This window comes from Phyllobates terribilis, unplaced genomic scaffold (genome assembly GCF_046119375.1).
Source record: "Phyllobates terribilis strain yellow unplaced genomic scaffold, ASM4611937v1 Scaffold_12__6_contigs__length_324123572, whole genome shotgun sequence".
NCBI classification, from domain to species: domain Eukaryota; kingdom Metazoa; phylum Chordata; class Amphibia; order Anura; family Dendrobatidae; genus Phyllobates; species Phyllobates terribilis.
In genome coordinates, this window is record NW_027362772.1 from 135,524,690 (window position 1) to 135,813,047 (window position 288,358).

Here is a 288,358-nt window from a genome sequence, read left to right on the forward strand (position 1 = left end):
GGCAAGTTGGAACTGTGAGATTCACTACGTGCACAACTAGTGTTTTGTGGAAAAGCACATGTAAGATTCTGCAACAGTCTCTGCTGATACTCCTGCATGCGTGCATCTCTTTCTATGGCAGGAATAATTTCTGCAAATTTACTTTTGTACCGGGCATCTAACAGTGTAGCAACCCAGTAGTCAGGATTATTTAGAATTCTCACAATTCGAGGGTCATGTTGCAGGTAGTGCAGCAAGAAGGCACTCATGTGTCTTGCGCATCCAGGAGCACAGAGTCCCTGTTGTGTTGGTGGCGAGGTAACAATCAGGCTTCCTTCCTCTGCCCTCTCCCCCCAACCTCGCACAACAGAAATGTGATCAAGGTCTCCCTCATCTGATGAGTCTTCCATCAGTTCGTCCTCCACTTCTTCCTGGGCTCCTGCACCTTCCTCACTAGTTTGGCTGCTACCATGCACCCTGGTAAAACCATCTCCCCCACCCTCACATGCCTGCCGCCTTGGTGGTGCCGACCATCTGGACCATGCAGATGTTAGCCCTTCTGCATACAACTCCTCCTCCTCTACTTCCTCCACCTCCTCTTGTGCCACAACCTGACTCCGAATTCTGTTTAACATGTGCTCCAGCATATAAATCACTGGAATAATCATGCTGATAATGGCATCATCAGCACTAAACATCTTCGTCGCCATTTCAAAACTGTGCAGAAGGGTGCATAGGTCCCTGATCTGAGACCACTCCTCCAGCGTGATTTGCCCCACCTCTGGATCTCGTTGGCCCAGGCTATACGTCAGAACTTGCACCAGGGCTTATCGGTGCTGCCACAGTCGCTGCAACATGTGCAGAGTTGAATTCCACCGGGTAGGCACATCGCATTTTAGCCGGTGAAGTGGCAGGCCCAACGACTTCTGTAGAGATGTAAGTCGCTGAGCTGCGGGATGCGAATGGTGGAAGTGAGCACACAGCGACCGTGCCCTCTGCAGAAGGCCATCTAGTCCGGGATAGTGGGCTAAAAATTGCTGGACAACCAGGTTCAATAAGTGAGCCATACAAGGCACGTGTGTGACATTGCCCCGGTGAAGGGCCGCACCCAGGTTTGCAACATTGTCGCACACGGCCTTCCCTGGTTGCAGGTCCAGTGGAGACAACCATTCATGAATCTGGTTCTCCAGAGCTGACCACAACTCCTCAGCTGTGTGACTCACATTTCCCTGACATTTCAAAGTAAAAACTGTCTGATGACGTTGAGCCCTGCTGCCAGCATAGTAAGGAGGAGTGCAGGATCCCTTCTGTGCAGTTAGAAAGCTTGTGGCATGACCAGACAGGCTTTGGGTGCAGGTGGAGGACCGAGAGGAGGTTGAGGAGGCAGAAGCAGTGAAGAAACTTCGAGATAAAGAGGATTAACGCACAACTCGTGTGGACGGCAAGACTTGGACAGCAACCCCTTGTCCTGCGGTCACCATAGTTACCCAGTGCCCAGTCAGCGACATGTAACGCCCCTGTTCATGCCTACTTGTCCAAGTGTCTGTGGTGAAATGCACCCTGTCACACACAGAGCTTCTCAGAGAAGCGGTGATGTTGGTGTGCGACATGCTGGTGGAGCGCAGGCACACCATTCTTTTAGAAGTAGTACCGACTGGGCATCTGGAACTGGGGCATTGCGACGGACATAAGGTCTCGAAAATCCTCTGTGTCCACCAGGCGGAAAGGCAGCATTTCTGTAGCCAAGAGCTTGCAGATGGTGAAATTCAACCTCTTAGCTTTCTCATGGCTAGGAGGAAATGGTTTTTTACTTGTCCACATCTGAGGGACCGAGGGCTGGCTGTTGTGCTTAGACAGGGTTGAGAAGGGTGTCCCCGCCAAACTGCCAGTCTGTGAGGAAGATGCAGGTGGACATGTTAGGTTGCCTTGATCCAAAGGTGGTGCTATCGATGTCGGACAGCGCTGAACACCAGCTGGTGTTTCCACCTCCAAAGAAAATGAAGACCTGCCAATCACGCTAGCTGTTGCAGGTAAAGAGGTGGCAGGTCTGTGTCCCAAAACAGGTGTGACTGCTGTCCTCCCAATCACAGAGAATGAAGAGGCCGCGGTTGCACAAGATGTGGCAGACGGTGGCTGGCCCGGCCGGCTAGGCCGTATTGCAGCACAGTGAGCTTCCCACTGCAACTTATGCTTCATATCCATGTGCTGGTTCATGCATGAAGTACTCAAACTATGTATTTTTTGGCCTCTAGTTAGCTTTTGCTGACAAATGTTACAGATAACACGAGTTGGGTCATCTTTATTGATCTGAAAAAATGCCCAGGCTATGCAAGGCTTAGCACCCATGCGACCTGAAGAGCCACCACGACTTGTGGTCAGAGGCAGAGTTGTGTTTGAGGATGCAGTTGTTGACGTGCTTCCAGTACTAAGTCTCTGTCCAGTAGGGCGCAACCTGACCTCGTCATCACTAGCATCCTCCTCTACCTCCTCTGCTGACCTTATCGACTGGCTGACTGTGGGTTGACAGTAAGTGGGATCTCCAACCTCGTCATCATCACCTTGTGTGTTATCACACCCGTCGTCATCAGAGCCAACCTCTTCCTGCCCTGACAAAAAACTAAAGTTGTCGCTCCAATCAGGTATTTGAGTCTCTTCATCGTTTTCCTCATTGTCTCCACCAACAAGAGTTACAGTTTGGGAACGAGGGTCGACATTATGGTCAGAACCTTCTGTGTCTGGTCCTGGATCCGACTCATAAAGATTCTGGGCATCAGTGTAGATCATTTCCTCATCTGGATTCACAGAAGCTCTGAAGCCGACCTCTGATTCCCAGGCTATAGTATGAGTAAACAGCTCTGCAGACTCAACCATCTGTTCTGCCCCATACTCAGACGGGCAGCTGGAGACTTGGGAGCTGAGAGGAAGCAAGTGCGATTGGGGTGACACCTCTGAGGACTGGAGTATTTGTGATGTTGAAGTTGAGGTGGAGGAGAGCCCACTTAAAGGAGCACTTGATATCCGTTGAAGCACCTGCTGTTTTTGTGCCTCATCTGGAATTTGTAGCGATTGGCGTGGCCATAAGAAAGGGATCTTATCGCATTGTCCGCTAAAAGAAGTAGACATCTTAGTTTGGCTGGAAGATGGTCTTTCTTCTGCAGATGTTACTGTTGCTTTTACACCTACCCCACGGACACAACCTTTTTTTCCCTTCCCAACACGCCTATTCCCCTTTCCACCAGCAGCAGGCCTTTTTCCACTCATTTTGATGGTTAACTAATTGACAACTCTGGAGTTGTCTGCATAAAAAACAATGGATGGGAACCGAGCAGAACTGAGTGGCCAAACTGTGGCATTAGCCCAAAAGTATTGGCTGGGTTAGATGCAGCTAAAAATTATTTTGAATTTGCAACCTGGTGGAGGTTAGTATAGATGGACTAATAGAACAAGTCCCACACACTGCTACAAGCCGAAGCCGAAATATTTTTTTAGAGCTAGATGCAGATAAAAATTATATTGAATTTGCAACTTGGTGGAGGTTAGTATAGATGGACTAATAGAAAAAGTCCCACACACTGCTACAAGCCGAAATATTTTTTCAGAGCTAATTGCAGAAAAAAATTATATTGAATTTGCAACCTGGTGGAGGTTAGTATAGATGGACTAATAGAACAAGTCCCACACACTGCTACAAGCCGAAGCCGAAATATTTTTTCAGAACTAGATGCAGATAAAAATTATATTGAATTTGCAACCTGGTGGAGGTTAGTATAGATGGACTAATTGAACAAGTCCCACACACTGCTACAAGCCGAAATATTTTTTCAGAGCTAGATGCAGAAAAAAATTATATTGAATTTGCAACCTGGTAGAGGTTAGTATAGATGGACTAATAGAACAAGTCCCACACACTGCTACAAGCCGAAGCAGAAATATTTTTTCAGAGCTAGATGCAGATAAAAATTATATTGAATTTGCAACCTGTTGGAGGCTAGTATAAATGGACTAATAGAACAAGTCACACACACTGCTACAAGCCAAAATATTTTTTCAGAGCTAGATGCAGATAAAAATTATATTGAATTTGCAACCTGGTGGAGGTTAGTATAGATGGACTAATAGAACATGTCCTACATACTGCTACAAGTCAAAATATTTTTTCAGAGCTAGATGCAGAAAAAAATGATATTGAATTTGCAACCTGGTGGAGTTTAGTATAGATGGACTAATAGAACAAGTCCCACACACTGCTACAAGCCGAAATATTTTTTCAGAGCTAGATGCAGATAAAAATTATTTTGAATTTGCAACCTGGTGGAGGTTAGTATAGATGGACTAATAGAACAAGTCCCACTCACTGCTACAAGCCGAAATATTTTTTCAGAGCTAGATGCAGATAAAAATTATATTGAATTTGCAACCTGGTGGAGGTTAGTATAGATGGACTAATAGAACAAGTCCCACACACTGCTACAAGCCGAAATATTTTTTCAGAGCTAGATGCAGATAAAAATTATTTTGAATTTGCAACCTGGTAGAGGTTAGTATAGATGGACTAACAGAACAAGTCCCACACACTGCTACAAGCCGAAATATTTTTTCAGAGCTAGATGCAGAAAAAATTATATTGAATTTGCAACCTGGTGGAGGTTAGTATAGATGGACTAATAGAACAAGTCCCACACACTGCTACAAGCCAAAGCCAAAAAATTTTTTCAGGGCTAGATGCAGATAAAAATTATATTGAATTTGTAACCTGGAGGAGGTTAGTATAGATGGACTATTAGTACAAATCACTCACACTGCTACAAGCCGAAATATTTTTTCAGAGCTTGATGCAGAAAAAAATTATATTGAATTTGCAACCTGGCGGAGGTTAGTATAGATGGACTAATAGAGCAATTCCCACACACTGCTACAAGCCGAAGCCGAAATATTTTTTCAGAGCTATATGCAGATAAAAATTATATTGAATTTGGAACCTGGTGGAGGTTAGTATGGATGGACTAATAGAACAAGTCCCACACACTGCTACAAGCCGAAATATTTTTTCAGAGCTAGATGCAGATAAAAATTATTTTGAATTTGTAACCTGGTGGAGGTTAGTATAGATGGACTAATAGAACAAGTCCCACACACTGCTACAAGGCAAAGCCAAAAATTTTTTCAGGGCTAGATGCAGATAAAAATTATTTTGAATTTGCAAGCTGGTGGAGGTTAGTATAGATGGACTAATAGAACAAGTCCCACACACTGCTACAAGCCGAAGCCGAAATATTTTTTCAGAGCTAGATGCAGATAAAAATTATATTGAATTTGCAACCTGGTGGAGGTTAGTATAGATGGACTATTAGTACAAATCCCACACACTGCTACAAGCCGAAATATTTTTCAGAGCTTGATGCAGAAAAAAATTATATTGAATTTGCAACCTGGTGGAGGTTAGTATAGATGGACTAATAGAGCAAGTCCCACACACTGCTACAAGCCGAAGCCGAAATATTTTTTCAGAGCTATATGCAGATAAAAATTATATTGAATTTGGAACCTGGTGGAGGTTAGTATGGATGGACTAATAGAACAAGTCCCACACACTGCTACAAGCCAAAATATTTTTTCAGAGCTAGATGCAGATAAAAATTATATTGAATTTGCAACCTGGTGGAGGTTAGTATAGATGGACTAATAGAACATGTCCTACATACTGCTACAAGTCGAAATATTTTTTCAGAGCTAGATGCAGAAAAAAATGATATTGAATTTGCAACCTGGTGGAGTTTAGTATAGATGGACTAATAGAACAAGTCCCACACACTGCTACAAGCCGAAATATTTTTTCAGAGCTAGATGCAGATAAAAATTATTTTGAATTTGCAACCTGGTGGAGGTTAGTATAGATGGACTAATAGAACAAGTCCCACTCACTGCTACAAGCCGAAATATTTTTTCAGAGCTAGATGCAGATAAAAATTATATTGAATTTGCAACCTGGTGGAGGTTAGTATAGATGGACTAATAGAACAAGTCCCACACACTGCTACAAGCCGAAATATTTTTTCAGAGCTAGATGCAGATAAAAATTATTTTGAATTTGCAACCTGGTAGAGGTTAGTATAGATGGACTAACAGAACAAGTCCCACACACTGCTACAAGCCGAAATATTTTTTCAGAGCTAGATGCAGAAAAAATTATATTGAATTTGCAACCTGGTGGAGGTTAGTATAGATGGACTAATAGAACAAGTCCCACACACTGCTACAAGCCAAAGCCAAAAAATTTTTTCAGGGCTAGATGCAGATAAAAATTATTTTGAATTTGCAAGCTGGTGGAGGTTAGTATAGATGGACTAATAGAACAAGTCCCACACACTGCTACAAGCCGAAGCCGAAATATTTTTTCAGAGCTAGATGCAGATAAAAATTATATTGAATTTGCAACCTGGTGGAGGTTAGTATAGATGGACTATTAGTACAAATCCCACACACTGCTACAAGCCGAAATATTTTTTCAGAGCTTGATGCAGAAAAAAATTATATTGAATTTGCAACCTGGTGGAGGTTAGTATAGATGGACTAATAGAGCAAGTCCCACACACTGCTACAAGCCGAAGCCGAAATATTTTTTCAGAGCTAGATGCAGATAAAAATTATATTGAATTTGCAACCTGGTGGAGGTTAGTATAGATGGACTATTAGTACAAATCCCACACACTGCTACAAGCCGAAATATTTTTTCAGAGCTTGATGCAGAAAAAAATTATATTGAATTTGCAACCTGGTGGAGGTTAGTATAGATGGACTAATAGAGCAAGTCCCACACACTGCTACAAGCCGAAGCCGAAATATTTTTTCAGAGCTATATGCAGATAAAAATTATATTGAATTTGGAACCTGGTGGAGGTTAGTATAGATGGACTAATAGAACAAGTCCCACACACTGCTACAAGCCGAAATATTTTTTCAGAGCTAGATGCAGATAAAAATTATTTTGAATTTGTAACCTGGTGGAGGTTAGTATAGATGGACTAATAGAACAAGTCCCACACACTGCTACAAGCCGAAGCTGAAATATTTTTTCAGAGCTAGATGCAGATAAATATTATATTTAATTTGCAACCAGGTGGAGGTTAGTATAGATGGACTAATAGAACAAGTCCCACACACTGCTACAAGCCGAAATATTTTTTCAGAGCTAGATGCAGAAAAAAATTATATTGAATTTGCAACCTGTTGGAGGTTAGTATAGTTGGACTAATAGAACAAGTCACACACACTGCTACAAGCCAAAATATTTTTTCAGAGCTAGATGCAGATAAAAATTGTTTTTGAATTTGCAACCTGGTGGAGGCTAGTTTAGATGGACTAATAGAATGATGCTATGCCTAAAAGGTTTTACTTCACTAGGTGCAGTAAAAAAATTAGCATTCTATACACAGGTGGTGTAGCTTGCAACACAGATAGGCTACTCCACTGACTAACACACACTGCAAGAGGCCAAAAAGGATTTGCTTTGCTAGATTTAGCCAAATGCTGTGAAAAAACTTGCACAGCACTAAAACAGACCTGCCTGGCCAAAAGTGATAGGAACTGATGTAACCTAGCCCTCAAAAGGACTGCAATTACAATTATTCTTTACTCCCAACCCATCTTTTCAAGAGCGCAGACCTGCCTGATAAAAGTCATAGGAAATGATGTAACCTAGTCCTTAAAAGGACTGCAATCACAATTATTCCCTACTCCCAAGCTATCTGTAGATTTGTGCGAAAATTGGCTTGAAATTAACAAAGTATAGCGCACACAGCAACAGCTTTGCCGTCTAATATGCAGCTGCAGCAGTGAGAAAATGGTGGCGACGGGGAAAATGGCTGGGTCTTATAGGGCAAGGACATGTGACATACACTGCCAATGACACATGCCCTGGCTTGTGTGAAAAAAAGCAGTTCGCTCCGTGTGTGCACTGCTGATAGGCTGACAGATTGCACCTCCCCACTGTAAATGCGGGAAAGAGAAAAAAAAATGGAGATCTTCATTATTTCTGCAGAGATCCATCCCCTGCCCCTCCCCCCGCCCCGCTGTACACTCTAACTGCATATTAACATTAATTTTCAGCTTTACTGAGAAAAAATCCAGTTATAATTTTGGTGCACGAACAGTTATCGAACATAACCTCGAACAGCCGAATTTTTTTCAAATTGTTCGTGTTTGCTGAACGGCTCAAACACCGCCCAAAACAGCTCGAATTTGAGATTGGTGAACAGTTCGAGTCGAACGCCGCTCATCTCTAGTTGTAAATACTCGGAGCTTGGCTCGAGCATACTCGGCGAAAGGGTTAATAGAACATACTCGCTCAACACTAATAATGAGTTTTTATGCTTCAACACATGGCAGGCCTTCTTTAGTCTTTTTTCAATACATGTTCAGTTTTAAAGTGACATTTTTGCATATTTTGAGTAAGTAAAAGGACCCCTAAAACCTAGGTAAAGACAAAAGGGATTCCATCTCACTGCTCTCGCAGTATAATCCTCATACAGGTGTATGGGCACATGAGTTTGTCAGAATACAAAGTGGAAAGGATATCCGGCACTCCATACGTAGGCTAAATTCTTCAACTTTATTTGAGGAAGATAAGCATAGACAGAACATCTTAGTCATGGTTTCATGATATAGGTTTTGCTGACTAAGACCCACTGGTTGAAGCACGTTGTTTTTGCTAACTAACATGTCCTGTCTTCGTTTATATTCCTGAAATACAGTTGAAGATTTTTGCCTACCTGCGGAGTGCCGGATATCCTTTTCACTTTGTTTTCTAAAACCTTGGGGCATGCTGAGTTCAGGGCATGGAGAAATACTAGGAAATGCTTGCCGGAGCCCTACTAGGGCACCCTCCACCCTGGCACTGGAAAAAGATCATACATTTGTCATGTATAGTCACTCTATCTGGTGCCATGCATTTGCCTCCCACTGACTCCTCTACTGAGACCAGCATTCCAGTCCTTCATCCAAGATGGCTGCCACAATGGCATACAGAGCAGTGGTATACCTGCACCATGTCTTCACAGCACAGGTAAGGCAGGGGAGGTGTGGTTTAGACTACTGCTCTCCTCAAGCTACTGCAACAGCCATCTTGGATGCATAAACACAAACTCTGGTCTCAGTGTAGGAAGCAGTGGGAGGCAAAAGAAAGCAAGTAGGGTAAGTATACAGTACGTCATCAAATGATAATTATATTGCGACTTTTCAGTGGCAGGGAGGAGGGCTGCTTTAAGGGCTTGTAATCTTTAAAATAGTTATATAACAATTACTGATAAGAGATAATTTTTGGAAATATAGAAATATACTGCAACATATATTCCTTTTCATTGAACAAGACCGTCTTTAGACCTCAGTTGTCATGGCAACACATCCACTTTCTTGAACACATCAGTCTCCTTAAAAATGCACCGGTGACAGATTTTAGCAACATAATTTTAGGGTTTAAGCGTTTGGGATTTGAGTTATTTAAGGTTCTGGCAATTGCTGAGGAGGTGCGTTTCCTTCCAAGTCAATAAAAGGTCACTTGGGAGGTCACCTGTTTTTATGAAAGTGTATCACTTAGCAACAGATCCATGAGACACAGATGCAAAACAGAAGCCTTCCAATTTGCATCGGTGTGTTATGGACCCCACTGACTGGTATGATTGAATCTCAAATGATAACATGGATCAGAATAGGGTCTGCTCTGAGTCTTCGGGATTTCACACATGGATCCGTGAATTTCATGAGTGTGAGACTAGATCTATTTAACCTGATGTCTCCAAGAAAGAATCGAACAGCACACGAAAATATTTGACATGAATGTGGCAATGCAGCCTTAATATGCAGCAGAAACACTCCACAGCTCATGTGCCTACACCATAAATGTGAAAAAGCAATTATCACACTGGGCCAGGGATGTCAAAGTTAAACACACAGAGGGAAAAAATGAAAAACTTGGACAAAGTCGCCAAGTTCCTCACCAATGACAGTATATCTGGATCCCATTTCACTCCGCCTCTGAGAACTTGAGTCCTGACTTCTTCTGCAGCCTCACAGACAGAATTTGCCCCCAGGCCCCTGACGACTATCTTGAGGTTCCCAGGCCGGCAAAGGGGACTCTTGCGGAGGGATTCTCTGGCTATCAACTGTCCTGGATACTAGGCCCATGTCTACCCTAGCAGCCCCTACAGAGTCTGCTGGTTTCTGCTGTACTGCACAACTTCTGACTGTGCTCACTTGCTACACTTGACACTAGCACTCATTTCCCCTTCCCTCTACTTTGTGGACTGTAACAGTTTACCCTTCCTACGCTAAGCTGCAGTCCCCAGAGGGTTTTAACTTCAGGAACATACTTTTAACCCTTTTTAGTATCAAGGGCAGACTATCACTTCCACCATGACTACATTCCCCCACACTTTAATTATGGTCATCCTCGACCATACTGATCAACCAGTGCAAGTGTTAATCTTCATAACATTAAAACACATTACTAACACATGTTAATGGAAGACTGGTCCTGACGTCTTCTTCTGGGTGGGAAACCGGTCCATCTCAGTTAATGGCCCTGGAACAGCAATCAGGACAGTTCATAGTTGCAACATTCAAAACTTCTCCTTCTCAGTGAGGACCCAGAAAACACAGTATCCATGTCCATTTTATTAACATGTGCCCTTAAGCCAATTCAGTAATAGCTCTCCATTTGCTTTAGGGCAGAGTCCTGGAAAAACGCACCATCTTAGTGGTACAGGATATTATTCTTCAAGGCTTGCCTCAGCACCTCAAATTCCAGCATTTGACCTTCGAGGCTGAGGATTTGTTGAACAGTGTTATTCAACTAAAAAGAGTTGGATTATATATGTTACATTCAATTTAAAATATTGTTGCAATCCCCCAATCTCATCTATCTGATATCGATGATCCTTCCAAAATATAGGTCATCAGGGTCTAAGCAGTAGACAACCAATTTAATTTCCCTGCAGTGTCACCACAGGGCAAAAGAAGCATACCATAATTCTTATCAATGAGCTGGCCTTATAAAGCATAGACATACCAGATCCTTTAGAGCAAGAGTAATTTTTGCAATCTACTTTCTGGGGCTGAACGTGAAATCGCTTCTCCATTGATTTTCGGAATTTTTTATAGGTATTTTAAAAATAAGGCACATAAACCTGAAAAATAGACCATTACATAGATGGCATCTGAATGCTGTCCGATTTTTTCTAAAATCATTAGACTTGCGTTTGCGAGTTTGATCCAACACTAAGATCAATATTGAACAGGTCTCCATGCTATTTAGTGGACCACTTGTTTAGATGAAAAAATCTTACTTTTGAAATACCCCATTGACTATCATAGGAATGAGAGCTATCTGTGAAAAACATGGAGAGCACTAGTTCAAGAAAAACTGATGTATGAAGAAAGGAGATTTTTACTTAATTTTACATATATTAAAACAGAGGTGTAGCTAATGGTTCATTCAACTCAGGGGAGGCAAAACATATGAGCGGTCCCCTAACTGGTAACCATGATTAAAACTATGAAGGTAAACCCTAATTGTGGATATAGGGGAACCTCAATAGATGACCGCACTGTTACTGAAAATAAATCTACACAAAGAGCAACACTGACATTACAGCAATATGGTGACAATATAGTGGTATATACTTGTCCTGCAGAAGATACAAGTGATTATAGTACAGCACAGTTATAGATGGTGACTTACAGACGACATTCTTTCTGATGGAGTCATTCACCGTTCCTTGTCTTTTCCCGTTTTTTCTTGTTCCAGACTGACATGACAACTTCTTCCATCAACAACTCATCTGCAGAGATTACTACAAAGACAGTTTTGAATGTTCACATTTCCTGCACATTTCCCATCTATTCCCAACCTGCAAAAACTCCTCATCCTATTGATACCTCAATGCGTGGCATAATAGCAGCACTCCTCTTAGTGCCCCACATAATAATGGCCACCACTGTGCCACTTAGATAGTAATAATGCCTCCTTTGTGCCCTGTAAATGGTAAAATTGCCCCTTAGAAAATACTAATGACATGTGCAAGTGCCCTAGAAAACTGTGCCCATATTTTGCCCCAAGAAAGTAATAATGACCCTTGTGTATTAAGTGCCCACTTAACATTTAATAATGCCCCCTAAGTCCCACAATGTATAACTCCTCTATTCAAATTATGATGGGCTCTCAGCTCCCCTATACACAGTATAATGCAGTCAGAGATCCTCTATACACAGTATGGTGGGCCTACAGCTTCCCTATACACAATATAATGGGCCCACAGCTCTACTATACACAGTATGATAACTCCACAGCGCCCCTATACACAATATGTTGGGCCAACAGCTCACCCATACACAGTATAATGCACCCACAGCTCACCTATACACAGTATTATGGGCTCAAGCTCCGTTATACACAGTATGATTTCCCACTGCTCCACTATACATAGTATGATGTCCCCACTGCTCCCCCAAAACACAGTATCCCTCACACTGTATTATGGCCTTCACAGTAGAATCCACACTGTGTAATGGTCCCCATACTGTATAATGGCCCCCACACTGTATAATGGCTTCGACAGTAGTCCCCACACTTTATTCTGGCCCCCAGAGTATCCCTCAAACTGTAAAATGGCCCCCACATTTGCTCCCACACAGTATAATGGCCCCAATGGTAGGCCTTACACTGTATAATGACCCCCACATTAGCTTCCACACTGTACAATGGCCCCCACACTTCATGAAGACTCACCAAAGATGTCACTACAATGTATGAGGGGCAAACCCAAAGTATGAGAGCTCCCCATATTGTACGAGGATCCCTTACACTATATGAGGGGCCCCACACTGTGCAATTGCCCCCATGGTAGTCCTCAAACCGTGTAATAGCTCCCTCATTAACTCCAACATGGTATAATGGCCCACAAATTAGCCCCCAAAATTTATAATGGCCTTCACACTTTATGAGGACCCCCACAGTAATCCCTACAATTTTTGAGGGCCCCCACACCTTTTCCGGGCCCCCACAGTAATCCCCATACTGTATGAGGCGCTCCCATGTTTTAAGATGCCCTCGCAGTTACAACATCAGTTTTATTTCAAATAAAAAAAATCATATATTTACCTAATCCAAGATCCTGACAAGAGCCTTGCAGACCATGAGCTGATGTTATGCCACTGGCGCATGTACAGGACATCAGTGTTCCGGCGCCGGACGATGACATCACCACGCCGGGACTTTGACATCCTGTGCATGCTCCTGTGCTTTGGTCACTGCATCTCCCTGCTATTCTGTGGACTGTGGGCTTAAAGCGATCAGCGGTCTACAGAATGAAGAGCAGTAGTGCAGGGAGATCATGTCTCCATGCTCTACTGAACAGCTTAAAAGGAATCTGTCAGCAGGTTTTTGCTACCTCATCTGAGAGCAGCATGATGTTGGCAAAAAAAACCTGAATCCTATGATGTATCGCTTAGTTTACTGGGTGCAACTGTTCTGACACAATCAGAGTTTTTAGATTTAGCAATGCATCAGAAGCTGAGAAAGCTAAATCTGCCCACACCAGGCTTTCCATGTACATGGTCTATAGACAGTGAGCTGCCTATGAGAGGGGGAGGCGGATTTTGAATATCATGCATGTGCTGCTGTAGCTAATGTAGTCCAGACAATGATAATCACCAGGTGATAAAACCTTCAGTGCAAGTAAACAACACCACACAGCCAGACATGTGACACATGGTTGAAATCTGTATTTTAATTCCTACCTCATGCTGTTCTCAGATTACATACCAAATACCTTCTGATTTCTGATAGATTGACTTTAACTATTTTGGTGTGCTGCAGACACTAATACAGTTAGGGATGACGATAGCTCTGAGTGGGCCCCTCTGAGCACAGGCTCGTGGAAACAGACCCATCTGCTCACCCTGGTAGCTGTGCTACTGTAATAAAATGTTTATATTGCTGTAGATGTGTACATGCCTTGAAACTGTGAATTTCTGTGAGGAGCGGTAAGAAACAGTAGGAAAAATACCTATTGATATAATTTTGTCTTTTGTTTTGCCATTTAATCTGGTTCTTCCATTAGGTTTACCAGTTATTGACAGAATAAAGAATAAAATAAAAGTGTAATAAAACCATAGTTTGTCATAGACTATCACACTTTTATCACATACATAATTTCTATTATTTTTTTTATTAAATGCATTTTTGTTTTGTGAAATAAGGGAATCTACATACATTATTTTACAGGTTATATGTCTATGCAATAACATTTTTATTTATGGTTGCCTCATGCTATTTCCTTATATTAAGTAACATCATATTGATTTTTTGGCAGTAGCTTGCCAATGGCACCCACTGATGTTCATAGATGAAGTTGGCTTTGAAAAAAATAAATATATTTTATTGTACATCTGATCGATTTTGCACCATGCAGTAAAACAGTATTGAAACAAAGATAAAAAAATTACCTATATACTAGTAACAAAATGTTGTCTTGTTATCCTGTACCTGTTGTAGCATGTCTAAGTCAAATAGTACATTGGGTAAGTTAAAAAAGATATGGGCTATAAAGACAGATTTCAGGAAAATAAGAACATTTAAAGCCCCTACACATGGAAAAATATTCACTTTCCGGGTTACAGAGGTTGTCCAATAACTGACTGAATTGAAGCAAAAAAAAAAGGATTTCTTTAAAATACCAAAATAGGCATTACTCACTTGTGAAAGCACTGGTTGGTCCAGTTGCGCCTTTTATCTTCTCTACACAAATAAAGAGTTACCGTATTTTTTGGACCATAAGACGCACTTTTTCCCCCCTACATTTGGGAGGAGGATGGGGGGGTGTCTTATGGTCCAAACGTAGCTTACCAGGCAGTTGCAGTGGTTGTGGAGTGGGATCAGAGGAAGCAGGGTCCCTTCCAAGTCCGTCCCTCCTTCAGGAACCCGGCGGCAGCAAAAATGGTGAGATGTTGCGGGGCCGGTGTCTGCGGTCAGGCAGAGTAGAGTGCATTGCTGTTCTGGCTGCCACGTCCATCTTCCTGAAGCTGCGATCTACAGGGAAATGGCCGCTTGAGCCTGCTAATGTGCAGACTGGGACCTCAGCGGCCATTTCCCTGAGGCCCATGGCTTCAGGAAGATGGCCGCCCAAGCAAAAGGTGGCTACTTTGAAGAACCTAGAATATAAGACATATTTTCAGTTGTTTCACACTTTTTTGTTAAGTATATAATTCCACATGTGTTAAATCATAGTTTTGATGCCTTCAGTGTGAATGTACAATTTTCATAGTCAAGAAAATACAGAAAAATCTTTAAATGAGAAGGTGTGTCCAAACTTTTGGTCTGTACTGTATATATTCTAAGTAGTAAGGTATATAACTTTCTAATATAGTTCAATTACATAACTTTTAAATATGCTTAGTGTCCAAATTCTTTGCAATTTTTTTAAATTTGTGTGTTTAGTTTAAAGGTTAACTTTACTTTCAAGTAAACATTATTTCGTACCATTATATGACTTGTATCCTGCATATTCAACAGTTTTCTCCTCTGTAGGCCCTATTTCAAAATTTGGAATTGACTTGTAGCTCTCTCTCTCTCCCCGGAACTCCTAACATTAGTACGGACTTCCGGGGAAAGTCTGTGTTTGGCGTTAGCACAGGACAGTAACTGTCCGTAACAAATGCCGAACTCAAAAGTTCAGATTTACCCATCTGTATTAAAGAGTGCAGAGTGGTATAGATGTGTATTAAGCTCTGGGGTGAGGTAAAAGACATGTCAAGAAGCTCAACACAATCTTTCTGTGTCTTCCTTTGATTGTTTTCTCACTCTGCTTCTCACTCCTCCTTTTCCCCTCTCCATAGAGTATTATAGGCTATGTAAACTGACTGTGCTGGTAGTCCGTCTTCTCTTGAACATGTTAGAATTGAACATGCTTTTTAAGAGAAAATGACAAGTTCTAGAGACAGGGGTAAGGGAAGAAATGTTTCATAACTGGAAAAATTATCAAAATTCACTGATAAGATATATTATAGTTTCTTATGTGTGCATGTACTTTAGATTTGTGCAACATTTGAAAGTACAGTTCCCTTTTATGTAAAAAGAACACCCTTGCTTCCATTCAGAAACAATAAACAGGTACACTGGTATAGCTAGTCTTCCTATTTGCTAGGAAGTGTATACAATCGTATCCATTCTAGAAGATACTAAGAGATAAATGCATCATCAGCAGATATCTCTACTAGTTTGGTACAATGTATCAGTCTGGAGGTTATGTTTTTTAGCCCCGTTAAATATTATTGTATCTACTTTTCTTAGCTGAGAGCAGGACTCATTCGCAAATTCTGACTGTGAATAAAAGTTTTCCTGCATCAAACAAACATCTTAAAAATGACAAGAAATTGAAACAAAAAATATATTAAAAAAGTATAGATTAGCGATTATTTTCATGAAGCTGAAAATTCATATTTGCTCATAACTTGTCATTTACTGCTTTGTTTGATATATAAAATATTGGCATTTGCATCTGCCAATTACAATGATTACCCCATCAATGTAAAAACATATTATAAAGAGCAGATGTTCATTTTTATATTTTTGTCTAGAAGAAAATTATATGTCTTACAGGTTAGATATGGTGATGAAAACTCTATAATAAAGACATTTAGTGTAGACATCATATTTTAGAAAAATGGAATAGCCCCTAGGTATCATTATCTTTATCATACTCAATCAAGAATATTCAATGTGCTTATAATGGAGGATTATGCAAATTTGTACAGAATTCTTGGTACAGAATGAGGTTTATTTATGATACAAAACATAATCAGATCCAGGTTCCTGAGAACAGTCATTTTTTATATGTACCAGCCGTACTAATCCAAAATTTGTCTGAGAAGCCTCAGGCCAAGACTATGGAACCTGATGTATTATCACCATAAATGCTAATAGAATAAAATTTGCTATTACACTACTGGGCATCATTCGTCATTCACAATATTTTGTCCACCAACTATATACTTCTGTGTTGATTGTTTACTTGTTAAACAAACATATATCATTGAAAAAAGAGCACAAGGGTTCGTGCCCATTTCGGTCCTTTTTTCAGTTCCATATGAAAAATGAAATATGTACAAAGACATATGGTGGACGCAATAAGCTTAGCTGAATTACATCTTAATTTTCATCATTATGTTAGTTCTGTGGTATGCAACCATGTTGAAAAGTGTCAGTTGATACAAAAAAGTTAAATATTTTAATTTCTGAACAAGCAATGTAAACTATGTATGGTATTATCTGCAAAGTGTACTATTTAACATGTAGGGCTTGGATTACCTTAGAATCCAGTTAGAACTACATGGGCATTTATATGGCATTTTTATCACCCACTTCTCTGCTAACGGCGGAGACAGGGTTTCAGCTTCACATGCATGCATAGCAGCTACCACCTATTAAATCCTTCAAAGAACCAAATGTTTTGCACAATCTAAAATCCAAGTAAAATTTCTTCTAAACATTTTAACAGTATAAGACAGAACCATAAAACAAGTTGAATATGATGGAGCAGTTATCAAAATAAAAATGAAGCAATCTGTTTGGTCAGTTAAAGGTATACATTATATATTACATATATTCTCTCTTTTTAGTGGGTATAGCTTTTTCCTCTTATATTTCTACTCATTCTTTTAAGAAATAATAGGTTATGAAAGCTCAGCTGTAACCTAAACTATAGCAAAAATATAATATCCTTAATTAGTAAGGAGAAAAGTATCTTATCAATAATGATATATCCAGAGATCTTTACGGATCTTCTTTTGAAATGAAGGATTGGCAATGTTTGGCATTCAAGTCGTTAATAAGATACTCTACTTAAGACAAGAGCAGTCTTTCTGTCTTGGTAAAGCACGTGATATTACAGAAGGGTGTCCTCAGTTTAAGAACCCTTCTGTTACCCAAAACAAAGAGATTCTGCATAGTGGGCAATGTGAAATACGACAACGATCAGCTAACTGTTAAAGGAACTGTATTGAATATCAATAAAGCATACCTCCAATAAAAGTTGATGCATTTCTACCTCCATAGGTCACTAACAAGACATTGTTAGAGGTAATGCAGTACAGTTACAGCAACTATCTCAACAGTGATTCAGCCACAATACCCCCCTTTATATTTTCCCTCCACACTGCAAATGCTAAGCATCCAGAACAGTGCAGAGGCTACTGAATCACAGGACACTATTTGCTGGCAATTCTTTGTTTGGGATACATGTCCTAAAACGTGAAAATCATTTAACCTATGTAATAATTACATACTAAACTTACATCTTATTTACCTGTCTATTTTACAGAGATAATATGTGTGCTACTTGTGTTTTTAATTGATAACATATGGCCACAATATAGGCTATAGCTGTTTTCACAAACTGATTTTTTTTTAACTAAAAAAACAATGCAAACATGATTCATTTTGTGGACTAAACTCATATTTCAATAAATGGGTCAATTATATTGATTGACAGCGCATAGATGCCATCCATGTTGCATCCGCATTGTCCGTCACAAAAGCCAATTCAGCCAATCTTACACTAAGAATTTTAATGTAACAACTTGAATGCCAGTCTACTATGTCCTCTAGAGTAAAGTGAATATATATAATTATATATATATATATATATATATATATATATATATATATATATATATACTTAAAATCCGTAATGATTTCCAGACAAAGCATTATTTTATCACTATATCTCACGTTATATTTCTTACATTGCATTGATATATATATCAACTATCTATATACATTTCAGTGCTCTTTAGACACCATTATATTCTGCTCACTGCAGAAACAAAATGTCTTCCGTGGATGAAAGGATATACAATGGGCAAAATGCAAGCCAGGCCTTTCCAAGTCCCTGTGAAAATCACAGCATTAAAATAATTACATCAGTCTGTACATTATGTTTCTGTACATTACCAACACTTAAGATTGTGTTGTAGGGATAGTGCAACATGGGGAAATGCCTTTGACGTGTGTTGTCAGCTAGCCTTCAACAAATGCTGTCTGTTTTTGTACATTGTGCCAGGAAGTTTAATTTAAGACATTCAGTATATATTGACTTTTCTTCTTTAGCGTCTGTCCCCATAAAGGTCTATATCAGCTTGTGGTGAACTTTAGAAGTTTCATTGTTGTCATTGGTGGAAATGCAAAGAACAAGATGTTCCAGACCATTGATTAATCAACATTGGGAAAGTGACACATAAACGATATGACCATGACAGGTCTTTCTGATGGCCAACCTCCAGATAGTGTCCTTGGTTCCTTGTCAAATATCTCTACTGGAGCAATCAGATTACAATGCATATTTGGCTTTGATTCCTTTTTTTCCTTCTAAAGTTTGAAGATGAAATGAGAAATCATAAAATAATGTTTCAACAGGAGGTGACATTTATGAGAACAAATGATGTCTGTAGCTACCACAATGGACAGAAAACAGCAGCATGTGTAAGACTTTAGTTGACAACCTCAAAGATACTGCGCCTCGTGAAGAGGATGGTTAAGGTAGTCTATTAGGTTTTCCAGTTTGTGGCAATAAAAACTAGAGATTCAATCCATAATATACCACATATCCACAAAATGTAGCATTTTTTTGTTTCTTCATTTGCTTCATTGAGAATTAAGTCGCTTTTTTTTCTTCAATACTTTTTCTTGCTGGAGAGATTTTGCTATAAGCATTTTCTTCTTATGAGTCTGGTTAACATTGCATTATAATAAAACAGCACAGAAAATGTCTTCTGCTTGTTTTCCCTTCAATCTTCCATGTAAATCATTGAAGAAATTAGAAATATTTTACATAGTCAAAAGTTTAGTATTGAATATCAATCTCCTTTAAAGTATTAAGAAACTACTTTATAGAAAATAGAAGAAAGAAACATGTTGAGAAAGAAAGAAAAAATCTAAATAAATGCGATAAAGCAAAATATAAAAGATGGATATATGATATGACTACATTGTATATTTCTGTGGTCTACAAAACCATGAAAACAATAAGGAAACAAAAATGAAATAACCTCTTAAAGGGGTTGTCCACTACTTAATATCCCCTTATTAATGGGCCAGGGAGCTTAAGAAAAAAATTAAAACAAACCCTAATACTTCCAAGATTGCTGCTGCTCCTCCATTCTCAGCACTACATCCCCTGCCGGTCTCTTGGCATCAACTGTCGGTGGAGGCATCACGTGAGTGCTGCAACCTATGAGCATTCACTGATTGTCTGCAACATTCACATTTCGTCTCAGCCTGTTTCTTCTCCTCAGACCAAACGTGAATTCTGCTGCTGATTGGCTTGGCTGCTGTGATGAGCGACACCAATCCAGGAAATGAGTTGTGTTTTTATACATATATTTTTGTCACCCCCTGGGCCCAATAACAAGAGGTTCTCCAGTAGTGGACAACCCTTAAATGGTACTTGAGCAGTAAGGTTCCGCAAAATGGGAAGTAAAAGCTCACATTTTAAACTCTGCAATATAATGTCTCTAGTTTAACAGGTTAGACGGTCAAACCATGATGTCTGTATGGCAAATTTCATAGTAAAGAGATGTTTAGAGCTTCCAAACAGTTTGCCTTTCATGGCACTTTTAGCAGGGTGACGTTGATATGTGTATGTGGTCTGGGTACTTGATTGCAGGCGGATAGTTCTGAGTCATCTGGATTGACACATCACTAGAGATTTCCGATGGGCTGCGGCCACGATGCCATACTTCAGGGTGTAGGAACTGACCTGAGTAGTCTGAACAGTCGCTGAGACGAGGACGGTAGAAGGCAGGATGGGGGCGATACATCTCCTCTTCTGCATAACGCTTTGTGAATAAATACACAGACATAACACCAGCTCCCTTCAAAAATGAGAAAACAGAAGAAATAAAATCAATATATAACATTATACTTTCTAAAAGATGCATAGGTTCGTTTGAGCAAATTTTCTGCAATGTTTTGTTAATGGTCGTTGGGCTTCTACTATGGAGAAAACTGACTCATTTTAAAAATTGAGTCATGATTAGAGATGAGCGGTGTTCGACTCGAACTGTTCGCCAATCTCAAATTCGAGCTGTTTTAGGCGGTGTTCGAGTCGTTCAACGAACTGGAACGATTTGCAAAAAATTCGGCTGTTCGAGGTTATGTTCGACAACTGTTCGTGCACCAAAAGCATAACTGGATTTTTTCACAGTAATACTGTTAATTAGTGATGAGCGAGCATGCTCGCCACTGCTCGGTACTCGCCTGAGCTTCTCAGTACTCGAGATGCTCGGAGCTCGCTGAGTACTTGCGCGATGCTCGGGCGGGAGCTTGGGTCCCCATCCTGCATGTTTGGCGCTATTTAGAGCACCAATCATGCAGGGATTGTCTGCCACTCACTGTAATGTCACAGCCATGGTGGCTGTGGCATTACAGTGATTTCCCAAATTGATGGGAACAGTGCTCACAGTGAAACATGAAAAGCCGGCAATTCATCAGCGGCATACATCAGTACCCGACAATTTAGAACAGAAAGAATAGAGCATCACACATAGATTAGATAGAAACATGTCAGTCACATATATAATAAGTACAGTGACAGTCTTGGTTACTGTACTTGTTATTTAGTGTTAAAATAAAGGATTTATTTAAAAAAAAAAATAATAGTGTTTTCAAGCACCCGTCTCTTTAAAAAAGCCAGCCGGCAATTCAGCAGCAGCATACATTGGTACCGGACAATTTAGAACAGAAAGAATACAGCATAACACATAGATTAGATAGATAGAAACAGGTCAGTCACATATATAATAAGTACAGTGACAGTGTTGGTTACTGTACTTGTCATTTAATGTTAAAATAAAGGATTTATTAAAAAACAAAATTGGCGTGGAGTTCCCCGTACTTTTAGTCTTTAGCGGAGGTTAAGCAGATGGCTAGGGCAGATGTTTGAAGCCTGGGAAGGGGGTAATACCCACGGAACTTCCCAGGCTACTAATATGAGCCCTCAGCTGAATACCTAGCCTTTACTAGCTATTAAAATGGGGGACTGAAAAAAAAAAAATGACGTGGGGTCCCCCTATTTTAATAGCTAGCAAAGGCTAGGCAGACAGCTGGGGGCTGATATTAAGAGCCCAGGAAGGGTGCCATGAATATTGGCCCCCTCCCAGGTTAGAAACACCAACCGTCAGCCGCCCCAGAAATGACGCATCCATAGGATGCGCCAATTCTGGCACTTAGCCTTAGTGTTGAGCCACCCCCGTAGTGTTCGAGTTCGGTTCGGTTCGTCGAACACCCGTGTGTTCGCCGAACTGTTCGTCGAACTGTTCGTCGAACACCTTCGAACACCGTTAAAACCAATGGCAGGCAAACAAAAACACATAGAAACACATAGAAAACACCTTCAAAGGTGTCCAAAAGCTGACAAACTGCTCAGAAGACACAACTAACACATGGAAAAGTGACAAGTACATATAGTCATGCGAAAAGAAAAGAGGTGGAGGAGTAAAAGGAGGGGGAGACACAGATATAGGCACATCATGCCCTTCTAAAATCCAAAAAGTGAGAAGCCGACACGTTCAGTCCGCTCCTGCCCGTGCCACCTCCGTGTCGCCGGGTTTGTGCCAGAGCCGCGGTGAACCCTGACGGCTAGCCCCCCTCTCCCAATACTGGTGCCTGTCCGCTGGTGGGTCGAGCGAGCCCCCCTGTGGTGGAGGCAGCTCTAAGCTTTTTAATTTAAATTGTCTCTCTAATTTGAATGAATACACTTTAAATCCATTTACAAGGATCTATTGGAGGGCAAGTCTCATGCCAGCAGCCGCGTAATTCCAGCTCCAGTAGCGTCCACTAAAGCTGCTGCAGTTAAAAAGCTTTTATAAGGATCGAACTCGGCTGTCCACCGCAAGGCATCCTACTGCCAGTCCCAGCCCCTATGCCTTGGGGTGCCTCCTGATGCTCTTCACTGAGTATCCCGTGGTCCCGAAGCATTTCCTTTGAAAAAATTAAGTGTCCAAACTACAGGTGGTGTAGCTTGCTTAACAGCCGGGATAATCCGCTGACTAGCAGACACTGCTACTAGGCACAAAGTATTTCCTGGGCTAGATGCAGTTAAAAATTTGTAATTAGATACTCTCGTTGGATGCTGAGAAAGCATTCCATAGAGTCTCCTGGCACGCCATATATGATTCTCTTAAAAAGCTTGGGGTAGGGGTCTAGGGGACCCTTTTATAGCCAAAATCACGGCCCTGTATCGCAATACGTCACCTAGGCTGAAGATTAATGGAACTGTAGCACCCTGAGGGCTCGGTTGCTACAGAGGTATTGCACCTCACCCAGAGGTGTGATATCTCACTCTCAGGTAAGGATGTAGTGTGGATCAGGACCCGACACCTGCATGCATTACACCACATTGCCGTGGGGCAGGGTGACCAATATGCCCCTGAGATGGGCACGACAGTCCCTGTCCCTGGCTGGAGTGGGGGGAGGGAACACTGAGGAAGGGGAACCCTGTAGTGCAGGAGCAGGGAGGAAGCAGTTCCTGGGTGCATTGAGAATGGAGTATAAAAGGTGGGCACCATCTTAGTTCAGTGCAGAGAAGTCTGAGCAGAAGTGGCAGGGAGCAGGGGCTCTGCATGAGCTCTGCTCCGGAGGCGGGCCTAGTAACAGAGGCCCAGGCCTGGAAGAGGGAGAAGGAAGGAAGAGGAGCGGAGAAGGCTCCAGGAACGAGGAACGAAGGGATTCCAGGGGTGCAGACGGGCGAGTCGCCACCGCACGCCCGAATCCACCTGCGTGGAGGGGTCAGGCCAAAGGGGGAGACCGGTCCCCGAAACTAGTGGAGGCAGGAAACGACCCTCAGCTAGAAACAGGATGCTGTGACATTTTATGTGGCGCAGCCCCTCGCTACACCCGCTAGGAAGGCACCACATAGGGTCAGGGAAACTGGCGCCAAGTTTACCAAGAGGAAGCCCGAGGCAGCCGGACAGAAGGGTTGGTAAGAAAGGCCAGACAAAGGACACACAAAGGGGGTCCTGTGAAGCGCTCCAAAGTTATCTGGGAGTTGTCTGAGCCCCTCACCTGGTGAGCACAGTACGACGTGGGCAGCCGTTACCTGCAGACGTGGTCTGGATAATAAGAACTGTGAGTAAAGGCCCTGGACTGCATCACTGACTCCGTGTCGTTACTGCTGCTGCCCTGCACCATCACCCCCATCCTCCGCATACACTGCCCTGAGGCTATACTCCTCCCGTGGGGAGTTATGCTACGCTCTGCTGCACCCACAACACCAGCCTCAGCGGTCTGCCCTGGAGCGGCGGTTCACTCTGACCGCAATCCACGGGTGGCGTAGTCGGACATTTAAACATCAAAACCACATAAATAGTTCCGCCACTGGTTTGACCGCCCTGAGCCACGGAACCGGGTCGCCGCCACGAAGACTACAACCACCAGCATCCACCAAAAAGGGTCCGGCTCCGGGTGTCCCAAGGCCCAGGGGGCGCGTCAGAACATTTTCATCACCTTTCACAATCACCAATGGGACAAGGCAGGGATGTTCTCTGTCCCCTCTCTTATACATCCTAGTGACGGAGCACCTGCTCTCATCAATTCGCCATAACCCCAATATTAGGTGGATTGAGGTGGGAGGCACCGAGTACAAGTGCTCTCTATTTGCTGATGATGTCCTAGTATATATCACTCAATCACATATATCCATCCATGCTGTTATGGCTGAAATAGATCACTTTGTTACATAGTCAAATTTTAAAATCAATGCAGCGAAGTCTGAGGCCCTCGATGTCTCCCTCCCCAAATCCATATAGGATTCCATCCAGTCCAACTTTCCCTTTGCCTGGCCCTCACAGAGTATCAAATACTTAGGAATTCCTATTCATAGAGACCTCTCCCATCTATGTTATCTTAATTTTGGGCCCTTTATTGAACAACTCCATACAGACCACGGTTGGCAAGTTAGAACTGTAAGATTCACTACGTGAACCACTGGTGTTTTGTGGAAAAGCACATGTACACTGTGTTCCAAATTATTATGCAAAAAGTGTTTAGGAGTGATAAGGGAAGAATTTGTTTGTCAGTTAAACTCATTGATGGTGATGTGTGTCAGGGCTCTTTATATCACTGTAAGAAATTGCAGACACCTGTGCTAATTAGTTTGGCAGGTGTGTCCAATGAAAGGCAAGACTACTTAAGAAGGCTGTCTCACATTATTAAGCAGCCTACATTTTCTTCCAAAATGGGAAAGAAAAAGGATGTGTCGGCTGCTGAGAAGCAACAAATTGTGGAGTGTTTAGGTCAAGGCATGACTACAATCAACATTGTGCGATGATCAGGATGAAGTGTCTTGGCAATCAAGAAGTATGTAGCTGATTCACAGTACACACGTGTGCGTGCTGATAAGGGCAAATTGAGGACTCTTTCCTACAGGCAATTACGTCAGGTTGAAAGAGCAGCGGCAAAAAAGCCTTGTCATAGCAGCAGACAAGTTTTTGAAGCTGCTGGTGCCTCCAACGTCCCCCGAACAACAAGATGCAGGGTCCTTCAGAGGTTTGCAGCTGTGCATACGCCATCCTGTCGACCTCCTCTATCCACTTCACACAAGCAGAAACGGCTCCAGTGGGCCAAACATTACATGAAGACTGATTTCAAAACTGTTTTGTTCACGGATGAGTGCCGTGCAGCGCTCGATGGTCCAGATGGATGGAGTGGAGGATGGCTGGTTGATGGACACCCCACGCAAACACGGCTACAGCGCCAACAAGGAGGAGGTGGAGTAATGTTTTGGGCTGGAATCATGGGGAGAGAGATTGTCGGCCCCTTTAGGATCCCTGAAGGCGCTAAAGATGAACTCCATAATGTATGTGGATTTTCTCAAACAGCACTTCCTGCCATGGTTCAAGAAGAAGAACCGTGTATTTCACAGCAAGATCATTTTTTGCATGATAATGCACCATCTCATGCTGCACATAAAACATCTGCATCTCTGGCTGATATGGGCATAAAAGGGGACAAACTTATGGTGTGACCCCCATGCTCCCCTGACCTCTACCCCATTCAGAACCTTTGGAGCATCATTAAAAGGAGTGTCTATGATGGCGGGAGGCAGTTCACATCTAAGCAACAGCTCTGGGAGGGTATTCTGTCCTCATGCAAAACAATTGAAGCAGAAACCATCCAAAACCTGACAAATTCAATGGACGAGAGAGTTCAGAAGCTCCTTTCGAACAAGGGGTCCTATGTGAAAATGTAACATCACCTAGAATAAAGTTTTGAGTTGAAAACTGTTTGATTTCAGTTTCTAACAACCTGCTAATGCTTATAATTTCAAAAATGACCATTTTTTTGGTCTTTATTAAAATGAAAAGGTTGATCGAAAAGTTTGGGGGATCTAAGAGTGTGGCAACCCAGTAGTCATGATTACTTCGAATTCTGACAATATGAGGGTCATGCTGCAGGTAGTGCAGCAAGAAGGCACTTATGCGTCTTGCGCATCTCGGAGCCCCAAAATTATTTTCCGGGCTAGATGCAGCTAAAAATTATTATTAATTTTAAATCTGGTGAAGCTTTAGTATAGATGGCCTAATAGGATCAGTGCTGCACACTGCTACAAAGCCCAAATTATTTTCCAGTCAAGATACAGATAAACATGATTAGTAATTTTAAATCTGGTGGAGCTTATTATAGATGGCCTAATAGAATCAGTGCTGCACACTGCTACAAAGCCCAAATTAATTTCCAGCCAAGATACAGATAAACATGATTAGTAATTTGAAAGCTTAAAATGGTTGGTAGGGTGATTTTAACCAATCATCAAGCTTTTACTCTCCCCAGGATGACACAGGGGTAGAAAAGTCGTTTCGGATCCATGATTTGTTCATCTTTATGAACGTGAGTCTGTCTACATTATCAGTGGAGAGCCGCGTGCGCTTATCTGTCAGCACACCACCAGCAGCGCTGAACACACGTTCAGACAGAACGCTGGCTGCGGGGCATGACAAGATCTCCAAGGCGTAAGTGGCTAGCTCCGGCCATTTCTCCAGATTGGAAGCCCAAAAAGAGCAAGGGTCCAGTGACACAGTCATGGCTTCAATGTTTACTTGGAGATACTCCTGTACCATCGTCTCTAGGCATTGACTATGTGTCAGACTTCTTGTCTCCTGTGGCCTTGCAAAGGATGGGATAAAAAAGTGGTGAAATGATTCCGCAAAATTGATGTTACCAGCAGATACTGTGGTTCTGTTACGGTTTGAGTGCTGAACACTTGACGGTCCCACGGTTGGCAAGTTGGAACTGTGAGATTCACTACGTGCACCACTGGTATTTTGTGGAAAAGCACATGTAAGATTCTGCAACAGTCTCTGCTGATACTCCTGCATGCGTGCATCCCTTTCTATGGCAGGAATAATTTCTGCAAATTTACTTTTGTACCGGGGATCTAACAGTGTGGCAACCCAGTAGTCAGGATTATTTCTAATTCTCACAATTCAAGGGTCATGTTGCAGGTAGTGCAGCAAGAAGGCACTCATGTGTGTTGCGCATCCAGGAGCACCAAGTCCCTGTTGTGTTGGTGGCGAGGTAACAATCATGCTTCCTTCCTCTGTCCTCTCCCCCCAACCTCGCACAACAGAAATGTGATCAAGGTCTCCCTCATCTGATGAGTCTTCCATCAGTTCGTCCTCCACTTCTTCCTGGGCTCCTGCACCTTCCTCACTAGTTTGGCTGCTACCATGCGCCCTGGAAAAACCATCTCCCCCACCCTCACATGCCTGCCGCCTTGGTGCTGCCGACCGTCTGGACCTTGCAGATGTTAGCCCTTCCGCATACAACTCCTCCTCCTCTACTTCCTCCACCTCCTCTTGTGCCACCACCTGACTCTGAATTCTGTTTAACATGTGCTCCAGTATGTAAATCACCGGAATAGTCATGCTGATAATGGCATCGTCAGCACTAAACATCTTCGTCGCCATTTCAAAACTGTGCAGAAGGGTGCATAGGTCCCTGATCTGAGACCACTCCTCCAGCATGATTTGCCCCACCTCTGGATCTCGTTGGCCCAGGCTATACGTCAGAACGTATTGCACCAGGGCTTGTCGGTGCTGCCACAGTCGCTGCAACATGTGCAGAGTTGAATTCCACCGGGTAGGCACATCGCATTTTAGCCGGTGAAGTGGCAGGCCCAACGACTTCTGTAGAGATGTAAGTCGCTGAGCTGCGGGATGCGAACGGCGGAAGTGAGCACACAGCGACCGTGCCCTCTGCAGAAGGCCATCTAGTCTGGGATAGTGGGCTAAAAATTGCTGGACAACCAGGTTCAACACGTGAGCCATACAAGGCACGTGTGTGACATTGCCCCGGCGAAGGGCCGCATCCAGGTTTGCAGCATTGTCGCACACGGCCTTCCCTGGTTTCAGGTCCAGTGGAGACAACCATTCATGAAATTGGTTCTCCAGAGCTGACCACAACTCCTCAGCTGTGTGACTCACATTTCCCAGACATTTCAATGTAAAAACCGCCTGATGACGTTGAGCCCTACTGCCAGCATAGTAAGGAGGTGTGCAGGATCCCTTCTGCACAGTTAGAAAGCTTGTGGCATGACCAGACAGGCTTTGGGTGCAAGTGGAAGACCGAGAGGAGGTTGAGGAGGCAGAAGCAGTGGAGGAACTTTGACATAAAGAGGATTGACGCACAACTCGTGGGGACGGCAAGACTTGGACAGCAGCCCCTTGTCCTGCTGTCACCATAGTTACCCAGTGCCCAGTCAGCGACATGTAACGCCCCTGTCCATGCCTACTCGTCCAAGTGTCTGTGGTGAAATGCACCCTGTCACACACAGAGTTTCTCAAAGAAGCGGTGATGTTGTGTGCGACATGCTGGTGGAGCGCAGGCACACCTTTCTTTGAGAAGTAGTGCCGACTGGGCATCTGGTACTGGGGCACTGCGACGGACATAAGGTCTCGAAAATCCTCTGTGTCCTCCAGGCGGAAAGGCAGCATTTCTGTAGCCAAGAGCTTGCAGATGGTGAAATTCAACCTCTTAGCTTTCTCATGGCTAGGAGGAAATGGTCTTTTACTTGTCCACATCTGAGGGACCGAGGGCTGGCTATTGTGCTTAGACGGGGTTGATAAGGGTGTCCCCGGCAAACTGCCGGTCTGTGAGGAAGATGCAGGCGAACATGTTAGGTTGCCTTGATCCAAAGGTGGTGCTATCGATGTCGGACAGCGCTCAACACCAGCTGGTGTTACCACCTCGAAAGAAAATGATGACCTGCCAATCACGCTGGCTGTTGCGGGTAAAGAGGTGGCAGGTCTGCGCCCCAAAACAGGTGTGACTGCTGTCCCCCCAGTCACAGAGGATGAAGAGGCCGCGGATGCACAAGATATGGCAGACGGTGGTTGGCCCGGCCGGCTAGGCCACATTGTAGCACACTGAGCTTCCCACTGCAACTTATGCTTCATGTCCATGTGCCGGTTCATGCATGAAGTACTCAAACTATGTATTTTTTGGCCTCTACTTAGCTTTTGCTGACAAATGTTACAGATAACACGAGTTGGGTCATCTTTATCGATCTGAAAAAATGCCCAGGCTATGCAAGGCTTAGCACCCATGCGACCTGAAGAGCCACCACGACTTGTGGTGAGAGGCAGAGTTGTGTTTGAGGATGCAGTTGTTGACGTGCTTCCAGTACTACGTCTCTGTCCAGGAAGGCGCAACCTGACCTCGTCGTCACTAGCATCTTCCTCCACCTCCTCTGCTGACCTCATCTCTTGGCTGACTGTGGGTTGACAGTAAGTGGGATCTCCAACCTCATCATCATCACCCTGTGCGTTATCACACCCGTCGTCCTCAGAGCCAACCTGTTCCTGCCCTGACAAAAAACTAAAGTTGTCGCTCCAATCAGGTATTTGAGTTTTATCATCGTCTTCCTCATTGTCTCCACCAACAGGAGTTACAGTTTGGGAATGAGAGTCTACATTATGGTCAGAACCTTCTGCGTCTGGTCCTGGATCCGACTCATAAAGATTCTGGGCATCAGTGCAGATCATTTCCTCGTCTGGATTCACAGAAGCGCTGGAGTCGACCTCTGATTCCCAGGCTATAGTATGAGTAAACAGCTCTGCAGACTCAACCATCTGTTCTACCTCATACTCAGACGGGCAGCTGGAGATTTGGGAGCTGTGAGGAAGCAAGTGCGATTGGGGTGACACCTTTGAGGACTGGAGTATTTGTGATGTTGAAGTTAATGTGGAGGAGAGCCCACTTAAAGGAGCACTTGATATCCGTTGAAGCACCTGCTGTTTTTGTGCCTCATCTGGAATTTGTAGCGATTGGCGTGGCCGTAAGAAAGGGATCTTATCACATTGTCCGCTAAAAGAAGTAGACATTTTAGTTTGGCTGGAAGATGGTCTTTCTTCTGCAGATGTTACTGTTGCTTTAACACCTACCCCACGGACACAACCTTTTTTCCCCTTCCCAACACGCCTATTCCCCTTTCCACCAGCAGCAGGCCTTTTTCCACTCATTTTGGTGGTTAACTAATTCACAACTCTGGAGTTGTTTGCACAAAAAAACAATGGATGGGAACCGAGCAGAGCTGAGTGGCCAAACTGTGGTGTTAGGCCAAAACTATTGGCTGGGTTAGATGCAGAAAAAAATTATATTCAATTTGCAACCTGATGGAGGTCAGTATAGATGGACTAATAGAACAAGTCCCACACACAGCTAGAAGCACAAAAATTTTTTCAGAGGTAGATGCAGAAAAATTTTTTATTCAGTTTGCAACCTGATGGAGGTCTGTATAGATGGATTAATAGAACAAGTCCCACACACAGCTACAAGCCCAATACTTTTTCAGAGGTTGATGCAGAAAAAAAATATATTCAGTTTGCAACCTGATGGAGGTCAGTATAGATGGACTAATAGAGAAAGTCCCACACACTGCTAGAAGGCCAAATATTTTTTCAGAGCTAGATGCAGACAAAAAATTATTTTGAATTTGCAACCTGATGGAGGTCAGTATAGGTGGACTAATAGAACAAGTCCCACACACTGCTAGAAGGCCAAATATTTTTTCAGAGCTAGATGCAGATAAAAATTATTTTTAATTTGCAACCTGATGGAGGTCAGTATAGATGGACTAATAGACCAAGTCCCACACACTGCTAGAAGCCCAAATATTTTTTCAGAGCTAGATGCAGATAAAAATTATATTCAATTTGCAACCTGATGGAGGTCAGTATAGATGGACTAATAGAACAAGTCCCACACACAGCTAGAAGCCCAAATATTTTTTCAGAGGTACTGTTGATGCAGATAAAAATTATTTTTAATTTGCAACCTGATGGAGGTCAGTATAGATGGACTAATACAACAAGTCCCACACACAGCTAGAAGCCCAAATATTTTTTCAGAGGTAGATGCAGATAAAAATTATTTTTAATTTGCAACCTGATGGAGGTCAGTATAGATGGACTAATAGAGAAAGTCCCACACACTGCTAGAAGGCCAAATATTTTTTCAGAGCTAGATGCAGATAAAAATTATATTCAATTTGCAACCTGATGGAGGTCAGTATAGATGGACTAATAGAATGATGCTATGCCCAAAAGATTTTACTTCACTAGGTGCAGTAAAAAAATTGGTATTCTATACACAGGTGGTATATCTTGCAACACAGATAGGCTACTCCACTGACTAACACACTCTGCAATAGGCCAAAAAGGATTAGCTTTGCTAGATTCAGCCAAATGCTGTGAAAAAAACTTGCACAGCACTGGCACAGACCTGCCTGGCAAAAACTGATAGGAACTGATGTAACCTAGTCCTGAAAAGGACTCCAATTACAATTAGTCTTTACTCCCACAATCTATCTATTTAAGAGCACAGACCTGCCTGATAAAAGTCGTAGGAAATGCTGTAACCTAGTCCTTAAAAGGACTGCAATCACAACTATTCCCTACTCCCAAGCTATCTGTAGATTTGTGCGAAAATTGGCTTGAAATTAACAAGGTATAGCGCACACAGCAACAGCGGTGCCGTCTAACACGCAGCTGCAGCAGTGAGAAAATGGTGGCGACGGGGAAAATGGCTTGGTCTTATAGGGCAAGGACATGTGACATACACTGCCAATGACACATGCCCTTGCTTGTGTGAAAAAAAGCACTTCGCTCCGTGTGTGTGCTGCTGATAGGCTGACAGATTGCACCTCCCCACTGTAAATGCGGGAAAGAGAAAAAAAAAATGGAGATCTTCATTGTTCCTGCAGAGATCCATCCCCTGCCCCTCCCCCCACCCCGCTGTACACTCAAACTGCGTATTAACATTAATTTTCATCATTACTGAGAAAAAATCCAGTTATGATTTTGGTGCACGAACAGTTATCGAACATAACCTCGAACAGCCGAATTTTTCTCAAATTGTTCGTGTTCGCCGAACGGCTCGAACACCGCCCAAAACAGCTCGAATTTGAGATTGGCGAACAGTTCGAGTAGAACAAAGCTCATCTCTACTTAGCCTTGCTCTTCCCACTGCCCTGTAGCGGTGGCAGTGGGGTAATAGGGCTGGGGTTGATGTTTGTTTATAATGCCAGCTGACATCAAGCCCAGGTTAGTAATGGAGAGGCGTCTATGAGACGACCCCATTACTAACCTCATAGTGAAAATTAAAAAAAAAACACAAACACCCAGAATAAAGTCCTTTAATTGAAATAAAGACACAATTCTTTAGTGTTCTAAATTAAACTCTACTTACCGTCACGCCCATTCCAGCTGAAGCCAACGATCTCCTGCAATAAAAGTAAAATAATAAACCAACCTCATCCTTACCTTTCCATGGTTCCCAGGATGGCTTCAGCTCTGCTACATTGACATGACAGGCTGGATCGCAGCAGAAAGCTGCCATCCAGCTTGCCATGCCGCAGACACTGAGAATCGCAGGCATGCTTGCGCTCCTCAGTGTCTCACTGTGACGGCAACCAGATGAGCTGAGTTCATGTCCAATGAACTCAGCTCACCTCATGCACGTCACTGACAGCAACGGAGAATTCTCCTGCACATGCGGTGCCGGCAAATGACGTCACCACTTGAGCAGGAGAATTCTCCCATGCTGGGATGACATTGAGATGGCAGGCTGGATGGTAGCAGAACTCTGCCATCCAGCTTGTCATCCTTCAGAGATATTGCCTCCGCTCCGCAGTGTCTCTGAAGGATGGCATGCTGGATGGCAGTGTTCTGCTACCGTCCAGCCTGCCATCTCAATGCCGTCAAAGCGTGGGAAAATTCTCCTGCTCAAGCGGTGACATCATTTGCCGGCACCGCATGCGTGGGAGAATTCTCTCACACTGTCAGTGACGTGCATGAGGTGAGCTGAGTTCATTGGACATGAACTCGGCTCATCTGGATGCCGTCACAGCGAGACACTGAGGAGCGCAAGCATGCCTGCGCTTCTCAGTGTCTGTGGCATGGCAAGCTGGATGGCAGCTTTCTGCTGTGATCCAGCCTGTCATGTCAATGTAGCAGAGCTGAAGCCGTCCTGGGAACCATGGAAAGGTAAGGATGAGGTTGGTTTATTATTTTACTTTTATTGCAGAAGACATTGGATTCAGCTGGAATGGGTGTGACAGTAAGTAGTGTTTAATTTAGAACATTAAAGAATTGTGTCTTTATTTCAATTAAAGGATTTTATTCTGGGTGTTTGTGCTTTTTTTTCATTTTCACTATGGGGTTAGTAATGGGGGTGTCTTATAGACGCCTCTCCATTACTAACCTGGGCTTGATGTCAGCTGGCATTATAAGCTGACATCAGCCCCAGCCCTATTACCCCACTGCCACTGCTACAGGGCAGTGGGAAGAGCGAGGCTAAGTTCCAGAATTGGCGCATCCTATGGATGCGCCATTTCTGGGGCGGCTGACGGGTGGTGTTTCTAGCCTGGGAGGGGGCCAATATTCATGGCACCCTTACTGGGCTATTAATATCAGCCCCCAGCTGTCTGCCTAGCCTTTGCTAGCTATTAAAATACGTGGGGGACCCAACGTCATTTTTTTTTTGAGGTCCCCCATTTTAATAGCTAGTAAAGGCCTGGGAAGCTCCGTGGATATTACCCCCTTCCCAGGCTTCAAACATCTGCCTCAGCCGTCTGCTTAACCTCCGCTAAAGACTAAAATTACGGGGAACCCCACGCCAATTTTTTTTTAATAAATCCTTTATTTTAACACTAAATGACAAGAACAGTAACCAACACTGTCACTGTACTTATTATATATGTGACTGACATGTTTTTATCTATCTAATCTATGTATGATGCTCTATTCTATTCTATTCTATTCTGAGCAGTTTGTCAGCTTTTGGTCACCTTTGAAGGTGTTTTCTATGTGTTTTATATGTGTTTCTATGTTTTTTGTTTGCCTGCCATTGGTTTTAACGGTGTTCGACGAACCATTCGATGAACCGTTCGACGAACATGCCGGTGTTCGACGAACCGAACCCGAACACTACAGGGGTGGCTCAACACTAGTCATGATTAGTCTACATAGTCAAAGGTTAGCATGTAGCTCTTGTTGATGTGTATAGGGTTTCATGGGTGGCCATACCATTGGTGCAACCTGTGCAGCAAAACAGGGCCCAAGAGATAAGAGGGCCACTACTACCTCCAAGCAGATGGAATTGTGCATCTTGATGAGCTATAGGACTTCAAGGGGCTCAAACAATGTTCTTGCACATGGACCCTCTTTTGTCTGTGTCCATCCCTAGTAAAGGTTGACAACTGATTGGTACTTTTAGTGGCAACCCTACGCTGATGAAATTTCTGAACTGTAAAGGAAAATGTGGCACTTTACGATCATTATACTCCTGCTGTTGCTGCCAATAGTTTTCAACTGCTCTCTTAAGAAAAGGAATGGAAGAAGACTGGGATTGGGTTTGAGTATTCAAAAACTTTGTGGTCCATATCTAACACTGATTTCTGGATTTTCTGCTATTCTGGAGGGATGCCCCACTTGTGGTTTAATTTGGGTATTCTTTTATAGTTTGGGAATTGAAGGAGTTGTCCTTTGAAGGAAATCCTTGTCTGTATGTCATATTTTAGATCATGGATATTATAAAGGAGTTGTCTCGCTTGGGTCCCATCTTTAGGAGTTAAAAGATAAAACTTCCCTGTATGAACAGCTCCACTTCTGATGGACTTGAGTCAGCCCTGTAATACATGGATGGCTAAACATGTAAATGGTAACACTACATTTTCCTTACTTGGAGTGGAAAGTCAGTTGAGAGTGGAATACAGGGAAATCTGCTGATTGTTCTTGCCGATGCATTTTATAAGTGATTGTCTCCAAAAAGACAACTTATTTAGGATAAGTTTAGATCTAATAAATTTTAGACATTTACTAATATGTCTATTTTGAAAGTAGCTTACAGGCAAGGCAAGCTCCAGGTTTATGCCAGCCCTTCAGACAACAAATTCCCACTTGGTTTCTCTGTGCTTTCCATTTTTCCTAAACTCTTTTCAAGACCTTTTCATTTTTATTTTTCAATTGACATAGCCATATGAGAGCTTGTTATTTAGTGAAACGAGTTGTAGTTTTCAGGGCTACCATCCATTTTACCATATAATATGCTGAAAAATTGGAAGAATTTCACATTAATCTTTAGGCTTTGTTTTTACTAAGTTCACTCGGAGGTTAAAATAAGGCAACGTCAAAGTTTGATGATACCAAATATATGCAGTTTCTTTGTCTTTTACTACTTACTAACCGAATGGGATAAATATTATGACGTTTTATAAATTTGGACTCCTACACACATTCAATTTCATTTATTTATTGAAGCTGAAGATTTGCATTTCAATATGTAAATCTCTTTTAGTTTTTAAGATTTTATGTTTCAGGAGAAGGGAGAGATTTAGTTTTATACATATTTTTCATTTTAAAAAATATTTGTCATTATTTTGTACATTTGTTTCTATTCTGCGTAGAGGACTTGAACCCACGATTGACTAAAAGGGTTGGGATTCATAAGTGTACAGATATGACAGAAGCAGGAGTCTTTAGGAGGCCCCTCACAGGCACGACAATGCTATCAACTCCTTGCAGTAGGGAGGCTGAGTTGGCATACCAGGTGCAGGGACCCCTCGTATGCCGGGTTGCCGGGAGCTAATGCCCTGCTAATAGTTTGATTATAATTTGTGTATTTTCTAAATTATTATGTACCTTAAGTATTCACATGAGATGCTGAAAGTACGTTGTGTTGTGGAAGACTTGAGTATGTGTTGCTCAAACAGAGCACATAACTTTAAGGCTACGTTCACACGTTCAGCATTTGGTCAGTATTTTACATCAGTGCTTTTAAGCAAGAAATCAGGGCTGGTTGAAAAAGGCAGAAGTTGTGAATGTTTCCTACCATAGATTCCCTCTGATTGCTCCACTCCTGGCTTTGGCTTACAAATTCAGATGTAAAATACTGACCAAATACTGAATGTGTGAACATGGCTTTATAAGGAGGATTTGAAAATTGGTACATTATGACTTCTGGCAGGGAACTATTGGATGGTATATAATTTATATGATAACATTCTCTCACATCCTCAACACGCCCCCTGCTGAAGCAGGGCGAAACGTGCATTGGGAGGAGGGACATCTTGCCTATCAGCAGCAATATATCTAAGACTTCAATCTTTTACTTCTCAGTTTATTAGTTTATGTGGCTATGCATAAATTGTACTGACATATTTATCATGTCTGACCTAGTCTGTTATGATAACACATATAATTGGTCTCACTATTTTTATGCTGGTTTAAAGTTACAATATGTCTTGTAAGACCTACTGTGTGTCCCACTAAGCTACCTTGTATACTGCAGTGACTATTTGTATTATATTTTCATTGCTTTTCAATAATACTGATGTTTTTAAGGAATGTTCTATTTTTCCACTCTTTTTGCCTTGCATTTGTTCATGCTTGGGGTTTTCGTTGCAATAATATGTCCTAGGAATGTAGTCCCTGCTATCATAGTTGTTAGTGTTGAGCGAGTATGTTCGGTTAACCCTTTCGCCGAGCCCCGAGTATTTATAGAATGCTCGGGCTTTAAGTTTTCGTCGCTCCATGAACATGATTTGCAACTGTTTGTCAGATTTAATACATGTGAGGAATGCTGGAAAAACAGGCATTCCAATGGTCACCAATGGTTTCATGCACATGGCTCTACAATGTGAATGATGTCTAATATTGGTTATCATACATGCACCGTTTACAAACCTATAATTCATAGTCATAACGTACTTAAATCTATTGTGTTTGTGGTGTAAAGAATATGTGCAGTAGAATCTAATCTCTGTATACTAGGTAGGTGGGTAAACTTAGTATTCCCTCACTACTTTAGTCGCTGTTTGTTAAATGAAATCCATCACCAGGTTTTTGCCATCTAATCTGAGAGAAGCATAATGTAGAGCACAGGGACCCTTATCCCAGTGATGTGTCACTTACTGGGCTACTTGCTGAAGTTTTGAAAAATCATTGTTTTATCTGCAGGAGATTATTACTAGATGACTAGTAGACCTCCTGCCAAGTAGTCCTACAAATTCACAAGTTCTGTATAACCCTGCCCCCACCACTAATTGGCAGCTTCCTGTATAACCCTGTCCCTACTCCTGTGCATAGGCAGTTTTCTGCCTATGCACAGTGTACACAGAAAGAAGAAAATCAGTTGGTCGAATGAGAATATACAGAGCTCAGCATTCAAAGCAATGCTAGATCTGCAGCAGATAAACCAGTGATTTTAGCAAAACAGCCCAGTAAATGATACATGAACTAGTACCAGGGTCTCTGTTGCTATATCATGCTGCTCTCAGATGGGGCAGCAAAAACCTGTTGCCAGATTCCCTTGAAAACATATTATACCAGTTTTAAGCATTTGTCTTTAATACAATAATGATGACAAACCTCTTTAAGAAGGAACGAGGAGGCTGCAAAAGCAAAAGACCACCCATACCGGTAATGGAAGTACTGTTCAGAGCTACTGGGTCTGTTCATAACTTCATCATTGATACTGGAGATGTAAAGAACCAAACCTACAATAAGGGAAAGGCCTGTAATATAATCAGGACACCGTTAACATTAGTAGTCAGAATCATTTTCATTTACTGATCATTTAAAGCATATAACCCCATACAGATTAGGGAAAAGCTGGCCAAACCTGCTGATTTAAATTCAAGATGCTATATGATATACTGACTACCTACACATCTTTCCCATTATTTTTCGATTTGGAATGACAAGATGTTTATTGATGGTCAAGATGTCATGTTATAGACCCTACTACTGTAGACAAAATAACTCTGTCATCCTTCTTCTAGTACTACCTAAGTTAATTGGACCAAGTTTAAGTTTTTCATGAGATCGCAGCATCTGGAGACAAATTGTCCGAAATGACCATTTTTGTTCTTGTTGCCTTTCTCATACAATGGTGTCATGAATAGAGATGAGTGTACCCTTTGATGTTCGGGTTCGTCGACTAAACTCGAACATCAAAAAAAGGTTTGTATTAGGACACCTGAGCCCGAACATGAACCCAAACGGGGCCCTGAATATCAGTAGTTTCCCACACTGTCATCTGAGTTACAGTGCGGGAAACAGGGGCTTTGATTGGCGGTAAAATCGTTATCGTCGGTCAGAGCATTGCGGCATCACGCTGTCAGATGTCATTGTGATCCCACAGCTGTGACAGTGTAGTGCATCATCAGCTGATCTCATGTCAACCTCTCTCCCAGCAGCTCAGCGCTATACACTGTGTTCCAAATTATTATGCAAATAATATTTTCTCAGATTTTCCCAAATTACCTATATGAATTGCAATCATTGTAATTTTCCAGTCAAATAACTATTAGAGTACAATTGAAAGGTTCTTGTACAAACTGCCTATGATAACAGTATATTTTTAAAAAAATAAAAAACTCAAACTGCACTCAAAATGCATGTTCCAAATTATTATGCACAGCAGAGTTTTCAACCTTTTCATTTTAATAAAGAACAAAAAAATGGTCATTTTTGAAATTATAAGCATTAGCAGGTTGTTAGAAACTGAAATCAAACAGTTTTCAACTCAAAACTTTATTCTAGGTGATGTTACATTTTCACATAGGACCCCTTGTTCGAAAGGAGCTTCTGAACTCTCTCGTCCATTGAATTTGTAAGGTTTTGGATGGTTTCTGCTTCAATTATTTTGCATGAGGACAGAATACCCTCCCAGAGCTGTTGCTTAGATGTGAACTGCCTCCCGCCATCATAGACACTCCTTTTGATGATGCTCCAGAGGTTCTCAATGGGGTTGAGGTCAGGGGAGCATGGGTGCCACACCATAAGTTTGTCCCCTTTTATGCCCACAGCAGCCAGAGATGCAGATGTGTTATGTGCAGCATGAGACAGGGCATTATCATGCATGAAATGATCTCGATGGTCCAGATGGATGGAGTGGAGGATGGCCGGTTGATGGACACCCCATGCAAACACGGCTACGGCGCTAACAAGGAGGAGGTGGAGTAATGTTTTGGGCTGGAATCATAGGGAGAGAGATTGTCGGCCCTTTTAGGATCCCTGAAGGGGTAAAGATGAACTTCATAATGTATGTGGAGTTTCTCAAACAGCACTTCCTTCCATGGTTCAAGAAGAAGAACCGTGTATTCCGCAGCAAGATCATTTTCATGCATGATAATGCCGCGTCTCATGCTGCACATAAAACATCTGCATCTCTGGCTGCTATGGGCATAAAAGGGGACAAACTTATGGTGTGGCACCCATGCTCCCCTGACCTCAACCCCATTGAGAACCTCTGGAGCATCATCAAAAGGAGTGGCTATGATGGTGGCAGGCAGTTCACATGTAAGCAACAGCTCTGGGAGGGTATTCTGTCCTCATGCAAAACAACTGAAGCAGAAACCATCCAAAACTTGACAAATTCAATGGACGAGAGAGTTCAGAAGCTCCTTTCGAACAAGCGGTCCTATGTGTAAATGTAACATCACCTAGAATAAAGTTTTGAGTTGAAAACTGTTTGATTTCAGTTTGTAATAACCTGCTAATGCTTATAATTTCAAAAATGACCATTTTTTTGTTCTTTATTAAAATGAAAAGGTTGAAAACTCTGCTGTGCATAATAATTTGGAACATGCATTTTGAGTGCAGTTTGAGTTTTTTTTTTTTTTTTTAAATATACTGTTATCATAGGCAGTTTGTACAAAAACCTTTCAATTGTACTCTAATAGTTATTTGACTGGAAAATTACAATGACTGCAATTCATATAGGTAATTTGGGAAAATCTGAGAAAATATTATTTGCGTAATAATTTGGAACACAGTGTACACTACTGGGAGCGATCACGCTCCTGTCAGTGTATAGAGTGCTGCCGGGTGATCCGATCGGAGTGGGACACTAACGATTACGGTGGATAGATGAGTATAATGTGTTTTTATTTTAATATCTATTTTAAGTTCTTTTTTTTTTTACAAATAGTGGATAGCGCTGAGCTGATGGGAGAGAGGTTATATGAGATCATCAGCTGATGACACACTACAGGAGCGATGATGCTCCTGTCAGTGTATCGCCGGCTCCCAGATAAAGCAGTCACATCTCCGATTGTGGCTGTTCTATCAATAAGCCGATCGCCGTGGGACAATCTCAAATATTTCATCAGGTTGGGGACAGGTTAGTATTATGTTGCTTTATTTTATTTTTGTTAAAGAAGACATGGGCTTCAGTGGATTAGGCATTAGGTAAGTATAATTGTTTTTGGTAAAAAAATACATAAATAAAGGAGTCTGTCATTATTTCAAATAAAGTACTTTATTCTGGGTGTTTGGTTTTTTTCTTACAATTTTACAATTTGGTTAGGAATGGGGGAGTCTTATAGATGCCTGTGCATTACAAACCTGGGCTTCATGTCAGCTGCCAATACAAGGCTGACATGAACCCCAACCCTATTACCCCAAGTTGGAAGAGCAAGGCTAAGCATCAGAATTTGCACATCTTATTAATGCGCCATTTCTGGGGCAGCTGAAAGCTGATGTTTTCGCCTTGGAGGGGGCCAATATCCATGGCCCCTTCCTAGGCTATTAATATCAGCCTGCAGCTGTCTGCCTAGCCTTTGTTGGTTATTAATTATAAGAGGGGCCCCACGTCAATCTAGCTGTGAGCTGTTATTAATAGCCATGGAACAATTTGGGCTAATGGCCCCTTCCGTGGCTAGTAATATCAGCCCTCAGTTGTCAACTTTTTCTCTACTAATTACACTGTGGGTGCTGACTACATCTCCCATCATTGTCGCCTGGTCACGCTGATCTCAGGAAGACCAGGCTGCAAGGATGTGAGCTTCACTCAGTACTCAGCACTCGGCACTCTGGCATTCAACAGTCTGGCACTAGAACTACTGTGAGACCCGGTGGCTTGTACTCAGGTAACCTCTCAGGATACCAGAGTTCAAAGCCACAAGGTCTACCGGCAACTGCGAGGCCCAGAAAATTCATGGGAAACTTTGAGGGACATTTAGGGTATGTGTACAAGTTGAGTATTTGACTGCAGAAATTTGATTTTGCCACATTTTGCTGTTTTTTGCTGCATTTTTTAAGGATTTTTGTACAGCAATGAATGCTTTCTGGAGCTAAATAAACATATTTGAAAGAAGAAACATGGGACATCGCTTTAACCCTTGGATTACCGTCGGACCTGGGGTGAGTATATTGGGTTAATTTTAATGATTAAAGAATGTGTCTGTTTTATTTTAAATAAAGTGTTTTATTCTTGGTGTGTGGTTTATTTTACTCTTTACTTACAGGTTTAGTAATGAGGGTGTCGGGCTGACATGTCTTCATTACTGAAGCTAGGGTTTGGTGTCAGCAACACCTAATCCTATTACCTCTAATCCCATTACTACTAATGCCGCACTTGTTTTGTCAGTACATGCAGATCCACTGCACGTAATGACATTTAAATCAGTCAGAAATCAGTAACTGGAGTGAGATTTTTCAAAAATCCATGGAAATCTGAGGCTCAAGAAAACTTCTCATAGGGATAAAATATAACTTTTATTCTGTCTCTAAAAGCATAGGCAGTAGTTACAAATGAGGTAGATAAATCAAGCAACATTTTGTCCATGATAGGCCTTTTCCCAAGCCAAAATTACAAATTAAAAAAAGTTAGCCATGGAGTGAGATTTTTGGCATATGGAATCCTACAGCTCGTTACAAATTAGACAAGCTTCGTTCATTTCAAAATGCCAAAAGTCACAAAAAATGTTTGATTTTTCCAAAGCTTTTAGGCTATGTGCGCATGTTCAGTATTTGAAGCAGAAATTTCTGCAGCATTTCTGCATCTCCTTGGCAGGAAAAATGCTGTGGAAAATCCATGTAGTTTTGAGGCGGTTTTGACGCGTTTTTGCCTGGGATTTGAGATGCGTTTTTTTCCAATGCATTGTATACGCAAAAACGCATGTGGAAACGCACAAAGAATGGACATGCTGCGTTTTTTTACGCACATGAAATCCGCTCAGGAAAATTGCTGATCATGTGCACAGACCTTGCAAAATGTCATAGGAAGTCATAGGATAAGGTATGCAATGCGTTTCTGGCCCATTTCCACGCTGAAAAAACGCACCAAAAACGCACTCTGTGCACATAAACTTACGCAAGAAATCTGGCATGAAAGTTTAACATTGACTAAATGTTATATTAGTAGTAGTACAGGGTGATACCCTTACTGCATGTAAATCGGCAAAAAGCACAGGGTAAGACATTGACATTGCTATAGAAATGTTAAGTTACTTTTGGCACTAAATATGGAACCGTTATCTCATCTTCACATAAAGAGCGAAAAACACCACCAAACACAGGGAGGGATAATATATGCTGTAAGAAATCACACGACTCCGTGCCAGATTGTATAAGTGGGATTGTATAAAATTCTGCTCCTTACAATTAGAGATGAGCTAATGTAGTTAGTGAATTCTCTCATCTGTGAAATTTTCTTATTCCCTATTAAAGAACTGTATTCACATCATCTCATACAATGGAACCTAAAACACTGATCAGAATTTAGACCTCTATTGAATTAAGTAGAGGAAATCTATTTGTCTAATACACTGTATCAGTATTTACATAAGAACATGTCGGCACAGTGGTTAAACTACCAGATGGTCCGAAAGCCTAAAACAATAGATTATATGTACATAACAAGAGAAGAAAGAAGCGTATATCCTCCTAGCTGTGCTCTAGCTATAAAGAACTGTGGTCACAAAGTTACTACAATGTGCCTAAAGTCAATTAAACAAAAACAATCCCACTATAAAAAATGTTTTATTACTACAAAAGTAGATGTCTGAATTTTAGTAGCAAAAGTTATAATAATAACTTACCAGAGAGTATAAAGAAAATTCCAGACACAAATGCCAGTATTGTCCTCTGTGGTCGGATGTGCCCAATGTTGCTGATAACAAAGGCAGTAAACACAAGAAAAAGGCTGACCATGGGGAATGGCGTAGCACTACGGATCGTCTCTGCATAAAAGGTAAAACACATCTGTAAACAGAGCAGAACTTTTTTTTTTTTCTTCAAAACAGCAGGAAACCAGCAATTTTTTTGCCTATATGCTGTAATATAGGCTGTAACTAAAAACTAATGTGGGGGGGGGGTTGTGTTTGTCTTATGAACACCTGTTTTATCTCATGTGCCATTTCTGGGTAGACTGGCAGTAGTCTGTCTCATCTAATAAGTTTCACCATATGCAGACCACATTTCCCATGATTAACCTGGCTTTTTAGGAGGTAGGGGGCAAGTCTAATCATGTTGCACTTGTTCCAATGTAATGGCAATAAGTGATAAATAGGTCACATGGAACTTCTGTCCGTGATGCATGATGTAGAGTTTTAGCGTATCCTATGTGATACATACTGCAGTCTCAGTGTTTTATTTATGATGATTACAGTAGACCCTATGCTTCCTATGTGATGTATATACATCATTCTCAGTATCTCCTATGTGATGTATATACATCAGTCTCAGTATCTCCTATGTGATGTATATACATCAGTCTCAGTGTATCCTATGTGATGTTTATATAGCAGTTTCAGTGTAGCCCAGTATATCCCATGTAGCAGATATTCAGCAGTCTCAGTGTATTGTCTGTGGTGTTTATAGCACAGTCTCAATGTATGCTATATGATGCATATAAAAGCTATAACTGTATACTAGGTGTATCTTGTGTAAAGTATATACCATAGTCTCAGTGTGCCATATGAGATGTATACAGCAGAGTCTCAGTATATTTTATGTGATGAATATACATCAGTTTCAGTGTATCCTATGTGATGATAAAAAGCAGTCTCAGTAATTTGTATGTGATGTATACAGCAGTCTCTATGTATCCGATCAGATGTAGATAGAGCATTATCAGTTTACCTATGTGATGTGTACAGCAGTCTTAGTGTATCCTATGTAATGTGTGGAGCAGTCTCAGTGTATCCTATGTGATGTACACAGCAGTCTCTGGGATTTCACTATGTGATGAATACAGCAGAGTCTCAGTGTATCCTATGGGTTGTATACAGCAGTGTTAGTATATCCTATAAGATGTAAATACAGCAGTCTCAGTATATTCATTGTGATGTATACAGCACAGTCTCTGTGTATTCTTCTTGGTCCAGCTTTCTCACTTGCCCTATCACTGATGTGTTATGTAAAGCAGAAGTGATTTGGAAGATTTACTAGCTATTTAAAGAGGACCTGTCATTAGGTCTAAAGTTCTTTATTTTTAAAAATCAAACATATGGTTCAAGACATATTGGTCTTTTTATTTAATGCGCCAAATAAGCACATTTTCATGTTTTTTGATTATCTGTTGCAATGTCTTTACTCTGTTCTGCATAATTAGCCTGTGAGCACCTTCCCCCTCAGTGAACACCATAAAAAATTTTATATTGAGCAAATTAAATAACAATTTCCCGAATTATATAAATTGCTCCTCATTGAAAATTGTATGTTCCAAAAAAATTTGCTGGAGGTCTACTTTAACACATTCAAGATTTAGTTGAAAACAAATGGTTACACTTACATTTGAACAAGACTCCAATAGTCAAATCTGAGTTTTGAATACAGAGATACGTAAAGGCAATGTAAACATCCTTGTGTCGGTTTGCTCTTTCTTCCACATGAAATCATTTCACATGACAACATTGCTCAAGACTGAAATAGCCTAGTTATAGACATGCAGTACTGTCATCAGTTTACAGGACTTTGCTAATTACAACAGACGTCTAGGTACGCTGAGAAATATTTATAGTCTCCAAAATGTTGTTTATTCCAGCTTCCGATGGAATACAGAAGATCAGACTGCATTCCAAATATAACCTAAATATATATTGCAATATAATCAATGACAGTGGTGTATATACCATGACACTATGTGACTGCTATGGGGCCTTTAAATAAAATCTGTCAGCAGGTTTTTGCTATGTAATCTGAGGGCAGCATGATGTAGGGGCTAAGACACTGATTTCAGTAATTTGTCACTTATTAGGCTGTGTGTTGTTGTTTCAATACAATGGGTGATTTATCAGGAGATTCTCACTGCCGGACTAGTGACCACATGCCTTGTGGTCCAGCTCCGCCTCCTGTTCTGATTAACAGCTCACTATCAATATACAATGTACACAGAGAGCTATGGTGTGGGTGGGAATAACTTTCTTAAATCTTCTACATGCTATATCTAAAATCTCTGATTATATCACAACTGCTCCACCCATAAAACTAAGTGACACATCGCTGGAATCAGGGTCTCTTTTTATACATTATGCTGCTCTCAGATGAGGTAGCAAAAACCTGGTGACAGATTCCCTTTAAATGGTAAAGGACCTAGTTATAATTACTCAACAGTACATCTTAGTTACTTGGTTCCATGCAGGAAAAGTCATCTGCAGAACAACTGTATGATTAGCAAAAAACGAGATGGAAAAGAGGCAGAAGAATCATGGGAAGGGAAGTAAACAAAAGGTTCTTCTGTCCCAGATAGTAAAACCTGTCATTATTGTGGGAGTTTACTTTTAGATTTTCATCTTCATTTGGAAAAGAACAGAATATTTTTGAATCTTCATTTTAAAAAATGAATGAATAAAAATAAATAAAAAGTTGGATTATCATAACCTTAGGTAATTGGGTTTCAGATTAAAGGAATTTTATTATATATACATGTTGTTTGCTGAAAAGCTGATAGTCCAGCAGATATAGTTCTTCATAAAAACATTCAGCTTTATTCAAACTGTATAAAAATCCACATGGAGCCTGTGTGTGTGTGGACCAACCAAATGGAAATAGGAAACTTATAAAATTTTGTATTTTTTTTCATACACAATTTTCAGCAAATAAATATTTAGAAAAACTGCTCAGAAATGGTAAACATTAAGGGAATCTGCTATCAGATTTTAGCCACCTAATTTGCAAACATCATAATGTATGGGCAGAGATTATAATTCCTGCAATGACTTACTGGGCTGGTTGCTGTAGTTTTGGTAAAATAACTGTTTTATCAGCAAGAGATTATTAGTAGAGGACTAGTAAACTGGCTGACATGTTGTCCTCCATATTTATGAGCTCTGTATTACCACGCCCCCACCACTGAGTGGCAGCTTTCTGCCTATGCATAGTGTACACAGAAAGCTGCCAATCAGTGGTGTGGGCGTGGCTATACACAGCTCAGCATTCAGAGAGTTGGTATATTTTCAGTAGATAAACCTGAGATTTTATGAAACGTGCAGCAACCAGCAGAGTAAGTGACACATCACTGGGATTGTCAGTTATCAGATGGAGTAGCAAAACCTTGTAACAGATTCCTTTTAAAGGAGTTTGTATGTTGAAAACATCAACATCTTACCTAAATCACATAAGTTACAAGAAAGCAAAAAAACAAGAACTTCTAAAATGTTTCTTTTCTCTTTAAATTAAGATGTACCTGCAAAACAAGCTTCATCATTTATAAACACCATCGCCTGATCTGCTGTACACATCTTTTCTAATGATAATGTCAAGAATGATCTGGGAACTCATTCAATGTTTTAGTATCAATCTATGCAAAACCTGAACAATTCAACCGCCAGTCATGTAGGTTGATATTTTTTACAAACCAATAAATGAAGCAACCACAATCAGTCACACAACAACCATTGTGATCTTCTCCCATAGGCTATACTGTAGCTCTCACAGTCCCCCCCAATCTTTTTATTACCATTTCCACATCTAACACTCTTGTAAGCGAGATGTTACCCAACCTATGTAACTACCAAGAACTAGGCCAAAGAAAGTACTAGCAGCATGCTAACAAATGTTCTCAAGATGTTGTCGCATTAAGGAAGTCATCAACTACTTTTCCACTGATGTCCTATCCATAGTATAGGGCATCAATGTTTGATCTGCCAGGGTCCCACACCCGGCACCCCGCTGATCAGCTGTTAACGGTGCCAGCGGCGGCCGAAGGCCTGAAGTGCTTATTTGCGTTGCTTGGCCATCTAGTTGTAGTGGCCGCCGTGGGATACTGCACATGCACCTCCCATTGAGTTGAATAGGAGGCAGAAGTGTAGTACCCCATGGCGGCCACTAAAGCTAGACGGCCAAGCACATTATTGGTGGGGTACCGGGTGCGGGACCCCGGCCGATCAAACATTGATGCCCTATCGTATGGATAGGGCATCAATGGAAAAGTAGGGGACAACTTCTTTAAATTATTGTTGTAAAATACATTACAGAAATACAGTATGGGATAAGAGACAAACTAGGTCATAATAGTTTCTAAATAGAATACATTCACTTTTGAATTATCGTTCCCTGTTTAATTGCTCTATTTCCAAGCTTTTTAATATTTTATTAAATTGGATCTGTCATTTTCCTGATTATTTATTGCAAACGATATAAAACTTTTTTCAGTATATACAGGTAGACTGAATAAATACTGCATACTTTCTTTACATTTTCATCAAGATCTTTGAATCAATTCAGTAGAATAGAGGTACCTGTGGGCAATACTGAAGAGGTTGACCAGTCATAAGCAGCCAGCAACACACTGAGGAAAGAACACCCACAAAAGCTTAGAACAGGCTCACTGTGAGACATGTATCCGCAAACAGTCTGCTATCCTCACAGCAGAGTGACGAAGTACTTGAGCACAGCAGATCTGAGTGTGATTAATTAACAGCCTTCAGCTTTCATCTCTAACAGTCAGTGTGGGGGAATGGACAGTATTGTAGAGTTGAGTCTCATTACAAACACTTCTAGTAGCTCTCCTCCCACAGTGCTACCAGCTCTTCCAATCATAAGCAGGTATATATATACAAGGAGAAAAGAATCTACCCCCACTATACCTTAAAACAAGCTCTGTGAGAGACATAATGACACAATCTGCACTCCTTACTGCAAAGCGATGACATGTGCTACTGCACAGCAGACCTAAGTGTGATTAACAACTGGTGGAGGGACAGTACAGCAGGGTTGGCAGCACTACACTTGCTTTGGCATTGCTAATGTGTATTTGGTGCTGCTAATAAAGCTCATTTGAATTGGAGAGGAGAGCTACTAGAAATGTTTTTACTGAGACTCAACTTCTGCAGTACTGCCACATCCCCACGGACTACTGGAGATGGAAGCTGTTAGTTAATCACACTCAGGTCTGCTGTTCTCCAGCAAATGTCATCACACTGCAGTGAGGGGAGCAGACTGTTTGTCAATACTTGTTTCTCACTGAGTTTGTTCTAAGGTATTGTGGGGTTGTGTTTTTCTTTCCCTAGTGTGATTATATCCTGTGTCCAGTACAAAATAAAAATTTTGGTGAAAGGTCCTCTTTAAACTCAAATCATTTGGCTAGGGTAATGGCAAATAAGACAATTTCCAACTTACTTTGTTTTACTCTTTCCCATTGCTAATATCATTAGAGGGGATAATGATTTTGAAATTTTCAAAAATGGAGAGGAAGAAAATAAAATCTCTCTTTATGTTGATGTGATGTTTTATTACTGTATGTGGGGAATACTTCTAGCTTCATTACATATATTATGAACCTCTTTCATATGCAAATAGAGGAAGAGGACTTAAACTCTAGTGCCACCTACTGGATGTACCAATATAATGGGTGGTGCTAGAGTTCAGGTCCTCTTTCTCTCTGAAAAGGATATGTGCATATTTAAATTTCCAGAGGAGCATTGCAAGGCCTATAAGTATCCTTATACCGGCTTGGTGCTCTCCACAAGGAGAAACATTACCCCTTAGAAGCCCTTCAAGAATTTGGGAGGTTTTCTGGCCAGCAATTTAAATGGCAGAATGTGTTTCCATTGGATCGGGGGCTTTGAATATCAAAGACACTTTTACAGGTCATAAAGCTAAATCAATGCTTTGTCTGTATTGGTATAACATTTTCTAGAAGTGCATGAGACTGCACTGATCTTAAACTGACACTCCTTGTTCATAAAATGAGAAATATGATGGCACACATTAACTATTTGCATAAGTGGGAAACTAATATGGTTCATTGATCAGTTAATTGTTTAATTAACCAGCTAGTGATCCTCTCATCAGTGTACGCCTGCTCTTGTTGCTATCAGCGAGAGCAGGCCTACGATGATAAGAGTAGTAGTAGTAGTCATCAGCCAACGCCTGACCGGTGGTAACCTTTTCACTACTAGTCACAGCTGCTGGCTCACACACTGTCATCTGTGTGACAGGGTGGGAATCGCAGCACTGTAAAGTTCGGCCGAACCCGACGGACCCAAACTTCCATGGGTCCACCAATCACTGAAGATGAAGTTTTAGGAGAAAAATGTATTTTACAAAAAAAAAAGACAGAAATTTATTTTGCCGGCTGGCACCCCTTGTTACATGATCGTGTGAAAAAGGGAAAAAATGTTGACATTCTGAAAAAATATAATTTGCTTATTTAGTTTTTATGTTCTTAACTTTTTTTTTTCTTTTATCCTTCTTTGAATTCTTTTTTTCCTTTTTTAGAGGTGGAGAGTTGTTATCTGGATATTTTGTTTCTTTTGAAAGGTGTGTATTTCTTTTTTTTATGATGGTTGTGTTGTTTTGCAAAATGTAAATATAATATTGAAAAACAATTTTTTGCTATTAAGAAATTTTGCAATTTACAGCATTTAAAACCTGAATGACGATTTTAAAAGTTATTACTTTGTATTAACTGGAAATGCAATGTTTTAAAGGAGGATCAGAGAAACTGTGTGAACATAACTTGCTCAGACCTTTTATAATTTTATGACTTGAGTAACTCGATACACCACAACTGATCTTGGCACACCATGCCCTTAAGGGTAGGTGCACACAACTGTTTTCTCTCCATCTGATAAAAATGGTCCAATTATTCTGATCAGGGCTCGTGCACATGACCGACTGAGTGTTATCCGTTGTTTTCACGGATGTACCCATGATATTCTATGCATATGTGCATTTGTCCAACTCTTTCTTCCGACAGAATGGAGTCGGATCAAAACTGGCAATGCAAGTCTATGGGTTCGTGAAAATCATCAAAGTATGATGAGAATTATTGAATTGTTTTTCTGATGCAAAGAAAACGGTCATGCGCACCTACCATTAAACTCTAACAAGAGTTTGATCAGAGTTGAATCAGTTTTTCTTGAAGGTGGAGAGAAAAAAAGGTTCTCCACTCTCTTCATTCTATCACTCCATGAAAATCAGACTGCACTCAGATCAAAATGGGATATGTCTCCGTTTTTTTCCTTGGACCACCCAGACATGTGCACAGCCCCTCAGAATATAATGGGTATGAGTGCTATCCATGAAAACCATGAATAGCACTCATATGATAGAACTAGTCGTGTGCGTGAGATCTAACTGTGCGGACTGTGACTGATTTTCAGTTTTTTAGGGGTGAAAAGCAGATATAGCAGGTAAACAGGTAAAAGAAAAAGCAAACTTTTGTGATGCCAATAGTTTTGTACTATAAACAGATATAAAAAATGGAGTTCTAAAAAGTATAGAGGGCCACTTATGTCCACCGAATAAGGAACATGGATTTCTCGGTGCCGCAATGCAAGCAAAGATCTGCTACAGTTGGGTAGATTATATTACCAATCTCCATGCATCCAACACCAACTTGTTAAGGTTTAGAAATTAATTTTTAAGCTTTTCTAGCAATGGCTATTTAATGTGTAATCCAACAATTATTTTTCTTATCTACCTCAAAGTCACCTTCCCATGCTCCAATAAATTCAGTGCATGTACCTAAAAGGTTGTTGTACTCAGGAGCAGAGACACAATGTGGGTGGTTACATAGAACTGAATCAAGATAAACTTGGACTCAGTAGGCGTAGCCAAAGGATTCCACCATTTTTTTAATACATGTGAAGTCACCACCATCTTGCCTTCTTCACTAGTGAAGTCCCAGTTAGAACAAACAAAAAATAACTTTTAATAATTTCAAAAAATGTTTAAGCACAGTATCTTATTCTGGGGCTCTTAGCTGAAAAATTGTACTTAGGTTGCTTATCCCCAATTTTCTAAGGGCTCTATCTTTTGCTTAAAAGAGATATATATCTATGAAAAAAAAGCCAGGGGTCAAAGCAAAGCAAAGCTTACAGGACATAACAGGAATTTGCAGAAACAAAAGTTTTCCTTTTGTAATTGTACAAATGTTTTACTTTATTTCTCTGTTTATTTCTTGTACGTTTGATAACAATTAGATTATGCAAAAAAGGGGTTCTGATGACCACCTCTGATTATATGAGAATGATGAGAATGACAAGTCATTTAGGACAACATTGGATCATTCAGAGATCCTCACTGAACTTCTGGAGTGAGTTTGCTGCACTGAAAGTAAAGGGGCCGAATAATATTGCACACCCCACTTTTCAGTTTTTAATTTTTTTTAAAAAGTTTAAAATATCCAATAAATTTCATTCCACTTCACGATTGTGTCCCACTTGTTGTTGATTCTTCCCCAAAAAATTAGAATTTTATATCTTTATGTTTGAAGCCAGAAATGTGGCAAAAGGTAGAAAAGTTCAAGGGGGTCAAATACTTTCTCAAGGCACTGTATGATCAACTTGCAAAAATAACTAGGATATTTGCATAATTCATGAATTTATAATGCAGTATCCTACATTTCAATGAATGTTAACTAGAGCCTGCTTTAAAAGCCAAGAATGTACCCAGAATTTTCTCCTTTCACAGCAAATACGTATGTAGGATACAATCTATCTCTAGAAAGAAATAAACCACTGGAATGGGTTACAAACGTTTTCAAGCAGTCAATCTATTATATCAGTTATTACCCTGCTGTGATTTATTTTTTGGATTATTATATTTATCATTAGTGATGAGCACAAGCGCTCGTTACTGGAATTTGCCTAGGGTGCTTGGGTATGCCCTGAGTATTGAAGGTGCTCGAGAAACATGTTCAAGTCCCTGCGGCCGCATGTTTCGCGGCTGTTAGACAGTCACAAAACGTGTGAGGATTGCTGGTGTTTGTCAGGCAATCCCCGCATGTTTTGTGGCTGTCTAAAAGTCATGGAACATGCAGCCGTGAGGACTCTAACAGGTCACTCGAGCACCCATGATACTCAGTGCATACCCAAGCACCATAGGCAAAGTCGAGTAATGAGTACTTGCGCTCCTCACTATTGATAATGCCTCTAACCATAGATACTAACCCATCCTTTCTTAGCGCACACTATAAAACCACCAGCTTGACACATAAATTGAATTATGTAATAATATCATGTCAAGTGCAGCAGAATGATATAGGATACTATTTACCCATTTGCTGGACTTTTTTGATACCTTACATTTTTTATGTGTCAATTCGAACAAATAGCACTTGTACAATGTCCAAAAAGCATTTCAAAGGATATATACGTGGACCACATTAAACCATGCAGAAAAACAACATATATATAAATGTACAACATAATAAAAACAACCAGTATAACCATGTAAAAGGCACAAACACCACCACTGGAAGCTGTCGTGTTAAGGCTCTTTGTACCTGACCTTTCCTCAGAGTAGAACTTTGTAAAGGGCAGTAGACTAGCATCATACACTACTCTGAAGATCGACTGAGTCTGTGGTGGAAGAAAGAATATATGTCAGATAACCTTTTGCTAAATGCATCATTTACATTATTATACTGGGAACATTAAAACCAGAGGCATAGCGATCTAGGTTGCAGAGTATGCAGGCGCGACTCGGCCTGTGAGGGAGAGGGGCCCGCTGACGCCAATGTCACCTGGATGCACATTCAGGTGAAATGTGTTGTGGTGCAGAGACCCGCAGGCTCCCTGCATTGCAATACTTGCCACTAGCCACTCACAGGCCAATAGCTGACGTCAGCTTGTCAGTGACACGCGGCTTATGATAGTGGCGCCATGCACTTCCAATGCTGGCAAGCTGATGTCAACTGCCGGCTTCTGCGCCAGCTACAGAAGATTACACTGAGAGCGGAGCAAGGTGAGAATAACCATATTTTTATTTTAAAAATGTGCTGGATAAGAACAGGAGAGGCCCAGGATGGGGGCGTTATAATAGAATGGGGACATTGTACCAGTATTGGGGCATTATATCAGAAGGGGGACAGTATACCAGGATGGGGACATTATCCCAGGATGGGGACATTATAGCAGAATGGGGACATTATATACCAGGATGGGGGCATTATAGCAGAATGGGGACATCATACTAGGATGGGGGCATTATACCAGAATGATGAACATTATACCAGAATGGAGAACATTATACCAGAATAGCGACATTATATCAGGATGAGGGACATTAAACCAGAATGGGGGACATTATACCAGGAAGAGGCCCAGGATGGGAGGAAAATTTTATAGCATGGGACCCAGGATGGAGGGCATTATTATTGAAAGGGGCCAAGAATGGGGAAGATTATTACAGAAGGAGCCAAGACAAAGGGCACCATTACATGGGGGGTGAAAACGTATGACTTTTTAGGATCTAGAATGCTAAAAGGGCCCATGCATTTGACCAAAATGCAGATGAGGGCCAAGGTCCAAATTTTGCACTGTACCCTTTGGACTCTAGTTACGCCATTGTTTAAAACACATGTTCTCTTCACTTGCACCAAATATATCCAATTATTTTTAGACTACTATGGATGTTACATTATTTGTCATTTGGGCACTGTCAAATAAAATGGATATATTATTACATACAGGGTAACTGTGTAATTGTTTATTAATGACCAGGAATTTAAATTAAAAATAATATAAATAAAATCATTATTAATATGAGGGTTTTTTTTCAACTTACTGAGTATATTTGCTGTGTTTTCAGTTACAATGTCTGTATCTGGTCCATGAAAAAATTCGGAAGCAACACATCGACCCTTTTCTCGACCTGCAGTAAACAAAGTAAAATATTCATTAGTTATAATATTCATAGTTATTAATAATTGATGGAGAATACAACACGGTGGCTCAGTGGTTAGCACTGTTGCTTTGCAGCGCTGGGGTCTTGAGTTCAAATCCCACCAAGGACAACACCTGTAAGTAGTTTGTATGTTCTTCCCGTGTTTGCGTGGGTTTCCTCAGGGTTCTCCGATTTCCTCCCACACTCCGAAGACATACTGATAGGGAATCTAGATTGTGAGCCCCAATCGGGACAATAATGATGATGTCTGTAAAGTGCTGTGGAATTAATGATGCTATATAAGCAAAGAATAATACAGTGTGTACCGAAACTATTCAGACCCCTTTAAATTTTTCACTCCTTGTTTCATTGCAGCCATTTGGTAAATTCTAAAAAGTTATTTTTTTTCTCATTAAAGTACACTGTGCACCCCATCTTGACTGAAAAAAAGCAGAAATGTAGAAATTTTTGCAAATTTATTAAAAAAGAAAAACTGAAATATCACATGGTCATAAGTATTCAGACCCTTTCCTCAGTATTGAGTAGAAGCACCCTTTTAAGCTAGGACAGCCATGAGTCTTCTTGGGAATGATGCAACAAGTTTTTCACACCTGGATTTGGGGATCCTCGTCCTTGCAGAGCCTCTCCAGTTCCATCAGGTTGAATGGTGAACGTTGGTGGACAGCCATTTTCAGGTCTCTCCAGAGATGCTCAATTGAGTTTAGGTCAGGGCTCTGGCTGGGCCAGTCAAGAATGGTCGCAGAGTTGTTCTGAAGCCACTCCTTTGTTATTTTAGCTACAGTATAGACCAAAAGTTTGGATACACATTCTCATTTAAAGATTTTTCTGTATTTTCATGACTATGAAAATTGTACATTCACACTGAAGGCATCAAAACTATGAATTAACACATGTGGAATTATTTACTTAACAAAAAAGTGTGAAACAACTGAAAATATGTCTTATGTTCTAGGTTCTTCAAAGTAGCCACCTTTTGCTTTGATGACTGCTTTGCACACTTTTGGCATTCTCTTGATGAGCTTCAAGAGGTAGTCACCGGAAATGGTTTTCACTGCATAGGTGTGGCCTGTCAGGTTTAATAAGTGGGATTTCTTGCCTTATAAATGGGGTTGGGACCATCAGTTGTGTTGTGCAGAAGTCTGGTGGATACACAGCTGATAGTCCTACTGAATAGACTGTTAGAATTTGTATTATGGCAAGAAAAAAGCAGCTAAGTAAAGAAAAACGAGTGGCCATCATTACTTTAAGAAATGAAGGTCAGTCAGGGCAAAATATTAGGAAAACTTTGAAAGTGTCCCCAAGTGCAGTTGCAAAAACTATCAAGCGCTACAAAGAAACTGGCTCACTTGAGGACCGCCCCAAGAAAGGAAGACCAAGAGTCATCTCTGCTTCTGAAGATAAGTTTATCCGAGTCACCAGCCTCAGAAATTGCAGGTTAACAGCAGCTCAGATTAGAGACCAGGTCAATGCCACACAGAATTCTAGCAGCAGAAACATCTCTTCAACAACTGTTAAGGGGAGAATTTGTGCAGCAGGCCTTCATGGTAAAATAGCTGCTAGGAAACCACTGCTAAGGACAGGCAACAAGCAAAACAGTCTTGTTTGGGCTAAAGAACACAAGGAATGGACATTAGACCAATGGAAATCTGTGCTTTGGTCTGATGAGTCCAAATTTGAGATCTTTGGTTCCAACCACCGTGTCTTTGTGCAACGCAGAAAAGATGAACGGATGGACTCTACATGCCTGGTTCCCACCGTGAAGCATGGAGGAGGAGGTGTGATGGTGTGGGGGTGCTTTGCTGGTGACACTGTTGGGGATTTATTCAAAATTGAAGGCATACTGAACCAGCATGGCTACCACAGCATCTTGCAGCGGCATGCTACTCCATCCGGTTTGCGTTTAGTTGGACTATCATTTATTTTTCAACAGGACAATGACCCCAAACACACCTCCAGGCAGTTTAAGGGCTATTTGACCAAGAAGGAGAGTGATGGGGTGCTACGCCAGATGACCTGTCCTCCACAGTCACCAGACCTGAACCCAATTGAGATGGTTTGGGGTGAGCTGGACTGCAGAGTGAAGGCAAAAGGGCCAACAAGTGCTAAGCATCTCTGGGAACTCCTTCAAGATTGTTGGAAGACCATTTCCGGTGACTACCTCTTGAAGCTCATCAAGAGAATGCCAAGAGTGTGCAAAGCAGTCATCAAAGCAAAAGGTGGCTACTTTGAAGAACCTAGAATATAAGACATATTTTCAGCTGTTACACACTTTTTTGTTAAGTATATAATTCCACATGTGTTAATTCATAGTTTTGATGCATTCAGTGTGAATGTACAATTTTCATAGTTATGAAAATACAGAAAAATCTTTAAATGAGAAGGTGTGTCCAAACTTTTGGTCTGTACTGTATGTGCTTAGGGTCCTTGTCTTGTTGGAAGGTGAACCTTCGGCCAAGTCTGAGGTCCAGAGCACTCTGGAAGAGGTTTTCATCTAGGATATCTCTGTACTTGGCCGCATTCATGTTTCCTTCAATTGCAACCAGTCATCCTGTCCCTGCAGCTGAAAAACACCCCCAAAGCATGATGCTGCTACCACCATGTTTCACTGTTGGGAGTGTATTGGGCAGGTGATGAGCAGTGCCTGGTTTTCTCCACATATACCGCTTAGAATTATCACCAAAAAGTTCTATCTTTGTCTCATCAAACCAGAGAATCTTATTTCTCATAGTCTGGGAGTCCTTCTTGTGTTTTTGAGCAAACTTTATGCGGGCTTTCATATGTCTTGCACTGAGGAGAGGCTTCCGTTGTGCCACTCTGCCATAAAGGCCCAACTGGTGGAGGGCTGCAGTGATAGTTGACCTTGTGGAACTTTCTCCCATCACCCTACTGCATCTCTGGAGCTCAGCCACAATGATCTTGGGGTTCTTCTTTACCTCCCTCAGCAAGGCTCTTCTCCCACGATTGCTCAGTTTGGCTGGATGGCCAGATCTAGGAAGACTTCTGGTGGTCCTAAACTTCTTCCATTTAAGGATTATGGAGGCCACTGTGCTCTTAGGAACCTTGAGTAATGCAGAAATTCTTTTGTAACCTTGGCCAGATCTGTGCCTTGCCACAATTCTGTCTCTGAGCTCCTTGGGCAGTTCCTTTGAGCTCATGATTCTCATTTCATGTGACATGCACTGTGAGCTGTGAGGTCTTATATAGACAGGTGTGTGCCTTTCCAAATCAAGTCCTATCAGTTTAATTAAACACAGTTGGACTCCAATGAAGGAGTAGAAACATCTCAAGGAGGATCACAAGGAAATGGACAGCATGTGACTTAAATATGATTGTTTGAGCAAAGGGTCTGAATACTTATGACCATGTGATATTTCAGTTTTTCTTTTTTTATAAATTAGCAAAAATTTCTACATTTCTGTTTTTTTTCAGTCAAGATGGGGTGCAGAGTGTACTTTAATGAGAAAAAAAAATGAACTTTTTAGAATTTACCAAATGGCTGCAATGAAACAAAAAGTGAAAAATTTAAAGGGGTCTGAATACTTTCCGTACCCACTGTAAATGATAATAAAGACACATTAACGATGTTTCATTAAAATTATTTAACAAATTAGCTTACCATGTTTTCTATGGCAACCAATACCTGCCCAGATTTAAATTTTTTGATACCTTACATTTTTTATGTGTCAATTAGTACAAAGAGCGCTATTTATTTTTCCAAGGTGCTGTTCACATTTGCTTTAAAATTAAAGTCAAAGTTGTTCATCAGGCACAGATGGTATCAGTTCTATGTTTATCCACACTTGTGAACAGAGACTGAGGCTACGTTCACATAACCATAATATACTTACCTTGTAATGTCTTCACATCCTGTTCTGTCCAGATGTGTCCGGATCCCAGAATTCCAAGCGGCGGAAGTTCGTCGACCACCATATTGGGACACCCAAGTGATTGGTGTCTCAATATGGAAACCGCTGGTGGTACCAGCCTCTTGCATGGTACCACCAGTGGAACACCATCGCGAACACGCCGTACACGTCGCCGCCGGGATCAGCCGAATGATTCACTGACCGCCGCCATCTTTGTACAGGAGGAGCGAATGCGCAGTCTTAATGTGACCGCCGCTATCTGCCTGCACAAAGATGGCGGCGGCCTGATTTACTGCGCGGGGAGACCGCTCAAATGAGAGTACACATGAGGGAAGAAGACGGCACAGGGGTGGAGAGAGAGAGGGTACATGGGGTACATGGGGTGTACATGGGGTACACAGGTCAAAGAAGAGATCACATGAGAGAAGAAGACAGCAGATGGGGGAGAGAGAAAGTGCACTGGGGGAGAGAGACAGAGCACAGGGGGGAGACAGCTCAAATGGGACAGCACATGAGGGGAGAACACAGCACAGGAGGTAGAGAGACAGCAGACAAGGGGGATAGCACATGGCGTAGACAGGTCAAAGAAGAGAGCACAGATGGGAGAAGTTAGCCCATGGGGGAAAGAGAGAGTGGATAGGTGGGTGAGCACATGGGGGGAGAGATTCTCAATGCTTCAAAGCCTGCCCCCATCGTGACATTCCCGCCCTCCCGATGCAATAGCATCGGGCCTCCATCTAGTAACCATATAAAATAATTGTCTGATTTTAATCCATAAAAAATGGACAATGTTTCATTTGTATTGCCATCCGTGTCCCATCAGTATCCCATCCATATCAGCAGTGAATAGAATTTACAAGACAAAAACCAGTTTCCTTTGTTAATAATTGCAATGTGTTCGTAAAAATCTTTTGCTATGTGGTTGATCCATAGGAGAGCCAATTTTTTGAGCACTCACTTTTGCGCACTTTGAAAAGGTGAGTCTCATGTATATGGACGTGAATAGTGCATGGTGTGATGTTTGGACCATGAAAAAACTCTCATCTGAACAATCCAATTAAATACCGTTGGTCCTAGTGCTGTCCATGTGATAATTTTTTTCCACTAACAGCAATCAGAACGAAAATATGGTCAAGCAAATGTAGCCTAAGAAAGCTGAACTGTGATTGACAGAGTACAAAGTCTTCTCACCTGTCAAAATGTCCTACATAAAGGTAAATTAACACCAATCTCTGAAATATAGGAGCAAAAGCATTCAGTGCTACACTCTTCCGATATTGAATATAGGCTCCATAGAGTCACTATTGAGACCAACCTACGTTTTCAGTGATCAGTATAAGTCTTCACACCTGGACTCCCATTCATCCAACCTACTGACACGTCTCTATACAATTTTTAAATTACATTTATAATTTACAGGGAACCTGCCACCAGGTTTTCCCAATATAAAAAACGGTCACCACCTTTAAGGCCCCTTTTACTGCATTCTACTAAGCTGTAAGTAAGTCCCCAATCCCCTCTGCATAGCACAAAAATAGCTTTTATTATACCAACAGAGGGCACGGTCCAGTCCGATGCACGTCTCTGATCTTGATCCGGTGCCTCTTCTCTTCTCACAATGGCAGTCCTCCTCCACTGCTTCATGTGGATGATATGTCCTACGTCATCGACACAGTGTCCAGCATCACGTTCCTGCACAGGCTTGCTTCTCCCTACCCAGCTGATTGCAGAGCAAAGAACAATAGTGCGTATGTGCCGGGAAAGGCAAAAAGGCGCCGATGACCTGGAAGTAAAGCCGGCTAAGGTACAGTACTGTACAGTGAGAGGAGGCGCCAGATCAAGACCAGCGAAGCCAATAGGACTGGACATCACTGTTTATATATATAATAAAAGGTCTTTTTTGCTAAGCAGAAGGGATTGGGGACTTACATGCAGCTTACTAGAACACTGTAAAAGGGGACTTAAAGGTGGTGGCTCTACTTTATATTGGAAAAACCTGGTGACAGGTTCACCTTAAACTGTATTCTAATTTTTCGAACTGAGTGAGCATGTCCTATTCTCAAAACATGTCCTTTTGTTAATCTTTTTCGGGCTCAGACTCGTCCGTTAACCCCTTACCGACGACATTAGGTGCAAATTGGTAGCGGGTGTATGGAGCGGGTTCATGGGGTAACCCCCTCTCATGCCTGGCAGAAAATGGCTGTAACACACAGCTAGGATCTGCCTCTAACAGCCACCAGTGACTATTAATTTGTTATATGATGCTGTCAATCTCTGACAGAGCACAATAAAAGGTCACTCTTCAGAATTTGTCACCAAGGGCTTATTAAATCCCAGCCACATAATAGAAAAAAGGAGCACCCGCCAACACTACTTCTGAGCATACATATCACCTTTCAGGAAAGGTGGAACAAGAAGGTCTGGTCTCCTCGAAGGGGAAGGTCTCAGTCGAAGATTACATTTGTTACCAGGATTGGTGGGGTGGGAGGGGGGCAAATTGTGAATTATTTCGCCTCTAAAAGATTTTAAATTCCTATACCTCTTACTAAAATGTATCAGTTGATGAGTCCCTTATGAGTTTTAATGGCTGCCTTTCCTTTTGCAAAAATAAGGTGTCACATCTGATTTTTATGGATACATTGCCTTAATTAACATATGAATTTTTTTGGTCTTGCAAATTTTATTCATTGCTGATGTATAAAACCTAATGCAATTCAGATGACAATGTAGATGAAAAATTGTCCAGATGAAAATTGGATAATTTTTTGTGCGTCCGTCTGAACTTAGCCTTGGAGAGAGAGCTATATAGGACAATCAGAAATCGGTCTGTGTATCAGACTATAATAAATTTATGGGAGCTGACGACATCTCAGACCAGGTGCTTCAACCTTATCTATAAAACTGGAAGATGAGGGCTTGGTATAAAATGGTTGCAATCTACGTTATTCAGATTACTACCTACAATAGCTTTGTTCTGTACAAAAATATGCTAGGAGCACTCTTTTTTATCCAGTTACCTGAGAAAATTGTTGAAGGTTTCCTAGTTGAATCTACACCACATAGTGAAGCCTACAAGTATGAGGATATTTGGAAAATTGTAGAGCACCATTTTCTTCACCATAAAAAAATCCAAAAATATCTCCCAAAAAAGATGCCAGGTTTGTCAGAAGCATGGAAGAAGGAGGGTCATCATTTGTTATGATTGCACCATGTGGTCATCACAAGTAGTCCTTCACATCTCTTCCTGTTTTGAGACCTACTTCATAACTTAGAATTATTAAGTTAATATGTCATGTAGTGATGACACCAAAGTGTGTGGAAGGCTCTTTTCCAGGGAATGAATTAATAATATTCATATTTTCTGTTTCGTTAGCCCCAGTTGAGAGGGATTAAGTGAGGTAATAAAAGCATATTCATTTTACCGATGAAACACAATTTACTCCTTATTAATAGTTCAGAATATGACTTACAACTGCCAGGCCTTGCTCATCAAATATCATTTTTTTAATCAGATAGATTAATGTATAAAAGACGACATCTATATATATATATAGAATGTGGACCTCCATAAATGTTCTTAAAAATTGAGGCCATTGGATAATTAATTCCAGGCCGTGATTATAACATACCAAATTTCATTATTCAGGCAAATGCTTGTCCACATGCCCACCTCTATATATTCCAGTATATGTACCCCCACATTCCATATACAAATTGAGGCCTGTGGACAATCTATGCCAGGACACAACTCAGCAAAAAATTGCATTTTTGACTATTTTATTTCTTTTGACTGTTTTTACAATTATGTCTAATTAAAAGCTTTTCTTTCCATTTATTTTACTTTTTGGTGATACCACCATGATCATTTTTATTTGGAGGAAGTCTAAGAATGAGGCTTTTCCAGATTAATAGACTATAGGTTTTATGGTGCGTTTTCTAACTGAAAGTCATAGGATATTTGCACACAATATCTTTTTCAGGCAGATCCCGATCCGAAAACCACCTGAGAAAGCACTAACTAAACACTCAAAAGTAAGAACATATGCATTTATATGTAAAGATGGCTTACTCTTTATTTGTTCTGTCTTTTGGGCTTCTCATATTCATTTCAGGTTTACAAAGATGCCAAATGGTTAAAAGAAGTGAGCAGACCATTCTTCGGGTGTCTTCTGCCCTGAAGAAGCTCCAAACTTACTCACAACTGTCAATACTTTAAGTATTCTGCTTGTGATTGGTTACTTTGTGCACATGGCAGTTCCTACTTTGTCTGACAGGGGCCTGGTGTGGTGTACCATGTTGCTTGACACATTCATCCCTCATATAGAAATTTATGGGGCTACAGAGATGTTGTCTGACCTGTCACTTTAAAAAGTAAACTTGATATTAAAGCCCTACTGGTGTTATTTCATCTTGGAAATAACTCAGGTTTGCCACATAATTGGATAAATTTCCCCCCCATATTTTGAAGTTATTGCCCTTCACTCCAGCACTCTCACTAAGGTCATGTTCACATGTTCAGTATTTGGTCAGTATTTTACATTAGGATTTTAAACCAAAATCAGGAGTGGATTAAAAATGCAGAAGTGGTGACATGTTTCTATTAGACTTTTCCTCTGATTGTTCCACTCTTGATTTTTGCTTTCAAATACTGATGTGAAATACTGACCAAACTCTGAACATGTGAACATTGCCTCACGCTTTCCCTCAATCAATTGAATAAAATTCAATATTTCCAGACTACTATATTCATATTCTTCACTGCTACAAGTTGTACAACACATTATTTTTCTGGTAGATTTGCTGTGAGCTCTGAGATCATCTCACTCTTCTCATCATAAAATGGCTGCTGCATTCCTTGCTTAGGCTTTGCTATACCATGTGATGTGATAGCTGCGATGCATTTTAAAGAAGATGACAGTCACACCTGAGATCATGTGAGCCTTCTATGGCTGATACAATCTTCTGCAATTTGTAAAAAGAAATATGCTATAAAATTGCTGATTTTTCTAAATTCCCATCAAATTTCACATGATTTAAAAAATAAGTGCAAAACATAGACCCAAATTTTCCACTAACAAGTAGAATGTCATGAAAATAATAATCTCTGATTCACTAGGATATGTTGAGCCATTCCAGAGTTATTACCACATAAATTGACACATATGAATTAGAAAAAAGGGGCTTGATCATTAAGGCCAAAGTTGGCTCTGTCACTAAAGTGTGTTTTTTGGCATTTGTGTGGCTTTTTCAGGTTGATGTTATTTTTTCGAAATGCAGCATTTTCCATGTATGGCATGGTATCTGGCTTTTTCAATGTCTTTTTTATCATTCTTAAAACACACCCCAAAGTTCTGCAAGTGAAAATTTGCTCTATTCAACTAAATAGGATTGTTTAAGATAAATGAGATAGTTGCAGAAATTTCCACAACAAAATCTGCACCAAATGTGCAACCTATACAGATGTCTTGTAGAAAAGCTCCCTAGATGGGGTTTTGCCATCACACCACCAATTTCTTCACATCTGAGAAAAATGGTCCAATTATTCTGAACAGCTTCCAGAGTTTGATCAGAGTGGCAAATTTTTTTCTCGGGAATCGAGAGAAAAAAGGGTTCCCTCCTTCTCCATTCTGTCAGCCAGTGAACATTTGACAGCACTTGGATTTAATCGGAGTGCGACCAATTTTTTTCACAGACCCATAGACTTGCATTGCCAATTTTGATCCAACACTCGGATCAAAATCAGACATTTTTTAGATTTTTGTTGAGAACCACTAGGTCCGAAGAAAGATTTGGACATGTGCACACCTCTATAAAATATCATAGGTATGAGTGATATCCAAGAAAACCATGGCTAGCACTTAATCGAGAGAATCTGTCGTGTGCATGAGCCTTTACAGTCAAATTGCTGGAGCTGTGCTGCATCCCCTTCATTCCAAGGAATTAGATTAAAAATATCTAAACTGCTCAAAAAATGTATGGAACACATAAATCACACATCAGATCTTGATCAATGAAAGATTCAAGTTGAAAATATTTACTGAAATAAATTTTGTAATTTGTTGAGAAGAAAATGATGTTTCAGCAATCAATGGAAACCCAAGTCATCAACTAAGGGCCTGATTCCAATCACCCTGAAAATTAAAATAAAAATTGAAATTGTGGGCAGATCCAAATTGTTTGAATTTCATAGTAATTAATAATGTTACTTGTGTGTACGGCATTTACATGCTTATATGCAGCCAGGACACTTTCTGGATATGCTGATCAGACGGCAGATAGTGTGGAGTGGGATCTTCCTTCAGACATAGATCAGGACATCAGTGAACTCAGTGAACAAAGAGCAGTGTTTGGCGTTATCAGATGTACTGATAAATAATGTGCCAGAGATTGTTAATTGGATTCAGGTCTTGTGAACTTGAGGGCAGTCAATGGCATTAGATCAATGCCTTTCTCATCCAGGAACTGCCAACAGTTTAACATTGTCTTGCATAAGGAGGAACTGAGAGCTCAGTGCATCAGGTCTGACAATGTCTCTGAGGATTTTATCTGGATACCCAATAGCAGTGATTGGCTTGCATGCTTAAGTTTGTGCAACCTTCCAAGGATATGCCTCCTCAAACCATCATTCATCCACCACCAAAGCAGTCATGTTTATAGTGTATCATAACGTCTGCTGTCCTTTCACATCTTTTACATGTGATCAGTGTGAACTTTCTCTCATCTGGAAATAAATGGGGCCTTAATGGTGGACTTGTTAATTCTGGTGTTCTTCTCTGAATGCCGATAGAGCTGCACAGGGGTTTGCTGTGAGCACAAGTCTCACTATAGGATGTCGAGCCCTCATGCCAACCTCATCAAGCCTATTTTTAGTGGTAAGTTTATAGGGCTCTGGTAGTACATATCCTGTTCTTCCATGCACAAAGGAGCAGATACTGGTCTTGTTTCTGAGCTGATGCCCTTCTATGGCTTTGTCTGTCTCTCCCTATTTAGCAGCCTGTGTCCTGGTTTCTGCTCCAAGCTCTTGACACTGTGCTGGGAGACATAGCAAACCTTGTTGGTATGGTAGGTGTGGATATGCAATCCCGGAGAAGCTGGACTATCTGTGTAACTAGAATGAGCTGCAGGTACTACCAGAAGCAGGATTGGACTGTCCCTACTGGACATTGAAGAATTTTCCTGTCGGCCCCGGGACCTTGGCTTGGCAGGCGCTGCTTTCATCTGAATGCACATTCAGTTGAAAGGTATTGCGCTGCAGAAAAACACCGGCTTCCTGCATTGCAATAGTTAAAATGACGGCCGGCCTATTAGAGGACGTCAGGTCACGTCAGCGTGCCCGTTACTTTCAGTGAATGACAGTGACATCATATTCTGGCCGCGACGTGCGCACTGACATCAGTTGCCGGCCTCATTTTAACGACCACACGGGCTATGAAGACACTGAGGATGCCTCACGGCACGGGAGTGCAGAGTGATAATAAGAATATTTGTTTTCTTCTCATTGAATATGGCACATAGTAGACATAGGGGCCCAAGAGGAGGAACATAGGGGCCTGTGGCGCCCCTGAGGGTTCAGTCGCCACAGAGGTACTGCACCTCACCCGAGGTGTGGTGTCTCCCTTCTCTCAGGTAATGAAGGAGAACTGCACGGAACCCCAAAACACCCGCATCCAACATCACTCTGCTCCAGGCCAGCAGGAGGGGCAAGACGCAATGTAGTTTACTGCTGAGCCCTGGCCCTGGCTGGAGTAGGGGGGAACCCAAAGGTAGGGGGAACCAATAGTGGGTGTGGGTGGAGGAAGCAGATCAGGAAGCACTTATACAGTAGATATAAAAGGGAAGCCATTTTTAGGGCAGGCAGTTCAGTACTGGAGTGAGTGGAGTTTAGTGAGGGTTGTTCAGAGGAACAGTCCGGGAGCAGAGGCTCAGCAGGAGCTCTGCTTCACAAATTAGGGCCCAGGATAGAGGCCCCGGAGGGGAGCAGGGAGTAGGCTCCGTTCTAAGGAAAGGATCCCAGGAGGTACGGCGTGTGCAGGACAGCACCCGTACGCCCCGCTCCTGCCAGGTGTCAGGAGGGATCGGTTGCTTCATTCTAATCTCCAGGGGGTCAGGTTGGTCCCGGCTCCGACGTACAGGAAGGACTTCAGCATACCCGAGCGGGATTGAGAGTGGGCAGCGTAGGACAGCGGTGAGAAGGACCAAGTGTGAAGATGGTCAAAGTAGGAACACGTGAAAGTGGGGTTCCGCCAGGCATTCCTAAGCTGCTTGAGGAAAGACTTAACCCCTGCCAGGTGAACGCAGCGCGACGAGGGAGGCCTTCACCTGTAAAGTGCACTTGTGAATTGCCTAAGGACTGTAAGTAAAACCTTAGATGACTGCATCGAACAGCCTCTGTCTGTTTCTTCACCGGCGCCATTATTCCTCACCGCACCACAACGCCCAGCGCCACCATCCATCTATTTTACACTGCCCTGAGGCCCGCTCCACCTGTGGGGAGCCGTACCATCTTTAGCTGCCCTGACATCTGCCTCAGAGGACTGTTGCAGCGCTGGTGATCCTCACCAGACACCACAGGTGGCGTCACAAACTCTCTGTACTTTTACTAATAATTGATACCCCTTTTTGCACTGACCGCCCTGGGCCAGCCACCATGATTTCCCCCAAAGAGTACCCTGAGGCCCCGGGGGCGAGTCAGGCCCATGATGAGGAACATATGGGCCCTGGATGGAGAACATGGGGGACCAGGATGAGGAACATAGGGGCCCAGTACCTGAAACATAAGGGCCCAGGATGGGGGACCATAGGGGCCTTGATGGAGGAACTTAGGGGCTCAGGATGGGGGAACATGGGGGCCCAGTATGGGGGAACATAGGGACCCAGGATGGAGGAGCATAGGGGCCCAAAACGGAGTAATATAGGGGCTCAGGACGAGGAACATAGGGACCCAGGATGAGGAACATAGGGGCCCAGGACAAGAAACATAGGGGCCCAGGATGGAGGAATATAGGGGCTCAGGATTGGGGAACATAGGGGTCCAGGATGGGAGATCGAGCATGCGCTATGACGGGCATCATTTTCGGGAGTGTCTGCCAACTGGAGGCGGACACTTAGGTGTGGTGGACTGCATTAGAGTGTCCGCCTCCAGTTGGCGAACACTCCAGAAAATTGTGCACGTCACAACACATGTTTTCTCTGCCAGCACCACTACAGTCTATGGCCCCATCGTCACATATGTCCGAATCCCATTTTGCAAGAAGTCTGGACATATGACCCGACAGTGACACAGAGCATGTCCCTAAGTGAAATGTGAAAGCACCCGAAGTGATCAGCTATGGAAGATTTTGTGTTATTTTCTGCAGAGACAAGCCCTGGCTAGAAGAAGTGATAGAGGTCTGCACCGGATGAAGAATAAAAGTGAAGATGAAGGACTTCAACTATAGATGTCACTGGTAAGTCACTGTATTACCTGTACGTTTACACTATATACTATATACAGTGCTCCTGTGTATAATGTCACTGGTGATTACTGTATTACACTATACACTATCTGCAAAGCTCCTGTGTATCATGTGGTGATCCCTGTATTACCTGTTCACTGACACTATATAAAAAGCTCCTGTGTATAATGTCACCCATGATCATTATATTACCTGTACACTGATGCTATATTCTGAACTCCTGTGTATAATGTCACTGTTGATCCCTGTATTACCTGTACACTATACACTATATACAGATCTCCCGTGTATAAAGTCACTAGTAGTAACTGTATTGCATGAACACTATACACTATATATAGAGCTCCTGTGTATAATGTTAGTTGGGGTCTGACTTCTGGACCGAGCCGATCAGTAGAATGTGGACCTGTTAGAATGTAGCTGCATATACGATTTGACCACTGATCCATTTGTTCCCTAAGTGGCTGCCCAGTGCTGAACTCAGAATTTTCTGGAAGCTCAAAAGAGGATGAATGAAGTAACGATCTGCCACTTCTAAAAGTTTTGTATTCTTCCAATCGGTGCAGTTTCCAATGATCTGATTCCACCGATCAATAAGTTATCACCAATCCTGTGGATCGTTGATAACATGTTTTCACCAAAGAACCCCTTTAAAGCAAAGTACCGTAATTGTATATCCCAGTTATAGTGTGCACACATTAGATGTGCAGGAGCCACTTGCATATAGTTGGAGTGGGGGCCTCTAGAGTCAATTTCTCATGTGGCCCCCAGATACACCAGCCTGACCCTGACCAGAAGTGTCAAGGACAATAGCACAATGCAAAACTAGAGAAAAATAAATCAGGAAGGACAAGGAAGGAGCAACTGTCAGCTTACCACTTGCAAAAACATTCATTTTTGGAGGTCATCTTGCAAGGGGCTCTATAGTGCACATGTTGTCAAATTCATTGGCACCAAAGCAGATGCAATTGACTAACAATAACTTTTGCCTTCTAAATGGATATATTGATATTTCTGAAGTTAGGATATATTGTGATAATTAAATGTTCTCTTAATATTTTCTGCAGTGTATTTTGGAACTTTGGACCGGTATTGATTGTTATAATAAAAATGCGTTGAACTAAACTAAAGACCTTTGGGTCTGTTCAAACTTCTTCAAAGGAAAAAGTTATTCACAATTTACACTTTAAAAGTAGCTTTAATATTGATGGTCTGTTCCTAGGATATGCCATCAGTTTTTGATCAGTAGTTCAGACTCCTGGCTTCTCTGACAATCAGCTGAATGCCTTCTTGAAGGGTTTTTTCCCATAATCCAAACTTATCACACACCTCATGGACAGGTAAATGGCCTCCCTTAGATGTTGGTTTCTCACTTTCATGTTCTTTCCATTTTTTTCATTGTTAGAGCATTACCCATTATTGTCTAAGGGACTGTTCACATGTCCAAGTTCTTTTACAGACTGTGTATCCACAAAAAATCATGGCGACATATACATGTGTATCTCACTAAATTAGAATATCATCAAAAAGTTAATTTATTTCAGTTCTTCAATACAAAAAGTGAAACTCATATATTATATAGAGTCATTACAAACAGAGTGATCGATTTCAAGTGTTTATTTCAGTTAATGTTGATGATTATGGCTTACAGCCGATGAAAACCCAAAAGTCATAAACTCAGTAAATTAAAATAATCGCATTTAAAAAGGTACCTTAGTCTGTTTCAGTAGGCTCCACGATCATGGGGAAGACTGCTGACTTGACAGATGTCCAGAAGGCAGTCATTGACACTAAGTAAATGCAAAGTAAATTTTGCATTACATTTGGAAATCAAGGTCCCAGAGTCTGGAGAAATAGTGGAGAGGCTCACAATCCAAGCTGCTTGAAGCTCAAGCTGAAGGCTGCTATCAAAGCAACCTGGACTTCCATAATACCTCAGCAGTGCCACAGGCTGATCGCCTCCATGCCACACTGCATTGATGCAGTAATTGATTCAATAGGAGCCCCGACCAAGTATTGAGTGCATTTACTGAACATACATTTCAATAGGCCAACATATTGGATCTTAAAAACATTTTTCAAGCTGTTGTTATAAAGTATTCTAATTTACTGAGATAATGACATGTGTTTTCATTGGCTGTAAGCCATAATCATCAACATTAACAGAAATAAACACTTAAAATAGATCACTCTGTTTGTAATGACTGTATATAATACATGAGTTTCACTTTTTGTATTGAAGAACTGAAATAAATTAACTTTTTGATGATATTCTAATTTAGTGAGATGCACCTGTACATTTGTGATCCGAATAATGGATCAAAATCACCCATCACAAGTCAATGTGTCATGTCAACCTTCTGAGATAGTGTGCAGTCCATTTTAACATTGTAATGAGTGGGAGAAGCTTTGCAATTTTTCTTCTTTGCAATATGAAAAAAAAAAAATTACTGATGTTGAAAACTAACACACTGAACAATCATTGGTGAAAATATGATCCAGTTTTCTGATTCAAATTGGTCAATTTTTCTAACATACAAAAAGAATAAGGCCTAAATGTTAGGCCACGAACACACGTTCAGTATTTGGTCAGTATTTCACATCAGTATTTGTAAGCTAAAATCAGGCATGGAACAATCAGAGGAAAATTATAATAGAAACACGTCACCGCTTCAGTATTTATCACCCACTCCGGGTTTTGGCTTCCAAACACTGATGTAAAAATACTGACCAAATACTGAAAATGTAGACGTAGCCTCAAGGTGATGACACTTTTCATGTAGCGTTGATAGTTTTTTTAAATAAAGTCTATTTCAAAACTAATTTAGCTACTATGAAAATGTATTAGAATCATTCAGGTTAATTGAAAAACTACTTAAAAGATATGTGCTATTGTATCCATAAGTATAATCCAGATATTGTATTGAACAAATCTATAGGAATGTGCTTTATGTTTTAATAAAATAGAAAAGGCATTGTATATACTCCATATAATTTCCTTCAACTAGATAGGTTCCCTAATCTAATGACAAAAGTCTAATTTTGATGTGAGCCTCCTGACATTGCTGCTCACTTAGGTCCTTGGCCATTTTATCAGCTGGTTTGCTGATAATTTGCCATATGTCCATCGCATCCTCCTAATTATAACGTTCTTCAATGTCCTTGCTAAACTTTGTGTTGCTGAAATGAATTCTGCATCCAGCTCATAAATTCCCTGCCTTTAAATAATGAATGGTCATGCGTGTATTCTTTTGTGTATAGACGTATCACAGAGCTGCTATACAGGGACATGGACGTAAGGACGTATGGACGTAAGGATTTAGCAGCACGCACTGCATTGCAGCCTACAATGCTGCAAGGCTCACTACTTGGAGGCAGTGATTACTTTGATGTAAAAAAAAAATAAAAAATATCAGCTCAGCCAGTATTTCTCATTGCTATGATATTATCATCATCATTAAAGCTGCTAGTGTCAGTGACCCCCCAAATAACAAGGGAAAAAATGTACATCCCATAGCTCAAGAAAACTGCTGTTCTGAACAGCATCATATTTTGAAGAAACTTAAGGAAGGATATAAACAGTTTCAACAAAATCTGTCATGTCCCCAAATACAATTAACCTACAGAAATGGGGTTTATCTGCAGGTTAATAGCGTCCTAAAGCCGTTGTACTGAAAGCACTTAGAAAATAAACTTTATTCCTCCGGGAAGCCTCCGGCTTTCAGTCATGCTGGTGTAGCCGTCAGTGAGCGGTGGCTGTAACCACACCCTGGCCGATCGACTGCCAGTTGTTTTCTGCACCATATTAGTGCAGAGACAGCTGTTAGTCAATGTGTCAAGGCATGATTACAGGGCTGTGCCTCTATGACTGAAAGCCGGAGGCTACCGGGAAGAAGTTTATTTTCTCACGGTAGACAGGCTTTCAATGAGGCAGCTGCACAACTTTACAATGCTATTAACTTGCAGTTTAATCCCATATTTGCAGGTTAATTGCATTTGTGAACGTGACCGGTTCCCTTTAAGGCAGGATTTACCCATTTGTTATAAATGGTCGGTGCTTGGATCACAACATCCAGCACGAATGTCTGGTTTTCTGACCTGGAATAACTGCCGTATATACGTGTATATAAAGAATTAAGTTAAGGTCGATAGAATTTGTCGATTGTGAAGGATGGGGGGATGTAATGGCAGCTTACTATCATCCTGTAAGAATGTGTTACACGCACGCCACTAGGTTCAGATAGGGCACTTCTATGCATACACAACCACAGGCTTTTCCTTCACAAGTACAGAATAGTACACAGCATTTTTTATGCTGCATGGAGATGGAAGGGGGGAGGGTTTGATGACGGAGATGATCCCTGTGACACAATTCCTTCCAGTCCTTATCTTACTGCCCGATAATACTCAGCACTGTTAGTTAAGGGAGTTTATCTGACCTGTGTTTAGTTTCTCTCCTGATCTGAATCCTGTTCAGTTGCCTTCTGTCAGATCCAGATAACACACCACCTTTCTCTTCAGCTTCAGCCAGACTACAATAACAAGTTCCCCACAATCCCAATGAAGGCTCCGCTAAAACACTCCCTGTCTCCTGTGACTGTGTTAACCCCTATAGTTGCTGGATGCATCTGAAGCAACAGCACTACTTCTGCATGTCACACTCTTCCCTCCTTTTTGAATGTCGTCCTCGACATTCGCCTTAATTGGTCAATCTGACCATTTCTGAGACAGTGGGGAATAACTTTTTTTACAAATTGGCATTGTCAAATTAGTATAACATTCATAACTATTGATAACAACCTATTCTTGCGACTTTTATCTTGTAGGACACAATTAAAACAATCAGCATCTCTTCAGCTGGAGCTTTTCGTACGTCTTCATCACCAGTACTGTCAATCGAGCAAACCCACCAGTAGGTATCGTAAGCACAGTCTCACCTTGAACTTGGCCTTCCAGAAGTTCTGAGGAGTCTTTTGGTACGAACAGTCTTTTCTGGACTTTTCTTCCTGGTTCTATTCAGACACCACAGCTCACCATTTGGTTTGCAGGGATGATGGTTGGGCGCCAGCCTACCTTTACTTCTTTTAGGTCCATTGTATTCTGTGCTTTCTTTACTCTATAAATCACATTTTGATGAGTATGGCAAGTGATGTGGCAATTGCATCCACCTCCAGCATCCCTGACTTGTGTTTCGTGATGACCTCACTGATTACATTATAATCCAGGATAGGATCCTCTGCCATGTTCTGATCACTGGTCACGAGAAAAGGTACCAAAAGCTCAATGGTGTTGCTGTTCTTTGTGGCCCTCAGTTGGAAAGTCACTTCCACCCAGCCTATGAAAGGGATTTCGGTCTGGTGGACAGCTTTGCCATAGAGTTCCACTGGCCCTAAGAGTTCTTTTAGCGAACGAAGGCAAGTTTGTGGCAGATAACGGCTTCTCCATTCTTCATTTAAAAGGCTTGCTTGGGCTCTTGTGTCCCACAGTGCTTTCATCAGGAGTCCAGCTAGCTGGCACTGTATAAAGCACCTTTCACCAATTAGGCTGATGAGGCTATCTTTACTGACCAAGGAATCCTCCTCCCAGGAGAACATTGTTTGACATCCGCACTGGGCATTAAGTAACTGATGCCCCTGTCTCTCTTGCAGCTGTTGTAGACAGGAACACAGTTGGGGATAGTACTGACACAGCTGTTTTGCCCCATGCGCCATTCTTGGGTTTGGTGAGATTTGGATTTGCTTCTGGGGCCTCCACCGTGTCGCGGTTACTAGTCACCCCGCACTGGCAACCTCCTGTCTTTTAACCCAAACGACCAATGGCATTCCTTGGCATAATGTCCTTCCTCACCACATCTTAGACAGTGGACACACACCGTACTCTGATTTGGTGAACGGCACGCTTCACTAGCCGGGTATCTTCTGTTTTGGAACCCACTCCTGGGTCTGAGGGATACAGGTTCTGGCCTGGAACGAATTAACTTTTTCGCCTCAATCAACTCGGCTTGCAGTTCTCCTATTACTTTCTCCCAGTCAGCGCTGGCGGTCCTCTATTTTGTTGGTGATTTAAGGTTCCCTCTCGGAGGTGGTACTCGAGGGTCTCCATGATGATATTCGGACTGACCACTGGGGGTCTCCAAATTCAGCTGACTCATTTTGGTGATTTTAGGAGCAGAGCTTTTCATTAACTTCTGTTTGCTCTCTGACTGCAAACCAGCTTCATAATTCATTTTTTCAATTAGGACTTTATCCAGAATGCCAGGATCTTCTAGGTACTGTTTCAGCTGCAACTTGATGTCTTTGCCAACTAACCCTGTTCCCAATGATCTCAAGAACTTCTTCTGGACTAGTCCAGCATCAAACTTCACCTCAGCTTGTACATCTCTGGATGCAAACAACAGTCTATCCTTCAGTTCAATTGCTCTGAAAAGAAACTTTGGGGTGATTCATTATTTTTCTGTGAGAGGTTAATGAGTCAGTGGAACAATTCTGAAGTACTCTCTTCTTTATAGTGCCCTTTTAAATTCATCTTCAACTGTTGCAAGGTCAATTGACTCTTCATTTCTAGCATACTACGGAGGTTCAGTCCTGGGCTGATCGCTTTCACCACCCCCTCAACGATCTCATCTGGCTGGTAGCCTTTCTGTAAGCTGGTATCGATCTGGTGCAACAAGTTCATATAAGACAGTTTCTCTTTCTGTTCACACTCTCCAATCTGTCCAAGAATCTTGAATTATTTCCTTATGGTGATTTGTGGTATTAGAGAGGACTGTCTTCCTGATTTATCTAACCTGAGCAGAGTAAAAGTTCTGTGTGAGTCTGTCACCAGTTCAGATGTTTTGGTCGATTCCTGAAGGGCTGTTGTTAGGGCTTTGAATTGCTCTTTCAATTCCTGTAGTTCTGTCTGTTGACGGAGATTGACGCTTTTGGTAATTGGTGCTGCCCCTCCATCCTCCAACGTCAACCTGGTTAGAAACTGTGTTAGCTTCTCGAGGAACATCCCCATCACTTCTTCAGCTTCTTTCTCCCCCAGCTCATCCATTTTTGCATTAACGGCAGCAAACAGTTGCCTGCGGTTGTGTGCTTTATAAATCTGTTCTTCTGACATCTTTATATGTTCTGCTACTGTTCTCAATTCTTCACAGGTTAACTGAAGAAGCAGCACACTAATTCTGTCCATTTGTATTTCTACATCCATTGCTTCTAGTGAGTTTTCTTTAGGGCTGGTCCCTTTTAACTGGTGTAGCAGAGTTGAATTGAGGTGCTGTGCTGCTGTGTTTTTCCAGACACTTTTCCTCTTCTCACTCTACATGCTAATTCCCACTCAAGATTCCCCGTACGGGCCACCAATGTTACACGCACGCCACTAGGTTCAGATAGGGGCGAGATGGCCTTCAAGAATTCTTTGGAATCCTGGAGGAACCGTTACTCAGGGCAACCATAGGCTGCAGCTTTTCTCAGGCACAAACTAGATTCAATTGCTGACCAGACACATCTGACAAGAGTCTTTTTCAACAGTTTAACAGTGGAATTTAATCTGAATCACGGCCAGTGTAGTTCAGGGATATAACAGCAACAATCTTCATTACAGTACAGTTTGAGCTTCTTGAGCAACCGGCTCCAGTAACAATACAGTAGTTTCTTCACAAGGCACAGTATTACAGTCTCTTCAGTAGCATAATTCAGCATAGATTAGATCTCTTAGCAGCACACTTCTATGCATACACAACCACAGGCTTTTTCTTCACAAGGACACAATAGTACACAGCATTCTTTATCCTGCATGGAGAAGGAGGTGGGGACGGTTTGATGAGGGAGATGATCCCTGTGACACAATTCATTCCAGTCCTTATCTTCCTGCCCGATAATACTCTTCACTGTTAGTTCAGGGAGTTTATCTGACCTGTGTTTAGTTTCTCTCCTGATTAAAATCCTGTTCAGTTGCCTTCTGTCAGATCCAGATAACACACCACCTTTCTCTTCGACTTCAGCCAGACTACAATAACAAGTTCCCCACAATCCCCCTGGGGCACTGCTAAAACACTCCCTGTCTAATGTGACTGTGTTAACCCCTCTAGTTGCTGAATGCTTCTGAAGCAACAGCACTACTTCTGCATGTCACACATGTGTAGTTGTAATGAGATCGTTGGCCAGCATCAAACTAAGGATTTTTACCTCCACCAGCTAGCTGGACAACTCCTACAGGGAGTCCCCCTGTGGATCCAATCAATGCGGTCCCCTTTGTTCAGAAAGATAGGAATTTCATATTGAGTTATGGAAATACTATGTGTCTTAGCCATACATCGAATAGATTTCTGAGATCCCCAGTACATGGTGAATGTCTGCCCGGGTCTCAACCCATTCTAGCACATAGGGAAAGGGAGATACATAGAATATCTATTAGGAAACAGAGAATACAGCTGTGTTTAGTCTCCACATGTAGCAGAGGCCAGGCTGGATCCAATGACAACACAACCACCTCCCTAGGATGGTCTATTAAGTAGTTATGACTAGGGATGAGCGAGTAGCGAAATAATCAGACTCGCTATACTCGTAACGAGTAGGTTCCAATACTCGGGTACTCGTTACGAGTAGCGAGTCCAATGTAAGTCAATGGGAAAAGCGTGTAAGCCGAGTAAGTGTCTGCTGTAGCCTATAGAGCGGTCTGGGGGCTGAGGAAAAGGCTCAAATGGGTGCATGATTGTTTAAAAGCCGGTGGTAAAACGTCGCTTGGTTTAAACAATCAATCAGCCCCATACTCGCTTCCCCGCAGCCTCCCAACCCGATCCTAAGTTAGGACCGGGCGGGGAGCGCAGCACCAGGGAGCAGGGAGCGAAGGAGCCAGGCGGGGAAGCCGGCAGTGAAAAGACTTCACCGCCAGCTTTCCCGTTTGGTGCTGCGCTCCCTGTTCCCTGATGTACGCTCCCCGCTCCCTGGTGCTACGCTCCCGCCCGGTCCTAACTTAGAATCAGGATGGGAGGTGGTGGGGGAGCGGGGAGCATACAAAATTGCCCAAATCGATGGGAACAGTGCTCAATTAAATGTCAGGCAGGCAGAATATATAGGCAGACAGGCAGGCAGGGTATATAGGAGGGTGCATGAAAAACATAGCAGGGCATTTGGAACACACTAGTGTCCTCCGATTTTCATGCACACGTCTCTTCAAAAAAGCCGGCCGGCAATTTACCAGCGGCATACACCGGTACCCGACAATTTAGAACAGAAAGAATAGAGCATCACACATAGATTAGATAGATAGAAACATGTCAGTCACACATATAATAAGTACTGTGACAATGTTGGTTACTGTACTTGTGATTTAGTGTTAAAATAATGGATTTATTAAAAAAAAAATTGACGTGGGATTCCCTGTAATTTTAGTCTCTAGCGGAAGGTTAAGCAGATGGCTGGGGCAGATGTTTGAAGCCTGGGAAAGGGGGTAATTCCCAAGGAGCTACCCAGGCTACTAATATCAGCCCCCAGCTGAATACCTAGCCTTTACTAGCTATTAAAATGGGGGACCCAAAAAAAATGATGTGGGGTCCCCCTATTTTAATAGCTAGCAAAGGCTAGGTAGACAGCTGGGGGCTGATATTAATAGCCCAGGAATGGTGCCATGAATATTGGCCCCCTCCCAGGCTAGAAACACCAGTCCTCATCCGCCGCAGAAATGGCGCATCCATAGGATGTACCAATTCTGGCACTTAGCCTCGATCTTCCCACTGCCCTGTAGCGATGGCAGTGGGGTAATAGGGCTGGGGTTGATGTCAGCTTTAGAGATGAGCGTTGTTCGACTCGAACTGTTCGCCAATCTCAAATTCGAGCTGTTTTGGGGGTGTTCGAGCCGTTCGGCGAACACGAACGATTTGAGAAAAATTCGGCTGTTCGAAGTTATGTTCGATAACTGTTCGTGCACCAAAATCATAACTGGATTTTTTCTCAGTAATGATGAAAATTAATGTTAATACGCAGTTTGAGTGTACAGCGGGGTGGGGGGAGGGGCAGCGGATGGATCTCTGCAGGAATAATGAAGATCTGCATTTTTTTTTCTCTTTCCCGCATTTACAGTGGGGAGGTGCAATCTGTCAGCCTAACAGCAGCGCACACACGAAGCGAAGTGCTTTTTTTCACACAAGCAAGGGCATGTGTCATTGGCAGTGTATGTCACATGTCCTTGCCCTATAAGACCAAGCCATTTTCCCCGTCGCCACCATTTTCTCACTGCTGCAGCTGCGTGTTAGACGGCACCGCTGTTGCTGTGTGCGCTATACCTTGTTAATTTCAAGCCAATTTTCGCACAAATCTACAGATAGCTTGGGAGTAGGGAATAGTTGTGATTGCAGTCCTTTTAAGGACTAGGTTACAGCATTTCCTACGACTTTTATCAGGCAGGTCTGTGCTCTTAAATAGATAGATTGTGGGAGTAAAGACTAATTGTAATTGCAGTCCTTTTCAGGACTAGGTTACATCAGTTCCTATCAGTTTTTGCAAGGCAGGTCTGTGCCAGTGCTGTGCAAGTTTTTTTCACAGCATTTGACTGAATCTAGCAAAGCTAATCCTTTTTGGCCTATTGCAGAGTGTGTTAGTCAGTGGAGTAGCCTATCTGTGTTGCAAGATATACCACCTGTGTATAGAATACCAATTTTTTTACTGCACCTAGTGAAGTAAAATCTTTTGGGCATAGCATCATTCTATTAGTCCATCTATACTGACCTCCATCAGGTTGCAAATTGAATCTAATTTTTTTCTGCATCTAGCTCTGAAAAAATATTTGGGCTTCTAGCAGTGTGTGGGACTTGTTCTATTAGTCCATCTATACTGACCTCCATCAGGTTGCAAACTGAATATAATTTTTTTCTGCATCTAGCTCTGAAAAAATATTTGGCCTTCTAGCAGTGTGTGGGACTTGTTCTATTAGTCCATCTATACTGACCTCCATCACGCTGCAAATTCAAAATAATTTTTTGTCTGCATCTAGCTCTGAAAAAATATTTGGCCTTCTAGCAGTGTGTGGGACTTTCTCTATTAGTCCATCTATACTGACCTCCATCAGGTTGCAAATTCAAAATAATTTTTTCTCTGCATCTAGCTCTGAAAAAATATTTGGCCTTCTAGCAGTGTGTGGGACTTTCTCTATTAGTCCATCTATACTGACCTCCATCAGGTTGCAAATTAAAAATAATTTTTATCTGCATCTAGCTCTGAAAAAATATTTGGCCTTCTAGCAGTGTGTGGGACTTTCTCTATTAGTCCATCTATACTGACCTCCATCAGGTTGCAAATTAAAAATAATTTTTTGTCTGCATCTAGCTCTGAAAAAATATTTGGCCTTCTAGCAGTGTGTGGGACTTTCTCTATTAGTCCATCTATACTGACCTCCATCAGGTTGCAAATTCAAAATAATTTTTTGTCTGCATCTAGCTCTGAAAAAATATTTGGCCTTCTAGCAGTGTGTGGGACTTTCTCTATTAGTCCATCTATACTGACCTCCATCAGGCTGCAAATTAAAAATAATTTTTATCTGCATCTACCTCTGAAAAAATATTTGGCCTTCTAGCTGTGTGTGGGACTTGTTCTATTAGTCAATCTATACTGACCTCCATCAGGTTGCAAACTGAATATAATTTTTTTCTGCATCTAGCTCTGAAAAAATATTTGGCCTTCTAGCAGTGTGTGGGACTTTCTCTATTAGTCCATCTATACTGACCTCCATCAGGTTGCAAATTAAAAATAATTTATATCTGCATCTAGCTCTGAAAAAATATTTGGCCTTCTAGCAGTGTGTGGGACTTTCTCTATTAGTCCATCTATACTGACCTCCATCAGGTTGCAAACTGAATATATTTTTTTTCTGCATCTACCTCTGAAAAAATATTTGGGCTTCTAGCTGTGTGTAGGACTTGTTCTATTAGTCCATCTATACTGACCTCCATCAGGTTGCAAATTGAATATAATTTTTTTCTGCATCTAACCCAGCCAATAGTTTTGGCCTAATACCACAGTTTGGCCACTCAGCTCTGCTCGGTTCCCATCCATTATTTTTTTGTGCAAACAACTCCAGAGTTGTGAATTAGTTAACCACCAAAATGAGTGGAAAAAGGCCTGCTGCTGGTGGAAAGGGGAATAGGCGTGTTGGGAAGGGGAAAAAAGGTTGTGTCCGTGAGGTAGGTGTTAAAGCAACAGTAACATCTGCAGAAGAAAGACCATCTTCCAGCCAAACTAAAATGTCTACTTCTTTTAGCGGACAATGTGATAAGATCCCTTTCTTACGGCCACGCCAATCGCTACAAATTCCAGATGAGGCACAAAAACAGCAGGTGCTTCAACGGATATCAAGTGCTCCTTTAAGTGGGCTGTCCTCCACATCAACTTCAACATCACAAATACTCCAGTCCTCAAAGGTGTCACCCCAATCGCACTTGCTTCCTCACAGCTCCCAAATCTCCAGCTGCCCGTCTGAGTATGAGGTAGAACAGATGGTTGAGTCTGCAGAGCTGTTTACTCATACTATAGCCTGGGAATCAGAGGTCGACTCCAGCGCTTCTGTGAATCCAGACGAGGAAATGATCTGCACTGATGCCCAGAATCTTTATGAGTCGGATCCAGGACCAGACGCAGAAGGTTCTGACCATAATGTAGACCCTCATTCCCAATCTGTAACTCCTGTTGATGGAGACAATGAGGAAGATGATGATGAGACTCAAATACCTGATTGGAGCGACAACTTTAGTTTTTTGTCAGGGCAGGAACAGGTTGGCTCTGAGGACGACGGGTGTGATAACGCACAGGGTGATGATGATGAGGTTGGAGATCCCACTTACTTTCAACCTACAGTCAGCCAAGAGATGAGGTCAGCAGAGGAGGTGGAGGAAGATGCAAGTGATGACGAGGTCAGGTTGCGCCTTCCTGGACAGAGACGTAGTACTGGAAGCACGTCAACAACTGCATCCTCAAACACAACTCTGCCTCTCACCACAAGTCGTGGTGGCTCTTCAGGTCGCATGGGTGCTAAGCCTTGCATAGCCTGGGCATTTTTTCAGATCGATAAAGATGACCCAACTCGTGTTATCTGTAACATTTGTCAGCAAAAGCTAAGTAGAGGCCAAAAAATACATAGTTTGAGTACTTCATGCATGAACCGGCACATGGACATGAAGCATAAGTTGCAGTGGGAAGCTCAGTGTGCTACAATGTGGCCTAGCCGGCCGGGCCAACCACCGTCTGCCATATCTTGTGCATCCGCGGCCTCTTCATCCTCTGTGACTGGGGGGACAGCAGTCACACCTGTTTTGGGGCGCAGACCTGCCACCTCTTTACCCGCAACAGCCAGCGTGATTGGCAGGTCATCATTTTCTTTGGAGGTGGTAACACCAGCTGGTGTTGAGCGCTGTCCGACATCGATAGCACCACCTTTGGATCAAGGCAACCTAACATGTCCGCCTGCATCTTCCTCACAGACCGGCAGTTTGCCGGGGACACCTTTATCAACCCCGTCTAAGTACAATAGCCAGCCCTCGGTCCCTCAGATGTGGACAAGTAAAAGACCATTTCCTCCTAGCCATGAGAAAGCTATGAGGTTGAATTTCACCATCTGCAAGCTCTTGGCTACAGAAATGCTGCCTTTCCGCCTGGTGGACACAGAGGATTTTCGAGACCTTATGTCCGTCGCATTGCCCCAGTACCAGATTCCTAGTCGGCACTACTTCTCAAAGAAAGGTGTGCCTGCGCTCCACCAGCATGTCACACACAACATCACCGCTTCTTTGAGAAACTCTGTGTGTGACAGGGTGCATTTCACCACAGACACTTGGACGAGTAGGCATGGACAGGGGCGTTACATGTCGCTGACTGGGCACTGGGTAACTATGGTGACAGCAGGACAAGGGGCTGCTGTCCAAGTCTTGCCGTCCCCACGAGTTGTGAGTCAATCCTCTTTATGTCAAAGTTCCTCCACTGCTTCTGCCTCCTCAACCTCCTCTCGGTCTTCCACCTGCACCCAAAGCCTGTCTGGTTATGCCACAAGCTTTCTAACTGCGCAGAAGGGATCCTGCACACCTCCTTACTATGCTGGCAGTAGGGCTCAACGTCATCAGGCGGTATTTACTTTGAAATGTCTGGGAAATGTGAGTCACACAGCTGAGGAGTTGTGGTCAGCTCTGGAGAACCAATTTCATGAATGGTTGTCTCCACTGGACCTGAAACCAGGGAAGGCCATGTGCGACAATGCTGCAAACCTAGGTGCGGCCCTTCGCCGGGGCAATGTCACACACGTGCCTTGTATGGCTCACGTGTTGAACCTGGTTGTCCAGCAATTTTTAGCCCACTATCCCAGACTAGATGGCCTTCTGCAGAGGGCACGGTCGCTGTGTGCTCACTTCCGCCGTTCGCATCCCGCAGCTCAGCGACTTACCTCTCTACAGAAGTCATTGGGCCTGCCACATCACCGGCTAAAATGCGATGTGCCTACCCAGTGGAATTTAACTCTGCACAAGTTGCAGCGACTGTGGCAGCACCCACAAGCCCTGGTGCAATACGTTCTGACGTATAGCCTGGGCCAACGAGATCCAGAGGTGGGGCAAATCACGCTGGAGGAGTGGTCTCAGATCAGGGACCTATGCACCCTTCTGCACAGTTTTGAGATGGCGACGAAGATGTTTAGTGCTGACGATGCCATTATCAGCATGACTATTCCGGTGATTTACATGCTGGAGCACATGTTAAACAGAATTCGGAGTCAGGTGGAGGAAGTAGAGGAGGAGGAGTTGTATGCGGAAGGGCTAACATCTGCAAGGTCCAGACGGTCTGCAGCACCAAGGCGGCAGGCATGTGAGGGTGGGGGAGATGGTTTTACCAGGGCGCATGGTAGCAGCCAAACTAGTGAGGAAGGTGCAGGAGCCCGGGAAGAAGTGGAGGACGAACTGATGGAAGACTCATCAGATGAGGGAGACCTTGATCACATTTCTGTTGTGCGAGGTTGGGAGGAGAGGACAGAGGAAGGAAGCATGATTGTTACCTCGCCACCAACACAACAGGGACTTGGTGCTCCTGGATGCGCAACACACATGAGTGCCTTCTTGCTGCACTACCTGCAACATGACCCTCGAATTGTGAGAATTAGAAATAATCCTGACTACTGGGTTGCCACACTGTTAGATCCCCGGTACAAAAGTAAATTTGCAGAAATTATTCCTGCCATAGAAAGGGATGCACGCATGCAGGAGTATCAGCAGAGACTGTTGCAGAATCTTACATGTGCTTTTCCACAAAACACCAGTGGTGCACGTAGTGAATCTCACAGTTCCAACTTGCCAACCGTGGGACCGTCAAGTGTTCAGCACTCAAACCGTAACAGAACCACAGTATCTGCTGGTAACATCAATTTTGCGGAATCATTTCACCACTTTTTTAGCCCATCCTTTGCAAGGCCACAGGAGACAAGAAGTCTGACACATAGTCAACGCCTAGAGACGATGGTACAGGAGTATCTCCAAGTAAACATTGAAGCCATGACTGTGTCACTGGACCCTTGCTCTTTTTGGGCTTCCAATCTGGATAAATGGCCGGAGCTAGCCACTTACGCCTTGGAGATCTTGTCATGCCCCGCAGCCAGCGTTCTGTCTGAATGTGTGTTCAGCGCTGCTGGTGGTGTGCTGACAGATAAGCGCACGCGGCTCTCCACTGATAATGTAGACAGACTCACGTTCATAAAGATGAACAAATCATGGATCCGAAACGACTTTTCTACCCCTGTGTCATCCTGGGGAGCTTAAAAGCTTGATGATTGGTTAAAATCACCCTACCAACCGTTTTAAGCTTTCAAATTACTAATCATGTTTATCTGTATCTTGGCTGGAAAATAATTTGGGCTTTGTAGCAGTGTGCAGCACTGATTCTATTAGGCCATCTATAATAAGCTCCACCAGATTTAAAATTACTAATCATGTTTATCTGTATCTTGACTGGAAATAATTTGGGCTTTGTAGCAGTGTGCAGCACTTATCCTATTAGGCCATCTATACTAAGCTCCACCAGATTTAAAATTAATAATAATATTTAGCTGCATCTAGCCCGGAAAATAATTTTGGGGCTCCGAGATGCGCAAGACACATAAGTGCCTTCTGGCTGCACTACCTGCAACATGACCCTCATATTGTCAGAATTCGAAGTAATCATGACTACTGGGTTGCCACACTCTTAGATCCCCCAAACTTTTCGATCAACCTTTTCATTTTAATAAAGACCAAAAAAATGGTCATTTTTGAAATTATAAGCATTAGCAGGTTATTAGAAACTGAAATCAAACAGTTTTCAACTCAAAACTTTATTCTAGGTGATGTTACATTTTCACATAGGACCCCTTGTTCGAAAGGAGCTTCTGAACTCTCAGGTCCATTGAATTTGTCAGGTTTTGGATGGTTTCTGCTTCAATTGTTTTGCATGAGGACAGAATACCCTCCCAGAGCTGTTGCTTAGATGTGAACTGCCTCCCGCCATCATAGACACTCCTTTTGATGATGCTCCAGAGGTTCTGAATGGGGTAGAGGTCAGGGGAGCATGGGGGTCACACCATAAGTTTGTCCCCTTTTATGCCCATATCAGCCAGGGATGCAGATGTTTTATGTGCAGAATGAGATGGTGCATTATCATGCAAAAAATGATCTTGCTGTGAAATACACGGTTCTTCTTCTTGAACCATGGCAGGAAGTGCTGTTTGAGAAAATCCACATACATTATGGAGTTCATCTTTAGCACCTTCAGGGATCCTAAAGGGGCCGACAATCTCTCTCCCCATGATTCCAGCCCAAAACATTACTCCACCTCCTCCTTGTTGGCGCTGTAGCCGTGTTTGCGTGGGGTGTCCATCAACCAGCCATCCTCCACTCCATCCATCTGGACCATCGAGCGCTGCACGGCACTCATCCGTGAACAAAACAGTTTTGAAATCAGTCTTCATGTAATGTTTGGCCCACTGTTTCTGCTTGTGTGAAGTGGATAGAGGAGGTCGACAGGATGGCGTATGCACAACTACAAACCTCTGAACGACCCTGCATCTTGTTGTTCGGGGGACGTTGGAGGCACCAGCAGCTTCAAAAACTTGTCTGCTGCTATGACAAGGCTTTTTTGCTGCTGCTCTTTTAACCTGACGTAATTGCCTGTAGGAAAGAGTCCTCAATTTGCCCTTATCAGCATGCACACGTGTGTACTGTGAATCAGCTACATACTTCTTGATTGCCAAGACACTTCATCCTGATCATCGCACAATGTTGATTGCAGTCATGCCTTGACCTAAACACTCCACAATTTGTTGCTTCTCAGCAGCCGACACATCCTTTTTCTTTCCCATTTTGGCAGAAAATGTAGGCTGCTTAATGATGTGAGACAGCCTTCTTAAGTAGTCTTGCCTTTCATTGGACACACCTGCCAAACTAATTAGCACAGGTGTCTGCAATTGCTTACAGTGATATAAAGAGCCCTGACACACATCACCATCAATGAGTTTAACTGACAAACAAACAAATCCTTCCCTTATCACTCCTAAACACTTTTTGCATAATAATTTGGAACACAGTGTACATGTGCTTTTCCACAAAACACCAGTGGTTCACGTAGTGAATCTTACAGTTCTAACTTGCCAACCGTGGTCTGTATGGAGTTGTTCAATAAAGGGCCCAAAATTAAGATAACATAGATGGGAGAGGTCTCTATGAATAGGAATTCCTAAGTATTTGATACCCTGTGAGGGCCAGGCAAAGGGAAAGTTGGACTGGATGGAATCCTATATGGATTTGGGGAGGGAGACATCGAGGGCCTCAGACTTCGCTGCATTGATTTTAAAATTTGACCATGTAACAAAGTGATCTATTTCAGCCATAACAGCATGGATGGATATATGTGATTGAGTGATATATACTAGGACATCATCAGCAAATAGAGAGCACTTGTACTCGGTGCCTCCCACCTCAATCCACCTAATATTGGGGTTATGGCGAATTGATGAGAGCAGGTGCTCCGTCACTAGGATGTATAAGAGAGGGGACAGAGGACATCCCTGCCTTGTCCCATTGGTGATTGTGAAAGGTGATGAAAATGTTCTGATGCACCCCCTGGGCCTTGGGACACCCGGAGCCGGACTCTTTTTGGTGGATGCTGGTGGTTGTAGTCTTCGTGGCAGCGACCCGGTTCCGTGGCTCAGGGTGGTCAAACCAGTGGCGGAACTATTTATGTGGTTTTGATGTTTAAATGTCCGACTACGCCACCCGTGGATTGCGGTCAGAGTGAACCGCCGCTGCAGGGCAGACCGCTGAGGCTGGTGTTGTGGGTGCAGCAGAGCGTAGCATAACTCCCCACGGGAGGAGTATAGCCTCAGGGCAGTGTATGCGGAGGATGGGGGTGATGGTGCAGGGCAGCAGCAGTAACGACACGGAGTCAGTGATGCAGTCCAGGGCCTTTACTCACAGTTCTTATTATCCAGACCACGTCTGCAGGTAACGGCTGCCCACGTCGTACTGTGCTCACCAGGTGAGGGGCTCAGACAACTTCCAGATAACTTTGGAGCGCTTCACAGGACCCCCTTTGTGTGTCCTTTGTCTGGCCTTTCTTACCAACGCTTCTGTCCGGCTGCCTCGGGCCTCCTCTTGCTAAACTTGGCGCCAGTTTCCCTGACCCTATGTGGTGCCTTCCTAGCGGGTGTAGCGAGGGGCTGCGCCACATAAAATGTCAGAGCCTCCGGTTTCTAGCTGAGGGTCGTTTCCTGCCTCCACTAGTTTCGGGGACCGGTCTCCCCCTTTGGCCTGACCCCTCCACGCAGGTGGATTCGGGCGTTCGGTGCCGCCTCCGGAGCAGAGCTCATGCAGAGCCCCTGCTCCCTGCCACTTCTGCTCAGCCTTCTCTGCACTGAACTAAGATGGTGTCCACCTTTTATACTCCCTTCTCAATGCACCCAGGAACTGCTTCCTCCCAGCTCCTGCACTACAGGGTTCCCCTTCCTCAGTGTTCCCTCCCCCCACTCCAGTCAGGGACAGGGACTGTCGTGCCCATCTCAGAGGCATATTGGTCGCCCTGCCCCACGGCAATGTGGTGTAATGCATGCAGGTGTCGGGTCCTGATCCACACTCCATCCTTACCTGAGAGTGAGATATCACACCTCTGGGTGAGGTGCAATACCTCTGTAGCAACCGAGCCCTCAGGGTGCTACAGTTCCATTTATCTTCAGCCTAGGTGACGTATTGTGATACAGGGCCGTGATTTTGGCTATAAAAGGGTCCCCTAGACCCCTACCCCAAGCTTTTTAAGAGAATCATATATGGCGTGCCAGGAGACTCTATGGAATGCTTTCTCAGCATCCAACGAGAGTATCTAATTACAAATTTTTAACTGCATCTAGCCCAGGAAATACTTTGTGCCTAGTAGCAGTGTCTGCTAGTCAGCGGATTATCCCGGCTGTTAAGCAAGCTACACCACCTGTAGTTTGGACACTTAATTTTTTCAAAGGAAATGCTTCGGGACCACGGGATACTCAGTGAAGAGCATCAGGAGGCACCCCAAGGCATAGGGGCTGGGACTGGCAGGAGGATGCCTTGCGGTGGACAGCCGAGCTCGATCCTTATAAAAGCTTTTTAACTGCAGCAGCTTTAGTGGACGCTACTGGAGCTGGAATTACGCGGCTGCTGGCATCAGACTTGCCCTCCAATAGATCCTTGTAAATGTATTTAAAGTGTTTTCATTCAAATTAGAGAGACAATTTAAATTAAAAAGCTTAGAGCTGCCTCCACCACAGGGGGGCTCGCTCGACCCACCAGCAGACAGGCACCAGTATTGGGAGAGGGGGGCTGGCCGTCAAGGTTCACCGCGGCTCTGGCACAAACCCGGCGACACGGAGGTGGTACGGGCAGGAGCGGACTGAACGTGTCGGCTTCTCACTTTTTGGATTTTAGAAGGGCATGACATGCCTATATCTGTGTCTCCCCCTCCTTTTACTCCTCCACCTCTTTTCTTTTCGCATGACTATATGTACTTGTCACTTTTCCATGTGTTAGTTGTGTCTTCTGAGCAGTTTGTCAGCTTTTGGACACCTTTGAAGGTGTTTTCTATGTGTTTCTATGTGTTTTTGTTTGCCTGCCATTGGTTTTAACGGTGTTCGAAGGTGTTCGACGAACAGTTCGACTAACAGATCGGCGAACACACGGGTGTTCGACGAACCGAACCGAACTCGAACACTACGGGGGTGGCTCAACACTAGTCAGCTTATAATGCCAGCTGACATCAAGCCCAGGTAAGTAATGGAGAGGCGTCTATAAGACACCCCCATTACTAACCTCATAGTGTAAGGCAAATGTAAAATATAAATACCAACACCCAGAATAAAATCCTTTAATTGAAACAAACACACATTCCTTTAATGTTCTAAATTAAACTCTACTTACCGTATCGCCCATTCCAGCTGAAGCCAATGTCTTCTGCAATAAAAGTAAAATAATAAACCAACCTCATCCTTACCTTTCCATGGTTCCCAGGACGGCTTCAGCTCTGCTACATTGACATGACAGGCTGGATCACAACAAAACACTGACATCCAGCTTGCCATGCTGCAGACACTGAGAAGCTCCTCAGTGTCTCGCTGTGACGGCATCCAGATGAGTCGAGTTCATGTCCAATGAACTTAGCTCACCTCAAGCACGTCACTGACAGCGTGGGAGAATTCTCCTGTGCATGCGGTGCCGGCAAATGACGTCACCACTTGAGCAGGAGAATTCTCCCACGCTGGGATGGCATTGAGATGGCAGGCTGGATGGTAGCAGAACGCTGCCATGTAGCTTGTTATCCTTCAGAGACACTGCAGAGCGCTCTTGTGCCGCAAATTAATCTTAAAAAAATTACACCAGAGGCCCAAAAATGAGTTGGGTCTTGAGAGTGAGGTGGAGTTGAAGGCACTTGGTGCTTTGGATGATCTCCTATTGGAGCAAGGCCCAACATCGACGATTGATTTCCCAAGCGCAATCATGCCTAGATCAACCACATTTCCTGTCTTGTCGGTTTGCTCACCAATTGAGATCTTTGCTAAATTGGTTATGGAAGACTTTGGGAAAATCTCACGTGGGATTAGAAGAGATAATCTTCACCCACAACAGAGAAAAGCTCTTAAAGAGCTTAAGGCTTTAGATGATGTGGTTATCAAGACGGCCGACAAGGGAGGAAATGTTGTGATCTGGCCCATCAATAAATATGATAAGGAGGTATACAAACAACTCAGGAATAAAGAAAATTATTCTATCCTCTCAAATAATCTGGTGTCTCAATTTAGCTGTGAACTTCAGGACATATTGGTGCCGGAATTTGAGGCAGGAATAATTTCGAAGAAAGTACTGGAGAGTCTAACAGTCTGGTTCCTCAAGTTGCCTACCTTGTACCTACTCCCAAAGATCCACAAGGATCCGGTGGATCCCCCGGGGTGTCCAATAGTCTCTGGCATGGGGGGTTGTGTGAACCAGCATGCAAATTTAATGACTACTATTTCAAACCGCTGGTTGAGACGCTGCCCTCCTATGTCAGGGACTCTTTGGACGGTTGTATGGTATCTCATTGGATGAGGATATGTGGCTGGTGACCGCGGACATGGAGTCCCTTTAAACATGTATAGATCATGAGGATGGAATTAGAGCAACCCGCTTCTTCTTGGAGATGAGCAGTCGGGACAGGCCCATAGTCAACTTAATATTAGATCTGTTGGAAATCATTCTGAAACATAACTTTTTCGTCTTTAAGAATCGATTTTACCTGCAGAAGCGCGGTACTGCCATGGGTGCGGCATGTGCCCCGTCGTACGCAACTCTCTTCCTCGGCCTTTGGGAGAGGGAGATTTTTCGTGGTGAGAGGGCATGTGCCGCCAACCATGTGCAGTACAAGTGCAGATACATAGATGATCTGCTGATCATATGGAAAGGAACAGAAATTGAATTTAATAACTTTATTGAAGATCTAAATATGAATGAATATAACATCAAACTCACACATAAATACAGTAAAAAGGAGATCGAATTCTTGGACATTGCTATGACAGTTGACCAGATGGGCCTGATCCAGACTGATGTTCATCGTAAGACTACATCTGTAAATTCTGTGCTACATGCCTCATCTGCTCACTTACCTTCGACCATTAGAGCTATCCCTATTGGCCAATTTTTGAGAGCTAAGAGAACTTGCTCTACAATAACAACTTTCAAACAGCAGGCATGTGATTTATGGGATCGTTTTTTGGATAGAGGCTATAGTCACAGAATGATTAAAAAGGGATTCAGCAGAGCATGGAGGATGGGCAATACCGCGGGAGAAACTACTCACTAACGTAAAAAAGAAACCAACAAATAACCCAAAGGTGAGATTTATTTCCACCTATAATTGTGAATGGGACTCAATGAGAAGCATTCTTAATAGGCATTGGTCCTTTCTGATCCAGTCCTTAGAAAGGAGTTTCCGGAGGTCCCACTCATGACTGCAAGACGTAGTAAAAATCTTTGTAACCATCTTGTAAAGACCCACTACATGGCTAAATCAAAAAATTATTTTGGGAATAGCAATCAGAGGTGGGGATGCTTTCCCTGTGGTGATTGCTTTGCCTGTACAAAAGGTAACATTATCAGAGCTAACTGTTTCACCTCAGCAGATGGGACTCGGACCTTCGCGGTCACCAGCTACATACCTTGGAGCACATCATATGTAGTGTACTATGGGGTGTGTCCATGTGATAAAATCTACGTTGGGCTCACATCTAGGGAGCTACGTATTCGAACTCGAGAGCATGCTAGGGACATTGTTGCGGCAAGGGAGGTGGAGGACTTGGTGTCTCTGAAAACCATCCCCAAGCATTTTAAGCTCTTCCACAACTCTGATCCCCGTGGTTTTAAAATAAGAGGGATTGACAGAATTTATTGTGGAATTGGGGGAGGGGACACTAAGAAAGCTCTGGCTCAATTTGAGCTTAAATGGATTGTTAATTTGGGAACTGTGTCACCAACCGGATTAAATGAGAAACTTAGTTTCTCAACTTTCCTATGATCTCTACATTTTTAACCCTGATTTTATATCTGTGTGGTTTTAATTTTTTTCAATTTTGCCTCTACACCCTAGTAAGAACCTTCCTTTATTTCACCGTCACCCCACTGGGACCTGGGTCCGCCGGTTCATTGGAGACGTACGTCCTGTTCTTTTTGGTGTGCTCGCTGTGGCCTTCCGGTGGCAGTCATCCCTCCAGTTCGCATAAAGAATGTAAAAAGAATGGAAATTTTGTTCCTATAGTCATGGACACTCCTTGATTTGGAAAGGATTCTCTTGTATAAATTATATGTGGCACACTTCTTGATATATGTCTTGATGTACATTGTTCTAGACTGTTATCTGTATATATTGACATATGTGACATATGTGCATATGTGTGCTTACATATCTAATTGCAAGACAAGTCTATCTCTCCTCCCTCTTCTCTTTTTCATCTTTTTTCAATTTTTATTTTTATGTAATACTTTTGGATGATATTATGATCTGTGTTGGGGGGCACCGTGTGGGTTATTTTCTCTGCGGTACGCCCACTGTGGGCTTTCATCTATAGAATGAATGGCCCTTACCTTCTTCTGTATGTGGGCGCTGTGTGGATTGACTTTGTGGTGGTGCTTTCCGGGGCGGATGCATGCTGGAGTGCCTTCTGTCTGTATTTGTATGAAGTGGTCCAGGTTCACAGCGGAATGTATGATGAGATGAGACTACGGTAAAATGGCGCCAGCAGGTGCATGCACGCTGAAACAGTTAGTCCATGGACGGGCAAAGGCCTCCGTCATTTCCGGCATGCACCAATGATGTCAGATGGGGATTTCCCCAGATGCATGCCTGAAAGGAGAGCCGGATCTCGTGCTTCTGGAGACGCTGTGACAGCGCGGACATGCGGTGCAATAATTGGCGAACATTGGACGGGGATACGTATAAATGCGGTGAGGCATGACTCTTTACATTATACACTCCCCTTGAGAAAGCACTGAGTGTGCGAAACGCACGTCGGGGCGTTACTTGTGGTGCGGGACCGGGCATTTTTACATTCCTGATGGGTAAGTTCGATAAACTTAAACCGGTGCTCCTATTTGGTAGGGCATTAACTTATAACTCTTTTGCATAGGCTCATATTATTTCAGGAGTTGTATTAGTATATTTAACAGCAAGGTTTATATCGAGCTGAACCCTATGTAGGGACGTTTTTTGCATATTTACACCCTATGTTGTTCACTGGGTAGAGAGGTGGGGCCTATATTGTAAGGAAAACCCATCCTATGACTACTAATTTATATGTATGAGATCTCAACACCGGGGATGTATCCTGGTCCACACATGCCCACATTCTTTTGATTCATCCTTTCCTCTTGAATTTTTTTTAATCATTTGTGGTTTTGTACTAAGAATTTTTTTAAAAAAAACATTTCAACAAAGATTGTTGTTATATTAATTGCAGATGGTATTTGGATTTATTCCAAGTTTAGGTTGTATCATTAGGGATCCACTGCATAGTTTTGTCCATATTTACTAAATGGGGAGGTATGACCAAGTTGATCTCCAGTCAATATGCATCATATATATCTTTGGAATAGTGTTTTGTATATAATCATGCACCCATTTCAGCCTTTTCCTCAGCCCCCAGACCGCTATATAGGCTCCAGCAGACAGCTACTTGGCTTACTCGCATTTCCCATTGACTTACATTGTACTCAACACTCCTAGCGAGTAATCACAAGGAAACTTGGGGAGTAACGAATAGCCTGAGTATCATACTATTCGGCGAGTACCGAATAGTAATGAGTATACTCGCTCATCCCTAGTTATGACTCATCTGAACTTTTGGCGTTATTATCTGCCAGGGGCTCAGGTTTAGCCGAGAGGGCAGGAGGGGAGGTACCCATAGAAGATATAAGCTAGAGTACGGCCATGTGGCTCTGTCTCTCTAATACATGCAGACTTCGAACAGGAGGGCTCACATCGAGTAATGTGCTGCGAAGGACCAAGGAACCTGCTGGAAGTCCAGGCCCCCATGAGGCCCAGCGTACACATGGTCTGACGTCAACGGAAATTGACATAATTCACATGATTCATCTGCTCATATTTTTTGTCCTACCACTGTTATATTTGCATCTCTGACCATTATGTATGTATAACCCTTGTGTATATAGTGTATTGTCTAGTGTGCCCTTAAGGTAATTAAATATATTATTTAACCTTGGGCTGCTTTTCATCTCGATCCACGAATCCACATGTCCGTTGTTCAGTTTAATTTAATTCGATATAATTCCTGTTAACGGACCGGGGCTTATATCGAATAGGAACTGGTGGCAGCTTTACTGGGCTGACAATGTCCTGTTTCAATGGGGCTAGTGAAAGGGGCCTCTCAGCCTGTCAGGGGTGTGAGCGAGTGTGGTACCACGTCAGTGACTGAGTGGGCCACCTCTTCTCACTCTTGGTACCTTCCTGAACCTGGGAGGACAGGGATTGTCTGTGTAAAACTGTACCAATCTGACCTTACGTGTTCCCGAGGGGTGCAGAACGTCAAGTTGGTGTTAGAGTGAGATGATGGCTAAATAACACAGTCATAATTGCTAGAAAAAAATGCAGGCTCAGCTCCTGAGCCCACATCAAAGATGGGTAGACAACATTGGATATACAGGTATATCTAATGTCGGTGAGGGATTAAAAATTTTACTTTTATGGACTCTGTTTTTTCCCTTCACATTCCACTTTGATGTGGTCTGTTGTGATAAAGCAGCAAGGAGAGGAGCTAAAAAAAACCATATATTTATACTCTCCCATTGGACTTTCAGAACAAGTTCACTGACCGGTTTTTAGTTAATCCATTCTGCGGCCAACAATACAACAATAGAGGCTGTAGAAGACATTTGGTGCAAAGTGGCGTTCAGTCATTTGGGTGGAAACTCAACTCCCACATGTGCAAGTTCACCTCAATCAATGCAATACCACGTCAATTGTATTGCCTTTTGAGAAATGATAGTGTACACTCAGCCTTAATAGAAAATACCTAACCTTCATTATTCCTTGAAGAGAGCTGTCTCTGCTTCACCATAATTTTTTAATGAAAAAAGAAATGTTTCGGCATAATCTGTGGAGATTTCCAGCTGTAGAACGCAGGATTTTTTGTCAAGCAAGAATTCATGGAGTTTTATTACTAAAATTTCTTTACAGTCTATGCTTCTCCTTAATTTGTTATGAAATTAGGTCTTTGGGCATAAACTGGCATAAGTTTAACCAATAAGACTTAACGCAGGATTGAGCTTCTGCTTTTTTTTCTTCAAACAAAATTCTTGGCCTTCCTTGACTGAAGTTTTCTTTACACAAATTCTATTTTTTCATATTTTTTTAACCATTCAATGCCACATTATGATTCAGAAAAATGGTGTCCAGCAGCTGCATCCACTCGGAAGTGAATTTCAAAACATCCACATTTTGGCAAATGCAAATTTTTTTAAATATTGAGTAGAATTCAGTTCCACTCAAATTATTTTGCTCATCTCTACCAGGCACAGAATGTAACATACAAAGTAGATAGGACAAACAGTGTCAATGACACAACAATGGATTGTCATCAATAGGACTAGAACCCTTCATGCATCATTTATTAAATCCTGTACATGGTCAACCAGGTTTGGAGTGGACAACAGGCTTAAGCAGGTGAATTTTTAGCAGGATGTTTCAGCAGTTCTCTTGAACTTGCAGGTAGTAACAAAATGGTCTACTTGATCACAAAAGACTGCAGGATAATTTTTGGACCCTTGATAAAAGAATTAAAAATTGGTCAGTGTGGTGAATTATTAAACATGCTGTTGGTTACCATCAGTTACCATCCGTTTTATGGTGAGGTTATTTTGGCATTACTAATGTTGTGTTTGTATTAAAGGGGTTGTCTGGTCAAAACCGATAAGTCTGCTGTCACTCTGTTTGACTGCAGACTTATGAATCACCCCAGGGCATGCACTGTGCACTGTGGGGATTTGCCGGTTTCAGACCCGGGACCGGAGGGTATGCATGAGTTATACATACCCCCAGCCAATGCTCAATACACTTGTATTGAGTGATGCTGCACCCTCTAGTCAGACACGCCCACTAGCCGTCTGCTTCACTGGACTGGGCATGGCCTTGACTCCATACAAGTGTATGGCGCGAGGCCGTTCCCACCGGCCGGGGGTATGTATAACTCATACATACCCTCTCTTCCCGGGTCTGAAACCGGCAAATCTCCGCAGCGCATAGTGCATGCACTGGTGGGATTCATAATACTGCAGTCACAAAGAGTGACTGCAAACTAATTGGTTTTGACTGAACAACCCCTTTAAAGAGTTCTATGGGATAATGTTTGTCCTTGTGGAGAGTGACATATCTAGATTGGCATGCCAATGTGAGAAGACTTAGAAATCAATATCGACACTTTAACTAAAGCCAAACCAGAATCTCAGTTTGTAGACATGGTGTTTCAGGGTATTGCCCCTTCTCAGTGCAAAGTATGAGATCTGATTTGGCTGTATGAGAGGCTTCTTAGAGGGATTTAAGGGGTAATGTTTCTCCTTCAATGTGAGGAGGTTTATGTTACGATGCCGGGTGGTGGAACCACTGTGCCGTGGTACAAAGAGGGACCAGAGGGGCGCAACTAGGGGCCTTACTCAGACTGACCTTGGCCATACGGTGGCTTAGTCGACTCAGTGAACCAAGGAGGGACCGGGAAGGTGGACCAGGTGCTACTCTGGGACCGACCTCGTGTGAGAGCAGTCGACTCCCACAGGACTGACAGCTGAGGCTGACAGGCATGGCAGATAAGCTGGTAGACAGGCACGGTTGGTAGGCAGGTAGGCAGGCTCGACTGGCAGGCAGACTGGCGGGTATTGCTTGATAGACAGGCTGATGGACAGACTGGCATGCACGGCTGATGGACACTCTGGCAGGCACAGCTGATAGACAGGCTTGCGGGCACGACAGACAGGCTGGAGGGCATGGCTGTTAGACAGGCTGGTGGGCACAACTGATAGACAGGCTGTCGGGCACGGCTGATAGACAGGCTGGTGGGCACGGCTGATAGACTGGCGGACACGGCTGATAGACAGACTGTCGGCACGGCTGATAGACAGACTGGCGGGCAGCACTGGCATCTGAGAACTGGCAGGAAGGTTAGGAACCAAACGGACAACATTGCACAGGCATCTCCATGTTGGGGGAGGTGCCTTAAATAATACCTGTACTCTGGCCATTGGCGGGGGACATCTTAGGATGGCACAGTGCCCAGGGATCTGAACGCACCCCAGGCACAACCAACATGGGAGACAGCCGGCAGCGTGGGAGACACTGGCCGGGGGCCACGGCTGTAAGGGGGTCAGCGTGTCTGCCGGGCAGGAGGCAGAGACGCCGGTGCTACAGCTTATAAGCCTTGCAATGCTCAAATGGGGTTCAACACAGTTGTAGGAGACATCATAGTGTGGCATACATCTTTTCAGTCACGGGGAGGTTTTGAATCCTTTCGTTGCAAATCAAATTTTTAGGAAAAGTTCAATGAAATTGGCAAATTTGAAATTCAAAATATTCACTGTACTTTAGGAATTAAAATCTGTAGCATAAATATATATGCCCATGTCATCAATAGAGAAAATCAGGTACAGTAGTTTCATGCAATATAAAACTCAAAACAAAATCAAGGCAATCAAAAATATTTGTCTTCAGTTTCATGTCTGTTATGAATGGAGTAACAGAATAAAAGTTATGTTGCACTTTTGCAGCACTGATTATATTTGCCTTCCTGAAATGTATACGAGCAAAAGGAGCAATTTATAGCTTTGAGAATATTACATAATTTCAAATCCAATCATATTGCTCAGTGATGCCACTGGTTTTTCTCCATACCAAGCATCATAATCCACTCAAGATAAAAGGTGTCTTAGGAAATTGAAGCATCACTTCAAGTGTAATAAACCTATTGGAAATGTGATAGACAACCTTCCTATGTTATCACATTAAATTGAATATTATTTGCCAAAGTGTCACTCAGTGTTTGAGGATCTTTACCCTTTCCTATCATAAGCAAATCACTCATACTTTTACCACGCGATGGTTCAGACAGACTTTGACCTGAAAACATTCTCTTTTCTAATGTACTTTTATTCTGTATGGTATTATGTTCTACTGCACCTGTTAACATCCTATTTTTCTACTGACCCGTACATTCTTCACGTCTACATTACAATTTCTATTGCTCATGTGTCTACAAACCTTTTCATATCGTGTCATCTGAGACATAGTGATAGTGGGTACTGTTATAACAATCACACCCACATTGTGGCACCTGTGGGGACTCAAAGGTGACTATGCTAAAAAAACAACAGTATTTTAAATAGTATTTAAAAAATAGGATACCTTACAACAGATATTACACTAAGGCCTTAAAGAAGACCTTTCAATACTTTCTACCTTTAAAACTGACGATATTCTGATATAGAAGCTGAAGAGCTGATTAACATGCTTTTTACCATTTTGTAGATCTTCTCATTCCCGGGATATGAGCTTATAAAGTTTTTATCTGAATTTTCCCTTTAGCCACTTTTGTGATGCTGCCCAATTATAATTGAACAGTGTTATGAAGCAACCAGAATCACATCATCCAGCTCCCCAAAAAAAGCCAGAATGGCTATCACTAGCTCTTATGACATTCTAAAGTTTCTGCTGCTCTCCTCCTGTCTCCACAATGTAAACCAGAAAGTATCGGTAGTAAGGACTACTCATGCTGAGAATTCCTACAATGACATTCTCTGGGGGTGTATTTTGTCTGTTCCACCTCTGTGAAACTGCCTGCTTTATGATTGGCCAACATCATAGAGGTGGAAAAAGCACACGCCCCATTAGAACAATCTGCCACCATCCATGTGGCTGATTGTAAATTTTACATAAAAACTTTATTAGCTCATATCTAGAGGGCAGCAAGGTCCGATAAAAAAAATGTTAAACAACACCTTTTATGATTTTTTACCTTTTAAACTGGCTATATCATGATATCAGGGCAGAAGAGCTGATTAACACTTTTTTATTTGACCTTGTCTAATAAAAAGCAGAAGTTACACTCTGGTTGCTCCTACATTTTCAATTACAACCTATCCAGTTTAGTCCACCTATTAGTCATGCAGTATGCATTGCATGAATAACATTTTTGACATTTCTTTAAAAAAAAAATAATTGATGCAACTTCCAGGCAGAAATTTATTGTAACCGTACTATAATGAATATGTCACAGTGCATGGACAAACATATGTATATAGTATATGTACATTCCTCAAGACTGAAATTGAGACATCAAGAAGGAAAAGTTGTGTAACTATTAAAATCACAGAATGGATAGATTTGTTAATATGCAAATGATGAAAAAAATGAAAATTTTTCAAAACATCTCAAATTATTATACATCGAACATGAGCACCACGCGCAAAAATACAGTGTGTACGGAAAGTATTCAGACCCCTTTAAATTTTTCACTCTGTTTCATTGCAGCCATTTGATAAATTATAAAAAGTTCATTTTTTTCTCATTAAAGTACACTCTGCACTCTGCACCCCATCTTGACTGAAAAAAAACAGAAATGTAGAAATGTTTACACATTTATTAAAAAAGAAAAACTGAAATATCACATGGTCATAAGTATTCAGACCCTTTGCTCAGACACTCATATTTATATCACATGCTGTCAATTTCCTTGTGATCCTCCTTGAGATGGTTCTACTCCTTCATTGGAGTCCAGCTGTGTTTAATTAAACTGATAGGACTTGATTTGGAAAGGCACACACCTGTCTATATAAAACCTCACAGCTCACAGTGCATGTCAGACCAAATGAGAATCATGAGCTCAAAGGAACTGCCCAAGGAGCTCAGAGACAGATCTGGCCAAGGTTACAAAATAATTCCTGCATTACTCAAGGTTCCTAAGAGCACAGTGGCCTCCATAATCCTTAAATGGAAGAAGTTTAGGACCACCAGAAGTCTTCCTGGACCTGGCCGTCCAGCCAAACTGAGCAATCGTGGGAGAAAAGCCTTGGTGAGAGAGGTAAAGGAGAACCCCAAGATCACTGTGGCTGAGCTCCAGAGATGCAGTAGGGAAATGGGAGAAAGTTCCACAAAGTCAACTATTCCTGCAGCCCTCCACCAGTCGGGCCATTATGGCAGAGTGGCCCAACAGAAGCCTCTCCTTAGTGCAAGACATATGAAAGCCTGCATAGAGTTTGCTCAAAAACACATGAAGGACTCCCAGACTATGAGAAATAAGATTCTCTGGTCTGATGAGATGAAGATAGAACTTTTTGGTGATAATTCTAAGTGGTATGTATGGAGAAAACCTGGCACTGCTCATCACGTGCCCAATACAATCCCAACAGTGAAACATGGTGGTGGCAGCATCATTCTATGGGGGTGTTTTTCAGCTTCAGGGACAGGACAACTGGTTGCAATTGAAGGAAAACCATGAATGCGGCCAAGTACACAGATATCCTGGATGAAAACCTCTTCCAGAGTGCTCTGGACCTCAGACTTGGCCGGAGGTTCACCTTCCAACAAGACAATGACCCTAAGAACACAGCTAAAACAACAAAGGAGTGGTCTCAGAACAACTCTGTGACCATTCTTGACTGGCCCAGCCAGAGCCCTGACCTAAACCCAATTGAGCATCTCTGGAGAGACGTGGAAATGGCTGTCAACCAACGTTGCCCATCCAACCTGACGGAACTGGAGAGGATCTGCAAGGGAGAATGGCAGAGAATCCCCAAATCCAGATGTGAAAAACTAGTTGCATCATTCCCAAGAAGACTCATGGCTGTACTAGCTCAAAAGGGTGCTTCTACTCAATACTGAGCAAAGGGTCCGAATACTTATGACCATGTGATATTTCAGTTTTTTTTTATTAATAAATTTGCAAAAATGTCTACATTTCTGTTTTTTTCAGTCAAGATGGGGTGCAGAGTGTACTTTAATGAGAAAAAAAAATTTACTTTTTAGAATTTACCAAATGGCTGCAATAAAACAAAGAGTGAAAAGTGTAAAGGGGTCTGAATACTTTCCATACCCACTGTATATACACTTACAGCCTTGGCTGCTATCAAGAAGGTTATTAATGGTGTGCTGCGCTTGATGCACATGGACACGCAAATCATCAAGGTATTTTGGAGTTGCCAACAAATGGCATCCCAGATGTGCTCGATGGGAGACAGGTCTGGAGACACTGAAGGCCATTGTAGCACGTTTAGGCCATGCACGCTGCTCACAGCCAGGGGAGTACATAGAAATCATGAGGCCCCATTGCAGAAGTTCTAATTGGGACCCCCCCAACCAAAAAAAAAAATTTAATAATTGTTGGGGTCACAGAAAAGCTGATCTCACAACTTTTCAGCATTTACATAGTCATTTTCCTCCTGCTGAAGTCTTAGATTCCTCTTAGATTCCACATAAAGTATTATGCAAGCTAAAGTGCCCCCCCAAACTCAGTATGACACCGCCATGGTGAATTCCTCCACATGCACAGTATAATGACCCTACTGTACCCACCTCAAATCCCAAGGCAAAGTATGGTGACCCCAACACAGTATTATCCCCCAACTGTGACCCCCACACAGCTCTCCATGCACATTAATGGGCCTACATACAGTATAATGGACCTCCAAGCAATATAAAGCCCCCCACACAGTTTGATGAACCCACACAAACATTCACACTGTATAATTGCTTGCATACAGTATAATGAACCCCCACATATTAGAATGGCCCCACATAGCCTTTAATATAGTATAATGCGCCCCCCATAATTCTCCATGTAGTATAATGCTCTCCCCATGGTCCTCCATTCAATACAGTGCACTCCCCACTCCCCATGGTCCTCCATAAAATATAGTGCACTCCCCATGGTCCTCCATATAATGAAATGCTCCTCCATATAATAAAATGCTCTCCCCATGATCCTCCATATAATACAATTCTCTTCCCATGGTCCTCCATTTAATAAAATGCTCATGGTCCTCCATACAGAATAATGCACCACCATAGTCCTCCACACAATATAATGTAACCCCCATGATCCTCCATACAGTATAATGCACCCCTCATGGCCTCCATACTGTATAATCCACCCCATGGTCCTCCATACAGTATAATGCACCCCCATGGTCCTCCATACAGTATAATGCACTCCCATGGTCCTCTATACAGTATAATGCACCCCCACGGTCCTCCATACAGAATAATGCACCACCATGGTCCTCCACACAATATAATGCATCCCCATGATCCTCCATACAGTATAATGCACCCAATGGTCCTCCATACAGTATAATGCAATCCTATCATCCTCTATACAGTATAATGCACCCCCATCATACTCTATACAGCATAATGCACCACCATGGTCCTCCACACAATACAATGCACCTCAATGGTCCTCGATACAGCATAATGCACCCCCATGGTCCTCCATACAGTATAATGCACCCCATGGCCCTCTACACAATATAATGCACTGCCCCCATGGTCTTCCACACAATATAAAGCACCCACCATACTGTATTACGGTCACCAGTCAGTAATTAAAAAAAAAAAACAGTACTCACCTCTCCTGGTTCCACCAGATGCTCCAATCTCCGCTACGTGTGGTGTGAAGTGCCGGACATCTCAGATCAGCAAGTGCCCTGTAATGACGTCATCGTGCCTGATGCTCTTACTCGTCAGAAGTTGAGGAAGAATGATCGGGGTGGAAGCATCTGCTGATACTCCCTCCTTCATCATCATTGCTCGCACTGGGCACCCCTCCGGCCATCAGCGTGAGCAATGATGATGGAGGAGGGAGTGTCAGCAGACACTTCCACCCCCATCATTCTGTGCGGGTAGCCGGGCAGTGCAGGTGCTAACGGGCGGAGGCAGGCCTGGTGGGGTGAGGGACCGCTGCGGTGAGGGCTCGGCACTGGCCCCCCACTTCACGGGCCCCATAGCAGTGGCGTGGCCTGCCGACATAAGCGGTACACCACTGCTCACAGCAGCACAAGCAAGATGCAGATTAATGATGATGTGCTTAAAAACAGCTCTTGGGACACTTTGGAGAAATTGCCGTATGATTAATTCCACCACCAAATCAATGTAATGCTGAGTTTTTTGTGTTCCTGGAATAAAGACTAGAGGGGTCTGACTACCATACATTTAGCTACGCCACAACATAATCCAGGAGTAGGACAAGTTTGACTTTCCGGAGGCTGTAATGGAGGAATGGAGGCTGGAACAAAGGTCTATCTTCTTCAGCAATGAGTACTGCTTTTGTCTTGCAAAGATAGCTGGACATTGGTCTTGTCACCACAGGTGAATACCATAAAGAGGCTTTTACAAGGGAACATCCCAATGGTCCTTCTTCAGGGATTTGGTGTGAGGTGGCATAAAGTGCAATTTCTGGACCATTTACTCTTCATTCTAAGTACACTATCAGCTTGGTATTACATTGATTTGGTGGTGGCAACAATGGTTAGGCCATTTTTCCAAAGTGTTTTAGGAGCCCAAACTGCATGTCGTTCGTGACACTGTGAACAGCCTTTGTGACCAAGTTATGCTACCATGGCCTGCAGCATCTCCAGTCTTGTATCTCATTGAGCACATTTAGGAAGTCATTAATTGGCAATGACAAAAGAAGCTGCCAGAAGTGGATCATGATTATTTGCCCAACTACATTCAGTGTAGGAGAACATTCCTCAGACAGCTATTAATAACCTCATTGATAGCATGCTAAACAGTGTAAGTGCGTGTTTTTCTGCGCATCGCACCCGTACACGATATTGAGTACATTGATGTGTTTTGAAAATTTAGTTTCCATTTATTCATCATTTGAATATCATTAACATGGGTATACATCCTGTGATTTTCATCAATCCATGACTTTTCTCTCTTAGTGCTCCAATTTCAATGTTAAGGAGTGAATCTGGAAAATGTAAAAGAAAAAAAAATATAAAAAAAAAAATGTTTAATATTGAAACTTGATTTAAAGGGAGTGTGTCACCCTAAGGTCATGGCACCACTATCAGTATTGGGTCGGTATTTTTTCACAGGAGTGGGAGCCAAAACCAGGAGTGGGTGATAAATGCAGAATTGGTGACTTGTTTCTATTATACCTTTTCTCTGATTGTTCCTCACCTGGTTTTAGCTCCCACTCCTGAGAAAAAATACTGATCAAACACCGATAGTGGGGCTGTGGCCTAAATGTACATTTCCACTTTCACTAAAGTAACCACATAGCCTTGTAGGAAATGGTGAAGTAATAAAAAATTGTTTTTGTTGTTAAATCTATTACTCCATTTTCCGAAAAACCAACCCAACCTGGCTTCCCCTCATCTACGCCTACTTTAGTGGAGCTGACCAAAAGTGGCATGAAAATGTTAAAACATTAATTTTTTCTCTAACTTTGCGATGCGAAAAAAAACAACTTTTAGACTACTCATAGTGTTTTAAGCCAGAATTATGGCATGAAAACTTTGCTGAATCATATTATATTATGATAATATACAGTACAGACCAACAGTTTGGACACACCTTCTCATTTAAAGATTTTTCTGTATTTTCATGACTATGGAAATTGTACATTCACACTGAAAGCATCAAAACTATGAATTAACACATGTGGAATTATATAGCTAACAAAAAAGTGTGAAACAAATGAAAATATGTCTTACATTCTAGGTTCTTCAAAGTAGCCACCTTTTGCTTTGATGACTGCTTTGCACACTCTTGGCATTCTCTTGATGAGCTTCAAGAGGTAGTCACCGGAAATGGTTTTCACTTCACAGGTGTGCCCTGTCAGGTTTAATAAGTGGGATTTCTTGCCTTATAAATGGGGTTGGGACCATCAGTTGTGTTGTGCAGAAGTCTGGTGAGTACACAGCTGATAGTCCAACTGAATAGACTGTTAGAATTTGTATTATGGCAAGAAAGAAGCAGCTAAGTAAAGAAAAACTAGTGGCCATCATTACTTTAAGAAATGAAGGTCAGTCAGTGTGAAAAACTGGGAAAACTTTGAAAGTGTCCCCAAGTGCAGTTGCAAAAACCATCAAGCGCTACAAAGAAACTGACTCACATGAGGACCACCCCAGGAAAGGGAGACCAAGAGTCACCTCTGCTTCTGTGGATAAGTTTATCCGAGTCACCAGCCTCAGAAATCGCAAGTTAACAGCAGCTCAGATTAGAGACCAGGTCAATGCCACACAGAGTTCTAGCAGCAGACACATCTCTACAACAACTGTTAAGAGGAGACTTTGTGCAGCAGGCATTCATGGTAAAATAGCTGCTAGGAAACCACTGCTAAGGACAGGCAACAAGCAGAAGAGACTTGTTTGGGCTAAAGAACACAATTAATGGACATTAGACCAGTGGAATTCTGTGCTTTGGTCTGATGAGTCCAAATTTGAGATCTTTTGTTCCAACCACCGTGTCTTTGTGCGACGCAGAAAAGGTGAACGGATCTCACCGTGAAGCATGGAGGAGGAGGTGTGATGGTGTGGGGGTGCTTTGCTGGTGACACTGTTGGGGATTTATTCAAAATTGAAGGCATACTGATCCAGCATGGCTACCACAGCATCTTGCAGCGGCCTGCTATTCCATCCGGTTTGCGTTTAGTTGGACCATCATTTATTTTTCAACAGGACAATGACCCCAAACACACCTTCAGGCTGTGTAAGGGTTATTTGACCAAGAAGGAGAGTGATGGGGTGCTACGCCAGATGACCTGGCCTCCACAGTCACCAGACTAGAACCCAATCGAGATGGTTTGGGGTGAGCTGGACCGCAGAGTGAAGGCAAAGGGCCAACAAGTGCTAAGCATCTCTGGGAACTCCTTCAAGATTGTTGGAAGACCATTTCCGGTGACTACCTCTTGAAGCTCATCAAGAGAATGCCAAGAGTGTGCAAAGCAGTCATCAAAGCAAAAGGTGGCTACTTTGAAGAACCTAGAATATAAGACATATTTTCATTTGTTTCACAATTTTTTGTTAAGTATATAATTCCACATGTGTTATTTCATTGTTTTGATGCCTTCAGTGTGAATGTACAATTTTCATAATCATGAAAATACAGAAAAATCTTTAAATGAGAAGGTGTGTCCAAACTTTTGGTCTGTACTGTATTCAGGAATATTGCATGTCATCAGCAAAAAATACTTGGCTTATAGGATGGGGTCTATTATCCCATATATAATAATCAAGTATTTATATATGGAACTTACATTATACATATAAATACACTGCTCAAAAAAATAAAGGGAACATTTAAACAACAGAATATAACTCCAAGTAAATCAAACTTCTGTGAAATCAAACTGTCCACTTTGGAAGCAACACTGATTGTCAATCAATTTCACTTGCTGTTGTGCAAATGGAATAGACAATAGATGGAAATTATTGTCAATTATCAAGACACCCTCAATAAAGGAGTGGTCCTGCAGGTGGGAACCACACACCACATCTCAGTACCAATGCTTTCTGGCTGGTGTTTTGGTCACTTTTGAATGTTGGTTGTGCTTTCACACTCGTGGTAGCATGAGACATACTTTACAACCCACAGAAGTTGCTCAGGTAGTGCAGCTCATCCAGGATGGCACATCAATGCGAGCTGTGGCAAGAAGGTTTGCTGTGTCTGTCAGTGTAGTGTCCAGAGGCTGGAGGCGCTACCAGGAGACAGGCCAGTACACAAGGAGATGTGGAGGGTGCAGTAGGAGGGCAACAACCCAGCAGCAGGACAGCTACCTCCGCCTTTGTGCAAGGAGGAACAGGAGGAGCACTGCCAGAGCTCTGAAAAATGACCTCCAGCAGGCTACAAATGTGCATGTGTCTGCACAAATGGTTAGAAACAAACTCCATGAGGGTGGTATGAGGGTCCGACTTACACAGATGGGGGTTGTGCTCACAGCCCATCACTGTGCAGGACGCTTGGCATTTGCCACAGAACACCAGGATTGGCAAAGTCGCCACTGGCGCCCTGTGCTCTTCACAGATCAAACCAGGTTTACACCGAGCACATGTGACAGACGTGACAGAGTCTGGAGACGCCGTGGAGAGTGATCTGCTACCTGCAACATCCTTCAGCATGACCGGTTAGGCTGTGGGTCAGTAATGGTGTGGGGTGGCATTTCTTTGGAGGGCCGCACAGCCCTCCATGTGCTTGACAGAGGTAGCCTCACTGCCATTAGGTTCCGAGATGAGATCCTCAGACCCCTTGTGAGACCATATGCTGGTGCGGTTGGCCCTGGGTTCCTCCTAATGCAGGACAATGCCAGACCTCATGTGGCTGGAGTGTGTCAGCAGTTCATGCATGATGTAGGCATTGAAGCTATGGACTGGCCTGCCGGTTCCCCAGACCTGAATCCGATTGAGCACATCTGGGACATTATGTCTCGCTCCATTCACCAACGTCACGTTGCACCAAAGACTTTCCAGGAGTTGGCGGATGCTTTAATCCATGTCTGGGAGGAGATCCCACAGGAGACTATCCGCAACCTCATCAGGAGCATGCCCAGGCATTGTAGGGAGGTTATACAGGCACGTGGAGGCCACACACAATACTGAGCCTCATTTTGACTTGTTTTAAGGACATTACATCAAAGTTGGATCAGCCTGTAGTGTGTTTTTCCACTTTAATTTTGGGGGTGACTCCAAATCCAGGCCTCCATTGGTTAATACATTTACTTTCCATTGATGATTTTTGTGTGATTTTGTTGTCAGCACATTTAACTTTGTACAGAACAAAGTATTCAATGAGAATATTTCATTCCTTCAGATCTAGGATGTGTTATTTGAGTGTTCCCTTTATTTTTTTGAGCAGTGTATAAACAAAACAAAATAAATAGTGTTAAATCAAAAAATGTAGTATAGGATTATTTTTATTTCCCAGCTGGGCACATACAAATGACAGGATATAATGAACACCTTACCAGCGACAAAACATACTCTCCATAGGCCAGCATGTAACGCCATCTTGACTTCAGTTGTTTGATTTTGAGGTAGGACAATCCCTTCTTCCATGTACAACCAGTAGTCAGTGCTAACAGCTATGCCTACCAGAAGGAGACCACACGCTCCAAAGACACTACTAAGTAGGGTCAATGCACGGCTGCTGCAATTACTCATCCTAGGGCGTAGGAGGAATCCAGTTACAGATTTTGCAGTTACCTGTTAAGAAAAATAATATGTAAGATTAGTATCACTGGGACACTCATTATGTATGAAGTCCGAACAGGTTTAAAATGGTTTTTAAGAATCTCTAAGGAGAAAAACTTTAAAATAGCCACTTTAATTCTGAAATATGAACAGAGATGTCAACCTATAAGAGCCCTCGAGCCCTCCATAGGGTGGTCCATGAGAGGTGTGTGACATTTAAAGGAGTGGCGGTAGGTGGAATTACTTCTACTTTGTTGTCACAGGTAGAGCAGACAAAGGGAAAGAACGAGGAAAAAAAAAAAAATAAAATGTACATGTGTTTGGTCCCGTGTTCACAGACTGTGTCAACCGCGTTGGTGATCAGGTGAGGAACCTTAGAAAGTGGGTGACTTGACAGTCCTGTAAAATGTCACTGTATAAATTATTAATTGATTACATACATCAACTTTGTTCTTGGGTCTAAAGGAAGGAGTGTCAGTTTTGACTCCTATTGTCCCTCTGGGTAAGTGAGGTCCCAAAGCTTGTGCACAAGTCACACACTTGCTCCATACAGTGGTGGCCAAAAGTATTGGCACCCCTGCAATTCTGTCAGATAATACTCAGTTTCTTCCTGAAAATCATTGCAATCACAAATTCTTTGGTCTTATTATCTTCATTTAATTTGCTTGCAAGGAAAAAACACAAAAGAGAATGAAGCAAAAATCAAATCATTGATCATTTCACACAAAACTCCAAAAAAGGGCCAGACAAAAGTATTGGCACTCTCAGCCTAATACTTGGTTGCACAACCTTTAGCCAAAATAACTGCGAACAACCGCTTCCGGTAACCATCAATGAGTTTCTTACATTGCTCTGCTGGAATTTTAGACCATTCTACTTTGGCAAACTGCTCCAGGTCCCTGATATTTGAAGGGTGCCTTCTCCAAACTGCCATTTTGAGATCTCTCCACAGGTGTTCTATGGGATTCAGGTCTGGACTCATTGCTGGCCACCTTAGAAGTCTCCAGTGCTTTCTCTCAAACCATTTTATAGTGCTTTTGGAAGTGTGTTTTGGGTCATTGTCCTGCTGGAAGACCTATGACCTCTGAGGGAGACCCAGCTTTCTCACACCGGGCCCTACATTATGCTGCAAAATTTGTTGGTAGTCTTCAGACTTCATAATGCCATGCACACGGTCAAGCAGTCCAGTGCCAGAGGCAGCAAAGCAACCCCAAAACATCAGGGAACCTCTGCCATGTTTGACTGTAGGGACCGTGTTCTTTTCTTTGAATGCCTCTTTTTTTTTCCTGTACACTCTATGTTGATGCTTTTTCCCAAAAAGCTCTACTTTTATCTCATCTGACCAGAGAGCATTCTTCCAAAACGTTTTAGGCTTTCTCAGGTAAGTTTTGGCAAACTCCAGCCAGGCTTTTTTATGTCTCGGGGTAAGAAGTGGAGTCTTCCTGGGTATCCTACCATACAGTCCCTTTTCATTCAGACGCCGATGGATAGTACGGGTTGACACTGTTGTACCCTTGGACTGCAGGGCAGCTTGAACTTGTTTGGATGTTAGTAGAGGTTCTTTATCCACCATCCGCACAATCTTGCGTTGAAATCTCTCGTCAATTTTTCTTTTCCGTCCACTTCTAGGGAGGTTAGCAACAGTGCCATGGGCTTTAAACTTCTTTATGACACTGCGCACGGAAGACACAGGAACATTCAGGTCTTTAGAGATGGACTTGTAGCCTTGAGATTGCTCATGCTTCCTCACAATTTGGTTTCTCAAGTCCTCAGACAGTTCTTTGGTCTTCTTTCTTTTCTCCATGCTCAATGTGGTACACACAAGGACACAGGACAGAGGTTGAGTCAACTTTAATCCATGTTAACTGGCTGCAAGTGTGATTTAGTTATTGCCAACACCTGTTAGGTGCCACAGGTAAGTTACAGGTGCAGTTAATTACACGAATTAGAGAAGCATCACATGATTTTTCAAACAGTGCCAATACTTTTGTCAACCCCCTTTTTTAGGTTTGGTGTGGAATTATATCCAATTTGGCTTTAGGACAATTCTTTTTGTGTTTTTTCATTAAAGACAAATTAAATGAAGATAATAATACCAAAGAATTTGTGATTGCAATCATTTTAAGGAAGAAACTTAGTATTATCTGACAGAATTGCAGGGGTGCCAATACTTTTGGCCACCACTGTAAGTGAACATCCAGCACACATGTACCTTAGTTATAAGCGGGCACAAACACACAATGGATGCACATTTATAAAATCACTTGGGACACAGAAAGGAAAAGGCCCCTGTGCAAGAACAGTATAAGGACTCTTTGCAGTTTGTACAATTCCACATGTTTTGGAGGTGGTAGTGGACCCCTTACCTCTTGGGCCCCTGCACGGCTGCACAGGTTGATCCAATGATAAGTCTGCTCATGCATAAAATACAGACATACACACTTACATGTGCAGTTTTACGTAAAGACATGGACACACAAAATTCTGACAAACATACATGAAATCACAAACATTCATTACATACAACCATGATAAAATCTAAGGACACCCTCTTTGAATTTTTTGGTTTTACATATTAGGACATAAAAAAAATCTGATCTTAGGTCTTAGAATTGGGTAAATACAACTTCAGATGAACCAAACATGGAAAATTTCTGCAAATTCAGTTTGTAAATATTAAGTACACCCCATGAGTCACTAGCTTGTAGAACCACCTTTAGCAGCACTAACTTGAAGTAATTATTTTCTGTAGGACAATATTATTCTATTCTCTCATATCATTCTAAAAAAAAAAACTAAACAAAAAAACAGGCCGTAATAGGACACTTTTGGTGACACAGACTAGGACCAAGAAAAAAAATGAAACTGAATGAGTGAACTTATACTCTGAGTCACTCACGCCAGACAGAAAGCTCCACACAATCTCATACTATTTTGAACATGTTACATTTAGCCAAAACTGCAGAGAATTTTAGATTATTTGATTTCCATTTCTCTGTAAAAGCATATTAAATATAGAATAATATTAGACATACAGTACTAGACTAAAGGTTAACATGTAACTCTGGAGACATTTATAAAAGCCTCTATGAGGTGTTTACAGAGTTTCTTATTTGTTACTTTGTTTTATTGCACTTAACTTTTTTGGGTGTTTAAAATGTAACCAGTTCACTAGGCCTCTTATAGAAGTTAGTGTCACAGGTAAGTAGCCTATATTTATTACTAATACTGTATATCAGGAGGATATGCTGCAACCTTATAATACAGGAATGATCCTTTATTTAATCGTTTAAAAGCAAAATCTACTAAAGGTAAAAATATGATGCTGGGAGTAGTAAAGAAAATAAATTCATATTAGTCCATAATAATAACCATTATAACAAACATTAGAAAACAATAAACACAGAAATATTTAAGAGGGATTTATCAAGTTTGGAGGTTATCCCCTATCTATAGTATAAAGGAAAACTTCCTGATCGCTGGGGATTCAATGACTGGGACCTCCACCCATCCCAAGAACCGAACCCCAGCTGAATGGGGCGGTGGTTGATCATTAACACTTCTACTCCATTTATTCTGTATGGGACTGCCATAGATAACCAAGCACAGCATTCGGCTGGTCTTCAGTATTCCCGTTAAAGGGGTTATCCAATCTTAGGCTACGAGTCTGCAGTGACTCTATGTGACAGCAGACTTGCGAATCCTCACATCAAGTGCACTGTGTGCTGTGAGGATTCTCCGGTGCCGGCACCGGGAGCATGTGGTCATGTGACTGCCACATTCCAACTAGAAGTGACCAGCCTCACTCAATACACCTGTATTGAGAGAAGCCATGTACGTCTAGTTGGCACGTGACCACATGTATGCAAATCCCATACCTGTGATCATGCTCTCAACGCCAGCACAGAAGAATCCTCAGAGCACGCAATGCGTGCCCTGTGAAGATTCACAAGTCTGTAGTCACATAGAATAACTGCAGACTCGTAGCCTAAAGCCGGAAAACCACTTTAAAAATGAATGGGGTGGAGGTGTACATGATCAATCACCGATCTATTCACAAAGGGCTCTTCAGAGCCCCAGTTCTCTGGATTGGTAGGGGTCCCAATGGTTTGACACAAAGCAAGCAGAAAGTTATCCCATTGGATAGGGGAAATTTTACAAATTTGGAATATCCCATTTAAGACAAGTTACAAATACATTTAGTTACACATTTTCCTGAGGTCATCACTGTAAACAGGGGTTGGATTCATTCATTGATATTCCTAAACATTAGTAGTGTGGACACAGTTGTTATAACCACCCATTAATCTTTAATGGAAAAATTGGTGATCATACTAGATCAAGTGGCTGCTAGTATTCAAGTGTGTAAAATTCATACATTTTTAAACTTTAAAATGTTTTCCTGGATTAATCAAGAATTGAAGAATTTGCAGAATGCAAACTACTAATAGAAAACTCTCACAATATTAAACAAGTGGGAAAAAGAAGCACATAAATCATCGAGTGATCAGTAAAAATAGTTTGTAGAGAAATTTTTTTCAAAGAAATAAATGAAAAGGCATTAATATTGCACAACACGTACAGATCTAGCACACTCCATGACAGCCATTAACAAATCACATAATATACAGGAGACAGAAAGTGACATCTGCTGCAGATATTAAGCAATGGACAGCAAGTTCACCCGCTAATGATCTGTGTCTCAGCAAGGTGTTATACTGAAGGCAGCACACGCTTCGCAGCAAAAAAAAAAATTCTGTTAGGATTAATCTCTGCAATGAAATACAATTAATTAATGTATCTGAAATTTATTCCTTGTAGCACAAATTCTGTTTATAATTTTTCAGGAGGAATACACTTTTTCAAAAAAACGTATTTTTCAGTTAGAAATTCTAAAACAACTGTGCTTTTATCATCATTAATTGTATGATATTTAATAATGTGATATTTTGCAAGTTCAGACTTTTATAGATGCAGAGATACCAAATATGTTTGCTCTTTTATTTATTTAATTAATTTAGAGTTACAGAATGGGAAAAAGGGTTATTTATATTTTTGACGTGTTTTTTTTTTCAAACATCTTTGAACATTTTAAATTTTTTGCAACACTTTTTAGTCTACCCGAGAACCTTGTGACTTGATTCTGCAATATGTCAGTGTTGCAGTTTACTGTCATTTAACTGACCTATTAAGTTCTGTCTTTGGCAGAACATGATAAGTATGCAAAGCTGTAGATTTGGAGGTTTTCATTGCCTCTCCTCTTAGAGGTCACTATAGACAATAGAATCTACAAGGTCATTTCTTTCTCTCAGTGGTTCCCACTATTGAGGTGCCAGAGTGGCAAGTTATTCAAAGGGTATGTAGCATCTATATAGACTGAGCTCTGCTCCCTTCCCCTATGGCCACTGCCCTTTGCTGTGCTCCACATTGGGTTTTGCAGGTTGCCCTGTGAACCTTAGTGACAGCAACAACCAAGGCCTTTTAAGATCTAATTAGACACATATGGGTGTATGAGTACTGACAAAGCAATGCGTTTAGTTGCCGTGTACTTTGAAGTTTGCCAACATCATGTTTTCTCAGCTGCAATCATATCTGCAAACTCCTGTGAATTCTACAACCTGCATTAACTTCCTGACTCAGACATTTTCTCAGGGTCAAGAAGGAATTTTTCCCCTGGCTGAATGTGTCCTGGGGTTTTTGCCTTCTTCTGGATCAACAGATTTAGGCATAGGAATTTTAGTAATACCATTATTAGAATCACAAGAGTAATGCAAAATATAAAATTAATTTAAAAAATTAAATTAGAAATGTGTAGATTTTTAACTGTAATAGTGCAGCAATAATAAAAATGGTAATACTAATAGTAATACATTGTGAGACCTAGCCCCAGTTAGTTAGTAAGTTAGTGTAGTGTTAGTGTAGGGAGTACAATTGGGAGAGGAAGGTTGAACCTGATGGACCTAGGTCTTTTTTCAACCTATGTTACTATGTTACATGCGGATTAACCCTTCATCACCTGTAAGCAAAACAAACAATTATTTGGACTTGTTCACACTTCAAACACTCCTGAATCTGAATGTATCTTCTCTATAAACAAGTTTCTTCTTCATCTCTGCTGCTAGCGGCTATGCACTGCTTGCTGATCAACCCCTTATCTGCTCTAAGCTTAACGAACTCTTCTCTAAACTTGTTCACATTATACTTCAGCAATTTGTAGAAAGCCTACATTTCTTCAGTTCCTGTGTATGGCTATATCCTTTGTGTTTTTCAGTGTGTCTTTCCCACTGTGCAATCACCTTCAGCCTTTGTGCTCACCCTGACTTATGGCTTTGCTTACTGAATCCATCTAACCAGGTGAGTCCCAAACAGGGTAAGTCTAATTTTCTTTATTTTCTTGTTTTATCACATTCCATAATCCATACTATAAAGACATTTTGTATTAATACACATTGAGAGATAAAGTAACAAGCTTTTTCAAGTAACTTATTGTTTCACTGTTAATCCATAAATTCAGCCACCCAATAACTATCAGAATTTTAATGACCAGTAGGTAGATCCACCATGGTCCCAAAGACAGGAGTTGTAAGTGATGTGTGTTGTGGAGTGTAATATGCCCTAGATTTCCACCCTAAAAGCCATGGATATGGATTCATCTGCATATGATTTGCCGATTGCTCGATTTAGGATGTTCTACCAATGAGCAGTTGTTGTTCAGTTGATGTAACACAGGAAATCAATGTGGTCATGTAATTTACCCGGTTATGGCTCACTAGTGGACAAGAATGGTTGCAGATACCAAATAGATGAATAAAAGGTAGAGCTGAAGCTCAGAAGTAAGACCTTTCCCTGGCTCTGGGTAATACTCAAAGTCTGAAAATAATGTAATCATGGTTTCCTACATAGCCACATAGCCCCTTATTGGTCTTTTTCAGCATGTGATATACATGGACTGGGTCTTCCTAGAAAGCCGGTCATTTATCTTCTGAAATTAACTATTGTGAAAACTATGACATAAACACGAAGGTAACCTCAGGCCATCAATCGACATTTATGATTATAGTAGTAGCCAAACTGTGAGAGGACCTATGGACCCTAGCAAAGTTAAGTGTTTAGTTCCGACATGTATTTAGTTAATTAATACTCAACTTCTTTAACCCAGGGTAAAAGGAGATGGAGGAATACACGTGAACAATACAAAACAGTAGTTGCATTTGCATTTTTACACTGTTCTTAACACTTTTCTGTATTCACACGTTATGTAACACATACACTTAAATTAAATAATCAAATCAGTGTCAAAGGAAAAAAAAAGAGAATCAAAAGGGAAGTTGCCACGGAATATATAATATGCCTTACATTTTGAAGCACCAAATATAATATACCCAAATATTTATTGTAGATGTCTAACACAATATGAAAAATATCTGATAGTATTATTTCTCTAACAGCTCATGCACACGACTGTAAAAATCGGAAGAGTGCTATCTGTGGTTTTGATGAATAGCACTCGTCCCCATGTTATTTTATGGGGCCTTGCACATGTATAATTTTTCTTCTGACCAGACCAGTCTGAGGAAAAAAATCGCAGCATACACGCTTTGCATCTGAGTATCTGGTGGCACTTGGCCATTAATGTGTATGGATACGTGGAAAAAATTGGACTACATTTGACATCCGAGAACGGTCCGATTTTCAAGGACTGACAAAACTTTTTTTTTCTCCACCTCTGAGAAAATCAGATCATTATCTGATCACACTCTGAACAAACTCCGATCAGAGTGTGATTAGCATAATCAGACCAATTTTCTCGGATGAGATAAAAACTCTCATATGAACTTAGCCTTAGCAATATGCATGATAGAATCATCAGTATCATCTAATTAAGCTTTATCTAATGTAGGTACCACAAAAAATGGAACCCCACAGAATGCTTTAAAATGATAATTACACTCACAATACTGATCTCCTACCATTCCTGTTCCAACACAACTTGGATAACTTATTGATGCCTATTTGTCCTGTTAGGTCCAGATGGCCATATTACGGCTGCAGCCAAACACTGGCAGCAGCAGTGACTAATGTGTCACCACTGTGGTGATTGGCTCAGCAGTTACAAGTCCATCTGGACCAACCAAGAAGTACAAAGTGGCCAATGAGCTAAGTTAAAGAGGCAGGAGATATGGCTTTGGTTATTTCAAATTACATAACTCACAGACTGCCCCTGTTACTTTATCAGGGCTGATAAGACTTGCCAACTCTGTCTGCAAGAAAGGATTTATTTATCATCCCTCAAAGCTAGTGAAGGGCAGGGGCTCTGTCATCACAAAGTGTGAGGAGATGAGAAGAAGCATTTACTGAAAGCAGGGGACTGCAAGCAAGCAGCTAGATACAGTCATCTCTGTCCGTTCTCCCCCTTGTGGTGAGGACAGGGATGAACAGTATTGAAAAATGGGAAAACTTTGAAAGTGTCCCCAAGTGCATTTGCAAAAACCAACAAGTGCTACAAAGAAACTGGATCACATGAGGACCACCCCAGGAAAGGAAGACCAAGAGTCACCTCTGCTTCTGAGGATAAGTTTATCCGAGTCACCAGCCTCAGAAATCGCAGGTTAACAGCAGCTCAGATTAGAGACCAGGTCAATGCCACACAGAGTTCTGGCAGCAGACACATCTCTACAACAATTGTTAAGAAGAGACTTTGTGCAGCAGGCCTTCATGGTAAAATAGCTGCTAGAAAACCACTGCTAAGGACAGGAAACAAGCAGAAGAGACTTGTTTGGGCTAAAGAACACAAGGAATGGACATTAGACCAGTGGAAATCTGTGCTTTGGTCTGATGAGTCCAAATTTGAGATCTTTGGTTCCAACCACCGTGTATTTGTGCGATGCAGAAAAGGTGAACGGATGGACTCTACATGCCTGGTTCCCACCGTGAAGCATGGAGGAGGAGGTGTGATGGTGTGGGGGTGCTTTGCTGGTGACAGTGGTTGGGGATTTAATCAAAATTGAAGGCATACTGAACCAGCATGGTTACCACAGCATCTTGCAGTGGCATGCTATTCCATCCGGTTTGCGTTTAGTTGGACCATCATTTATTTTTCAACAGAACAATGACCCCAAACACACCTCCAGGCTGTGTAAGGCTATTTGACCAACAAGGAGAATGATGGGGTGCTACGCCAGATGACCTGGCCTCCACAGTCACCAGACCTGAACCCAATCGAGATGGTTTGGTGTGAGCAGGACTGCAGAGTGAAGGCAAAAGGGCCAACAAGTGCTAAGCATCTCTGGGAACTCCTTCAAGATTATTGGAAGACCATTTCCGGTGACTACCTCTTGAAGCTCATCAAGAGAACGCCAAGAGTGTGCAAAGCAGTCATCAAAGCAAAAGGTGGCTACTTTGAAGAACCTAGAATATAAGACATATTTTCAGTTGTTTCACACTTTTTTGTTAACTATATAATTCCACATGTGTTAATTCATAGCTTTGATGCCTTCAGTGTGAATGTACAATTTTCATTGTAAATACAGAAAATACAGAAAAATCTTTAAATGAGAAGGTGTGTCCAAACTTTTGGTCTGTACTGTATATGTATATATTATGGAACGAAAATCGTGACTAATGAATGAAAATTTATCCAGCCAGCATGAAGGAATACTTCAATCTTAGACTTCTTATGAAAAATTGAGATCATGAATAAGGCTACAGGATAGCCGAAGCGCATGGCTCAATCATGATGGACAGACTTGTATGGTTTTACATGCAATGGACTTTTGTTTTTTAACCTGATTCAGAATAAATGGAAATTTTATAAGGAGCTCGAGGTACAGGCCCTATTTCCTCTCTGGATATTTGGATATAGTTTGAATACAGCAGTAAGCCCTTTGGAATCCATGGTAAGGATTAAGGAGCTTTGGAGAAGGACATTAGGTGAGCGGACTTTTATTTTTTCCATTTTGCTGGGGATGAAGAAGTGGTTTATAAGCTATTTTCCAGACCTAATTTTGTGATAACAGAAAGTTCAATGGTGTGTCGTCATGCTAATGAGTGTATTGTCATGCCGTCTGAAAGAAGAAGAGAACGAGGATTCGTGAGATAAACTGCAACCACAGTAAATGATATGCAATACACGAACAAACGATTCCATGGTAATGAATGCCGCATTGAAATCCAATTATTTAGCCCATGCAGCAGCAATTTTCCAAAGTTTGCATTACTCAGACTAAACCGGCATTGTGAATCTGCGATGGAGACAGTAAACACTTTGGATGGATTAATTGAATCAACTTGGGCGTGTTTAATCGAAAAAAAAACAACTTTGCAACATGGACTTCCTGTTTAAAAATAATTTACTCAATAATTTCAAAAAAATAACTTTAAAGTCATGTTCACACAGGCACTGTGGATTTTTTGACAGGAAATTCTGGGTAGGAAATCCACATTGCATTACAGTATTGGCAAAGTGTTTGAGATTTTATCAAATCTGATGTGAAAATCTGTGAATTTTCATTGAGGATTTTACATTTTACATTGAATAGGGGTGAAATCAGTGAAAAATTTGCATGTAGTTAGAATGGATTTTGTCAATGATTAGATTCAGATTTTTGTCACTAAGTTATGCCCCGCGTAGATGTCTCCTAAAGTTAGTGCCTTAAAATGTCTATCACGAGGGGTCAACAAAGCACATCTTTATCAAAATACCTTCTTATAATTAGGGTTATTTTACCTGATACAGATTTTAACTTCCATTTTCCCCAGAGATATTGCATATTTTCCAATTTAATAGATAGTCTCACATACAGATTTTTTTTATGGGGAATGAAAAGGCACTGCTGAATGAAGGAAATAGTTTCTCATTCATCTGGGCCATTTTCTTCATTCAGCCGTGCTTTTATTATTCCCTATAACTTTTTGTTCTTCTGTAACTCCTACTAAACAGAGGTGCTTATACCAGACCAGACTTATGGGAATAACAGCAGCTCGTATTCAACAGACAAGGTTAGGAGATACAGCATAGTGGTGGGTGGTAGTAGCACACTAGCATGAGCATGTTATTGTAAGTACCCGTCTATCCTTAAAGAGAATCTGTTAGTAGGATCAACCCTCCTAAGTTCTCTATATGGGTATGAAGGTCATAGGAAGCTGACTAAAATGATACTTTGATATATTCAATCCGATGTCTTATTCCAGAGAGATTCACATGTAAATGAGTTGTTAAGATCTATGGGCCGGACATACAGTCCCTGACAGAAGTTATGTCGCTTATCCATGTTATGTAAATAAAAGCTTATAACCTGACGTTAAATTTATCCATTGGTTTTATAAATTACTCTTTTGAAAGCTGAAACCCTCCCAAATTTGGTTTGAGCTATGAAAATAATTTGGCATCAATGCTGAAATATTGATCATTTCATGAGCACAGAATGGTCAGATTTTGGCAAGACAAAAGTTTTGTCGCCCACAGAAAGTAATGTGATATTCAAACAAATAATTATCATAAAATACAAATACAGTATATGTTGCAAAACATTGGTAAATGAAGTTGTGCTGTTATTAGAGTCATATTTAATATTTTGTGTGACTTCCATGAGCTTGAAGGACTGCATCCATGCTGTTCAACAATGATTCATACAATTTATTAATGAAGTCATCAGGAATAGCAGAGAATGCCGTCTTACATGCCTCCCAGAGTTCATCTAGATTCTTTGGTTTTGTCTTCCAAGCTTCCTCTTTCATCCTACCCCAAACATGCTGAATGATGTTCATGTCTGGTGACAGAGCAGGACAGTCCTTGAGCACCTTGATCTTTTTTGCCTGGAGGAACTTTGTTGTAGAAATGGATGTATGAGATGGAGCACCATCCTGCTGCAGAATTTGACCCCTTTTATGATTTGGAATGTAAGAGGTAGCTAATACTTCTTGATATTTTAGGCTATTGATATTGCCTTCCACCTTGCAAATGTTTCGCACACCCCATACTGAATGTAACCCCAGACCATGATCTCTCCACCACCAAAAGTAACTGTGTTCTGGGAGTATTTTGGATCCATACGGGCTCCTGTAGGTCTCCTGCAGTATTTGCAGCAGCTGTGGTGTAATTCTACTGAAGATTCATCAGAGAAATCCACCTTCTGCCACTTTTCCAGTGTCCATCTGTTTAGCAGGCTGTAGGACTTTGCAAATGCTTTTTATTTGCCTTTTGTTTAGTGTTGGCTTCTGGGCACTGATTCGACCATGGAGGCCATTTCGAGACAGAATCCTACAAACTGTTCTAGTTGACACAGGGACTTGATGTGACCAGGCCTGTTGGAGCTCTGCTGCAGTGGAAGAGGGGCTTGCTTTGGATTTTCTAACCAACAAACGTTCCTCCTGAGCAGTTGTCTTGCCAGGTTTGCTGGACCTGGGCTTGTCAAACACATCTCCAGTCTCTTCAAATCTTTTTTTAATTCTTTGTACTTGAAGCTAAGACACATTAAAGGTGCCAGCCACCTCTGCAGTGGATCTGGTCTTCAGCCTCTTGATAATCAAGGCTTTGGTCGCAGGGTGGATTTTTGGCATGTTGTCAGAGCTCAAGTTGCAGTTAAAGTGAAGGTCTGGGGTGCTGGGTTTCTTTTTATACACATCCACTAATTAACCGATCATTTACTGAGCACTGGTGAGGATGTAAACTAGGAATTGGGTGCATTATATCACCAGGCGACAAAACTTTTGTCTTGCCAAAATCTGACCATTCTGTGTTCATTAAATGATCAATATTTCAGCATGCCAATTTATATTCTTAACCTAAACCAAATTTGGGAGGGTTTCAGCTTTCAAAAGAGTAATTTATAAAACCAATGGATGAATTTAACGTCAGGTTATAAGCTTTTATTTACATAACATGGATAAGCGACATAACTTCTGTCAGGGAGTGTAGATCTCCCTGAGAATCTTGCTCCAGAGCTTATTGTAAATGAAAGGGGGAGATACCAGTGTGAGACATGTAATGAACAAAAAGTCTGCTCTCCTGATCTACATGTCTCACACTGGTAACGCTCCCTTTCATTTACAATAAGCTCTGGAGGCAGCTCCTCAATGAGATCATTCAGCACCGATCTGGTGATGTTGAGTTATCACAGCAACCCGATACTTGAGACCACTACAATAAAGATCATTCTTCGTCAATACACTTTTTAAAATTTTTTTTTTTTGATCAGCTGCGCCGCAGTTTGTCTTCTTGCCTTAGTGCAAAAACTAAACCAAGCTGCTACTCTATATATAGGCTTTGGTATTTCTTTCTTAAAACAGTAGTAATATATAAACAGCATTTTGTACAGATTGTCTATGGGCATACATATCTCCTAAACTTTGGAGCAGGATGACTTTCAATCTCCTTGCTGTAAGAATTACTGATCCAGGGTCTTATTCTGGCATTCTCTGATAGTTCTTCAAGGCTCACACATGATTTTAGATGTAATCAGTCCATAATCAGAAACACATACATCCTTCATTTCAATTTATTCTTATTCATTTTTGCAGCTTCTTGAACGACATGAAACTAAGTTATCAAGAAAAACAAAAGCAGTAAAAATAAGATACACATTGTAAATATACTTACTAATAAACATTAATAAATATAGTACATATTTTAATTGATTTTATACCTAAATGTTACCAATTTATTAAGCCAAATAAAAAATGTTTAAAAGTTAAAAAGTGAAAAAACTAGTAATGTAAAGTTAGAAGTAAAGTTAAAATAATAGGAATTTTTAGAAAAAAAACTTGCCTATTGTAAAATGATTTATTTTTACTAAAAATATAGAGAGATACAATACTGAATTTTGGAAACATTTCATCTCTGTTTCAAATACCTTTTGACTATGTTTAAGTTAAAGACCTTTCTGAGTAAGAGTCAGATATAATTGTGTGGAGAAAAATCTATTCTGTCTTAATCCCCTTGTCCTCTACCCTGTTTCTTTTATCATTATCTGACCTCTTTCTTTTACTTTTCATTTCCCTTCTCATGGTTTATTATAGTTGCAGGATATGTTCCTCTTATTTTAGAATTCTTGTCACACATGTTATTAAAATTAGAACTGATCGAGTCTCTTGAATTTCCAATTTTCCAGATTCAACAAATATTAAAAAAAAATTTGATCGGCAGAAAATCAATTTGAAGAGAATTGCAAATCTGCAAAGACGTAATAAGAAATGGCAAGTAGGTAGGCACACATACTGTGGCTTTCTGTATAGGTGTAGCATGTAAGATTCTTAAATTGGCCATGCAAAAACAGACGTGTACAGTAAAATGCGCATTTTTTTCCTTTTTTTAAATGTTATTTTTGAAACAAAATTTTACTCCTTCACAAAAATTACATAATAAGGAATGCTAAGTAAGTACATGTCCAAAAAGCCAGCACCTACAAAAGGATGTTGAATTGGTAAAGTACCGAATTTTTCGGACTATAAGACGCACTTTTTTCCTCCAAAATTTTGGAGGAAAGTGGGGGGTGCGTCTTATAGTCCAAATACTATATACCTGTATATACTGTATGGCTCTACGTGGTAGGAGGTGTAGGAGAACGGCAGCTGGGGATCAGCGTGGCACAGGAGGCAGCAGCGGCCTGCTGCAGCCTACGCTGTGACGCTACTAAAGAAAATGAATATTCCCTGCTCCCCACACCCATGGGCGTGGAGAGCAATGAATATTCATTTTCCTTAATAGCCGGCAAACTGTGTGCCCGCTATTAAAGCTCATGAATATTCACTACAACCCACTCCCATGGGTTGTAGGGAATATTCATGGTCTTTAATAGCAGGCACACTTGACCACATAGCGGCAGCAGGAGCCACGCTACGGTACAGGGTGCTGGCTATTGAAGAAACTGAATGTTCACTACTCCCCACGCACAGAGTCCCGGCGTGGGGAGCAGTAACTATTCCAGCATACCAGGATGGATGATTAAGGGGTGCCATGCATACCAGGATGGGTGATCAAGGGGTGCCATGCATACCAGGATGGGGGATCATGGGATGCCATGAATACCAGTATGGGGAATCAAGGGGTGCCATGCATACCAGGATGGGAGATCAAGGGGTACCATGCATACCAGGATGGTGATGAGGGCCAAGCATACCAGGATGGGATGAGGGTCACATATACCAGGATGGGTGATCAAGGGGTGCCATGCATACCAGGATGGGTGATCAAGGGGTGCCATACATACCAGAATGAGGATTTAAGGGGTGCCATACATACCAGGATGAAGGATATTAACAGAATCGGGGGACATTACCCCAGTACCAGTGTCAGCAGCAGACGCCTTCCCCCATAACAGGGCATCATGACCACACTTTTTGCTTACATTTTTTTTCCTATTTTCCTCCTCTAAAACCTTAGGTGCATCTTATGGTCCTGTGTGTCTTATAGTCCGAAAAAAACAGTATTTACGGATGTAAAATTTAACTGGTAAAACTGGTAAAAAAAACTGTAACAAGCACACCTTGTGACTGTCTACCTCATAGTTAAATGTTCTTTTGTATTTTTAAAAAGCAATTGCACAAGAAACTAAAAAACTAAGTATAGTCACTTGTGACTAGCAGCACACCATACTCTGACTGACACTGATTTAATTACTTTTCTTAAGGCTTTCTGCTGGTTTCTAGTGTATTAAGAATGAAGTAAAAAACACTATATCACTGATAAATTACACTGAGCCTGGGACTGCTGCTGGCACCTCTGCTATCTCTTTCTCCCTATTAACTGACAATGTTTCTGGGCTTTCCCTTCCAATCTGTATTGCTAAGCAATGAGCTCTGACATCCTCTCTATATCTTAAAATGTTTTAAATTCACGGCTACATTCCCTGCCTTGGCTTTTATACACGCTATGATTGTCCCTTCAATCTGTGCGATACAATGTGATGTGATTTTGCAAGAGATGAGATAGCCCGCACAGGCACATCTAATTTCATGTGAGTCTTCTATGGCTAATGCAATCTTCTGCAATCTGTAAAATGACAGCAGGCATTTTTTTTGCGATTTTAGGTAATCAACTGGCATTTTTTTCAAAGTCACTGATACTTGCGAATTTCTCAGAGTCTGATATGAATTCGATTTGCATCTCCTGAATTTGCTTGTGTTATTATTATTGATCTACATCAGGGTTCTCAAACACGTAGCCCCTGAGGCTCCGTTGTGCAGCGCCCGGGCTCCTGAGACAATCGCGGCCTGGTCCAGAGGCCGCCGAAGTCAGCGTTTCTTTTCAACTGAATGTACATCCTTGGAAGCACATTCAATTGAAATGTATTGTGGCACAGAGTCCGGCTCTCTGCACCACAATACCTGTACCAGCCAATGGCCAATTAGAGGTCCCGGCACTCACATGTTGATTAAATCTCTCTTTAATGGAAGTCCACACACAAGATGTTTCAGCCTATCCCAGGCTTTTGTCAATTGTTGTTTTGACCTCTTGTTTCTATATGCTGTTACTCTTCCACGTGCACAAAAGCTTTTATACGTAGTGCCGACCCTGTAAAAGAAATTATGGCCAATCAGCAGCAGCCGCGGACAGATGATGTCCTTTGCAGCCGCGGATGACGTCCCTGCCATGTGTGGCCCTGGCTGTGGGGGAGGAAGATGACACTGTTTGCCGAGGTAGTGAGGTTAGGTGAGAAGATTTTTTTTTATGTGTTTGTAAAGAGCGACAGAATGTGGGACATTGTTACAAGTACAAGATGGGGACATTACTAGAAGAAGGGGACAAGGAAGGGGACATTACAATGTGATGGCAGCAAGGACGAGGACATTACTATAAGATGAGAACCAGGATGGGGACATTAGTACAAGATGGGACCAGGATGGGGACATTGCTACAAAATGGGACCAGGATGGAGACATTACTACAAGATGGGACCAGGATGGGGACATTACTACAGACTATTGGAGACCATTAGTATAGTACAAGGGGTATTATTACAGGATGGGGGACCAATAGTACAGATTGAGGGACATTATTAGAGGACAGGGTACATTATTACAGAACAGGAGTCATTATTAAAGGATGGTGACCATTACTACAGGACGAGGGACATTATTACAGAATTGTGGAAATTTTTCCAGGATGAAGAATATTATTACAGGCTTGAGGACACTATCACAGTCTTGGAGATATTATTATAGGACAGGGGACATTATTACAGGATTCGGAACATTATCACAGGACTTTATACATTATTACAGGACAGAGGACACTATTATAGGATTGGGGACACTATTACTGGTTTGGGAACATCATTAAAAAGTATAAAAAACATGGGAATTATTAGAAAAAAAATGATGATCAAAAAGTCATAAAGAAAAACAATAGCTTCACTGAAAGCGTCATCTTCTCCCACAAAGAACGGGGCCCTTTATGTTTAATTTTTCCTATGTGCGGCCCATTTACCTGGCTAAGTTTGAGACCCTTGATCTATACTGTGGCATGAACTGTAACCTGTATAGCATTATTTAAAATGGTTCCTTGCCATAAACATTTATACTGTATATTTACATTTTTATTTTTTTATTACAGTGCTGAGTAAGTGGGCTTTTACTTGTGTAGAGCTGTAAAGTTGCGCTATAAAAAAAGATGTTTCATACTTGCCAACTTCTGGAAGCAGAAATCTGGGAGAGGATAGGTTTTTGGCTACACTTTCATGCTTATTCTCCGTCCACTGCATATCCATTTTCAACCTTATCAATACGTCAGTCCCTGAGATACCAAGACACAAAAGTGTATACTAAAACACTGCGGTTTGGAAGGTTTTAGCAGGATCTGGGAGTTTTTCTGACCCTATTTGGAAACTAGGAGGTATCTACTTTTTCCTGGAGCTTCTTGTATCTTTCCAGAAAGTTGATATGTATGGTAGAAAAAAGAGCTCATACTTTACTTTTCTGTCTCTCCAATAACTGTGTTTCTAAAAACAAGCTCTCTACTGATTTTTAAACAGTTACAGAGTTTGCAAGTTGGGGTAGGGCTGCTGAAGACGAGTAATAGACCACTTAAAGAATCATTCCCGTCAAGGCTTTTATCATCTTAATATATTGCAGTCATCATATTATACAGCACTATGTACTTACAATTGCTCATTTTGCCTTTCTACCCAGTTAATTCTTCTCTTTTCCATTAGGTTTCTGACATCACGTGATTAAAACTGACTAGCTGAATCCTTCTAAGCTCTATGTAGAAACAGGAAGTCTATTTTCCCTGCATGAATCATGAGTTACTGCAAAAGTTTCTGGCAGGGGTGAGGAGCGGAGCATCTGGATTTGGAGTTGAAGAGGGGGATGATTCATGCAGGGAAAAGAGAATTTCTGTTTCTAAATGAAGCAGAGGAAAGAGAAGAATTAACTGGGTGGAAATGCAAAATGAGCAATTGTAAGTACACAGTGCTATATAATATGATGACTGCAATATATTAAGAGGATAAAAACTTTGTTGGGAGTGCTTGTTTAATATGCCCCAATGTGATACATTGTAATATTTTACATACACACGCACTACAAATATATGCCAAAACATCATAAGGACAGTTACATTTTAAATATGGATATCTATCATACAGGTATAATTAAAAAATGTGGAAATGTTGATAAAGTTAATAGATTTACAGTGTAATTGGGCCTTCAATTTGTTTTAATATGCAGATATTTTTGTAGGCATTACTATTTTAAGCTCTGTTCTAATTTAAGAAATAAAAAAAGATACAAAAAATTTTTAGAGCGTGAGAATTGGAGTTAAGATATATTCCTTGTGACTGCAAATTACTACATTCTAAAATGTTATGAAACAAGACGAAGGGATGAACGTTGTTGAATATTTTATGAGATAGGAAAACTTTATGAATGATGTGCAAAAATGACTTATTTTGGATTGTATTTTGTCTGTTGTTAGCCATTATTAATGCAGAATAAAATATAAATATGATCAAAAAAAAAATCTGTAGTGATGGGATAGAAATTAGGTCTCAGCTTTATCAGTTTATTCATGAGTGAATGAGAAGCTGTGTTAAATCAATTTTGGTGTGCAAAGTTTTTGAGGGCATTATAAGAGATGACCATCCAAAATGTATTGTAAAGAATAATATAAAAACTGACAACCATTGTGGATTCATGAAAGATTAGACGCATCTAACCAGCATGTTGGGTTTCCATGAGGAGGTAAGGGCAAATCTGGATGTTGGTAATGCGGCTGATGTGATTTATCTGGACTTTGCAAAGGCATTTGATACTGGACCACACAACAACCTTGCACTGAAGTTTCAGAAGCAGGGATTAGAGGACATTATATGCAGATGACGAAAAACTGGTAAAGTAACTGAAAACAAATAGCCTGTGTAAATGGTACATTCTCTAAAATGGAATAAAGTCAGCAGTGGGGACCACAAGGATCAGCAATGGGGGCCACAAGGATCTGTGCTAAGAACAACTCTTTTTAAACTCTTTATAAATGACCTTGTGGATGGGATTGAGAGTAAAGTGTCCATCTTTGCTGATGACTAGTGATGAGCGAGCACTAAAATGCTCAGGTACTCGTTGATCGAGTATAGCAAATTGTAATACTCGGGTGCTCGGTCCGAGTAAAGAGCCCAATGTAAGTCTATGGGAAACACAAACCACTTTTCCGGCGGCCCCCCGAAGGTCTGCTTGGGGCCTAAAAATTGCCAAAATCGATGGGAACAGTGCTCAAATGACATGGGAACAGCATGGGGAAGATCCCTGGAAGCATATCTGACTCTCAGGTCACTGCTGTGAACAACATGGTCAGAGTATTACGCCACTTTTACGGACTCACAATAAAATATGCAAAAACGAAACCAAAATGGATTTTCCTGGGAAATATGTTAAGGAACATCCTTTCCAGGGAAATATAAGGCAAAATAAATATACAAAAACAAGAATGCTCATCTACACCTTGGACTATGTTCACATGTAACGTTTTTGATGCGTTTCTGCACTTTTGCATTTCTTTCAACGGTGAAAAATACATTCACCGGTAAATGTCATTTTAACATTTTACAACCTTATCTGGCCATGTGATGTGTGACACATCATCAGACACATCCTGTTTTATTTATGAAGGAGGGACTCTGAAAGTCACAAAGCCTATTTTAAAAGGCCATCAGGTGGCCTTTAGTATTCTTAATGGGCCAGCAGTGGGCATTCACTATTGTTAGAGAGCCATCAGCTGGCTATGCTTTGTTGTTCCCATTATTAACAAGTGGGTCTCCTATACTGTTATTGCGTATACAGTGACTGCAAGGGCTGCCAAAAATTTGGATGCACCCAAGTACCCCTTTGAAGAGACATAGAGAAGGGCCTCAGTAAAAAAAATGTTCCCATTATAAAGGAGTGGCTCTCTTACAGTGGTAATGCCCATGCAATACCTGCAAGGGCTGCCTAAATTTGTGAAATACCACAATACGAATTTAAAGACATGTTCCCATTAGAAAGGAGCGGTTCTGCTATACAGTTATAGGATATGCAGTGAGACATCGGCGGCCTAAATTTGGGAAAAACCCCAATACCAATTTAAAGACACATAGAGGTGGGTCTCAGTAACGACATGTTCCCATTAGAAAGGAGCGGTTCTGCTAGAGAGTTATAGGGTATGCAGTGAGTCCAGTGGCTGCCTAAATTTGGGAAAAACCCCAATACCAATTTAAAGACACAGAGGTGGCCCTCAGTAACCTACATGTTCCCATTAGAAAGGAGCTGTTCTGCTATACAGTTATAGGATATGCAGTGAGACATCGGCTGCCTAAATTTGGGAAAAACCCCAAGACCAATTTAAAGACATATAGAGGTGGGTCTCAGTAACAACATATTACCATTAGAAAGGAGCGGTTCTGCTATATAGTTATTGCATACGCAGTGAGTCCAACAGCTAAATAAATTTGTGAAAAAAAAAAACAATTTAAAGACACATAGAGGTGGGCCTCAGTAACAAATTGTTCCCATTAGAAAGGAGTGGTTCTGCTATACAGTTATAGGGTATGAAGTGAGTACAACGGCAGCCTAAATTTGGCAAATACCCCACTACCAATTTAAAGACACATAGAGGAGGGCCTCAGTAACCTACATGTTTCCATTAGAAAGGAGCGATTCTGCTATACAGTTATAGGGTATAATAAATACAAGTCATGGAGAAATGGTAGTATATATACCCATGGGGGAACATACAGTACAGACCAAAAGTTTGGACACACCTTCTCATTTAAAGATTTTTCTGTATTTTCTTGACTATGAAAAATTGTACATTCACACTGAAGGCATCAAAACTATGAATTAACACATGTGGAATTATATACTTAACAAAAAAGTGTGAAACAACGGAAAATATGTCTTATATTCTAGGTTCTTCTAAGTAGCCACCTATTGCTTTGATGACTGCTTTGCACACTCTTGGCATTCTCTTGATGAGCTTCAAGAGGTAGTCACCGGAAATGGTTTTCACTTCACAGGTGTGCCCTGTCAGGTTTAATAAGTGGGATTTCATGCCTTATAAATGGGGTTGGGACCATCAGCTGTGTTGTGCAGAAGTCTGGTGGATACACAGCTGATAGTCCTACTGAATAGACTGTTAGAATTTGTATTATTGCAAGAAAAAAGCAGCGAAGTAAAGAAAAACGAGTGGCCATCATTACTTTAAGAAATGAAGGTCAGTCAGTCTGAAAAATTGGGAAAACTTTGAAAGTGTCCCCAAATGCAGTTGCAAAAACCATCAAGCGCTACAAAGAAACTGGCTCACATGAGGACCACCCCAGGAAAGGAAGACCAAGAGTCACCTCTGCTTCTGAGGATAAGTTTATCCGAGTCACCAGCCTCAGAAATCGCAGGTTAACAGCAGCTCAGATTAGAGACCAGTTCAATGCCACACAGAGTTCTAGCAGCAGACACATCTCTTCAACAACTGTTAAGAGGAGACTTTGTGCAGCAGGCCTTCATGGTAAAATAGCTGCTAGGAAACCACTGCTAAGGACAGGCAACAAGCAGAAGAGACTTGTTTGGGCTAAAGAACACAAGGAATGGACATTAGACCAGTGGAAATTTGTGCTTTGGTCTGATGAGTCCAAATTTGAGATCTTTGGTTCCAACCACCGAGTCTTTGTGCGACGCAGAAAAGGTGAACGGATGGACTCTACATGCCTGGTTCCCACCGTGAAGCATGGAGGAGGAGGTGTGATGGTGTGGGGGTGCTTTGCTGGTGACACCGTTGGGGATTTCTTCAAAATTGAAGGCATACTGAACCAGCATGGCCACCACAGCATCTTGCAGCAGCATGCTATTCCATCCGGTTTGCGTTTAGTTGGACGATCATTTATTTTTCAACAGGACAAAGACCCCAAACACACCTCCAGGCTGTGTAAGGGCTATTTGACCAAGCAGGAGAGTGATGGGGTGCTACGCAACATGAAATGGCCTCCACAGTCACCAGACCTGAACCCAATCGAGATGATTTGGTGTGAGCTGGACTGCAGAGTGAAGGCAAAAGGGCCAACAAGTGCTAAGCATCTCTAGGAACTCCTTCAAGATTGATGGAAGACCATTTCCGGTGACTACCTCTTGAAGCTCATCAAGAGAATGTCAAGAGTGTGCAAAGCAGTCATCAAAGCAAAAGGTGGCTACTTTGAAGAACCTAGAATATAAGACATATTTTCAGTTGTTTCACACTTTTTTGTTAAGTATATAATTCCACATGTGTTAATTCATAGTTTTGATGCCTTCAGTGTGAATGTACAATTTTCATAGTCAAGAAAATACAGAAAAATCTTTAAATGAGAAGATGTGTCCAAAATTTTGGTCTGTACTGTATATTAAAATATATAAATTCTCAACTACCATAGTATGGACCAAGTCAGGGCCAAATCGTCAGTAACACAGAAGAGCAAGCAAAAAAAACGAAAAATAGGCCACTAAATTTATGCAAAGAGTCAAAATTTATTAAAGGGTAATGACAAGCACAAAAGAGGGGATAAAGTGCAAAGTGCAGACGGTAAAAACCTTAAAGATAGCTCCACGCAGCAGTTGCCATAAATGATATACAGTGGTGGCCAAAAGTATTGGCACCCCTGCAATTCTGTCAGATAATACTCAGTTTCTTCCTGAAAATGATTGCAATCACAAATTCTTTGGTATTATTATCTTCATTTAATTTGTCTTCAATGAAAAAACACAAAAAGAATTGTCCTAAAGCCAAATTGGATATAATTCCACACCAAACCTAAAAAAGGGGGTGGACAAAAGTATTGGCACTGTTTGAAAAATCTTGTGATGCTTCTCTAATTCGAGTAATTAACAGCACCTGTAGCTTACCTGTGGCACCTAACAGGTGTTGGCAATAACTAAATCACACTTGCAGCCAGTTAACATGGATTAAAGTTGACTCAACCTCTGTCCTGTGTCCTTGTGTGTACCACATTGAGCATGGAGAAAAGAAAGAAGATCAAAGAACTGTCTGAGGACTTGAGAAACCAAATTGTGAGGAAGCATGAGCAATCTCAAGGCTACAAGTCCACCTCCAAAGACCTGAATGTTCCTGTGTCTTCTGTGCGCAGTGTCATCAAGAAGTTTAAAGCCCATGGCACTGTGGCTAACCTCCCTAGATGTGGACGGAAAAGAAAAATTGACGAGAGATTTCAACGCAAGATTGTGCGGATGGTGGATAAAGAACCTCGACTAACATCCAAACAAGCAAGTTCAAGCTGCCCTGCAGTCCGAGGGTACAACAGTGTCAACCCGTACTATCCGTCGGCGTCTGAATGAAAAGGGACTGTATGGTAGGATACCCAGAAAGACCCCACTTCTTACCCCGAAACATAAAAAAGCCAGGCTGGAGTGTGCCAAAACTTACCTGAGAAAGCCTAAAATGTTTTGGAAGAATGTTCTCTGGTCAGATGAGACAAAAGTAGAGCTTTTTGGGAAAAAGCATCAACATAGAGTGTACAGGAAAGAAAAAGAGGCATTCAAAGAAAAGAACACGGTTCCTACAGTCAAGCATGGCGGAGGTTCCCTGATGTTTTGGGGTTGCTTTGCTGCCTCTGGCACTGGACTGCTTGACCGTGTGCATGGCATTATGAAGTCTGAAGACTACCAACAAATTTTGCAGCATAATGTAGGGCCCAGTGTGAGAAAGCTGGGTCTCCCTCAGAGGTCATGGGTCTTCCAGCAGGACAACACACATCCAAAAGCACTATACAATGGTTTGAGAGAAAGCACTGGAGGCTTCTAAGGTGGCCAGCAATGAGTCCAGACCTGAATCCCATAGAACACCTGCGGAGAGATCTCAAAATGGCAGTTTGGAGAAGGCACCCTTCAAATATCAGGGACCTGGAGCAGTTTGCCAAAGAAGAATGGTCTACAATTCCAGCAGAGCATTGTAAGAAACTCATTGATGGTTACCGGAAGCGGTTGTTCGCAGTTATTTTGGCTAAAGGTTGTGCAACCAAGTATTAGGCTGAGGGTGCCAATACTTTTGTCTGGCCCATTTTTGGAGTTTTGTGTGAAATGATCAATGATTTGATTTTTGCTTCATTCTCTTTTGTGTTTTTTCCTTGCAAGCAAATTAAATGAAGATAATACCAAAGAATTTGTGATTGCAATCATTTTCAGGAAGAAACTGAGTATTATCTGACAGAATTGCAGGGGTGCCAATACTTTTGGCCACCACTGTATATGTAGTGTAATTATACCCAATTTGCAAACATACACGATGGGTGGTACAAAAAGCAGATATACAATCAGAAGAGTGTGTATCAAATAATACATATTGTCCAACTCGACGTACCAAATAGTGTAAGCTATAAAGCCCTGTACAAGTGCCAAAAATGGTTAAAGACATAGCCCTACATACTTGATTTTTTATAGCACCATCCACACTCATATATCAGATAGTAGAGGAGTCACCATGGCCCTGTATATACATACTGGGGCATAAAGCGTGGAGAGCATGGAAAGGCAGATCAGGTACAGGATCGTATAATGCAAGCTGCACAAGTGGAGCGATCGCCCCGACGCGCGTTTTGGTTTCCCTTCGTCAGGTGGCATGGGGAAGTGAGCGGTGCAGGGATATATAAAGGCGTCAGAAGACGCCGCGGACCAGAAGTTACGCATACCGTAGCCATAGAGACCGGGACACCAGCCGGCGTCCGCGTCACGTGACAGCAGACGGTAGTTAACACGTGACCTGAAGTCGGATGCCACCATAGATACAGAGAGCCGGCGGGGGCCCCGGAGCACATGGCATGCATGCGTACAAGGTCATAATCACAGTGTATAACACTGTACATGGTAGAACAGTGCGTTCTTATAGAACAGCAAAAATAAATTGAACTGCATCTATATGGGCCAGAGTACAAAAAAAGAACAATAGATAAATAGAGGGGAAGAACATAATCCCTCCACCATAAATGCATATTATTATATATTGTTCCAAAAGCAACACATATAGACCCCATCCTAATTACTATCAAGAATATGAAAAACATATTAAATCACAATCGTAATATAGATTTGCATACAAATAATAGCAAGTAATAAAAGCCATATACAGAAAAGTACCATGGGGTAAGTATCAGAGCTGTAGTACATCGCATAATTATTTTATATAGACTAAGGGACAATACATAATGCATAATGCATAGCATTTACACAGGCACATACAGTGATAGCAATGTACATACATTATGATATATTATAATATGCAGTTGTTTCAGATTGTTCATGGAGATGTTGAAACGGTTCATTGCATCCAGAGCAAATAAAGTGACCAGGAAAAAGGTCCTAAACAGTATAGAAGAAATTAAATAGTAAATAAATGAATAAAAACAAGTAAAACCACGGTTAAACCATCAAAACTTGCACCGACGGAAAGGATTACAATGGAAAGGAAAGTAGTGGATGATCAAAGGAAAGGTACATAACTAATGTTTTCATTTAATCCATTCGGATAGAGTGTATTCAAAGTCCATATCCAACGGGATTCCAGTTGGGTAAATTTTTGTCCAACCTTACCTCCACGTATATTAGGTATAATAGAATCAATACCCCTAATCTTGAAAAGAGAGGCATCACAATTGTGATGGGTTTTAAAGTTACGTGGTATTGTCTTCAATGTGGATGCATCCGTGTGGTCGGCAGCAGCAATAATCCCAAGAACATGTTCGCGGATCCGTATTTTAAATTGACGAGTCGTCATACCTACATAGATAAGTCCACAGGGGCATGTAGCAAAATATATCACATTTTTGGTGGTACAAGTGATGAATCTATTGATTTTATACGTTTTATAAGGTTTTATAAGATCTATCCGACTTAGAGAACGTATCGCTATGCTCCACATTGGGACATGCTACACACCGACAACACAGAACTCATCCACATCTCCTGGTCTGCCTGTCAAAGAAGGTAGTACCCATAGAGCCCTCATAGTGAGACCGCACCAAGTAATCACGTAGATTTTTGGAACGCCTGATGGTGATAGATGGTCTCTTAAGGATATATCTGGAGATGACAGGATCGGCCTTCAAAATTTGCCATGATCGAGCCAATATACCTCTCAACCGGGGAAATTGTGAGTGGAAATTTGTGATAAATCTCACCTGTTCATTGTCACTCCTTATATCTCTACTACCATATAATAGGCTATGCCGAGAAGTAAATCTGGCCCTATTATATGCCCTTTTCACCATGCGGCGGCTGTAGCCACGGGCATAGAACTCCTTGAGTTTATGTTATGCTGCTATCATTTAGTGGTGTTGAGAAGTCTGGCCCAATCCAGCTCTTGTTCATTTTCATAAGAGTCAACCTGTCTGCATTTTCCGTTGACAGGCGGATGCCGCTATCAGTTATAATTCCACTAGCGGTACTAAAAACCCTCTCTGACAAAACGCTAGCGGCAGGGTAGGCCAGGACCTGCAAGGCGTAGAGAGCCAGTTCATGCCACGTGTCCTGCTTGGATACCCAATAATTATGAGGCACAGAGGAATCATGGAGGATGTTGGTACGGTCGGCAAGGTACTCCTTCAGCATCTTCCCAAACTTTTCCTTCCTTGTGAGAGTACCCCGTGCATCAGGGCCTGTGTGATGGGAGGGTCTGAGAAAACTGTCCGAGAACTTTGACAGTGTTCCCCTGCCTCTGCTGGATTGCATTTGTGTCTCTCTCGCCTGTACACCTTGGTTGTCCAACGAACTGTGACCTCTGCCGCGAGCATTTTCAGATGGTAAATTTTTTAATAATTCTGCAAAAAGGGCCTTCTGGTATTGCCTAATTTTATTAGGCCTGTTCGCAGTGGGAATAAGAGATAGAAAGTTCTCCTTGTAGAGTGGGTCTAGAAGTGTCACCAACCAGTAATGACTGTCACCCAAAATTTGGAGAACACGAGGGTCACGGAAAAGGCAGCGTAACATAAACTCAGCCATGTGTGCCAGACTGCTAACAGGCAAGACTTCTGTATCCTCACCAAGAGGACGACTGACCATGCTCTCCTAATCATCCTCCTCCTCCTCCTCCCTGTCCTCAGGCCATCCACGCTGAACATGTGCGGGTAGTACCGTCTATAGAGCAGGAAACTAGCTACTGTTCTTCCTCCGCCTCTTCCTCATTGTAACCCAATCCACATTGGGATGAGATGAGGCTTGGCTGTGTGTAATCACGCTGTATGGTTCCTTGCTCCATCTCATCGTGCTCCACCTGCAATGCCTCCTCTTTAATTTTGAGCAGCGAGCATTTTAGAAGACAGAAAAGAGGGATGGTGATGCTAATTATGGCATCATCTCCGCTCACCATCTTGGTGGAGTCCTCAAAGTTTTGGAGGATAGCACAGATGTCTGACATCCATGCCCACTCCTGAGCTCTTATATGAAGAGGCTGACCTGAATACCGATTGCCGTGTTGATGCTGGTAGTCAATAACTGCCCTCTGCTGCTCATAAATCCTTCCCAACATCTGCACCGTTGAGTTCACCTCATTGGGACATCACACACCAGTCGGTGAGCCGGAAGCTGCAACCGCTGCTGAAGCACGGTAAGGGTGGTGGAAGCTGTAGCTGACTTTCTAAAATGGGCACACACATGGCGTACTTTGACAAGCAGATCTGGGTAGGTTTTGAGAAACCACTGAACCACGAGGTTAAGCACATGGGCCAGGCATGTTATGAGTGTGAGCTCACCTCGATTCAGAGCTGCCACCAGGTTCTGGCCATTGTCACACATGACCATGCCTAGCTGTCAAACACAACTCTTCTGTTTATTATAATGGAACGCAACCGAACACGGGGTCCGCGATGCAGCCTGGTGGACTGCGGCCGAACACCTTCCGGGTGAGAAGGAAACAACCAACTTAAATAGCAAACCCCTCCGTGTTACAGCACACCGGAACGGGAATAGGGATTCGCACTATCTCCGTTAACTGCACGAGAGATTGCGATAAATAATATATCTGTAGTCCTGTTGCAGCACAGGGACTACACTGTTGGAGCTAGGATGCGTGTGTGACTCACGCCGGCGAATACGTGCCCCCAGCCGGCGTGCTACCGGACTGAGGAGTATCTCTCCACGTGGCTTACAGGTGGTACCAGGAATAGGGTGTCTGCAGACTGCTTGGGGTGTAAGGCGACCCCTTTGTCAGAGCCAGACTGTCAGATGAAGCTACCTGCCTATTTCCACTAAACCTGCCTGCCAGAAACTAAAGCACACGTGGAGCCCAATAGACCAAGCGTCCACACAACACCATCACAGCTCAAAGATCAGAGCGCGCCGCCATGTTTGTGGGCAGGCTTTTTAAAGATTAAGCCCTGCCCACCGTCGCACCATTGGTGATGTCACCCGCGACCAATCAGGCGGTGCCAGGTCACCGGATCAGCTGACTACCAAACCACCAATCACGGTCCGCCATGTCACGGGCATGCTCAGTACAGAGAATCCTGGACTTAGGCTTTAATAGCCCTGTCTCCCTCCGCAACCTACCCTTCATGCTTCAAGGAACAAAGCCCCAAGAGACAACCTGTATGTCTTGTGGACCAGCTAGGCATTGGGACTGATGACTATGCTGAGCAGCATCAGCCCTGGCTGGACTGGAATGGGAGACCACAGAAGGATCTTGACCCACTTCAAATCCAGCAAATGCCTGACACCTAACATCATCCCCTCCACTTGACGCTCATTTTCCTCAATGAGCAGGGGAGCAAGAATGTAGTCCACTGGTTCACAGTGATAATCCTCAGATCCATGGCCCCTCCAGTGTACTGGGTAACTTTTTTTCCCATGAACCATCTTAGACTCCATAATAGCCTGCACCTCGAGATTATCACCCCTGGTGTCTGTAACAGGTTGGGGTTCAGCGAGTTTTGTCAGGTGAATGGGTTTAAGGAGCGACACAAGGTTAAGTGTCGTGACTCCTCAGGTGTCGTGGTAACTGTAACCGGTACATTACAGAGTTTACTTGGGCCAAAATTTTGAAAGGACCAATAAAGCGGGGAACAAACTTAGCAGATTCCCCGCATACTTTAGTATTGCGAGCCGTGATCCACACTCTGTCGCCCGGATAGAATACGGGAGCAGGACGACGAAGAGTGTCAGCCGACTCACTATCTGTGGAGTCCGCTATGGGTAACAGGTGGAGAAGTCTAGCCGGACTTTGACGGGATGATTTATCTCTCGCACAGAAGGCACATGCAAGAGCATATTCCTTAACGTCCTGCCGCCACCGGGGCCACCAATAGGACCGTTGAAGGGACTTTGTGGTACGTTTGACCCCAAAATGGGCTCCGATCTTAGGGGCATGAGCCCAGGAGAGCACCTCATTTTGTAGATTAGGGGGAACGAACGACCTCCCCGAAGGCACCTGGTTTAAGGACACTGGAGTCACCCTCTGCATACCTCCCGAAGGGACGGTGAGCCTGGGCTCGTCATCGTCCTCAGCCGTATCCATGGACTGGGACAAAAGGTCTACCCGATGGTTCTTTTTGACATAATCTGACAAGACCTGGGTCTTGGGGACAGACAGAGGATCTGTGCCGGGAGCCACACCGGAAGAAGGGTCAGAGACTACCCTCCGGGTGACTGTAACCATACACTGAGACACACAATTCTCACTCCAGGAAGAAAATCTCCCCGTATTCCAGTCAATGTGTGGAGTGTGACAACGTAACCATGGAAGACCCAATAACACCTCATCTAATCCACCGGGAATAATAAGAAAGGAGATAACCTCCCGGTGACCTTGAGGAAATGACATGGTGAGGGGAATCGACTGGTGGGTGATTTGCGTGTCCAGGAGTGAACCGTTGACTACCCTAATGTTCATCGGTCTTGGCAGTAACTCTATAGGGATGGCATGCCTCTGGGCAAACGTAGATCACAAAAAATTGCCATCAGTGCCAGAATCCACCCACGCCTTGGCAGAAAACGCGGATGCTCCGAAGGACAATGTCACCTTATACAATAATTTGGAGGAAGAAGCCCCAGAATCTAACACACCTTCTCCAATGGTGGTTAGACACACTCATTCTCCCGACTGCTTGGAACCCTTATTAACGGGGGACTCCAAGAGATGTGCAGGTCGGGAACGAGAAGAGCTAGACTCAGTTCGGGATATATCCATAGCCTCAGGCTCCGGGTCGGGAGTCGCGGGTTTGGAAATGGGTCTAGAGAAGGATGGTGCCAACCGACACTGAGGTCTGGTGACCTCCAGCTCTAACTTGTGTTCTGCATGACGCATATATATTTGGTTAACGAGAGAGATTAACTCTTCCAGGGAGGTTGGAATCTCTCTGGTAGATAGAGCATTTTTAATATGCCCAGCCAGACCCTTCCAGAACACCGGGATTAAAGACCGCTCAGACCAATCCAATTCAGCCGCTAAGGTTCTGAACTGGATGGCATAGTGGCTGGCGGTGGCCGAACCCTGGATCAACGCAAGAAGCTTAAGAGCCGTATCATGCGTGACCTGAGGACCTAGGAATACATTCTTTAGGGCCTTAAGGAAAAGACCTGCATTAGCCACAACCGGTTCATTCCGCTCCCACAGAGGAGTAGCCCACTCCAGATCCCTGTGGGAGAGTAACGAGATGACATAACCCACCTTGGCTCTTTCGGAGGGGAACCGTGCCTCCATCATCTCCAATTGAATGGAGCATAGGTTAGTGAAACCTCTGCAGAATCTGCTGTCACCAGAAAATTTTTCCGGGAGAGCAAAACGGGGTAATGGGGCAATTGAAGCTGCCGCAGCATTTACCGCAGCTGAGTTGACCAGATTGGCTGCATGAGAAGTCGCCTGGGTAGCTACTGCAGTGATATCAGCTCCCGGGTCAGTTTGTTCCAGAGTCCTAAGTCTGGCCTCAAGTTGCTGTATATAGCGCTGCAGTTGCTGGTTGTCAGCCATGTTCGGCAAGACCCTGGCGCTCTGATACTGTTAAGGGGACGGTTGCAAACAACATTATTATAATGGAACACAACCGAACACGGGGTCCGCGATGCAGCCTGGTGGACTGCGGCTGAACACCTTCCGGGTGAGAAGGAAACAACCAACTTAAATTGCAATCCCCTCCGTGTTACAGCACACCGGAACGGGAATAGGGATTTGCACTATCTCCGTTAACTGCAGGAGAGATGTGCGATAAATAACATATCTGTAGTCCTGTTGCAGCACAAGGACTACACTGTTGGCGCTAGGATGCATGTGTGACTCACGCCAGCAAATACGTGCCCCCAGCCGGCGTGCTACCGGACTGAGGAGTATCTCTCCACGTGGCTTACAGGTGGTACTGGGAACAGGGTGTCTGCAGACTGCTTGGGGTGTAAGGCGACCCCTTTGTCACAGCCAGACTGTCAGATGAAGCTACCTGCCTATTTCATCTAGCCTGCCTATTTCCACTAAACCTGCCTGCCAGAAACTAAAGCACACGTGGAGCCCAAGAGACCAAGCCTCCACACAACACCTTCACAGCTCAAAGATCAGAGTGCGCCGCCATGTTTGTGAGCGGGCTTTTTAAAGATTAAGCCCTGCCCACCGTCGCACCATTGGTGACGTCACCCGCGACCAATCAGGCGGTGCCAGGTCACCGGATCAGCTGACTCCCAAACCACCAATCACGGTCTGCCATGTCACGGGCATGCTCAGTACAGAGAATCCTCGAATTAGGCTTTAACAGCCCTGTCTCCCTCCGCAACCTATCCTTCATGTTGCTAGGAACAAAGACCCGAGAGACAACCTGTATGTCTTGTGGACCAGCTAGGCATTGGGACTGACAGCAATGCTGAGCAGCATCAGCCCTGGCTGGACTGGAATGGGAGACCACAGAAGGTTCTGGACCCATTTCAAATCCAGCAAACGCCTGACACGTAACATTTTCAGCACTTTCAGCACAATCTGTTGCCGCTTGTCTCTGAAGGATGACAAGCTGGATGGCAGCGTTCTGCTACCATCCAGCCTGCCATCTCAATGCCATCCCAGCGTGGGAGAATTCTCCTGCTCAAGTGGTGACGTCATTTGCCGGCACCGCATGCGCAGGAGAATTCTCCCACACTGTCAGTGACGTGCATGAGGTGAGCTGAGTTCATTGGACATGAACTCGGCTCATCTGAATGCCGTCACAGCCAGACACTGAGGAGCTTCTCAGTGTCTGCGGCATGGCAAGCTGGATTGCAGCGTTCTGCTGCGATCCAGCCTGTCATGTCAATGTAGCAGAGCTAAAGCTGTCCTAGGAACCATGGAAAGGTAAGGATGAGGTTGGTTTATTATTTTACTTTTATTGCAGAAGACATTGGCTTCAGGTGGAATGGGCGATACGGTAAGTAGAGTTTAATTTAGAACATTAAAGTATTGTGTCTTTATTTTAATTATAGGATTTTATTCTGGGTGTTGGTGTTTTTTTTAACTTTCACTATGGGTTTAGTAATGGGGGCGTCTTATAGAAGCCTCTCCATTATTAACCTGGGCTTGATGTCAGCTGGCATTATAAGCTGACATCAACCCCAGCCCTATTACCCCACTGCCACTGTTACAGGGCAGTGAGAAGAGCGAGGCTAAGTGCCAGAATTGGCACATCCTATAGATGTGCCATTTCTGGGGCGGCTGACGGCTGGTGTTTCTAGCCTGGGAGGGGGCCAATATTCATGGCACCCTTCCTGGGCTATTAATATCAGCCCCCAGCTGTCAGTCTAGCCTTTGCTAGCTATTAAAATAGGGGGGATCCACGTCATTTTTTTTGGGTCCCCCATTTTAATAGATAGTAAAGGCTAGGTATTCAGCTGGGGGCTGATAGTAGTAGCTTGGGAAGCTCAGTGGGTTTTACCCCCTTCCCAGGCTTCAAACATCTGCCCCAGCCGTCTGCTTAACTTCCGCTAGAGTCTAAAATTACAGGGAACCTAACGCCAATTTTTTTTTTAATAAATCCTTTATTTTAACACTCAATGACAAGTACAGTAACCAACACTCTCATTGTACTTATTATATATGTGACTGACATGTTTCTATCTATCTAATCTATGTGTGATGCTCTATTCTTTCTGTTCTAAATTGTCGGGTACCGGTGTATGCCACTGATGAATTGCCGGCCGGCTTTTTTAAAGTGACGGTTGCATGAAAATCGGAGGGCACTAGTGTGTTCTGAGTGCCCTGCTATGTTTTTCATGCACCCTCCTATATACCCTGCCTGCCTGTCTGCCTATATATTCTGCCTGCCTGATGTTTAATTGAGCACTGTTCCCATCGATTTGGGCAATTTTTGACTTTCTGCAGACCGCCAGGGGGGACCACCAGAGAAATGCTCGAGTTTCCCATAGACTTACATTGGGCTCATTGCTCGAGTCAAGCACCCGAGTATTCCAATGTGCTCGACTCAAGCTTCGAGCACCCGAGCATTTTAGTGCTCGCTCATCATTAATGGCCTTCTTGGAAGAGTCATCAAAAGAAAACCTCTTCTGCATCCCCACCATAAAATTCAGCATTAGAAGTATGCAAAAGAACATCTAAACAAGCCTGATTCATTTTGGAAACAAGTCCTGTGGACAGATGAGGTTAAAATAGAACTCTTTGGCCACAATGATCAAAGGTATGTGTGAAGAAAAAAGGGCACAGAAATTCTGAAAAATAGCATCTCTCCAACTCTTAATCATAGGGGTGGATCAATCATGCTTTCGGGTTGTGTTGCAGCCAGAGGCACGGGAAACATTTCAAGGGTAGAGGGAAAAATTTTCAACAAACTCTTGATGCAAACATAACACCATCTATAAAAAAGCTGAAGATGAAAAGAGGATGACTTCTACAAATGGATAATGAATGATCCTAAACACACGTCAAAATCCACAATAGACGACCTCAAAAGGTGCAAGCTGAAGGTTTCACATGGGCCCCCACAGTCCGCTGATCTGAACATCATTGAAAATCTGTGGCTAGACCTCAAAATAGCAGTGCATGCAAGACGACCCAGGAATCTCACAAAACTGGAAGAATTTTCCAAGGAAAAATGGATGAAAAGCTCTGTGATACTTTCGAAAGGGGGTACTACTAGGTACTAACCATGCAGTGTGCTCAAACTTTTGCATTGGCCCATTTTCCTTTTTGTAATTTTTAAAATCTAAAAGATGAAAATATATAAATATATATATTAGCCTAAAATACCAAAAATGTGTCCTCTTTAACTTTAAGCTTTCTAGTGATCATTTCATCTTCAACTTGCTTAACTGTTCACAATAACAGTAATTTTGACCAGGGGTGCCCAAACCTTTACAGGTCACTATATACCCATGATAGTCTATGGGGCTGTTCACATGTCCTTGCTTTTTTCAGCCTCCATTTTGTATCCAACACTACCTAGACAAGTCTATGGGTCCGTGAAAAAGACATACAGCATGCAGATGGCATTAGTATACAGCATGTATGTGGTGTGTGAATATATTGGTAATGTATAGGAGAAGCTTTGAAATTTGTTATTTTATTCATTACTGATAAAACATTGATGGTGAAAATTGACGCACTGATCAAACATTGATGAAACTCGGATCAAAAACCACTGATGATCAATGGTCTATGTTTTACATACAAGTAAAATTATGGACATGTGAATGAGGCCTTAATCTTATCCTGTCCTTCCTTTGCTGTGTTTTCATTCTGTATGGTAGTCAATTATGCAGTTCTGTTTCTATATGCTACAGGGAAGAAAACCCAGTACTGGAAAAGAGTTTTACAGAGATGTATTGGTGATTATTACCCATTAAGGGTTAAATATTTGTTTTTGTTCTTAACTGAAGGGAAGAACAAAACATAAGTTTCTAAAGTATTTTAGAATCTCTTATGTTTATTGTGAAATTAAAGAAAATCTGTCACCAGGTTTGTGCTGCCTCATCTGAGAGCAGCATAATGTAGGAAAAGAGACTCTGATTCCAGCGATGTATCACTTAGTTTACTGGGTGCAGAATTTGTGACACAATTAGTATTCTTAGATTTAACTTGTAGCAGAGCTCAGAATACTTCCCCCAGCCACACCAGGCTTCTTATCTACATTTTCTATTGACAGTGAGCTGCTTATCACAGGAGGGGTTGTAGTTGGACCACTTGGCATGAGGCAGCTAGTCTGGGCAACAATAATGTAGTATCAATAAAACCTTCATTGTAAGTAAACAACAGCACACAACCAAATAAGTGACACATTGCTGAATTCAGTGTTTTAACCCCTACCTCATGCTTCCCTCGGACTGCATAGCAAAAACCTGCTGACAAATTTCCTTTAAGGTGGTTGTCTAATAAATAACACATATCACCTATCAACTAGATATGAGCGAATCTATTCAATGAGAACTGACTTTGTGTAAAATTCCAAGAAGTTTACAGGGGCCAGCAAATTTGATCAATGTGTGTTGCCATTTTGCACACTGCAGAATATTACTTTAGCCACAGAAGGCTGATGTGACCTTAGACAGAGTTGTCATTTCACATGATACTGCCTAGCCAATCTGGAGCCTGATATAGGCACGGAATGCATCCGATATTTTAGGGGGATTTAGTATAGAGAAAGGATATCAGAGCTCCAAGTTTAGTTTTAGAGATAGAAACCAATGAAAAAGTTTACGAGGAAATGTAACATGCAGCATATATTTCTTTGCAGTTACTTTGATAATCCATAATATGTGAATGAACTTGATGCTCCTGTTATTATTTCATCACAGAATAGGTCAATATCACCACTGACTTTGTTCTGTTCTGAGATGACTTATCTGAAGCCTGTCGCTCACTAGACTTTGGGTTTAACAGTGTAGTGAGCAGCCGCTGACAGGAGGCACTGATGAACGTGGGACCTGCCCTCATACTGTGTGCGGGCCGCTAAATCCTTCAAAGTCAGTGCGCATGCCAAACGCCACAGTTTGAGTTCAACTCGCACTTGCCCTGGTCAAGTGAGCGGTATCAATCCAAATCAGGGGAACTGCTTATAATGAAAATTGAGGGGGTGTAATGGTGCCCTGAGCCCTTCATGGCCACACTAGTGTTACAAAGCCCCCTCATTTCCATATGAAAAAATAAGTTTTAAAAATGCCTACAACAATGAATTATATACACAAGATATGATTTTTATAGGGGCTAAGTCCTCTATATAACTAGCTAATTAGTTTAATTACAATGAACGAGGAATGCGGTGGTTCAGAATCCGCACTGCCCGAGGTTCAAAAGTACGATCACACACAGAGGTGACGCATGAATGCGGTTTATTGTGACTCTCACAACCCTATCAGGTGAGCGTACCTATAATAATTTACACCACTTTGTTACCAGTTAAAACTTTATTTTTCTCTTTTTGCCTGTCCAGTTTTACCTTTTGCTTAATTAGTTTAAATTGCATTTTGTGGGTGACAGACTTGCTCTAAATAGCCATTGTATCTTCACTTTCAATGCAGAAATCCTGTTGCTGAATCCCAGAATATGCATAATTTTTGGACAGCTTGTTAAAAAGTTATTGCTTCTTTTCTTTCCAAATAGTAAATCTATTGCTGCTCTGAAAATATAGATAATTTTTGGATGCTATACCTATAGCTTCTTCATTTAACAGACAGCAAACCTGCTGCTGCTCCCCAAAAGATATAATTTTTGAACCACAGCAAAAAGGCATGGTTTCTTTCATGCTCACTGCCTGTGTATAAACACTAGCAAAGCAGGCATCTGCCCACCAAAAGGACACATTTTTGAGCATTTTTACATATAAAAACAAATATAGTCAGTGTCAGTGCAGTGTATTAGTAACATGCTGTTGATTACCACCATTTACCCAAAGCCATAGATGTTGAGTTTCCTTGAACATTACTAAGGCTGTGTTTGCGTTAAGACCTTCAATAGCAGTTTATTACAGTCATAGGAGACCTCAGCGTGTTTGACATATCTTTTTCCTGGTGATTTGCTGAATTGCTATTTGCTGCAAATCAATTCACTGCAAAACGTTTTGCTAGTAAAAAATTTGTTGAGGCTGGTGAATTCTAGTTTCAAAAGATTTGCTCATCTCTACTAATCCCATAATTAAAGAATGATCGCTTTTTGTCCTACTTCTGGATCCCTACCCCTCAGTGAATGAAGTGGTAGTGAGCATGTGCAACCACAGCTTCATTTCTTCATTTACTATCTCTGAGAGTGGTGGCTGCACCTGCTCACTGCCACTTTCTTAAGACAGCAAACTTCGGGCTCTCTGTTTTCACAAATTGTCTATGCAGTGTTCCTGTGATTAAGTGATAAATGTTGCTTATGAGATGACCCCTTTAATTGCATAGCTACAGTGCTTACAATACACGCGACCTATACCCTGCTGTAGCTTTATCCTGAACCTCAATGTGTTTTGAGTTTTATAAGAAGACATAAAGACTATTTTTTTTTAAATTTGGGCCAAAGAACTAACAGGCAGGTATTTGCCAACTTCCTGCCTGTTGTGCCTGGCGTCGATCTCTGTTGGCATACAGCAGTCACAGAACGCTCCTGTTGATGATGCGGCATCTTCTGCTGATGTCATGTCGACAGGGTAGCGGCCTCTCTTCCACTCTGCTCTGTTGACAGGGCGTGATTGCTGACGTCATGCTGATTGACATTCGGCTCCTGCTGCCTAACTTCTGGGAGCCAGCAATCAATCAGCATGACGTCAGAAGTCATGTCCTGTTCACAGAGCTGCCCAGAAGAAGAAGAGCTGCTTTGCTAATGTGGAGCAGCTGAATTGCTGGCAAGAGCGGTAGGTGAACGCTCTGTACCAGCACTGGGTACAACAGGCAGGTAGTTGCCTCTGTTATCAACTACCGATTAGTGTTGAGCGAGTATGTTCTGTCCGAGTATGCTTGGGTGGAGCTCCGAGTATTTATAGCTGCTCGGTGATATGGTTGAATTGCTCCCATGTGCATGATTTGCAACTGTTTGACAGTTTTATTACATGTGAGGAATGTGTAAGAAATAGACATTCCTCACAAGTAATAAAACTGTCAAACAGTTGCAAATCATGCACACGGGAGCGATTTAACCTTATCACCGAGCAGCTATAAATACTCGGAGCTCGGCCGAGCATACTCGGCGAAAGGGTTAATAGAACATACTCGCTCAACACTAACAGTAAAAAAGATACTCTTGGACAAGCCATTTAAGTTACACGTATGAATCTTTCTACAATGAACAGTCCTGTAACTATTAGACTGAACTTCAAAGACTGTGCTATGTTTAGACCAAAATTAGAAGATTAGATGCAGAAAAATATTGCTTGAATGGAAGATGGATAGAATTATTCTGTTTCCTTTAGTACATTGGTAAAATGTAGATGTCTGCTTTTCCTTTAACTTGCTTTTATTGTTTACCTATTAACCCACAACTCCAATTCCAGTTTTTAAGCCTCATTCTGGTTTCCTGTGAGAAAACGGAGTAGAAAATGATTGCTACTTGTAATCCTCAATTCCCCATCTGCTCCAATAGAGTTCAGCGAAGGATATTAATGGACCGTTATAAGACGTTCCAGATTTACATAAATAAAGCTTAACCTCTCTAAAACATAAAAACCTCTGCAATTTTTAAATGTCAATTGTGTTTCATTTCCTTCTCATTTTCAAGATCTGTTTTTTTTGTCAATGAATGGAAACCTAGAAAGATCTATATCCTTTTACAGACAAGGGTTAAACCGGTTGCTTGGCCTTTCTCTTTCTGATAAACACATCAGCAGCACAAATCTCTCCCCTGCCCTGTTACAATGTCACAATGTATCAGTGTAGGCAAATTGCATTACATTGGAGTCCAAGCTGTTTAGCTGTTTTGCCTAGACAGGATAAAACTGCACAAAACTCTCAGCTGAGAGAAGTATTTGATCAGGAAAGTTCTCAACCTCAATGTTTTCAGCCTGTACAAAAATGTATATATTTTAAAAAATAAAGTAATATTTTGTGTTCCAGAATGCACTCTATGGGGAGTAAATATGTAAATTGTCTCTTCAGAGAGGAAGAGGACTTGAACTCTAGCGCCACCTATTGAAAATAGCAATCCTAAAAGTCAATATCGACCCTTTAATGAGCCTTGCCACATGCCTTAGGATAAAAGCCAAACAAGAATCTCAATTTTCAGACATGTGTTTTGAGGTATTGCCCCACCTCAGTGCAAAGCATGACATTTGATTTGGCTGTATGAGAGACCTTTGCCTGTGATCTAAGGTGTAATGAACCACTTATTGGAAGCAGCAATCCTAAAATTTAACATTGACCCTTTAATGAGCCTTGCCACATAATTTTGGATAAAAGTGAAACCTGAATCTCAATTTACAGACGTGTTTCAGGGTGTTGCCCCTCCTTAATGCAAAGCATGACACTGATTCAGTTGTATGAGAGGCCTCAAACTGGGGTCTAAGGCGTAACATTTTCTTTATGGGAAGTAGTAATCCCAAGCCTATGTCTTATACTGCAGTCTATGTTTTACAATGGGATAGCTATTGGTGTGTTACCCATATTAGAATAAAGTAAAGACATTTATAAATCTATGTGACAAATAAGTGTAATAGAAAAATAGGAATGGAATTATCTACACTGAGCCAATCACTTAAAGTGTGAAACTCAATAGTTCATTCATTTTACTCCAGTGATAAAAAATATACTCTAAAATACCATTCTTCTAATAGCTACATTTAATTTGCATTTTTGTTAGCTGAAATTTATAGATGTGTAATGTACTGGCAAAGATTAGAATCCCTTTCATGTATTATGATTTTTCCACTCTCAGCTCTGATCTATATAAAAATATATCAGAATTAAATGACCTCCTGGCTGAATACAAAATTTTACATTAGCAAAATAAATGGGAGCACTGCAATTATATGTTCAGTTTTAAATGTTTGCCTATAAAAGGTATTCTCTGTACCTAGGATAGAATGTTTTTTTTCCAGTTTTGAACTGTTTTTGTGACTTTTGGTGCCAAAACTTTCACTTTGATGCCAAAAAGTTACAAAAAAATTAACCAAAATTTGTTGAAATGGGAAATACACAAGGGGGGGGGGGACTGGAGTGAAATTGCATCAATTTTTCATACAGAGGATTCCACCTTTCCCACACACCCCGCCCCACCGGCAAGCATGGTGGAGGAATAGGTTTCCTCCTATCAGATAACTGCTCCTTCACCCAAATCTCACTGTTGACCTCCATTACTCTCCCCTCTTTTGAAGTGCACTGCATGCGCATTTACTCCCCCTACAACCTCCAACTGGCTGTCATTTACCTCTTATAGTTGTACAATCATAGACACTGTTGCAGGATCTTAAATAGACCAATACCAATATATGACTAAGTAGGCAATGTGCTTTCCCAGCACCACTGCCACATTGTTCTAAAACTCTGAGAAGTCACAGGAGTCAAACTACTACTGATGAGACACTGATGCCAAATACTAGCAATATGCCATTAATATCATTAGTGAGTTTTCCCTTTTAAATTAGTCAAATGTCAAACATAGCAGTCAATCATTTGATTTTTATTTTGGTTGATATTATCACTTGTGTGCATAATTATTAGGTGAGTATTTTGGCCATATAATCATTTTAATGCAGATTTTCCAACCCAAGCTGTGTAAACGTGAATGCTTAATGGATAAAGCAGGTCAGGGGACGTATATTTGTGTATTAAGGAGGGTGTGACCTAAGAATTATTAGGTAGCTTGTTTTCCTCAGGCAAAATGGGCCCGAAAAGTGAAAAAATATTAAAACTCTTACAAAGAGATGCAACACTCTTTAAATTGCTAAGATATTGGGAATGTGAGCACAGAATTATCAAAAGTTTTGCTGCAAATAGTCCACAGGGTCATAATAAAACATTTTGAGGAGAAAAGACGCACATTAACTGCCAAAGATTTGAGAAGAATCAAACGTTAAGTGACCAGGAAGTCATTATCCTCCAGAGCTTTCATATTCCAGAACTGCAAACTCCCTGGAGCGCCCAGAAGTACAAGGTGTTCAGCGGTCAGACACATGGCTATGTTAAGGAAGGCTGAAACCTGACCAACATTGACCAAAACACAGAAGTACAAGGTGTTCAGTGCTCAGAGACATGGTCTAGGTAATGAAGGCTAAACCTGACCACCACTGAACAAGACACAGAAGTTGAAACGTCAAGACTGGGCCAAGAAATATCTGTAGACAGATTTTTCAAAGGTTTCATATACTGATGAGATGAGAGTGACTCTTGACAGTAGAGAAGGATGGGCTGGATCAGTAATGGGCAGAAACCTACACTTCAACTTAGACACCACCAAAGTGGAGGTGGGTACTGCTATGGGCTGGTATTTTTTAAGATGAGCTAGCTGGGCTTTTTAAGGTTGAAGATGGACTTAAAATCAACTCCAAAATCTACAGCCAGCTTTTAGAAGACATTTTCTTCAAGTAGTGGTACAGGAAAAAGTCTACATCTTTGAAGAAAACCATGATATTTACGCAGGACAATTCTCCATTGCAGCATCAAAGTCTCCACTGCTGCCAGTTAAGTTCTTAAACATGAAAGAATAATGACATAGCCCCTTCCTCACTTGACCTAAACCCTATAGAGAACTTGTGGACCCTTCTTAACTTCTTTGCCCCAAAGCCTATTTTCACCTTCCTGACAAGGCCAATTTTCTTTCAATTCTGACCAGTGTCACTTTATGAGGTAATAACTCTGGAACACTTGAAAAGATCTTAAAGAGGTTGTCCGGTCAAAAGTGATAAGTCTGCAGTCACTCTGTGTGACTGCAGACTTATGAATCCCCCCAGGCAAGGCACTGTGCGCTGCAGGGATTTACTGGTATGAGACCTGGTAATGGAGGGTATGTATGTGTTATACATACCTCGGCCAGTGGGCATGGCTTCGCTCTCTATACACTTGTATTAAGTTAAGTGTATGGAGCGAGGCGGCACTGAATGGCCGGGGATATGTATAACTTACGCATAGCCTCCGGTCCCAGGTCTCATACCGGCAAATCCCCGAAGCGCAGAGTGCCTGTACATGTACGGTCGATGTCGTGAAGGGTTTAAATGGGAGATTTACAGCGAAAGTGCTACAAAAAAAAGTTGATCAGCAACAAACACTAACAAACTCCATGGATGGAGCTGATGACTAGTATTGAATAGAAAGGAGGCCATATTGGTCACTGATACTTTTTTTTAAATGTCATAAATTAATTTTAATACATTGGGTTTTTTGGTTATTATTCCCACTTTAATAGATGAAAAAAACAATTGAGATGGTAACATTTACATATTTACTTATTTACTTATTTAATTATTTTTATATTTTGATAGAGTGGGCGGTTTTGAATGTAGTGATACCAAATATGTGTAATTTTTTATTATTTATTTTATTTTGAATGGGACAAAAGGGGGGTGATTTAAACTTATATATTTTTTTCAATTTTTTTATATTTTTAAAAACATTTTTTTTTCTACTTTTTACTGGCTTTAATAGTCACCTTAGGAGACTTGAAGATACGATTGTCTTATCGCTTGTGCTACATATCCCTGCTACTGTATGTGTAGAAAAATTCATTCATCAAATCAGCAATGACAAGCACGGGGGTCTTCTGCAGATCCCCGGTTGTCAAGCCAACCCATCGGCACCCCGCGATCATGTAAGAGATTTGCAACATGTTTTGTAACGCTCTTCCGACGCGATCATGTTAAATGCCGCTGTCAGAGATTGACAGCGGCATTTAACATGTTAACAGCTGCGGGTAGATCACGATTCCACCCGTGGCTATTAGGGGTACATGACAGCGCCGGAGCCCATATCAAAGGAGGATACTCGACCTGTAACGTACCTATACATCATAGGTCGTGAAGGGGTTAATGTGGGACAAGTGTATTTACAGCAGTATTTTCATCATAGCACAACCACTTTATTAGCTCAATACCGTATATAGAAAATTGACAAAAAAAGCATTTCAGTCATTATTTAGGTGTATAGTCAGCTTTAGCTTATCTTAAGCCATAAAGGTGACTATCATATATTATTCCTTCAGTTTTATACATGGCAAACAACGATTTTAAACACATTAAAAAAAGACGAACACAGGAAAGAAGCAAATGTCCACAGTTGGCTTTATTCTAGTGAATAGCTCTATCAGGGCACTGTTGGGGTTCCCATTGTTGGGGCTCGCTCACACTGTTGAGTAGCCAGCGTATAACTCAGACAAGTGCTATGTAATGTTTCATTGGATAGCACTTGTTCCAATGTTATACTATGGAGCAGTGCTGACTAGCATTTTTTTTCTCATGCTGCGACTGTCAGCATATGTCAGACAAAGCGCACCCATACAAGTCTAGTCATCCAAGTGCAGTCTGATATACACTGACTCACACAATGGAGTAGATGGAAAAATTAAGTTCTCCATCTTCTCTGCACCTGTGATCCCATTATCGCATGTGAGAGAATCAGATCACAGTAAGATGACGCTCGGATCATGCTCGCAGCAGAGTTTGAGGCGAGGGTCTCGCATGAGAGAATCATCGGATTTTATACCCTAGTCTGAGAGTACCCTAATACAGTTGTCTGGGAATGCCAATGGAAACCCTGACGTAGTGCTCACCTGCACTATATTACTGTGAACTTAGCTTTGTATTTATACTCTTTTGTCATGCACCAAACTATAATTAAATGCTGATCTTTAGATAAAAAAACAATGTTTTACAACTAGACATATCCTTCTTCTCCTCTCAGGCAGAACATAGTGCTTTCTTGCAAGTATGCATCTTCAGTACATGTCATTTATTTTTTACAAGCTCTGCACTCCTGCAAATTATCTGCTAGCTCTGCATTTGTGATGTAATCTAACCGCACAGTATGATGCTCAGATCCTCAGGCTTTCTTCTTGGATCAACGTTGTACAATCTAAGCAAGCTTTAACCTGTGTTACGTTTAAATATTATATAACGCAAATAATTGGATAAATATACCGTAGAGCTGGATATACAGTATGTATATATTTACACAGCGACATTGCTTCCTAGAATAAGTTCTGACTGCTACACTGTAAATTCACTTTAGTTAAGATATGTGATGTTTGTTACATCACATCTTAGATGGACATGTTCAGCTAACTGATGATGCGACTATTTTATTAGGCATTATCCTTACTGCATCTAAATAGAAACACAGCATCCATAAATTATACGAAACACAGGAAAAAGTGCATTATTCTCTTATCTTCAAACAGCAAAGAGGAGAAATTTAACAAAAAGCCATAGTGGAAAATCTATAAGGAAGCTATGCTTCAAAATGTATTACTGATGTATATGTAGGATGGACCCTCACTCCCCTAAAATCAACCATAACTACAGTAAACCTCAACCTTAATAATCTATTCATACAGTGTTCAGGAGAGGAAAAAACCTTGTGGGGGAAACCTCTAGGAAATCACGACTGAAGGATCGTCCTTCCCTTGGGCTTAGACGGTTTTAACTAATGTTAATTCTTTAGATACATGACAGAATCGGACACTGAACAAGATATATGACAGGTAATATAAAAAATACAATAAGACATGTATCATCATACAAATAAAGCTGAAATAAAGAAGTGCAGAAATGATTGCAACAGGGCAGACAGGAGGGAAAATGTTTCTTCTAATTCTTCAGGTAAGAAAAAGAGAGAGTAGAGAGAAAAGACAGGAATTCCATCCACTGAAAAGCATCCTCCTCCCAGTAAGCACCAGACACACATCCTGTGCTCCTCCTTATAATGAAGGATCCCCAATGCTTAAAATTAACACAGTTATGTAAACAAAGCTGCAAGCGTGTGTTATGGGTCTCCTCCTACCAAAGTCATGTTCCCCCTTTATGTAGGGCTCTGCAGGAGTCTATACTGTTGAATAAATATAAATTACATGTTGGATAAAAAGAAAATGTACTGATATGCTATCCATGGTAGGAATATTTTCAATATTTACATGAAGGTAATGTAAAATATTTTAATATCAATATTGTAGAAGTCAAATATGGACAGTTACAGTTTCTGAATGTATCAGATATAATGCCAGATTACCAAGCATTCACCTGTTAAATTTTAGGAGGATCTGTGTAATTTTCTCAGATTTTGTATTTTCTACCATACTACTGTAAATAAGAATAATTACAATAAAATTTGCATTAGGCTAGTTACATGTCATTTAAGCAATTTTAATATTTAATTCAATGATGAAATAATTATCAGTGAATTATCATTACGCTACATTGCACAGCACACTGATCCATACAGTTTCATTGCTCGATTTTAGAGATGATCTAATCTTTTTAAAATTCAAAGTTGGTAAGTACATTACATTTTCCCCCAAAATATTCACTTTTGAGTAATCTATGCCATGACATATTATATTTTATTGTATGTTTCTATGTTATAATTATAATATGGGTAGGAGTTTTTATCCTGTGGAAATAATATACATATGTTTTATGTTATTCTAATTCCTTTACTTGTCGAGCAGCAGCTCCACCTAATTAGTCAAGGACATGCATATAAGTCTGTTGTACTGGCAAACTTTCATTCACTTTATGAAGGCTGGATGTAGCCGAAACGTGTTGTGTGTTAATTTTACTTTTGATAACATTTTTTATATGTGGTGAGTTTAACCATTTTCTATTTTTATATTCAGTCGAGTGCCCACCGCCTGGCTTCAATTTTCTTGATTTATGAATAAAAGTAAGTAAAATAAATGAAGAAAAAAAGAGGATTGAAATGACATAATGTACACATGGCCAATCATTTCATGCAAGAGGCCCACAGTTCATTGATTCCATTCTTGTAGCTAAATTTTAACTGTACCCATCATTTAGGGTGAGCTGCATCAGAGTGTCTCTATCTGCCACTAGCTCCTCCCTCCTGTCCCCTCCCCTCTCCATAGAATTTTAAAATCAGCAACTGTGATTTCATTCCTCTGTAATGTGAAAATCTATCTTCCCTGAAGGCATAATTTGCTCATGAATTGAGAGTGATGAGTCAATGATATGTTACAAAGTTTCTTATGTTCATGTGTACTACAATATTATAGATTTATGAAAAAAATAAAAAACACTTTTACCCTTTCATTTCATTTTTGTTAGAAGCTACAGTGAAGGAAATTAGCATTTGATCCCTTGCTGTGTTTGTAAGTTTGCCCACTGACAAAGACATGAACAGTCTATAATTTTAAGGGTAGGTTAATTTTAACATTCAGAGATAGAATATCAAAAACATCAAGAAAATCACATTGTATAAATTAGATAATTTTTTTTTGCATTTTGCAGTGAGAAGTAAGTATTTGATCCCTCTGGCAAGCAACACTTAATACTTGGTGGCAAAACCCTTGTTGGCAAGAACAGCAGTCAGACCTTTTTTTGTAGTTGATGATGAGGGTTGCGCACATGTCAGGAGGAATTTTGGTCCACTCCTCTTTGCAGATCATCTCTAAATCATTCTGGTTTTGAGGCTGTCGCTTCATATTTTTGGCATATTTTTCAAAGTAAGTAGGTATCATTCCAATATTAATTGTGTCATATTAGTTAAAGGTTTTTTAAAGTCTAACTGTCATATCGGGTGAACCTCTTTCTGTCTCTAGCTCCCTCTACTTGTTTTCCCTTTCAATCTCCATAGACATTTATAAGCAGCAACATTTCATACCTTAATGAGCTGAAAACCTGTATTCACTGAAAACTAAGCAAGTGTGAAGCGATTCAATGTGAGACAACTTTTAGTCTAATTTTTAGGAATTCACTGAACCCGGCATATTTGAACTAGTTGCAATATACTTTGTGCGAATTGCCTAAATTGCCTACCACCATTTTACACATTGCAGAATATTGTATCAGCCACATAAGGCTCACATGACCATAAATGCATCCGCGTGGGCTTCCCCATAATGCCTTGCAGCTATTACATCACACGGTATAGCACAGCTAATCAGGAAAGATTATTATAGCCTACATCTACATTGAGGTTGTCTGACACTAGGTAAGGCTTTACTATTTGAGGATAAGACAGTCCCAATTTGGGTACAAGAAGGAAAGATCCAGCTTCCGATCCAAGTATATATAAAACAAATTCCTATATTTCTAAAAGTTAAAAATATTTGACAAGATGAACAATTGCACAACAACAATCTAAGGTGTGATGGAGGGACTTGGGGGTCTCAACACCAGATGCGTTTCGAACACTACCCGCACTCTTAAACTTGGTTTGAATGAATGCAAGGGACAGGGAGGAACCTTAGAAAACAATTGGGGTACACGTTGTCACAGATGGTGACTTTTACACTTTTTTGATCAAAAGCAGAGTTTACTAAGTACCCTGTTTTTTATATGTACTTTATATGTACTATTTATTTACTTACTTACAGCAGGATATATGCTCATTTTGTTTCTATCTTAGGTTTCATCTTATTTGGCTAGGTTAAAGTTCCTCTGAAATAGAACAAAGTGTAGGGTCATTGGGTAGTCCATAATCATTTCTCAGAGGATGTTTAGTGTGCTAATCAGTGTCCAGTCTACCACATAAAATTCAGGTTGCGAAAGCCACAGTGGCATGATACAAGTCAAATGGTAGTGATTGGCAATACTCAGAGACACCGTGAAGGCAGCCAAGTCTCTCAATGTCTCAACAAATGTCTCAACCTCTCCACCTTTCTTGAAAGGTCATTTTTCAATCCTCAATTTTATATCCGCCAGAGACCTGAAGGAAACTATGTCAAGCCTAAGTCATCCTGAAAATTACTAGAAACCTATTTTTTACAGGTTTCTTTATCCATTGTTGGGTTCTAACATAATATGCATTTGTCAGAACACCGGTGTGTTTTTCTATATGAAAGTTGTGGTAGCAGAGGCTTTTAACACAAGATCTACCGATTAATCTTCAGAAGTGCCCTACTGGGACCAAACAATAACGTTTAATAAGTAGAAAGGTCCAATGCAATGCATAAATCATGAATACTATTATTACTTAATAGGATAAGGAGCTCATAAAGTCGTAGAGAAGTTATAATCTGCATGCTGATTACAACTTGTTTTTAATACTCTGCTATAGAGGAACTACTCAAGAGTATTCCAGGATTATGACTCTGCCAGATTTTTGGATTTTTGACTGGTATGCAAATAATAAAACAATAATGACCAATAAGTAGAGTTATAAAAAAAAAGACAACCTATTTTTAACAATTGTCTTCTAAATGATTATAACATACATATGAATTAATGTCTACCTGCATACCCATAGAGCGGCAATTAAAATATTCCCTCTCGGAAGTCATGGCATAATTATGGTTGGAACAAAGATGAAGCAGTTGGTGAAAAAGATCTCTTGAACCTTCATTCACCCACCCATACGAGATCTTGTATGTTGTCAATAAAGGGATCCTTTTGACTTTTCACCATTTGGATGTGCTGCCTCATCTTTGTTCTGCATATTTATGGAGAAAGTATAGAGCTAGTTACCGTTGGATGATCTAGCACCATGTAGGCTGTACTGTAATATCTTTACAAAATAAAAAAATAATAACGAAGATGGGAAAATATGTATTTCTCATTATTATTATTAATTATTATTTTAATTATTGATATTATTATTATTAATTCTATATATGTATCTATATTTATGCACATAATACTGTATAAATGTATCTATATCTATATATATATATATCTATATACATGTATTACAAACTTAGGATATACTACATCAAATGTACGTCTGCCATTTAACTATAAAAATCAATTCACTATTATTATCTATCCTTTCTAAAACACACAGCTTAGGACTTGGATATCAGTTACTTTATTATCCTACTGTGTTACAGTGGCAAGGAAAGTGAAAATTCCAACATTACCTCTTATACGGTTACAAAAGCTTAGCATTTTTATGTAATATAAATTAATCACTTATTCAGAATATAGTCTTTAGAGGGCAGATGCAGATGGTAACTGTAACATTTTTTTAATAAGGCTAAGTGCCCACAAAGCAGAAATGCTCCGGATTTTTTCCACATCTCCCTGGCAGGAAAAACGCATGTGCATTTTACATGCGTTTTTCCTGCCAGGTAGAAGCGTTTGTCAAGCGTTTTTGCATGCATTTCTGCATGCGGGTTGACAAGCACTATTCCAAGCGATTTTAGCATCACTTGGAAAAGTGCTTGACAACTTGGTCACACTATATAAATCCATGCAACCAGCATGGATTTATATAGTGTGACCAAGTGATAGTTAAAAAAAGAATAAAAATGGTAAAAACAAACAAAAAAAACCATTATACTCACCTTCTGATGGCCCCCGGTCTCCTCAGCGATGCGTCCGGTCTCCCTGGTGTCTCGCGGTGGTGTAAAAAGACCTTCCATGACGTCATTTACTCATGTGACAGGTCACATGACCGCCAACGTCAGCGGTCGCGTGACCTGTCCCATGACTAAAGTAGGTCTTTTTACACCATCGCAAACTGCCAGGGAGGCAGGACTCATCATACAGGAATCCGGGGGCCATCGGAAGGTAAGTATAATGTTTTTTTTATTTTAATTCTTTTTTAACTACAGGTACTATTGTACCCGGGTCTGGATGAGAGTCTCCTCTTCTCCAGACCCGGGTACATCCGCACATTGAATCGCTTAATATCTGCATGTGTACAAGTAGTCATGCGGATATTAAGAGATTCAATGCAAGTCAATGGCGGCGATTACGCCGCTTATCCGCAAAAATAATGGACATGTTGCGGATTTTACCGCAATGATAATCCGCAGCGGAAATTTCCGCAGCATGTGCACAGCACATGCAGATTATCATTGGGGACCATGGGGCACGTATTACCAAGCGTTTTTTAAGCGTTTTCGCTGCAGAAATTCAGCGGAAAAACTCTTGAAAAACGCATAGTGAGCATGCAGCCTTAGAGTTCACATTCTCAGCAATGGTAAAAAAAAAGAGGACGTAACAAAATAACAAAATATATAACATCTACCTTTCAGTGAGTCAAGAAGTGAAGCATGCTAATTCAAAAGCAAATGGAAGTAGTTATACGGATGATGTCACGCAAGGGTACAAAAAATCGGCTCGATTTTCATCCAGAAAAGTGGGATAATTTTTCTCTCATTTGTCATCCGTATACAATCCGTTTTTTACAGCAGCAGTTATTAATCTTTTACAGAACCATTTACCATTTCTTATGTTACAGAATTATAATGTATCTGTAAAAATAGGATGCCTCTCTGATGGTCCGTATAGCATTCAAATTTTTTTTTTAGTTACAACAAGTGCACAAGAGTGGGTACTTGCACGTAATCAGGGGTGAGCTTGCAAGTATCCCACTTGGTTTGAGTTAGAAAATTAGGTACAATGTGATGATTTTGCTTCAGTGGATCAGCCACTTCAAAGAACCATGTAAAAATGCACATAATAAATATGCCAATTTTTTAGTAATGTTGCTGACTAGTGATGGGCGAGCACTAAAATGCTCGGGTACTTGTTGCTCCGGTCGAGCACTTAGGAAAACTCAGGTGCTCGACCCGAGCAATGAGCCCAATGTAAGTTTATGGGAAACTCGAGCATTTTTCAGGCGGCTCCCCCCGGCGGTCTGCAGAGGGCCTACAAATTGCCCAAATCGATGGGAACAGTGCTCAAATGATATCGGAAAAGCATGTTGAAAATCCCTGGAAGGATTTCTGACTCCCAGGTCACTGCTGTCAGCAACGTTGTCAGAGGTATTACGCCACTTTTACGGACTCACAATAAAACATGCAAAAACAAAACCAAAATGGAATTTCCTGGGAAATATGTTAAGGAACATCCTTTCCATGACATGTACAATGTATATAAAGGAAAATAAATAACCAAACACAAAAATACTCCTCCACACCTTGGGATATGTTCACACGTAGCGTTTTTGATGCGTTTTTGCACTTCAGCATTGCTTTCAACCAAGACAAATGCATTTACCGGGAAATGTCATTTTAACATTTTACAACCTTATCTGGTCATGTGGTGTGTGAGACATGATCAGACACATCCCATGTTTCATTTATGAAGGAGGGACTCTGAAAGTCACAAAGCCTATTTTTTTAGGGCCATCAGACGGCCTTTACTATTCTTAAAGGGCCAGCTTTGCTTTGTTGTTCCCATTACAAAAGAGTGGGTCACCTATACTGTTATTGCGTATGCAGTGAATGGCAGGTCTGCCCAAAATTTGGACGCACCCCAATACCCATTTGAAAATTTGGACGCACCCCAATACCCCTGAAAACAATGTTTCCATTATTAGAAAGCGTGTCTCCCATACTGTTTGCCTATCCAGTGAATGCAAGGGCTGCAACAAATTTGGACCTACTCCAATGCCTCTTGGAAGAGATGTAGAGGAGGGCCTCCTGAAAAAAAATGTTACCATTATTAGGAAGTGGGCCTCCCATTGTGTTTGCCTATGCAGTGAATGCAAGCGCTGACAAAAATTTGAAGGCACTCCAATGCCCCTTGGAAGAGACGCAGAGGGCCTCATGAAAAAATGTTCCCATTTTTAGGAAGTGGGTCTCCCATAGTGTTGGCCTATGCAGTGAATGAAAGGGCTGTCAAAAGTTGGGAGGCACTCCAATGCCCCTTGGAAGAGACATAGAGGGCCTTGTGAAAAAATGTTCCCATTATTAGGAAGTGGGTCTCCCATAGTGTTGGCCTATGCAGTGAATGCAAGGGCTCCCAAAAATTTGGAGGCACTCCAATGCCACTTGGAAGAGACGTAGAGGTCAGAGGGCCTCCTGAAAGAAATGTTCCCATTATTAGGAAGTGGGTCTCCCATAGTGTTGGCCTATGCAGTGAATGCAAGGGTTGACAAAAATTTAGAGGTACTCCAATGCCCCTTGGAAGAGACGCAGAGGGCCTCATGAAAAAATGTTCCCATTATTAGGAAGTGGGTCTCCCATAGTGTTGGACTATGCAGTGAATGCAAGCGTTGCCCAAAATTTGGAGGCACTCCAAAACCCCTTGGAAGAGACGTAGAGGGCCTCATGAAAAAATGTTCCCACTATTAGGAAGTGGGTCTCCCATAGTGCTGGCCTATGCAGTGAATGCAAGGGCTTCCAAAAATTGGGAGGCACTCCAATTCCCCTTGGAAGAGATATAGAGGGCCTCATGAAAAAATGTTCCCATTATTAGGAAGTGAGTCTCCCATAGAGTTGGCCTATGCAATGAATGCAAGGGCTGCCAAAAACTGGGAGGCATTCCAATGCACCTTGGAAGAGACGTGGAGGAGGGCCTCATAAAAAAATGTTCCCGTTAGAAAGGAGCGGGTCTCCTATACTTGTATTGCCCATGCACTAATTGTATGGGCTGACAAATATTTACCCTTGGGAGATATACATGAGCATACTGTATACATTTTTTTTACAAGCATCATTAACATCCTTAAAAAAAATGATGTGGGTGTTGCATCACGGACCACGGTCACCCTGGTGATATGGTGGTGGAGGATAAGGATGAGGAGAAGGAGGAAGACAAGAGCAAATAGCCAAAATCAGGAAGCGTATACCCATGTGTATGAAAAGGTGCATGGGAATACACATGTGTTTGTGTAATGCGGGGACGGCACACCGTGAGAAATAGTGGCGGCTGGGGACCAAGTACGGAGGGACGGCCACTGCCATCAGGTTGCAGAAAGCTTCTGTCTCCACGAGCCTAAAAGGCAACATTTTGAACACAAGCAGTCGTGAAATGTGGGAATTTAATAGTGTGGCCTGGGGGGCGTTGACTGCGTATTAGTGCTTGCGTTCCAAGCACTGGGTTATGGACTACTGAATGCTGTGCTGGGACAAGGATGTGCTTGCCGATGGTTCTAGTTGAGAGTGTGCAATGACAGGTGCAGGGCAGGAGGCATCTCTGCATGCACTATGGACAGATAATTGGCTTGCACGCACAACAGCGGAAGAAGCAGTGGTGTTACCCGCAGACATTGTTCCTGGACCCTGGGGTTCGGCTCACAAAGTCGAGTGCTTTGCTGCCATGTGCCTGATGATGCTGGTGGTGGTCAGGCTGGTAGTTTTGCCACTTTCTGCCTGTTGGGGTGCTCTGGCTCTCTTTCCTTGTGTACTGCTGTCCTCACTCTGCATGTCCTCCTGCCAGGTTGGGTCAGTTAATAAATCATCCACCACCTCGTCTTCTACTTCCACACCCTGGTGCTCTTCCTGACTTTCTGGCAGTTGTGTCTCATCATCATCCAGGATGGGGTTCTGGTGGCTAAGTGACTGGAAGCATTATCTGCTATCCAACCAATAACCTTTTCACACTGCTCTGTGTTCAATAGTGGTGTTCTGCGGTCCCCTATAAATTGGGAGAGGAATGTCGAGCGAGAAGATGTGGGTGTCTGTTGTGGCATATTTTCAGCTTGCCCACGGCCTCGGCCTCTGCATGCACCATCACCATCACATCCAGTTCCAAGTGCCTTGCTCATTTTAAATGGAGGGTAATATCTTCCACGCTCACTACAAATGGCTGAATTTGGAGCGAACTTATAAGTGATCCTTGTGACGGACAAACCACAGTTTTAAATAGCTGGCCTGTAGGTAACTATTTTTCACAGCGACCTCGTGTCAATAAGTTTGCTGACACACTGAAAATTTTTTTTAATGGAGGCCAGAAATGGCAATATTTTCAGCGCAATTATATGTGATCCGTGTGTTGGACAAAGCACAGTTTTAAATAGCTGGATTTTTAGCGCTATAATATGGAAAGGACCTGGCTGCATTCTGCAGTGCCAACAAGCAAATGGTGCAGAAAAACGGTGTTCTCTGGATTGCTTTTAAAGCAAATAATCAGGATTAAGATAAAAAAAAATATTCCTGGCCCCTGAGACCTGTAAAAGCACCAACAGAAAGACTTGGAATGGACCCTCTTGCTATGTGCACTGCAGTCTACTATATACCCTGCCTTTCTGCCTAGCACTGATATCTCTGCAGCTGCATTAGTCCTCACATGATCATTTGGCTCAGAGTGTTTATGGGCAGAGGGAAGAGAGTTACAGACAGAAATCACTGGCCATGGCTCTCCTTCTCCTCTGCTTTCATTCGGAAACCGCGTGGTGAATGTTTTGCTGTGACGCACAGAGAAACTCCCGCCCACAGCCTATCAATCAGGGGGGGGGCGTCACTGGGTCATGCCTGGCTGCAGCCGGAACTTGACGTAACATCAGCGGATGTCTGAGCCGGTGGTCACATGATGCCTGGTGAGTGAACAGCGATAGCACCGCTCACAGGCAATAAAGACCATGCAAGGTAATTACAAAAAACTTGTTTACACAATTTAAATCGATGATGGCATTGTTAATAGTACTGGACAACCTCTTCAAGATGACTCTCAAAATCAAAGATATTTAAGAGTAATCCAAAGACTTAAAATGGTAATCATTCTTGCTATTATCTAAAAGCAGTCAAAACTTGATGATTTGCTAACACAATACCAGGAGACTGAGAGCTGATTCCCTTTCACATTCGTGTTGGCGCATCATTAAGTACATGACCACAGAGGGCTGGAGCTAAATTATCCACTGTGCATTGTGGGACTACAATGGATGGGCAAGGAATAATTTGGTGAGGAGCCTATGGCTGCACAAAAGAATTTGGATCCCATACAGAACATCCATGTGGCATCCAATATTTGCTGATATATTTTCATTATTAACCTTAGACATGGTAGTTGATCATGTACATTTTTGAATATAGATGAAAACAGATCACACATAGATATCACACAGATGTAAAAAAATGGCAACATGGATGACAATATGGCTGAAAATTGGAAGAAAGTCATCCAAGTTTTCTGGACAATTTTTCATACACTAATATGATCAGGGCTAATTTGAAATATTCTGTGTTATTTTACACAGACACTTAGTCCATGTGAAAAAATTGTCATTCAGTATAATGAAAGTTATTATACCCGATTGTCCCTAGAAATGGAGAACTTCCAACAAAACAGGAAAATCTCCCACAGAACTTAGAGTCATGCAGAAGAAGAATTCTTATCATTTGCGAAAGTGATAAATTAGCAGCAGCTTGACACAGTGGTTGTTATTGTGGGAGCGGACATTGTTGTAACTTGAAGCTCGTTGGCGCCAAAGCAAAATCTATAATAGGACCTCACTAGGCTCCAGGATTCAGAAATGACTGCAGCCATTGCACCCACTCTAGTTGTGGTCCTCCTGGCAGCAACATAAAGTTTTGATTTTTATTGGAGGTATGCTTTAAATTAAATGATTTTTACTACTACTAAAATAAGAAAATGCAGGTGACCTAAGCAAATATTTATCTGTTCTTCTACCCATAAGAACATCTCACAGTTTCATTCTTCAACCCAAAAGACCCGCAGTGACTTTCAGTCTGATCTTACAGTATATAGCCTGATGATAACTGACTTTAAAGTTCTCACAGCTCCGGAGCTCCATTGTGCCGATTGTAATATATGATAAAGAGCACAGTTTCTGAACAGCGCTATTTAGTTACGTTGGTCAGTGCACTGCCAGATTTTTACTCAGACAGTACTTATCCATATTACAGGTTCATCTGCACAAGTCTTTAGTTATAAATAGTTCCAGTGGAGCCATTTCTAAATATAAATGTGTATACATCACATATGTCAGCTATTGTTTAACTTCTTCCCGATCTATGATGTATCAGGTCCCCTTCTTTAAAGCAGGCCCAGAAGCTGAGCCTGCATCATTCCCAGCAGATGATGGCTGTGCTATTACCCTCTTAAATGCTGCTGTCAATACCTAGAGTGCGTTCCTGGGGGTCATACCATTTTAAGCACTCACTGCCCCACCAATGAGTCCCGATCAATTAGTATGACAGCAAGAGGTCTGCTGAAGACCCCCTTGCCTACCATGATAGTACTGCTATGAAGACCAGCATCTAACTGGCGTTCATAGGAGACCATGATTTTTACTATATAGTGCAATACTGTGCTATTGCAGTATACAGTATGATATATTAGATGATTGCAGGTCCAAATCCCCCCAGAGGACTACAATATGAAATTATATAAAAAAAATGTAAAAAATCTGAAAACTGAAAATTAGCTAATCGGTAAATGCCGAAACGCAAAAAAAAATCAAAACACCCTTTTTGCAATTCTTCTGTTTTTGCAATACCATAAAAAATGCAATAAGAAGCGATCAAAAAATGATATCTATCCCCAAAATGGAATCATTAAACTTTCTGCTTAGGGTGCAACAAATAAACCTTCAAACAGCTCCATCAACCAAAAAAGAACATGACAACACCAGTAAAAAAAAAATTTGATGAATTTCCAATTGTTTTTCACCACTTAAATAAATATATATATATATATATATATATATATACAAGTTTGGTATTGCCATATTCTTACTGACCTTGAGAATCATATTGCCAGGTAATTTTTACCGCACAATGACCGCTGTAAAAACAAGACCCCAAAAAATTGCTGAATTCTGTTCAATTTCACCACACTTGGAGTTTCTTTTTCTTTTTTTCCACTACATTGATTAGTAAAATGAATAGTGTCATTGAAAACTGTAACTTGTTCCAATAAAAGAAGCCATAATTTGGATACATGGGTAGAAAAATGAAAATGTTATGGCACTTGGATGAAGAGGAAGAACAAAACGGAAAATGCAAAAATGGATAATCGCCCGGATTGGGGTAACAATGCCAAGACCCGATTCCCACATCTGCGGTACACTCAGCATGCATTGTGAAATTCCCCGACATCCCAAATATTTCACACAGTTGCCAATCGTGTTCAAATTGTTTGGCCGCGATACATAAGAATTCCGCAGCCGCGAGTTGACTGGAAAGCAGTGATTGTTTTTATAATATAAAATCTTTTGTTTTCAGTGTTAAGTAGTTTATGTAAAGATTTCTAGAAGTATAAAGGAATGTATAAAGAAAAAAAACACTATCTTAATTATTACTATGGCCATTCACATCGATCATGGGTTGAGTTTACAGGAACACAGGTGTTTTCCATCAATAATTAAATTGTAGCAAAAGACAAAGCACAGCAAAATTTGAGTGTGCACATTTTATGCTGATTTGTGCACCCGTGTGAGATAAAACTGAAAAGATATAAAAATTGAGTGTTAAAGAAATCCCTCAAATAAAATGCATTCTTATAATATTCTTTGTATTTCATAATTATATTGCAATACTGTTAACACAACCTTAAATGTTCATATAGGACTTTAATAGATACAAGTGAAAGACTTAATGGCATTAATACAAATATATATTTCTGATAAGATATAACAACCCACCATACACTCACCATATGGCTTTTAGGCCACCGTCTATCAGGAATATGGGAATAGTGGCTAAAGTGACTCAGTGGTTAGCACTGCAGCCTTGCAGCTCTGGGATCCTGAGTTCAAATCCCACCAAGGACAAAATCTGTAAAGAGTTTGTATGTTTTCCCCGTGTTTGCATGGGTTTCCTCCGGATTCTCCGGTTTCCTCCCACACTCTGAAGACATACTGATAGGGATTTTAGATTGTGAGCACTAATGGGGACAGAAATGGTGAGGTCTGTACACTGCTGAGGTCTGCCGCAGTGCCATCTGGGCAAGCATAATGTGATAATTCCCTGACCGCCACATTCTTCAAGGAGTCGATCACCACATCCAAGTCAAGAGTGAATGTAGAGGTGTCCTTACATGCACATGGCTCTCTCCAGTTGGGTTACAAGATTTAACAAGAAGAACTGAGTAGTCTTGGATGGGCTATTATCCTAACTCGCATAGACTTAAAGGGAATCTGTCAGCAGGATCAACCCTCCTAAGCCGTCTATTTGGGCATGTAGGTCATAGGAAGATGAATAAAATGACACCTTGATATAAGCGATCTGATATTTTATTCTGGAGAAATCCATATTTTTCCTAATATGTAAGCTGTTAAGATCTATGGGCCGGACATAGATCTCCCTGAGAATCTACCTCCTGAGATTATTTACCAGTGCGAGATGATAATAACCAGAGATAGATTGCACAACAGCAAATGGTAGCAAATAGAACAACTTTATTTTGTAAAATTAGACAGACAGAATCAACAAAACAGAATCCAACAAGTGGTATTCAAAAAGTGGGGCACTAAAAATAGTAATATACTATCTATAGGCAATCTATCTATAGGTTATTATATTTTGGCATTTGCACAGCCACCATATATGATTCATATTTGCTGCTAATCCAGTGTGAGATTATGTAGATCAGGAGAGCAGACTGTCAGTCATTACACGTCTCACACTGGTAACTAGCCTTTCATTTAAAACATGTTTTGGAGGCAGATTCTCAAGGAGATATATGTCCAATCAATAGATCTTAACAGCTCATTTACATATTAAGAAAAATGTGGATTTCTCTGCAATAAGTCATCGGAACTCAGATATAAAGGCATAATTTTATTCAAGCTTATAAGACCTATATGTCTATATAGACAACAAAGGAGGGTTGATCCTACTGACAGATTCCCTTTAAATAAATCAAATACATGCACAGTCACCTCTATACTCATTCACAGCATTGATATGGATAAGTAGATGTAAGATGTGTTACCAATGAGAAGTGGCAACTAGAAAATAAGTGGTAAAAACAATATCAGATACCATAATATCTGAATCAGATGGTATAGCAAAAGCAAGAGGACATAAATAGGTGGAACTCCTATTTCTAAATCACAATTTATATCATACTAGTTCATAGTTTTAAGCTTGATGGTAGACATAAGTCCATCAAGTTCAATCTATACCCTAACATGTTACTGTAGAATGGAAACAAAACAAATGGCAGTTACCAAAATAGGTGGATTCAACAAATGGTCCGATCAGCTCCAGAAGTAATGTTCTCTGGTTGGACAGTAACATAACAGGTGCAAGTCATCAGCGAAACATCCGACAGCTGCATCCAATCACTGGCTGCAGCAGTCCATGTGACTAATGGACAGAGCAGACAATGCTAATATAAAATTCGAGACACCATTATAGTTGAAGAGATTATAGTTTTTTGGATCACCCTTTCGGGTTGTGACATTTTTGCTGCATTTTTTTGCTACTTTTTTTTTCCAGAAAAGAGTCTGCAGTATCAGGAAAAGCTCTGAGATTTCAGAAATCTCATGTACACACTTATTTTTTTTACCTGACTGAATAAGAGAACTGCAGTGTTTGTGAAATCTGGTCATCAGTATGTTACACCAGTTCTGCCTCCGCCTTTTATCATGAATTTTTTTGCATCTGTTATGTTGTTTGGATGTCATGTGCTTTTCAGTGAATTATCCTGCAGAGTTGTCCCAATCATCACAAAGATGTTTGTATCAAATAATACAACTTTTTGCAATATACTGTAGTTTACTACATTAGATGGGTGACGTTCGCTGATTACCAGAAATTCATATTCATTCAAAGGTAAATTGCAGGTCTTTCAAAGTGCAGACAAGGCTGAGCCTGGAAAAACCAAGGTACATAACATGGTGTCCCATCAGAGATGCATGAAGCATAGCTAAGGGACTGTGGTGAATGTTTATGCACTGGAATAAATATCAATAGATTTAGGGCCAGTTTATAAGCTGGTAGCCATACTTCTACCAATGCAAACTTTATCATTAGAGTTCAGCAAAAAGATTTGGCTTTCAGTCCAACTCCATGCTAGCTGGACCAGTTCAGTCTTCACTTCTGCTGTCAACATCTTGAGAGACTCTTGCATTTACTAGGCCCTGCAACATCATTTAGTCAATAGGCTTCAAGGGATGTAATGAAGTATGTTATCCCACAGTGTCATGATGGCGCCACCTAGTGGTGGAGGTTGCCAGACAAAGAAGTGAAGACTGCACTTGTCCGGAAGCCGTGGAGGACAGACTTGGATGCAGGGCGACTGGACCAGAGCATCACAAATCATTTTGCTCAACTCTATTTGTCTTAAAGTGTCTTATGATCTCTCAGACACTGGAAAATTAGATGTATGCATGGCACTGGTGATTTTTTTGCTTATTCTTGTAAGATGTCTATTGCCTATATTCTGGTTGACGGGAACCTTGGGTTTACCCAACTGTTTGTGAGAATAGGAAACGTGTTATTACCAGGCATAGTGCAGGTAGGAAAACATTCATCCAAGCTGTGTGTTTACTGTATCATGTCATTCCATCCATCATGAGAGTCAGATCTGATTTGATGGAAGAATTTTGATGGCACTTTTGTTATCTGAAGAAAATGCACCTGCACTTTCAGATTTTACATTGTTTTGATTCGCCAACCTCTTAGAGCAATTTGTCCTTGAAAGTAATTTCTAAGATGTTTGCATGACACGATTCTCAGCTGAGAAGTAAAAATGTAGTTAAATGTGACAGGCGGCTCACTCTCTGTACCAGTCCCATGAATTATGTGCTACATCTTTGATCAAATGTTTAAATGTCATCTCCCCTTCCTACATTCCTTTGAGATTTCATTATTCGTACTGTATTCTTGTACTCATTGTGCTCTTTTCATCAGAATTATTTTCTTTTTTCTTACTTTAAAATATATGTCTCAATTTTAAAAGATTAAAGATTTTAAAGATATGAATCTACCTTTAAAGACAGTTCTTTAACTGAAATACAAATAGACAACCTTACCATTCTGTTTTTGCCCTGTTGTGATCATGAATACTTATGAAGTTAACATATAGTTATACAATATGTCAATTCACAAGATATAAAATCCTTAGATGACTGACGATATAGTCACTTCTAAAACCACCACAATGATGGCAAGGACTGTATAAAAGATGTACTTAAGTACAGGTCACCTTAGATCACTTCCCCGGAATGTCAGCCTCAAATCTGATCAAGTCAAAGCCAACAATTTTCCTTTTCAATGGTCGAAAATGTTAGAATAAAAGTCATGCATGTTATCAGTACTATACCCCTAAATTAATATGGAAATGATTGTGTCAGGATTATACAGATGAGCAGATCTCTCAAAATTGGTTGAGATTCAACTTGGTGGAAATCAATTTGATCTGATTCGAAAGTGCCCTTAGAGCCGTGAAAAGATGCCTATTATGATCTGAGGTCTTTCCAAATCTCAAAGCATAATGAACAGAGAGAGTAGAAGGGGTTTAAAAAAAAACACATTCCTAAACCCTTACATAATTTTCTATTCCATCTCCACTACCACTGCAGCTCCATGGTCCTCCCAACGGAGCTTGTCAGTTCTTCGGTTCTTCTGGGGGCTCAGGACCTTATGGTCACATGGAAGGAAAAAAGCAACATTGATTGCAATGAAGTGCATCGCCCCTCATGTGACCGCATGGGCCTCAGTGCCTGAAGAAACAAAGAGATCTGCTTTGTTCAAGGAGTCAGGTGAAGGCCTAGGATAGGTGAGAATAATGTATATTTTTTTATTTTAATTCCTTCCTGGTCCTCAAAAGTAAAAGTTGAAACTTGAAAATTTGGGATTTGGCAATATTTGAAATTTTGGGGAAATTTATAGTGAATTTGACTTGTTCCAACTGATTCACTCATTTCTAGAAAGGATCTGTTCATGGTTGCTAATAGAGATGAGCATTGTTCTACTCGAACTGTTCGCCAATCTCAAATTCGAGCTGTTTTGGGCGGTGTTCGAGCCGTTCGGCGAACACGAACAATTTGAGAAAAATTCGGCTGTTCGAGGTTATGTTCGATAACTGTTCGTGCACCAAAATCATAACTGGATTTTTTCTCAGTAATGATGAAAATTAATGTTAATACGCAGTTTGAGTGTACAGCGGGGTGGGGGGAGGGGCAGGGGATGGATCTCTGCAGGAACAATGAAGATCTCCATTTTTTTTTTCTCTTTCCCGCATTTACAGTGGGGAGGTGCAATCTGTCAGCCTATCAGCAGCGCACACACGGAGCGAAGTGCTTTTTTTCACACAAGCAAGGGCATGTGTCATTGGCAGTGTATGTCACATGTCCTTGCCCTATAAGACCAAGCCATTTTCCCCGTCGCCACCATTTTGTCACTGCTGCAGCTGCGTGTTAGACGGCACCGCTGTTGCTGTGTGCGCTATACCTTGTTAATTTCAAGCCAATTTTCGCACAAATCTACAGATAGCTTGGGAGTAGGGAATAGTTGTGATTGCAGTCCTTTTAAGGACTAGGTTACAGCATTTCCTACGACTTTTATCAGGCAGGTCTGTGCTCTTAAATAGATAGATTGTGGGAGTAAAGACTAATTGTAATTGGAGTCCTTTCAGGACTAGGTTACATCAGTTCCTATCAGTTTTTGCCAGGCAGGTCTGTGCCAGTGCTGTGCAAGTTGTTTTCACAGCATTTGGCTGAATCTAGCAAAGCTAATCCTTTTTGGCCTATTGCAGAGTGTGTTAGTCAGTGGAGTAGCCTATCTGTGTTGCAAGATATACCACCTGTGTATAGAATACCAATTTTTTTACTGCACCTAGTGAAGTAAAATCTTTTGGGCATAGCATCATTCTATTAGTCCATCTATACTGACCTCCATCAGGTTGCAAATTGAATATAATTTTTTTCTGCATCTAGCTTTGAAAAAATATTGGGCTTCTAGCTGTGTGTGGGACTTGTTGTATTAGTCCATCTATACTGACCTCCATCAGGTTGCAAACTGCATATATTTTTTTCTTCATCTACCTCTGAAAAAATATTGGGCTTCTAGCTGTGTGTGGGACTTGTTCTATTAATCCATCTATACAGACCTCCATCAGGTTGCAAACTGAATATATTTTTTTCTGCATCTACCTCTGAAAAAATATTGGGCTTCTAGCTGTGTGTGGGACTTGTTGTATTAGTCCATTTATACTGACCTCCATCAGGTTGCAAACTGAATATATTTTTTTCTGCATCTACCTCTGAAAAAATATTGGGCTTCTAGCTGTGTGTGGGACTTGTTGTATTAGTCCATCTATACAGACCTCCATCAGGTTGCAAACTGAATATATTTTTTTCTGCATCTACCTCTGAAAAAATATTGGGCTTCTAGCTGTTTGTGGGACTTGTTGTATTAGTCCATCTATACTGACCTCCATCAGGTAGCAAACTGAATATATTTTTTTCTGCATCTACCTCTGAAAAAATATTGGGCTTCTAGCTGTGCGTGGGACTTGTTGTATTAATCCATCTATACAGACCTCCATCAGGTTGCAAACTGAATATATTTTTTTCTGCATCTACCTCTGAAAAAATATTGGGCTTCTAGCTGTGTGTGGGACTTGTTCTATTAATCCATCTATACAGACCTCCATCAGGTTGCAAACTGAATATATTTTTTTCTGCATCTACCTCTGAAAAAATATTGGGCTTCTAGCTGTGTGTGGGACTTGTTGTATTAGTCCATCTATACTGACCTCCATCAGGTTGCAAACTGAATATATTTTTTTCTGCATCTACCTCTGAAAAAATATTGGGCTTCTAGCTGTGTGTGGGACTTGTTCTATTAATCCATCTATACAGACCTCCATCAGGTTGCAAACTGAATATATTTTTTTCTGCATCTACCTCTGAAAAAATATTGGGCTTCTAGCTGTGTGTGGGACTTGTTCTATTAATCCATCTATACAGACCTCCATCAGGTTGCAAACTGAATATATTTTTTTCTGCATTTAGCTCTGAAAAAATATTTGGCCTTCTAGCAGTGTGTGGGACTTTCTCTATTAGTCCATCTATACTGACCTCCATCAGGTTGCAAATTGAATATAATTTTTTTCTCCATCTAACCCAGCCAATAGTTTTGGCCTAATACCACAGTTTGGCCACTCAGCTCTGCTCGGTTCCCATCCATTGTTTTTTTGTGCAAACAACTCCAGAGTTGTTAATTAGTTAACCACCAAAAAGAGTGGAAAAAGGCCTGCTGCTGGTGGAAAGGGGAATAGGCGTGTTGGGAAGGGGAAAAAAGGTTGTGTCCGTGGGGTAGGTGTTAAAGCAACAGTAACATCTGCAGAAGAAAGACCATCTTCCAGCCAAACTAAAATGTCTACTTCTTTTAGCGGACAATGTGATAAGATCCCTTTCTTACGGCCACGCCAATCGCTACAAATTCCAGATGAGGCACAAAAAAAGCAGGTGCTTCAACGGATATCAAGTGCTCCTTTAAGTGGGCTCTCCTCCACATAAACTTCAACATCACAAATACTCCAGTCCTCAAAGGTGTCACCCCAATCGCACTTGCTTCCTCACAGCTCCCAAATCTCCAGCTGCCCGTCTGAGTATGAGGTAGAACAGATGGTTGAGTCTGCAGAGCTGTTTACTCATACTATAGCCTGGGAATCAGAGGTCGACTAAAGCGCTTATGTGAATCCAGACGAGGAAATGATCTGCACTGATGCCCAGAATCTTTATGAGTCGGATCCAGGACCAGACGCAGAAGGTTCTGACCATAATGTAGAACCTCATTCCCAAACTGTAACTCCTGTTGGTGGAGACAATGAGGAAGACGATGATAAGACTCAAATACCTGATTGGAGCGACAACTTTAGTTTTTTGTCAGGGCAGGAACAGGTTGGCTCTGAGGACGACGGGTGTGATAACGCACAGGGTGATGATGATGAGGTTGGAGATCCCACTTACTGTCAACCCACAGTCAGCCAAGAGATGAGGTCAGCAGAGGAGGTGGAGGAAGATGCTAGTGACGACGAGGTCAGGTTGCGCCTTCCTGGACAGAGACGTAGTACTGGAAGCACGTCAACAACTGCATCCTCAAACACAACTCTGCCTCTCACTACAAGTCGTGGTGGCTCTTCAGGTCGCATGGGTGCTAAGCCTTGCATAGCCTGGGCATTTTTTCAGATCGATAAAGATGACCCAACTCGTGTTATCTGTAACATTTGTCAGCAAAAGCTAAGTAGAGGCCAAAAAATACATAGTTTGAGTACTTCATGCATGAACCGGCACATGGACATGAAGCATAAGTTGCAGTGGGAAGCTCAGTGTGCTACAATGCGGCCTAGCCGGCCGGGCCGACCACCGTCTGCCATATCTTGTGCATCCGCGGCCTCTTCATCCTCTGTGACTGGGGGGACAGCAGTCACACCTGTTTTGGGGCGCAGACCTGCCACCTCTTTACCCGCAACAGCCAGCGTGATTGGCAGGTCATCATTTTCTTTGGAGGTGGTAACACCAGCTGGTGTTGAGCGCTGTCCGACATCGATAGCACCACCTTTGGATCAAGGCAACCTAACATGTCCGCCTGCATCTTCCTCACAGACCGGCAGTTTGCCGGGGACACCATTATCAACCCCGTCTAAGCACAATAGCCAGCCCTCGGTCCCTCAGATGTGGACAAGTAAAAGACCATTTCCTCCTAGCCATGAGAAAGCTAAGAGGTTGAATTTCACCATCTGAAAGTTCTTGGCTACAGAAATGCTGCCTTTCCGCCTGGTGGACACAGAGGATTTTCGAGACCTTATGTCCATCGCAGTGCCCCAGTACCAGATGCCCAGTCGGCACTACTTCTCAAAGAAAGGTGTGCCTGCGCTCCACCAGCATGTCGCACACAACATCACCGCTTCTTTGAGAAACTCTGTGTGTGACAGGGTGCATTTCACCACAGACACTTGGACGAGTAGGCATGGACAGGGGCGTTACATGTCGCTGACTGGGCACTGGGTAACTATGGTGACAGCAGGACAAGGGGCTGCTGTCCAAGTCTTGCCGTCCCCACGAGTTGTGCGTCAATCCTCTTTATGTCAAAGTTCCTCCACTGCTTCTGCCTCCTCAACCTCCTCTCGGTCTTCCACCTGCACCCAAAGCCTGTCTGGTCATGCCACAAGCTTTCTAACTGCGCAGAAGGGATCCTGCACACCTCCTTACTATGCTGGCAGTAGGGCTCAACATCATCAGGCGGTTTTTACATTGAAATGTCTGGGAAATGTGAGTCACACAGCTGAGGAGTTGTGGTCAGCTCTGGAGAACCAATTTCATGAACGGTTGTCTCCACTGGACCTGAAACCAGGGAAGGCCGTGTGCGACAATGCTGCAAACCTGGGTGCGGCCCTTCGCCGGGGCAATGTCACACACGTGCCTTGTATGGCTCACGTGTTGAGCCTGGTTGTCCAGCAATTTTTAGCCCACTATCCCAGACTAGATGGCCTTCTGAAGAGGGCACGGTCGCTGTGTGCTCACATTCGCCGTTCGCATCCCGCAGCTCAGCGACTTACATCTCTACAGAAGTCGTTGAGCCTGCCACTTCACCGACTAAAATGCGATGTGCCTACCCGGTGGAATTCAACTCTGCACATGTTGCAGCGACTGTGGCAGCACCGACAAGCCCTGGTGCAATACGTTCTGACGTATAGCCTGGGCCAACGAGATCCAGAGGTGGGGCAAATCACGCTGGAGGAGTGGTCTCAGATCAGGGACCTATGCACCCTTCTGCACAGTTTTGAAATGGCGACGAAGATGTTTAGTGCTGACGATGCCATTATCAGCATGACTATTCCGGTGATTTACATGCTGGAGCACATGTTAAACAGAATTCGGAGTCAGGTGGTGGCACAAGAGGAGGTGGAGGAAGTAGAGGAGGAGGAGTTGTATGCGGAAGGGCTAACATCTGCAAGGTCCAGACGGTCGGCAGGACCAAGGCGGCAGGCATGTGAGGGTGGGGGAGATGGTTTTACCAGGGCGCATGGTAGCAGCCAAACTAGTGAGGAAGGTGCAGGAGCCCAGGAAGAAGTGGAGGACGAACTGATGGAAGACTTATCAGATGAGGGAGACCTTGATCACATTTCTGTTGTGCGAGGTTGGGGGGAGAGGACAGAGGAAGGAAGCATGATTGTTACCTCGCCACCAACACAACAGGGACTTGGTGCTCCTGGATGCGCAACACACATGAGTGCCTTCTTGCTGCACTACCTGCAGCATGACCCTCGAATTGTGAGAATTAGAAATAATCCTGACTACTGGGTTGCCACACTGTTAGATCCCCGGTACAAAAGTAAATTTGCAGAAATTATTCCTGCCATAGAAAGGGATGCACGCATGCAGGAGTATCAGCAGAGACTGTTGCAGAATCTTACATGTGCTTTTCCACAAAATACCAGTTGTGCACGTAGTGAATCTCACAGTTCCAACTTGCCAACCGTGGGACCGTCAAGTGTTCAGCACTCAAACCGTAACAGAACCACAGTATCTGCTGGTAACATCAATTTTGCGGAATCATTTCACCACTTTTTTAGCCCATCCTTTGCAAGGCCACAGGAGACAAGAAGTCTGACACAGAGTCAACGCCTAGAGACGATGGTACAGGAGTATCTCCAAGTAAACATTGAAGCCACGACTGTGTCACTGGACCCTTGCTCTTTTTGGGCTTCCAATCTGGATAAATGGCCGGAGCTAGCCACTTACGCCTTGGAGATCTTGTCATGCCCCGCAGCCAGCGTTCTGTCTGAACGTGTGTTCAGCGCTGCTGGTGGTGTGCTGACAGATAAGCGCACGCGGCTCTCCACTGATAATGTAGACAGACTCACGTTCATAAAGATGAACAAATCATGGATCCGAAACGACTTTTCTACCCCTGTGTCATCCTGGGGAGAGTAAAAGCTTGATGATTGGTTAAAATCACCCTACCAACCGTTTTAAGCTTTCAAATTACTAATCATGTTTATCTGTATCTTGGCTGGAAAATAATTTGGGCTTTGTAGCAGTGTGCAGCACTGATTCTATTAGGCCATCTATAATAAGCTCCACCAGATTTAAAATTACTAATCATGTTTATCTGTATCTTGACTGGAAAATAATTTGGGCTTTGTAGCAGTGTGCAGCACTGATCCTATTAGGCCATCTATACTAAAGCTTCACCAGATTTAAAATTAATAATAATTTTTAGCTGCATCTAGCCCGGAAAATAATTTTGGGGCTACGAGATGCGCAAGACACATAAGTGCCTTCTTGCTGCACTACCTGCAGCATGACCCTCATATTGTCAGAATTCGAAGTAATCATGACTACTGGGTTGCCACACTCTTAGATCCCCCAAACTTTTCGATCAACCTTTTCATTTTAATAAAGACCAAAAAAATGGTCATTTTTGAAATTATAAGCATTAGCAGGTTGTTAGAAACTGAAATCAAACAGTTTTCAACTCAAAACTTTATTCTAGGTGATGTTACATTTTCACATAGAACCCCTTGTTCGAAAGGAGCTTCTGAACTCTCTCGTCCAATGAATTTGTCAGGTTTTGGATGGTTTCTGCTTCAATTGTTTTGCATGAGGACAGAATACCCTCCCAGAGCTGTTGCTTAGATGTGAACTGCCTCCCGCCATCATAGACACTCCTTTTAATGATGCTCCAAAGGTTCTGAATGGGGTAGAGGTCAGGGGAGCATGGGGGTCACACCATAAGTTTGTCCCCTTTTATGCCCATATCAGCCAGAGATGCAGATGTTTTATGTGCAGCATGAGATGGTGCATTATCATGCAGAAAAATGATCTTGCTGTGAAATACACGGTTCTTCTTCTTGAACCATGGCAGGAAGTGCTGTTTGAGAAAATCCACATACATTATGAAGTTCATCTTTAGCGCCTTCAGGGAACCTAAAGGGGCCGACAATCTCTCTCCCCATGATTCCAGCCCAAAACATTACTCCACCTCCTCCTTGTTGGCGCTGTAGCCGTGTTTGCGTGGGGTGTCCATCAACCAGCCATCCTCCACTCCATCCATCTGGACCATCGAGCGCTGCACGGCACTCATCCGTGAACAAAACAGTTTTGAAATCAGTCTTCATGTAATGTTTGGCCCACTGGAGCCGTTTCTGCTTGTGTGAAGTGGATAGAGGAGGTCGACAGGATGGCGTATGCACAGCTGCAAACCTCTGAAGGACCCTGCATCTTGTTGTTCGGGGGACGTTGGAGGCACAAGCAGCTTCAAAAACTTGTCTGCTGCTATGACAAGGCTTTTTTGCCGCTGCTCTTTCAACCTGACGTAATTGCCTGTAGGAAAGAGTCCTCAATTTGCCCTTATCAGCACGCACACGTGTGTACTGTGAATCAGCTACATACTTCTTGATTGCCAAGACACTTCATCCTGATCATCGCACAATGTTGATTGTAGTCATGCCTTGACCTAAACACTCCACAATTTGTTGCTTCTCAGCAGCCGACACATCCTTTTTCTTTCCCATTTTGGCAGAAAATGTAGGCTGCTTAATAATGTGAGACAGCCTTCTTAAGTAGTCTTGCCTTTCATTGGACACACCTGCCAAACTAATTAGCACAGGTGTCTGCAATTGCTTACAGTGATATAAAGAGCCCTGACACACATCACCATCAATGAGTTTAACTGACAAACAAACAAATTCTTCCCTTATCACTCCTAAACACTTTTTGCATAATAATTTGGAACACAGTGTACATGTGCTTTTCCACAAAACACCAGTGGTTCACGTAGTGAATCTTACAGTTCTAACTTGCCAACCGTGGTCTGTATGGAGTTGTTCAATAAAGGGCCCAAAATTAAGATAACATAGATGGGAGAGGTCTCTATGAATAGGAATTCCTAAGTATTTGATACCCTGTGAGGGCCAGGCAAAGGGAAAGTTGGACTGGATGGAATCCTATATGGATTTGGGGAGGGAGACATCGAGGGCCTCAGACTTCGCTGCATTGATTTTAAAATTTGACCATGTAACAAAGTGATCTATTTCAGCCATAACAGCATGGATGGATATATGTGATTGAGTGATATATACTAGGACATCATCAGCAAATAGAGAGCACTTGTACTCGGTGCCTCCCACCTCAATCCACCTAATATTGGGGTTATGGCGAATTGATGAGAGCAGGTGCTCCGTCACTAGGATGTATAAGAGAGGGGACAGAGAACATCCCTGCCTTGTCCCATTGGTGATTGTGAAAGGTGATGAAAATGTTCTGACGCGCCCCCTGGGCCTTGGGACACCCGGAGCCGGACCCTTTTTGGTGGATGCTGGTGGTTGTAGTCTCCGTGGCGGCAACCCAGTTCCGTGGCTCAGGGCGGTCAAACCAGTGGCGGAACTATTTATGTGGTTTTGATGTTTAAATGTCCGACTACGCCACCCGTGGATTGCGGTCAGAGTGAACCACCGCTCCAGGGCAGACCGCTGAGGCTGGTGTTGTGGGTGCAGCAGAGCGTAGCATAACTCCCCACGGGAGGAGTATAGCCTCAGGGCAGTGTATGCGGAGGATAGGGGTGATGGTGCAGGGCAGCAGCAGTAATGACACGGAGTCAGTGATGCAGTCCAGGGCCTTTACTCACAGTTCTTATTATCCAGACCACGTCTGCAGGTAACGGCTGCCCACGTCGTACTGTGCTCACCAGGTGAGGGGCTCAGACAACTCCCAGATAACTTTGGAGTGCTTCACAGGACCCACTTTGTGTGTCCTTTGTCTGGCCTTTCTTACCAACCCTTCTGTCCGGCTGCCTCGGGCCTCCTCTTGGTAAACTTGGCGCCAGTTTCCCTGACCCTATGTGGTGCCTTCCTAGCGGGTGGAGCGAGGGGCTGCGCCACATAAAATGTCACAGCCTCCTGTTTCTAGCTGAGGGTCATTTCCTGCCTCCACTAGTTTCGGGGACCGGTCTCCCCCTTTGGCCTGACCCCTCCACGTAGGTGGATTCGGGCGTGCGGTGGCGACTCGCCCGTCCGCACCCCTGAGATCCCTTCGTTCCTCGTTCCTGGAGCCTTCTCCGCTCCTCTTCCTTCCTTCTCCCTCTTCCAGGCCTGGGCCTCTGTTACTAGGCCCGCCTCCGGAGCAGAGCTCATGCAGAGCCCCTGCTCCCTGCCACTTCTGCTCAGACTTCTCTGCACTGAACTAAGATGGTGCCCACTTTTTATACTCCCTTCTCAATGCACCCAGGAACTGCTTCCTCCCTGCTCCTGCACTACAGGGTTCCCCTTCCTCAGTGTTCCCTCCCCCCACTCCAGCCAGGGACAGGGACTGTCGTGCCCATCTCAGGGGCATATTGGTCGCCCTGCCCCACGGCAATGTGGTGTAATGCATGCAGGTGTCGGGTCCTGATCCACACTACATCCTTACCTGAGAGTGAGATATCACACCTCTGGGTGAGGTGCAATACCTCTGTAGCAACCGAGCCCTCAGGGTGCTACAGTTCCATTTATCTTCAGCCTAGGTGACGTATTGCGATACAGGGCCGTGATTTTGGCTATAAAAGGGTCCCCTAGACCCCTACCCCAAGCTTTTTAAGAGAATCATATATGGCGTGCCAGGAGACTCTATGGAATGCTTTCTCAGCATCCAACGAGAGTATCTAATTACAAATTTTTAACTGCATCTAGCCCAGGAAATACTTTGTGCCTAGTAGCAGGGTCTGCTAGTCAGCGGATTATCCCGGCTGTTAAGCAAGCTACACCACCTGTAGTTTGGACACTTCATTTTTTCAAAGGAAATGCTTCGGGACCACGGGATACTCAGTGAAGAGCATCAGGAGGCACCCCAAGGCATAGGGGCTCGGACTGGCAGTAGGATACCTTGCGGTGGACAGCCGAGCTCGATCCTTATAAAAGCTTTTAAACTGCAGCAGCTTTAGTGGACGCTACTGGAGCTGGAATTACGCGGCTGCTGGCATGAGACTTGCCCTCCAATAGATCCATGTAAATGGATTTAAAGTGTATTTATTCAAATTAGAGAGACAATTTAAATTAAAAAGCTTAGAGCTGCCTCCACCACAGGGGGGCTCGCTCGACCCACCAGCGGACAGGCACCAGTATTGGGAGAGGGGGGCTGGCCGTCAGGGTTCACCGCGGCTCTGGCACAAACCCGGCGACACGGAGGTGGCACGGGCAGGAGCGGACTGAACGTGTCGGCTTCTCACTTTTTGGATTTTAGAAGGGCATGACATGCCTATATCTGTGTCTCCCCCTCCTTTTACTCCTCCACCTCTTTTCTTTTCGCATGACTATATGTACTTGTCACTTTTCCATGTGTTAGTTGTGTCTTCTGAGCAGTTTGTCAGCTTTTGGACACCTTTGAAGGTGTTTTCTATGTGTTTCTATGTGTTTTTGTTTGCCTGCCATTGGTTTTAACGGTGTTCGAAGGTGTTCGACGAACAGTTCGACTAACAGATCGGCGAACACACGGGTGTTCGACGAACCGAACCGAACTCGAACACTACGGAGGTGGCTCAACACTAGTTGCTAACTTTAAAATAATATTCAGATCTAGAATTGTGATAGAATATGATAATAACATGTCATTATCCGTAGAGATGAGCAGCTCAGGCAAAATTCAAATTTGCCATTCAAATGGCCCTAATTATACTCTAGGGTCTTATTTTTACATAAGATGTAAAAAAAAAATACTGATACTTACTTCTCTGGCCCCTCCACTCCTCACGATCCGGCGTTTAGTCTATGCCATTCTTATCACTGCTTAACTGAATGCCCAAGACGGTTGTAGACTAGTGTGCTTAAGGTTACAAAGTCATGACATCATCACTTGCGCCACGACCTTGTGCACATGCATAGCACCATCCTGGACCTAATCAGAGTTGGAAGCTTAGCACGAAGAGGCTGTAATAATAAAATGCAACAAGGACTGGATGGTTATTGTTTAACCTTTGGCGGCCTTTTACAGCTCAGCAAAATAATACCATTGGCTGCCATCTTGGTGAATCCGGCAGAAGCGAACTATAAAAAAATCATCAGCATTTTTGTAAAAGTGGATTTTTGAAACATTTGAGTAGAACTCAATTCTACTCGATTATATGCCTTCTTCTGTAATTATAATTAGCATCCCGGACTCACACAGAAATTTTTCAGGGAATATCTCTCTTGAGGAGGTTCTGGAATGCTCTGTCGGTGCCCAGCAGATTTGCCAACTGTTTAGGGAGTCCAGGCAAAAAGTTGGTAAGTGTGTTATTAGTAGTTGTGCCTGATTACGTGACATTGATGATTAGAGAAGAGCAAATATAATCGAGTGGAATGGAGTTCTACTAGAATATTACAAAGATCCGCTTTTGCCAAAATGTGGATTTTTTATCATTTGCTTCAGTGTGGATTCACCAAGATGGCGGCAGATGGTAGAGCCCCAGTATCCAAGAACATATACGGGGAGGTGGTAAACAGTAATATAAGATGCAAGACATTTAAAAAGGGGACATTGTTCTGAATGTCCGAGCACTCTACCGAATCTCTTGCACCTAAAAGTCTATGTCGCGCTCACCATGCGCAGGGCATTGCAGTAGCTTAGGTATCCATGGTTGTGACCACTCATATACTGACAGTTAGTTAGTTGTTAGTGGTCATAACCATGGATATCTAAACCACTGTAATGCCCTGCACATGGGGTAAGTGACATAGCGAATCAGAAAAACTATACTACATTTCTAATTGCAGGTATTTGCTAATATTATTATTACACCTACTACATATTGGGATATGATCTTAGAGATGGGAACAACCCTTTAAGTTACACTTTTGTGAATTAAATTGTGCTTTGACTGGTTCGTCAGATTTTTGAACCTTCTTAACCCCCTTTCTTTGAACAGTTATGACATAATTGCATTGATAAATGTCCTCAATTCTTTATCATGAGAGGAATGGAGAAAGAATCTGGGTATCATCTCAGATGCTATAAGGTTTAATTTTTTTTAATACTTTTATAAGAACATTTGCAATAAAAATCCAGCTGTGCTGCCCGATGTGCATATTTGCCAGTATGCTGCGTGCTACTCAAGTTTACGAAGAACCCAATTACTATGTCATGTATATGCATTTTAATAGTCTTCAGTTAAAGAAAGCAATGTTCACTCAATTTCTGAATATTTTGGTTGGGGCAGCCATCTTCACTTTAAAAAAAAACTATTAAACATATTTGCTATTAAACTTTTCCTATACATCATTTTCTATTCCTTTTTTTTAAAGAATTATCTTAAAAAAAAAAATAAAAAAAAGATTTTATGTAACTCTCTCATACCAAAACCTAAGGACTTCACATTTCATTGTGCCTTTGCACTAGTTGTGAATTCAAGCAAAATGACAGGGCTAGGAGTTAGGTTTAATGAGCCCACCCATGAAACTTCCTGACAGAGCTGTCAGGGATTTGGTTGCCGGTTTGCCGTTGAGAATACTCCCTCAGCAGGGGACAAATCAACTTTTCCTGACAGCCGAAAATACAGATAAGGTGATTTAGAATAATAAAAGAACCAGATGAAAAGATTTGATGAAGGGTATTTGTAACAAAAAATGTATTCCTCATTTATTTCTTAGTCTTTATACAAGCAGAATTCTCAACTTGATTTAGAAAACAAAAAAAAATCCAAACATTTCATGTTGCCAATGACATTGTCTAATAATTTATGTTTGTGCTGTGTATGAGGAACCTTCCTCTAGTGGAGGAACACACTTTTGTTGCAAAGGGGCTTGTTTCTGTATTTTTGGGATATATTAACAAAGAATATGTTGAGCAGGCAATTTTTCAAGGGAATTTTTCACAAAATATATCATAAATGTCAAATAAATGCAAGTCGAGTATGGCCCCACTGGGAATGGAGAGGTAGTCATTCAAGCACTGCTCTCTTCATTCATTTGTACGTGACATATGAATATTGCTCCCATAAAAAATGAATGCACAAAAGCCTCACATGTGTAGTTAACTCTTCTTTCATTTAGGGGCCTCGTTCTTTAGATAGATGCAGATCCCAGTCATAGCTATGTCTTCAATGTGGAAATGCAAAAAATGAGGATATGCCACTGGGGACAAACCCTTTCAATAGTTAGATTTTGTAAGAGTATCAGCATTCCCATTCATATCATGTTTTTTTCTCAACTTTGTTAATATCATAATTCACACGACATACAGGTCTAATTTATCTTTTGACTGTTAAAGGGGTAGTCCATTACTCCTACAACCCCATCTCAATCTCTATGTTTACCCCCAATAAAATAATAACATCTATACTCACCTTCAGTGGCGGTGCTGTTCCAGCAGTCTCGGCATTGGCTTTCCCAGGGCACATGTGACATTGTTATGTTACGCGATCCCTGTGGTCAATCAGTGTTGGCTTCACTCTCCACTCTTATGGACGTAATTGACATTCGGAGGACATGGGATAGAAGTAGTAGCAGCTCTCACTTCCTCCAGATGTATGATTTGTCCGAAAGAGGGGACAGTGAAGTGAGCAGTGATGGGCTGAAGGGATTGCATGACTTAACAATGTCACACGAGTCCTGAGAAAGCCAATGTTGACAGCGGGACCGGAGGTGAGTATAGGTCTTATTATTTTACTATGGAAAAATATAGGGATTGAGAAGGGGTTGCCCCAGTGGTGTACAACCCCTTTAATTTTTAGAAGACAGTGAAGAAACAGATAGAGATAGCCTCAGGAACTGAGATGTGATGAGGATTTGTGTATGTTTGAATTGTAGAATAAGGCCTTGATACTGTAGGTCTACTACTTTTCTAATGGCCTGGAAATTAGATGGTTGTAATTGTTTTTGTTGTTTCCGTTTGTTATCCACAAATTCCCTTTAATTGATAACTCAAAAAGGATGACAAAAAGAAAGCTTTTGAGACTACTTAGGTCTCTTGTAGTAAACTACATCTGATAAAGAGACCTACTGTAAGTAGACTTGAAAGCTAGCCATTTGTCAAGAACTCAAGATATTTTCATTTAATCATTAAAAGGTATCAACTATTTAGGAATAATTTATAGTAATAAATGTGGTATCAATGCCACAAGTAAGAAGTGAAAGTATCAGTAAGACAGATAAATATTAACCGAGACAAATCTAAACAGTACATAAATTATTTTTACCAACCAGTTTCATTTATTCAAAAAAATGTAAAGAAAAAATAATAACCCCGAAAAATATGAAGAGTGCCTTACATTGTACTCAGACATTATAGGAATGTTAGTAAGGCAAATTTTGCACAAAGCAGTGCTATTGAATGGGGAAATTTTTTGCATTTTTTTTCCATTTCTCTCTAGAACCTGAACGCACAAGGAAAAATGCCTGTACAAAAGGACACTACAAAAATATCATAAAAATGCTTGAAAATGTTTTTACATGACGAGAAAAGTCTTGTGTAAAGGAGACCTAAGGTTACACACCTGCTAAAAACTGCAGGATGAATTAGCTCTTTGAAACGTATACAACATGTGGAAAAGTGTTGCAGGAAGTCTGTTAACAAAATACACATTTTCATGTTTTAGAAAGCCCTGCTGCTATTATCGCACCTCCTCAACAGTGCCATAAATGCTTCTCTGGGGCATCTCTTTAAAACATGCAATATACAATTTTAAGAGGCCTCATATGATTAGATCCTCCACTTCTTTGACCCAATGATGCCGTGGATGTAATCAGCAGCAACATAAGCTGCGTAGAGCATTTTAAATAAGCATTTGGGGCATCATTTAACTGGTGCAATAGCACTTACTAAGCTATTTCCACCAGCAGAAGTACTTAGGTGGGTTCTTATAAGGGACAAAATAGAAAACTACTTAGACTAGAAATTATAGCAGAGAAGTAGGTCAATGAGGCATATAGGCAAATAAGATCGAACAATAACTGTGTATCATATAGGTCACTGTGTAAATTAGCTGCATAGAGATCACAGAAAATATTTTTTAATTTATCATGTAAAACTTTAAAGATTAAGTGCTCCGTCAGTGGAGTTTCATAAGAGTTTGGTCATTGCATCAGTTTTTACCACCAGAGTAGAGATATATGTGAGAGCTCCGCATGGATTCCGAAAAATTATGACTGCTGACCACCATTACTAAACTGTAAGGGGTCATCAAAAGGTAAAAAAAATGTCAATTATATTTGCCTTACCGTTTATCTCTCTGGCCCCTCAACTCCCCACCGTTACCCGTCCACTTCACGTTGCAATGTCTTATCACCGGAGCGAGTGCAGCATCCCCAGATCTCATCAAATTTTGAAGACCTGGCCAAGCATGAGGCCCATGGATTCAGCACTCCCTTCCATGCATGTGAGTGCATGGTCATGGCGCAAGTAGTGATGTCATGATGACATTGTGACCTTACACTTGCTTGCGTAGAACCATCCAAGGCCCCATCAGAGCTGGTAGTCCTGCCCTACCATGAGGAGTCCTGGAAATTCAGCGCTCACAGATTTAGAAGATGCAATGAGGATAGGACAGGTGATGTCAGGAGTAGAGGGGCCAGGGAAGTGAGTCGTGAAGTGAGTATAGGAAATTCTTTATTTTTTACATCTTTCATAGGAAGATCTGAAAACCAGGAGAATTCAAATTTTGCCTGAGCCACTCATCTCTACACAAGAATTTAGTCAGAGTTTCATCAGTCTTCCTTGGATGAAAAAATTAACTGCTTTTCAAGCTTCTCTTACCAAACACTTAATCTGTCTTATTTTTATTTGGATCCATAGTCTTGCATTGGCGAGGTTGATTTGAGAGTCAGATCAAAATTAGACATGTTTTCAAAATTTTGTGCTGGCCACACGAACTGCAAAAACACATGGACAAGTGACCAGTGCCATAGACTATAATAGTTACAAGTTTTATCTGTGAAAAACATTGACAGGACAAGTACGAGAAAAATGAATGATCCCTTATTGAGCCCTATAGATGGTAAACCTCTGCATATTACCTGCTAGATTGAGCAGTAATCTTTACGTTTTCTTAGGGCAGTGACAATCTGCGCAATTGACCATTTGTAGTAGAGAGCATCCTTCACGTGCTACACTGCATTCAAGTTAAAGAGGTGCTCCAAAGCTTGAAAGTTATTCCCTATCCACGAAATAGGGATAACTTTTCAATCATTCAGGGTCCAACCGCCATGGCCCCCAGCGTTAAATGAGAGCAGAGTTCAATCATGTGCACTGCAGATCCATTCATTATAATGGAAACGTGGGAGATTGTCGAGTGCAATTTTTAGTGCTGCCAGTAGAATGAATGGAGCGGCAGTGCACATGATCGACATATGCTCCATTCAACCAGGGCAAGAGTCACAGCTCTCGTTACTGTTGGGAGCCACGCCGATAGGATCTCCGGCAATCAGAAAGTTAGGATAATTTTCAAACTTGGGAATACCCCTTTAATCAATTTGTGAAGGTTTGTTTTCTACCCAAATATAATCCTTCCATTCCCAAATATAGGACATAAAAGTCAAACCTTACTACAGTCTAGTACAAATAGCACTAAGGATTCATAGTTCTAGTTAATGCCCAAAGTTAAGAAGTATAATTCACAGTCACTGATCCAATTACGGTACCTATAAACTGGAATTATATGTGGTTCAGTAGATCTAGTTTTAGTTCTGGTTGTAGATGCTACAAAATGTGCAGGGTATAAAGTAATTCTTTAGACCATTAAAATGTTCTACATCAGAGTTCATTACTCACGAAACCCCTTCACATTGTGTCTGTACACACTCACTTTGTGTGTGACCTATTATAAAATGCAAATCATATGCAAATCATCATAATTTCTGAATGCTTTCTTCTTCTTTTACGCAAAATAAATGACTTCCACAATACATCATGTGGCATGCAAACCATTTGCGTATGTAGATCCAAGAAATACACCCTATGTTTTAGAATAGAGCACTATGTAATGCAAAGCAGGGCAATAATATACAGCTGTTATGAAAAAATACATTTCTTTCCATAAATGTCTGTTGAGATGTATGAACGATACTTTAGAATTCATTTTGTCATAATAATTACATTTCTTCAATCAAGCACTGTCTGGAGAATGACTTGGCTTATAGAAATTCCTAGTCCCTGGCTGCAGTTTGTTATAAAAAAAACTGTTCTTTACCCACAAGCCTCCACCGCAGTTACCAGTATCTGATATTGACTGCAGCACTGACATTGGCAGCACAGCAGACAATCAGTGACCTCTGCTGATCTAAGCAGTCTGCATAAGTGGAGCTGCAGAGCTCATTGATTACCTGCAGCACTGTCGATGTGATATCAGCATTACAGCAACTAATAGACACTGGGAGGAGAGGCGGAGATTCAATGGTGGGGAGTAGAGGGCGGTATGTTTTTTTAATAACAAGCTGCGCAATGATACCTTGATATTCTGATAGGGGACAACTCCTAGAAGTTTAATGTGAGGTTATTTAAAACATTAGAATCATAGAATCATAGAATGGTAGAGTTGGAAGGGACCTCCTGGGTCATCTGGTCCAACCCCCTGCTCAAAGCAGGATTCACTAGATCATCTCAGACAGATGTCTGTCCAGCCTCTGTTTGAAGACGTCCATTGAAGGGGAACTCACCACCTCTCGTGGCAGCCTGTTTCACTCATTAATCACCCTAACTGTCAAAAAGTTTTTTCTAATATCTAATCTGTGTCTCCTCCCATTTAGTTTCATCCCATTGCTTCTAGTCTTTCCTTGTGCAAATGAGAATAAAGATGATCCTTCTACAATGTGACAGCCCTTGACATATTTGTAGACAGCTATTAAGTCTCCTCTCAGTCTTCTTTTTTGCAAGCTAAACATTCCCAAATCCTGCATTATTTGGCAAGCAAACATGGCAAATTGCAACTATTACCTTCCAATGTCTTACTTGGTTCTACTAGACCCACTGTTTTGATCCTGATCTATTTGCCTCATTTCTGCTCTCTACTCTGCTTTGAGTCATTTTATTGTCTTTGTTTTTGTGGTTTTCTGTATGTTCAGTACCACTCCCTCATTATTTTATACTAGAAATTAAAAAAAAAACACAATCTATATGAAGAGATATACACTGCTCAAAAAAATAAAGGGAACACTCAAATAACACATCCTAGATCTGAATGAATGAAATATTCTCATTGAATACTTAGTTCTGTACAAAGTTGAATGTGCTGACAACAAAATCACACAAAAATCATCAATGGAAATCAAATTTATTAACCAATGGAGGCCTGGATTTGGAGTCACCCCCAAAATTAAAGAGGACAAACACACTACAAGCTGATCCAACTTTGATGTAACGTCCTTAAAACAAGTCAAAATGAGGCTCAGTATTGTGTGTGGCCCCCACGTGCCTGTATGACCTCCCTACAATGCCTTGGCATGCTCCTGATGAGGTTGCGGATGGTCTCCTGTGGGATCTCCTCCCAGACCTGGACTAAAGCATCCACCAACTCCAGGACAGTCTGTGGTGCAATGTGACGTTGTTGGATGGAGCGAGACATGATGTCCCAGATGTGCTCAATCAGATTCAGGTCTGGGGAACGGGCGGGCCAGTCCATAGCTTCAATGCCTTCATCTTGCAGGAACTGCTGACTCACTCCAGCCACATGAGGTCTGGCATTGTCCTGCATTAGGAGGAACCCAGGGCCAACCGCACCAGCATATGGTCTCACAAGGGGTCTGATGATCTCATCTCGGTACCTAATGGCAGTCAGGCTACCTCTGGCGAGCACATGGAGAGCTGTGCGGCCCTCCAAAGAAATGCCACCCCACACCATTACTGACCCACTGCCAAACCGGTCATGCTGAAGGATGTTGCTGGCAGCAGATCGCTCCCCACAGCGTCTCCAGACTCTGTCACGTTTGTCACATGTACTCAGTGTGAACCTGCTTTCATCTGTGAAGAGCAGAGGGCGCCAATGGTGACTTTGCCAATCCTGGTGTTATGTGGCAAATGCCAAGCGTCCTGCATGGTGTTGGGCTGTGAACACAACCCCCATCTGTGGATGTCGGGCCCTCATACCATCCTCATGGAGTCGGTTTCTAACCGTTTGTGCAGACACATGCACATTTGTTGCCTGCTGGCGGTGATTTTGCAGGGCTCTGGCAGTGCTCCTCCTGTTCCTCCTTGCACAAAGGCGGAGGTAGCGGTCCTGCTGCTGGGTTGTTGCCCTCCTACGGCCCCCTCCACGTCTCCTGGTGTACTGGCCTGTCTCCTGGTAGCGCCTCCAGCCTCTGGACACTACCCTGACAGACACAGCAAACCTTCTTGCCACAGCTCGCATTGATGTGCCATCCTGGATGAGCTGCACTACCTGAGCAACTTCTGTGGGTTGTAGAGTCCGTCTCATGCTACCACGAGTGTGAAAGCACAACCAACATTCAAAAGTGACCAAAACATCAGCCAGAAAGCATTGGTACTGAGATGTGGTCTGTGGTCCCTACCTGCAGGACCACTCCTTTATTGAGGGTGTCTTGATAATTGGCAATAATTTCCATCAATTGTCTATTCCGTTTGCACAACAGCAAGTGAAATTGATTGTCAATCAGTATTGCTTCCTAAGTGGACAGTTTGATTTCACAGAAGTTTGATTTACTTGGCGTTATATTCTGTTGTTTAAGTGTTCCCTTTATTTTTTTGTGCAGTGTAGTTATATAGTAATATAGCTCAGTGATCGGTTCTTATTAACCTGCCCTTCACTCGCATTTAGCCAAACACGGCAACGAGAAAGTGAACTTTATTCTCCCTGGCAGTGGTCCAGTGTTCAGTCACCACTCTGTATACAGAGGAGCAGCTGTAACCACGCCCCAGACCTGACTGACAGCCGGCCCCAATGCAGAGCCACTGTCAGTCAGGGGTGGGCAGGTTAACATAACTGCAGGATACAGTGCCTGAAGAAGATTAGCACTCTTTCCTTTAAGAATAAGGCAAAATTACAAAAAAAGAAAAGCTATAGCTCTATAAATGTTTACATCCAGATGCTGCCAGAGACTATTATATATGATCGGCATGGGGGCTGGGTGTCAAACCCCGACCGATCTCTTATCAATAACTCATCTAAGTAATAGGTCATCAATACCATTTGCCTATAGAACCCCTTTACAAAAGTTGGGTGTACTGCACCCTAAAATGGTATCAATAAAAATTCACCGTGCCCCTCAAAATCACTGACTCTTGTACAGTTCCAACCAAAAAAAAAATGTGAAAAAAAAAGTTGTGGATCGCAGAATTTTTTTTTTTTTTTTTTTTTTAATTTTTAAAAGCAGAAAATCATAATAAAATAGACATGGCCATAAACTTAGAGAAAAAAATCTAATGACTTTTTTGACAGAAAAATAAAAAAATTTTGAGTGACAAACTGATAGGAAAAAAATAAACCTAATTAAAAATGTCCATGGTGGGAAGGAGATGCTACAAGAAATTATTATATGCAAATAAAATCTATATTCTTAAATGGTATATCAATAAAGGAGAATAAAAATACACTGCATATAAGCGGAGAGAACCAGGCAATGGTATACCTGAGATATGAGAGAGGCGGGTGGGTATGAAGACTGGACTGCCTGACTGCTTGGAGTTCCAGTACTGCCCAGTGACTGTAGTCAGCATTCATCCCGTGACACATAACAAGTTCAATTATGTATAATGCAGAAACGGACAATTTATTCATGGATAACTTATTCCCTGCTGTATAATGTTATAGTGGTGGTTTAGGAACCTCAAATTAATTATGGGGTTACTTTTAATACTAATTTTCACACCCGTTAAAATGACATTAACATAGATTCACAAAAACAATGGTATACACACATACATACTGTATATATAAACCATAAACACACATTTACATACATATACACACACCCGATCCCCTGATGGCAGCTCTCTTTGCAATTGTCAACCAATGATGTCCCAGATGTGCTCCATTGGAGACAAATCAGGAAATGTTGCAGCCCTTGGTAGCATGTTTAAGCCACGCAGGCTGCTCACAGTGGCACAAGCAAAATGTGGCTTGGCATTGTCATGCCAAAAAAATGGTTCCTGGGACACTTTCACGTTCCCTTGTGAAGGCCTCTTTATTACGTTACATGTGTTCTTCGGACCAATCTCTGGCTATCATTGCATCCAAGACAAAAGTGGGACTCATCACTGAAGAGAATAGATCTCCATTTCAGCCTCCACTGCCATCTTGCAAAGCTCCGTGATAACTTTTGTGAGCAGTGGCATGAGAGCAATGAATATCTGTAACTCAACGTCTGACCCGTAGCCCAATGTCGTTCAGATGCCTTCTGATCGATTCTATAGACAATGTTTCATGCCATAGGCTTGGTATCTGGTGTTTTATTTCACTTGCAAAATAGAATGGATCAATTGTGGAACCAGTGTTATGGCAAATTCTCCAAAGAGTCCCAGGAACCGTTTTTCAACACACCAGGCCACATGTTGCTTGTGTTACTGTTTGAAGCCTGAATGGCCTAAATGTGCTGCCAAGGCCTGAAGCATCTTTGGACTTGTCTCCCAACAACCACTTCTGGAAAGCATTTGGTTGGCAATTGCAAAAGGAGTTGCCAACAGCGAATCTTGATGATTTATGTGCCCAAGTGCATTCAGAGCCTTCCTCAGACAATCATTCATAAGAATCATAACCTCTCTGATAGCAGCCAAGGATGTAAGTGCATCATTAACATGTTTATCCATTTTGTGATTTCTGTAATTCCACGACTTTTCATTCTTGGTGTTGAATAATGTGGAGAAGTTTTAGCCAGGTATGAACAAAAATACGGCAGAGTAAGAATGCTGTTCATAAATAAAAATGTTAATAGTTTTATTTTGTCAATAAAAAAAATGTAAGCGTGAATAAGCAAAAAAGCAATCTAAATAAAAATCATTATTCGTTTTGACCACCCATTTCGACTTTAAAACAGTATAAGTTGTTCTTGGGACATTTTCACTTAGTTTATGAAGGAAATTGGTAGGGAGATTGTTCCAAACATTTTGGAGAACTAACCACAGATCTTCTGTATATCCAGACTTGTGCACATCTTCTGTCTCTTCATGTAATTCTAAACATGATGATGTTGAGATCAGTGCTCTGTAAGGGGCCACATCATCGCTTCCAAGACCCTTTGTTTTATTTTAGCCTGAAGATAGTTCTTTAGTTCTAAATTACATGGGCTGTATGTTTGGGGTAGTTGTCCTGTTGCAGAATAAATATGGAGCCAATTAGATGCCTCCCTGTTGGGATTTCAGGAAGGCTAAGTATCAGCCATCATTAAGGAGACCATTAGGCTATGTGCCCACGATGCAGAAATGCTCCGGATTTTTTCCTGAGCGTTTCTGCGTCTACCTGGCAGAAAAAACGCATGTGAATTGTACATGCGTTTTTCCTGCCAGGGACAAGCGGAAGTGAAGTGTTCTTCACATGCATTTCCGCATGTGAGTTGTCAAGCGCTTTTCCAAGCTATTTTAGCATCATTTGGAAAGTGCTTGCCAACTTAGTCACACTATATAAATCCATGCAAACGGCATGGATTTATATAGCGGGACCGAAAGAATGGTAAAAAATAAATATATACTTACCTTCGGATGGCCTGCCGACGTCAGTGGTCGCGTGACCCATCACATGACTAAATGACGTCATGGCAGGTCCTTGAGTCCACCGCGAGCTGCCGGCAAGCCAGGACACATCGGATAAAGACACCGGGGGCCATCAGAAGGTAAGTATAATGTATATTTTTTATTTTATTCTTTTTTTTACAGGAACTATGGTACCCGGGTCTGGAGGAGAGTCTCCTCTTCTCCAAACCCGGGTACCATCCGCACTTTGAAATGCATGGAATCCGCATGTACAGATGCAGTGATGCGGATTCCATGCATTCCAATGCAAGGCAATGGCGGCAAAAATGCAGCGCTTGCGCAAAATAACTGGTAGTGCTGCGGATATTTCCGCAATGATAATCCGCAGCGGAAATTTCCGCAGCATGTGCACAGCACATGCGGATTATCATTGGGGAACATGGCAGACCTTCTACCAAGCATTTTTTAAGCGTTTCTGCAGCTGAACTGCCGCTGCAGAAACGCTTAAAAAATGCATAGTGGGCACACAGCCTTAATCCTGAACAAATTCCCATCTCCATTTGCTGAAATATAGCCCCAAATTCGCAAGCAACCTCCATCATGCTTCATTGTTGCCTGCAGAGATTCATTTTTATACCACTCTCCAGCCCTTTGGTGAACAAGCTGCTTTTTGTTACAACAATATATTTCATTTTGACTCACCAGTCCAGAGCAGCTTAGGCCTAGGAGAGACCTTGCTTACACAGTGTACCTTGTGTATTATTGCTGTGTTCAATCTTATCAAGGTATATGACTTGTAACATACAAGTGTTTATCCACAATCTCATCTTTGTAGCAGAGTTTGGCTGCTCATCACCTAGGTTTAAGCTTGTGTGCATGTGTACCTAAAAAAATTATGCTTATTTTAAGGCAAAGGGATGTAACACTAAATATTAGATTTCTCTTTTGTTCATACACTTTGCATTTTGTCAGTTTGATAAAAATAAACTATAAAAGTTTCAATTGTTGAAGCATTTTTACTTTTCAGGAATTTATATATATATATATATATATATATATATATACATATATATATATATACAATATATATATATACATACAGTTATATGAAAAAGTTTGGGCACCCCTATTAATCTTAAGCTTAATGTTTTATAAAAATTGGTGTTTTTGCAACAGCTATTTCAGTTTGATATATGTAATAACTGTTGGACACAGTAATGTTTCTGCCTTGAAATGAGGTTAATTGTACTAACAGAAAATGTGCAATCTGCATTCAAACAAAATTTGACAGGTGCATAAGTATGGGCACCTCACCAGAAAAGTGACATTAATATTTAGTAGATCCTCCTTTTGCAAAAATAACAGCCTCTAGTCGCTTCCTGTAGCTTTTAATGAGTTCCTGGATCCTGGATGAAGGTATTTTTGACCATTCCTCTTTACAAAACAATTCCAGTTCAGTTAAGTTTGATGGTCGCTGAGCATGGACAGCCCTCTTCAAATGATCCCACAGATGTTCAATGATATTCAGGTCTGGGGACTGGGATGGCCATTCCAGAACATTGTAATTGTTCCTCTGCATGAATGCCTGAGTAGATTTGGAGCGGAGTTTTGGATCATTGTCTTGCTGAAAGATCCATCCCCTGCGTAACTTCAACTTTATCACTGATTCTTGAACATTATTGTCAAGAATCTGCTGATACTGAGTGGAATCCATGCGTCCCTCAACTTTAACAAGATTCCCGGTGCCGGCATTGGCCACACAGCCCCAAAGCATGATGGAACCTCCACCAAATTTTACTGTGGGTAGCAAGTGTTTTTCTTGGAATGCTGTGTTTTTTTGCCGCCATGCATAACGCCTTTTTGTATGACTTAACAACTCAATCTTGGTTTCATCAGTCCACAGGACCTTCTTCCAAAAAGAAATTGGCTTCTCCAAATGTGCTTTTGCATACCTCAGCCGACTCTGTTTGTGGCGTGCTTCTTTCGCATCACTCTCCCATACAGCTTCTCCTTGTGCAAAATGCGTTGTATAGTTGACCGATGCACAGTGACACCATCTGCAGCAAGTTGATGCTGCAGCTCTCTGGAGGTGGTCTGAGGATTGTCCTTGACTGATCTCACCATTCTTCTTCTCTGCCTTTCTGATGTTTTTCTTGGCCTGCCACTTCTGGCCTTAACAAGAACTGTCCCTGTGTTCTTCCATTTCCTTACTATGTTCCTCACAGTGGAAACTGACAGGTTAAATCTCTGAGACAGCTTTTTGTATCCTTCCCCTGAACAACTATGTTGAATAATCTTTGTTTTCAGATCATTTGACAGTTGTTTTGAGGAGCCCATGATGCCACTCTTCAGAGGAGATTCAAACAGGAGAACAACTTGCAAGTGGCCACTTTAAGTAGCTTTTCTCATGATTGCATACACCTGGCTATGAAGTTCAAAGCTCAATGAGGTTACAAAACCAAAAAAAGTCAGTAAAAAGTAGGTAGGGGTGTTTAAAACAAGAAAATGATAAGGGTGTCCATACTTATGCACCTGTTAAATTTTGTTTGAATGCAGATTGCACATTTTCTGTTAGTACAATAAACCTCATTTCAAGGCAGAAACATTACTGTGTCCAACAGTTATTACATATGTCAAACTGAAATAGCTGTTGCAAAAACACCAATTTTTATAAAACATTAAGCTTAAGATTAATAGGGGTGCCCAAACTTTTTCATATAACTGTATATATATATATATATATATATATACATACATACAGTATATATATTGTGACAAAGTCACTGGTAAAGTACTGGAAATATGTAGCACTAAGATTGTTAGCTCCAGTAATTAAACATAGGAAAAAAGGGTTCAGCACACGAAGAAAGCAAAGGTTAATCAGTCATGTTTAGTGCTAGCGTGTTTAACACCTGTGGAAAGGGAGGAGGTCAGAGGATAAAATCCCAACCTTTTAGAGCATTTGGTGTGGGGTGGGCCTGGAGACTCAATCTCTGGAGCATGTGAAGACAAGCTAAACCTAGGGTTGTTTGTTCCTGAAGTGGGTGATTATCCGTAACAACAATATGTTATGTTTTGTTTTTCCTGTTAGGCCGGGAAAGCCGCATTTGTTTTGCCGTGGTTTATGTAGTGCTCTTAATAAACCACAGAAGATTTAAAAACACAGTGTTCCTGTGTCTATTTCTATGTGCAACTAAGTGAGCCGGCCCCAAAAAATTGCATAGCATATGAAAAAGTGTGGATATAGGTGTCGCCCACAGGTTGCATCCCACCAACCTATGGTACATAAAAAGGCAAGTGATTAATGTAATCAATTAGAGGAGGAGGGTAGATCTTCTGTTTGAGCTCTGAAGTCTACTCCTGCTGTCAGTTTTCTCTCACCCTCCTTTGACCCAATGCAAGCAGAAGCAGTACACACAGGAAGGCCCCAATGTTTAGTACGTGGAGCCTTCATTACTGCATTTTCCATTGCATGGAATAGAACACAAGGATGAGCAAGGGCCCATAGGAGGATTCTATGGTCCGCTGGTGGGTTAGTCCAACAATGATCTGTCCCGCTCTTTGTTCATTGGCCTGGGTATACAGGCCTGTAAGTGAGCACTGCACAACTTGAATATAGTTGATTGGTGCCCTTTCCTGGCCTGAAATTGACCAGTGTAAATGGGACATAAGCCTAACTTATGAGCCACCTGATGATTCATAGTTTAGATGTTTAATGTCAATTATTCACAGCAAACAGCAGTCCATGTAACTAATGTTGAAACAACAAAAAATTGGGCATCACACATAAATACAAATGTGGTATTATTATTGGTCCACGTCAAAAAATGGCGACCATCATAAATTGGTTTACAAGGGTAGCTGATTGGCATAAAACCTCCCTGTCACGTTGATTGAAAAACATTGTATATTTGTTTTTCTGACACCCAAACTTTGTAGTAGCAGATCATCTTTATGTAACAATAATGAAGCTAATTGACTTGGCTGTTTTATATTCACAGGAAAGGAGGGCAAACATTATGACTGTCTCTTACTTCATCTTACTTTATTAATTCTTACAAGCACATAAGGTGTGTCATAAAGGGGAAAACTATGACAATAGAAGACAATCTTAAGTCTAACACTGTGACCCCGATTCATAAAAGTGGGTCTTTACCAGAATTTTAGCAAAAAAAAACTTTGAAGTGACACAAAATTTTTGAGCAACTCAAAGTTGCGCGTGGCAAGGGACATGGAACTGGACATTCTGGTGATGGTGCGTGTGGAGGAGGGGCCGTGGCCAAGGTGAAAATGTGCCACAACCAACAGCCACATCTTCTCGCTCCCACTTCTTGACCGAATTACTAGGGAAGCACACTACAACAGCAGTAATGTGAACTCATCAGGTTCGACCGCCACAGGGATGCTGCACCTCTTTAATGGGGTGTGGTATCCCTCCTTCGAGGTAAGTACTGTGCAATGATCAGGACCTCACCTCCACATCCAACACTACACTTCTCCCACCAGAGGGGGCTATTAGGCACTAGGTGCTGCCCCTACTGGGAATTGGGAGACTGGGGAACCAAAAGATAGGGGGAACCATGTAGTGGGTGAGGGTGGAGGACTCACATTTAGTTTACACTTAATATTTCATATTTAATATACAGCCATCTTGGTTCGTGGTTCTTTGATTGTGATCTCCCTCCCTGAACGTGGATCCTGTGTGGACCTGGCCTTCGGTCGAGGGGCAGGTTCGAGTTAACATATGTCTCAACCCGGTAAAGGACCATGACCAAGAAGGCCCGGAGCTTAGGAGTGTAGCTCCGCTGCAAAAGGATCCCAGGGGGATGCAGACAGAGTGGTATACGCCACCTGTCCTCGCTAATATGATATAGTCAGAGGGATTCTGGCTGCAAGAGGGGTACCGGCCCCCGACACCTGACTTTGCTACTCCACGTCCTAGTCAGGGAAGCCTGGCAGGCCCTGAGGATCCCACCGGGTAATGGAAGGAGTGGAGCTGCCACCCGTACCCTGTTTCTGAGCTTAGTCCAGAGGGAGACCCGGCATATTTACACACACAGACAGGAGAGGACTCAGTCTGATGTCTAGGAACACTCAGGTGCAGGGTCCTGATTGAGCACTCGAATTACTCGGAGGTTGTCAGACCCCCATCCCTGGTGACCGCAGAACTCCGTGAGGAGCAGGGAGAAGCCTTGCAGCTGCACTCTCCACCGTGAGTAAACAACCCTGAGAGTCGACCCCTATGGCCTCCGGACTTGTTATTTCTGCACCACACCGCACAGCACCAGACACCCTACACTATGACTCCCTCCATCCTTCTCCTCTGCCCTGAGGCCCTGCTCCGCCTGTGGGGAGTAGTATCAACATTGGCTGCTAAAACATCCTGCCTGGGAGGACTGCTGCAGCGCTGGTGGCCTTCACCAGGTACCACAGGTGGCGTAGTCGATAGCAACCACTCAACGCTGTTAGCTTCCATCCTTTTTAATGTGACGGCCTTGGGCACGGGACGGGTCCAGGCCATGGCTGCACCCCACCTTCCATAGGACCCGGCCCCGAGTATCCCCCCATCTTCCCAGGGCAGGGCTACGAGAGTGAAACATACTCCTCCTCACCCTGATGCTCCTTCCTCCCACCATGCCGAGTGTCGTCAGACAGCAACTGATCCCACACTTGGACACTCTGAAGAGCTGTTCACTGGTCCATTTCCATATTTGTGCCCCTCGCCTGCTCCGCTTGAAGTGGTGGAAGAGGAGATCCCATGAAGCGATGCCCAAATATTTGAACAGCCACGGCCACAGGAAGTCGACGCTGGCAATTTGTCACAAGAGGTGGACGATGACGAGACACAATTGCCACGAAGTGAGGAGGAGGATCGTGGTGTGCAAGTGGAAGAGGAGGAGGTGGTGGATGATCTAGTAACTGACCCAACGTGGCAGGAGGACACGCAGAGCGAGGCCAGCAGCACACAGGGGGAGGGAGGCAGAGTACCCCAACAGTCAGGAAGAATCAGTGTGGTGGCCGCACACAGAAGGCGGGCAACAGTTCCCCGTAACACCAACACGAGGGACGTTGCCAGTACAACCGGTAGGTCTTCCAGAGTCTGGAATTTTTTTAAAGACTCTGCTGATAACCACAAAAAGGCCATTTGTACCACCTGCCATGTCAGCATCAGCAGGGGTGACAAAACTACCAGCCTGACCACCACCAGCATGATCAGGCACATGGCAGCAAAGCACCCGACTTTGTGGGGCAAACCCCAGGGTCCACGACCAGTGTCAGCAGGTGTCACCACTGCTTCTTCCGCTGTTGTGCGTGTAATAGAACCCCCTGTTGTGCATGCAAGGCAATCCCCTGTCCATACTGCATGCAAAGATGCCCCCTCCTCTCAGTCTTCACTTGTTATGGCAGTTTCTCAAGAAACAGCATCAACGTCCACGTTCACGTCCCACCGCAGCGCTCAATTGTCCATATCCCAGAGCGTTGATCGAAAGCACAAATTCGCAGCCAACGCCCCACAGGCTACAGTCCTAAATTTGTACATTTCACGACTGCTTGCATTGGAAATGCTGTCTTTTAGGCTGGTGGAGACGGGATCCTTCCGCAACCTTATGGCGATGGCCATCCCTCGGTACTCGGTCCCCAGCCGACACTATTTTGCCCGGTGTGCCATCCCCGCACTACACAAGCACGTGTCCCAAAACATCTGCCGTGCCCTCAACAACGCAGTTACTGGGAGAGTCCACGTGACAATGGACACGTGGACAAGTGCTTGTGGCCAGGGATGGTACATCTCCCTGACGGCACATTGGGTAAACATAGTGGAAGCCAGGACCCAGTCGGACCTTGGGACGTAATATATCATCCCCACACCGACGATTGCGGGCCCTATGTCAGTCAGAGTTGCCGCCACAGTGTACAGCTCCTGCGCATCATCCTCCTTCTCCTCCTCAAGTTCAGCCTCCATTTCAGATATCACCACATCAGTTACAAGCTGGAAGCACTGCAGTACTGCCTCAGCCAAGCGGCAACAGGCTGTTTTGAAACTCTTCAGCTTGGGTGATAAACCTCACACTGCTTGTGAGTTGTAGACAGCTGTGAAAGAGCAGGCAGATCTGTGGCTGAGACCGCTGAACCTACATTCAGGCATGGTCGTGTGTGACAATGGCCATACCCTGGTGGCGGCTCTGAGGCGAGGCGAGATCACACACGTAACATGCCTGGCTCATGTGCTTAATCTCGTGGTTCACCGGTTTCTTAAATCGTACCCCGAAGTTGCCAGATCTGCTCGTCAAAGTACGTTGCCTGTCAGCTCATTTTCACAAGTCGGCTACAGCTTCCGCCACCCTTGCTGTGTTGCAGCAGCGTTTGCAGCTTCCGGCACACCGACTGGGGTGTGATGTCCCCACATGTTGGAACTCTACCCTCCACATGTTGCAAAGAATTTGTGAGCAGAAGAGAGCAGTTGTGGAGTACCAGCTGCAACAAGGCCGTCGATATTCAGGTCAGACTCCACACATAAGACCTCAGGAGTGGACCTGGATGTCTGACATATGTACCATCCTGACAAACTTTGAGGAGTCCACCAAGATGGTGAGTGGCGATGATGCCATCATTAGTGCCAGCATCCCACTTGTCTGTCTTTTGCAACACTCTCTGCAGAGAATTAAAGAGGAGGCATTGCAGCCAGAGTATGATGAGATGGATCAAGAAGCCGTAATGGGCGATTACACACAGTCCAGCCTCATCTCATCCCAACGTGCATTGGGGGATAATGAGGGAGAGGAGGAGGAGGAGGAGAGCATGGTCAGTTGTTATCTTTGTGAGGCCACGGAAGTCTTGCCCATTACCAGTCTGGCACGCATGGCTGACTTTATGTTACGCTGCCCTAACCGTGACCCTCGCGTTGTCAAAATGTTGGGTGACAGTCATTACTGGTTGGTGACACTTTTAGACCCCCGCTACAAGGAGAACTTTCACTCTCTTATTCCTGAGGTGGAGAAGTCTACAAAAATGTGGCAGTACCAGAAGGCCCTTGCTGCAGAGCAGTTAAAAATATTCCCATCTGAATATGCTAGTGGCAGAGGTCACAGTTCGTTGACCAACCAAGGCGTACAGGTGAGAGAGTCGCAACTCCAATCCAGCAGAGGCAGGGGAACACCGTCAACATTCTAGGACAGTTTTCTGAGACCCACCCAGCTTAGAGGCCCTGAGGCGGGGGTACTCTCACAAGGAGTGGAAAGCTTCAAAAGATGGTGAGGGAGTACCTTGCCGACCGTACCAGCATCCTCCGTGATTCCTCTGTGCCTTTTAATTATTGGGTATCCAAGCTGGACACTTGGAATGAACTCGCTATGTATGCCTTGAAGGTCCAAGCCTGCCCTGCCGCTAGCGTGTTATCGGAGGGTGTTTTTAGCGCCACTGGGGGAATTATAACTGATAAGCACACTTGCCTGTAAACTGACAATGCTGACAAGCTGACCCTTATCAAAATGAACAAGGGTTGTATAATTTTTGGCAGCTTTGCTTGGAAGGCATAGGCAAAGACTATGGGAGACCCACTCCCATTAATGGGAATAATGTTTTTAATATGCTGTTCTGCAAGGCTCTTGTAAGGGGCATTAAAACCATCTTGTTAGCTTCTGCGACCTCCACGTCTCTTCCAAGGGGCATTAAAACTGTCTTGTTAAGCTACTGCGACCTCCACCCCTTTTCCAAGGGGCATTGATATTGTCTTTTTATTCCACTGCGACCTCCACCATTCTTCCAAGTGGCATTAAAACCGTTTTGTTAAGCTACTGTGACCTCCACGTCTCTTCCAAGGGGCATTAAAACCATCTTGTTAAGCTACTGAAACCTCCAACACTCTTCCAAGGGGCATTAAAACCGTCTTGTTAAGCTACTGCGACCTCCACCATTATTCCAAGGGGCATTAAAACCGTCTTGTTGAGCAACTGCGACCTCCACCACTTTTCCAAGGGGCATTAAAACCGTCTTGTTAAGCTACTGCGACCTCCATGTCTCTTCAAAGGGGCATAAAAACCATCTTTTTATTCCACTGCGACCTCCACCATTCTTCCAAGGGGCAATAAAACCATATTGTTAAGCTACTGCGACCTCCACCATTCTTCCAAGTGGCATTAAAACCATCTTGTTAAGCTACTTCGACCTCCACGTCTCTTCCAAGGGGCATTAAAACCATCTTGCTAAGCTACTGCGACCTCCACCATTCTTCCAAGGGGCATTAAAACCGTCTTGTTAAGCTACTGCGACCTCCACAGCTCTTCCAAGGGGCATCGAAATGTTGTTTTTAATTAACTCTAACCTCCACGACTCTTCCAACGGGCATTGGATTTCCTCCTAATTTTAGTCGGCTATTGCTTTTCAATGCATAGGCGAACACTAAGGTAGACCCACTCCCCAATAATGGGTAGAAGGTTTTTAGTATGCTGTAATCCACGTCTGTTTCATGGGGCATTGCAGTTCCTCAAAATTTTTGGAAAGCCTTCCATTCACTGGTTAGGCCAACAGTGTACAGGAGACCCAGTTGCTATAGATGGAAAAAACAGTTTAGTTAAGGCCCTCTGACCTCCATGTCACTTCCAACGGGCATTGGAGTGCCTCGAAATTTTTGGTAGGCATTGCACTCACTGTATACCCTATAACTGTGTAGCCAAATCGCTCCTTTTGGTACAGAAACATATCCTACAAGACATGTGTGGTTGACTGGCCTGATATTGATGTGAATGGTCCCTGTTCCTCCTGCTCTTTCTCCTTTCCCACCACCTCATCCTTCATTCATCACCTGAAGCTTTGTTTTAACGGGAGTCATAGAACTGGGATAGTAGCAGTAAAACTTCCAGCAATCCTCGGAGGAGGTAGGATATGCACCAAAACGCTGACCACCTCAGTCCTTGCCGCTACTAAATACATGTGCTTGCATTCCAAGGAACAGAAAGCTAAGGAGATGGATGGCCTCATGATCATGATTAATTTACTTGTTGTGTGGGAGGCCGACCACTGCTGCTGTCTACCTTCTGAACTTTGTATTGAAGCCTGATTGACCCAGGACCCGCAATCCTCTATGTCTGGAGGACGTGTTGCATTCCAGAGTCCAACTGTGTCCCGACTTCCACAATATTAACCCAGTGTGAAGGCGTCAGTCAGATGGACCATCCCTGGCCACATTCACTTGTCCACGTGTTTGTGGTTAGGCTGTCCTTCAAATAGGGGAGGCTGGGAACCTCTTATCGACACCCGGCCGCGGGGCGGTTGGGGACCGAGCATGGACACCCGGCCACCCCCTGGCAGCTGGGGACCGAGCGTGGACACCCGGCCGCCAGGCGGCTGGGGACTGAGTATGGATACCAGGCCGCCGACGCAGCCATGACATGGTGGCCGGCGTCTGCCTCTACATGCCTAAAAGGCCCAATTTCAAGTGCAAGCAAGCTAGCAGTATGGTATTGCAGCCTGGGGGTGGGTGGGTGGCAGGTTGCACACTTACGCTTGCATTCCAAGAAAACAAAGCAGATGCTAACTTCTATCATCATCATCATGCTCCTCACCTTGGCACTCTCAACTCCCCTGATGGAGAAGCCAGGGCCCACCGGAGGAGTCTGGTTCTCTGGTGGGCTCGTCCAATGCTGCCCTAAAGCAGGTCAGGCTAAGAAAAGTGTGGGGAAAGTTCCCAGGAGAAATAGGGGCGGCTGGGGACCGCTTATGGACACCCGGCTGCTCCCAGGCGGCTGGGGACCGTGTATGGGCACCCGGCCGCGGGGCGACTGGGGACCGAGTATGGACACCCGGCCACCCCCTGACGACTGGGGACCGAGCGTGGACACCCGGCCGCCGGGCGCCTGGGGACTGAGTATGGATACCAGGCCGCCGACGCAGCCATGACATGGTAGCCGGCGACTGCCTCTACATGCCTAAAAGGCCCAATTTCAAGTGCAAGCAAGCTAGCAGTATGGTATTGCAGTCTTGGTGTGGGTGGGTGGCAGGCTGCATACTTGCGCTTGCATTGTAAGGAATGGGGGAGGTACAACTGAACACTGCCCTGGGACAAGGACTTGCACGGGGATAGTTGCAAGTCTGCATCTTCTGATGCGGCAAGGATCACTTCTGATGGGCACACTTTTAGGCAGTGACCTGGGTGTCAGAGATGCTTCCAGGGGTCTTCCCCATGCTGTTCCCATGTATTTTCAGCACTGTATGCATGTGTCACACAGCACATGGCCAGATAAGATTGTAAAATGTTAAAATGACATTTCCCGGTAAATGCATTTGTCACGGTTGAAAGCAATACAAAAGTGCAAAAACGCATAAAAAATGCTACTTGTGAACATAGCCCAAGGTGTGGAGGAGTACTTTTGTTTTTGGTCATTTATTTTACCTTATACACAAGTCTTTACCCTGGAAAGGAAGTTCCTTAACATATTTCACAAGAAAACCGTTTCAGTTTTGTTTTTGAACTTTTTATTGTGAGCCCGTAAAAGTGGCTTAATACCTCTGACCACGTTGTTGACAGCAGTTACCTGGGGGTCAGAAATGCTTCCAGGGGCGATGCCCATGCTGTCCCCATGTCATTTGAACACTGTCACTATTGTTTTGGGCACTTTTTAGGCTTTCTACAGACTGCCGGGGGTGCCGCCGGAAAAATGCTCAGGTCTCCCATAGACTAACATTGGGCTCATTGCTCGGGTCGAGCACCTGAGTATCACGGTGAGCTCGGCCCGAGCTTCGAGCACCCGAGCATTTTAGTGCTCGCTCAACACTAGTGACTACCTCTTGAAGCTCATCAAGAGAATGCCAAGAGTGTGCAAAGCAGTCATCAAAGCAAAAGGTGGCTACTTTGAGTAACCTAGAATATAAGACATATTTTCAGTTGTTTCACACCTTTTTGTTAAGTATATAATTCCACATGTGTTAATTCATAGTTTTGATGCCTTCAGTGTGAATGTACAATTTTCATAGTCATGAAAATACAGAAAAATCTTTAAATGAGGTGTGTCCAAATTTTCGGTCTGTACTGTATATACAGTATATATTTATATACAATGGGGAAGAAAGTATTTAGTCAGCCACCAATTGTGCAATTTCTCCAACTTAAAAAGATGAGAGAGCCCTGTAATTAACATCATAGGTAGACCTCAACTATGAGAGACAAAATGATAAAACAAATCCTGAAAATTACATTGTCTGATTTGGGAATTTGGTCAATTAGAAAAGTTAATCTCAATACTTTGTTATATATCCTTTGTTGGCAATGACAGAGGTCAAACATTTTCTGTAAGTCTTCTCAAGGTTGGCACACACTGTTGTTGGTTTGTTGACCCATTCCTCCATGCAGATCTCCTCTAGAGCAGTAATGTTTTGGGGCTGTCGCTGGGCAACACAGACTTTCAACTCCCTCCAAAGGTTTTCTATAGGGTTTAGATCTGGAGACTGGCTAGGCCACTCCAAGACCTTGAAATGCATTTTACAAAGCCACTCCTTCATTGCCCTGGCATTGTGCTTGGGATCATTGTCATGCTGAAAGACCCAGCCACGTTTCATCTTCAATGCCCTTGCTGATGGAAGGAGGTTTGCACTCAAAATCTCACGATACATGGCCCCATTCATTCTTTCATGTACATGGATCAGTCGTCCTGATCTCTTGGGAGAGAAACAGCCCCAAAGCATGATTTTGCCACCCCCATGCTTCACAGTAGGTATGGTGTTCTTTGGATGCAACTCAGCATTCTTTCTCCTCCAAACACGCCGAGTTGTGTTTCTACCAAACAGTTCTACTTTGGTTTCATCTGACCATATGACATTCTCCCAATACTCTTCTGGATCATCCAAATGCTCTCTAAGCAAACTTCAGATGGGCCCAGACATGTATTGGCTTAAGCATGGGGACACGTCTGGCACTGCAGGATTTGAGTCCCTGGCGGCGTAGTGTGTTACTGATGGTAGCCTGTGTAACGTTGGTCCCAGCTCTCTGCAGGTGATTCACTAGGTCCTCCCATGTGGTTCTGGGATTTTTGCTCACCGTTCTTGAGCTCATTTTGACCCCACGGGATGAAATCTTGTGTGGAGCCCCAGATTGAGGGAGATTATCAGTGGTCTTTTATGTCTTCCATTTTCTAATTATTCTTCCCACAGTTGATTTCTTCACACCAAGCTGCTTGCCTATTGCAGATTCAGTCTTTCCAGCCTCATGCAGGGATATAATTTTGTTTCTGGTGTTCTTCGACAGCTCTTTGGTCTTCATCATAGTGGAGTTTGGAGTGTGACTGTTTGAGGTTGCGGACAGTTGTGTTTTATACTGATAACAAGTTCAAACAGGTGCCAGTACTAAAGGTAATGAGTGGAGGACAGAGGAGCCTCTTAAAGAAGAAGTTACAGGTCTGTGAGAGCAAGAAATCTTGCTTGTTTGTAATTGACCAAATACTTATTTTCCACCAAAATTTGAAAAAAAATTCTTTCCAAATCAAACAATGTGATTTTCAGGATTTGTTTTCTCGCTTTGTATCTCATAGTTGAGGTCTATCTATGATGTCAATTACAGGCTTCTCTCATCTTTTTAAGTGGGAGAACTTGCACAATTGGTGGCTGACTAAATACTTTTTTTCCCCACTGTATCCATACATACATATAAATATATATATATATATATATATTTATATATATACTGTATATATATATATATCTATATATAGATATATATACACAGTACAGACCAAAAGTTTGGACACACCTTCTCATTTAAAGATTTTTCTGTATTTTCATGACTATGAAAATTGTACATTCACACTGAAGGCATCAAAACTATGAATTAACACATGTGGAATTATATACTTAACAAAAATGCGTGAAACAACTGAAAATATGTCTTATATTCTAGGTTCTTCAAAGTAGCCACCTTTTGCTTTGATGACTGCTTTGCACACTCTTGGCATTCTCTTGATGAGCTTCAAGAGGTAGTGACCGGAATGGTTTTCACTTCACAGGTGTGCCCTGTCAGGTTTAGTAAGTGGGATTTCTTGCCTTATAAATGGGGTTGGGACCATCAGTTGTGTTGTGCAGAAGTCAGGTGGATACACAGCTGATAGTCCTACTGAATAGACTGTTAGCTGCTTTTTTCTTTCCATAACACAAATTCTAACTAAAGAAAAATGAGTGGCCATCATTACTTTAAGAAATGAAGGTCAGTCAGTCCAAAAAATTGGGAAAACTTTGAAAGTGTCCCCAAGTGCAGTTGCAAAAACCATCAAGCGCTACAAAGAAACTTGCTCACATGAGGACCGCCCCAGGAAAGGAAGACCAAGAGTCACCTCTGCTTCTGAGGATAAGTTTATTCAAGTCATCAGCCTCAGAAATCGTAGGTTAACAGCAGCTCAGATTAGAGACCAGGTCAATGCCACACATCTCTTCAACAACTGTTAAGAGGAGACTTTGTGCAGCAGGCCTTCATGGTAAAATACCTGCTAGGAAACCACTTCTAAGGACAGGCAACAAGCAGAAGAGACTTGTTTGGGCTAAAGAACACAAGGAATGGACATTATATCAGTGGAAATCTGTGCTTTGGTCTGAGGAGTCCAAATTTGAGATCTTTGGTACCAACCACCGTATCTTTGTGCGACGCAGAAAAGGTGAACGGATTTACTCTACATGTCTGGTTCCCACCGTGAAGCATGGAGGAGGAGGTGTGATGGTGTGGGGGTGCTTTGCTGGTGACACTGTTGGGGATTTATTCCAAATTGAAGGCATACTGAACCAGCATGGCTACTACAGCATCTTGCAGAGGCATGCTATTCCATCCGGTTTGCGTTTAGTTGCACCATCATTTATTTTTCAACAGGACAATGACCCCAAACACACCTCCAGGCTGTGTAAGGGCTATTTGACCAAGAAGGAGAGTGATGGGGTGCTACGCCAGATAACCTGGCCTCCACAGTCACCTGACCTGAACCCAATCGAGATGGTTTGGGGTGAGCTGGACCGCAGAGTGAAGGCAAAAGGGCCAGCAAGTGCTAAGCATCTCTGGGAACTCCTTCAAGATTGTTGGAAGACCATTTCCGGTGACTACCTCTTGAAGCTCATCAAGAGAATGCCAAGAGTGTGCAAAGCAGTCATCAAAGCAAAAGGTGGCTACTTTGAAGAACCTAGAATATAAGACATATTTTCAGTTGTTTCACACTTTTTTGTTAAGTATATAATTCCACATGTGTTAATTCATAGTTTTGAAGCCTTCAGTGTGAATGTACAATTTTCATAGTCATGAAAATACAGAAAAATCTTTAAATGAGGTATGTCCAAACTTTTGGTCTGTACTGTATATATATATATACATATATATATAGATATACATATGTATTTCTATCAAGTTTGTCTACTGTTTGTCCTTTGAAATGACTACCTTTACTTTATTTATTTTTTCTGCAACATGTGCTTTAGCTGCTTACTCAAAGCCCTGTATACATTTTCCCACTATGAGAAGCATTATCATTTATCAGTTCTGAAAATATGAAAAATGGAAAAGCTTGAAGAAATATAATTTATAGGATAATTTCAGTGTCATAAAAATATGACATATATAATGCTAAAATTGCCTTTAGATAGTATTGGTCAATGACTGTGTTGGCCAAATAAAACCGTGATTGACATTTTTTAATCTAAATGTAATATCACAAAAAGTAATAGAATTTAGTTATTGTAATTCTAAAAGTTAAAGAAGCTCTCACATTAAAGTTTTTATCCTCTTAATATATTGAAGTCATCATATTATATAGCACTGTGCACATACAATTGCTCGTTTTACCCTTCTATCTAGTTAATTCTTCTCTTTTTCATTAGATCTATGACATCATGTGATTAACACTTGACTAGATGATTCCTTCCAAGCTCTATGTAGACACAGGAAGTCTCTTTTCCCTTCATGAGTAATCATTAGAACTACAATTTTACCTCAGTGCAGAGTTCTGACAGTGGCAGGGTGGAGTAGTGGAGAAGTAGAGCAGCTGGGTCAGGAGATGAAAAGGATGTGGAGCTGGGATGCCAGGGACTTTGTAGTGAGGTAGAATTGTAGTTCTAATGATTACTTATGCAGGAAAAGAAGACTTCCTTTTTCTACATAAAGCTTAGAAAGATTCATCTAGTCAGGTTTTAATCACATGAGGTCATAGACCTAATGAAAAAGAGTAGAAATAACTCGGTAGAAGGGTAAAATGAGCAATTGTAAGTACAGAGTGCTATATAATATGATGATTGCAATATATTACTATGATAAAAACTTTGATGGGAGGAGTGCTTCTATAAAATCCAAAATGAATGTACAATCGATCGTGTTATATAAAATATATACAGCGAAGCAAATAATTATTTGATCCCTTGCTGTTTTTGTACGTTTGTCCAATGACAAAGACATGAACAGTCTATAATTTTAAGGGTAGGTTAATTTTAACCTTGAGAAATAAAATATTTCACAAGAAAAATCAAGAAAATCACATTGTATAAATAAGATAATTTTTTTTGCACTTTTGCAGTGTGAAATAAGTATTTGATCCCTCTGGCAAACAACACTTAATACTTGGTGTCAAAACCCTTGTTGGCAAGCACAGCAGTCATATGTTTTTGATGTTGAGGGTTGAGCACATTTCAGGAGGAATTTTGGTACACTCCTCTTTGCAGATCATCACTAAATCATTCAGATTTTGAGTATGTCGCTTGGCAACTTGGAGCTTCAACTCCCTCCATAAGTTTTCTTTGGGATTAAGGTCTGGAGACTGGCTAGGCCACTCCATGACCTTCATCTTTTTGAGCCACTCCTTTGTTGCCTTGGCTGTATGTTTTGGGTCATTGTCTTGCTGGAAGACCCAGCCACGACCCATTTTTAATGTCCTGGCGGAGGGAAGGAGGTTATCACTCAGGATTTTACGGTACATGGCTCCATCCATTCTCCCATTGATGCGGTGAAGTAGTCCTGTGCCTTTAGCAGAGAAACACCCCCAAAACATAATGTTTCCACCTCCCTGCTTGACAGCGGGGATGATGTTCTTTGGGTCATGGGCAGCATTTATCTTCCTCCAAACATGGCGAGTTGAGTTAATACCAAAGAGCTCAATTTTTGTCTCATCTGACCAAGGCACCTTCTCCCAATAACTCATAGAATCATCCAGGTGTTCAGTGGCAAACTTCAGATGGGCCTGCAGATGTGCCTTCTTCAGCAGGGGGACTTTGCGGGCACTGCAGGATTTTAAACCTTTAAGGCGTAATGTGTTACCAATGGTTTTCTTGGTGACTGTGTTCCCAGCTGCCTTGAGATCATTAACAAGTTCTCCCTGTATATTTTTAGGCTGATCTCTCAACTTCCTCATGATCAAGGATACCCCACAAGGTGAGATTTTGCATGGTGCCCCAGATCGATGTCGATTGACAGTCATTTTGCATTTCTTCCATTTTCTTACTATTGCACCAACAGTTCTCTCCTTCTCACCCAAGCGTCTTACTTATGGTTTTGTAGCCCAGCTTTGTGCAGGTCTATGATCTTGTCCCTGACATCCTTAGAAAGCTCTTTGGTCTTGCCCATGTTGTAGAGGTTAGAGGCTGACTGATTGAGTCTGTGGACAGGAATCTTTTATACAAGTGACTATGTTAGACAGCTGTCTTTAATGTAGGTAACGAGTTGATTAGAAGCGTCTAACTGGTCTGTAGGAGCCAGAACTCATAATGGTTTGTAGGGGATCAAATATTTATTTCTCACTGCAAAATGCAAATAAATGTACCTAATTCATACAATGTGATTTTCTTCATTTTTTTGGGATATTCTATCTCTCAATGTTAAAGTTAACCTACCCTTAAAATTATAGACTGTTCATGTCTTTGTCAGTGGGCAAACTTACAAAAACAGCAAGGGATCAAATAATTATTTGCTTCACTGTATATGTTGTGACAAAGGCACTGGCAGAGTGCTGGATGGGAGATATGTTTCACTGAGGATATTAGCTTCAGTGATGTGAAACCTGGAAGTCTTCTCCTGCATGGTATGCGCAGAGAGGGTTAATCAGCCATATTTAAAAGGCCATGTTTTTTTGTGAATGGCTATAGTGCGGGTGGGAGGCCATTCACATCTCCACCCCAGGGTGTGGTCTGGGCTATAAATAGCCAGCCTTTTGACTCAGGTGTTGTTCAGTGTATGGAGAAGCTAGCTCCTGAGAGAGAGGAACTTGTATTTTTTGTGCTAACCTGGACTGTGTGCTATTGTTAACCCTGAGTGGCTGGACCCCGGCCAATATACAGTGCTGTATCTTTTATATTGCTTTGCCATTATGCTGAATGGGCTGTATTTACTTAATGAACTCAAAGTTGGTTGATGACATTTTTAATAAACCTATCCGAACCTTAAAGAGACAGTGTTCCGTGTCTACCTCAGTGTACAGCCAAGCAAGCCACGCTACCACAATATATATATTATAATCTATATATCCATCCTAATGGTATGATTTACAGTATTGTCTAATCCAAATTCCATGATCATTCATTGTAGTAATTCATGCTAGTTTTACACATTATGCATTTACCTCTTGTTGAACTTACATTGCAAAAATGTCTTATCCGGAGGGTAGTCTATGTGCACATATATTATGCCATATACTGTAGCTGTAAAAGAACAGTTCACATTATAACACAATAAAACCCAGCTTTACTTTTTTTTCACAATGGTATTTTATCTCATACTAAGACTCACAATTAGTGAGGTGATGCCCAAAAGACAATCCCACTTTTGCAGTATGGATATATTCAATGGATATAGTAATTTAATAATTATCCACATATCTTATTGTCACCATCTGTTAAGATCACATGGACAGGCAAGAGGAAGCTGGTTATGTGTCTTTTAGCCATGTGACCAATGCATCCAATCAGTTAGTGATTAGAAACTAATGTAATGGGGGACTGGGAAGCTTTGAACCTGGAGCGATGAGGAAATAATAAGGTAAAATATTTTTTTTAATATTTCTTATATTTTATATTTTTATATTTTTTCTGTTTTCAGGAAAACAAAAAATGACTAAACCCCTCGATGCAATCCCTTTAGCTTGGTGAAGGGTTTTTTAGAGCAAGACTTCTTAAATATTCTTCTACTGGGCTCACATTAGACAATGTCAGACAATTCCCGAGTCTTACCAGACAGACCTATAGTAGGTAGGTGCCTGGGCCTCGTCATCTGTAGTGGAAGCCATAGTTTTATAGTTTCATAGTTTTAAAGGTTGGAGATAGACTTAAGTCCATTGAGTTCTACCTATAGCCTAACACTATAATCCAGAGGAAGGCGAAAACCCCATGGGGCAGACACTAATAGATCCATATTAGGAGATAATTCCTTCCCGACTACACATACGCCATCAGACCAGTTCACTGGATCAATGTCCCATCATAGAATCCAGCACTCACAACCTGTAATATTATATTTATCAAGAAAGGCATCCAGACCTTTCTTGAATTTTAGTAGTGAATCAACCATTACATTGTCATGTGGCAGAGAGATCCATAATCTCACTGCTCTTACAGTAAAGAATCTGCCACTATGATTATGATTAAACCTTCCTTCCTTTAGAGATAGAAGATGGCCCCTTGTTCCTGTCACAGGTCTAGGTGTAAAAAGATCATTAGAAAGATTTCTGTTCGGTCCCCTCATATATTTGTACATTGTAACAAGATCGCCCCTAAGCCTTTGTTTTTCCAACCTGAATAACCCCAAGTTTGATAACCTGTCCTGGTTCTGCAGTCACCCATTCGCTTAATAACCTTGGTTCCTCCTTTCTGCATCCGCTCTAGATCAGCCATATCCTTCTTATACACTGAAAATCAAAATTATACACAGTATTCTAAGTTTGGCCACACTAGTGACTTGTATAGAGGTAAAACTATGTTCTCGTCATGAGCATTTATGCCTCTTTTAATGCATTGTCTTGGAAGCAGCTGCCTGGCATTGATCACTAAATTGGTGTTTGCCGTCCACCCATACACCCAAGTTCATACAATAATTAAAATTATCTCTCAATGTTACTTTCTTTGTCTCCTAAACCTACAATAACATTACAATAAGTGTAAAATAAGTACTAAACTAAATATTGCTGCAAACCTAGAAAGAACTTTGCAGCATATGATCACTCGTATGAAAACGGCTACCCCTTCCGCGCCTCATCAATAACTCGCTGTCGCCTCCCTGGTGGGGCCAGCCTCATAGTTTGAGAAGCACTGACAGAGTGTGAAAAAGTTTACTTTGAAACATTCTATGGAACTTTACTGGAACATAAGGTCAGGAAGCTTCCGATGGGTAACTTTGCTCTTCAATTTGTAATCTAATTTTTTGCTTAGAAACTTGTTTTTAATCTCTTGCCTTTTCCCATCACCTATAATGAGTAACCACAGAAAAATCTACCCCTTTCATCTACCCTTCGTCCTCAGTTTACCCCCACAAGCAATGCATTTTATTAATGTCTATAGATTAGAATAGGTCTAAGTGCCCTGAGTATTAAAAAGAGAAGGACAAGTACATTGATAGTTTTGTCAAAACAAGCAGTAGACATCAAGAAAAAAAGACCTAGAACTTTTGTTCTACAACTTTGCAACAAAGTGACGGAGATGAAATGATTATCGTGATATGGACCTCGTAAACAGTTGTTAACACATGCCTGACTGTGAACGGGTTGGCGAAGGATTGGGCACCATTTTTGTTTACTAAATGTAATCATTCACATCCCGTCAAAAACTGTGTGAAAAGAAAACCATGTAGCAAGATATTACAGGAATACTCAGAATATGTAACAAACATTCTAAAACATACCGCAAAAATTAAAGACCAAATCAAGATGATATTTTTCTCTGGGGGGTGTTTGATATATGTGTATGCAAACGAAAACAAAAAATTGATAATACTAGTTTGCGACCATCAAGCCGTGCTAGTAGATAATTAAAATAAAAACAAAAAAAAAGACATGTTCACTTAAAAGGGAAAAAAACTGATGCGGATCAAACTTAGAATGAATTTTCCCATTGCCCTATGAAAGATGCAGTGATGCTGTCTCATTTTCCTATGCAGCGGTATCAGACTAAAATAACCGAGAGACCCTTTGTCCTGATTACTACATGGTTCTTAACTCCCTTCATACAGCAAAGACTTCCCCATTTCCTCTAATCCTCTGCAGTAAAGCCTCAGCCTCTACCTGCAGATCACACATCTCGCTCCAACCTACCTTCCAGCCAAAAGCCTGCCATCCAAAGAGAATTGAATCAGCTTTTTTTTTTCAGAAGGCTGCTGCAGTCCCTCCCTTTTCCACTTCTTGCCCCTAACCCTTGAAGTATCAGAAATAATAAAGATACTTGAGGTTATTACATAGCTTTTTCAAGCGTTTACCCCTAGCATCCTTTACTCGCTTGGGCTACCATATTCTTTATCTTCGTTCACTGCTCCTTCCTAACCATAAACCAAAAAATAATAATTACCGGTATGTCTCATTCGATATAATTGCTCATTCCCACACTTTCTTTTTTACATCTGTTCCACCCCAATGAAAAAAAAAAATCCAGTAGCATAAAGCATCCCGACTATAATATAAAAAGGAGGGTTCTTCATGGAAATCTAGGTGCAATCACAATTGTATTAGGTTCCAGTAGGCACTCCTGGGTGCTCAGTAGTCATTAGGCAATGAAATGCATATTTATCGCTGCAGGAGATACAATGTTCACAATACACAGTAAATATTTGTACGCACTCCTCTATAGTTACAAACATTTGGGCTTTTTCTTTTTGCTTATGATGAATGTACAATGTACTGGACTGTGTGTCATCAGATGATTTAACCACAGTTGTAAATTAAAAAGTCACAGCAATGGCTTAGTGTACAGAATGTATCAAGGATCATAAATTCCAGCAGCCCCCGAAGAGCTGCAGACCTAATAAACAAGATTGTGGCTTTCCTGAGCTGAAATACCTTTACCATTCTATTAAAAAGCCGCACAACCAATGCCAACATTTCCATGGATAATTACATAGTATACAGGGATCCATCCCACATTAGTCAAAGCAGCATTTATTCCACTCCACACATCAGCACATACCATGCTACAACATATCACACACTGGTAGCCAGACATCCCCTGCATCCGAGCATAGAAACCCCCCATATTATGCAGGTGCATACTTGCATGCAGCAGAGCAAGCTGTCAAATAAGAGCAGATCAGAAGACAGAACACAGGTCAAGCAATCAGGGATATCATTTCTTACTCTCAGGGGTCACGGTCAAGGTTCCGAGCTTACCGCACACTGGACCGAAAGAGTTAACCGTGGCATAAAGGGAAAGATTAAGGATATTATTATAAACTAGGACATAAACATGATGCTCACCTTATCCACTGGGTTTATGAGCTGCAGTCTTCTCTAAGCCTCTGCATACTTATTGCAAATCTTGAAAATAACATTCCTAGTTTTAGGGGAAGAAATAGATTTTTTTTTTTATTCTTCTTTTATGTGAAAAAATATCTTCAAATGACTTGGCTTTCTTTAGGAAAAAAGTCTTTCGGCTGCAGCCAGGTTTATTATTTTTCTAGATCTGAGTCATCTTCTCGGAAGATGTACGTGTAGCGAAGAGGATTCATCTAAGTATATATGTATTGGTGTAGGTATGGATCTGGATCTCGGATGGGGGGAGGGGATGGGAACTGACTATTGCAGCTTGTCAAAGTCTGGGTACTGTAAAGTCATTTGTGCAAGAAAGAGGAGTGAAGGGGACCTTTCTGGAGCTGGGGGAGGGAGATTCTCATCCTGCGTGCAATCAAAATACAAAGAGTGTTAATTAAAAAATAAAAGGAGAAAATCATTTCATGATCATCTTTGTCTCAGGAAGAGGAGATCCTGGATCTTCTTGGTCAGTGGAGATAAGGGCTGAGGATGGATACTGCAGTGATGAGAGAAGCATCCATAGCTTGGAAGAGATCACTTAGGAGCCTTGGTCTATCCTGAGGTCCCCATTGTCTTTCCTCTACATAGCTTTTCAGGAGCACTCTCTCTCTCTCTCCTTTGAGTGGCCAAGAATTCACAATTCCCCTCTCCCCTCCTCCCTTTTTTTCTCCATCAGTGTGATGTCAGAGGGAGCTCTCTTAAAGAGACAGCAGAGTTTTTCCCCTTCACTACTCTATGCCTCTGCATTGAGGTTTACTGGTCACACCTGCCACCCATGAGGACTGCAGTGGAAATCTGCACTAACTGGGGACTTCTCAGTGTAATGTACATTTTTCTGCTCTACAGCAGAAATTCCAGAATCCCTTATGCCTGTGTTGAGTAAACAGGAGGAATAATGGTCACAGGGAATCACACACTTCTAAGCTGCAAAAATGCTGCTATAGGAGCAGCCGAGGCACACAGCCGAGATGTCGTCGCATCAGCAACTAGATAGCGTCTGCATATGTGATTGTCATTCTGCAGCTATATTCTACATACAGCTCTATGAATTATTACATGTTCTACTGTTATTCAGAATCTGTTACAGCTAAAAAACATAGATATAAAATAAAAAAATATGTATGTAAATCCCAGTGAAAACTAAAGAGGTTACCTCCTTTTCTCCATTCAGCTTCAGTCGTATGTGTGTTTAGGCCGACACTTTATAATAAGAAATATAGAATTTATAATAATGTGACATCTCTAGTGAAGAACAGCAGCGAGCTGTGGAGTATTAGTTACTCCTCCTCGTCACAAGGACTAGCGTGACCTTGGCTAGGGCTAGAATTAGAGCTCTGGGCAGTGTCTCTTGAAGGTTATGCCATAGAAATGGACAAAGGTTGACAAACTTCAGAAAGGGATATTTACAAACACAATGAAAAGGAAAGCAATCATCTAGTTACAGTATGCGACTGTCCAAAAAAATTAGTTTACTGTGTGTTGCAATTGACATTGTTCAAAGCCAAGTTTTGACATTTCATTGCGGGAATTCGGTGTAATATTCACATCGCACTTCTCAGTTATGTATGAAACAGATCTGATGACATTTTCCAACAATGTGATTGTTTGACAGCATGGACGGGTGGACTGGAATGAATTGTTTAAAGGAGTTGTTGACGCGCCCCTGGGCCTGTGTCGCGCTGCGTTGCGCACGCGGGAGCTTACCCGGAGCCGGATCTGTTGAGGGTTGTAGTCTCGTGGCGGTGACCCGGTCCGTGCCCAGGGAGTCAGACTAAGTGGCGTTGTATTAGCGGTAGATGTTGGACGACTACGCCACCCGTTGAATGCAGCGAAGGAGCTGCTGCTGCAGGGCAGACCGCTGAGGCCGGTGGTAGGATTGTGCAGCGTGATAGTATAACCCCCAACGGGAGGGGTATGGCCTCAGGGCAGCCGATGTGGATGATGGGGGTAGCAGGAACCACTCAGAGACGGTACGGTGTAGTTCAGGGTCTTTACTGGTGACAACGATAGACCCTCCCGGAGTACTGGCTAGCGATTGGGGCCTGGTCAGTCCTTGAGCAGATGGGATCTCCCCTGGCCAGGCGGAGTTGTAGGCCTCCCAAACTAACGATACTCTTCTGGCTACCTTGCTAGAAGCGGGTATAAGTAGCCCACGTCCCTGAGTGTACCGTGTGGTGCTCACCCGTATGGCCGGTGACTCGGGGCCTTCTAGTAGCTTCCGCTCCACGACGGCGGTGCTGGTCCCATGCGTGTGACCGTGCCTTCGGGTTTCTTGGCCAGAGGACCTGAAATCCCCTGCCGGACGGATTCTGCTGCTGGGTAGGAGTTAGTCCCCACAGCCTCGGACTCCGGGTCGGGTAAGAAATCTTCTCAGTCAGGGCGAGCTCTGCAGCTGCCAGCCCCTGACTCTTTGTAACACTGCTCCCACAGAGCTCCTGTTGTTTCTTCCTATGCTGCTTCTCTTCTCTACTTCTGGCATGGCCCAGGAGCTGGGCCCAGCCGGAGCCACAGCTCCCTGTCAGCCCTCCTGGCTGAACTCTCCCTCTCCACTCTCTAACCCTGCCTCAGCCCCAGGTTTATACAGGGGAAGTTCTTCCCCTCCCAGGACTGGGCAGGAGGTGTGGCATGCATAGGATTCCTGACCAAGAGACCTCCCACCTGCTCTCAGACATAACATTGCCGTTACTGTGGAAACCAGACCCCTGGGGTGCCACATTCCCCCCTAGTGAAATTTAGTACTCCGGGACTAAAGATATTTTTAGAAAAACATAACAAGGTATAAACAATAATAATACAATAAGAAAAACACATAAAGATGGTTACGGCGTGTCCGCAACCGGGTGCAGTTTTTGAAGAAAAGCAAGGTGTCCATTTCACCAAAACAGGGAGACGTAACCAGGTAGGGGTCTGTCCTGCCCCGAGTCCTTAACAGTCTTTAGTCCGTCCTGGGTTACGCTCCAACTATGTACAAAGGATTCCCGGCAAATCCACCAAAGACTCCCATAAATTACTAGAAACACATAATTATTTACAGGATATGGCCGCTCTCAGTCCTCGGCCAGTGGGGATAAGGAATGGCTGCTCACAGTCCTCAGCCTGGTTTAAGATAGGGGCACATGAGGAACAATTCACTAATCCCAACGGGGACCATATTTTAATTAGCAGCAGTCCTTGTACCCTTACGGGTAACTATTTACAGCTCTTTATTCACGCTACTTCCCTTCAGTAGCTATGTCCTCTTTGTGCTCCCTCCTGAGGGTAGTCCTCAGACCCGTCCGGGTCCTCTTGGCTTTCCTCGTATTGGTAGTACTGCAGCTCCTCCTCGGTTAGCTGGGTTAGTATCTCTGCGACAGTCCTCCTCCCAGGTGGCCAGGACTTTACCTCCCTTTGGGCTGCCCCGGTTAATTGGGCCACCAGGATGTTCACTTTTTGCTCCTCTGTGAGGGGGTACACCTGGAAGAGGCTATCCAGCTTTTCTCTAAAGTCATGCAGGGTATGTGACTCCCCTGAGTACTGGGGTAGCCAGGCTGCCCCCGGGATATAGGGCATGGTGAAAGGCATGACCGCAACAGCGGTGGCGCTGGCGGGGGTTGAAGCGGTGAAGCTCTCCTGCGTATCCGGCATCCTTCTCCCCCCTAGTGGACCGTGGCCTACCTTGCGATGATCCTCTTCCGTAGGCCGCGGCTCCGCAGTGGATCGTCAGGGTTGAGGACCTTCCGTCGCGCTCCTGTGACGTCGGCGTCTGCTGGACTCCTTCCAGGACCTTACGCAACGTCCGGACGTGAGGCGGGGCTTCAGTTCTCGCGCGCTTTCGGAGTCCACGCCCCTCTTCTTCCCGCGCGGCGTCCTCAAGATGGCGTCCAATGGCGGGAAAACTCCACGTATGGCGGGAAGAAGGCTGAAGATGGCGCCGGATGGCGGGAAAACTCCACCGATGGCGGGAAGGAAGCGGAAGATGGCGCCGGATGGCGGGAATCTTCACCACAGGTAAGTTTGAACAGTCTTTTTCAGGCACGCAGTACCCGGTGGTTGCGGGCACGTTATCCTGCCGACTACGCCAAAAGTTGACGCGCCCCTGGGCCTGTGTCGCGCTGCGTTGCGCACGCGGGAGCTTACCCGGAGCCGGATCTGTTGAGGGTTGTAGTCTCGTGGCGGTGACCCGGTCCGTGCCCAGGGAGTCAGACTAAGTGGCGTTGTATTAGCGGTAGATGTTGGACGACTACGCCACCCGTTGAATGCAGCGAAGGAGCTGCTGCTGCAGGGCAGACCGCTGAGGCCGGTGGTAGGATTGTGCAGCGTGATAGTATAACCCCCAACGGGAGGGGTATGGCCTCAGGGCAGCCGATGTGGATGATGGGGGTAGCAGGAACCACTCAGAGACGGTACGGTGTAGTTCAGGGTCTTTACTGGTGACAACGATAGACCCTCCCGGAGTACTGGCTAGCGATTGGGGCCTGGTCAGTCCTTGAGCAGATGGGATCTCCCCTGGCCAGGCGGAGTTGTAGGCCTCCCAAACTAACGATACTCTTCTGGCTACCTTGCTAGAAGCGGGTATAAGTAGCCCACGTCCCTGAGTGTACCGTGTGGTGCTCACCCGTATGGCCGGTGACTCGGGGCCTTCTAGTAGCTTCCGCTCCACGACGGCGGTGCTGGTCCCATGCGTGTGACCGTGCCTTCGGGTTTCTTGGCCAGAGGACCTGAAATCCCCTGCCGGACGGATTCTGCTGCTGGGTAGGAGTTAGTCCCCACAGCCTCGGACTCCGGGTCGGGTAAGAAATCTTCTCAGTCAGGGCGAGCTCTGCAGCTGCCAGCCCCTGACTCTTTGTAACACTGCTCCCACAGAGCTCCTGTTGTTTCTTCCTATGCTGCTTCTCTTCTCTACTTCTGGCATGGCCCAGGAGCTGGGCCCAGCCGGAGCCACAGCTCCCTGTCAGCCCTCCTGGCTGAACTCTCCCTCTCCACTCTCTAACCCTGCCTCAGCCCCAGGTTTATACAGGGGAAGTTCTTCCCCTCCCAGGACTGGGCAGGAGGTGTGGCATGCATAGGATTCCTGACCAAGAGACCTCCCACCTGCTCTCAGACATAACATTGCCGTTACTGTGGAAACCAGACCCCTGGGGTGCCACATTGTCATTAATCAAGAGAAAATGGGCAGATTGTGGAGTGGACGAGAAATAAGAAACATATTGCTTACTAGTGTTTATTGAGCACTAAAATGCTCAAGTGCTCGATATTCGAACCGAGCACGTAGGACTATCAAAATAATTTAACTGAATGGCAAACTTGTGCATTTTCTGGAGGATGGAAAAATTATTTTTCTCTCTATCTCTACGTCCGGCTGAGCACTCGAGTACCACGTGATACTCGGCAATGCTCTATCGAGTATCGAGCAGTGTCCAGCATGCTCGCCCAACACTATTGCTTACCCATTTAAACCCCAAACTTGGTTTACTTGGTAGCAGTGATTACATTGTTTAGGTCACTGACTGACTGCATATGTAGTATGTACAGCAAAGATTTACAGCATGTTTAGTAATGATATACTGATACGTGACCACGGCAGAAAATCACTTGCCTGCTACACTGGGATGAGAGTGTGCCTACACCCATGCTGTGTGCACACCTGCACTGACACTGTGTGAGAGCCCCTAGACTACTTCAGTGTCAGTGTGCCGTGGCATAAGCTGATGCAGCACATGCTCTGAGCAAGCTAGTGCTGTCAATCAAGATAAGAGGAAGTGTTCAGAATGTAAAGTATGTGTGCATAATGGTGCACTGAGCCATTGGCCACACCAAGGGTATACCAAAACACCCTCATCTGCACATAAACTAAAATGCTTTTTTTCAGCCACTAAAACGCTGAAATCTACTATATATTACAGGTATGATTTATATAGGGGCTACGTCATCTATATAGTTGTGTAAGTAGTTTAGTTTGCATTTTGAGGTGGTAGACTACTTTTAAAGAGAACCTTTCACAAACTTTTACCAAAATGTACATCTGGTATATTTCAGTCATTTCTGTGATCGCATACTTTCAACCAACTATAACGCTTCCCAATCATAAAATGACAGCTTTATAGCCTGAGAAAAGTATACACCCACAGTTCTGACCAAAATAAACCGCTCAAAGAGAGACGATCAGAACTGTGGCCACGTGGTCACGTGAGACCACTGCAGTGATGACAATGCATTATTCCACATTTTACAGTGGGGCTAAACACACCAATTGATTTTGAGAAGTACGGGATGTATAATGAGGAGGGGGCCAATATCTCCTTTCCCATTCTACAGATATATGTGCTTGTTGTCAAGGGGTTGTGTCCCTCTCCCCCTTATTATACTGAATGTAAGGCCACGGCCCCACTATCAGTATTCGGTCAGTATTTTTCTCAGGAGTGGGAGCCAAAGCCAGGTGAGGAACAATCAGAGAAAAGGTATAATAGAAACAAGTCACCAATTCTGTATTTACCACCCACTCCTGGTTTTGTCTCCCACTCCTGAGAAAAAATACTGACCTAATGCTCACAATCAAGAAGTGAAATCAGCCACCTCAGTGATGCTCAATGCCATTGGAGACTACAATAGTGTCTGTAAAGTAATAAAAACAAAGATTGTGACTATCTAAATGATCAAATTAAGGACTCGCTCATACCACTATATAAATCGGATGAGCGCTAACTGAATTTTTATTGGACCGTACTAGGACCAATGTTATTCAATGGGGCAGTGCTGATGACCAATTTTTTTCACTGACAGAATCTGACAATGCACCACCCTGCTGGCTCATTGGTGCTGTGGTGGGAGTTAGCGCACGACGCCACTCCTTCAAGGCAAAAAAAGTTAGGACCCACTAAGAGTTTCGCCAAGATTTGGCAGTGGGCTTCATACATTTTGATCAGAATGTTAGGAACCTCAGGCTCAGTTATATATATTTTTGCGGCATTAGATCAATGTAGGATTTTTTGGTTGTGCGATCCTTGCTCTTTTTTCAAAAAATCTGACATTTGACTGCGAGATCAGATCTCTGGCATCTAATTTTTACGGATCCATTACAATTCTGTAGCATAAGAAACTGTAAATGGTCCTGTAAAAGATTAATAACTGTTGAGTAAATAAACAGATTGTAAATGGACAGCACACGGATGACAAGTGAGAAAAAAATCATCCTACTTTTCTAGATGAAAATCAGACTGATTTTAGTACTATTGTGTGACCCCAGCCTAATGCTCATAGTATATGGGAAGGCTATTAGTAATACCTATTGGTAGTAGGCCTGCCATCCCGGGTCTGCTGCTGCTCCTGTGACCACTCTGATGGCCACTATGATGCGACTGCATACCTCCGCTCACAGCGCTTCACGGACAGGATGAGCTTAGAAATAGCTGTTCCTGCTAGTGATACCCTGGGAGTGGATGCATTATCAGTACAGTCATGTGTGAACACCGTTATAACCAGCTATGTGGGCAGTTTTTTTTCCAATCAGAACTGTGGGCGCATACTTTTTCCAGGTTATGATTGCATGATTTGTCAACGTCATACTTGCTTAGAAGCACACGTCAGCAGAGTTCACTGAAATAAACCAACCAGTTGAATGATAAAAAGAAAATTAATCCATAAGGTGCCAGTGTCTCTGGCACCCTACGTCTCCACAACGGAGTGGAAAAAAAATATGATTTACAATTCTGAAGCTACATCCAAGAATGAGCAGTTCATAATGTAAAAAGTTATGAAAGATCCTCTTTAACAATTTTATTTTAACAAATGTGTTGGAAACATTAGATTGTAGCACTTATAAATACACTGGTGTGAAAAAGTGTTTGCCCCCTTCCTAATTTCTTATTCTTTTGCATGTTTGTCACACCTAAATATTTCAGATAACAAAACAAATGTAAATATTAGACAAAGATGACACAAGCAAACACAGAAAGCAATTTTTTAAATGAAGGTTTTTATTACTAAGGAAAAAAGAAATCCAATTCTACAGATCCTGTGTGAAAAAGTGATTGCCCCCCCCCCCTTAAAACATAAATTAACTGGTTTATCACATCGTTGGGAAGTTTAGTTGAATTTCCCTAGCCACACACAGGCCTGATTACTGCCACGCCTATTCCCAATCAAGAAATCACTTAAATAGGACTTGACTTCCAAAGTGACATAGACCAAAAGATCCTCAAAAGCTAGACATCATGCAGCGATCCAAAGAAATTCAGGAACAAATGAGAAACGAAGTAATTGAGAGCTATCAGTCTGAAAACATTATGAAGCCGTTTCTAAAGCTTTGGGACTCCAGTGAACCACAGTGAGAGCCATTATCCACATATGGCGAAAACATGGAACAGTGGTGAACCTTCCCATTAGTGGTTGGCCGATCAAAATTACCCCAAGAGCGCAGCAACGACTCATCCAAGAGGTCACAAAAGACCCCACAACAACATCCAAAGAACTGCAGGCCTCGCTTGCTTCAGTTAAGGTCAGTGTTCATGACTCCATCATAAGAAAGAGACTGGGCAAAATGGCATGCATGGCAAAGATCCAAGGAGAAAGCCAGTGATGAGCAAAAAGAACATAAAGGCTTGTCTCAGTTTTACCGGAAAACATCTTGATAATTGCAAAGATTTTTGAGAGCATACTCTGTGGACTGACGAGACAAAAGTTGAACGTTTTGGAAGGTGTATGTCCCTTAACATCTGTCATAGAAATAACACCGCATTTCGGTAAAGAAACATCATGCCAACAGTAAAATATGGTGGTAGTAGTGTGATGGTCTGGGGCTGTTTTGCTGCTTCAGGACATAGAAGATTTGCTGTGGTAAATGGAACCATGAATTCTGCTGTCTACCAAAAAATCCTAAAGGAGAATGTCCAGCCATCTGTTCGTGACCTCAAGCTGAAGCGCCCTTGGGTTATGCAGCAGGACAATGATCCAAAACACACCAGCAAGTCCACCTCTGAATAGCTTAAGAAAAACAAAGAATTTGGAGTGGCCTAGTCAAAGTCCTGACCTTAATCAGATTGAGATGCTGTGGTATGACCTTAAAAAGGTGGTTCATGCTCGGAAACCCTCCAATGTGGCTGAATTACAACAATTTTGCAAAGATGAGTGGCCAAAATTCCTCCAGAGCATTGTAAAAAAACTCATTGCCAGTTATCACACATGCTTGATTGCAGTTGTTGCTGCCAGCCAGTTATTAGGTTTAGGGGGCAATCACTTTTTCACACAGGGTCCTGTAGGGTTGGATTTCTTTTTCCCTTAATAATAAAGACCTTCATTTAAAAACTGCATTTTGTGTTTCCTTGTGTTATCTTTGTCTAATATTTTACATTTGTTTTGTGATCTGAAACATTTAAGTGTGACAGGCATGGAAAAGAATAAGAAATCAGGAAGGGGGCAAACACTTTTTCACACCACTGTATATAAGTATTTCAGGATCTCCTCTAGCACGAGTTCTTGGTGCTGTCTTCCTCACAAACTGAAAACTGCAAATTGCAAATTCCCTGAACAGTTAACCGAATATTCTGTACAGTCATTCTCAAATACCACTTATTACTTGCCCACCAGAAGAAGAAATGTCCAGGATAAAATTTTACTTGCCCAAGTTCACACTCAATCAGTCTGACTAGGGAGGAGATATCTTTGCAATTCCCCCTTGGCATAGATAAAAACTATTGCTAAATAAAAAGGCCCATATCTTTGGAGCCATATAATGGATAAAAAGCAAACAAAAAAACCCATAATACTCAGTGGAGAAGAGGAAAAATTAAGAGCAAAAAGTTTTGACTTCATGACTGACCTTCTTTAAAATACTATACTTACTGATTGCTGTCTGCCCCAGTTTCAGAGCCGATTTCATCCCTCTTTTAGATGATGAGACCTCATATCAGACTAGCTGGATCACAAAGGGGTTTATGGGGGGAATGGAAGTTGCTTTCACATTGTAAGGGCTAATTCACATATCAGCTTTTTGCATACTAGTGCTATCTGTGTTTTTCATGGATAGCACTCAGACTTAAAATAGTGATGGGGGCCGTTCACATGTCCATGATTTTTTATAAGTCGAGCAGTCTGTGTAAAATCGTGGAGACATGTCCGATATTGATTCCAGAGCAATGCAAATCTATGCGTCTACGAAAAAATTGGATGTGGCATTCGAGTGACTTTCACAGACTGTTTTTCACATACTGGAAAAACTGATGACTATCGGACTAAACTCAGATGAAACTTGGATATCACTTTGATGAAACTAACTGATGAGATTCTTTCTGTTTTTCTCATTTGTGAAAAAAAAGTCTATGGACCCTAGTTTTAAATCTCCATAGACTTACATTGGTGGAAAGAGCACCACCAAAGCTAAGAAATGACCGAGAAAAAGACAGGATCAGTGGGGAAATATTTTAATGCACCTGTAACACGGGCACTTTAGATGCAGCGACACAGAAACACAGAGCAGCCAATACAGGGTTAATTTACAGGGGAAGTTTATAATAACAGGGTAAATCTCCACGCTGGGAATAACAAGGGAAAATATGGGGAAAAACAAGGAAAGTAGAAGGTAAAAGTCTTTAACTGACAGTTCACAGTTTAACTAGATATACAGTGGTGGCCAAAAGTATTGGCACCCCTGCAATTCTGTCAGATAATACTCAGTTTCTTCCTGAAAATGATTGCAATCACAAATTCTTTGGTATTATTATCTTCATTTAATTTGCTTGCAAGGAAAAAACACAAAAGAGAATGAAGCAAAAATCAAATCATTGATCATTTCACACAAAACTCCAAAAATGGGCCAGACAAAAGTATTGGCACCCTCAGCCTAATACTTGGTTGCACAACCATTAGCCAAAATAACTGCGAACAACCGCTTCCGGTAACCATCAATGAGTTTCTTACAATGCTCTGCTGGAATTGTAGACCATTCTTCTTTGACAAACTGCTCCAGGTCCCTGGTATATGAAGGGTGCCTTCTCCAAACTGCCATTTTGAGATCTCTCCACAGGTGTTCTATGGGATTCAGGTCTGGACTCATTGCTGGCCACCTTAGAAGTCTCCAGTGCTTACTCTCAAACCATTTTATAGTGCTTTTGGAAGTGTGTTTTGGGTCATTGTCCTGCTGGAAGACCCATAACCTCTGAGGGAGACCCAGCTTTCTCACACCGGGCCCTACATTATGCTGCAAAATTTGTTGGTAGTCTTCAGACTTCATAATGCCTTGCACACGGTCAAGCATTCCAGTGCCAGAGGCAGCAAAGAAACCCCAAAACATCAGGGAACCTCCACCATGTTTGACTGTAGGGACCGTGTTCTTTTCTTTGAATGCCTCTTTTTTTTCCCTGTACACTCTATGTTGATGCTTTTTCCCAAAAAGCTCTACTTTTGTCTCATCTGACCAGAGAACATTCTTCCAAAATGTTTTAGGCTTTCTCAGGTAAGTTTTGGCAAACTCCAGCCTGGCTTTTTTATGTCTCGGGGTAAGAAGTGGGGTCTTCCTGGGTATCCTACCATACAGTCACTTTTCATTCAGACGCCGACAGATAGTACGGGTTGACATTGTTGTACCCTCGGACTGCAGGGCAGCTTGAACTTGTTTGGATGTTAGTCGAGGTTCTTTATCCACCATCCGCACAATCTTGCGTTGAAATCTCTCGTCAATTTTTCTTTTCCGTCCACATCTAAGGAGGTTAGCCACAGTGCCATGGGCTTTAAAACTTCTTGATGACACTGCGCACGGAAGACACAGGAACATTCAGGTCTTTGGAGATGGACTTGTAGCCTTGAGATTGCTCATGCTTCCTCACAATTTCGTTTCTCAAGTCTTCAGACAGTTCATTGGTCTTCTTTCTTTTCTCCATGCTCAATGTGGAACACAAAAGGACACAGGACAGAGGTTGAGTCAACTTTAATCCATGTTAACTGGCTGCAAGTGTGATATAGTTATTGCCAACACCTGTTAGGTGCCACAGGTAAGTTACAGGTGCTGTTAATTACACGAATTAGAGAAGCATCACATGATTTTTCAAACAGTGCCAATACTTTTGTCCACCCCCTTTTTTAGGTTTGTTGTGGTATTATATCCAATTTGGCTTTAGGACAATTCTTTTTGTGTTTTTTCATTGAAGACAAATTAAATGAAGATAATAATACCAAAGAATTTGTGATTGCAATCATTTTCAGGAAGAAACTGAGTATTGGGTGCCAATACTTTTGGCCACCACTGTAGCAGAGTCGAACCGGTTGTAAACAACAGTTTTTACACTTAGCTGACTTTTCCTCCACAAGGCAGTTGCCAGCTGGGGCCGGTGTTGATTTTTTCAGGCTTCCCCGCCCAAACAATGCTCCGTCTTCTGATGGCAGCGGGCAGTCTCCGGTTTTACCCACTGAGCCCCTAGTCCATAAAACGGCACCTCACGTGCCCGGCTCCACCGACCCTGCATCTCTACTCTAGTCGGCTTGACTCCTCCGGTCCACTGCACTCGGCTCTTGCTCCCAATCCTGGAGCCAGGAGCCTGGACCCTCTCACACTGCTCTGCTGATCAGGACCCAGCTCCGCTTTCCCGCGCAAATGTCCTCGTCCCTTCCTCTCTCTACCCACGTCACCAGTCTCTCGGTCACCTGACCTGCCAGCTCTCACTCTGGACACGCCCCCAGCTTCCCAGTCACCTGACTCCTGTGCTCACAGTCTGTCTTCCCCCTGCAACCAGAGGCACGGCACCGGCAGTTCCGGATCCCTTGCTCTGAAAGTACTTACACCCCGGTCTTCCCCCTTACACACCTACACTAGATTACAGATGGATTAGTAGTAGTGATGAGCGAGTATGTTCTGTTAACCCTTTCGGCGAGTATGCTCGGGCCGAGCACCGAGTAGTTACAGCTGCTCGGGGTTATGTTTGAATCACTCCCGTGTGCATGTTTTGCGACTGTTTGACAACTTTAATACATGTGAGGAATGTCTATTCATTACTAGTGTTGAGCGATACCTTCCGATATCAGGAAATATCGTATCGGATTGGATCGGGCCGATACCCAAAAAGTATCGGATATCGCCGATTCCGATACCGGAAACCAATGCAAGTCAATGGGACACAAATATCGGAATGAAAATAAACCCTTTCTTTCCTTGTAGGTTAATTCTACATGAAGTAAAACAACTAAGAATAATGTAGAATGACATGAAAAGCCGGCAATTCAGCAGCGGCATTCACCGGTACCCGACAATTTACAACAGAAAGAATAGAGCTTCACACATAGATTAGATAGATAGAAACATGTCAGTCACATATATATGAAGTACAGTGACAGTGCTGCTTACTGTACTTGTCATTTAGTGTAAAGGATTTATTAAAAAAAATATTAGTGTTTTCGTGCACCGTCTCTTTAAAAAAGCCGGCCGGCAATTCAGCAGCGGTACCCGACAATTTATAACAGACAGAATAGAGCTTCACACATAGATTAGATAGATAGAAACATGTCAGCCACATATATAAGAAGTACAGTGACAGTGTTGCTTACTGTACTTGTCATTTAGTGTAAAGGATTTATTTAAAAAAATAATAGTGTTTTCATGCACCGTCTCTTTAAGAAAGCCGGCCGGCAATTCAGCATCTGTACCCGACAATTTAGAATAGAAAGAATAGAGAATCACACATAGATTAGATAGATAGAAACATGTCAGTCACATATATATGAAGTACAGTGATAGTGTTGATTACTGTACTTGTCATTTAGTGTTAAAATAAAGGATTTATTTAAAAAAAAATTGGCGTGGGGTTCCCCTTAATTTTAGGCTCTAGCGGAGGTTAAGCAGACAGCTGGGGCAAATGTTTGAAGCCTGGGAAGGGGGTAATACCCACGGAGCTTCCCAGGCTACTAATATCAGCCCCCAGCTGAATACCTAGCCTTTACTAGCTATTAAAATAGGGGAACCCCCCAAAAAAAATAACGTGGGGTCCCCCCTAATTTAATAGCTAGCAAAGGCTAGGCAGACAGCTGGGGGCTGATATTAATAGCCCAGGAAGGGTGCCATGAATATTGGCCCCCTCCCAGGCTAGAAACACCAGCCGTCAGCCGCCCCAGAAATGGCGCATCCATAGGATGCGCCAATTCTGGCACTTAGCCTCGCTCTTCCACGCTGCCCTGGTGCGGTGGCAGGGGGTAATAGGGTTGGGGTTGACATCAAGCCCAGGTTAGTAATGGAGAGGCGTCTATAAGACACCCCCATTACTAACCCCATAGTCAAAGTTAAAGAAAAACACAAACACCCAGAATAAAGTCCTTTAATTGAAATAATGACACAATCCTTTATTGTTCTAAATTAAACCATACTTACCATCACGCCCATTCCAGCTGAAGCCAACGATCTCCTGCAATAAAAGTAAAATAATAAAGCAACATCATCCTTACCTTTCCATGGTTCCCACGACAGCTTCAGCTCTGCTACATCGAGATGACAGGCTGGACCGCAGCAGAACGCTGCCATTCAGCCTGTCATCCCGCAGACACTGAGAAGCGCAGGCATGCTTGCGCTCCTCAGTGTCTCTCTGTGACGTCATCCAGATGAGCCGAGTTCATGTCCAATGAACTCAGCTCACCTCATGCACGTCACTGACAGCGTGGGAAAATTCTCACGCTGAAGTGCTGAGTGCAGGAGAATTTTCCCACGCTGTCAGTGACGTACATGAGGTGAGCTGAGTTCATTGGACATGACCTCGGCTCATCTGGATGCCGTCACAGCCAGACACTGAGGAGTGGAAGTATGCCTGCGCTTCTCAGTGTCTGCGGGATGACAGGATGGATGGCAGCGTTCTGCTGCGGTCCAGCCTGTCATCTCGATGTAGCAGAGCTGAAGCTGTCGTGGGAGCCATGGAAAGGTAAGGATGATGTTGCTTTATTATTTTACTTTTATTGCAGGAGATCGTTGGCTTCAGCTGGAATGGGCGTGATGGTAAGTATGGTTTAATTTAGAACAATAAAGAATTGTGTGTTTATTTCAATTAAAGGACTTTTTTCTGGGTGTTGTGTTTTTTTAAATACTTTACTTGAAATTCATGGTGGTCATGTCTAATATTGGCGTGACCCCATGAATTTCGGGCTTAGGGCCAGCTGATAATGCCAAGCTGGCCTTAACCCCTTTATTACCCAGTGAGCCACCGCACCAGGGCCCTGGATGAGTTGGGTACAGCGCCAGAAGATGGCGCTTCTATGAACGCGCCATTTTCTGAGGCGGCTGCGGACTGCAATTTGCAGCGGGGGTGGCCCAGAAAGCTTGGGCCTCCCTGCGCTGCGGATTCCAGCCCCCAGCTGCCTAGTTGTATCTGGCTGGGCACAAAAATAGGGCGAAGCCCCACGCATTTTTTTTTTAAATTATTTCATGAAATTCATGGAATAATTAAGAAAAAAAGGGCTTCCCTATATTGTTGTGTCCAACCAGGTACAAATAGGCAGCTGGTGGTTGGGGGCAGCCCATTCCTGCCTGCTGTACCTGGCTGGACACAAATATAGTGCGAAGCCCCACGTCAATTTTTTTTTAATTATTTCATGAAATAATTTTTTTAAAAAAGGGCTTCCCTATATTGTTGTGTCCGGCCAGGTACAAATAGGCAGCTGGTGGTTGGGGGCAGCCTGTTCCTGCCTGCTGTACCTGCCTTGACACAAATGTAGGGCGAAACCCCATGTCAATTTTTTTTCAAATACATCCTTTATTTTAACACTAAATGACATTTGAGGAGTTAATAAAGATGCAGTCCCTAAATTATTATTTATTTTTTAATTAATTTTTCCCAAAACTTTTGACGTGGGCTTCGCAATATTTTTGTATGCCAGCCAGGTACAGCATCCAGCTTCTATGAACGCGCCATTTTCCGGGGTGGCTGCGGACTGCAATTTTCAGCGGGGGGGGGGGGGGGGGGGCAGAAAGCTTGGGCCTCCCTGCGCTGCAGATTCCATCCCCCAGCTGCCTAGTTGTACCTGGCTGGACACAAAAATAGGGAGAAGCTTCAAGTATTTTTTTTTTTTAATTATTTCATGAAATTCATGAAATAATTAAGAAAAAAAGGGCTTCCCTATATTGTTGTGTCCAACCAGGTACAAATAGGCAGCTGGTGGTTGGGGGCAGCCCGTTCCTGCCTGCTGTACCTGGCTGGACACAAATATAGTGCAAAGCCCCACGTCAATTTTTTTTAAATCATTTCAGGAAATTCATGAAATAATTAAAAAAAATTGATGTGGGGCTTCGCCCTATATTTGTGTCCAGTCAGGTACAGCAGGCAGGAACGGGCTGCCCCCAACCACCAGCTGCCTATTTGTACCTAGCCGGACACAACAATATAGGGAAGCCCTTTTTTTCTTAATTATTCCATGAATTTCATGAATTTAAAAAAAAAAACGTGGAGCTTCGCCCTATTTTTGTGTCCAGCCAGGTACAACTAGGCAGCTGGGGGCTGGAATCTGCAGCGCAGGGAGGCCCAAGCTTTCTGGGCCCCACCCGCTGCAAATTGCAGTCCGCAGCCGCCCCGGAAAATGGCGCGTTCATAGAAGCGCCATCTTCTGGCGCTGTACCCAACTCATCCAGGGCCCTGGTGCGGTGGCTCACTGGGTAATAAAGGGGTTAAGGCCAGCTTGGCATTATCAGCTGGCCCTAAGCCCGAAATTCATGGGGTCACGCCAATATTAGACATGACCACCATGAATTTCTAGTTAAGTATTTAAAAAAAACACAAACACCCAGAAAAAAGTCCTTTAATTGAAATAAACACACAATTCTTTATTGTTCTAAATTAAACCATACTTACCATCACGCCCATTCCAGCTGAAGCCAACGATCTCCTGCAATAAAAGAAAAATAATAAACCAACCTCATCCTTACCTTTCCATGGCTCCCACGACGGCTCCAGCTCTGCTACATCGAGATGACAGGCTGGACCGCAGCAGAACGCTGCCATCCAGCCTGTCATCCCGCAGACACTGAGAAGCGCAGGCATACTTCCACTCCTCAGTGTCTGGCTGTGACGGCATCCAGATGAGCCGACAATGAACTCGGCTCACCTCATGTACGTCACTGACAGCGTGGGAGAATTCTCCTGCACTCAGCGCTTCAGCGTGAGAATTTTCCCACGCTGTCAGTGACGTGCATGAGGTGAGGTCATGTCCAATGAACTCGGCGCACCTCATGCACGTCACTGACAGCGTGGGAAAATTCTCACGCTGAAGCGCTGAGTGCAGGAGAATTTTCCCACGCTGTCAGTGACGTGCATGAGGTGAGCTGAGTTCATTGGACATGACCTCCGCTCATCTGGATGCCGTCACAGCGAGACACTGAGGAGCGCAAGCATGCCTGCGCTTCTCAGTGTCTGCGGGATGACAGGCTGGATGGCAGCGTTCTGCTGTGGTCCAGCCTGTCGTCTCGATGTAGCAGAGCTGAAGCTGTCCTGGGAACCATGGAAAGGTAAGGATGAGGTTGCTTTATTATTTTACTTTTATTGCAGGAGATCGTTGGCTTCAGCTGGAATGGGCGTGACTGTAAGTATGGTTTAATTTAGAACAATAAAGAATTGTGTCTTTATTTCAATTAAAGGACTTTTTTCTGGGTGTTTGTGTTTTCTTAAATACTTTACTAGAAATTCATGGTGGTCATGTCTAATATTGGCGTGACCCCATGAATTTCGGGCTTAGGGCCAGCTGATAATGCCAAGCTGGCCTTAACCCCTTTATTACCCAGTGAGCCACCGCACCAGGGCCCTGGATGAGTTGGGTACAGCGCCAGAAGATGGCGCTTCTATGAACGCGCCATTTTCCGGGGCGGCTGCGGACTGCAATTTGCAGCGGGTGGGGCCCAGAAAGCTTGGGCCTCCCTGCGCTGCGGATTCCAGCCCCCAGCTGCCTTGTTGTACCTGGCTGGACACAAAAATAGGGCGAAGCCCCACGTATTTTTTTTTTTAATTATTTCATGAAATTCATGGAATAATTAAGAAAAAAAGGGCTTCCCTATATTGTTGTGTCCGGCTAGGTACAAATAGGCAGCTGGTGGTTGGGGGCAGCCCGTTCCTGCCTGCTGTACCTGACTGGACACAAATATAGGGCGAAGCCCCACATAATTTTTTTTAATTATTTCATGAATTTCCTGAAATAATTAAAAAAAAATTGACGTGGGGCTTTGCACTATATTTGGGTCCAGCCAGGTACAGCAGGCAGGAACGGGTTGCCCCCAACCACCAGCTGCCTATTTGTACCTCGTTGGACACAACAATATAGGGAAGCCCTTTTTTTCTTAATTATTCCATGAATTTCATGAAATAATTAAAAAAAAAAAAACGTGGAGCTTCTCCCTATTTTTGTGTCCAGCCAAGTACAACTAGGCAGCTGGGGGATGGAATCTGCAGCGCAGGGAGGCCCAAGCTTTCTGCCCCCCGCTGAAAATTGCAGTCCGCAGCCGCCCCGGAAAATGGCGCGTTCATAGAAGCTGGATGCTGTACCTGGCTGGCATACAAAAATATGGCGAAGCCCACGTCAAAAGTTTTGGGAAAAATTAATTAAAAAATAAATAATAATTTAGGGACTGCATCTTTATTAACTCCTCAAATGTCATTTAGTGTTAAAATAATGGATTTATTTTAAAAAAAAATGGCGTGGGATCCCCCATAATTTTAGTCTCTAGCGGAGGTTAAGCAGACGGCTGGGGCAGATGTTTGAAGCCTGGGAAGGGGGTAAAACCCACGGAGCTTCCCAGGCTACTAATATCAGCCCCCAGCTGAATACCTAGCCTTTACTAGCTATTAAAATGGGGGACCCCCCCAAAAAAAATGACGTGGGGTCCCCCCTATTTTAATAGCTAGCAAAGGCTAGGCAGACAGCTGGGGGCTGATATTAATAGCCCAGGAAGGGTGCCATGAATATTGGCCCCCTCCCAGGCTAGAAACACCAGTCGTCAGCCGCCCCAGAAATGGCGCATCCATAGGATGCGCCAACTCTGGCACTTAGCCTCGCTCTTCCACGCTGCCCTGGTGCGGTGGCAGGGGGTAATAGTGGTGGGGTTCATGTCAGCGCCAGCTGCCATGAAGCCCAGGTTAGTAATGATGGGCGTCTATAAGACACCCCCATTACTAACCTACAAAGTGTTAAAAAGAAAAAACACACACTACACCCAGAAAAAAATAATTTATTTGAAATAAAACACACAATTTTATTTAATTCTTAGTTTACTAAAAATAATAGTTACCTGTCCACGTTCCTGCGCTGATCTCCCATGCACAGCTGTCACATCTGGAGATGGTGACAGCTGTGCATGGCTGCTGTAAGCTCACGCTGCCGGGAACACGTCCGCTCCCGGCAGCGGGAGCCACTGACTGAGGTCACCGGAGTGCATTCAGGCAGCGCAGCTCCGGAGACCTCCTTTACGGCACTGCTGTACCGTGAGAATTTCTCACTATACAGCAGGGCCGTAAAGCAGCTAACCGGAGCAGCGCTGCCTGAACTCCGGTGAACCCGCTTATGCTGTCATTCTAGCGGCGGCAGCGGTTCAGAGCGGTCACATTCTATGTGGCTGCTCTGAACTGGAGATCTTCATGGGACACTCGTGGACTACTACGGAGGGGTAAGGATAAGGTTGTGGTTTATTATTTTATATTTTATTACAGGACATCGATGGCTTCGGGGAACTAGGTGTCTTGGTGAGTATAGGTGTAGTTTTTTATTTTTTACTTTATTTTAGGTGGCGATCGGCGGGGACAGGTAATCTATGAACTAATTTCTTTTAGGTAACCACTGGCCACCAATGACATGTATTTAACATTTATTGGGGACACAGTAGGGCAATTTAAATAGCAGGATCAGGCTGATGGGAACTACTGCTCCCATCGAGCTGATCCTGCTGGCAGGAGTGGACGGGGGACAGACATAGGCCGATGGGAATAGTAGTGTCACATCGGCCTATGTCTGCCTGCACGCACACACCCGCACACATCGCACAGACACCCCGCACACACACCCCGCACACACACCCCGCACACATCGCACAGACACCGCGCACACCCGCACAAACATCGCGCACACACCCCGCACACACACCCCGCACACACACTAATCATGACGGGTCTGGGAGGTGAGGCTGACCTGTGCGGCCGTGGGAAAGTTCATGTGAGTTCATGCAGTCAAGCATGAACTCACATGAACCCTCTGAGGGCACCGCGGCGACTTCAAATGAACAGCTGATCGGCATCACCTGATACCTCAGCTGTTCATTTGAAATAACCGGCGGGAAAGCGCAGCACAGAACGGGAAAGCCGGCGGTGAAGTCTTTTCACTGCCGGCTTCCCCGCCCGGGTCCTTCACTCCCCGCTCCTTGGTGCTGCGCTCCCCGCCCGGTCCTAACTTACGATCGGGATGGGAGGTGGCGAGGGGAGCGGAGGATCGGGGTGGGAGGCTGCGGGGAAGCAGTATGGGGCTGTGTGATTGTTTAAAAGCCGGCGGCTTTATACCGCCCGCCGGCTTTTAAACAATCAGGAGAATTCTCCCCCGCTGGGATGGCATTCTGATGACAGGCTGGATCGCGCTGCCATCCAACTTGTCATCCTTCACAGACACTACAGAGCGCAGGCATTATGGGAACTTCCGATTCCGGTATCCGATATTGTAAAAGTATCGGAATTAAGTATCGGAATTCCGATACTGCGAATATCGGCCGATACCCGATATTACAGTATCGGAATGCTCAACACTATTCATTACATGTACTAAAACTGTCAAACAGTAGCAAATCATGCACACGGGAGTGATTCAAACATAACACCGAGCAGCTGTAACTACTCGGTGCTCGGCCCAAGCATACTCGCCGAAAAGGTTAACAAAACAAACTCGCTCATCACTAATTAGTAGCTAAAACTTTTGTCTGGAGTGCTTTGTTAATAAACCTCCTACAACCCTCTCACTTTCAGCTCACTTGCATGTACTCTTCCCACTACCAGCTCTACAAGGTTTTACAAAACTAACCTCACCTAAACTTCTTGCATCTTGCTGTACAAGTAACAGGTCTCTTCTGACATGTAGCCTGAGCAATCTGTAGAATAGAACAGATGTTTTCAGCTTCATCCACTTCCTAAGGAGGTAGATACATTTGAATGTTCCTCACTGGGGATATTGTAGTTCATCCAATATTTTCCCCCATATTAGGCTATCCTTAGGTAGAACATTATAGTTCATTGTCTATATTGCCGAAATATTTCATAATGATGAAGAAACTTTCTCAGTGTCCATTTAGCACTCATAGACCTGATGGTAGCACACAAACACTTATGCTATATTTCGGTGGAATGGCCCCTTCCTCAATCCTGAGGATGTTCTACCAAAGAACGGCTTTATATGGGTAGGTATATTGGATGAATTACATTGAAAACATTTAGTGTAAATTATAGTAAAACATTTTAAGTTCAAACCTTTCTGACATGTGCATTTTTTTTCTAAAAGGTTAATATTGACCATTTAAAGGGCCTTGCTTCATATTTTAGGATAAGAAGCTAAACCAAAAATTCCATCTCAGATTTGTAGCCAAGGTTTTGTCATTCACAGCTCGGCAGTGATTCCTGTCAAATCCTTTAGTGCTCTGAGCCCTTCAAAATTTCAGCGGCTGACAACTAGGCTATGATAGTGGTTGTGTCACCCACAACCCCTACATGTGAGCAGCTTTCAAACAAATCTCCAACCTTAATATCCTGATGAGACCTTATTGCGCTTTTTGTCTTTTTACAGAAACTTTTATGCATGTCTAGAAATAGGTCCTGAGCATATTACTGAGTATACTCAGTATACCCAATGAAAATAAGCAAGTTAGAAATTGAAGAAAATCACTTTGGCTAATTAGAATTGTAAGGCTATGTTCACACATGTTTTTTTTCAGCGTTTTTTGCTGCAGATTTTTATGCAAATTTTCAGCTGCGTTTTACAGTACCAGCAAAGTCTATGAGAAACCAGAATTCTCTGTTCACACATCATGCTTTTTTTTGTTACGTATTTTATGCCTTGGTTGGGTTTTTGGAAAATAGAGCATATCACTTCTTTCAGCGTTTTTTCAGTGTTTTTTCACCCATACAAAGTAATGGGTGGTGAAAAAACGCTGAAAAAATGCACTAAAATTTGCATCAGCATTTTTGATGGCAAAATAGAATGGGGTTCTTTTTTTTCACTGAACTATAGGTACATGTATAAATAGAGACAGAAGGACAGTGAAAAAAACGCTCAAAAAACGCATAAAAAAGCAAAACCTGCATTTTTGACGTAGCTGATTTCCTGCCAGAGATTGGGTATTATATCAACAAAACCTAAAGTTAAATCAGTCTAGTTTCAAAGGAAGATATAAACCAAATCTTTAAGATAAATAATTTTTAATTCCATTCAATTAAAAAATATTTTTAAAATACAGGTACTTTCAAAAAGTCAAGCATCAATCACAAACCTATGTTATTATGGTAAATTTTCTCCACAGATACAATTAACAGTATTAGAGTACTCAAATATGTAATTCTATTGCACCCATTCCCTGATAATAAAGTGCTAAGAAAATTTTTTTTTACTGGGTAAAATCACAGTCTTATCACTCACAAGCTGCTAATTGAGTCATGTAAGTACCCTCCTCAGAATTATTATGTCTCCTCTCAGTGAACTTTAGTGACTTTGTCCCTGTTTGCACATCAAGCTCCCTATAAAATTACCTTGTTGCTGAACTTTTTACATTGCACTGTTCTAAATACAACTAATGATATGTGAGAGATTTATTCATAGCATATAGAGATATAACTTTTTGGCACTTGCACTTAACATTTTTTGAATCTCGGGCTATAATTATGTTTTTTAAAAAAAAAAATTCTCAGCACTTTATTATCAGGGAATGGGTGCAATAGAATTGGATATTTGAGTACTCTAATACTGTTAATTGTATCTATGGAGAAAATTTACCATAATAACATAGATTTGTGATTGATACTTGACTTTTGATTTTGAAAGTAGCTGTATTTTAAAAATATTAAATGGAAATAAAAATAATTTATCTTAATGATTTTGTTTATATCTTCCTTTGAAACTAGACTGATTTAGCTCTAGTTTTTGTTGATATAATACCTTGAACGGGAAGTTGTAATTTGTATTTGACCCTTTTTGGTATGTAGAGATTGGGTTTTGCTGTAGATTTGTGATGCTGAAAAACCCAACATTAGTGAACATAGCCTAAGAGGTGCAATAAATGGCAAAATAAGCATTTTGAGTATTAATACAAGAGGGTAGTCACAAAGCATGGACATGGCTGTGATTGGTTGATGCACCATCTGACCCTGCCATTCTGCTCTGATGAGCATAGGGCTAGGACGCAGCTCGAGTGAGGGACAGTGTTAGGTTCTGTGGGTGTACTCTACAAAACAGCCAGTGTGGGGGTACTCTGAAAACAGGCTCTGTGGGAGTACTCTGCACCCATCTCTGTGCGGGTACTCTGCATCTGTCTTTGTGTAAGTATTTTGCATTCATATCTGTAGGGGTACTCTGCACCAATCTCTGTGGAGGTACTCTGCAAAACAGCCTCTGTAGGTGTACTCTGCAAAACAGCCTGTGGAGGGCTACTCTGAAAACAGCCTCTTGGGGGCATAAACAGTCTCGTTGTTTTGCTTATTAATTTGGGGAGGCCCCAAAACATTGAATATGGCAAATAGAATGAACAAACTGCGATGGAGTATAACAACGGCTGGGTGTGGCTGGTACACTTCTCTATTCAGCCAAAGGAACAGATAAGGATAGATAACAGATAGGATCCTCGCCTCGTTCATTTTTATGAATGTGAGCTTGCCCACGTTGACGGATGCGCCTGTCTGTGATCACACCTCCTGCGAGGCCAAACACACATTCCGACAGTATAAAAAGCAAAAATAGAGAGAAAGGATCAGTACTTGAAAATATAAAACTTCCATTTATTTCATTTGTTAAAAGCAAGGATATCCATAATTAAAAATGCGAAGTGATTCTAACTAGTGATGGGTGAACCCGTGGATGCTCGGGTCCAGCGGGTTCGCCGAACATTAAAAAAGTTTGGTTCGGGAGCCAGAACAGTACCCAAACTTGAACCCGGACCCCATGGGGTGCCCAGACATTCAGTGTTTCCCATGCTGTCATCTGAGTGATAGCATGAGAAACACCAGCTCTGATCGGTGGTAACTTAAAAATAAATGAAAAAAACAGTGTGGGGTCCCCCCGTAATTTTCAGAACCAGCTGTGGGAAAGACAACGACCAGGGGCTGATGTTAATATTCTGGGAATGAGCTAATAGCCATAAAGGTTCCCAGGCTATTAATATCAGTTCACAGCTGTTTGCTTAGCCTTAACTGGTTATTATAGGGGAGGTACCTCAAAAAATTACATGGGGTCCCCCTATACTCAATAAGCAGCAAAAGCAAAACAGACAACTGTGGGCTGATATTAATAGCCTAGAAAAGGGCCATGGATATTGGTCCCCTCCCAGACTAAGAACATCAGCTTTCAGCCACCCCAGAAATGGCGCATCCATAAGATGCTCCAATTCTGGCGCTTAAGCTCTGCTCTTCCCATTCGCCCTGGTGTGGTGTAAAGTGGCATACTATGTTTGGGGTTGATGTCAGCTTTGTAATATCAGCTGACATCAAACCCACAGGTTAGAAATGGAGAGGCGTCTAACCTTAATGATGCTTCGCTGCCAATTACCAAGCTTTATGAGTGTGGGCACTTCCTGCTCAATCACAGCCATGCCAATTCTTGTGATGCCTGTGATTGAGCAGTGCAGCACATGATTTTCAGTATTGTCAGACAGGAGAAAATAGGGCAGTATGTACAGCCTATTGCATACAGCCCCTATTAATTAACTCTTTATAGCCTGATTAATATTGTTGGTACAGCCTAATACACAGTAAAGATCCAGCCTTGTGTATTGTGCCCATCCAGCCTGGTGCACAGTAAACTTCCAGTGTCATGTATACTGCCCGATCCATCCATCCTGGTGCACAGTCATAGAATTCTATGACTAAAGGCAGCCATGCCAGAAATGCATTAGAATTGCTTTGTATTTTTAACTAAGGATATCCTTGCTTTTAATGGATGAAATAAATGGATGTTTTATGTATTCAAGTACCGATACTTTCTCTCTATTTTTGCTTATTGCACACTGCTAGTCGGCAGTATGGATCATAGTACTGGTAACTGAACCAGCGACAAGGCACAGTGAAGCTCTTCACATTCCTAAATTCTGAGAGTACACTTGCCGCAGGGCAGGCCAGCATCTCCCAAGGCGTAAAGGGCAAGCTTAGGCCATGTATAAAATTTGGAGACCCAGAAGTTAAACGGGTCAGACCTTTCACTCAGTACATAGAGATGTGTGGATACATATTCTTCCACCATGTTGTTTAAATGCTGCCTCCTGCTAATACGGACCAGATAAGATGGTGGTGCTGGATGTTGTGGCATGCTGAGGAAGGTTTTACACAATTTGGCCATATGCTACCCCTCCCTTCTGAGGTAGTGCTGGTGCCCCAGCTGCATTGGCAACTTCCTCCTTTGCCTTGTGCTTCCACTGAGCCCCCGCTGTCAGATGGGGACGCCATCAATAGTCTACGAGCGTGTGCTTGTATTCACTCATTTTCTGATCACGTTTCAGTGACAGAAGTAAGGATGGCATGGGGTGCTTGTAGCAAGGATAACGTAGGGTGGCCACCCAGTAATCAGCACTGATAGCAATCCGGGCTACTCAGCAGTCGTTGCGCAGGCACAGCAGCTTGTAGTCAATGACAAGCTGTTCTCGGTGGGAGGTGTATCGTCTGTTTCCTCTGTATCCCTCCAGCCACGCTCCAGTGAAGACCATGAGCTGCTTTGAGTGCCACCCTGCTGTGAACATGTTTTCTCCTCATCCTCCAAAACTGTCCCCTGGTTGGACCGTTGTGTACCTGTCCGCTGTTGGTACAGGAACCAACCCTCGAAGCCATGTGTAGACGACACGACTGATAATTGTGTGAATGGTCCCTGTTCTTCTTGCTCCTCTTCCTCCTTTGCCACTAGCTCATCCATCAGTGCCTAAAGTGTTTTTTCCAGCAGGCATAGAAGTGGTATAGTAACAGTCATGATGGTGTTATCTGCTCTTGCCATGTTGGTGGAGTATTCGAAGCAGCAGAACACAGCACACACATCCCACATGAAGGCCCACTCATTGGTGGTGAAGTGGTGTTGTTCCGCAGAGAAACTCAGCCGGGCGTGCTGAAACTGAAACTCCACTATTGTCTGCTGCTGCTTTCACAGTCTCTCCAACATATGAAAGGTGGAGTTCCACCTTGTTGGTACATCACACAAAAGCTGATGAGCAGGAAGGCAGAAGTAACACTGCAGCGCAAACAGGCGAGCAGCAGGAGAGTGAGGATGTCAAAAACGCACACATACTGCTCGCACTTTCAGCAGCAGCTCTGACATATGTAGATAATTTTTCAGAAAGCTCTGCACCACTAAATTCAGCACATGGGCAAGTCAAGGGATGAGCATAAAACAAGCTAGGCCCAGAACCGAGAGATTTTGCTCGTTATTGCACACCACCAGGCTGGGCAGCGGCACCAACTACTCATTGTCCAATTCCCATCCACAGGTCTTGCGCGGCGTGGGATTTTTGCCCTAAACAGAGGAATTTCAGAAGAGCCTGCTGTTGTTTTCCCCCTGTCTGTGCTGAAGTTGGTTGTGAAGATGTTACGCTGTCCGGATGAGGAGGCGGTGGAGGAAGCGAAGTAGGAGGAGGAGACAACATGAACAGTGAAGCATTCAACAATCCTCGGTGGTTGTGTGCCAAAACACTTTCCGCCTCAGGCCCAGCCACCACTACATTTACCCAGTGGGCATTTAAGGAGATGTTACGCTCCTAGCCATGCTTACTGGTCCACGTATCGGTGGTTATGTGGACCTTGCCACTGATGGAGTCATGCAGTGCACACCTGATTTTGTCCGCAACTTGTTCGTGCAGGGCAGGGGTGGTCCACCTGGAAAAGTAGTGGCTGCTGGCAACCACATACTGTGGGACTGCCACTGCCATAAGTTTTTTAAAAGTGTCCATCTCCACCAGCCGAAATTACAGCATTTCAAAGGCCAGTAGTTTTGAAATGTTGTCATTCAGGACCAGGGCTCATGGGTGGTAAGGGGGTATTTACTCTTTCTTTCCAGTGTTTGGGGGATGGACAGCTGAACGGTTCCATGGGACGATGTGGAGATGCTCGGTGACACTGCTGTTGGGAGTGCTATCACATCCTCTTTGTGGGGAACTAAGTGGCCCTGTTGCTCGAGAGTGGGAGAAAGAGGCTGAGACAATAGCAGAAGAGGGAGCAGGAGGAGCCTTAGATCTTTCCTGGTTTTTCAGGTGTGGACTCCACTGCAGCTCGTGCTTTGCATTCAGATGCTTTGTCATGCAGGTGGTGCTCAGGTTTAGTCTCTGATGGAATAGCATTCAAACCACCCCTGTATTGTCGTCAGCACATTGCTTGAAGAAATGCCATGCCAGGGAGCTCCTTTTACCTGGAATTGGTGTGCTCAATCTGTCAGCGAGGTGAGCAGTAGCAGCCGACGTGCTGGCTGGGGTTGGCCGCTGTACTTTTGCTCCCTGATCCCTCTTTTGCTGTGCAGCTGGGGCAGTGTGACTACCACCTCTTCCTCCGAACTGCCCACGTCACTCGGATGGCCTTGACTCCATGTGGGGTCTAGGACCTCATCATCCCCCATAAAATCTTCCACCCAGTCCTCACCCCTGTCCTCCTTGCTGGTCTGCACACAGCAGAAAGCCGCAGTAGTTGGCCCCTGTGTTTCGTTATCATCATCATCATCAGAGATGTGCTGACCGTTTGCACTACACCTCCCACGTGCTCATCCTCAAACAGAACAAGTGGTTGGGCATCAGTGCACTCAATCTCTTCCACTTGTGGGGCAGGGCCAAGTGGATGTCCCAAGGAACTACAGACAGTGAATTCATCAAAAAGCTGAAGTGACTGCATCATGACTTGGGGCTAAGACTGCTTATCCTATTTTTCTTAAATTGAAAAATCAGATTTGAAAAAAATGAGTATGTGTCATTACGGTGTTAACAAGCTTCAGCAGTAAGGGGTTAAATAAATCACATTATTAGGGCAGGTTCTAAATGGTCACTATAGGTTCAACAGATTTATGCTTATTAGATTGACCCTATCATATTATACTTTCATCACTAAAAATTCTGTTTCAAGGGAAAATTGCTCTAAAGTCACAGTCATTAGTTGTCACGGGTCTACAGCGACAGAGAGGCGCCAGAAGACCACAGTGTCTGATTTCACGTAGTCCTGCACTGATCAGAAGCACTTCTCCTACATATTAACCGCTGCAGGTTTATGTTAGCAGTGCTGGGGTTAATCTGTTCAGCATTGAGTCCCTGAAACTTCCCAGCTTGGATGATCTCAGCTGTTAAGTATTGGCCACTCCACTCTCCTATATATAATCACCTCTGGCAATCTGGATTGCCAGTGTTAAGTTTTGTACTGCCTGGTGCTGATGAGTGGAGGTTGTTATTAGAGGTATTTGGAGTGTTTATCTGTGACTGCTTCTAGGTGTTTCGGTTGTGTGCATAGTTCCCATCCTCTCCTATATAGTTTCACTTTATTTTCTCCCCGGTGTTCCTCACTGTTGTCTGTGAGTGCATATTTTGTGTGATTGATATTTTCATTTATTCCTGTCGTTCTTCCATGTTTGTCTGGTTTGTTTGTTTTTACATTGCTATATTAGAGAGTCATATGAGGACTTGTTTTATGTGGGATGAATTGACATTTTCGTTGATTCCATGTTTTATATACTGTATGATTTTTTTATTATGTTTTTTTCCATTTTTTTTGTGTCAGTATGATAAAAAAGCTATATTTTTGTTATGTTTTGCATATATGACCTATCTATCAAAGTCAATGGCTGTCCACTCTCCCAAGTCCCGCAAGCTTGCTGCCTCGGGATAACCCTTGACTCTAATCTCTCCTTCAAACCTCATATCCAAGCCCTTTTCACTTCATGCCGACTCCAACTCAAAAATATTTCTCGGATCCGCACATTCCTCAACCATGAATCCACAAAAACACTAGTGCATGCCCTCATCATCTCTCTCCTCGACTACTGCAACCTCTTGCTCTGTGGCCTCCCTTCTACCACTCTCGCACCCCTGCAATCTATCCTAAACTCTGCTGCCCAACTAATCCACCTGTACCCCTGCTATTCCCCAGCCTCTCCCCTCTGCCAATCCCTTCACTGGCTCCCCATTGCCCAGAGACTCAAGTTCAAGACCATAACCTTGGCATACAAAGCCATCCACAACCTGCATCCTCCATACATCTGTGATCTAGTCTCCAGGTACTTACCTGCACGCAACCTCCGATCCTCACAAGATCTCCTTCTCTACTCCCCTCTTATCTCCTCTTCCCACAATCGCATACAAGATTTCTCCCATGCATCTCCCCTACTCTGGAACTCTCTACCCCAACATGTCAGACTCTCGCCTACCGTGGAAACCTTTAAAAAGAACCTGAAGACCCGCCTCTTCTGACAAGCCTACAACCTGCAGTAATCCTCGCTGCATGACCATATGTTCCCTCACCTACTGTATCTTCAACTCCCCTTCTAGATTATGAGCCCTCGCGGGCAGGGTCCTCTCTCCTCCTGATGACTTGTTTTTGTTCAAACTATTGTAATTGTTGTTTGCTATGTATACCCCTTTTTCACATATAAAGCACCATGTAATTAATGGCGCTATAATAATAAATAATAATAATAATAATAATATATATTTTTTATGGTGTTCACCTTATGGGTTAAAGAAGTTTTATAAATTTAGTCATTCAGGAGGCAGCAATAACAATTTTTTTTTCTTTATATATTTATTGTTCTTTTTTTATTGTTTTTTACGTAATATTTTTTGCACTTTGTTTTGTATCTTTTGTTTATATTTTATAAATTATAGTAGCCTTTATATTTTGCTAGTTTTTTACTAATTTCCAGAACATGACTTCATCTTTCACTAGCCTGATTGCTTATCTAATACCCTGCAATACTTATGCATTGCAGGTTACTAGACCTGTCAGTTTGACACTGATTGGCCATTTTGGATTCTGGTTAAGACAGGGCCTAACAGGTCACAGCAGGGCCTAACAGGTCATTGAAGCTGACTGACCCCCGAGGCCATTACTTGGCCCCGAATCTCAATTGCAACCACCAGTACTGCGTAATCACAGGCTGCTTTTGGGGTTAAAGAGGGAGCCACCTCTCTCAAATAATCATCTACATGCCGCTATCACCATCGACAGTGACATCTAAGGGTGTGAACAACTGTGATCCCTACTAGCACATATCACAGCCATTGCAACAGTGTGTCAGCTATAATATATAATATATTGCTGACACACACTGATGATGAAGGTGGGCTCATCATTGGGTCATATACATATTGGGTCATGTGTTTGACCCAATGATGACCAAATCAATCCTACTCACCTTGAAAGTTGTGAGTAATCTAATGTCACCAGGTGGGTTACCATTTGTTTTCATCTTAGTATGGTGGGAATAGATTATGACACATGATAGTGATAAACACAATTTATGGCGTTCAGGCCTTTTTTATTTTCGAAGCATGCTTTGTGTTATCCAAAGCAAATGTAATCAAATGCCCCATTGCCGGCAGCGGTTGTCAATAAAAATGAAACAGAATGATGAGGAAACCTTTCTCTATTTCAACTAGTTATAAATAGTCATTTATGCAACGATCTTCTATTTGACTTTGACATCTGTTTCATGTCTGCCCTTGCATTGCCAGTAAGATCCCTGTGAAAGCAAGAATTAGCATCACGTTAGAGAGGCAGGGTGCAGCTATACATGATTTATGAATGGAAGCATTTATTGATTGAGGGATGGTATATGTCTAAATCAAGGAAACCCTTCTTGGTATTAATATCTTTTTTTTTTAGCCTTTACACATCACAGGATGTATTATTGTTCCCAGCATCAAATCTAGGGCAGCATTAATGGGACAACAGTAGAACATTATGGTGCTTTTTCCGGTAACTAAATCCAAAATGCAACTATTTTTTCATAGATTCACACTTTAAATATATATATAACTGACCTATGTGCTCTAATTAGCCAATGTATTAGAAGTAAGGAAGACGAATGTATAATTAATTACGAAGCAATCATATATATAGGACAAAGAACTGTGTTTATGGACAGCAGGTGTCTACAAAAATCGCTGTTTTTAATGATATAAGCCACCATAGGAGGTTGCTTGTGCACCTGAAGTCTATGACTAGCTGTCAATCATATTGAGGAGAGGAATAATTCTATTTTTCTCAATAAACCAGTAACGTTGTTGAACATACTTTCATTTTCTTATAATCCAGGATCATAATGGGAAAAAAAAAATGGAAACACAAGATAACCGACAAGTCTCCATATATGTAGTGGCACTATTGCTAAGAAGCATTTCACAGTATAATTTGCACTTGTATTTAGGGCTTTTATTCATATGTACTAAAATATATTTTGTAACAGGCACTGTACAGCATCATTTATTCCTGTTACTACAGATTAGCATGGCCAGATGGTTCTAACTACCAAACTGTATCACTGGCAAATCATCACAACTACCGATGAGCTTTTAAAATTCAATTTTACCGACATTGCCGAATGCTTCCAAATAAATTTGATTTGCGGGAATTTCAATGTTACATACTTATCCCAGATCTGGGCTCTGCTCCCTTCACCCTGGTCCGCTGCCCTCTGAGGTCCATGTCGGGCTTTGCAGGTTGGCCAGCGTGTGACATCATCTCCTTAGATCTTTTAAGACCTATAGGGACACACACCTGTTTCTTCTATTGTAATTCAAGTATTTAGTTTGTTACTCTCCTCCTCCTGTGCACACCTTGTTATATACTTCTATCCATGCAGCCTCGCTGAATTTTCTGCATCTATCCTGCTGTTCCCACGATTCCTGAGGGTTTCTCCTCCTGGCTCATCTTGTGTCATCTTGCCCACTGCACCAACGCTCCTGGGTCCACTTCACCAGGTGAGCCAATGAAATTCTATACTGGAAATCTTATAATTGCTCGTAAAACACACATGGGAGAGAGAGAGATGAACCTCACTGACCATAAGAACTTACACTCTACAGAAGAGAGGGGACCCATTGACCATAAGAACTTACACTCCACAGGAGAGAGAGACTTACCCAGTGACTCTGGAAATGGAAAAAGACTCTGTTGTACAAACTGTGCTCCGCTGGGAACCGCTGATCTGTGAGGGCCCCGGTACTGACCACCACTGTACAATGTATGATAATCTGTAAGATGTCATAGCTACAGGGCAATATGGCAAGTCCATCGCGGCACTGCAAAATGACATTAGCTTGCTCTCTAATGCTTCAACATTGTGGTCAATAGTGGTGCCAGGCAAAATTTTTTTTTGTGAACTGCGTATCGAATCTCAAAATGTTCACATTCATGTGAAACTGCGAATATCAGGAAATTCCACTCTAACTTGATCTTTCATGAATCTATCCATTTATCACAATGTAACATTACATTTAGCAACTGACAACTAAAACTTGGATCTCCCTTTATCACTGATACCAAACAGCTAATAAAATCCTGTAATTCACTAATCTAAAATAATATGAAGCTATTATTTGAGAACTAGGAGTCTGTGTCAGACTGAAGTCTGTGTCCCTCAGCTTAAGTGTCCATGAGCTGAAGTGTCTGAAATTTGAATTAATCCTGAATAATATGATGCATGCAGACTGTACCTTACCGGCCACCACCGCACTCTAATCAGCATCTCTGTTTATCCATTCCTCTTACAGGTACGTGACCCAACTTTTCCATCCTGATTTCCATGCAGCCTTCCCTATATCTCTCTGCTCCTACTATATACTAATGGTACGTGACCCAACTTTTCCATCCTGATTTCCATGCAGCCTTCCCTATATCTCTCTGCTCCTACTATATACTAATGGTACGTGACCCAACTTTTCCATCCTGATTTCCATGCAGCCTTCCCTATATCTCTCTGCTCCTACTATATACTAATGGTACGTGACCCAACTTTTCCATCCTGATTTCCATGCAGCCTTCCCTATATCTCTCTGCTCCTACTATATACTAATGGTACGTGACCCAACTTTTCCATCCTGATTTCCATGCAGCCTTCCCTATATCTCTCTGCTCCTACTATATACTAATGGTACGTGACCCAACTTTTCCATCCTGATTTCCATGCAGCCTTCCCTATATCTCTCTGCTCCTACTATATACTAATGGTACGTGACCCAACTTTTCCATCCTGATTTCCATGCAGCCTTCCCTATATCTCTCTGCTCCTACTATATACTAATGGTACGTGACCCAACTTTTCCATCCTGATTTCCATGCAGCCTTCCCTATATCTCTCTGCTCCTACTATATACTAATGGTACGTGACCCAACTTTTCCATCCTGATTTCCATGCAGCCTTCCCTATATCTCTCTGCTCCTACTATATACTAATGGTACGTGACCCAAGTTACACTACCCACCCCCCACTTTCATTTATGACCCTGCTTACTGAACCTTTGAGTATCCTACATCTGGTTCAGCCTTAATCAGCTGATCAAGATGAGCACAGACCACTCCCCTCTGGTTCACAGCTGAATGCATACTGTAGGCCATATATTGAGAACTAGGAGTCTGTGTCAGACTGAAGTCTGTGTCCCTCAGCTTAAGTGTCCATGAGCTGAAGTGTCTGAAATTTGAATTAATCCTGAATAATATGATGCATGCAGACTGTACCTTACCGGCCACCACCGCACTCTAATCAGCATCTCTGTTTATCCATTCCTCTTACAGGTACGTGACCCAACTTTTCCATCCTGATTTCCATGCAGCCTTCCCTATATCTCTCTGCTCCTACTATATACTAATGGTACGTGACCCAACTTTTCCATCCTGATTTCCATGCAGCCTTCCCTATATCTCTCTGCTCCTACTATATACTAATGGTACGTGACCCAACTTTTCCATCCTGATTTCCATGCAGCCTTCCCTATATCTCTCTGCTCCTACTATATACTAATGGTACGTGACCCAACTTTTCCATCCTGATTTCCATGCAGCCTTCCCTATATCTCTCTGCTCCTACTATATACTAATGGTACGTGACCCAACTTTTCCATCCTGATTTCCATGCAGCCTTCCCTATATCTCTCTGCTCCTACTATATACTAATGGTACGTGACCCAAGTTACACTACCCACCCCCCACTTTCATTTATGACCCTGCTTACTGAACCTTTGAGTATCCTACATCTGGTTCAGCCTTAATCAGCTGATCAAGATGAGCACAGACCACTCCCCTCTGGTTCACAGCTGAATGCATTCTGTAGGCCATATATTGAGAACTAGGAGTCTGTGTCAGACTGAAGTCTGTGTCCCTCAGCTTAAGTGTCCATGAGCTGAAGTGTCTGAAATTTGAATTAATCCTGAATAATATGATGCATGCAGACTGTACCTTACCGGCCACCACCGCACTCTAATCAGCATCTCTGTTTATCCATTCCTCTTACAGGTACGTGACCCAACTTTTCCATCCTGATTTCCATGCAGCCTTCCCTATCTCTCTCTGCTCCTACTATATACTAATGGTACGTGACCCAACTTTTCCATCCTGATTTCCATGCAGCCTTCCCTATATCTCTCTGCTCCTACTATATACTAATGGTACGTGACCCAAGTTACACTACCCACCCCCCACTTTCATTTATGACCCTGCTTACTGAACCTTTGAGTATCCTACATCTGGTTCAGCCTTAATCAGCTGATCAAGATGAGCACAGACCACTCCCCTCTGGTTCACAGCTGAATGCATTCTGTAGGCCATATATTGAGAACTAGGAGTCTGTGTCAGACTGAAGTCTGTGTCCCTCAGCTTAAGTGTCCATGAGCTGAAGTGTCTGAAATTTGAATTAATCCTGAATAATATGATGCATGCAGACTGTACCTTACCGGCCACCACCGCACTCTAATCAGCATCTCTGTTTATCCATTCCTCTTACAGGTACGTGACCCAACTTTTCCATCCTGATTTCCATGCAGCCTTCCCTATATCTCTCTGCTCCTACTATATACTAATGGTACGTGACCCAACTTTTCCATCCTGATTTCCATGCAGCCTTCCCTATATCTCTCTGCTCCTACTATATACTAATGGTACGTGACCCAACTTTTCCATCCTGATTTCCATGCAGCCTTCCCTATATCTCTCTGCTCCTACTATATACTAATGGTACGTGACCCAACTTTTCCATCCTGATTTCCATGCAGCCTTCCCTATATCTCTCTGCTCCTACTATATACTAATGGTACGTGACCCAAGTTACACTACCCACCCCCCACTTTCATTTATGACCCTGCTTACTGAACCTTTGAGTATCCTACATCTGGTTCAGCCTTAATCAGCTGATCAAGATGAGCACAGACCACTCCCCTCTGGTTCACAGCTGAATGCATTCTGTAGGCCATATATTGAGAACTAGGAGTCTGTGTCAGACTGAAGTCTGTGTCCCTCAGCTTAAGTGTCCATGAGCTGAAGTGTCTGAAATTTGAATTAATCCTGAATAATATGATGCATGCAGACTGTACCTTACCGGCCACCACCGCACTCTAATCAGCATCTGTTTATCCATTCCTCTTACAGGTACGTGACCCAACTTTTCCATCCTGATTTCCATGCAGCCTTCCCTATATCTCTCTGCTCCTACTATATACTAATGGTACGTGACCCAACTTTTCCATCCTGATTTCCATGCAGCCTTCCCTATATCTCTCTGCTCCTACTATATACTAATGGTACGTGACCCAACTTTTCCATCCTGATTTCCATGCAGCCTTCCCTATATCTCTCTGCTCCTACTATATACTAATGGTACGTGACCCAAGTTACACTACCCACCCCCCACTTTCATTTATGACCCTGCTTACTGAACCTTTGAGTATCCTACATCTGGTTCAGCCTTAATCAGCTGATCAAGATGAGCACAGACCACTCCCCTCTGGTTCACAGCTGAATGCATTCTGTAGGCCATATATTGAGAACTAGGAGTCTGTGTCAGACTGAAGTCTGTGTCCCTCAGCTTAAGTGTCCATGAGCTGAAGTGTCTGAAATTTGAATTAATCCTGAATAATATGATGCATGCAGACTGTACCTTACCGGCCACCACCGCACTCTAATCAGCATCTGTTTATCCATTCCTCTTACAGGTACGTGACCCAACTTTTCCATCCTGATTTCCATGCAGCCTTCCCTATATCTCTCTGCTCCTACTATATACTAATGGTACGTGACCCAAGTTACACTACCCACCCCCCACTTTCATTTATGACCCTGCTTACTGAACCTTTGAGTATCCTACATCTGGTTCAGCCTTAATCAGCTGATCAAGATGAGCACAGACCACTCCCCTCTGGTTCACAGCTGAATGCATTCTGTAGGCCATATATTGAGAACTAGGAGTCTGTGTCAGACTGAAGTCTGTGTCCCTCAGCTTAAGTGTCCATGAGCTGAAGTGTCTGAAATTTGAATTAATCCTGAATAATATGATGCATGCAGACTGTACCTTACCGGCCACCACCGCACTCTAATCAGCATCTGTTTATCCATTCCTCTTACAGGTACGTGACCCAACTTTTCCATCCTGATTTCCATGCAGCCTTCCCTATATCTCTCTGCTCCTACTATATACTAATGGTACGTGACCCAACTTTTCCATCCTGATTTCCATGCAGCCTTCCCTATATCTCTCTGCTCCTACTATATACTAATGGTACGTGACCCAACTTTTCCATCCTGATTTCCATGCAGCCTTCCCTATATCTCTCTGCTCCTACTATATACTAATGGTACGTGACCCAAGTTACACTACCCACCCCCCACTTTCATTTATGACCCTGCTTACTGAACCTTTGAGTATCCTACATCTGGTTCAGCCTTAATCAGCTGATCAAGATGAGCACAGACCACTCCCCTCTGGTTCACAGCTGAATGCATTCTGTAGGCCATATATTGAGAACTAGGAGTCTGTGTCAGACTGAAGTCTGTGTCCCTCAGCTTAAGTGTCCATGAGCTGAAGTGTCTGAAATTTGAATTAATCCTGAATAATATGATGCATGCAGACTGTACCTTACCGGCCACCACCGCACTCTAATCAGCATCTGTTTATCCATTCCTCTTACAGGTACGTGACCCAACTTTTCCATCCTGATTTCCATGCAGCCTTCCCTATATCTCTCTGCTCCTACTATATACTAATGGTACGTGACCCAACTTTTCCATCCTGATTTCCATGCAGCCTTCCCTATATCTCTCTGCTCCTACTATATACTAATGGTACGTGACCCAACTTTTCCATCCTGATTTCCATGCAGCCTTCCCTATATCTCTCTGCTCCTACTATATACTAATGGTACGTGACCCAAGTTACACTACCCACCCCCCACTTTCATTTATGACCCTGCTTACTGAACCTTTGAGTATCCTACATCTGGTTCAGCCTTAATCAGCTGATCAAGATGAGCACAGACCACTCCCCTCTGGTTCACAGCTGAATGCATTCTGTAGGCCATATATTGAGAACTAGGAGTCTGTGTCAGACTGAAGTCTGTGTCCCTCAGCTTAAGTGTCCATGAGCTGAAGTGTCTGAAATTTGAATTAATCCTGAATAATATGATGCATGCAGACTGTACCTTACCGGCCACCACCGCACTCTAATCAGCATCTGTTTATCCATTCCTCTTACAGGTACGTGACCCAACTTTTCCATCCTGATTTCCATGCAGCCTTCCCTATATCTCTCTGCTCCTACTATATACTAATGGTACGTGACCCAACTTTTCCATCCTGATTTCCATGCAGCCTTCCCTATATCTCTCTGCTCCTACTATATACTAATGGTACGTGACCCAACTTTTCCATCCTGATTTCCATGCAGCCTTCCCTATATCTCTCTGCTCCTACTATATACTAATGGTACGTGACCCAAGTTACACTACCCACCCCCCACTTTCATTTATGACCCTGCTTACTGAACCTTTGAGTATCCTACATCTGGTTCAGCCTTAATCAGCTGATCAAGATGAGCACAGACCACTCCCCTCTGGTTCACAGCTGAATGCATTCTGTAGGCCATATATTGAGAACTAGGAGTCTGTGTCAGACTGAAGTCTGTGTCCCTCAGCTTAAGTGTCCATGAGCTGAAGTGTCTGAAATTTGAATTAATCCTGAATAATATGATGCATGCAGACTGTACCTTACCGGCCACCACCGCACTCTAATCAGCATCTGTTTATCCATTCCTCTTACAGGTACGTGACCCAACTTTTCCATCCTGATTTCCATGCAGCCTTCCCTATATCTCTCTGCTCCTACTATATACTAATGGTACGTGACCCAACTTTTCCATCCTGATTTCCATGCAGCCTTCCCTATATCTCTCTGCTCCTACTATATACTAATGGTACGTGACCCAACTTTTCCATCCTGATTTCCATGCAGCCTTCCCTATATCTCTCTGCTCCTACTATATACTAATGGTACGTGACCCAAGTTACACTACCCACCCCCCACTTTCATTTATGACCCTGCTTACTGAACCTTTGAGTATCCTACATCTGGTTCAGCCTTAATCAGCTGATCAAGATGAGCACAGACCACTCCCCTCTGGTTCACAGCTGAATGCATTCTGTAGGCCATATATTGAGAACTAGGAGTCTGTGTCAGACTGAAGTCTGTGTCCCTCAGCTTAAGTGTCCATGAGCTGAAGTGTCTGAAATTTGAATTAATCCTGAATAATATGATGCATGCAGACTGTACCTTACCGGCCACCACCGCACTCTAATCAGCATCTGTTTATCCATTCCTCTTACAGGTACGTGACCCAACTTTTCCATCCTGATTTCCATGCAGCCTTCCCTATATCTCTCTGCTCCTACTATATACTAATGGTACGTGACCCAACTTTTCCATCCTGATTTCCATGCAGCCTTCCCTATATCTCTCTGCTCCTACTATATACTAATGGTACGTGACCCAACTTTTCCATCCTGATTTCCATGCAGCCTTCCCTATATCTCTCTGCTCCTACTATATACTAATGGTACGTGACCCAAGTTACACTACCCACCCCCCACTTTCATTTATGACCCTGCTTACTGAACCTTTGAGTATCCTACATCTGGTTCAGCCTTAATCAGCTGATCAAGATGAGCACAGACCACTCCCCTCTGGTTCACAGCTGAATGCATTCTGTAGGCCATATATTGAGAACTAGGAGTCTGTGTCAGACTGAAGTCTGTGTCCCTCAGCTTAAGTGTCCATGAGCTGAAGTGTCTGAAATTTGAATTAATCCTGAATAATATGATGCATGCAGACTGTACCTTACCGGCCACCACCGCACTCTAATCAGCATCTGTTTATCCATTCCTCTTACAGGTACGTGACCCAACTTTTCCATCCTGATTTCCATGCAGCCTTCCCTATATCTCTCTGCTCCTACTATATACTAATGGTACGTGACCCAAGTTACACTACCCACCCCCCACTTTCATTTATGACCCTGCTTACTGAACCTTTGAGTATCCTACATCTGGTTCAGCCTTAATCAGCTGATCAAGATGAGCACAGACCACTCCCCTCTGGTTCACAGCTGAATGCATTCTGTAGGCCATATATTGAGAACTAGGAGTCTGTGTCAGACTGAAGTCTGTGTCCCTCAGCTTAAGTGTCCATGAGCTGAAGTGTCTGAAATTTGAATTAATCCTGAATAATATGATGCATGCAGACTGTACCTTACCGGCCACCACCGCACTCTAATCAGCATCTGTTTATCCATTCCTCTTACAGGTACGTGACCCAACTTTTCCATCCTGATTTCCATGCAGCCTTCCCTATATCTCTCTGCTCCTACTATATACTAATGGTACGTGACCCAACTTTTCCATCCTGATTTCCATGCAGCCTTCCCTATATCTCTCTGCTCCTACTATATACTAATGGTACGTGACCCAACTTTTCCATCCTGATTTCCATGCAGCCTTCCCTATATCTCTCTGCTCCTACTATATACTAATGGTACGTGACCCAAGTTACACTACCCACCCCCCACTTTCATTTATGACCCTGCTTACTGAACCTTTGAGTATCCTACATCTGGTTCAGCCTTAATCAGCTGATCAAGATGAGCACAGACCACTCCCCTCTGGTTCACAGCTGAATGCATTCTGTAGGCCATATATTGAGAACTAGGAGTCTGTGTCAGACTGAAGTCTGTGTCCCTCAGCTTAAGTGTCCATGAGCTGAAGTGTCTGAAATTTGAATTAATCCTGAATAATATGATGCATGCAGACTGTACCTTACCGGCCACCACCGCACTCTAATCAGCATCTGTTTATCCATTCCTCTTACAGGTACGTAACCCAACTTTTCCATCCTGATTTCCATGCAGCCTTCCCTATATCTCTCTGCTCCTACTATATACTAATGGTACGTGACCCAACTTTTTCATCCTGATTTCCATGCAGCCTTCCCTATATCTCTCTGCTCCTACTATATACTAATGGTACGTGACCCAACTTTTCCATCCTGATTTCCATGCAGCCTTCCCTATATCTCTCTGCTCCTACTATATACTAATGGTACGTGACCCAAGTTACACTACCCACCCCCCACTTTCATTTATGACCCTGCTTACTGAACCTTTGAGTATCCTACATCTGGTTCAGCCTTAATCAGCTGATCAAGATGAGCACAGACCACTCCCCTCTGGTTCACAGCTGAATGCATTCTGTAGGCCATATATTGAGAACTAGGAGTCTGTGTCAGACTGAAGTCTGTGTCCCTCAGCTTAAGTGTCCATGAGCTGAAGTGTCTGAAATTTGAATTAATCCTGAATAATATGATGCATGCAGACTGTACCTTACCGGCCACCACCGCACTCTAATCAGCATCTGTTTATCCATTCCTCTTACAGGTACGTAACCCAACTTTTCCATCCTGATTTCCATGCAGCCTTCCCTATATCTCTCTGCTCCTACTATATACTAATGGTACGTGACCCAACTTTTTCATCCTGATTTCCATGCAGCCTTCCCTATATCTCTCTGCTCCTACTATATACTAATGGTACGTGACCCAACTTTTTCATCCTGATTTCCATGCAGCCTTCCCTATATCTCTCTGCTCCTACTATATACTAATGGTACGTGACCCAACTTTTCCATCCTGATTTCCATGCAGCCTTCCCTATATCTCTCTGCTCCTACTATATACTAATGGTACGTGACCCAAGTTACACTACCCACCCCCCACTTTCATTTATGACCCTGCTTACTGAACCTTTGAGTATCCTACATCTGGTTCAGCCTTAATCAGCTGATCAAGATGAGCACAGACCACTCCCCTCTGGTTCACAGCTGAATGCATTCTGTAGGCCATATATTGAGAACTAGGAGTCTGTGTCAGACTGAAGTCTGTGTCCCTCAGCTTAAGTGTCCATGAGCTGAAGTGTCTGAAATTTGAATTAATCCTGAATAATATGATGCATGCAGACTGTACCTTACCGGCCACCACCGCACTCTAATCAGCATCTGTTTATCCATTCCTCTTACAGGTACGTAACCCAACTTTTCCATCCTGATTTCCATGCAGCCTTCCCTATATCTCTCTGCTCCTACTATATACTAATGGTACGTGACCCAACTTTTTCATCCTGATTTCCATGCAGCCTTCCCTATATCTCTCTGCTCCTACTATATACTAATGGTACGTGACCCAACTTTTTCATCCTGATTTCCATGCAGCCTTCCCTATATCTCTCTGCTCCTACTATATACTAATGGTACGTGACCCAACTTTTTCATCCTGATTTCCATGCAGCCTTCCCTATATCTCTCTGCTCCTACTATATACTAATGGTACGTGACCCAACTTTTCCATCCTGATTTCCATGCAGCCTTCCCTATATCTCTCTGCTCCTACTATATACTAATGGTACGTGACCCAAGTTACACTACCCACCCCCCACTTTCATTTATGACCCTGCTTACTGAACCTTTGAGTATCCTACATCTGGTTCAGCCTTAATCAGCTGATCAAGATGAGCACAGACCACTCCCCTCTGGTTCACAGCTGAATGCATTCTGTAGGCCATATATTGAGAACTAGGAGTCTGTGTCAGACTGAAGTCTGTGTCCCTCAGCTTAAGTGTCCATGAGCTGAAGTGTCTGAAATTTGAATTAATCCTGAATAATATGATGCATGCAGACTGTACCTTACCGGCCACCACCGCACTCTAATCAGCATCTGTTTATCCATTCCTCTTACAGGTACGTAACCCAACTTTTCCATCCTGATTTCCATGCAGCCTTCCCTATATCTCTCTGCTCCTACTATATACTAATGGTACGTGACCCAACTTTTTCATCCTGATTTCCATGCAGCCTTCCCTATATCTCTCTGCTCCTACTATATACTAATGGTACGTGACCCAACTTTTTCATCCTGATTTCCATGCAGCCTTCCCTATATCTCTCTGCTCCTACTATATACTAATGGTACGTGACCCAACTTTTTCATCCTGATTTCCATGCAGCCTTCCCTATATCTCTCTGCTCCTACTATATACTAATGGTACGTGACCCAACTTTTCCATCCTGATTTCCATGCAGCCTTCCCTATATCTCTCTGCTCCTACTATATACTAATGGTACGTGACCCAAGTTACACTACCCACCCCCCACTTTCATTTATGACCCTGCTTACTGAACCTTTGAGTATCCTACATCTGGTTCAGCCTTAATCAGCTGATCAAGATGAGCACAGACCACTCCCCTCTGGTTCACAGCTGAATGCATTCTGTAGGCCATATATTGAGAACTAGGAGTCTGTGTCAGACTGAAGTCTGTGTCCCTCAGCTTAAGTGTCCATGAGCTGAAGTGTCTGAAATTTGAATTAATCCTGAATAATATGATGCATGCAGACTGTACCTTACCGGCCACCACCGCACTCTAATCAGCATCTGTTTATCCATTCCTCTTACAGGTACGTGACCCAACTTTTCCATCCTGATTTCCATGCAGCCTTCCCTATATCTCTCTGCTCCTACTATATACTAATGGTACGTGACCCAAGTTACACTACCCACCCCCCACTTTCATTTATGACCCTGCTTACTGAACCTTTGAGTATCCTACATCTGGTTCAGCCTTAATCAGCTGATCAAGATGAGCACAGACCACTCCCCTCTGGTTCACAGCTGAATGCATTCTGTAGGCCATATATTGAGAACTAGGAGTCTGTGTCAGACTGAAGTCTGTGTCCCTCAGCTTAAGTGTCCATGAGCTGAAGTGTCTGAAATTTGAATTAATCCTGAATAATATGATGCATGCAGACTGTACCTTACCGGCCACCACCGCACTCTAATCAGCATCTGTTTATCCATTCCTCTTACAGGTACGTGACCCAACTTTTCCATCCTGATTTCCATGCAGCCTTCCCTATATCTCTCTGCTCCTACTATATACTAATGGTACGTGACCCAACTTTTTCATCCTGATTTCCATGCAGCCTTCCCTATATCTCTCTGCTCCTACTATATACTAATGGTACGTGACCCAACTTTTTCATCCTGATTTCCATGCAGCCTTCCCTATATCTCTCTGCTCCTACTATATACTAATGGTACGTGACCCAACTTTTCCATCCTGATTTCCATGCAGCCTTCCCTATATCTCTCTGCTCCTACTATATACTAATGGTACGTGACCCAACTTTTCCATCCTGATTTCCATGCAGCCTTCCCTATATCTCTCTGCTCCTACTATATACTAATGGTACGTGACCCAAGTTACACTACCCACCCCCCACTTTCATTTATGACCCTGCTTACTGAACCTTTGAGTATCCTACATCTGGTTCAGCCTTAATCAGCTGATCAAGATGAGCACAGACCACTCCCCTCTGGTTCACAGCTGAATGCATTCTGTAGGCCATATATTGAGAACTAGGAGTCTGTGTCAGACTGAAGTCTGTGTCCCTCAGCTTAAGTGTCCATGAGCTGAAGTGTCTGAAATTTGAATTAATCCTGAATAATATGATGCATGCAGACTGTACCTTACCGGCCACCACCGCACTCTAATCAGCATCTGTTTATCCATTCCTCTTACAGGTACGTGACCCAACTTTTCCATCCTGATTTCCATGCAGCCTTCCCTATATCTCTCTGCTCCTACTATATACTAATGGTACGTGACCCAACTTTTTCATCCTGATTTCCATGCAGCCTTCCCTATATCTCTCTGCTCCTACTATATACTAATGGTACGTGACCCAACTTTTTCATCCTGATTTCCATGCAGCCTTCCCTATATCTCTCTGCTCCTACTATATACTAATGGTACGTGACCCAACTTTTCCATCCTGATTTCCATGCAGCCTTCCCTATATCTCTCTGCTCCTACTATATACTAATGGTACGTGACCCAACTTTTCCATCCTGATTTCCATGCAGCCTTCCCTATATCTCTCTGCTCCTACTATATACTAATGGTACGTGACCCAAGTTACACTACCCACCCCCCACTTTCATTTATGACCCTGCTTACTGAACCTTTGAGTATCCTACATCTGGTTCAGCCTTAATCAGCTGATCAAGATGAGCACAGACCACTCCCCTCTGGTTCACAGCTGAATGCATTCTGTAGGCCATATATTGAGAACTAGGAGTCTGTGTCAGACTGAAGTCTGTGTCCCTCAGCTTAAGTGTCCATGAGCTGAAGTGTCTGAAATTTGAATTAATCCTGAATAATATGATGCATGCAGACTGTACCTTACCGGCCACCACCGCACTCTAATCAGCATCTGTTTATCCATTCCTCTTACAGGTACGTGACCCAACTTTTCCATCCTGATTTCCATGCAGCCTTCCCTATATCTCTCTGCTCCTACTATATACTAATGGTACGTGACCCAAGTTACACTACCCACCCCCCACTTTCATTTATGACCCTGCTTACTGAACCTTTGAGTATCCTACATCTGGTTCAGCCTTAATCAGCTGATCAAGATGAGCACAGACCACTCCCCTCTGGTTCACAGCTGAATGCATTCTGTAGGCCATATATTGAGAACTAGGAGTCTGTGTCAGACTGAAGTCTGTGTCCCTCAGCTTAAGTGTCCATGAGCTGAAGTGTCTGAAATTTGAATTAATCCTGAATAATATGATGCATGCAGACTGTACCTTACCGGCCACCACCGCACTCTAATCAGCATCTGTTTATCCATTCCTCTTACAGGTACGTGACCCAACTTTTCCATCCTGATTTCCATGCAGCCTTCCCTATATCTCTCTGCTCCTACTATATACTAATGGTACGTGACCCAACTTTTTCATCCTGATTTCCATGCAGCCTTCCCTATATCTCTCTGCTCCTACTATATACTAATGGTACGTGACCCAACTTTTTCATCCTGATTTCCATGCAGCCTTCCCTATATCTCTCTGCTCCTACTATATACTAATGGTACGTGACCCAACTTTTCCATCCTGATTTCCATGCAGCCTTGCCTATATCTCTCTGCTCCTACTATATACTAATGGTACGTGACCCAACTTTTCCATCCTGATTTCCATGCAGCCTTCCCTATATCTCTCTGCTCCTACTATATACTAATGGTACGTGACCCAAGTTACACTACCCACCCCCCACTTTCATTTATGACCCTGCTTACTGAACCTTTGAGTATCCTACATCTGGTTCAGCCTTAATCAGCTGATCAAGATGAGCACAGACCACTCCCCTCTGGTTCACAGCTGAATGCATTCTGTAGGCCATATATTGAGAACTAGGAGTCTGTGTCAGACTGAAGTCTGTGTCCCTCAGCTTAAGTGTCCATGAGCTGAAGTGTCTGAAATTTGAATTAATCCTGAATAATATGATGCATGCAGACTGTACCTTACCGGCCACCACCGCACTCTAATCAGCATCTGTTTATCCATTCCTCTTACAGGTACGTGACCCAACTTTTCCATCCTGATTTCCATGCAGCCTTCCCTATATCTCTCTGCTCCTACTATATACTAATGGTACGTGACCCAACTTTTTCATCCTGATTTCCATGCAGCCTTCCCTATATCTCTCTGCTCCTACTATATACTAATGGTACGTGACCCAACTTTTTCATCCTGATTTCCATGCAGCCTTCCCTATATCTCTCTGCTCCTACTATATACTAATGGTACGTGACCCAACTTTTCCATCCTGATTTCCATGCAGCCTTCCCTATATCTCTCTGCTCCTACTATATACTAATGGTACGTGACCCAACTTTTCCATCCTGATTTCCATGCAGCCTTCCCTATATCTCTCTGCTCCTACTATATACTAATGGTACGTGACCCAAGTTACACTACCCACCCCCCACTTTCATTTATGACCCTGCTTACTGAACCTTTGAGTATCCTACATCTGGTTCAGCCTTAATCAGCTGATCAAGATGAGCACAGACCACTCCCCTCTGGTTCACAGCTGAATGCATTCTGTAGGCCATATATTGAGAACTAGGAGTCTGTGTCAGACTGAAGTCTGTGTCCCTCAGCTTAAGTGTCCATGAGCTGAAGTGTCTGAAATTTGAATTAATCCTGAATAATATGATGCATGCAGACTGTACCTTACCGGCCACCACCGCACTCTAATCAGCATCTGTTTATCCATTCCTCTTACAGGTACGTGACCCAACTTTTCCATCCTGATTTCCATGCAGCCTTCCCTATATCTCTCTGCTCCTACTATATACTAATGGTACGTGACCCAACTTTTTCATCCTGATTTCCATGCAGCCTTCCCTATATCTCTCTGCTCCTACTATATACTAATGGTACGTGACCCAACTTTTTCATCCTGATTTCCATGCAGCCTTCCCTATATCTCTCTGCTCCTACTATATACTAATGGTACGTGACCCAACTTTTCCATCCTGATTTCCATGCAGCCTTCCCTATATCTCTCTGCTCCTACTATATACTAATGGTACGTGACCCAACTTTTCCATCCTGATTTCCATGCAGCCTTCCCTATATCTCTCTGCTCCTACTATATACTAATGGTACGTGACCCAAGTTACACTACCCACCCCCCACTTTCATTTATGACCCTGCTTACTGAACCTTTGAGTATCCTACATCTGGTTCAGCCTTAATCAGCTGATCAAGATGAGCACAGACCACTCCCCTCTGGTTCACAGCTGAATGCATTCTGTAGGCCATATATTGAGAACTAGGAGTCTGTGTCAGACTGAAGTCTGTGTCCCTCAGCTTAAGTGTCCATGAGCTGAAGTGTCTGAAATTTGAATTAATCCTGAATAATATGATGCATGCAGACTGTACCTTACCGGCCACCACCGCACTCTAATCAGCATCTGTTTATCCATTCCTCTTACAGGTACGTGACCCAACTTTTCCATCCTGATTTCCATGCAGCCTTCCCTATATCTCTCTGCTCCTACTATATACTAATGGTACGTGACCCAACTTTTTCATCCTGATTTCCATGCAGCCTTCCCTATATCTCTCTGCTCCTACTATATACTAATGGTACGTGACCCAACTTTTTCATCCTGATTTCCATGCAGCCTTCCCTATATCTCTCTGCTCCTACTATATACTAATGGTACGTGACCCAACTTTTCCATCCTGATTTCCATGCAGCCTTCCCTATATCTCTCTGCTCCTACTATATACTAATGGTACGTGACCCAACTTTTCCATCCTGATTTCCATGCAGCCTTCCCTATATCTCTCTGCTCCTACTATATACTAATGGTACGTGACCCAAGTTACACTACCCACCCCCCACTTTCATTTATGACCCTGCTTACTGAACCTTTGAGTATCCTACATCTGGTTCAGCCTTAATCAGCTGATCAAGATGAGCACAGACCACTCCCCTCTGGTTCACAGCTGAATGCATTCTGTAGGCCATATATTGAGAACTAGGAGTCTGTGTCAGACTGAAGTCTGTGTCCCTCAGCTTAAGTGTCCATGAGCTGAAGTGTCTGAAATTTGAATTAATCCTGAATAATATGATGCATGCAGACTGTACCTTACCGGCCACCACCGCACTCTAATCAGCATCTGTTTATCCATTCCTCTTACAGGTACGTGACCCAACTTTTCCATCCTGATTTCCATGCAGCCTTCCCTATATCTCTCTGCTCCTACTATATACTAATGGTACGTGACCCAAGTTACACTACCCACCCCCCACTTTCATTTATGACCCTGCTTACTGAACCTTTGAGTATCCTACATCTGGTTCAGCCTTAATCAGCTGATCAAGATGAGCACAGACCACTCCCCTCTGGTTCACAGCTGAATGCATTCTGTAGGCCATATATTGAGAACTAGGAGTCTGTGTCAGACTGAAGTCTGTGTCCCTCAGCTTAAGTGTCCATGAGCTGAAGTGTCTGAAATTTGAATTAATCCTGAATAATATGATGCATGCAGACTGTACCTTACCGGCCACCACCGCACTCTAATCAGCATCTGTTTATCCATTCCTCTTACAGGTACGTGACCCAACTTTTCCATCCTGATTTCCATGCAGCCTTCCCTATATCTCTCTGCTCCTACTATATACTAATGGTACGTGACCCAACTTTTTCATCCTGATTTCCATGCAGCCTTCCCTATATCTCTCTGCTCCTACTATATACTAATGGTACGTGACCCAACTTTTTCATCCTGATTTCCATGCAGCCTTCCCTATATCTCTCTGCTCCTACTATATACTAATGGTACGTGACCCAACTTTTCCATCCTGATTTCCATGCAGCCTTCCCTATATCTCTCTGCTCCTACTATATACTAATGGTACGTGACCCAACTTTTCCATCCTGATTTCCATGCAGCCTTCCCTATATCTCTCTGCTCCTACTATATACTAATGGTACGTGACCCAAGTTACACTACCCACCCCCCACTTTCATTTATGACCCTGCTTACTGAACCTTTGAGTATCCTACATCTGGTTCAGCCTTAATCAGCTGATCAAGATGAGCACAGACCACTCCCCTCTGGTTCACAGCTGAATGCATTCTGTAGGCCATATATTGAGAACTAGGAGTCTGTGTCAGACTGAAGTCTGTGTCCCTCAGCTTAAGTGTCCATGAGCTGAAGTGTCTGAAATTTGAATTAATCCTGAATAATATGATGCATGCAGACTGTACCTTACCGGCCACCACCGCACTCTAATCAGCATCTGTTTATCCATTCCTCTTACAGGTACGTGACCCAACTTTTCCATCCTGATTTCCATGCAGCCTTCCCTATATCTCTCTGCTCCTACTATATACTAATGGTACGTGACCCAACTTTTTCATCCTGATTTCCATGCAGCCTTCCCTATATCTCTCTGCTCCTACTATATACTAATGGTACGTGACCCAACTTTTTCATCCTGATTTCCATGCAGCCTTCCCTATATCTCTCTGCTCCTACTATATACTAATGGTACGTGACCCAACTTTTCCATCCTGATTTCCATGCAGCCTTCCCTATATCTCTCTGCTCCTACTATATACTAATGGTACGTGACCCAACTTTTCCATCCTGATTTCCATGCAGCCTTCCCTATATCTCTCTGCTCCTACTATATACTAATGGTACGTGACCCAAGTTACACTACCCACCCCCCACTTTCATTTATGACCCTGCTTACTGAACCTTTGAGTATCCTACATCTGGTTCAGCCTTAATCAGCTGATCAAGATGAGCACAGACCACTCCCCTCTGGTTCACAGCTGAATGCATTCTGTAGGCCATATATTGAGAACTAGGAGTCTGTGTCAGACTGAAGTCTGTGTCCCTCAGCTTAAGTGTCCATGAGCTGAAGTGTCTGAAATTTGAATTAATCCTGAATAATATGATGCATGCAGACTGTACCTTACCGGCCACCACCGCACTCTAATCAGCATCTGTTTATCCATTCCTCTTACAGGTACGTGACCCAACTTTTCCATCCTGATTTCCATGCAGCCTTCCCTATATCTCTCTGCTCCTACTATATACTAATGGTACGTGACCCAACTTTTTCATCCTGATTTCCATGCAGCCTTCCCTATATCTCTCTGCTCCTACTATATACTAATGGTACGTGACCCAACTTTTTCATCCTGATTTCCATGCAGCCTTCCCTATATCTCTCTGCTCCTACTATATACTAATGGTACGTGACCCAACTTTTCCATCCTGATTTCCATGCAGCCTTCCCTATATCTCTCTGCTCCTACTATATACTAATGGTACGTGACCCAACTTTTCCATCCTGATTTCCATGCAGCCTTCCCTATATCTCTCTGCTCCTACTATATACTAATGGTACGTGACCCAACTTTTCCATCCTGATTTCCATGCAGCCTTCCCTATATCTCTCTGCTCCTACTATATACTAATGGTACGTGACCCAACTTTTCCATCCTGATTTCCATGCAGCCTTCCCTATATCTCTCTGCTCCTACTATATACTAATGGTACGTGACCCAACTTTTCCATCCTGATTTCCATGCAGCCTTCCCTATATCTCTCTGCTCCTACTATATACTAATGGTACGTGACCCAACTTTTCCATCCTGATTTCCATGCAGCCTTCCCTATATCTCTCTGCTCCTACTATATACTAATGGTACGTGACCCAAGTTACACTACCCACCCCCCACTTTCATTTATGACCCTGCTTACTGAACCTTTGAGTATCCTACATCTGGTTCAGCCTTAATCAGCTGATCAAGATGAGCACAGACCACTCCCCTCTGGTTCACAGCTGAATGCATTCTGTAGGCCATATATTGAGAACTAGGAGTCTGTGTCAGACTGAAGTCTGTGTCCCTCAGCTTAAGTGTCCATGAGCTGAAGTGTCTGAAATTTGAATTAATCCTGAATAATATGATGCATGCAGACTGTACCTTACCGGCCACCACCGCACTCTAATCAGCATCTGTTTATCCATTCCTCTTACAGGTACGTGACCCAACTTTTCCATCCTGATTTCCATGCAGCCTTCCCTATATCTCTCTGCTCCTACTATATACTAATGGTACGTGACCCAAGTTACACTACCCACCCCCCACTTTCATTTATGACCCTGCTTACTGAACCTTTGAGTATCCTACATCTGGTTCAGCCTTAATCAGCTGATCAAGATGAGCACAGACCACTCCCCTCTGGTTCACAGCTGAATGCATTCTGTAGGCCATATATTGAGAACTAGGAGTCTGTGTCAGACTGAAGTCTGTGTCCCTCAGCTTAAGTGTCCATGAGCTGAAGTGTCTGAAATTTGAATTAATCCTGAATAATATGATGCATGCAGACTGTACCTTACCGGCCACCACCGCACTCTAATCAGCATCTGTTTATCCATTCCTCTTACAGGTACGTGACCCAACTTTTCCATCCTGATTTCCATGCAGCCTTCCCTATATCTCTCTGCTCCTACTATATACTAATGGTACGTGACCCAACTTTTTCATCCTGATTTCCATGCAGCCTTCCCTATATCTCTCTGCTCCTACTATATACTAATGGTACGTGACCCAACTTTTTCATCCTGATTTCCATGCAGCCTTCCCTATATCTCTCTGCTCCTACTATATACTAATGGTACGTGACCCAACTTTTCCATCCTGATTTCCATGCAGCCTTCCCTATATCTCTCTGCTCCTACTATATACTAATGGTACGTGACCCAACTTTTCCATCCTGATTTCCATGCAGCCTTCCCTATATCTCTCTGCTCCTACTATATACTAATGGTACGTGACCCAAGTTACACTACCCACCCCCCACTTTCATTTATGACCCTGCTTACTGAACCTTTGAGTATCCTACATCTGGTTCAGCCTTAATCAGCTGATCAAGATGAGCACAGACCACTCCCCTCTGGTTCACAGCTGAATGCATTCTGTAGGCCATATATTGAGAACTAGGAGTCTGTGTCAGACTGAAGTCTGTGTCCCTCAGCTTAAGTGTCCATGAGCTGAAGTGTCTGAAATTTGAATTAATCCTGAATAATATGATGCATGCAGACTGTACCTTACCGGCCACCACCGCACTCTAATCAGCATCTGTTTATCCATTCCTCTTACAGGTACGTGACCCAACTTTTCCATCCTGATTTCCATGCAGCCTTCCCTATATCTCTCTGCTCCTACTATATACTAATGGTACGTGACCCAACTTTTTCATCCTGATTTCCATGCAGCCTTCCCTATATCTCTCTGCTCCTACTATATACTAATGGTACGTGACCCAACTTTTTCATCCTGATTTCCATGCAGCCTTCCCTATATCTCTCTGCTCCTACTATATACTAATGGTACGTGACCCAACTTTTCCATCCTGATTTCCATGCAGCCTTCTCTATATCTCTCTGCTCCTACTATATACTAATGGTACGTGACCCAACTTTTCCATCCTGATTTCCATGCAGCCTTCCCTATATCTCTCTGCTCCTACTATATACTAATGGTACGTGACCCAACTTTTTCATCCTGATTTCCATGCAGCCTTCCCTATATCTCTCTGCTCCTACTATATACTAATGGTACGTGACCCAACTTTTCCATCCTGATTTCCATGCAGCCTTCCCTATATCTCTCTGCTCCTACTATATACTAATGGTACGTGACCCAACTTTTCCATCCTGATTTCCATGCAGCCTTCCCTATATCTCTCTGCTCCTACTATATACTAATGGTACGTGACCCAAGTTACACTACCCACCCCCCACTTTCATTTATGACCCTGCTTACTGAACCTTTGAGTATCCTACATCTGGTTCAGCCTTAATCAGCTGATCAAGATGAGCACAGACCACTCCCCTCTGGTTCACAGCTGAATGCATTCTGTAGGCCATATATTGAGAACTAGGAGTCTGTGTCAGACTGAAGTCTGTGTCCCTCAGCTTAAGTGTCCATGAGCTGAAGTGTCTGAAATTTGAATTAATCCTGAATAATATGATGCATGCAGACTGTACCTTACCGGCCACCACCGCACTCTAATCAGCATCTGTTTATCCATTCCTCTTACAGGTACGTGACCCAACTTTTCCATCCTGATTTCCATGCAGCCTTCCCTATATCTCTCTGCTCCTACTATATACTAATGGTACGTGACCCAACTTTTTCATCCTGATTTCCATGCAGCCTTCCCTATATCTCTCTGCTCCTACTATATACTAATGGTACGTGACCCAACTTTTTCATCCTGATTTCCATGCAGCCTTCCCTATATCTCTCTGCTCCTACTATATACTAATGGTACGTGACCCAACTTTTCCATCCTGATTTCCATGCAGCCTTCCCTATATCTCTCTGCTCCTACTATATACTAATGGTACGTGACCCAACTTTTCCATCCTGATTTCCATGCAGCCTTCCCTATATCTCTCTGCTCCTACTATATACTAATGGTACGTGACCCAACTTTTTCATCCTGATTTCCATGCAGCCTTCCCTATATCTCTCTGCTCCTACTATATACTAATGGTACGTGACCCAACTTTTCCATCCTGATTTCCATGCAGCCTTCCCTATATCTCTCTGCTCCTACTATATACTAATGGTACGTGACCCAACTTTTCCATCCTGATTTCCATGCAGCCTTCCCTATATCTCTCTGCTCCTACTATATACTAATGGTACGTGACCCAAGTTACACTACCCACCCCCCACTTTCATTTATGACCCTGCTTACTGAACCTTTGAGTATCCTACATCTGGTTCAGCCTTAATCAGCTGATCAAGATGAGCACAGACCACTCCCCTCTGGTTCACAGCTGAATGCATTCTGTAGGCCATATATTGAGAACTAGGAGTCTGTGTCAGACTGAAGTCTGTGTCCCTCAGCTTAAGTGTCCATGAGCTGAAGTGTCTGAAATTTGAATTAATCCTGAATAATATGATGCATGCAGACTGTACCTTACCGGCCACCACCGCACTCTAATCAGCATCTGTTTATCCATTCCTCTTACAGGTACGTGACCCAACTTTTCCATCCTGATTTCCATGCAGCCTTCCCTATATCTCTCTGCTCCTACTATATACTAATGGTACGTGACCCAAGTTACACTACCCACCCCCCACTTTCATTTATGACCCTGCTTACTGAACCTTTGAGTATCCTACATCTGGTTCAGCCTTAATCAGCTGATCAAGATGAGCACAGACCACTCCCCTCTGGTTCACAGCTGAATGCATTCTGTAGGCCATATATTGAGAACTAGGAGTCTGTGTCAGACTGAAGTCTGTGTCCCTCAGCTTAAGTGTCCATGAGCTGAAGTGTCTGAAATTTGAATTAATCCTGAATAATATGATGCATGCAGACTGTACCTTACCGGCCACCACCGCACTCTAATCAGCATCTGTTTATCCATTCCTCTTACAGGTACGTGACCCAACTTTTCCATCCTGATTTCCATGCAGCCTTCCCTATATCTCTCTGCTCCTACTATATACTAATGGTACGTGACCCAAGTTACACTACCCACCCCCCACTTTCATTTATGACCCTGCTTACTGAACCTTTGAGTATCCTACATCTGGTTCAGCCTTAATCAGCTGATCAAGATGAGCACAGACCACTCCCCTCTGGTTCACAGCTGAATGCATTCTGTAGGCCATATATTGAGAACTAGGAGTCTGTGTCAGACTGAAGTCTGTGTCCCTCAGCTTAAGTGTCCATGAGCTGAAGTGTCTGAAATTTGAATTAATCCTGAATAATATGATGCATGCAGACTGTACCTTACCGGCCACCACCGCACTCTAATCAGCATCTGTTTATCCATTCCTCTTACAGGTACGTGACCCAACTTTTCCATCCTGATTTCCATGCAGCCTTCCCTATATCTCTCTGCTCCTACTATATACTAATGGTACGTGACCCAACTTTTTCATCCTGATTTCCATGCAGCCTTCCCTATATCTCTCTGCTCCTACTATATACTAATGGTACGTGACCCAACTTTTTCATCCTGATTTCCATGCAGCCTTCCCTATATCTCTCTGCTCCTACTATATACTAATGGTACGTGACCCAACTTTTCCATCCTGATTTCCATGCAGCCTTCCCTATATCTCTCTGCTCCTACTATATACTAATGGTACGTGACCCAAGTTACACTACCCACCCCCCACTTTCATTTATGACCCTGCTTACTGAACCTTTGAGTATCCTACATCTGGTTCAGCCTTAATCAGCTGATCAAGATGAGCACAGACCACTCCCCTCTGGTTCACAGCTGAATGCATTCTGTAGGCCATATATTGAGAACTAGGAGTCTGTGTCAGACTGAAGTCTGTGTCCCTCAGCTTAAGTGTCCATGAGCTGAAGTGTCTGAAATTTGAATTAATCCTGAATAATATGATGCATGCAGACTGTACCTTACCGGCCACCACCGCACTCTAATCAGCATCTGTTTATCCATTCCTCTTACAGGTACGTGACCCAACTTTTCCATCCTGATTTCCATGCAGCCTTCCCTATATCTCTCTGCTCCTACTATATACTAATGGTACGTGACCCAAGTTACACTACCCACCCCCCACTTTCATTTATGACCCTGCTTACTGAACCTTTGAGTATCCTACATCTGGTTCAGCCTTAATCAGCTGATCAAGATGAGCACAGACCACTCCCCTCTGGTTCACAGCTGAATGCATTCTGTAGGCCATATATTGAGAACTAGGAGTCTGTGTCAGACTGAAGTCTGTGTCCCTCAGCTTAAGTGTCCATGAGCTGAAGTGTCTGAAATTTGAATTAATCCTGAATAATATGATGCATGCAGACTGTACCTTACCGGCCACCACCGCACTCTAATCAGCATCTGTTTATCCATTCCTCTTACAGGTACGTGACCCAACTTTTCCATCCTGATTTCCATGCAGCCTTCCCTATATCTCTCTGCTCCTACTATATACTAATGGTACGTGACCCAACTTTTTCATCCTGATTTCCATGCAGCCTTCCCTATATCTCTCTGCTCCTACTATATACTAATGGTACGTGACCCAACTTTTTCATCCTGATTTCCATGCAGCCTTCCCTATATCTCTCTGCTCCTACTATATACTAATGGTACGTGACCCAACTTTTCCATCCTGATTTCCATGCAGCCTTCCCTATATCTCTCTGCTCCTACTATATACTAATGGTACGTGACCCAAGTTACACTACCCACCCCCCACTTTCATTTATGACCCTGCTTACTGAACCTTTGAGTATCCTACATCTGGTTCAGCCTTAATCAGCTGATCAAGATGAGCACAGACCACTCCCCTCTGGTTCACAGCTGAATGCATTCTGTAGGCCATATATTGAGAACTAGGAGTCTGTGTCAGACTGAAGTCTGTGTCCCTCAGCTTAAGTGTCCATGAGCTGAAGTGTCTGAAATTTGAATTAATCCTGAATAATATGATGCATGCAGACTGTACCTTACCGGCCACCACCGCACTCTAATCAGCATCTGTTTATCCATTCCTCTTACAGGTACGTGACCCAACTTTTCCATCCTGATTTCCATGCAGCCTTCCCTATATCTCTCTGCTCCTACTATATACTAATGGTACGTGACCCAACTTTTTCATCCTGATTTCCATGCAGCCTTCCCTATATCTCTCTGCTCCTACTATATACTAATGGTACGTGACCCAACTTTTTCATCCTGATTTCCATGCAGCCTTCCCTATATCTCTCTGCTCCTACTATATACTAATGGTACGTGACCCAACTTTTCCATCCTGATTTCCATGCAGCCTTCCCTATATCTCTCTGCTCCTACTATATACTAATGGTACGTGACCCAAGTTACACTACCCACCCCCCACTTTCATTTATGACCCTGCTTACTGAACCTTTGAGTATCCTACATCTGGTTCAGCCTTAATCAGCTGATCAAGATGAGCACAGACCACTCCCCTCTGGTTCACAGCTGAATGCATTCTGTAGGCCATATATTGAGAACTAGGAGTCTGTGTCAGACTGAAGTCTGTGTCCCTCAGCTTAAGTGTCCATGAGCTGAAGTGTCTGAAATTTGAATTAATCCTGAATAATATGATGCATGCAGACTGTACCTTACCGGCCACCACCGCACTCTAATCAGCATCTGTTTATCCATTCCTCTTACAGGTACGTGACCCAACTTTTCCATCCTGATTTCCATGCAGCCTTCCCTATATCTCTCTGCTCCTACTATATACTAATGGTACGTGACCCAACTTTTCCATCCTGATTTCCATGCAGCCTTCCCTATATCTCTCTGCTCCTACTATATACTAATGGTACGTGACCCAAGTTACACTACCCACCCCCCACTTTCATTTATGACCCTGCTTACTGAACCTTTGAGTATCCTACATCTGGTTCAGCCTTAATCAGCTGATCAAGATGAGCACAGACCACTCCCCTCTGGTTCACAGCTGAATGCATTCTGTAGGCCATATATTGAGAACTAGGAGTCTGTGTCAGACTGAAGTCTGTGTCCCTCAGCTTAAGTGTCCATGAGCTGAAGTGTCTGAAATTTGAATTAATCCTGAATAATATGATGCATGCAGACTGTACCTTACCGGCCACCACCGCACTCTAATCAGCATCTGTTTATCCATTCCTCTTACAGGTACGTGACCCAACTTTTCCATCCTGATTTCCATGCAGCCTTCCCTATATCTCTCTGCTCCTACTATATACTAATGGTACGTGACCCAACTTTTCCATCCTGATTTCCATGCAGCCTTCCCTATATCTCTCTGCTCCTACTATATACTAATGGTACGTGACCCAAGTTACACTACCCACCCCCCACTTTCATTTATGACCCTGCTTACTGAACCTTTGAGTATCCTACATCTGGTTCAGCCTTAATCAGCTGATCAAGATGAGCACAGACCACTCCCCTCTGGTTCACAGCTGAATGCATTCTGTAGGCCATATATTGAGAACTAGGAGTCTGTGTCAGACTGAAGTCTGTGTCCCTCAGCTTAAGTGTCCATGAGCTGAAGTGTCTGAAATTTGAATTAATCCTGAATAATATGATGCATGCAGACTGTACCTTACCGGCCACCACCGCACTCTAATCAGCATCTGTTTATCCATTCCTCTTACAGGTACGTGACCCAACTTTTCCATCCTGATTTCCATGCAGCCTTCCCTATATCTCTCTGCTCCTACTATATACTAATGGTACGTGACCCAACTTTTTCATCCTGATTTCCATGCAGCCTTCCCTATATCTCTCTGCTCCTACTATATACTAATGGTACGTGACCCAAGTTACACTACCCACCCCCCACTTTCATTTATGACCCTGCTTACTGAACCTTTGAGTATCCTACATCTGGTTCAGCCTTAATCAGCTGATCAAGATGAGCACAGACCACTCCCCTCTGGTTCACAGCTGAATGCATTCTGTAGGCCATATATTGAGAACTAGGAGTCTGTGTCAGACTGAAGTCTGTGTCCCTCAGCTTAAGTGTCCATGAGCTGAAGTGTCTGAAATTTGAATTAATCCTGAATAATATGATGCATGCAGACTGTACCTTACCGGCCACCACCGCACTCTAATCAGCATCTGTTTATCCATTCCTCTTACAGGTACGTGACCCAACTTTTCCATCCTGATTTCCATGCAGCCTTCCCTATATCTCTCTGCTCCTACTATATACTAATGGTACGTGACCCAAGTTACACTACCCACCCCCCACTTTCATTTATGACCCTGCTTACTGAACCTTTGAGTATCCTACATCTGGTTCAGCCTTAATCAGCTGATCAAGATGAGCACAGACCACTCCCCTCTGGTTCACAGCTGAATGCATTCTGTAGGCCATATATTGAGAACTAGGAGTCTGTGTCAGACTGAAGTCTGTGTCCCTCAGCTTAAGTGTCCATGAGCTGAAGTGTCTGAAATTTGAATTAATCCTGAATAATATGATGCATGCAGACTGTACCTTACCGGCCACCACCGCACTCTAATCAGCATCTGTTTATCCATTCCTCTTACAGGTACGTGACCCAACTTTTCCATCCTGATTTCCATGCAGCCTTCCCTATATCTCTCTGCTCCTACTATATACTAATGGTACGTGACCCAACTTTTTCATCCTGATTTCCATGCAGCCTTCCCTATATCTCTCTGCTCCTACTATATACTAATGGTACGTGACCCAAGTTACACTACCCACCCCCCACTTTCATTTATGACCCTGCTTACTGAACCTTTGAGTATCCTACATCTGGTTCAGCCTTAATCAGCTGATCAAGATGAGCACAGACCACTCCCCTCTGGTTCACAGCTGAATGCATTCTGTAGGCCATATATTGAGAACTAGGAGTCTGTGTCAGACTGAAGTCTGTGTCCCTCAGCTTAAGTGTCCATGAGCTGAAGTGTCTGAAATTTGAATTAATCCTGAATAATATGATGCATGCAGACTGTACCTTACCGGCCACCACCGCACTCTAATCAGCATCTGTTTATCCATTCCTCTTACAGGTACGTGACCCAACTTTTCCATCCTGATTTCCATGCAGCCTTCCCTATATCTCTCTGCTCCTACTATATACTAATGGTACGTGACCCAACTTTTTCATCCTGATTTCCATGCAGCCTTCCCTATATCTCTCTGCTCCTACTATATACTAATGGTACGTGACCCAAGTTACACTACCCACCCCCCACTTTCATTTATGACCCTGCTTACTGAACCTTTGAGTATCCTACATCTGGTTCAGCCTTAATCAGCTGATCAAGATGAGCACAGACCACTCCCCTCTGGTTCACAGCTGAATGCATTCTGTAGGCCATATATTGAGAACTAGGAGTCTGTGTCAGACTGAAGTCTGTGTCCCTCAGCTTAAGTGTCCATGAGCTGAAGTGTCTGAAATTTGAATTAATCCTGAATAATATGATGCATGCAGACTGTACCTTACCGGCCACCACCGCACTCTAATCAGCATCTGTTTATCCATTCCTCTTACAGGTACGTGACCCAACTTTTCCATCCTGATTTCCATGCAGCCTTCCCTATATCTCTCTGCTCCTACTATATACTAATGGTACGTGACCCAAGTTACACTACCCACCCCCCACTTTCATTTATGACCCTGCTTACTGAACCTTTGAGTATCCTACATCTGGTTCAGCCTTAATCAGCTGATCAAGATGAGCACAGACCACTCCCCTCTGGTTCACAGCTGAATGCATTCTGTAGGCCATATATTGAGAACTAGGAGTCTGTGTCAGACTGAAGTCTGTGTCCCTCAGCTTAAGTGTCCATGAGCTGAAGTGTCTGAAATTTGAATTAATCCTGAATAATATGATGCATGCAGACTGTACCTTACCGGCCACCACCGCACTCTAATCAGCATCTGTTTATCCATTCCTCTTACAGGTACGTGACCCAACTTTTCCATCCTGATTTCCATGCAGCCTTCCCTATATCTCTCTGCTCCTACTATATACTAATGGTACGTGACCCAACTTTTTCATCCTGATTTCCATGCAGCCTTCCCTATATCTCTCTGCTCCTACTATATACTAATGGTACGTGACCCAAGTTACACTACCCACCCCCCACTTTCATTTATGACCCTGCTTACTGAACCTTTGAGTATCCTACATCTGGTTCAGCCTTAATCAGCTGATCAAGATGAGCACAGACCACTCCCCTCTGGTTCACAGCTGAATGCATTCTGTAGGCCATATATTGAGAACTAGGAGTCTGTGTCAGACTGAAGTCTGTGTCCCTCAGCTTAAGTGTCCATGAGCTGAAGTGTCTGAAATTTGAATTAATCCTGAATAATATGATGCATGCAGACTGTACCTTACCGGCCACCACCGCACTCTAATCAGCATCTGTTTATCCATTCCTCTTACAGGTACGTGACCCAACTTTTCCATCCTGATTTCCATGCAGCCTTCCCTATATCTCTCTGCTCCTACTATATACTAATGGTACGTGACCCAACTTTTTCATCCTGATTTCCATGCAGCCTTCCCTATATCTCTCTGCTCCTACTATATACTAATGGTACGTGACCCAAGTTACACTACCCACCCCCCACTTTCATTTATGACCCTGCTTACTGAACCTTTGAGTATCCTACATCTGGTTCAGCCTTAATCAGCTGATCAAGATGAGCACAGACCACTCCCCTCTGGTTCACAGCTGAATGCATTCTGTAGGCCATATATTGAGAACTAGGAGTCTGTGTCAGACTGAAGTCTGTGTCCCTCAGCTTAAGTGTCCATGAGCTGAAGTGTCTGAAATTTGAATTAATCCTGAATAATATGATGCATGCAGACTGTACCTTACCGGCCACCACCGCACTCTAATCAGCATCTGTTTATCCATTCCTCTTACAGGTACGTGACCCAACTTTTCCATCCTGATTTCCATGCAGCCTTCCCTATATCTCTCTGCTCCTACTATATACTAATGGTACGTGACCCAAGTTACACTACCCACCCCCCACTTTCATTTATGACCCTGCTTACTGAACCTTTGAGTATCCTACATCTGGTTCAGCCTTAATCAGCTGATCAAGATGAGCACAGACCACTCCCCTCTGGTTCACAGCTGAATGCATTCTGTAGGCCATATATTGAGAACTAGGAGTCTGTGTCAGACTGAAGTCTGTGTCCCTCAGCTTAAGTGTCCATGAGCTGAAGTGTCTGAAATTTGAATTAATCCTGAATTGAACCTGAAGTGAACTGAAGGTACCTGGATACTAAATCACAGTAAACAATGTTTGTTTTTGTTTTCACTCTCACCCCCTTAATCCTTCACTTCTTTCAACCACCCCTAATCCCTACACCTGGAAAGGAACTCTTCATCTCTCCCTCCATTCTCCCCACCCATCTCACCTCTTCCTCAGAGCTATTCCACAACATACAATCCTTTGTCTCCAAACACAGACAGCCACCTCATGCCCTCTCCTGCTCCCACCTCATAACGCTTTCTCTGCTCCTCCTTACTGCCGGCGACATCTCTCCAAATCCTGGCCCTCCTCACCACATCCCTACATTCACTTCCACCTCCTACCCCCGATCTATCCCAAACTCTCGAAACCCTTCTAACCTTACACCTATCCGCCCAGCCCCCGCTTCCCCAGTTCCACTAACAGGAGCTCTATGGAACGCTCGCTCTGTCTGCAATAAACTTTCCTACATTCACGATCTCTTTATCACTAACAAGCTTTCCTTCCTCGGAATCACTGAAACCTGGCTCACCCCCTCCGACACAACCTCTCCTGCTGCACTTTCGTATGGCGGATTCCACCTCTCCCATACCCCCCGCCCCAACGGCAAGCACGGTGGAGGAATAGGTTTCCTCCTCTCAGAAAACTGCTCCTTCACCCAGATCCCACTGCCGCCCGCAATTACTCTCCCGTCTTTTGAAGTGCACTGTGTGCGCATCTACTCCCCCTCCAACCTCCAACTGGCTGTCATCTACCGCCCCCCAGGATCAGCCACCACTTTCTTTGACCACTTCACCACCTGGCTACTTCATTTCCTCTCTGTTGACATCCCCACTATCCTCATGGGCGACTTTAACATCCCCATTGATACTTCCCTCTCAGCTGCCTCTAAGCTTCTATCCCTCACTTCCTCCTTTGGTCTTACCCAGTGGTCTTCCACACCCACCCACAAAGACGGCCACACGCTGGGCCTCATCTTCACCCGCCTCTGTTCCCTATCTAACCTCTCTAACTCACCTCTCCCTCTCTCTGACCACAACCTACTCACATTCTCTTCTCTCTCCTCCCCGGGGCAACAATCCCCACTCCACAAACTTGAATACCCCCGTAGAAATCTCAAACACCTTGACCTACACTCTCTCTCTGAATCCCTCCTCCCTCTTACAGACATTAGTTCCTTACATGATGCAGATGCTGCTGCCACTTTATACAACACCACAACAGCTGCAGCTCTCGATTCGGTCGCCCCCCTCATGCATACCAAGACTCGCACAATCAACAGACAACCCTGGCACACCAGCCTAACTAAAGAACTGCGACGGGCCTCCAGGGCTGCTGAACGTAGATGGAAAAGGTCCCACTCCCATGAGCACTTCATCGCATTCAAACAGTCCCTCACTACCTTCAAGTCCACACTCACTGCAGCAAAACAAACATACTTCACATCTCTCATATCCTCCCTGTCCCACAACCCCAAACAACTATTCAACACCTTCAATTCTCTCCTCCGTCCCCCAGTGCCTCCTCCCTCTCCTCTTATTTCAGCCGAAGACTTTGCCTCATTCTTCAAGCAGAAGATTGACACCATCAGACAAAGCTTTTGCCTAAAGCCCCCACAGCCCCTCCCCACACCTACTCAACCCTCCTCCTCCAAAACTACATTCTCCACCATTTCTGAAGATCAACTTTCCTCCTTACTCTCCAAATCACACCTCACCACCTGTAAACTTGACCCAATCCCGTCCCACCTCATCCCAAACCTTACCACTATCTTCATCCCAGCCCTAGCCCACCTCTTCAACCTGTCACTAACAACTGGTGTCTTCCCCTCATGTTTCAAACATGCCTCAATCACACCCATCCTCAAAAAGCCCTCCCTTGACCCATCCTCTGTGTCTAGCTATCGCCCCATATCACTTCTCCCCTATGCCTCAAAATTACTGGAACAACATGTCCATTCTGAACTGTCCTCCCACCTCTCCTCCTGCTCCCTCTTTGACCGCCTACAATCTGGTTTCCGACCGCACCATTCTACTGAAACTGCACTGACTAAAGTCACAAACGACCTACTAACCGCCAAATCTAAGTGACACTACTCTGTCCTCCTCCTCCTAGACCTGTCATCTGCCTTTGACACAGTGGACCACTCCCTCTTACTACAGACTCTCTCATCTCTCGGCATCACAGACTTGGCCCTATCCTGGATCTCCTCATACCTAACAGACCGGACATTCAGTGTCTCCCACTCACACACCACCTCTTCATCTCGCCCCCTATCTGTCGGTGTCCCCCAAGGTTCAGTTCTAGGACCCCTGCTCTTCTCCATCTACACCTTAGGCCTGGGACAGCTCATAGAGTCTCATGGCTTTCATTATCACCTCTATGCTGATGACACACAGATCTACCTCTCTGGACCCGATATCACCTCCGTATTAACCAAAATCCCACAATGTCTGTCTGCTATTTCATCCTTCTTCTCTGCTAGATTTCTAAAACTTAACATGGACAAAACAGAATTCATCATCTTTCCGCCAGCTCATTCAACCCTCCCAACTGACCTATCCATCATAGTCAATGGCTGCCCACTCTCCCCAGTCCCTCAAGCTCGCTGCCTCGGGGTAACCCTGGACTCGGAACTCTCCTTCAAACCACATATCCAAGCCCTTTCCACTTCCTGACGACTCCAACTTAAAAATATCTCCCGGATCCGCACATTCCTAAACCATGAATCTGCAAAAACACTAGTGCACGCCCTCATCATCTCCCGCCTTGACTACTGCAACCTCCTGCTCTGTGGCCTCCCCTCTAACACTCTCGCACCCCTCCAATCTATCATAAACTCTGCTGCTCGACTAATCAACCTGTCCCCCCCGCTATTCCCCGGCCTCTCCTCTCTGTCAATCTCTTCACTGGCTCCCCATTGCTCAGAGACTCCAGTTCAAAACCCTAACCATGACATACAAAGCCATTCACAACCTGTCTCCTCCATATATCTCCGACCTAGTCTCCCGTTACATACCTGCACGCAACCTCCGATCCTCACAAGATCTCCTGCTCTACTCCCCTCTTATCTCCTCCTCCCACAACCGTATACAAGATTTCTCCCGTGCTTCCGCCCTACTCTGGAACTCTCTACCCCAACGTATCAGACTCTCGCCTACCGTGGAAACCTTCAAAAGGAACCTGAAGACCCACCTCTTCCGACAAGCCTACAACCTGCAGTAACCACCGCTCCACCATACCGCTGCACGACCAGCTCTACCCTCACCTACTGTATCCTCACCCATCCCTCGTAGATTGTGAGCCCTCGCGGGCAGGGTCCTCGCTCCGCCTGTACCAGTCGCTGTCACATTGTGTTCAAGATTATTGAAATTGTTCTTGTATTATACCCCCTTTTTCACATGTAAAGCGCCATGGAATAAATGGCGCTATAATAATAAATAATAATAATTAGGCAATTATCACCACCCTTGCATGTAGTATAGTAAACGGCAATTTATATTATGCAGATAAAGAAAATGAGTATGAAATGTAGAACTTATCAAATCTCTGGAACCATATGGCATATTTGAAAAAGAAAGGCATACTCTGGAAGGCTGCTGGTATAAAGTAAGAGCAAAAACTGGCCTTTTTTACAGGTCTTCATAAACAGCAACAAAGTTAGGTGGTGAGTATTCACAATTGTGACACACAGTCACTCCCAAAACTTGATACAGCCTGTTAAAAATCTATTAAAAGCTCCTTTATTCTGGCACAGACAGTATATGATTATATATATTGTAGCAATGACAGGTAGGCTAGGATTAAATCCTAGCTCTGCAGGCTCTGATTAGGTGCACCTGGTTAGCTCTGCATATAAACAGGCTAGGTCTTCATCAAAGTCAATCAGCTGCGTGAAGTTAATAACAAAAGACTGACAATTATTTACAAACATAAAACTAGTATGTACAGGTGCATACTAAGAATAGCAATTTCTGGACATAACTAACAAATCAAGTTGCACTCTGTAGCGCTATAGCATGTAAACATGAAACATATGACATTTGAGTTGCATTACTGACCTAGATAATGGGAAAAAAAGACACTTAGCACATAATTTGGCCAATTCATGTATGCCCTGTAATAGCCAACGACAAGGCAATCTCTGTTTGCTGGTGACTAGTGTGAGCGAGCATGCTCCACACTGCTCGTTACTCGCCCGAGCATCACACTACTCGGGATGTTCAGCGAGCACCGAGCATTTCCGGGTTACTCGGGTGGGAGCTCGGGTCTCCGCCCTGCACGTTTGGCGCTCTTTACAGAGCCAATGAACATGCAGGGATTGCCAGCCAGTCACTGTAATGCCGCAGCCATGTTGTTTGTGGGCATTACAGTGATTGGCTGGCCGCACAGCGTTACCTCGAGTATTTAAAACTGGGTGTCGCCATCTTGGACACAGTCGCTCCGGATCAGCCAGTGTGGGGTCAGTGCTGCTGAGTTAGGGAGAGATATATAGTGCGAAATAGGTAGTGTAGGGTCTCTAAAGCCTGCCAAATCAAACAAACAGTCCTTCTCAGGACTAATATCCATCCCAGATATCAGGCAGGCAGGTATGCTGTATACGAGATGCAGTGGTTATACTAGCAAATGCTGCATTACAGTCCTGTGTGCTCCTGTTGGTCAAATTGCTAGACTTATCACCCCGGTCTCAGGGGCCAGGAAATTTTTTTTTTTTTTCATCTAAATGCTGTATTTTTTTTTTCCTCAGTCAGACTGTACAAATACGCGTCTTATTAACCTTTTGGTATTCCCCCCCCCCCCCCAAAAGAAAAAAATTGAGTGTGTCTGTGACTGTTCAGACACCAATATATCTGTTTAAAAGAGTCTGGTGTAGGCCAGAAAAATAGAACTGTGGTTTTGCAGTTTCACGGGTCAAATCTCTGTATTATCCTGTTTTTGCCATTTTTGCCATAAAAAAACTGTAATAGTGTCTCCCTGACTGGTCAGACACCAATATATCTGTTTAAAAGAGTCTGGTGTACACCACATAACTATAACTGTGGTTTTGCTGTTCCACGGGTCAAATCTCTGTATTATCCTGTTTTTGGAATTTTTAGCTGTAAAAAAACCCAGTAATAGTGTCTCCCTGACTGGTCAGACACGAATATATCTGTTTAAAAGAGTCTGGTGTAGGCCAGAAAAATAAAAGTGTGGTTTTGCAGTTCCACGGGTCAAATCTCTGTATTATCCTGCTTTTGGCATTTTTTGCCGTAAAAAAAACAGTAATAGTGTCTCCCTGACTGTTCAGACACCAATATATCTATTTAAAAGAGTCTGGTGTAGGCCAGAAAAATAGAACTGTGGTTTTGCAGTTCCACAGGTGAAATCTATGTATTATCCTGTTTTTGGCATTTTTTTGCCGTAAAAAAAACTGTAATAGTGTCTCCCTGACTGGTCAGATACCAATATATCTGTTTAAAAGAGTCTGATGTACGCCACATAACTATAACTGTGGTTTTGCAGTTCCACGGGTCAAATCTCTGTATTATCCTGCTTTTGGCATTTTTTTGCCATATAAAAAAAACAGTAATAGTGTCTCCCTGACTGTTCAGACACCAATATATCTGTTTAATAGAGTTTGGTGTAGGCCAGAAAAATATAACTGTGGTTTTGCAGTTCCTCGGGTCAAATACCTGAATTATCCTGTCTTTGGCATTTTTTGCCATTAAAAAAACTGTAATAGTGTCTCCCTGACTGGTCAGACACCAATATATCTGTTTAAAAGAGTCTGGTGTACGCCACATAACTATAACTGTGGTTTTGCAGTTCCACGGGTCAAATCTCTGTATTATCCTGTTTTGGGCATTTTTTTGCCATAAAAAAAAAACAGTAATAGTGTCTCCCTGACTGTTCAGATACAAATATATCTGTTTAAAGGAGTCTGGTGTAGGCAAGAAAAATAGAACTGTGGTTCTGCAGTTCCACGGGTTAAATCTCTGTATTATCCAGCTTTTGGCATTTTTTGCCATAAAAAAAACAGTAATAGTGTCTCCCTGACTGGTCAGACACCAATATATCTTTTTAATAGAGTTTGGTGTAGGCCAGAAAAATATAACTGTGGTTTTGCAGATCCTCGGGTCAAATACCTGAATTATCCTGTCTTTGGCATTTTTTGCCATAAAAAAAACTGTAATAGTGTCTCCCTGACTGTTCAGATGATAATATATCTGTTTAAAAGAGTCTGATGTAGGCAAGAAAAATAGAACTGTGGTTCTGCAGTTCCACGGGTCAAATCTCTGTATTATCCTGCTTTTGGCATTTTTTGCCGTAAAAACAAACAGTAATAGTGTCGCCCTGACTGTTCAGACACCAATATATCTGTTTAAAAGAGTCTGGTGTAGGCTAGAAAAATAGAACTGTGGTTTTGCAGTTCCACTGGTGAAATCTCTGAACTATCTTGTTTTTGGCATTTTTTGCCGTAAAAAAAACTGTGATAGTGTCTCCTGACTGGTTAGATACCAATATATCTGTTTAAAAGGGTCTGGTGTAGGCCAGAAAAATAGAACTATGGTTTTGCAGTTCAATGGGTCAAATCTCTGTATTATCCTGTTTTAGGCATTTTTTGCCATAAAAAAACAGTAATAGTGTCTCCCTGGCTGGTCAGACACCAATATATCTTTTTAAAAGGGTCTGGCGTACGCCGCATAACTATAACTGTGGTTTTGCAGTTCCACGGGTCAAATCTCTGTATTATCCTGTTTTTAGCATTTTTTGCCGTAAAAAAAAACAATAATAGTGTCTCCCTGATTGGTCAGACACCAATATATCTGTTTTAAAGAGTCTGGTGTAGGCCAGAAAAAAGAATTGTGGTTTTGCAGTTCCACGGGTCAAATCTCTGTATTATGCACTTTTGGGTCTTTTTTACATAAAAAAAAAACAGTTTGAGTGTGTCGCTGACTGTTCAGCCCCAAATATATCTATTTAAAAAAGTCTGGGATACGCCAGTAAATTAGAACTGTGGTTTTGCAGTTCCACGGTTCAAATCTCTGTATTATCCAGCTTTTGGCCTGTTTTACTTAAAAAATAACTATAATAGTGTCTCCCTCTCTTTTCAGTCACAAATATATCTGTTTAAAAGATTCTGTTGTAGGCCAGACGAATAGAACTGTGGTTTTCCTCTTCCACGGTTCTAATCTCCTTTTCATTACCCTTTTTCCATTGATAGTGCGAGTGTAAGCTGTTTTACTTAATTTACAATGGGCAAGGTGCGTGGCAAGGGATGTGGAACTGGACGCTATGGTAATGGTGCGTGTAGAGGACGGGGCCGTGGCCAAGGTGAAAATGTGCCACAACCAACAGCCACATCTTCTCGCTCCCACTTCTTGACCGAATTACTAGGGGAGCACACTACAACACCAGTATTGCGAACTGATCAGTGTGAACAGGTTATTAATTGGATAGCAGATAATACTTCCAGTTACCTGGACACTGCCACCTCCGGTCTGTTTTCCACACGGTCAAATCTTAGTAGCCGTGAGTCTCGACCGCATACTCCTCCTCACCCTGATGCTCCTTTCTCCCACCATGCCGAGTGTCGTCAGACAGCAACTGATCTCACACTTGGACACTCTGAAGAGCTATTCACTGGTCCATTTCTAGATTTGTGCCCCTCGCCTGCTCTGTTTCAAGTGGTGGAAGAGGAGATCCCATGTAGCGATGCCCAAATATTTAAACAGCCATGGCCACAGGAAGTCGACGTTGGCAATTTGTCACAAGAGGTGTACGATGACGAGACACCATTGCCAGGAAGTGAGGAGGAGGAGGATCGTGGTGCGCAACTGGAAGAGGAGGAGGTGGTGGATGATCTAGTAACTGACCCAACATGGCAGGAGGACACGCAGAGCGAGGCCAGCAGCACACAGGGGGAGGGAGGCAGAGTACCCCAACAGGCAGGAAGAAGCAGTGTGGTGGCCGCACACAGAAGCTGGGCAACAGTTCCCGGTAACACCAACACGAGGGATGTTGCCAGTACAACTGGTAGGTCTTCCAGAGTCTGGAATTTTTTTAAAGACTCTGCTGATAACCCCAAAAAGGCCATTTGTACCACCTGCCATGCCAGCATCAGCAGGGGTGACAACACTACCAGCCTTACCACCACCAGCATGATCAGGCACATGGAAGCAAGCACCCGACTTTGTGGGGCAAACCCCATGGTCCACGACCAGTGTCAGCAGGTGTCACCACTGCTTCTTCCACTGTTGTGCGTGTAATAGAACCCCCTGTTGTGTGTGCAAGGCAATCCCCTATCCATACTGCATGCAAATATGCCCGCTCCTCTCAGTCTTCACTTGTTATGGCAGTTTCTCAAAAAACAGCATCAACGTCCACGTCCACGTCCCACCGCAGTGTTCAATTGTCCATATCCCAGACATTTGAATGAAAGCGGAAATTCGCTGCCAATGCCCTACAGGCCACAGTCCTAAATTCGCACATTTCATGACTGCTTGCGTTGGAAATGCTACCTTTTAGGCTGGTGGAGACGGAATCCTTCCGCAACCTTATGGAGGTGGCTGTCCCTCGGTACTTGGTCCCCAGCCGACACTATTTTTTCCGGTGTGCCATCCCCGCACTACACAAGCATGTGTCCCAAAACATCTGCCGTGCCCTCAACAACGCAGTTACAGGGAGAGTCCACCTGACAACGGACACGTGGACAAGTGCTTGTGGCCAGGAAAGGTACATCTCCCTGACGGCATACTGGGTAAACATAGTGGAAGCCAGGGCCCAGTCGGACCTTGGGACAGAACACATCTTCCCCACACCGAGGATTGCGGGCCCTTTGTCAGTCAGAGTTGCCCCCACAGTGTACAGCTCCTGCACATCATCCTCCTCCTCCTCCTCCTCATGTTCAGCCTCCATCTCAGATATCACCACATCAGTTACAAGCTGGAAGCACTGAAGTACTGCCTCCGCCAAGCGGTAACAGGCTGTGCTGAAACTCATAAGCTTAGGTGAGAAACCTCACACTGCTTGTGAGTTGTGGACAGCTGTGAAAGAGCAGGCAGATCTGTGACTGAGACTGCTGAACCTACATCCAGGCATGGTCGTGTGTGACAATGGCTGAAACCTGGTGGCGGCTCTGAGGCGAGGCGAGATCACACATGTACCATGCCTGGCTCATGTGCTTAACCTCGTGGTACAGCGGTTTCTTAAATCTTACCCCGAGTTGCCAGATCTGCTCGTCAAAGTACGCCACCTGTCAGCTCATTTTCGCAAGAAGGCTACAGCTTCTGCTGCCCTTGCTGTGTTGCAGCAGCGTTTGCAGCTTCCATCACACTGACTGGTGTGTGATGTCCCCACACATTGGAACTCTACCCTCCACATGTTGCAAAGGATTTGTGAGGAGAAGAGAGCAGTTGTGGAGTACCAGCTGCAACATGGCCATCAATATTCAGGTCAGTCTTCACACATAAAACCTCAGGAGTGGACCTGGATGTCTGACATATGTACCATCTTGACAAACTTTGAGGAGTCCACCAAGATGGTGAGTGGCGATGACGCCATCATTAGCGTCAGCATTCCACTTGTCTGTCTTTTGCAACGCTCTCTGCAGAGAATTAAAGAGGAGGCATTGCAGCCAGAGTATGATGAGATGGATCAAGAGGCCATAGCGGTCGATTACACACAGCCCAGCCTCATCTCATCCCAACGTGCATTGGGGGAAAATGAGGGAGAGGAGGAGGAGGAGGAAGAATAGGAGCTGGTATCATGCGCTGCAAACGGTAGTACCTCTACAATTGTCATACCGTTGGTTCAGCGTGGGTGACCTGAGGACAGGGGGCAGGAGGAAGAGGAGGAGCAGAGCATGGTCAGTCGTCATCTTGGTGAGGACACGGAAGTCTTGCCCGTTACCAGCCTGGCACGCATGGCTGACTTTATGTTACGCTGCCTTAACCGTGACCCTCGCGTTGTCAAAATGTTGGGTAACAGTCATTACTGGTTGGTGACACTTTTAGACCCCCGCTACATGGAGAACTTTCACTCTCTTATTCCTGAGGTGGAGAGGTCTACAAAAATGGGGCAGTACCAGAAGGCCCTTGCTGCAGAACTGTTAAAAAAATTCCCATCTGAACACGCTAACGGCAAAGGTCACAGTTCGTTACCCAACCAAGGCGTACATTTGAGAGAGACGCAACTCCAATCCAGCTGAGGCAGGGGAACACTGTCAACGTTCTGGGACAGTTTTCTCAGACCTTCCCATTGGACAGACCATGAGGCGTGGGGTACTCTAACAAGGAGTGGAAAGTTTCAAAAGATGGTGAGGGAGTACCTTGCTGACCGTACCAGCGTCCTCCGTGATTCCTCTGTGCCTTTTAATTATTGGGTATCCAAGCTGGACACTTGGAATGAACTCGCTCTGTACGCCTTGGAGGTCCTGGCCTGCCCTGCCGCTAGCCTGTTATCGGAGCGTGTTTTTAGTGCCGCTGGGGAATTATATCTGATAAGCGCACTCGCCTGTCAACTGACAATGCTGACAAGCTGACCTTCATCAAAATGAACAAGGGCTGGATTGGGCCAGACTTCTCATCGCCACCAAATGGCAGCAGAGTAACATAAAGTCAAATCCTCTGTATTATTTTGGGAGGTGTATTCACATGCACCGCTTCACACCCACACATGGGTATACGCTTCCTCATTTCGTCTGTTTTATGCTCTTCTTCTTATTCTCAGCCTCCACCACCACTATACCACCAGGGTGACCGTGGTCGGTGTTGCCATTATTGAAAGTTCCTCCGTCTTTATTTTTGTCAGCTTTTGCTTGGAATGCATAAGCAAAGACTGTGGGAGACCCACTCCCCAATAATGGTAATATTATTTTTAAGACGCTGTACTGTATGGCTCTTGTAAGGGGCATTAAAACCGTCTTGTTAAGCTACTGTGACCTCCACCACTTTTCCAAGGGGCATTAAAAGCGTCTTGTTAAGCTACTGCGAACTCCACCACTTTTTTGAGAGGCATTAAAACCATCATGTTAAGCTACTGGCACTTCCACGTCTCTTCCAAGTGGCTTTCAAACCATCTTGTTAAGCTACTGGGACCTCCACGTCCCTTCCAAGGGGCATTCAAACCATCTTCTTAAGCTACTGTGACCTCCATCACTTTTCCAAGGGGCATTAAAAGCGTCTTGTTAAGCTACTGCGACCTCCACCACTTTTCCGAGGGGCATTAAAACCATCTTGTTAAGCTACTGTGACCTCCACCACTTTTCCAAGGGGCATTAAAACCATCTGGTTAAGCTACTGTGACCTCCACGTCTCTTCTGAGCGGCATTAAAAGCGTCTTGTTAAGCTACTGTGACCTCCACCACTTTTTCAAGGGGCATTAAAACCGTCTTGTTAAGCTGCTGTGCCCTCCACGTCTCTTCCGAGGGGCATTAAAAGCGTCTTGTTAAGCTCCTGTGACCTCCGCCACTTTTCCAAGGGGCATTAAAACCATCTTGTTAAGAAACTGTAGCCTCCACATCTCTTCCGTGGGGCATTAAAAGCGTCTTGTTAAGCTACTGTGACCTCCACCACTTTTCCAAGGGGTATTAAAACCATCTTGTTAAGCTACTGTGACCTCCACGTCTCTTCCGAGGGGCATTAAAAGCGTCTTGTTAAGCTACTGTGACCTCCACCACTTTTCCAAGGGGCATTAAAACCGTCTTGTTAAGCTACAGTGACCTCCACATCTCTTCCGAGGGGCATTAAAAGGGTCTGGTTAAGCTACTGTGACCTCCACCACTTTTCCAAGGGGCATTAAAACCATCTTGTTAAGCTACTGTGACCTCCACGTCTCTTCCGAGGGGCATTAAAACCGTCTTGTTAAGCTACTGGGACCTCCACGTCTCTTCTGAAGGGCTTTAAAAGTGTCTTGTTAAACCACTCTGAACTCCACAGCTCTTCCAAGGGGCATTGAAATGTTGTTTTTAATTTACTCTAACCTCCACGACTCTTCGAACGGGCATTGCATTTCCTCCTAATTTTTGTCTGATTTTGCTTGGAAGGCATAAGCAAAGACTATGGGATACCACTCCCCAATAATGGGAATAATGTTTGTAATATGCTGCACTGCATGGCTCTTGTAAGGGGCATTGCAAGTTCCTCCGTCCTAATTTTTGGCAGTTTTTGCTTGGAAGGCATGAGCAAAGACTATGGGAGACCCACTCCCCAATAATGGGAATAATGTTTGTAATATGCTCTACTGCATGGCTCTTGTAAGGGGCATTGCAAGTTCCTCCGTCCTAATTTTTGGCAGCTTTTGCTTGGAAGGCATAAGCAAAGATTGTGGGAGACCCACTCCCCAATAATGGATATAATATTTTTAAGATGCTGTACTCTATGGCTCTTGTAAGGGGCATTAAAACCATCTTGTTAAGCTACTGTGACCTCCACCACTTTTCCAAGGGGCATTAAAACCGTCTTGTTAAGCTAC

The 288,358-nt window shown here is 42.8% G+C and overlaps 1 protein-coding gene across 3 annotated transcripts; it reads right to left on the reverse strand.

Annotated features, from left to right (window-relative positions):
• Positions 1-14,228: 14,228 nt before the first annotated feature.
• CACNG7 (calcium voltage-gated channel auxiliary subunit gamma 7) lies at positions 14,229-214,745 on the reverse strand. 3 transcript variants are annotated; one of them, XM_073656295.1, is made up of 6 exons: positions 214,022-214,745; positions 106,769-107,006; positions 54,331-54,417; positions 43,413-43,553; positions 37,954-38,081; positions 14,229-20,901 (listed from the first exon to the last, which is right to left on the reverse strand). In XM_073656295.1, the coding sequence occupies exons 2-6, from the start codon at positions 106,962-106,964 to the stop codon at positions 20,644-20,646; spliced, it is 810 nt and encodes a 269-aa protein (XP_073512396.1). In that variant the 5' UTR covers positions 106,965-107,006; positions 214,022-214,745; the 3' UTR covers positions 14,229-20,643. The 3 variants fall into 3 exon arrangements, with proteins under 3 accessions (XP_073512396.1, XP_073512394.1, XP_073512395.1); XM_073656293.1 differs by having other exon boundaries at positions 14,230-20,901; positions 37,954-38,099; positions 214,022-214,743; XM_073656294.1 differs by lacking the exon at positions 214,022-214,745 and adding an exon at positions 212,870-212,966 and having other exon boundaries at positions 14,230-20,901; positions 37,954-38,099.
• Between the last annotated feature and the right edge of the window lie 73,613 nt (positions 214,746-288,358).

Excerpts from the sequence above, each read along its gene's own strand:
- CACNG7 (XM_073656293.1), bottom strand. The coding sequence starts at position 106,964 with ATGAGTAATTGCAGCAGCCGTGCATTGACCCTACTTAGTAGTGTCTTT. Across the intron at positions 43,554-54,330 it reads AAACACAGCAAATATACTCA|AGACGATCCGTAGTGCTACG; the intron begins GTAAGTTGAAAA and ends CCTTTTATGCAG. Across the intron at positions 20,902-37,953 it reads CCTCGTTCCTTCTTAAAGAG|GGAGCTGGTGTTATGTCTGT; the intron begins GTTTGTCATCAT and ends TCATTTTTGAAG.